Below are 288,358 nucleotides of genomic sequence, written 5' to 3'. Positions count from 1 at the left end.
ATGTTTCAGAAGCAGCAGCACAAGCACCCAAACCTTGGCCTTATCCTGGTGATGAGCATGATGGTGAGAAACCTGCCTGTGAGGCCTGATGAGGTCACTAATCACAAAGACCTTCCCTGCACCACCCCCTCACCCTTGCCCCTACTCCAGGTCCAGCCCCTTACCTTCCAGCACTGGTGTTTGGCGTAATAGTCTCCTTGAGCAATCCACTCCTCAGGCGTTGAAGTCTTAACAAACATGCTGTCATCAAAGTCTAAAATGAGAAAAGAGAAGTGGGTTTGTTTCTCTGGCATTCGTTCTCTTAAACTTGTCATTATGTGCTGAAGTTGGCCCCCTTCCCATACCCCAAAATTGCATAAGTTGAAACCCTAAACCTCAGTGCCTCAGAATATATATTTGGCTATATTTGGAGGCAGGGCCTTTAAAAGAGGTGATAAAGTTAAAACAAGGCCGTTAGGGTGACTCTAGGTCCTTATAAGAAGAGGAGATTAACACACAGAAAGAGACACCAGGGGCTCACATGGAACCATCTACAAGCCAAGGAGAGAGGTCTCAGAAAAAAACCAAACCTGCTGACACCTTGATCTTGGACTTCTTGCCTCCAGTACCGTAAGATAGTATGGCTTGTGGGGTTTTATTATGGCAGCCCAGGCAAATGAATACACCTGCATTGTCTTTATAGGATTCATTTTAAGATAGATTTTAGCTTAGCAAGCCAGGTTGCTGTGGGTTTTGGAAAAAGGAAGTAGGGGTAAGAAAGGATGTTGCTCAGTTTCTGAACTTCAGTCTACCCACCTCTCCTATGGCTACGGATTAGAAAACAGAAAATTCTAATTCGTCCTTGAAAATCCAAAGCCGTGTAGCTCTTAGCAAACTTCCACCCAGGCCTTTAGCAAGGAACGAGGTGACAGAGTTTTACAGTACTTTCAAATGTGCAGAGTTTGCACTCAGGGTAAGCAACGTGACATATCCTCATGGGTGGGCATAGACCATCATAACCACCTGCCGTCAGGCCCTTCTGTTGTCACACTCGCCTGCTGGTGACTAGATTAGCCACCCCTCCTGCAGCCCCCCGAACATCACCGGCAGTGGACAACCCTCTCTGCAGGTTCTGAGCCACAGCTGCAAGGAGCACATGAAAGACTGAACACCAGCACAGGGCTGAGAGCCAAACCTGGGCCGAACGGGTCCAGGATACCCGGGCCAAGGGATATGCATGGGGGGCAGCAAGGCGGACCTGCCAGCTTCATTTAGAAGGTCCAAAATCCTTCTTGCCAGCCCTCTACCATGCCCTGCAGCACTGCTTTGCAGCATCTTGTCCTGACTCCATGTGCTATCAGTGCTCTGGTGACACTTCACCCTTGTAGCAGAGCCCCCTGGTATCTCTGCACAGGGCCGGCACGATGATAAAAACACCCCAGTTACACGTCACCACGCTCCTCACAAGCTCCCCTGAACGGTGGGAACAGATGTTCTCCCAGACTTTACCATGTGCAACTTACAACACACTTAAGACTGTCCTTTTTCTTGTACTCTTAATGCTACCAAGACAGAAAATAGTGATCTCGTTTCATTCTGAATTTTTAAGTGAAAGAAAATTGACTGTCTTGATGACCTCTTGCAACAGGCACCAGAATCTCTTTTGAGAATAAAGAATACAGGCTGCAGAAAGATTAAGAACGACTCCGGCAGGCCAGCCCCTTGCTCCGTTTTCGTTGAAGAAATGAAGGCCCAGGATGAGAAAGTGAGCCTGGACAAAGTCACATGGCTACACAGGTAGAAAGCTCTAATGTTCTCATGAGAAGCTAGGTTTTTGTTTGTTTGTTTTTTAACTCCAAGACTTCAACTTTCCCCCATTACATGTAACAGCCCAGGAACAGAACAGCTAACCCTGGTCCCCAAATGGGCCACTGGCTGCAACCAGAAATAGCCCCCATAAAACTGGCCAGAAAATGCTCAGGAAATCAGCAGACCTCTGCACAGTGGCCAAGCCCTGCACTTTCCCCCTTCCTTAGAGAAATTAACTGTGGCCTGGAGAGACCAACTCAACAGCTAGCTAACCCACAAGAAAGACAACAATTTTCTCCTTTATGAAGGGCTGATTACTTCTCTGCTAGTTATCCTATCAGGAGATCTTCACTCCTTTTTTTAATTAGCTAGTCTCTGCAAGGGATCCAAACAACACACAATATTGGTTTGGCTCAGTCCTAGGATGAGAGCAGCCTCTATGAACAGTTTCTCACTGGCAGACACTTAGGTCATCTTAGTTTCTTATAATTATAAACAGGACTGTGAGGAACACTTTTGTGCATGTATCTTTGAGATTTTATACAAGAATATCTCTAGGATAGGTTCCTGGAACAGGAATTGTTGGGTCACTTTTAAACCAGTACATTCTTTATTTTGATAGATATTGCCAGTCAGTTGTCCAAAGACCATAGCAATTGGTGTTCCCCCAACAAAGCCTATTTCCTCTCACCCTTGCCCATGACCCTCACTTTTTTTTTAAGCAGGCTCCATGCACAACATGGGGCTTGAACTCATGACCCTGAGATCAAGAGTCAAATGCACTACTCACTGAGTCAGCCAGGCACCTGCCATAATCCTCACTTTTAAAGATCTTCCCTGAAGGAGTTAACCTCCTCCCACCGCATTACAACCACACACACCCCGCACACCTTAGCAGTAAATACAAACTCTCATTTCTCAGAAGAATGTGGAAAGAAAGCATTTTCAAAAACCTATATCCTTTGGGGTACCGGGGTGGCTCAGTGATTGAGCATCTGCCTTTGGCTCAGGGCATGATCCTGAGGTCCTGGGATCAAGTCCCACATCGGGATCCCCGGGAGCCTGCTTCTCCCTCTGCCTGTGTCTCTGCCTCTCTCTGTGTGTCTCTCATGAATAAAAGAATAAAATCTTAAAAAAAAAAACCTATATATCCTTTATAGCTGATCATAAGAAGAAGTTAGAGTAACACCTTTTGTATCTGACATCCAGAATATTTTAATGAGACCTTACCTTTATTTTCATCTGTCTTCACAACTTGGACAAAATCTCTTCTCATGAAATATTTGAAAGCAGGAGCCCGCTTCTCTGGGTTTTCATCAAAGATCCAGAGGTTAACCCGGGCCCGTGTGATGGCAGTGTATAGCTGCTTCAGCTCTCCATTGAGGAGCTAAATTGAGAACAAAGGTGGAGAGTTGCTTGTCTATAGCTTCAATGTGATACACTTCATGGGCTTACTCATTTTGGTAAAATACAAAAAGCAAATTTAAGTACAGCACAAGCGTGAGCAGGACAGGAGGGGCTCACGGTGGCCACAGCACAGATAAGTGAAGCTCTAGTAAGGAAGCACAGCATTAGCATAGGACTGCCCGATCTACTGTAATTTTATATTTTGAAATAATTATAGGTTCATAGGAAGTTATAAAGATAGCATAAAGAGGTCCCATGTACCTTTCACTCAATCTATCCCAGTGGTTACATCTTAGACAATTACTGTAACTTATTTTTAAAAATTAAGCCAGTCATACACTTCTAAGACCATTATCATTACTACAAAATTATTCATGACCTATGCCATGATTGAGGACTGCAGATATAAGCAGGTTATGACTTGAACATGGGGAGGGCCAACTTGATTAAATAATGCACATTTCAAAACAACAGTGGATTCATGGCTACCTAGAGGTTTGCACAGTTTGGCAGTGATTGAACTTTTATTTCTGCAGAGCCTTCTAGGCATTTACAAAAATAACCTGATAATTGCTATTCTGTTTGTTTTGCACTTTGTAGGAGACATTAAACTAGGGCGGTAGTTTCTCCCTCAAGTTTTTAGTTTTACTGATTCAATTTTCTGGGATGTTGCCCTCACTCTCGAGACCCCCATCAACCTCCCTCAGTCAAGAAGTCTGCAGCACTGCTCAGCTTTGGCCTCCTCCTCAGTGAGGTAGCTGCAGGTTGGCTCCCTTAACAGTATAGGGGAGCAAAATTTGCCACCCCCAAATGTGGAGAGTTGGCATGTGGATTATTTTAGGCAAATTATTTTTTTTTAAGATTTTATTCATTCATAGAGACACAGCTAGAGAGAGAGGCAGAGGGAGAAGCAGGCACCATGCAGGGAGCCCAACACGGGACTCAATCCTGGGTCTCCAGGATCACGCCCTGGACTGTAGGCAGCGCCAAACCGCTGCACCACTGGGGCTGCCCTAGGCAAATTATTTTTAAGAAACAAAAGGTTTGGGAAGAAACTTTGGCTTTCACCCAGACTGCCTAAAAGAATTTAGACAACCTGTTCCAGGAACAGAACAACCACTATAGATAACTATAGTATTATATGAACTATGGGTGGCAAACAGGGAGCATTATAGCAAAGTCTGCTTATGTGAACTCCTTTCTATGTCTCATTGTTTCTAGATGGCCCAGCAAACATTTTCTGACCAAACATGCATCTTTTTCGTCTTCTTGTGAATCACTTTCTTTCCCTTTGAAGTCCTAGAGACCTACCCCCTTTTTCCTGATTCAGGATGACATATACATTTCGTTTTGCCTGTTTTTGGAATCTCATGTTTATTTCGATTCCCTGTACATACATTATTAAAGTGTTTTTTTTTCTGTTAATTCATCTCATGTCAATTTAATGTTTAGACTGGCTAGATGAATCTTAAATGGTAGAGAAAAATTTTTTTAGCCCCAACAACAGTTAAGGCTGGTTTAAAAGTCTCCATTAACTATTGTCCTAGACTTCACATCTGAGTTCTCTGTCAGCAACTTCAAAATTTCTGAACACACTGAGTCCCAGAGGTGATTAGAAGGTATAGGCCCCTTTCACTTTCAGACAGCGCCCCAACCATCAAGCCTCACTCTTTGCTGAGAAAAGAGAGTTTGCAAACTGATTAAACTGAACAGCAAAGACACAAACAATCCAATCATGAAATGGGCAAAAGACATGAACAGGAATTTCACAGAGGAAGACATAGACATGGCCAACATGCACATGAGAAAATGCTCCGCATCACTGGCCATCAGGGATACCACACAATGAGATACCACCTCACACCAGTGAGAATGGGGAAAATTAATAAGACAGGAAACAACAAATGTTGGAGAGGATATGGAGAAAGGGGAACCGTCTTGCACTATTGGTGGGAATGTGAACTGATGCAGCCACTCTGGAAAACTGTGTGGAGGTTCCTCAAAGAGTTAAAAATAGATCTGCCCTATGACCCAGTAATTGCACTGTTGGGGATTTACCTCAAAGATACAGATGCAGTGAAACGCTGGGACACCTGCACCCCGATGTTTCTAACAGCAATGTCCACAGTAGCCAAACTGTGGAAGGAGCCTCGGTGTCCATCGAAAGATGAATGGATAAAGAAGCTGTGGTCTATGTATACAATGGAATATTACTCAGCCATTAGAAACAACAAATACCCACCATTTGCTTCAACGTGGATGGAACTGGAGGGTATTATGCTGAGTGAAACAAATCAATCAGAGAAGGACAAACATTATATGGTCTCATTCATTTGGGGAATATAAAAATTAGTGAAAGGGAATAAAGGGAAGGGAGAGAAAATGAGTGAAAATATCAGTGAGGGTGACAAAACATGAGAGACACCCAATTCTGGAAAACGAACAAGGGGTAGTGGAAAGGGAGGTGGGCAGGGGATTGGGGTGACTGGGTGACAGGCACTGAGGGGGGCACTTGGCGGGATGAACACTGGGTGCTATGCTATATGTTGGCAAATTGAACTCCAACAACAACAAAAAAAATTTTAAAAAGAGAGTTTGCCAACACTGAGATCCCTGACATGCCCACTCCCATCCTCCACTCCTCAGTGCTGATGTGCAAGAAAACCAATCAAGTACTGGGCTCTATTTTTAACCTCATCCTGTCACCCAAACTTTGTTTACTGGCTCCCTGTCAAAGCAGCATATAGACAAATGGCAGAAAATCACCTTATACATTTCTGGATTCATCATGAGAGACCGACCCTGGGAGGAGCTAGATTTCTCCAGGGGCACTTCAATCAGTGGCCAGTTTTCCTTTCTGGAGTCAGATGATGAAGGCGTAAATGAAGAAATGATCTTCCATTCCTTGTAAGCCTGAACGACAATGACAAATTAAAGACCAATAGAATATGCTCTTGAACCATACACACAGCCTAAAGGTGAATTAAGATCCCTTTTCTGGGCATGGGGCCCTCAGCCCCAGCTATAAGGAGGAGGACGTCCTATGGCTTCAGTTGGGGGAACCTCAGGTTGCACAGGCAGGGAAAGGGGAAGCTACCATGAAAACTCCTCCAGACACTTGGCCAAGACGGCTGAGAAGCCAAGCACACATACCCACTTCCGGAGGAAGGCTAAGCACTCAGGAAGTTTCTTGTTTAAAGAATTTCAGCAAGCAGTATGGAGGCAGGAGCCCAGTGTCCTTCACCCCACTCATAATGTGTGAGAGACTCCACTTAGTGTCAGCTGTTAAAATACATATGACAAAATTTTCTAACTAAATTATTCGACCAAGGATGGAACCAATTCAGGAGCTATGGAGTATATTGTGCACAGGAGACTGAGCTTAGACAGAATACATTTATATCTCAGTTCTTTCACTGACTAGCTACGTGACCTCAGACAAATTGTTTCCTCCACATCTTTTCCTGCTCTATAAAATGGGACTACTAGAACTACCCAAGTTTACTGGGAAATAAAAGGCAATAATCAATGTCAAGTGTCTAATACAATGCTTGACAACTAGTTGATATTTTAGCCACTTGTCCCTTTATCCAAACTGAAGCCACAAAACCATAGTGACTATGTAGACGTTGGTAAATTTTTTCTTTAAAGGGTCAGATGATAAATATTTTAGGTTTTGTGGGCCAAGTGGTCTCTCACTACTACTCAACTCTGTTATGATGCAAAAGCAGCCATTGTCATTTATACAGATGAAGGAGTATGTATGTCCCAATAAAATGATATTTTTCAACACTAAAATTGAACTTAATATAATTTTTATGTGTCACGTAACATTATATTCCTTTGATTTTTTTTAACCATTTAAAAATGTAAAAATCACTGTTACCCCACAGGCCATACACAAGTAGGATGGATGCGGCCCTTGGAACCATGGTTAGGAGACTCTGGTAAAGCTAAAGTACCCAGAATACATACAATATTTAAAGGGAAGAATTCCTATGAAATTTCAGATTTCATACTTCACTGTATCTTGTGAGAGTAAGTAGCTAGTTAACTCCCCTCAGCCTTTACTTTTCCATGTATAAAATGGTGCTACTTGTCACCTATGTATCTTCTCAAGAGTAATGAAAACATGGAGTACATACAGCTCATGATCTCCTTTAGGTCACCCCATAACTTAAACTATATAAGTATCAAGTTAAATGTTTTAAACACTGTTTAATTTACTTAATATTAATGAAATTATTATTGCATTAAAATCATTTCGATATTAAAAAAATTAACACTGTCTATCAAATAAGAGTGGTTATGCTCCTAACCACTCTTTATGTGGTTAGGAATTATGGAATTAATCACCGTATTCTGAAAAAGAGATGTGAATCATGTAATCATTTATGTAGTTGGGAGTTTAAAAAAAAAAAAAGCCTTCAGGACATATTTATGACTATCCTCTTTACAGAGGCATTCACACCACTGAATCATTGGCCAAGGAAGGCAGGCAAAAGACACAAGCATTTTGACATTTGCAAGGCTCTACTGGGGGCCAGCATGAGGCGCAGATCAGCTGACCTTGGAAGGGCTAGTGAAGCCCAATGTATTCTACAACTGCTGAATGAGTAGCAAAAGCCACTCGTATGGCACAGGACTATCCTGTTTCCAGGAATAAAACACACTTTACTTTCAAGACAGAGCCTTTGAGGAGTGAGTCCGTGTATCTGTGGCAAGAATACAGGCCTACAGCACCTCTGACAATAAAAGAAGTAGCATTTAAGTCTTCCAGCTGCTTCCATGGGGACTGATCATTGTGAAGATCACCTTGATGGGGCCTGTTCTGTGATTAACCCATAAAAGCTGTGGTTTTCAAAGTCCCTCCTGTCCCATTCACACATTAAAAAGAAGGAAAGGACTGCCCACTGTGGCCGAGTGTAAATGGCAAGCCCTCAAGTCCCCATAGGAGGAGAGTTTGGGGGTGACTAGGAGAATGACTGCTGCTCCCCCAAATGAAGCCAAATCCTAGAAAATAAGGACTTGGTGTAACCATTCCTTGGTCCCTTCCCCATCTCAGATGATGGACCTGGCAACTATGCAGTGGTTGACAGAGAAAAAATTGCTCTAAAGAGAAGAATCACATGCCAGGGCAACAAGAACTGCCCCTACATGCATGCACAGAGAGAAAGTCTGCCAGAAACATAAGCCAGGGGTGGAAGAAGAGGCCAGGGATGGAGAGAGGAGCTCTCCACTATCCCCTGTGTCAAATACAATTACTATGCAGCAGCCTACAGCCAGTCACCCCAAAGGAGACCCCACATGGGGCGCCAGACTACAGGTGACTGAAGACTTATGTGATCCTTGTCTTTCCTCTGCTTTGATTAAAGTATTTCCTCTCATTTAGAAATGAGATGTTTTTTGGTCTTGAGTTTGGCAATGATACACAGAGGGGGTTCTTTGTGCCAGGCAATGCATAATGACATTCCTAAGAAACTGAGAAACACAGCATCAGGAGTCTTTTTAGAAATCTTATGGTGCACATGGTATGAAGTGGATGTTACCAAAAGATTCAATTTGTGATTATTTTAACTTCATGTAACAAACTGAGCCATTGGTTGGGAGCACAGGATCAAGATATCTGAGCCTTCGCCATTTCCGGGATCGAGGTGAGGCAGAAAAACTGGATTTTTTTCTTTCACAAACAGAATCAACCACAAGTTACAGATCCATGAGTCCAGAGCTCCTTGGGCTTCTTACTAGCACAAGCATACAAGTGGCAGTTAATAAAGGACAGGAACAACAAAGTCTTACCCCTTCCTCTTTCAGCACAGCCTCGGTCCAACCATAACCAATGGATGTATTATGAGAAAAAAGAGTTAGTTCTCAGAGATTAAAAATGGTTTCAGGGTTAATGAGAGTGCATCTGATTTAATTAGCAAAAGTCAATAGAAAAGGAATGTACTTAAGATACGGCAATGATATATTCATCGAAGAAGGTTCTGGAAGCCAATTTGCATGCAGGGCTTTAAACGGAAAGGAGTATAGAAGAAAGATCACGAAACAGAGAACTCAAAGCATCTGAGTTGGTCTCCAGGCTCTGGCACCTACATCATGACTATGGGCAATTTACTTAATTTCCACAACCCTCAGCTTTGTCTGTAGTATGAGGGTAATGAAAATACATTCAACCTCAGTGGGTTACTGGAGGATGATGAAAGGCAACAAAGCATTCAAAAAGTACTTTATAAATCATGAAGTACCCATAGCAATAGTAGTCGTAGGTATCATCAAGGCAATACCACATTTTTTTAAAGACCAGGAAAAAAAATAAGGACTCTATTTAAAGTCAGTTTGGGGACAGATTTTAAGGTGTCAAAGCTAACAGTGCTCCTAACCTAAATGTAAAAAACAGCCCCTTCATGCATCCACCATGTGCAGTCAGAAGTCTGTAACAGGGACCAGGACACAGCCAGCTAAGTGCCCAGAGGAGACCCCACAGCACAGTCAGCAGCCAGCCCGAGCCCCCACCACACCACAGTGGTGGAGAGAAACCAGTGGCTCGAGTTGGAGACTCTACCCATAATGTACTAAGCCAGGGAAGAAAGACCATCCAAGGACTCAGGAGCCAAGTCAAAGCGGTGGGCTGGCACGGAGGTCACTGGGGGGTCCGTCTAGGGACTCTTTCATTGCCATTGTCTGCATGGGCTGCAAGCAGTGGTGAAGCCATGCCAGAAGAGAGCTCCCAGGCAGGGCAGATGTCCTCATCCCCCACATTACCTGATCCAGGGGCCAGAAACCAAGCCTCATTTGTCTTCCTGGAGTTTCTCTTTCTATGAACTGAACTTGCCCAGCTCTGTCCTCATAGGGTGGACACTGCTAACCTTGCCTCCATTTGTAAGGCTCTCCTTAGAGGTCACTCCAACTGGAGCATCCTTGGGAGTCAAGGATAACAGAGCTAGTGAAAACTGGAAGCTGGCACTCAGGTACCAAGCGTTCAGAAGGAGCTGAACACAAGAGAGCAGGGCAGGGCATGGGAGAATCAGTCCATGACACACTGTGAAACCACCCACAGCCGTTGGCAGAACCCACATCCAAGCACACGAAGCTCCCACCAAATGGATGGTGCTCCAGAATGGAAACAGGTACCTGTGACAAACTCACTTCTACTCAGCTCCACGTTCTCTTGCCCAGAGTGGAAGTGTAGCTCATATATATGCGTGCACAGCATGAAAAGAATTCAGCGTAACATACCTCAGAATCCGTAAAAAAGTTGTAGAGGAGGACATCGTCAAATTCTAAGCCTTTTGCTTCATAAACGGTCAGCACAAGTGCCAACCCCAGCTCTTCTGGAATTTTCTCCTTTGCCATTTCATTAGCTACAAGGATTACCTGGGGGGGGGGGGAGGGGGAGAAGGAGGAGGAGGTAGGGAAGAGAAAACATCAAATTTTACAAAGATAAATCTGGTAAAGCTCAGTCAATTTCTGTGGGAGGCAGGAATCATCTTTAAAACAAAGCGGCTAGGGATCCCTGGGTGGCGCAGCGGTTTGGCGCCTGCCTTTGGCCCAGGGCGCGATCCTGGAGACCCGGGATCGGATCCCACGTCGGGCTCCCGGTGCATGGAGCCTGCTTCTCCCTCTGCCTGTGTCTCTGCCTCTCTCTCTCTGTGACTATCATAAATAAATAAAAATTTAAAAAAAAAATAAATAAAACAAAGCGGCTGGCCTGGGCTTGGTCAACCACTTAAGGTGAAATATTAACAACTCTTCATTCACCCAGATCTGAAATTTACCCACTATGGCAGAGGGGCTATTGAACTCTATCCAGTGGAATAATTCAGCCCGCTAAACTTTTTTTCAACTGCAAACTGCCTTTTATTTCACAACATGCAATCCCAAGAAGCTCACCTGGTGGGCTCCAAATTCAATAGGCTGAGTTTTCCTTTTGTTCCCTCGGAGCAAAATTGCCAAGTCGCTCACGCTACAAGACTCCAGGACAGTTGGTTTGGGACCATCGAAGAGGCCAGAATCCCTGGGAAGGCGATCAAAAGATTCCGGGAAATAGAACTGAAGTAAGTCCACTACCCCAGATGCCAGATTGAGGATTCCTGAGATAAAACAGAAAGCACATGTCAGATGCTGAGTAACACAACAACATGTCTGGGGTTTTTTTTGTGTGTGTATGTGCTTTTGTGCTTTGTTTGTTTGGCTTTGGTTTTATTTCCCTGAGAAGAGGTATGGGCCCTGACAGTATGGATAATTGCAAGCCAATTTCCAGCTCCCATTAGATTATCACTTTGGCCCTGCAAGGTATTACTCTGGGTACAGAGGATCAAGGCAGAGATGTGTTGTTAAGAATGACAAACATTATATGGTCTCATTCATTTGGGGAATATAAAAAATAGTGAAAGGGAATAAAGGGGAAAGGAGAGAAAATGAGTGGGAAATATCAGTGAGGGTCACAGAACATGAGAAATACCTAACTATGGGAAACGAACAAGGGGTGGTAGAAAGGGAGGTGGGCGGGGGGTTGGGGTGACTGGGTGATGGGCACTGAGGGGGGCACTTGATAGGATAAGCACTGGGTGTTATGCTATATGTTGGCAAATCAAACTCCAATAAAAAAATAAAAATAAAATAAAAAGAAGGTTTTGCAGGATCTCGTTCCTGATCTGCACTCATTATCAGAGAAAATTACCTCATAAAGAAAATTCAAGGCAGAAATATAATTTATCCAATTAAAACTGTTAGAATGCTAATATAAGGGGCTACTATAGATGGCAAGGAAACAAAAATTATTCAGACCCTCTCATTGGAGTCTGGAGCCCTAGAGACGTTGTCATGGTAACAGCCCTGTCGGCTGTTAGCTGGAGGCCAAAGCCTCCAACACCTTCCCACCAAGTTTATGCCCAACCAAGAGAGGACTATAACTAAGAAAAATCGTAGAGCTGGAGAGAGGGTTTTGTAAAGAGCTTTCTCCCTGGGTCCCATTTCTTATCTAAGCTCTGAGGAACATTGCCAGTCACCCCAACTGAACACTACCAGATGACAGTCACCTTCATAAAATTATCCCATTTAATCCTCAGGACTTTCTAGTGAGGTAGACCAGACAATCCCCGCCTTTGCAAGCATAGACTCCAAGGTCCAAGAAGTTAGTATACACTTCCAAGTGACAGGATTTGAAGCTGAGTTGACACAGATCATCCAGGGTCTCTCCATGGCTCACAGGGGCCATGTGCCCTTTACCTGACACCAGATAGAATACTATGTTCTTGGTAGAACACCATGAAATGGGCATACAGGTCCCCATTGCTACTCCCAAATAATGAAAAATATTACTACCCAGTAGTAATATTATTAGATGGATACAATTGGGAGCAAGAGTGGAAACTGCTAAATCAGAGCAAATCAGTTGATACTGGAGCTCCCTCCTCCTAAAGAGCTAGCAAAGACCAGAGATCTACATTAATGGGAGAATCAGAAAAGGGTACAGAAGTGTTCATTGCAGTGATAAACAGGAATCTGTTGAAATGCCCTTCTAGGGAAACTAGATAAATAATTTTTTAAATAAGCCTACCCAAAGAATAAAAGATGGCTCCACCATAAAAAGGAATGAAACTCTGACACATCCTACAACATGGAGGAACTTTGAAAACACTATGCTAATCACTTAGCCAGACACAAAAGACCACATACTGTATGATTCCTATTATAGGAAATGTCCACAATAGGCAAATCCAGAGACAGAAAGTAGATCAGTGGTTCCCAGCAGGGCAGTGTGAGGGGGGCGGGAGGAGAGGGTGAGATGAAGAGCAACTGCTAATGCTATGGGGTTTCTTTTTGGGATGATGAAAATATTCTGGAATTAGAGAGTGGTAATGGTTACACAACCTTGTGAATATATTAAAACCACTGAACTGCAGATTTTAAACGGGTGAATGTTATGCTTTGTGAATCTCAATTTTAAAAAGAACAAAACACAAGGTAAAATGTTCACTAAACATAGCGTATATTCACTACATAATAAATAAATGCAGTGATAAATGCATTTAATGTATATAAAGAAAAAAGATAAGGGTGCCTGGGTGACTCAGGTGGTTAAGTGTCTGGCTTCAGCTCAGGTCATGATCTCGGGGTACTGGGATGGAGCCCCACATCAGGCTCCCTTCTTAGTGGGGAGCCTGCTTCTCCCTCTCCCTCTGCCTCTGCAGCTCCCTCTGCTGTTCCCCCTGCTTGTGAGTGCTCTGTCAAATAAATAAATAAAATCTTTTTTAAAAAGAAAGAAAAAAAAGATCAAAAGGAAATAAAACAAAATGTTAGCAGTGAGTGGCTTAGTTTGTAGGGTTTTTTTTAACATTTAGGTGTTTTATAAAGTTTCTAAAATCTAGTACATATTATTTGGATTTTTTTCTGATTCTATACACAGAACATACAGTCTTCCCTCCATCCCAAGAAAGGAGGCAGGAGAGGGGTTGATGTAATCATTGTCCCAATGGGTTTCTTAGCAAAAATATCAAAACTGTTCCCAGGAACACTTCCCTCTGCCATGCTTCAGCCTGCAAGGTATTCAGGGGGTCAATCAGAATGAGGGGCTCATTCAACTATCATGCCAGATCCTTCTACTGGACCCAACAACAGAAAAAGGAGTGCCATGGGAACCATTCCCTGAGGACAAAAACAATGAATTATGTGCCTCAGTCACCCAGCCCTCACACAATGCCAAGCAGGGTAGGAGCTCAATAAACTTTCCTGAACAGATAAAAGAGGGCCAGGACTCTATTTCTTATTAAAAGAATAAATTGCTTTCCCAGACAAACAAGCACTAAAGGAGTTCATGACCACTAAATCAGATCTTAAGTTTTATTGTCAAATGGTGTTCTTGTGAGATGTCTTTTTCCATTCTGTTCTTTTTTGGATGGTAATTATTACATACAATGCCATCCTTTTTGTTTTATATTTAATAAATTAAATATATATTTATTTTTCTGTTACCTAATACAATTTTTTCACTCTATACATAAAAAAGAGAGAATAAATTATTTTGTGCTAGCTTTTCCTACATAATCCACATCCCAGGAATGACTATGATAGATCAAGAAGCTGAACTGCTCAGACCCAGCCAGATCCTGTGATTTTTTTCAAATGCAGTATCAGTGATGACTTCCAGAGCCCAAAAGAGCTGGGCTGAGTTGTGTGGTGCACGCTATACTCTGGGAGGTCACCTGCCTTCTACTCATTATCTGATTCCTTGGCTAAACAAATCAGAATTTTAATCTAATTTTATAATGTGTGTGTGTGGGGGGGGGTATTTTCTCTGTCCAACAAACCATAGCTTACCTGAGCTGCATTTAGAAAAAGAGCATCTATCAAAAACCTATAATAAACATAAGGCTTAAATGGCAAAATATTAAAAATATTTCCATTAACTTCAGAAATAACACACAGATGCCTGTTAAAGCTTATGCTTAAGATCCTACCCAATGAAATATAACAGGAAAAAACAAATGATAAATATAGAAAAAAGATAAGGACTGCCATTATCTGCAGAAAAAAAAATGCCAAAATCTAAAAGTTAGAATGTTCAGCATGATTGTTAGATTGACCAGATCAACACATAAAACCAATAGCATCCTTCTATACCAATAATAACTGATAAACGTGGAAAAAGCAAAAAAGGGGCAGCAAAAAATGATAATTATAAAAAGTGTAAGATCCCTAGGACAAATCCAACAGCTATATGAAATGTCTGAGGAAAATTTTTAAAATATTATTGAAGGCACTAAAAGAAGACCTGAATAGAGAAATACACCAAGGTTCAGAAATCCCTGTGATGTAAAGATGTGAATTCTTCCCAAAGAGCAATAAATTCAGTGAAATTCTAATCCAACTTATAGAGTCAGAGAATCTGATAACTATGGTAAATGTGCTATCATGCTAACAGTACAAGAATAGACAAATGAGACAAATCAAAGAAAACAGTGGAGCCCAGAACAAAGTCACAGACATATAAGAAAAGCAGCCTTACAAATCAGAGGCAAAGATATGCCAAGAAGTGAATGGCGTCAGCACGCCAATTCTCCATATGGAAAATAAAATTAGATCAGAGAAGGGTTAGTTCAATAAAGACAATGTCACACCACACATACATTTTATATAGATTAAATTTAGTTACCCAATTTAGAAATAAAAGGCAAAATTTAAAACCATTAGGAAATCATATAGGAGACTATCTTAATAACTCCAGATCAGAGGAATTTCTTAAGCTACAAAAAGGCAACTTGTAAAAGAAAACATTCATAAGTTAAAATTTAAGGTATCTTCCTACTAAAGAACACCATTACTTATATGCCGTTTTACCGTACAAACTTAAAAAGACAAGCCCTGCAATATATATAATCAACAAAGGATGCAAAGGCAAAAAATCATAGAAAATTCTTAAATTAGTGAGCAAAACAACTCATGAAAGAGGTAGGCAAAGGAGAATAGGAAATTCACAGAATACAGAATTACGGATAACCACATGAAAAGATGCCACGTCTCAAGAAAATGGAAATTCAAACCATACTAGATGTCATTTCACACCCAACCCCAAAAGCAAAGCAGGAGGATATAACACAGATCCAGAGAGATTTGCTCAGGCAGATTAACTCCAGGACTTTATGCCACAGTAAAAAACTGCCAGGAGCCTAATGTCCATTATTGGAAAATGAGTAACAAACTGTGGTACAGCCATAAAATGGAATGCTAACATAGGTTAGTTAGAAATGCGGAGACTGGAACTCCACATTATCAATATGCAGAAACCCCACAATGTAACATGAAGCAAAAATACAAAGTGGCAGAAAGATGTCTGGCACGATCCCATTAAATAAATTTCTAAGCATGTAAAATAATACTCCACACTGTTCACAGGACATATGCAGGGCACAGGAGGTGAATGTGGGAGCAGTTTATAAACCACAAAGGAAGGATTCTGGCTGGCATGGACGTTGTGTTATTCAAACTCTCCATACCTCGGTGTCCTCCGTGAAATGGAAAAGCTGCTCACCTGGCAGGGTCGTTGTGAGGATGAAGTACAAGTAGTCCACATCGGCTGCCTGGCATCACACCAGGCCCAGAGAAGGGGCACGACTGCGGTTCAAGTTAAAAGCACCTAAGTATGTGCTATCTTCCTACCACCTCCAAGCCCTCTTTTTTGGCTTCTCCTTGGGAGAAAAGCCCATTTGGGAATTAATGATTTGTAACTAGCATATCGCTTTATGTGGCACAAGTAGGTGCTTCCAAAGTGCTTTAACAAAAGTTCACAAGCAGTTCGTGTGCTCCCCTGTAATGTTTTCATGTCTTGGCAAACTCCCAAAGATGTAATTTCCACTGAACCACAGCTTGAGTTATCAATCTAAGTGAGGAGCGGCAGAAACCATAAGATCTCTTGTTCGTGGGGGTGTTTCTTTTTTTTTTTTTTTTTTTTAGAGATTTTATTTATTTATTCACGAGAATACACAGAGGAGAGAGAGGGAGGGGCAGAGACACAGGCAGAGGGAGAAGCAGGCTCCATGCGGGCAGCCTGACGTGGGACTCGATCCCGGGTCTCCAGGATCACGCCCCGGGCTGTAGGGCCACTGAGCCACCAGGGCTGCCCCATGGGGGTGTTTCTAACAAACTCCAAGATCATTTCCTTCCTACATGTCCCAGAACCTCCCCTGCAGGCAAGCACAGAGCCTGGGCATACCTGAATGGGACCTGTAGTTCTGGTACAGCTGGTGGATCTTCTTGGGCTTCCGGACGGCACACTGCTTGTCCACGGGGCTTCTGCTGGCGTAGTGGAACAGGGAGCGCAGGTCGCTGAAGCGGAAGGCCACACCCTTCATGATGCTCTGGGCTGTGTCCCCCGTGAGAAACATGGCATTGGGGTCATTGATGCATTTCATCAGCAGCGCCAGCTCGGCCTGAGTGAAGTCCTGAATCTCATCGCCATAGAGTTCGTGGATGGACCAGGGGAGCACCTTGAGCCTTGACAGTCTCCGGGACAGGTTATACAGGACATCTTCTTCATCGAAATAACCTTTCTGAGACCTGATCTGCTGGTACAGGCAGAAAAGACTGTAGATCTCACTCCGGTCTTCCTTGAAATTGGGGGACCGCTTCCTCCCTAATTTCTTATATGCTTCTTCTGTGAGCCTCCCCTGGGGGCAGCTGAGAGCCTCAAAAGACCCCTTCAGAAAAGATTTGATTTCTTTCCAAATCAGTGCAGGGTTGTAAGATGTTTTCCCTTTGATCATTTTGGGCCATATCTCATTGGTGAACACCTCAAACGTCACATACACCCGGGGGTCAGTGTCACATGTACGTGTTTCTGCAGCTTTATCCTCCTCACCATTGTCCCCGTCCACCTCAGCCTCCTCCTCATCCTCTTGCCAATTGGGGATGGTCAACTCTTCCTGTGTGGACCATCCCACGATGGTTCTTTTCAAGCTGCCATCTTCGTTTCTCAGAAAAAACGGTTTGGGCAGAGAAGCATCAAGCAGGAGGAGCAGCTGCTTGGAAGTGACAAACAGAGGAAAGTTCTCATCCCTCAGGTCCTGAAGTTTGTGGACATTGGGTTCCAATGGTTTGTAGTGACTGGTGGCCTTGGTGGACTTGGAAAGCTCGATGAAATTCCTCTGCACCTCCTGGCACAGGACATGGTTCTTGGTCACAAAGATCTGATGTAAATGCTCCAGCTGGTGGGGATGCTCTGAGGTGCACACCTCTGTTGCCTGGCCGGGCCCCCCGGGCACCTCACTGGATCCCCCTGTGCAGGTTTCGCTATCCTGCTCCTCATCTACGCTGTCCACTGTTTCCACTTCCACGGAACCTTCCTCTTCTTCCTCCACCTCTTCCACTTCCTCGTCCCCTTCCTCCATACCTAGACCGTCTTTGCTGGGTTCCACTTCCAACCTTCTCTTCAGCCACATCTGCTTGGCCAGCAGCGGGCTTCCTGCCTGCTCAGCCTTTTCCCAGTAGATGTGGAATTTTTTCCACAGCCTGTACAAGCAGCACGTTGTCTTCCCAGTGCCACTCCGCCCAATGAGGATGATGGGCTCCAGTGGCCTGGGGTTGAGGTCGATCACGGCATACTCCAGCTCGCCCACCCGGAACGGGTACTCCACCGTCGCCGTGGTGTCACTGAGGATGTTGAAGGCCATGCTGGTGCTGAAGCTGTGGAACTTCATGATGTTATACTCTGTCTCCACTGCGCTGGCCGGTGGGAAGTACTCGGGGTTCATGTGCTCCCGGCTCTTCTCCGCTTCCGTGTCCTCCACATAGCAGCGGGGGATGCGTTTCTGGACCTTCATGTTGGCTGACACCTGGCCTTGGTGGATGCCCTTGAGCTTCTTCCGCAGGACACAGGACAGGCCCCGGTTGTAGGCACTACAGATGGCCTTGATGGAGTCCGACAGCTTGCAGTGGTCCAAGACGATGTCCCAGATCCGAATGATCTCTGTGTAGACCCGACCTGACTTCTCTGGGCAGTGTGGGTGCCGCTCCATGGCGATGATCTTCTCTGGGTTCTCACTGCATCGAGGGGAGAAGTCAATGGCCAGCTCCCATAGCATCCGGGCTCCCTTGTCCAGCTTGGCCTCGAAGAGCTGGATGCTTCCCTTCAGATGCTTCAGCCGCTTCTGGAGGCCCTGAGTCCACTCACCATTCCCCAGCTGCTGGATAGCAAAGATGATTTTCTTCTTCATGACCTTGGTCATGACCTTACTGGACAGCTTTTTCAGCATTTCTGAAGTGCATTCGATCTCCCACGTCATGTTCTCAAAGTCCTGGAGGCAGGACTCAATCTCCTGTGTGCTCCAGCTATCTGGATCATCGCTGCCCTCTCTCCCTCTGTGGCCAGCAGGAACGAGCTGTGAGGCCCCGAGGCCTGCCTGAGCATGTCCACCCCCTGGCTCAAGGACGCTGTGTTTGTTCCCACTAGAGTCAGAGTTTCGTGCCCCCAGGGCCCGCTGGAGCTCGTCCTTCTTGACTTCCATTTCAACTCCTGTCTCCAGAGGTTCAGAGTCCTGAGCACAGTCCTCCAGGATGGATGTATCCAATTCCACCTGCTGAATTAAACCCATAATGTCCTGCACCAGGCAGTCTCTCATAGAGCAGGGCCTGAGAGCTCCAGACTCCTGCCTCATCGCCTGGGCATCTGGGAGAGCCTCCCAGCTGTCAGGGACCATGGCTCCTTTGGACAGGGTCCTGGCAGTGACATTGCAAGGCAGTGACTTTGATGAACCCTGGGACTTGAGCTGAGATGTGTGACCAGGGGCAGTGGGCCTTGGGAGCTTGCCAGGGTGGGTGGCAGAGTCCTGCCGGTTCCTCCGCCTATTCTCCATCACAGCTTTGTTCCAGGCCAAGAGCAGAGGATCGTTCTTCTTAATCCGGTGCCTTGCGTCTTTGCCTTCTTTGTTCTTCAAGTTGAAGTTGATGTCAAACTTCACTAGCAGGTCTATCAGCTTCTTCATCCGCTTCAGCATGCCCTTCTGGAAGAGGATGTGCATCAGCGTGTTCCCATTGCTGTCCTGGATGTTGGGGTTGAGGTAGCAAAATTCAGTGGGGTTGGACCAGAAGAGATCCAACAGGTGGCTGAGGAAGTTAAAACCAATGTCAGCTGAAAGACACAAACAAAACCCTTATAAGTGCTGAGCCACTCCTGCCAGGGAACAGAAACTCCTGGATTTGGAGAGATGCCACCACGGGCATCTCAGAACACTGCACTCCCCCTTCTCAAGTGCTTGATAACCCAGTGGTTCAAAACCAGGGCCTATTTGCTCCCAAGGAAAACCTGGCCATGTCTGGAGATAAGATATCCCAATGGTTATCACTATTTGGGAGGTGCCACTGGCATCTAATGGGGAGAGGCCTGGGAGGCTGCTAAACATCCTACAATGTGCAAAACAGCCCCAAAGCAAAGAATTATCTAGTCCAAATGTCAATAGTGTCAAGGTTGAGAAATCATAAAATAAGTTCATAATGTGCCAGTAAGACCCTTTATGTCCAGGCCCTTGAAAATGGTGTAAGTAACTGGAAAGTATTTGTCAGCCCAAGACAACCAATTTTGAAACTTAAGAATCCTCCCCAGCAACCCACCCTGACCATTCACCATGACGGTTGCTCCTTCTTATCCAGCCATGGGTATGGGGCCAGGAGATATGGGTGGGCCTGACCAAGAAACTGGCCTATTCTGGATAGTTGGTTTTCCCAGGAGGAAAGACAAAAAAGCATAGCATCATTTCTAATACCCAGCTTCCTCTTCAAGGACAAGACTGCTTAAAAAAATCAAGGCCTACCTTTGATATCTAAAAAGATGTGGAGTGCCGCATGCAAAGGAGTATCACCTTCTGTGAGGGAGATACCTCGGGGGTCTGCACCCTTGGTCAAGAGAAGAAAAGCCATCTCGAAGTCTTCATGCTTCAGGCACATGACAAGCGGTGTCTCCTCGCTGTCCTGGAGACCTTCGGGCAAGGCTGAGGAGGCAGAGGAGATGGACACATCCCCGTGAGGGATGTACCCTGTGACGAGTGACTGCCTGGCTCACCTGAGGAGGAGGGGACCACTCTGCCATGTACTCCAAGGGAAGAGCTGATGCTGACTGGACTTCCAAGGCAAAGGCTTCTGAGAGCCCTGAATGAAAGCCCAACTCCCTCAGGTGTCCTGTTCATGGGCCGTGCCTCTCCTGGCTCTCCTGCTCCCCTTCATGTCTCCAGACCCCCGTCTTCAGTACTGCCCAGAAGTGGGGACAGGGTCCATGAACAATGGGAAACCCTGGTGCCTGCCTGACACCCTACCTGACACATAATCAGTGATCAGGACATGAGCATGGCTCCCTATGCCCTTGGCTTCTATGAAGCTTCTTCCTGAGGATGCCCATCTACCATCAAATGGCATCTTCCCTGACACTCTCCACCCCCAACATCAGCTTCCTTTTAGCTCGGTCCATGCTTCCCCTCTGCACTGCAGGCTCCCTGACCTGCACCCCTGTGATCTGCACACTCCCATGCCCCACAGCAGCTACGCATTCACGCTGTTCTTGGTCCCTAGCACCTAATTCCAGGGAGGCACTTCATAAGTGCTTGCTGATTCAGGAATAAAACCAGAATTCCATGACAGCCACAGTTTCCAGGCAAAGGTAGGAACGTTCCAGTTGAGAAATGGTTTTGAAGAAATAAGCTATAGAAGACATTCTGTCTACCTCTTAGAACCTGTGGGTACAGTCAATGCCCAAAGAGTTTGTACTTTGGCATTTTGAGAGCTAAGGACCAATAAAGGGCATTCCTTCTTAAACAGCCAAGCAAGCAGCAAACCACTCGGACACAGTGCTCTTCCAAGAACCTGCAAGCGTGAGCTCATTTAATATTCAAAACAGCCCTGAGAAAAAGGGAAAGTTATCATTCTCATTTTATAAACAAGGAGATGGAGGCAGAAATAGCATGCCCAAGGCCACATAACTAGTACTGGCATTAGTAGAGGGGCAGGAAATGGGGGCAGGAGGAGGTTGGTGTTTCCAAATGAGTTTTAAAATAAAACCTAATCCAGAGCGCCTGCATGGCTCAGTTGGTTAAGCATCTGCCTTCCACTCAGGTCATGATCTCACGATCTTCTTCTGTCCTTCCCTCCACTTGTGCGCGTGCTCTCTCTCTCTCTCTCTCTTTCTCTCTCTCTCTCTCTCAAATAAGTAAATAAAATCTTTACAGTATAAAAAAATAAAATAAAACCCAATCCAGCAAGACCCTGGCACTCTCCAGACATACATCCAGCCAAGTGTGATTGTGCTGATTATAATGGTAGATGCTTCCACCCACCAATTATTTGGCTGTTTCTTTAAAAATAAGCACCTCAAATCCTAATCTGCTGATTAGAAAAGAATGGAGAGTTGACAGGGATGCACACAGCATACTGAGTGCAGGGAAAAATCCAGCCGGCAGTCAGAAGGAAAGGACCCTGTGGGCCACATCTGGGACCAAGGGGCCCCTCCATGCACCTGCAATTTCTCACACAAGGCAGAAGGAAAGACAACGGAGCAGACTGGAGTTCACAAAGACACAGAGCTCCTAGAGGCCCGCACCCACTGACAGGGCATTAATCTGGTCACTGTTGCAAATGAGAAGCTATGGAGGAAGAGAATGGGGCAAAATTTAAAGGCATCTCCAAAATCATGTGAAAGACCCAGGACCAGAGGTGGCCTGGCATCCCAAGGGACAAGTCTCCAGTGCTCATAACAGGCATTCTCACCTCCACTGTCGATAAGGCAGCCCAGGAGCTGCATCCTCCGAGGATCCCAGGCGCTGAGACGAGGGATGACAGCGCAGAGGTCAAGGTCTGAGAAGTTGCAGCCCTTGATGAGACAGTCTCCCAACGGTGGCTCCCCACTTACTTTGCGGGTCAGCAGCAGAAGCACTTCCGGCCATTTCTGTTTCTCCAGTAAAAACTTGATGAAGGTGTTGGCGCAGTCACGGTTAATGTCACAGACCAGGTCAGGAGGAATTTCTTTCAAAAATAAGAATATGCCACACTCCAAAAAAAGGTTCATATGCTTCCTGTCCCCAAATACCACCCAACATATCTAGGAGTAATTAACATGAATTATCGGTCAGTATTTTTAACCTCCAAGGAAAATATAAACAAGTAATTACTTTGGGCAGCTACTCAACCACTCGTAAGCGTTGGTATAAGCACCAGCCATGTGATCTTCTTGGAAAGGTTAGAAATACTCTAAAGAGAGTCTGGCCCAGGAGGAGAGGAGAATGTGACTGTGTCTTGGGAGAAAATGTGAGTCAGGACATTCTACTGCGATCAGAAGAGCCTAGCTTAAATTTTGCATAATATTAAAAGTGTGTTCTGCTTAAGGAGCACTGACATACAGGGAGACACCACAGAATAACTGAAAAGTTAAGAGTCATCAGGTAGCGGTGAGAGGATGGTTTCATCCTCAATTCTTAATTTCATATCATGATACGCTAAGTATTTCCATTTGATCTCTGAGGTATGGAGACAGAATAATGGTTATCCCAGTCCATGATGCTGGTATATCCTCTGGATGGAAAACTTCTAAAAGAGGTCTTCAGTAAGTAAATTGTCAGATTTAGCAAATAAAATTGTAGGATGCCAGTTAAACTTGGATTTGACATAAACAACAAATAAAATTTTAGTATAGTTCATGCAATATCTTGGACGTACTTCAACTATATTCACTGTTTATTCAAAATTATAATTCAACCAGCATTCTATAATTTGTCTGGCAAGACTACCAGGAAGAAAGCTGGGAGGACATGAAGGGAAGAGATCAAGAGTTAATCTACGTAAGAGCAAATTAATTTGCATTTGCTAGTTTTTACTTCCTAAGATTAAGATTTCTAACATGAATATTCATTTTAATATTTAATATTTAATTTGAAAACAAGAAAACCAATTCAGTGTGCAGGACCCTGGACTAAGTGCTACACATCCATCATCTCAGGAGATTAGTACCCTAGCTAATGCAAAAGTGAAGGAACTGAAGCTTAAGTTAAATAATTGGGGGACACCTGGGTGGCTCAGGGGGGATCGCTTGGTGGCTCAGCGGTTTGGTGTCTGCGTTCAGCCCAGGGCGTGATCCTGGAGTCCCCGGATTGAGTCCCACATCAGGCTCCCCGCATGGAGCCTGCTTCTTCCTCTGCCTGTGTCTCTGCCTCTCTCTCTCTGTGCTCTCATGAATAAATAAATAAAATCTTAAAAAAAAAAAGAAAATGTAAAACCCCAAGCCTTAAAACATTAAGATCTGCTGTATACCCTGAAGAGCATTTGTGTTCTGCTGGCCACTGCTTTCCACATTCTCTGGAAAATTAAGAAATCTCAGAACCTCTGAATGATCCAAGTGAATGCGTTACAGCCCATACCAACTACCAATTTAAAAAATACTCAATTTCACCTACTTAGGGTTTCTATAATCTTCCCTAATTATTATCTAAAATGTGTCATCTGAAGTTCTTTTGTAGAACTTTCCTGATTTCCCCACGGTGAAAAAATTAATATTCAATTCTATAATAACTTTATATACCAACATTAGCCAATATCTAGAGAAGAGAGAAATAGCCATGGTATTTAAAAAGAGATCGTATCTGCAGAAGCAATTCTAGGATACCTGAAAAACCAGAAACAGAGACTGACACTCAGGGTGGATGATCTAGATCTCCCACTGAATAATGTTCTGTGCTATTTGGATATTTTACCCATAGCTTATTAGAGTTATTTTTTTAATTAATTCCTTTAAAGATATTAGAAAAGATTTCTAATGAGTGTATGTCATCTTTGGCACAAACGAGCCTATGTCATAAGGAAAGTTACCTTGCAGAGAAGAAAGGAGGCGCAAGAACCTCTGAACTACTTCCTGCTTCAGAAAGTTCTTCTGCAGTAGCTGGTTTCCTGAGTTCATGTACTTCACCAGCTGCTCAGAGGCCTTCCGGAAAATGTCAGCCTCACTTACAGGTCCATCACCATTGTTCAGTCCTGCGAAACAAGGAGGTGACGCTTCCAAATCCAGAGATCACTGGTGTGGGAGATGGCAAAAATTACCTCCACCCCTCCACCCCTCTGCGTACGCACTTGCTTTGCCCAGTGATTCTGTGTCTCCTTCCATTGAGAGGTGGAGCCTAGTCTCCTCCCTACCCTGGATTCTGGGCTGGCTTCTGGACTTCCTATGACCAAGACAAGGCAGTGGGTGTGATTTTTGTGCTGGTTCTAAGAAGGTGGGGCCCCCAAAAGCCTGCCTTAGTTCTAGTCACTCTCTTGAGACCCTGACCTCTGCCACGTGAACAGGTCCAGTCTCAACTTTGGCAGAACAAGAGACAGCCTAGATCAAAGAGGAATCAGTCCAGTTTTCCAAACTGAGGGTCCATGGATGTGAAAGAGCCTGGCCAAGATCGGCAAGACCACAGCTGCTTAGAGGAATTCAGGTAAAACTATGAGAACAGCCCAGCCTAAACTGGGGTGAACTGCAGGATCAGGAGCAAAATAAACACTTGTTGGTTAAAGTGACTAAATTTTGGGAGCGGTTTGTTACACAGCTTTAGATAGCTGATGACAGTTGATGGACTTAACAGCAAGAGGAGGCCAGCCACCCATGCATCTTAATGGCCAGCAGAAAAATCCAAGAGGAAGGAGCCACCTCTTGGCCAAAGAAGGGAAGACAATAGCCCTTTGGTTCAATTTATTTGAGAAAGCAGCCATGATTTGAAAAACCCCATTGACAGAATATTGAAAAGGACACAAGCTTTATTTGGTATTGGTGATATACTCAAAAAGCACCCTTGCTTAAAAGAGAATCTTACTCGGGACGCCTGGGTAGCTCAGTGGTTGAATGTCTGCCTTCAGCTCAGGGTGTTCTGGGATCGAGTCCCACATTGGGTTCCCTGCAGGGAAACTGCTTCTCCCTCTGCCTGTGTGTCTCTGCCTCTCTCTGTGTCTCTCATGAATAAATAAATAAAATCTTTTCAAAAAATAGAATCTTACTGAGGGACACCTGGGTGGCTCAGTGGTTGAGCATCTGCCTTCGGCTCAGGTTGTGATCCCAGGGCCCACGTCAGGCCCCCCACAGGAAGACTGCTTCTCCCTCTATGTCTCTGCCTCTGTGTGTGTGTGTCCCTCATGAATAAATACATAAATCTTTAAAAAAAATCATAGTACAGAGAATTAGGACTCTCAGAAAAGGAGCAACTTCCTTCACTATCATATGTTACTTGTCCCCCTGGCCTGATGTCATTAAAATCCGTTCTAGAACATCATTCTCCCACTAGGAAAACTGGCCTAAAAGTCATTTGACACTTAAGAGAAATAGACTAAGCTGGACAATACAGACAATTAGATGCAGTTGTATAATAATATATGCATAGTTGTCTGGTTCAGGATAGTTACGCAATGGATCAGAGAAAGTTCCACATGTCAGGAAAGAAATGAGAGAATGATATCAACAATGTAAAGATGCATGAAAGGAAAGGCGCTGGTGATGGTACCTCTGGATAGACGTGGGGGACTTGCTTATTACTCTGAATTTGTCTGGGTTTTTTTGTTTTCTAAATATTCCACAAGCTTAGTAAGAGACAGAAGAAACATCAGAAGATAAAGTTGCTGGGGAGCCTGGGTGGCTTAGTCAGTTAAGCATCTGCCTGGGATTGAGCCCTGTGTTGGGTGCTCCCTGCTCAATGGGGAGACTGCTGCTCCTTCTCCCTCTGTCCCCCACCTCCCTTGGGCTCTCACTCTCATGCTCTCTCTCTAATAAATAAAATCTTTAAAATGCATATATATATACACACATATATATATGAAGTTGCTCATACATTATAATCACAGATTGTTTTTTAAAAGATCACTAATAAGTGCTGAACACCATCAACAAAAAGACTGAATAAAATATGCCAAAGTATAATTACAATACATTTTTGTTTTTACATAAAACTATGTTTTTACAAATTTTCTACAATGATATTTAGTAGAGATATAGAAGCAGATTCAAAACTGAAAATTAAAACAGGGACACCTGGCTGGCTCAGTGGTTGAGCATCTGCCTTCGGGTCAGGACATGATCCTGGGGTCCTGGGATCGAGTCCCACATCAGACTCCCCACAGGAAGCCTGCTTCTCTCCCCATGGGAAGCCTGCTTTTCCCTCTGCCTGTGTCTCTGCCTGTATGTCTCTCATGAATAAATAAATAAAATCTTTTTTAAAAATTAAAACAAAAAGAGATATCCAAAGTTTCAGTAGTGCTCAGAAGTGTTAGAAAATAGGGATAAATCATTTCAAAAGGAGATTTTGCTTTTACCTGACATTTTCCTTTCAAGCTAAGAATGGCAAAACTGGTTAAGTTTTAGTACACATTTTATCAATTTAAATTTATGTACCCATTTCATTTTTATAAAAGTGTATAATTTAAAAAGCATGGAATAAAAAAAATTAAAAAAAATTTAAAGCATGGAATAAGACTAAATGACCGAATCTACATATATAAATAAATATATTTATATTTATTTGTGGGGACAGGTGAGTTTATGGAGAATTAATATTTTCTTGTTTTTTCTTTCCTACATTTTGTAAATTTTTAAAAAATAAAACATTGCTTTTATAATCAGGAAAAAGTATCGTGAGCATCCTGTAGGTTGATTCCAGACACTTGCATTTACTGAAAACAGGGCACGTCTTGGTGCTGAGAGATGGGAAGATGACAGAGGCGTTAGGGCCTCTGAGTCCCAGGCTGGGACTATGGGGAAAACCCACACAAAGAGAAGGTTCCAGTGTCCTCTGAGGGCTGTGCATGAGGTGCCTGCATGAGCACAGAAAGCAGCTGGTTACCACTGGAGCAGCAGAGGGAAGGCCTCAGAGGCCTGGAATGGTTCTCACTGAGTGAATCAGAGATTAGGAACCAGGAGGAGAACAAAAGCTCGCTAGAATCTTGGTCCTGAGAGGAGCAACAACGGCCAGAGAGGGGGACATGCTGCCACCTGGTGGTAGCCGTGAGAGGCTGGTAAAGAGAGGTAAGTTTCACTTTCCAGGGTTCCAGGTGAACCGCGGTCAGCAGTCCAGAACCAGATGATCCTCCTATGACAAATCGTCAGGATGTCAGCACTAGGGGCAACTGCGTGGCTCAATTGGTTAAGCATCTGAGTCTTGGTTTCGGCTCAGGACATGATCTCAGGGTCGTAGGATCGAGCCCTGCACCAGGCTCCACGCTCAGCAGAGTCAGGGTGAGATTCTCTCTCTACGCCTCCCTCTGCCCCCTCCCACACACTCTTTCTCTAAAATAATAAATAAATAAATCTCAAAAAAAAAAAGTCAGTAGTAGCCTACTGCTCTGTCATAGTAACTATGTCATTCTTTTTCACCTCATCAGGTAGGCATTTTATCATCCATATCATCACAAGAAGGGTGACTGCAGTATAATCAGGTGTTTTGAGAGAGAGAGACCTCATTCATGTAACTTTTATAACTGTTCTATTTTATTATGAATTATTGCTGTTACTCTCCCACTTGGCATAATTTATAAATTAAACCTATGAGACGTACGTATAGGAAAAAACATAGTACATACAGGGTTCAGTACTATCCACAGTTTCAGGCATCCACTAGGAAGCTTGGATTGTTTCCCCTGCAAATAAGGAGGGTACTGCTGTATATAGTCCTGACTGCTGAGGAGTAAAGACTTACTCCTCCAAGTGGGCTCTGGCTCCCCCTGGTACTGTGCAAGAACTGCAGGATTTCAAGTCCTGTCCTGAACTGCTAAATCAAAATCTGCATTTTAACAGGGTCTCAAATGGTTCCTGTTAATATCAGGATGCTCGGGTTTAGAAAACAGCAGAAATCTTCATTCAGCAAGACACTTTATTTCTCACCTTGATGCAAAAGCCACCCTCTCCAAAGTCATCATCACCATAATCACCAAAATGCTGCACAGCAATGCTCAGGATGAACAAAGGGTGAGAGCATTTTTTATCCTAGTCTATAAATTAGAACATTGTTCATCTGGGTACAAAAAGCTAGCATCCTGATGTTTCTTTACTTGGGACTACAGATGTAAAAAACCGAAATTATTAAGTCCGTGGGCTCAGGTCAGGACAAGGGTATCAAACTCCCCAGCAGTAGGGGATGCCTGGGTGGCTCAGTGGTTGAGCGTCTGCCTTCAAATCAGGGCATGATCCTGGAGTTCCAGGATCAAGTCCTACATCAGGCTTCCTGCGTGGAGCCTGCTTCTCCCTCTGCCTATGTCTCTGCCTTTCTCTCTCTCTCTCTCTCTCTCTGTGTGTGTGTCTCATTAATAAATAAATAAAATCTTTTTAAAAAAAGACTCCCCAGCAGTAGCTCTTCCCAAAGATAGTATGCTTCCATCAAGCCCATTAATGTGTGAGGATAGGGAGGGATTAAAGTCCATAAAATCTTCATTCTTATGACTGGAGATCTACCTTTATGCCCATGGCCACAGGCCCTCGCTTTGCCTGTCTCCTCAATCACTACCCTGGTTAAAAAGACCATGCTGGAGCTAAAGTCTAAAACTACACTATCCATTACAGTGGCCATAGCTTAATTATGTAAAATTAAAATGAATTAAATAAAATTAGAATCTCAATTCTTCTGTTGGGTGAGTCACACCCATTTCAAGTGCTCAAAAGTCATACGTGACCACAGGCTATCATAGGAGACAGAGCAGATACAGAACATTTACATCAGTACAGAAAATTATATTGTATGGTCCTCATCTACAAAGATTCCCCAGGCCCCCACCTCAGGCTTTAAAGTTTGTGTGCCACTGGCAAAATCTTAGGAACAAAATGTATGCATACAGATCTATACAGCCATGTGGATGCACAAAGTAACCATGATATTCAGTACATACGTCACATTCCAATACTGACTTCTACAATGGTTTTGTTGCTAGGAGTCTTTGGGAAGTGCGTGACCAGAAGACTCCAACTCATTAGCCTTGACAACTGTCATTCTCCACTTGTCCGATTTTTATCGGTTTCTTTTCTATTTTTTTTTTTTTTTTACACGCAGCGTTTCCCTAAGTCTTTCAATATTCTTCTAGCACGGCAAGGAAAAATTCACGGTCGATGGTCTGAAAAACTTTAAAGTACTAACATCCAATAAGCTTACCAGTGAGTATTGGGGTCCGTGGGCTTCACTGCATTCATGATCATCACAAACTACCCAGTGAGCCAAAAGGCAGGCTTGGAACGAAGCACATTGCTCTTGAATGTGCCTTTCTTCCCAAGCGAGCATAACTGAATTCTAATAAGTAAAAAGGGAACCAACTGCTATTCTATGGAGGTTCTTCTCCTGGTTCCAAACCTGAGCCACAAATTTAGTTGGTGAAGGGGGGAGAGGGAAGGAGAGTGAGACTCTGTCTCAGAAACTAAGCAGTTTTTAGGATTAGCAGATTTCAAAGGTTCTATTATATTTTTTTAAAAACTGAAAAAATAAAAACTTTAAAAACTAAACAAAAATTCATGACTTATGCATTTAAAGTCTGTAACACCATATATAGCATACACATACACATGTGCAGTATTCTAAGAATTAAGGTTAGAATTAATTGCAAAAAAAAATAAATTTAAGTGAAAAATCTGTAAATAAATCAGGCATTTTCTACCATTAACTGGTGGCCCGTTTTTGTTGTTACTTTAAAACATGGAAATTCACTGGCAAAGAAATCTGGTTAGTTTCAATTTCTCAAACAGTAGAAACCATCCTGAGGCTGAGATTTCAGCCATAAACTCTCACAAAGCATTTCACAGTGATTTATTAATCATACTTCCTCACAGAAGAAACTGCAAGTCCTTACACAGGGGTCTTTTAAGACTAAACATGATATATCACAGCTTTTTAAAAAATCCATGAAAAACAAAGAACTCTACAAACACACTTCTTTCCCCTCATTCCAGTGATCTCACAAAAATAGAAGATATTTTAAATAAGTAAATGAAAATGAAAACATAGATAGGGCAATGACGGGGCCAATGAAAAGCAGCTTCTTCCCCATGTGAAACATTCCTGACCCTGGCAATCCCAATGATCCCTGCCTGTCCAACTGCCTCCCACGCCAACACATACACTCAGTGTGCTGACTTCAATTTGCCACCTACTTACCCACTCCAGTGGGGAGAGTGTTTCTGGGGAAATGCATCCAAGTAACTCCAGTAAACACACTAACCATCTATTAAGTATTAATCAGTTAGTCCCTCATTCATGCACACAAACCATCCAAAGATTAGAAGATAATTAAAGAAAAGCAACAGCACAAAAGGGAAACAAGAAAATTAATCTACCAACCCCAAAAGAAACAAACAATTCAGAGAAAAGAGGAAGATAATTCTTTTAGAAAAAAAAAAAAAAAACTCAATATTCTTTCCTACCTTTCAGGAAGAGGTGGCAAATGTAAAACAAGCAAAAGCTGCCATAAATGAGAAAAAAATCAGAGAACAAGCATTCTTGAAAATTAAACTTGAGTTTCCAGGGATGCCTGGGTGGCTCAGTGGTTGAACATCTGCCTTTGGCTTACGTTGTGATCCTGGGGTCGTGGGATCGAAACCTGCGTTGGGCTCCCTGTGAGGAGCCTGCTTCTCCCTCCACCTGTATCTCTGCTTCTCTCTGTGTGTCTCCCATGAATAAATAATTAAGATCTTTTAAAAAAAACTGAGTTTCCAAATTAAAAAATACAATGGGCAAGGTGAGTTATAAAAGGAAAAGCTATAGACCAAGTTAAAGGTCTGGGGAGAAAATGTATCTAGAAAACAGTAGGGAAAGTGGAAAGACATGTTATAAATTCAGGAAACTCAGCCATTTAACAATTGCAGCAAAGAGACATCAGAAGGAAACAAAATGACAGAAGATAAATTTCCCTGAGCTTATTAAAAAGTTAGATTGAAAGGGGCCAGCAAGAGCCAAGTAAGAAGAATATATAAGGAAACCTAGAAACTTAGCAGAGACGTTTCAAACCTCAAAGGACAAAGAAAATCCTAGAAGGAAAAATAAATGAGACTGACATCATACTTCTAATCAGTAGCAAATACAATTAGGTTAGAATACAATGACATGATTTCCTCAAAGTTGTGAGGAACAAGGTTTTACAGTATATTTCATAAACTTAAGATCTTATGAATTGTTGGATACACCAGAAACAGCTGACATAAAACTGACCTGTCACCAATGGTTGAAACATATTCCAATTCTAAAGATGTTAAAATGTGGGGAGGAAACTGCGATTTAAAATCGATGAGATACAATGCCTATATTCAAAAATACAATGCCTATATTCAATCAATATAAGGACAACATAAAGACATTCTCAAAAACTCTGTAAATCTACCATCTATGCTCTTCCAGGAAAAACTTGCTTGAGTAGGTAGTCTAGCAGATCAAAAGAGACATCTAAACAGACAACATGAACCATAAAGTCATATATGAGTGCAAGAACTAAAGGAAGCATAATACACACACACACACACACGCACACACACACACGCTAGGGCTGAAATCTAAATTGAAAGTCTAAATTAAAAAAAAATTAAAAAAAAAGAAAAGAAAAAAAAGGGGGCTCCCTGGGTGGCGCAGTGGTTTAGCGCCTACCTTTGGCCCAGGGCGCGATCCTGGAGACCCGGGATCGAATCCCACATCGGGCTCCCGGTGCATGGAGCCTGCTTCTCCCTCTCCCTGTGTCTCTGCCTCTCTCTCTCTCTCTCTCTCTGTGACTATCATAAATAAATAAAAAAAAAGAAAATAAATTAAAAAAAAGGGAAAGTCTAAATAAGGTCCAAGCTATATATACGTATACATACATATATATATGTACACACAATGACGTGTGTGTGTATAGCTTATTAACCAGGATGCTTAAATGGTATCACATTTAAAGAGCAAAGTTTTCAGAACATTTGGTGATTCTTTTCTATGGGTTCTGCTATGCTCTCAGTTGTAGAACACAATTTACATAATCATTTACATAATCATAGTACCACCATGTAAATGCCATTTACTGGTTTTTCATTTCTACAGTTCATCTATGGATGAGGCACAGGACACTTAGAGCCAAGGAACAGAATGTAAATGACACAAATGACATTACTGGGCAAAATTCAACAGTTGGCACTAACTTGTTGCATTTCATCCTATATAGCAGTTAGTCAATAGATGCTGCCCCAAACTGATAAACCATATCTATTTCAGAGTTATGAACGTATTTTAAATTGTTGGTTGTAGTTGCTTCTGAGGAGTAGGCTTGATTTTTTGTTAGCCTCTGTCCTATATGACCTTTTTTCCTTTTTTTCACCATGTGCATGCAGGAAAAAAAAAATCACCCAAACTCCCCAAAAGAGACCTGGCAACGTTATTGGGATATCATAGACACCCTCTAAATAAGAGTTATCTCTATCTTTCAAAAAAAAAAAAACAAGTTTTCCAAAGACTGGGGTGGGGGGTCTCACTTCCATCTTCGTATACTAAGAAAGTGTACACTGATTTGTATCTAAGGTCACAGTACCACCACCCTCCAAAAAAGTTACTTCACTAGAAGCTGTACCTGATAGGTCCTTAGAACAGATGGCCAGCTTTTCCAAGTGACTGTTGATTTTCTCAATAGCTTTGAAGTTCTTATTCCTCTTCAGGACATCCATGGCAGACCGGGACTGTCGATCCAGCAGGGTAGGGTCTGCCCCAAAGCGCAAGAGCATCTGCACATCCTCTGTCTGTCCTAGAGCAGGCCAAAAGGAGAAAGGGGGACTGTCATGGTTCCTTCCATAAGGAGAAGTCCCCATGAGTGCTCTTCCTCCCAGTTCCCTGCCCAAGCAGCCCGGGCAAGGGGACCAATGTCCCTCTGCTTATAGAATCTAAACTGCTGGCCTTGGGCAATCCGCCCAACTCCTTGAAGCAAGGAGTCCTATGTGGAGTGAGTAGGACAATAGCTTTTAAGAGGTTCAGAAGTGCGCTCCTCTCTACCTTTCTCCCCTCTCCCTGGCAACCAGCAAGGAGAGGGGGAATCTGGTAACTAGGCAACAGTTACAGCTGTAAGGATAACAGCAAGCTGTGACTTCAGATTTCTTTATTCCCTAGAGAGAAAACAGAATATTATTCCAGAAAAAAAAAAAAAAAAAGTCTGGGGATAGAAGAAAGTGGCGATTGCTTTCAAATCAGGGTCTTTTTGTCATTACTGTTTCAACCCTCCCAGCCCTGACCTTCTGGCTGCCAGCTCCATTTGCTGCTTTGACGTATCTATTAGCCAAGCATCAAGGTATCTCCACGATCACAGATGCAAAAATTTTCCAAATGGAACAGGTGTATCCCTGGGGGTGCGAAGACTTACGTGGGCACAGGGTTAAGCAAATCAATGCCTGATCTCCAACTTCCATACCCAGGCTTTCCTAAAATCCACTGCCTTAACACGGCACCTGTACCCTAAATATCATCCTGTCCGTGGCACTCCCTTTCATCTCCCCAGTCACAATGGCCGTTCTCCCATTTACAAAAATGAGACAAAATTTAAAGTCAAACTTTTATCCATGGAATATCTCACTGAGGCAGACAGAATTATAAGACAGGCCCCCAGATTCCAAACCCCTGCCTGGTGCACACACACCTTCTCCCCCAGGTACTCAATCAAACATGAAATCTAAATGTGATGAGATGCTGCAAATGCAACCAAGGTCCCAAAGCAGTTGACCTTAAGATAGGGAGATTACCGTGACCTAATCACATGAACCAGGAAGGTCAAAGGTCTAGAGGTCAGGAAAAGGGTAAAGATTTAAAATACGAGACAGAATGCACAGAAAATTCTCCCCTGCTGGTTTCGAAGAGAGAGGGGGCCACATGACAAGGAATGTGTGTGGCCTGTAGAAGCTGACAGCAGCCTCCGGCTGAGAGCCGGCAAGGAAATGGGGACCTCATTCCTATAACCAGGGGGAAATGGGTTCTGCCACAACCATGTGAGCCTGAAAAAAGGCCCACAACTCGAGATGAGAAAACAGCCTCCCTCAGAACCTTGATTTTGGCCTCGGGAGACAGCAAGCTGAAAACTCAGTCCCATCATATCACACCACTACTGACCTATAGAACCCTGAGCTGGTCAACGGGTGTGGCTTTTGAGCCACTACATTTATGGTGATTTGTTACAGAGCACAGAGAACTAATTGTTAATTAATGCACTGCCCCAGAGGAGGTGAAAATTCCTGACCTCCAGAGTACCAACTGAAGGGAAAATTAGGTGCCTATAAGCCCCTTTTAAAAGGAACTACAGGGGCGCCTGGGTCAATCAGTGGAGCATCTGACTCTTGATTTCAGCTCAGGGTCCTGGGATGGAGCCCCCAATGGACTCCATGCTCAGCGGGGGGTCATCTTGAAGATTCTCCCTCTCCCTCTGCCCCCTCCCCCACCGCATGCTCTCCCTCTCTCTCCCGCTTTCTCAAATACATAAAGCTTTAAAAAATAAATAAATAAAATAAATAAATAAATAAAAGGCACTACAATCTACCCTCCTCTTCCTGCCCTCCAAAACTATTATTTTCATCTTTAATCATTAGTTACAGAAGATTTTAATATATTTCTGTTGTTTTGATGATATCTGTAGTAATAATCTTGTCATAATTAAATCTAGAAAAAAGTTAACCCCTTGAGTCTTAAATCACAGACTTTTTTTTTCTTTTTTTTAATTTAAAGCTATACAAGAACTTTTGTTCCAGAAGATCACTGGATGATTAATTAGACTTTCAAGCATAAACTATATTAGGGTAAACTTCTTTTTGAAAAGTAAACTAGAAATATGATCCTCCCCAAAAAAGGGAATGTACAATTTGATATTTTTTTACTATTAAAGAGCTGGTCCATAATTTTTTAAAATAGATGTGAGAAGCTATCAAGTTGCAGTATATCCAAATAAAGGAGTGAGGTAATAGTTTTATTTTAAAATATCTGTGTCCACAATTCCGAAAATTACTTTTTCTTATATATTTTTGACTCATAGATTAAAAATTCTACGTATCAAGGTAAAAACATGTAAAGAGGTACATAGGTTTTCAAAATTCTTTAAGATAAAGAAGCACAATTTGAAGGCATACTAGATCTTTTTTTTTACTTGATTACCACCCATTACCCCTCTTCCTGAGAACATGTCAGTTCTCCTTTGAGAAAGCGGCTTCACCCCTACCCAGCCTACCTGATCTGATGGGACCTCACACATTCAGTCACCACGACATCCTCCACCACTGCCCCAGCCCCAGCTCCGCGGGTAAACATCGGACCCGGGCCTGAGCGACAAGATCATTCCATCCCCTCGCTCTGCCCCAGCCCCTGCCCCTGCCCCTGCCCCTGCCCCTGCCCCAGCCCCTGCCCCAGCCCCAGCCCCAGCCCAGTGGTGAACACCTGACCGGTATCCGCCCAATCACATCATTCCATCCCCTGGCTCTGCCCCAGCCCCTGCCCCAGCCCCTGCCCCAGCCCCTGCCCAAGCCCCTGCCCCAGCCCCAGCCCAGGAGTGAACACCTGACCGGCATCCGCCCAATCACATCATCCCATCCCCTGGCTCTGCCCCAGCCCCTGCCCCTGCCCCAGCCCCTGCCCCAGCCCCAGCCCAGGGGTGAACACCTGACCAGCATCCTCCCAATCACATCATTCTATCCTTTTGGCTCTACTGATTGGCTCGTGGAGGGCATGTGACCAAAGTCAAGTCACCGAGACTCTGCCCTAGGACTTGAGCTGAAACGCAGAGCGGAGAAATTCCTCTTTGGCTGAGATGGGCAAATGGGCACACTATAAACCTAATATGAGGTGGCTTCCACTGAAACAGAGCTGGCCTAAGAATGAGCCTAACACCGAAGAGAGCAGAGCTGGGACATGGGGCAGATGCTTGAAGACACCTCTGGAGCACCTGGAGCAAACTCTGAACTCCCGAGTCACATGAGCCAATAAATTCCCTTTTTTGCCTAAACCAGTTTGAGTGTCTGTAGCTTATAAGCCAGAACTGATGGTTTCAGAGGCTCTATGATGCTGCAATTATTTCACATGATTAATTTGGAATTCAGGCCACATTGAAGTATCTGGACAGTTCCTGACTCTCCGTGTATCAAACAAGTCCTCAAGACGGAGATAATCTCATACACTGTTGGAGCAACCTTTCTGGGGTTCACATGAACAATAGCTTTCAAAAGCCAAATATATCCCAATATGCTAACATCCTAAAACTGAACATATGTTTTTATTTATGCATTCATAGAATATTTGGGGGGGGAAATAAGATATGGGTAACATCACTTTCTGAGCTTAAAGGGACAGAGACTCTCTATGTATACTTTTTGTATCTTTTTTGATTGGTGAATGTGACCTATTTAAAATTTCAATAAAATGAGTTTATCCAAATAAATAATATGTACAGTAATTCTTTGAACAAGCAGTCTCTTAACTAGGAAGTAATCCTACAGAAACATTCCCACCGGTTCACAAAGAGATATATATAGGAAAATATTCTCTGAGCGTTGTTTGTGGTAGCAAAAACCATTTATTCATCCGTCAATGGGGTATAGTCATGTCACAGAATACGGTGAGCTGTTAAAAAAAAAAAAGAAAATATCTATGCAAGTACTATTAAGGAAAGATAGCCAAGATAATTGTTTAGGGGAAAAGTCAAGTTGCTGAATAGAATGTAGAGTATGCACACATTTATATTTAAGAGAGGAAAAGAAAAATTGGTAAAACTCACAAAAAAATACTTGATAGTTGGCTTTGAGAAAGAGAACTTACTTTTTATCACATATCTTTTTAAAGTGTTAATTCTTTTTTTTTCTTACCAAGAGGTTGCCTTTCACTTTCTTTTCTTTTTCTTTTTTCTTTTCACTTTTGCCTTTAAAATTCTTTGATTGAACATACCATTTAGTGGGTTTCAGTATATTTATGAAGTTGTATAATCATCACAAATATCCAATTCCTGGACATTTCATCATCCCAAAAACAAACCTTATATGCATTAGCAGTCACTCCACATTTCCCCCTGCCCTACCCCCAAAGCAACTAGTCAACTGGTTCTGTCTGTAGGGATTTCCTTATTCTGGATATTTCATACAAATGGGATCGTGTAACATGTGACCTTTTGTGTCTGGTTTCTGTCACTCAGCATAATGTTTCAAGGTGCATTCATGTTGTAGCATGTGTCAGTATTTTGCTCTTTTTTTATGGCTGAATAATATTGCATTGTATGGATGTGCTGCATTTTGTTTGTCCATTTAGTTGTTGTTAGAGATTTGAGTTGCCTGCATTATTTTAGCTGTTATGAGTAATGCTTCTATGAGCATTCATGTACAAGTTTTTGTTTGGATATTCTTTCATTTCTGTGAGGTATATACCTAAGAGTAACATTGCTGAGTCATATGGTAGGTATCTGAGTAACTTCCAGACTTTTTTCCAAAGCAGATGCACTATTGTTCATTCTCACCAACAATGGGTCCCAATTTTTCTACATCCCTGTCAATACTTGTTACTGTCCATCTTTTTTTATTTCAGCATCTTGGTATGAAGTGTACTTTCAATTTTTAAACTAGTTCTTGGAAGATGACTTGAAGAAGCCTGTATGAATGATGAAACCAGTAGAATAGAACAGAAAGTCCAGAATTAGTGACATCTCAAATCCCTGAGGTCTTGATAACACTTTAAACAAATGATGCTGAGATAAATAGGTAGCCATCTGGAAAATGGTAAAACTAGATCCTTACATTAAACTCCACTGGATCAGGGATCTAATGTTAAAAAGGAAAACATACAGGCCCCAGAAAAAAATTGTAACTCTTCAACTTTGATGTAGGGAAAGATTTTTTTAACTCTGACTCCAAATACAAGAGCAAAAAATCAATAGATTGATAAATTTGACTACATAAAAAGAAAATATTTGTGTGACAAAAAAACCCAAAGTCAGAATACAAGTGACAAACTTGGAGGGGGCGGGGAATTCATAACTTATACCACAGACAAAGAGCTAATGAACAAAGAATTCTTAAAAATTTAGGACAAAGCACCAAAACTCTATAGAAAAATGAGAAATAGACATGAACATATAACTCGGCAAAAAAGACATAAAAATGGTCCTCAAATATATTTTTAAGGTCCAAACTCATGCATAAATAATTAGAGAAATGCAAATTAAAACAACCTCCAGATACCAATTCGCACCTCTCAGACCAGAATAAACTTAGATATACTGAGACTATAGAAAAAGAGGCACTCATATATTGCAGGTGGTTGCGCAAATTGGTACATCCTTCCAGATGGAGATTTGACAATATCTAACAGAACTATGTATGCATTTATGCATATGAACTAATATGAAATTATTTCCAAGATATACTAATGAAATAAAGCCAGGTGCCAAGCAGTATCTATACAATGAGACCCTCCACGTAAAAAAAAAAAAAGAGAGAGAGAGAGATGTAAGAAAACACACATGTATCTGCTCATTACTGTAAAAGGAATCCAGGAAGAATAAGGAAAAAAGAAAAGAAAGAAAAGAAAAGAAAAGAGAAAGAGAGAGAGAGAGAAAGAAAGAAAGAAAGGAAAGAAAGAAAGAAAGAAAGAAAGAAAGAAAGAAAGAAAGAAAGAAAGAAAGAAAGAAAGAAACTGGTCACCTGGGGGGGGGATTTGAAAGGGGAAGAAAAAGGGGGTAAGTGGGAACTCAAGGGTGTCAAGAGACAAGGAAGAAGTGACACTTCTCTGAGTAAATCCTTTTGTAAAGTTCAGACTTCTAGTACCATACTATTGTCCCTTCCACATACCAAAATATAAACAAAACCAATCAAGATGTGAGGAAAACCCTAAAATGCAACGTAAACACTGAAAAACTATACCTACAAATGAGCAAAACAACCATAGTAGATGGAGTGGGGAGGAAAAGAACTAGATGCTCTAGAACTGAAGACAAAAAGAACTGAACACAAACAAACATAAAATAAACGTAAATCTAGTTAGTAGATGTGTTTCTCAAAGGGACATGGATTATCTAGTCTGAAACTCATACAACTGAACAAGTAAGTAAATATAGATGAGAGATGTTACACATTTTAAAAGGCTAAATGACCATGGTGTTAGACCTGAATCAGAGGCATCAGCATAAACTCACGGTTTTTGATACAGATGCATGCAGATATACACAGTAGTACGATGTCTCTATGGGTTAGTACACGAACATATATTTCCTACCTCTGTCTGCTGAGAAGGCTTAGAAATAATGACACTCCAGTAACAACGATCACACCAAGTACCAGACCCTGTTTTCTACGCCATTCTTTAACAAAAAGAACTGGGGATCCCTGGAGAAGCGGTTGATTCAAGCGGGACCCAGAAAATTCATGCAACTTGTAGTGTCTGAAAGTAAGGAAGTACTCAAAAAAGAATGGGGCTTGTCAAAGGAACACAGGAGCCAATCTGAAAAAAAGGAGTGCCTAATGGCCAAAGCTGAAATGATTTGAGCAACTATAGATTTTATCCCATAGAATAAATATCCATTAGTCCATACATATGGAGAAGGAACAACTCTTCATTGTAATAGAATTCCAAGTAATAAATGTAGAAGGAAAGAAGAAAATAAAAAATCAACATTAATCAAAGATTACCATAACAGCTAATGTGGAAAGATCCACCAATGAATATAAAAATTAGTGTGTAAAAATTTGAAAAGAAGCAGGGTATTTGCATAACCTTAAAGTATCTCCTCCAAGATATTTAACAACTACAAAGAGAAAGATGGTATTATAATGGAGAAATCCCACAGATCACACCTTAACCAACTAATCAAAGTTAACATCAGAAGACATTTTGAAATTGTGAAGTCCTTGGTATGATGTCAAGAAGTACATGAAATCATTTCTATAGTATTCTTACCAAAAATCTATATCTTTATTCCAATCATGAGAAAAACATCAAGCAAACTCAAATTGATAGACCTTGTATGAAACAACTGACCAATAATCTTCAAAAGGAAAAACTGAGGAACTGTCAAGACTAGAGGAGACTAAGGAGCCCTAATAAGTAAATGCAGTGTGGGTCTCTGAACAAAGGACATTAGTGAAAACAATGGTGAAATTTGTATGAGTTCTGTGTATTAGTTAATAGCATTCCATCAATGTTAACTTGATTTTGATAATTAAACTCTGACATATAACATGGTAATAAGATTAAGAGAAGCTGGGTGAAGATATACAGGAACTCTTTGAACAATTTTTGCATCTTTTCTGTATGTCTAAAATTAGTTCAAATTGAAGATTAAAAAAAAAAAAAAATGTTGGGATCCCTGGGTGGCGCAGTGGTTTGGCGCCTGCCTTTGGCCCAGGGCGCGATCCTGGAGACCCGGGATCGAATCCCACGTCGGGCCCCCGGTGTATGGAGCCTGCTTCTCCCTCTGCCTGTGTCTCTGCCTCTCTCTCTCTCTGTGTGTGTGACTATCATAAATAAATAAAAATTAAAAAAAAAAAAATGTTGAGCTTCCCTGGTGAAAAAGATGAAGATGCGGGTAGTGAGAGAGAGGTGGAATTAAAAGGAAGAGAAACAGCCTGTAAGAGTCGTGAAGCCTCGTTTGGCAGTAGTCAGGGGGCAGCCCATGTTTACACCTGCATGAAGAAAGGTCCCTCTCTTGCCTTCACATGCTTATTCTCCCGTGTTTCAGAGATTCCAAATGATCTTAAAAAAAAGTTAAGAAAACAATCTCATTTATAATAGAATTAAAAGGGATGCTTGGGTGGCTCAGTGGTTGAGAGTCTGCCTTCAGCTCAGGTTGTGATCCTCGGGTGCTGGGAACAAGTCCCCCCCATCAGGATCCCCACAGGGAGCCTGCCTCTCCCTCTGCATATGTCTCTGTGTCTCTCATGAATAAATAAGTAAAATCTTAAAATATATATATATATATATAATAGCATTAAAGAGAATAAAGTACCTAGTGGTGCCTGGGTGGTTGTCAGTTAACTGGTGTCCAATTCTTGGTTTTGGCTCAGGTCATGATCTCAGAGTCGTGAGACTGAGCCCACATTAGGCTCTGTGCTCAACACAGAGTCTTCCTGAGATTCTTTCCCCGCCTTCTCCCTCCACTGCTTCTCCCCCTGCTCATGCTTTCTGTCAAATAAATGAATAAATATTTTTTAAAAGAATAAGATACCTAAGGATAATGTTAACCAAGGTGGTAAAGGTCTTGCACACAGAAAACTACAAAACATTACTGAAAGAAATCAAAGAAGACATAAATAAATGGAAAGACATCCTGTGTTAATAGGTTGAAAGATTTCATATCCTTAAAATGTCCATACTACCTAAAGTGATCTACAGCTTGAATGTAATCTCTATCAAAATCCCAATTACATTTTTTCCAAAAGAAAAATATCCTAAAATTCATAAGGAAGTACAAGGGACCCTGAATAGCCAAAACACTTCTGTGAAAGAAGAACAAAGCTGAAAGTATCACACGACCTTATTTCAAAAGGTATTACAAAGCTACAGTAATCAAAACAGTATGGTACCAGCAAAAGGCAAACATAGAGACCAATAAAACACTATAAAGAGCCTAGAAATGTCCTCAGGAAGGTTTCAGCATTTGTAAGAAATAGTATTAAGTTGTGCTTTCCAATATGGCAGCCACTAGGCACCGATGTGTCTACTGAGTGCTTGAGATGTGGCTGGCCCACACCAAGATATGCTAGCAGAGTAAAACATGTGCTGGATTTCAGAGACTTAGGACAAAACCAAAGCACAGAATGTAAAATATCTCTGTAATTTTTATATTGATTATACAGGGAAATGGTAGTATTTTAGATAGATGGCTTAAATAAAATATATTACTAAAATTAATTTCATCTATTTTGCTTTTCTGATAGTCATACGACTATCAGAAAATTTTAAATTTTGTATGTGGTTCTCATTAGGCTTGTACTGGAAAGCACTCGTTTTAAGTCCCAGGAATTGGAATGCTTGCCAAGTTATCGATGCAAACAGTTGGAATTCAAGACTCTGCATGCATATAAAATACCCAAAAACTGGTCAAATTTCCTGGATTCCAGGACACTTGGAGTTGTTTCTTTGCAAACCAAAGAGTTGTGTCTGGAAATACTTTTTCTTGGGCATTTTCAGGCTGGGGATGAGTAAGGCAAGAACAATGGTTGAAGGCATAGACTTTAACCATAAATTACCAGGTTAATAATAGCTTTAGTACAGCTCACACCAGTCCACAAGACCCAGTGATTGAATGTCCAGAAATGCTACAAGATGGTTGATAAACACAGCCATTATTAACAACTAATTCATTTAAACTTAAAATAAATAAATCACATTAAAAACAAAACTCATCACTTCCTAATTATGTTACTACACTTTGCTATTGTCTATGATGAGGTTCCTTTACATCTATCTTAACATGGATCTGTCTGGTAAAAATGCAATAAAATAGTATGCTACTGCACATTTCCCAGCCCCATGTTCAATGACATCATGTTAATAGCTTGAAATCATCCATGGTGGGAGTATTTACACCAAGGAAATTGGCGAACACCACAGGTCAGGGCTCTTCTCTTTGAAGACCCAGTTGTCAAACCTTTGCCAGGATACCACTGTCTCTAAGAGGATACTAAAATACACTGGACACCAAAAAGATAGTAACAAGTATTGGCAAGGACTTAGAAAAATCAGAACCTTTGTGCATTGCTGGTGGGAGTATGAAATAGTGCAGCCACTTTGGAAAACAGTCTGGTAGTTCCTCAAGAGCTTACCATGTGATCTGCCAATACCACTCTCTATCTACCTGAGAAAAATGAAAATACATTCCAAAACAAAGACATATATGCAAAAGTTCACAGCAGCATTATTCATAGTAGCTGAACAAATGTCCTTCCACTGATGAATGGATAAATAAGATGTGGTTTATCTATAAAATCAGATATTACTTGGTAATAATAAGGAATAAAGTACTGACACATGCTGTGACAAGGATGAACCTTGAAATGCTCAGTGGGCACTTGGGTGGCTCAGTGGTTGAGCATCTGCCTTTGGCTCAGGTCGTGATCCTGGTATCCTGGGATTGAGTCCCACATTGGTCTCCCCATAGGGAGCCTGCTTGTCCTTCTGCCTGCGTTTCTGCCTCTCCCTGTGCCTCTCATGACTAAAGAAATAAAAATCTTAAAAAAAAAAAAGGGAAAGAAAGAAAGCATGCTCAGTGAAGGAAGCCAGTCACAAAAATTATGTGATTCTATTTGTATGAAATGTCCAGAATAGGTAAGTACATGGACACAGAAAGTATATTAGTGGTTTCTTAGGGCTGGAGAAGTGGGGGGAAATAGGGGAGTGACTGCTAATTGATAAGAGGTTTCTTCTGAAGATGGTGAAAATGTTTTTGTTTTTTTTTAAATTTATGATAGTCACAGAGAGAGAGAGAGAGAGAGGCAGAGACACAGGCAGAGGGAGAAGCAGGCTCCATGCACCGGGAGCCCGACGTGGGATTCGATCCCGGGTCTCCAGGATCGCGCCCTGGGCCAAAGGCAGGCGCCAAACCGCTGCATCACCCAGGGATCCCGAAAATGTTTTAAAATTGATTGTGGTTAGCCAAACTGTGGAAGGAGCCTCGGTGTCCATCGAAAGATGAATGGATAAAGAAGATGTGGTCTATGTATACAATGGAATATTACTCAGCCATTAGAAATGACGAATACCCACCATTTGCTTTGACATGGTTGGAACTGGAGGGTATTATGCTGAGTGAAGTAAGTCAATTGGAGAAGACAAACATATGGTTTCATTCATTCGGGGAATATAAAAAATAGTGAAAGGGATTAAAGGGGAAAGGAGAGAAAATGAGTGGGAAATATCAGTGAGGGTGACAGAACATGAGAGACTCCTAACTCTGGGAAACAACAAGGGGTAGTGGAAGGGAGGTGGGCCGGGGTTTGGGGTGATTGGGTGACAGGCACTGAGGGGGGCACTTGACAGGATGGGCACTGAGTGCTATACTATATGTTGGCAAATCAAACCCCAATAAAAAAAATATTTAAAAAATTTAAACTCTATAAAACTTTGAAAAAAATAAAAATAAAATAAAATTGATTGTGGTAATGGTTACATAACTCTATGAATGTACTAAAAACATGGAATTGGACACTTTAAACAGGTGAATTATATGGTATATGAATTATAATTCAAAAAGCTCAAAACAATAGTTGTAGCACACCCTTCCTCATTTGCCCAGATGTGGGTTCCTGGGACCCAGTCCAGTGGGGAATAACATCAGAGAAATACACCTCACTGGGCTCCTCCAGTACATGCTGAGGAGAAAAACTATAAGTTCCCAAGAGGACCCAAGAGGCCAGGGTTCCCCAACAGGATGCCTCCAGGCTATGTCTAGATCACAGGTGTGTTTAATTTTGAGCAGACATTTAATAGTCATGAGTTGTCATGTTTTTTAAAAAATCTACCTTTCCAATGTCTCCTGCCATCAGAAGATGGCAGAAAGAAAAATAAATAAATAAATAAGATGGCAGCAAGGCCTGGTTCCCATGATTGGCAGCAAGCCAAACTCCCCACCTCCCCCTGTCACTTCCCTTCCTCTGGGGCTGGGAGTCCATTACCATTCATTATCACAGCTACCCTAACGTTTTATAGAAGAAAAAAGGTGCTGTCTCCAGGAATTTCCAGAAAAGCAAGAGGCATCAGAAAGCCTGGTGTGTGGGAGCGCACACAGCCTTCCTGTTTCACAGGCTAACAAGGTATGTCTGTGTCAAAAGAACCAGCTTGTCCTTGCATGCACAGCCTCACTCTTCCTCGAGGCCTGTCTGTCCCTGGCGAGTATGGAGAAGGAAATCCCTGTGTTAGATTCTGAAGCAGCCAAGAAGCAGGACCGCGTCTGTGGTCTGGTTCACAGTGTGAACTAGCACAGATCTGGCATAAAATAAAGCACTTAATAACCAACCGTGTGAGGAGGAAGGGAAAAAGTGCAGCCAGAAGTCCCTGTCCTTGAGACATTCAATCCCACAGAAGTCACTGAAGCTGAAAGGACATGAGGGACCCAGCCATCCTTCCTTCTCTCACCTCCGTCCTTCCTGCATATGGCCTTCCCTCTGTGTCATGCTTCATTTGAGGTGAGGTTTAGCCCTATGCTGTCAAAGGACGGATGGGTAATACATGTGGTTGGTTGTGTAGGTTCTCTAATGCCCAAGGTCATCCAGCCCACAATGCACCCTCCAGCCTGGAGCTGCTACTTACGCTTAATGAGGTATCCTGGGTAGGGGGCCACGGCGGCAACAACATGGAGGACAGTGCAGCCATCCTCGTCCTTCTGGTTGATTCGGCCTTTCCACTCAGGCTTGTGGTCCATTAACCACCTGAAAAGATGGTTTTCCTCTGAAAGGAATTAAAATGAGTGATGTTTCTTTCTACACACAGAAAATCAAAAAGGCACATCAATGTGTACCACCCTGAGGGAACCAAATGGGGAACCCAACACACTTTTGCCACTCACCACAAATACATCCAGGAGACACAGAGTTGGTAAATTAAAAGGGTGACTTAGAGAAAGCTACTCATAATAAACCTCAGTCAGGTTTCCTAGAGGCAGAGTCTGAGACAAGAATTCTTGTACATGCAAATTGTTGACAGGGAGCTCAGGAGAAAGAGAATGAGGGAAGTGGGACAGAGTAGGGGAATGAGGCAAGCAGAGATGTGGTCTAAGCCAAGTCTACCTCAGTCTGATCCCACAGGGAGCTCTGGAGCATGACCAGAGCTGTCACAGTGCATGGAGCATGTCACAGTGCTGACCCACCATGAGGCAGGGGCTAACCTTTTGCACCACGTGCTAGTCAGTCAAGAGCTACAAAACACGTCTAGGGAGGGGGTGAGATTGACGGACAACCTCTGTAGGAAGTGGTGCTTATTGGCCAAAAGCAGCTCTCTGGTAAAGGAGGTAGCTGTGGAACAGCAGGTGAGGATGGGCGGATGTGGACACCGGTGGTAAAGAGGCTCCAAGCAGGGCACCGAGAATGCAATTGCAGGAATCAGGTCAGTATCTGAAAGGATGACCCTACTCCTTACTATCAATAGGTCATATATTTAAAAATTATTTTCCCAGGCTCCTTCCTTGTAGCTCCTGGGATCAAGGAGAGCCACGTGCTTCTGCCAACTCTGAGAGCACCACTTGTCAGCATGTCAGAGTTTTCACCTGAGAAACAAATCAGGGATAAAGTAAAATACTTGGTCCTACTGATACCTGCCTGTACCCACAGGAGCTAATGTGAAGAGCAGCTGCAGTGGGGAACCATGACTTTCACAACCAGAGGAACATATCTCTGGGTTCCAGAGTCCTGCTTTAAAACTGAGAGGACTGGATCAGATTGCTTTAATCAGACTTTACTTTTACATCCTGGATCCACCAATCTCTGTGTGAGAATAAAGCATCTTATGGACTCTGCAGTACATGAAATGGATAGAACAAGGTAAATCTAGCTAGAGCAAAGTGGTGACCCAGCTCTTGAAGCCCCTGGCCACCCTTCTCATTCCCTCATTCTTGGGAAGCAAGAAGAGGAAGCCTAGAAGAGGAAGACTAGAACAGCCTAGAAGAGGAAGACTTTCTAGAAAATTCTCTTGACCCCCTCTGGCTCTAAAACAGTATGAGTAAATCTCCAACACTGATGCTATACATGCTTGGAAAAGAAAAACAAGCCTTTATCTAACGTGTGTCTGTGTGTGTATGTGTATGTGTGTGTGGTATGTGTTAATGATAAAATTTAAATATTTTCAAATTTTAATCCCATAGCCAGGTGGTAAAAACTTAAAAAAAAAAATTATGAAAATCAGAGTGCTTTAGAAGAACCACAAGAACTCTGTGTCAGCAAGAACCAGCGTTTCCCTTGGTATTGGCCCCCAGCACCACCGTCACGGCAGTCAGCCCTCTAGCTAGAGAGAAAATGAGCCTGAACACAGGGGGAAAGACCATATGTGCCTTTGCCAGTGGGAAGAAACTCCATGGCCTCAGAAACTCCAGCAAAGACTGTCTGTCCCAAGTCCCCTCCTTGGGTCTCAGGGCTCATCTGCTGCTAAGATCCATCTAGGAACACAGAATCCTTTCAGCTTGGGACCCCCAAGCCAGGAGGTCCCAGGCAAAATAAACGCAATGCTGTTCCCTGTTGCCTTCATTCATTTGAATAATCAAAGTACTTGCATGTTCAAATCATCCGAATATTCTACCTTCAGGGGCTAAATTCTGGTCTCCTTGAGCTCAGCAGAGTGCCAGAGCTCAGAGCTGGGAGGGCAGCTTGGACAGTGTGTAACTGGAAGAACACTCACTTGCTTGGATACAGAGTCGCATGAGGGCATGAAGAGGGTAAGGTCCTATACTCTCAATACTTGCACCGATGCAGATGAGCCACTGCACTAAGCTGGGTACCTGTTCCATCTTCTCATAAAGTCCAATGAAGACATATTTCTGGGGAAAAAAACAGAGGAAGAATCATGGAAGCCACTCCAACCACATGAAACTTCAAACTCCTTCACTCATTAAGTTTGTGATCAATAAAACCTGGATAGCTGTGGCCCAAGCCTGACATGGTTATAAATCATAAATTAGCAGTGAGGGAGCTGAAGTCCCCTTATATTCGCTGAGGTCCCAAATACAAGCCTGAAGTGGCCTGACTTGACACCATAGGTTTTAAGAAGCCACCTTACCTCAAAGAGACTCTTCAGTGATAACTCTGGGACATGGATATTTCTTGGTAGTCGGTCTTTTCTCGCTGACAAAAGTAGGAATGACTGATGAGAAGGGAGAAAAAGAAAAAGCTGAAATAATAATGTTCTCCACATAGGTTTTTTTTTTTTTTAAGATTTTATTTATTTGAGAGAAAAAGAACACAAGCAGGGGAAGGGGCAGAGGGAGAAGGAGAAGCAGATTCCCCGTTGAGCAGGGAGTCCACCTCGGGGCTCGATCTCAGGACTCTGAGATCATGACCTGAGCCAAAGGCAGACGCTTAATTGACTGAGCCACCCAGGTGCCCCTCCACATAGGTTATTAGAGCAAAACTTATCCTCAAGGTTAAAACAAACGAGCAAACAAAACAAAACAAAACAAAATACTCTCCAGCCCCATCTCTCTTTTTAAGCTAGGCTTTACGGCCTGAGCTGTAATTGAAGGCCCCCTGTCCAGCCAACGTCCTGTTCCTGCTGAGAGCTAAGTTCTCTCCATATTTCCTCAAAGCCTGCTAAGGACAGGAGCAGCTGACATCAAGCAGGATTGCTGAGAGTACAGTGGGTAAAAAAAGGGATTCCCTCTAAAAAGCTTACTCAGCAAGCAGAAGAATCCAATCACTTACGAGTATCTCATTCCAATTAATCTTTAGCACTTTAGTGTTTCATAAACCCCAAGTGTTTGACCCTGGCAAGCAGCTTGTGGAGTGGCTCCTATCAGCTAGTGAGAGTGACTGCAATTCAGAATTCAATCCCCAATTCCATGTCCTGTAGCCCTATTAGTAGCTTCAAATAGGCCATGGTGAGAGTATTGATACTACAGAAATTGACAGACACTATACATAAGGACTTTTTTTTTTCTCAAAGAGTCAGTTATTAAACCACTGGCCCTATCTCAAGTCACAGAAGAAACTGAATCCCAGAATGGTTAAGCAATTTTTCCTTCTCAGGACAGAGAGCATGTCCTAAGAGGTCCCTATTGAGATCATCCACAAGTGCCAACAGTTCTGAGGGCTCCAGGCTCTGGTATGGCCATGACTGGAGACCCAGGCTCAGCATCAACCTCTGCCATGTATGCTCTTGCTAGTGGATGTGGGACCATGGGAACTGAGCCGATGGCCACATCTTGCTTCCAGGTTTTCAGCCTGATACCCACTCTTTACTGCTCACCCTGAACAGACTCCAATCTCAGGTGATGTCCTCAGTGTTCTGGCAGCCCTGATTGCTGACCTGGCTTTTTCTTTTTGTACAAGATGTCTCTATTTGCAATATGTGAAAATGACTGGGGCCCCACAACTGGAATATTGGAACAAGTGGATCTGCCACTTAGGCAGCATTCTTGACTTTCCCTTGCTGGCCTGCTTTCTCAAGACCTTTTAATATGGGGGTGAGCTTCAGGGAACTTGTTGCCTGGACTTTAGGAGATTTCTGATGAATCACCTGAAACTATGCCCATAACTGTGTGTATATGCAAAGAAAATCCCATCAATTTCATTAGATTCTGATGGAATCCATGAGCTTTTTAAAAATTGAAACATTCTGTATTCTAAAATCAGTCACCCTGCCTGGCTCTAGAGTCCTTATGGGTTACCCTCACTTTGGGTGACTTTTCTGGACTGCCCAGCTTCAGAAAGCCCAGCATGCCCTTTCTGACCTAATTTCCCCTGCACACTGGGAGCCCACCATCAGCGACAACTACTATTCACTGGGCACTTAGCACATGCCAGCTATCGTAAAGCTCCATTAGCTCAGTGCCTGGCACATTGTAAGCCCTTGATAAACATTAGCTAATATTACTATTAGGTGTTCTTGGTCCATCATTTCTCATCCTCACCAAATCCCTGAGGGAGCAAGTTTATATTCTGAAACTTACAAATGAGGAAATGAGGCTCAGGGGGGAAGTAATTAGCCCAAAACAGAAAGTAGAAGATTATGATTTGAGGAGGGATCTGTGTGACACTGAAGCTCAGGCTCCCAGCCTACTCTGCTCCTCCATTCTCTGGATTCCTGACCCTGGGTTTGGCACCTACAGACTCACTGTTACCTGTGGGCAACAGACCCTTAAAGCTACACAGAAGCAGGGTGCCTAGATGGCTCAATTGGTTAAGCATCTACCTTGGGCTCAGGTCATGATCTCAGAGAACTGGGATCAAGCCCCACGTTCAGCCTCAAGTCAAACTCCGGCTCAGCAGGGAGTCTGCTTCTCCCTCTACCCTCCCCCAGCCCCCCACCTCACCCAGCTTGTGCTCTCTCTCAAATAAATAAGTAAAATCTTTTTAAATTTTTTTAACTGAAAAAAAAAGCTACATAGAAGTGCTCAGAGCAAAAAAGGTAGGTCTTCTGACTCCATACTAGCAAATGCAGTATAAAAAAGATGATGAAGATGAACATGTAATTGTTCATTTTCCTTATTCCACATTACCATTAGGGCTTAAACTTGACACTTCTGTGATGACAATGAATACAGAGATCAAGGAGTGAGGGCGATAAACATTAGCTAATATTATTATTATTAGGTGTTCTGAATATGTTTCCTATCTTTAAAAAAACAGAAACTGGCTAATTAATATCTCTCAGTAACTTTCCATCTTTAATGACGGTGCAGTTAAAAAGTTATTTTGGTATCAAAATAAACAAATAATAAATAACAATCCCCTCCCCAATGCAGGCAGAAAGAATCCATTTCATCAAAAATACACTTTCCCCACATCCTCTTTTACTTACATGCCATAATCCTTTCTTTGCCAACTTTTCTATTACAGACTGCCACACTTCTGTTGAGAATCCAGTAGTAAAAATATGATCAAAACAGGGCAAGAAACTTTGCAAAACAATGGGATCACCTGAAAAAGAGTTCCATTGTTTAGAAATTTTAACCTGAGCAAAGTCCAGAACATTTAGGAAAAGATCCTCCAGTTAAGACCACAGAGAGACACACACAGAAAAATAAAGATATCAGAAAAAGAGGTATTTTCAAAGTAAAAGTCCTACATAGTTGACTGAAGTGGCAATCATTTTAAGTTCACCTATAAATTCACTGCCCCAAGAGTTAGGCAGTATGATGTGAGCTAATAATCAATTAGCTCTTCTATATGCCAAACCCAGCAATAGGTACTAATATTTAATCCCTCAAACAGACCAACAAGGCACTGGCCTATTATCTCTGCTTACAGAGGAGGAAATAGAATCTCAAAAGAAGTTTAAAAAAAAAAACCCAAGTCCTTTAAGAAAAATGTGACAAATATTATTTTCACCCAACCAATGAGAAATGATGACAAATGAAGTCAGGCTTCATGGCGTATCATGCAGCTAGTTAATCACAAAAACAAAGACAGGAACCCAGATCTGCCAACTCTCTTAGTCAATACACATTCTTCTAACCTAGTGGTCCATTGCATCTCATGATCCACCAAACCACATTTCTCAAACTCATGGATGAGATCACCCAAGGAACAAGGGCAGTGCCAGAATAACACGGTACCTCCTCCAGGATTATCAATCTCCAAAAAAAAAAAAAAAATAAGTAAATATCTAAATAAATAGATGTTGCACAAAAGGATACAAAATTTCCATAAATATATTTTTCAAGTTTTAGAAATTGGGCCATGGGCATACATACATTCTCCCTCTAAAGAGGACTACTTTGGGATAAAAGTATGGGATGTATTGCCCTAAGTCCTATGAAGAACGCCCTCTCAGGATGGCAGCAGAATGGAAACCATCCAGGTTTCTTTGGAGAGCAGTCACCCAGAAATAAACACTGACTTTACAAAGATGCAGAGAAGACATGAGGGATCGTAGGGAACAGGCCAAGCCATCAGACTCAGAGAAAAGGGAAGCAAGCTCAGTCACTGCCAGCAAAAGGCTGCCTGGAAAGCTGTGACCCATCAGCATTTATCTGGGGATCTTCTATTTCTCTGTCCAAGCGACTCGGCTGTGCCCACCTCCAACCCCTTCCCACTGCCTGCCTGATATGGCTCTCACCCCTCTGTCTGCCAGATTTGCCCAAATTCGTAGGATGCCAGCCACAGACCACAACAACTGCTTTCCCACAATCGCAGTGGGAACAGTTGGATCTGTAACAGCCAAATCTATTTCCCCACCTCTGAAAGCCAAAGAGCATTTTTCACAATTCTTACACGTGCCTTTTTTCACATTCCAACACCTCTGGAATCGAGACGTGTGTGACAATTGATTTGGTCTCTCAGTGGCAAAACATATCTCAATGAGGCATCTTAAATCAGTACAATCTTAAATGTTATCAAACACAATATTTGAAAACTATGGCAGAACTTTAAGATGGTGCCAGGATAAGCACAGAAAGAACTCCTTTGTTACCAGCAAGGAGTATATTATATTGTGTTTTATGGTTTTCTGTTTTTATCTAATCCAGGCCACTGACAAAGCCAGCTTACGGGCCAGGTCATTAGAGTAATAACTCAAGGCAGTGATGCCAAAGGCCGCCAGTGTGTCATTCCTCTGCTGTAGTGAGCACAGCAGCCCAGACCCTAAGCATTACCTCCACAGGTCCCTCTGTTAGAAGTTAGACAACTAGGAAGTTAGGGCCAGGGTCTCCAACTAGAAAATATGAAGTCAGAACAGCTAAAATAAAACAGCACTAACATCCTGTTTACAGCTTAGATAGGAGCACACACATTCTACTTTGCAGCCTTTGTAGAAAGACTTCTCAAAACGTCCTAAAATAAGGCAATTAACCACAAAGCATTTGTCATATCACAGGCAAGGGGCAGTTAAGACCTACGCCTCCAGATGTCAGCAAAAAAGACCATCAGCACGTTGACATTAACCTAATAGGTAGACAGATATGTGACCAAAGCCCTGATTGGCATGACTCAGCACACCCTGATTACTTAAGATGGGATGAACACTGGGTATTATACTATATGTTGGCAAATTGAACTTCAATAAAAGAAAAAAAAAAAAAAAAAAAAAGATAGTTCTGCAAAGTAGCTCATAAAACCCCCTAAACTTAGAAACTCTAGGAGCAACCTTCTCAGATCCCTTCCCTCTCCAGGAGCTTTATTTATACTGTTGCTCAGTAAACTTTGCTTTGCTGCCCACCTCTTTGTCTGGCCTACCTCTTCATCCTTTGAAGCCATGTGACCAAGAAACACGGAGCACTAAGGCAGGGAATTCCTATAACTAACCTCCATCAGCCCTTCCAGGGTGTTTTTACAGCAAACAGGAATATTTCTTGGCATACATATGAACATGCAAAAAGCAAAGGAAAGAGCACAAATCACATAAAATCAGTAGCATAAAGACGGAAAGATCTATAAGTATAGCAACACAGAAAACTGAGGTCTGAAACAGGATTGGCATAGCTTTAAGTGGTTTCTGCTAAAGAAGTTCTTTGTGTTTACGATGAGCCACCAAGGCTTCCAAAATGCTTTCTGAAGTGAAAATCATTTTCATTCAAACTAGAGAAATCAGTCACAAAGAAACACTCTGGAATTATCTCCCCAGCAGCCATTCAGATAAAATAACAAGGAAAGGAAGGAAGGAAGGAAGGAAGGAAGGAAGGAAGGAAGGAAGGAAGGAAGGAAGGAAGGAAGGAAGGAAGGAAGGAAGGAAGCTCTCCCTAGTTCCAACTTACTGCCCATAGTGGTGAAGACTCCAACCAGGAAATCAGCAACCTGGATCTGGTCTGGATTGCCCTGCAGAAGTCGCAGACCTTCAAAAAACATGCGAGCGGCTTCATAAGGTTGAAGCAACCGCAGCAAGGAATAACCGGCTCTGTAGTATCCCTGGGAGAGAAGAAAAGCAGAACCGTAACTCGCCCATCTCTTCTAACCAGCTGCCAAAAGGAAAGGCAAGATTGATGGCCTGGAGAAATGGACTGTAGAGGTTTTGCTTCTACATAAACACAGATTTCTAACAAGCACTGGATACAGGATTCCCACGTTAGGTTCTGTGCCACATTTTTCCTGTTGTTTTCTAACTGCCAATAAAATAATCGCTTTCAAATCTGTGACTTATACAGCCTCTAACATATGACATGGGGCGAAGGAAGCAGGCCTGGTTCCAATTACACGTGTGGCTTATTTATTCATGCCTCAAATCACAGCCCAGGCAAGAAGAGAATGAAAAAAATCCTATGATGACAGAGTTCTAGAAAAGAATGAGATTGTCATGTAAACACAGAAATGGTTCCCTGCTCCTTTCAATCAAAGTAAACACAATTTCCTCCAGGTAGGTAGCCTGGGGGCAGGGGGGCTAGTAATGACAAGTATTGAAAAGTATCAAGCTCCACACTGGAGGCAACATACACCAGAGGCAAAATTTTTTTCTTTCTGTAGAGAAGGAAATTATAGTGAGTAACAAAGGCAAATGGTTTAGTTTTGCCTACATACAAACTGCGAACCTTGAGTAGGAACAAAATGATACTGCCTTTCCCCCTCTTTGATTCTCTAAAGGAGGCCGCACCAGGCCTATCAAGACAACATTCTAAGACAATGGAAGGTGTTCACCAATCGGGTTCATAAAAAAAGCAAGCACTTAAGAATTCCACTTGACATCAAATCCCTGATTATTTATCTATGTGTTTTCACCTTCATTTGAAAAGTCTAGAACCTTAGAAAACAACCAGAAAAAAGGGTGGAACAATGTGATTTTTCTTCCCCTCCCCCGGCTGGGTAAGCTAGTTACAGAATTCCCCACTTCCTTGCTCTCCTCAGATTTAAGGTTCTTTCATCATTTATTTTGGCGGGGCAGGGGGGGATGAAGATGGATCACCATATGCCACCCCAAAATATGACACTTTGGCCAAAGGGTCATCTTGAGCTGAAGGCATTTGAGATTCAACAGATGTAGAAAGATGCCTTCCTGGAGTTTCCCTTACCTGACTAAAAGCGGAATGTCTAAGAAAGGAGGACTGCCATAAATCTTCTCTGCCAGGGAGTTTTTATGGCCATGAAAAAGACAGAAATTGGCGCTGAGCCGGACCAGCACTGCTAAGTGCTACTAAGATCGGGGCAGCCTGGGTGGCTCAGCGGTTTAGTGCTGCCTTCAGCTCAGGTCGTGATCCTGGGGTCCTGGGATTGGGTCCCGCATCGGGCTCCCTGCATGGAGCCTGCTTCTCCCTCTGCCTCTCTTTCTTTGTCTCTCATGAATAAATAAATAAAATCATAAAAAAAAAAAAAGATCGCCCTGGTCTCCCTCGTGTTAGTGTCCCCCATGAATGTGTGTTTCCACCATCCCAGCTCCAGAAATCCAAATCCCTTTCCTCAGTCTGTCATGTCTCTGCGGTTTACGCTCTTCGTTTAAAATGTCTATGAGCTCCTTTCCCCTATAATCTCTTTCACTATTTTTTATATTCCCCAAATGAATGAGACCATATAATGTTTGTCCTTCTCCGATTGACTTATTTCACTCAGCATAATACCCTCCAGGTCCATCCACATTGAAGCAAATGGTGGGTATTTGTCGTTTCTAATGGCTGAGGAATATTCCATTGTATTCATAGACCACATCTTCTTTATCCATTCACCGTTCGATGGACACCGAGGCTCCTTCCACAGTTTGGCTACTGTGGACATTGCTGCTATAAACATTGAGGTGCAGGTGTCTCAGTCTTTCAATGAGTGGGAAATATCAGAGAGAGTCACAGAACATGAGAGACTCCCAACTCTGGGAAACAAACAAGGGGTAGTGGAAGGGAAAGTGGGTGAGGGGATGGAGTAACTGGGTGACAGGCACTGAAGGGGGCACTTGATGGGATGAGCACTGGGTGTTATAGTACATGTTGGCAAATCGAACTCCAATAAAAAAATTACAAAAAATGTCTATGAGCTCTCAGACCTACCTGCTTCTCTTGGGGTCTTTCCTTAGGAAGGCCCTTGTGTCGTGTAAAAATAAAATGTGTATGTTTTTCTCTCGTGAAATTGTCTCCTGTCAGTGGAATTTGTAGGGCCCCGGCCACTGAACCAAAACAAAGTAGACATAAAGCATTCTTCCTCCCCTACAGAGGACATTTGCAGGAGGACGGTCAGCGGGGTCAAATGGGGAAAGAGAGAGGCACCCGTGAGTAAGAACAGTAAGAACTGGGGTGGATTCCAGTCCCTGGCTACAGGTCTGGTCCCCTCCTCAAGGAAGGTGGCCCGCAGCCTGAGGGATGTGCACACACCCCAACTCTTCCTCCCCTTCCCAGTTGGAGGATGGGGAAAATCCCAAAATGCCTCTGGGAGATTTCCTCAGGAATGCTTTCCCATTTTTAAAACTACTCAATAGGGACACCTGGGTGGCCCAATGGTTGAACGTCTGCCATTGGCTCAGGTCTGCCATTGGCTCAGGTCATGATCCAGGAGTCCTGGGATGGAGTCTCACATCAGGCTCCTGCAGGGAAGTGCTTCTCCCTCTGCCTCTCTCTCTGCCTCTCTCTCTGTGTCTCTCATGAATAAATAAATTTCTAAAAAATCGTAAAAAAAACTATTCAATAATTCCCAAAGTATCCATCCCCCAATAGAAGAGGTTTAAGTTAAAATAGACAAATCCCTCCCTCGAGGATGTAGAATCTGTGGGTGAATGCTCCTCATCACTTCCCACTGTTCAACTTCTAGCAGTCGTACACAAAATGCAGACCTCTGAGGAAACAATGCAAGCTCCTATTTACCGAATGCCAACAACTTGAACCAAGGTCTCTTAATTCTTGAAGCCACTCTAGGACCTGGGTAGTATCTCCCTTTACAATCAGAGAAAAGGAAGGCTTCAGGAGAGAAAAGGAGCTCCTCCCAACTGCTGAAACCAGTCCATAGCAGAGAGCACAAGGAGATGGGAAGAAAGGGTTGTGCTTCCCCCACCTCAGAGCCTCACTATAAATGGTCTATATCACTAACAGGATCTAGGCTATATGTGCCTCAAGTGGCTCCTGAGCGGCAACTCCTTTCTGATCTCTGATTCTGCTTTTTATTCTCTCCCCAACTTAATAGTGGAATACTCAAGAGCTGGAGTGGTGTCTTCCTGTCCTTTGGTTTGCCTCAAGGCACAATGAACAGGAAGATGCCTTGCAGAGGGGGCACTGACAGCATGTTAGCTGGGTAAAACAATCACATAGTTATTTATTGACCTTTGCAACACCTTAGAGGGGCTGACTGGCCTCTAGAACCTCCCTGATCCCAACGGAGCTGATTTCCATATAAGAAGTGCTTTCTGCAGAACTCTTGTCATGTGTCCACCCAGCTGCCAAGTAAAACAAAACTCTGTTAAAATGAAATTTGCAAACATCAAAGAACACTTGAGATTCCAAGTTCATGGTGTAACTATATCAGAACACAAGGATCTACCCCTCCAAGGGCATTTCCACACCTGGCCACCATCATTGTTAGTCTTCTCCAGGTAGGCTCGCGCATGCCCTGTGGGAACCTGTCTGAAGTGCAAAGAGTTGAACAAAGCTCCCCTCACTTTTCCATTTTAAAAAGAAGGGAGGGAAGGAGGCAGGTAAGACAAAGATCAGCAGGGCCCCCAGCTATCACCATACCTTCACATAGGTTGGATCCCACTGGAGACATTCCTTGGCTGCCACAAATGCCTCATTCCATTTCCCGAGGCTGTAAAATGCATTGGATTTGTTGCACTGCAGCACAGCCAGCTCTCTGGGAGGAATCCTGTTGAAAAGAACAGACTGGTAGTCAGTAGAGCTATCTTTCTGCAAATACAGAAAACCACCCTTGAAGGCCCAATTCTGGGGCTGGCTGCCACCATTTCCAGTTAATGTTCCAATTACACCAATCATATCTGGCCCTCCAGCCCCCCAGCCTGGGGCATTTGCAAAGTACAAGCCTGTCCCTCCTCACTCCCAAATAGTCTGCTCCTTTTTGTGACAAATGTTTTCAATACCTTGGTTTGACCTCTTACTGATCTCCACAGATCTTTTCATGTTTAGAGACCATATTGGCAAAGATGCTGTGAAAATGGTGACTAGTCCTAAGGATGGAGAGGATGGGAGATCCCACTGAGCCTCAGCAGAGTCTAGACACTGCCTGGTGCAGTGTGGGGTGAGTCCTTCCACATGCCTGTCCATGCTAAATGGATGCAGAGCTTATCACAGGAAGGGCCCTTCAGAATATGTGACCACACCATGCCCACGGACCTACAGCAAGAGGTGCAGGATGAGCACTGTTCTAGTATAGAGGCAGGACCCCAGACCAGAATGCAAATGGAGCCCACATACCATGGGGTTAATCAGCACTGTCCAATATGGTAGCCACTGGCCATGTGTAGCTATTCGTATTTAATTTAATTTAAATAAAATTTAAAATTCAGTTCTTCTGCTGTACTAGCCACATTTCAAGTATTCAATAGCAAAAGTCTATATTATAGAATATCTTCATCATCATAGAAAGTCCTTTGGACAGAACTAGCCTAAGTATTGGAAGTTCATAAATCAAGTTTGCAAAGTGTTCAATAAAATACATTCTATCTTCCCACCTTATAATAACCGGTTCAAATTCAGAACTACAGGACTATACCCCTGCCCACTCCCTCTACCGCAGCCTTCATCTAGCACTGCAGGAGGCATGATTCCAAGTGCTATCCACACCCTGCCCTTGGTCAGACCTCAGAAGAACAGGCTGCAGGTAGGAGGTCTGTGAAGGCCCTAGGAGCAGAGTCCATGGGCAGGAATCCCAGGGTCCTGGTACTCAGATGAATAAGGGACAGGTGAGGCTAGGTAGGGAGATATAGATAGGAAGCTATGGGATCAGGCTCACAGAAATCCCCAAAATTCTGAGGTGTAAGGAAACCAGAGATAACGGAACAAACCAGACCACTCTGCCTTATGTGTCTTTTTTATGACAGTCATATGTGACCAACAAAGCATAACCAGACCCCCCAAAAAGAAGGCATTAAAGATGTTATCACCAGTCCTTACTCAAACCAAGACATCACAAAAATGATAAGGTCAAAAGCTGCCTGGTCAGTTCTAAATAAAAGACTGTCAGTGGAGGCCCACGTTGGCAACCCTGTCAGGTACCCCCTGAGAGATTTTTCTGTATTCTTGCTTAATAAACTTCTGTTGCTTTACCCATTCTCCTTCGTTGAAGAAATTCATTCTTCAACTCTGTGAGCCAAGAACCTAGCTCTCCTGTTTCAATAGTGTGGACCAAAGGGGAGGAAAAACTCTGGGTGGGTAAAGTCTTTGGCCCCACAGATTCCTGTGGGGTGGGCACAGCTAGAGGGAAGCCACAGAAGGGCCCTCTAAAGCATATCAAGGCAAGTCCCTCTTGTCTGGGTCTAGGGATAATACTACAAAGTTGGTGCCAAAACCACATCAAAATTTGAAGATAAATGCAAAGTGTACCACAATATGTCAAAGCCCAGGTGCCACTGAATTCAAGACACATGAGCAAAAAAAAAAAAAAAAAAAACGCAAGGCTAATACTTCTTTTTATTGAATATTTTCATTGCAAAAGTACTACAAATCACTATAGAAAAGTTAGGCAATGCAAATAAGTGTAAATAAAAAGCAAAGTAAAAATCACCTCTACAACTGCCCATACTCAATGCTTTATGTCTCCAGCTTCTGTCACTGCCCATCGTTCCCTCTAGTGAAGGGATGAGGCCCCCCAGGCACAGAAGAGGTAGTACGGCAGTCAGTGGGGGGTAATGGCCAAGGAAGTTATGACTGCAGGTGCCCAGCCCAGACACCCTAGCCAGTGCAGCCCTCCCCAGCTGCAGTGAGCACTGGCTGTCACTAGGGGCTCCCAGTGCCCTGTTCTCAAGATTTGCCCTCAGCCAGACGGGAGCTGACTTCTCCCCAGGAAGTTAGGCCCCTGCAGCAGACTAAATTGTGCCCCTCCATCCATACGTTGAAGCCCTACCCACCAGTGTGATGGTATTTGGAGAGGGGACCTTTGGGGAGGTAATTAGGTTTGGCTGAGGTGGGGCCCTCATGATCAGATGAAGAGGCACCAGAGAGCTTCCTCTCTGTCGCTATCTCCCCACCATGTGAGGTCACAGTGAGAAGGCAGCCATCTGCAAGCCAAGAAGAGAGCTTTCACCAGAAACTGAATTGGCTGGCACTTTGATCTCAGACTCACCAGCCTCTAGAAGTGTGAGAAATAAGTTCCTGTTGTTTACTCTGCCCAGTTGGTGGTAATTTTGTTATGGCAGCCCAAACTGACTAATACAGTCCCCCTGCTTAGGACAACTTTCAGGCGCCAGGCAGCCTACAGTCAATGGCTGGCTGACATGGAAATCAAAAGGTCATCTCCCTTGCCCCAAAGTGGTACCAGCTTTGCAGTACAGCTACTGTTCCAGAGCTCCCCAGGCAATCAGGCTGAAGCCACCTCCAGTTGACACACCCACCATCCCTGCTTGGAGCCTTCCCCTGCCCCATCCTGCTTCCCTCCATCCCCTTCTACTGGGAGCACTTGCTCAGTAAATCACATACACCTAAAATAAATCCCTTTGTCAGTTGGCAGTGACAGGAAGGTAGGCAGCAGGTAGACAGGCAAGGGGAGCAGTGTCAGGAAGGTCATGAAAGAACATGTGAGTCAAAGTCCCATTAGGGACCCCACAGTGTGGGGTCAGTCTACAGCCATAACCACTACACAACATCTCCTCTTTAAGAAAGTCAGATTCTTCGTGCTCTTGACCCAGCTCTGACACAGCTATGATCTGAGCCAGGAGGGGCAGACTTACAGGCCCAAATCAATGACACTCAACTCACATCCAGCTAGAGGGTAAGCACCAAGGTGAAGGAAGGTAGGAAGGGGGAGCTATGATTCAGGAATGTCACCCAGTGGCATTTCCCAGTACAAGTGTAGGCTGCATACACCCCACAAATGCCTCCTCTAACTGGAGCTGTTCCCAAAGTATGGTGTGGGAACCTCGAGGGGCCCTAGGACCATTTCAGGCAGCCCACAAGGTCAAGTATTTTCACAACAGTAGCAGGCTGAATAGTGGTCCCTAAAGAATATTACCTTTTCTTGGCAAAAGGAACTTTGCAGATGTGATTAATTTCTAAATCTTCAGGGGTGATTATCCCAGGGTAGGATTCAATCACAAGGATCCTTATGAGAGGCAGACAGGGAGAAGATAAGGCTACAGAACAGGAGACAGATACAATGCAACAGCACACTGGAAGGATGCACTTTTACGATGAAGTAAGGGGCCACAGGCCAAGGTGTGCAGACAGCCACCCAAAGCTGAACAAGGCAAGGAAATAGATTTTCCTCTGCAAAAGCCCAGCTCTGCTATGCCTCAGTTTTGGCTTCATGAGACTCATTTAGGACTTCCACCTCTAGAACTGTAAGGTAATAGATATGTATTGTTTTAAGCCACTAAATTGTGGTAATGAGCTACAGTGGTAAAGAGGAAATAAGACATTATGTGCCTTTTTCACACATTCTCTCATACGTGTTCAGGGAATCTTCCGGAGGCTACACAATGTATAATATCGTACTGGATCGCATGCAGAAGCAAATATGAGAAGTCAGATGTCTTCTATTGAGACAGATGTTAGAGAGCTCTGCAAAAATGAAAAATGTGCCACTCTCACAAAATTTTTGGGTTTGGAAAATACGCTTATCTTCCACATTATCACACATCTATCATACTACGCTTATATTTCACACTTATCTTAACACATTAAAATGTGTTACCCAGGTTAACACAGAATGAGCTCATTATTGGCATTTTAAGTAGGTGGATGAATACATATTTTAAATTTATCTCAGTTCTAAGTTCAAATCCAGGCTACATTGATGGCTACAACTTACATAAACAAAAGCTTTCAGGGGTCCTCTGTAGTCGTGAAGTGTGTTATGGTCCTAAAATGTTTGGGCACAGGTTGACTTGAAGCTGAAGGGGCGGGGGAGAGGTGAGCCTGAGCCCCCCTGGGGTACACACCACCATAGCCAGGGGACAGGTGGCACAGATAATCAGGAAAATGAAACAAATGACAGCTGAGAGCTCGGGGACTTGGATCCTCCCAGGAACTTTGATACCCACCACCAGACAAAGGGGAAGTTCTCCAGCATTTACCAACAGTCTCCCTGTGTTTCACTTTCTGTTTCTCTATGATTTAGTCTTCTCTGTGCCATTTCTGAGCTCATGCATAGGAAGTGGGAAGAAAGAAAACAGAAACTAGGCGGTGTGATACGAAATGAGAAGAAAACAGAAGTGACAGGGTGAGTTTCCATTTACTTAAAAAAACAAAAACAAACACCGAAGGTGGGGAGTAAATCCCAGCACTTACCCCCAGTGGTATAACTGCAGAAGAATCTGGATGGCTTCATCATACTTTCTGATGGCCAGAGAGAAGTTCCCATTCTTTAGAACCTGGTTGCCAGATTCTTTGAGCAGCTCAGCGTAAGCTGTGGGATCCATCCTGTGGGGAGGCGGAGGACGGAGTTAAGGCTCTCTGCCAAGCCCTGTGTGGGGCCCCGGCTCTAGCCCTTCACGTCTGCATCACTGGGAGTCAGAGAGGCAGTTTGTTCACTCTGGCCCCACCCACCTGCGGAGAGCACATCCTGACAACGCCCCTTGCCACCAGGGGACCAGGACAGGGCATCTGATGAGACCATTTCTCCCCCAGTTCTTTTCTGACCTAGGTGGCAGCGACCAGAGGAATGCCATTTCTTCAGGCACGAGGGAGCAGGCTGCTGCCACCCACGAGGCAGCTTACACCCCTCGGGTAGCGTCCACCCCCAGAAGGGGCAGCTATTCTCCAAACTGGCACTGTTGTTCCTTTCTTATTTACCCCCTGTTATGGCCCAGAAGGAGGCACTGTCCTCACTGTTCAGATGAGGAAATGGGCTCACTGAGGTTCAAATCACTTTGCCCAAGGAGCTGCTAATGGCATTCCCCGGTTCTGACCTCACGTCTGTTTCTGCTCTTGACCCCTGCGTTAGATCGCCTTTTGGTACAAGAAAAACTCAGTGGACAGTCCTTGCATTCTCTTGGGAGGGGGAAAAGCAGTGCTGAAGGCCTCCGTGTACAAGGGCCTAGGACACCGAGCCACAACCACTGCCTCTCTTGCCCTCCTCCCTTCCTTAAACACTATGAAATAAGCCTCAGAGTATTTGTCACTCAGATTACTTCTTTCAGGTCATAACTTCTGTCTTATTCATTTTTGTAGCCCTACAGACTAGCATATGGTGGGCACTTAAATATTTGTGGTGTAACCGATTGGAAGGCCAGCTCCAGAAGGTTGCCTGTTACGGATTCTCTGTGGTGTGGCCTGAGGAGTCAGAGACAGGTGCCCAGAGACCCATCTGCCTACGGAGTCCAGGAGTGTTTGCTGAGCAAAGGTAGTGGAAAGGAGAGGTCTTGGGAAACCTCGAGAAGGAGCCACCAAGGAGGCAGAGAAAAGGTGGGACTCAGAAGAGATGCCCCTTCACATCTCCTCCTCCCAGGAAAGGCAAGGTGGGAAGGGGAGTCTGGATTATGAACAAGGACAATTCCCGTGTTTGCATATGCCACACAGCTGGGAGTTGGGGGGGGGGTCACATAATCCATTGGAGGGGTCTAACATTATTGATCTTAGATAATGATTATTATTATTATTATCGTTTCAAATCTTGGTGTGGGGTTCTGGAACAGGGCGAGCAGCAAATCTAAACAGATACAAGTGATGGCCTATTTTAAACCCATATGAGCTTACGAGGATAGGGTTTTGGAATGGCACTGCGTTCCACAGCCAGAGCTGTGAATCTGAATTGAGGCTCACGGTTTTTAAACAGGTCAGAGTACAAAATTTCACCCATACTTTCCATTAAATAATCTCTCAATTCCATGGCTCAAATTTATATAGAGATGATGGAGTTGAACATGAAGAAATGTTCAAGAATTGATTGACTACAGATGCAAACATGTTTCTCTTCCAAGTATTGTCAGCTATCTATCCAGTTTTTTAAAATGGCCATGATTAGACAACTAGGAAAAAGAAGTCACCATTAACCACCGACAGATTAATATGCCTCTTTTAATTTTTTTATTAAGTAATCTGTATGCCCAACATAGAGCTCAAACTCATGACTCTATGATCAAGAGTTGCATACTCTACCAACTGAGCCAGCTTAGCACCCCCATGTCTCTTTTAGAAATACCTTTCCAGTGCAAGAAAAGGCCAAGAATTTGTCCAGAATGTGTAAGGCCCTAAACACACAATTCACATAGGAATACAAATAATTTCTAAATATATGGAAAATGAATAAACAGGATCCCACTCACTGATGACCAAAGAAATGAAGAATTACAGCAAGGTGTCACTGGAAAATACTTTTAAAAATGACCTCAGATGTTGGGGGCTGTCATATGCTGTTTACAGGGGAAATATACTACATCATGGATAGATTTAGTCTCATAGATATTTACCACAGTGAAAAAGTGGAAATAACCCTAAATGTCCTATAACCCATAATGGATTTGAATCAGTTACAGAATATCCATATGCCACAAGACCACACAGTTAATTCAAAAATCAAGTTGTAAAAGAATACGTAATGATTGGCTAAGTTAGTAAATGAAAAATGCAGCCTACACAAATAGGTGTATAATTCCAAACTGAATTTTTTTTTAGATTTTATTTATTTACTTGAGAGAGTGAGACAGAGAAAGAGCCAGCACAAGCAGAAGAGGAGGGAGGGCAGAGGGAGAGGGAGAAGCAGACTACCTGAGGAGAAAGCCCGATGGGGGCTCGATCCCAGGACCCCAGGATCATGATCTGAGCAGAAGGCTGACGCTTAAGCAACTGAACCACCCAGGCACCCCCTAAATTGAATTTTAAACACACACGACATATTAAAAATATGCCAAAATGTTAACTAACAGCCACACCATTGGGATTAGGCAGGGTTTTAATTTTCCTTCTAGTGTTTTTCTGAATTTTCAACTGTTCTACAATGTACACCATTAATAATCAGGACATAAATGTTATTAAAATGAGACTCTTTAAGGGCTTACTGAAGAATTCAAACACAAAACATTTCTACTGTATTTATACATACAATAAAACTATTCATGTCAGAATTTGGGGTATTTTTTATACTCCTCTAGACACAAAGAATGAGCTCTTAATGTTAGGTAAGCAAACATCAGAGGTATTCCTTTGCTTGTTTCTGCTTTTTCTTGGTAAAAATCACATCACAGGAAATAGGGGGATTGCCAACCACACAGAAGGCTTTTTGCTTCTTAATAGGATTTATTGGCAATCACATTCTCATTACAGGGAGGAATGTTTTACATCTCTTCCTTAGAACACAGAGGGCTCAGCTGTTGGATCTTTTTTCTTTTTTAACAACTAGGCAGTCTGTTTATAGGATGAAATTGTTGAATACAAGTAGTAATGACAATGCTCGATATGTTCTGAGCAGCTCCTATGTGCTCTCCATCAATCATGCCATTTCATTCTTACAAGAAAGCTCATGAAGCAGTCATGATTGTCCCCATGTGACAGGGAAACTGGGGCTATTTGTCACAATTACATGGAAGGTGGCACTGGAATCCAAACCCAAGTGGTATGACTTTATACTCTGAAAAACCAAGACAGAGGGTCAAAGGTCAGCACCCAGTCAATCCCCAAGACATGTGATGATTTGGCTGGCACCCAGCGCTCACTTCCAGTTTCAGTGGCGGTATGAAAGCTAAGAGTAGACATAGCTTCATTGCCGTGGTGCGGCTTTCATTCACTTTCACTGTATCCTTATCAGAATTCAAGGTCCAGTTGTGGGGAGGTGTCGTGGGCTGCTCAGTTACACCCAAGGAAGTTAGAAACAAGAAAAATACAAATGCACTCAGTAGATTGTCAAACAGGCAAATCTGAAGCAAAGCAGATCCAGGTTGCTGTGGCTTTTATTACCTGCTGCATATTACACAGGAAATTCTATAACTGAATTATAGGAGCAGAGCAAAAACTGCAAACAGAGGTGGGCTTGGGGCCACTAATATGGGCAGAAGGAGGCTTCATCTTCATACACTATTTGAGTGCCACCCAAAATCTTGATAGAAAATTCATTTTTCTTGTTTTTTGTGGGGGTATTTTTCCCTTACTTATTAAAATCGTTTCAAAAGACCCCAAAAGCAGTAAATGATCTAAGATGAACTCTGAAATGCTGGGGATAGAGACAACTCCAAACGAGGCCAGGGAGAACAGTTCTTAAAACTGACTCCTTCCTACTCTCCATAGGAGAAAAGGCAGCCACAGACAGTCTGGGATAAAAATCCAAAGTCAAGAGGCACTTGGGTGGCTCAGTCAGTTAAGTATCTGACTCTTGGTTTCAGCTCAGGTCTTAATCTCAGGGTTGTGAGTTCAAGACCCATGTTGGGTTCCATGCTGGGCATGGAGCCTACATAAAATAAAATAAAATAAAATAAAATAAAATAAAATAAAATAAAATAAAATAAATCCAAAGTCAGAACTCATTCTGGGGAGCCCAATTTGTTTTCTTTGTCTTTCTTTCTTTTTTCCTGGGTGCAGAGACATAAATGCAGAAGCAAAGTAGAGATTTTCTTAAGAAACTCACTCACATTTTTATAAAAGGCCTGTGGAAAAGTATGAATTACTGGATCCAAGCCCCTACCTGGGTATTTAAACAGAACAAGAAAGAGCAGACCATTGTGTTGGCCCCTCTCAGCTGTCTCACCAGCCTGCCCCAACCCATCAAAGCCCAGCTCAGTGACCTGCCATAAACCCAGGGTTGTCCCAATCCAGCCAATCCCCGTTATCAATCAATTTTAAATTATTCCACCTCAATTTATAGCCTCATTTATCCCCAACTACATGTACACCAAAGTCAAGATGGTGATTTGAAAAGCAGCTGATTTGTCCAGCTCCAAACTGCCCCTGTGAAATTTTATCCTAAAAGCCATCCATACTCCTAGCAAAAAAGTAAACACCACAAATATCTACCTCCCTGATATGCAGAGTCTCTTGATTGTTTTTAAATCTATGCCTCTTTTTGGCATATAACATTAGAGAATATAACATTAGAATATGGAGGGCGAGGCAGATCTCTCTTGAAAGTGATATTTAAAGCCAAGATCCAAAAAATGAATAGTTGGGGTATTGAAGGGTAGCGCAAGGAGAATGGTATATGCAAAGGCTCTGAACTTCACAGTTCAAGAACTGCCAGGGGTAGGGGACAGAAGTAAGGCTGGGAAGAGGTAATGGCCACCAAGAGAATGACCTGCAATCATGAAGGCCACCTGAGGGTCCTAGAACTCATCTTAAATGCAATTGGAAAAGCAGCACTGTCCATTACAACTTTCGATGATGCTGGGAATGTTCTGTTCTGTACCATCCAATACACTAACCACTAGCTATTACACACTGGAAATATGGCTGCTACAACTGAAGAAATGAAAATTGTATTTTATTAAATTTTCACTAACTTTAATGTATATATCTAATGTGACCAGTGACTGCTACCCTGGACAGAGCTAGAGGGTTTTGAGCTGGGGATAAATTAAAAACTAACTGCATTGTGCTAGTCCCAGGCAAGATGGGGAGAAATGGGCCAATGGAAGATAGATTTAGGCAGCAGATGGACTTCAGGGGAGGAAAGGGCAGGAAAAGTCGACTCCAAAGCTTTAAGTCAAATTTTACCATGCATTACAGAAATAGAAGCTCCAGTTTCAAACATAAATACGTATAATGTTGAATTCTCCTCTACCCATACACAGCCTGGTCCCTGAAGATAGCACTTCTGATGACCCTGAACCAAATGGGGCAAAGTATGTGCTCTCTGAAGTACACAATGTTGGAAACACACCAAAGACTGAGAGTGGATCACCTGTGACTATCAGGGATGTAGCAAATAGAAATCTATTCTACAGAGGAAAAAACAGAAGTATTGAGAGAAAATCTTCTCTACCATTTTTAAATGATTTTATGAAACTTATCTAATTTTTAAAGGATGATACTAATGTGAGAGTAGGCAGACCAGTGGAACAAAACAATATACAGAAACAAATATAGACTATGAAAAAACTTCACGTGGGATAAGGATGGCTTTTTAAGGGGCAACTGGGTAGCTCAGTTAGTTAAGCATCTGCCTTCCGCTCAGGTCAGGATCCTGGGATCAAGCCCAAGGTCAGGCTCTGCTCAGCAGTGAGTCTGCTCTCCCTCTGCTGCTCCATCTGCTTGTGCTCACTTGCTCGCTCGCTCTCGCTCTCTCTTGCTCTCTCTCTAATAAATAAATAAAATCTTCAAAAAATAAAAATTTTAAGAAAAGATCATTTTTTAATAGATGGTAAAAGAATGAATCACTTTGGTATAACTGGCTGGATATCTGGAAAAGAAATTAAATTTCTAACTTGTACCATGTGGTAGGCTGAACAGTAGACACACACGCCCCTACCAAAGATGCCCACACCCCAAAGCCTAGAACTTGTGACTCTGTAGATGTAATTTAAGATTATACACCTTTAGACAAGGATATCATCCTGGATTACCTGGGTGAGCCCAGTCTAATCATATGAACACCCAAAGCATGAAACTTTCTCTGACCAGAGTCAAGAAGATGCTAGAAGAAGACAGGAGAGATGCAACAAGATGTGGAACTAGAGAAAACCCAGACGCATCACAGACTTCCTTGATGATGGAGAGGAGGCAACATCAAGAAGAAGGTAGGTGTCCCTGGAACCTGAGAGAGACCTCTGGGTGATAGTCAGTAAGGGCACAGGACCTCCAATGCTACAGCTGCAAGGAACTGGATCCTACCAGCAATATGAATAAGCCTAGAAGGTGCTTCTTTGCAGACCCTCCCAGTAAAAGCCCAGTTAGCCAATACCTTGACTTCAGTCTTATGGAACCTGCCAAGTTAACCCAGACTTCTGAACTACTGACAGTGACACAATTCATTTATGTGGCCACCAAGTCTGTGATTGTTATGAGAGAAATAGAAAACCAATACAAATTGTGTAATAAAATGCACAGCAACATAAAGAACCTCAACAATACCATGATGAACAAAAGAAGCCAGACTCAAAAGAATGTATATTGTGTGATTTCACTTCAGTGACGTTCTAGACCTGGCAAATCTAAGAAATGAGAACAGTGGTTGCCTAAGGAGGGAGGGCTATTGATGGGAAAGGGGAATGGTTGCACTTTTGCAGGGAATGGAAATGCTCTATAGTAAAGCTCATTGAACAGTACACTTAAAATCTGTGCCTTTTATTACATGCAAGTATCTCGTTTTAAAAAAATGATTGAAAAAAAGAAATCATAAAAGCAGTAAGAGAAAATATACATACAAATTTTAGATCATCTGCAACTGCTCCAGGAGGAAATTTGGGAATACTGAGCCAAGTGACACATACATATAGCCTTTGACCTGGCAATTCCATTTCTGGAAACCAATCGTACAGACTGCACACACCGGAAATGGAAAATGTACAAGATTATTCACTCATCAAATTGTAGTTATAAAAGCCTCGGATCAGTCCATTAACAGGAGGCTGGTTTAAGAAATTACAGTGTAGCCCCCCCCACAAAAAAAAAAAGTCTTACAGAAGTGTTTAAAAAGGAAAGAAAAATAAACAATGAAGATGCTTTCTATGTACTGATCTGGGATAATCTCCAAAATACTTTGAAAAAAGCAAATGCAGAATAGTGTATATATCACATTACCTTTCCTACAAGTTAAAAAAAAACAAAAAACGAGGGAAGAGCTGAATAGAATTGATATTCGCATTTGCCTACATGTGCATAAAGAAGTTCTGGAAGGATCCACCAGAAATAAAAGTATTCACCTTTTTGGGGGGATGGGGTTGTGGGCAGAGGAGAGAGACTTACTCTCTCCTTTCCATGGTAACTTTTTTGTATTTTTTTGATTCTTGAATTAGATCTGTTCAAAAAAATTTTAATGCCATGAAAAATATGGAATGTAACCTTCACATTCAAGAAGGAAGGCCACCCTAATGATAGCAAAAGCAGAAACCATAGACATACATTCATAAAAAACTTAAAACTTCTGTACATCAAAAAGTCCCCAAAATACCCTGCGTCAGCAAGATGATAGGGTGGAGAGTCACTCACAAACAGCTGATGTCTGGGTAAAGTGGTGGGGCATCTGTCTATGGAAATAAATGCACATACTTCCCCACATCTAGTTAGCTAATTCGGAATGTACTCTACAAACATATTTCTTTCAAGTACATGAGGATATTAACTGCCTTGTCCTTTATGAAAGCGAAAGCATGATACAAATCCAAAAATCCAGTAAGTGGAGACCTTTATACAAAGAAAGGTGCAGCAGCTGAGTGCAGAACTCAAAACAGTTGTTAAAACCATGAAGCTGATCTAAATAAGAGGAAGCCATGTCAAGATGTGCAATGAAGGTGAATAAAGCAAGCTAGCGAACAATTTGTAGAGCTCTTGGAGAGCTTAAGGATATATCTGTGTGTATATGTGTACACCTGACCCACTGGAAGAATTTCTGGAAGGCCTTAAGAAGCAAACAAGAGTGGTGATCTTTGGGGAGTAGATCTGGGAATGGGGAGAACATTCCCAAACTATGATAGAATGAGCTTCCATTGATGAAGTCACCCAGTTTGTGATAACTTGTTATTGCAGCCCTAGGAAAAGATTATGACACCTTTCTGAACACACTCAAAGAGTCATGTGCATAGAAAGGACTTAAAGTGAGACGGTTGGACTAAAATTTCTGGAGTAAGGAAGCCAAGGCTCAAAGATTTGGGAGCCTGACCACAATCATACTATACTGATCACCAGAGCTGAAACCCAGGCTTACCTCCCAGCCTCCACCCAGTGCCCTGGCCCACACCACTGTGGATGGGCAGGAGAGCCAGGAGGAGAACCCAGGTCTTGCCCCTGGTCTGCGAAGGTTCAGGTTAATGGTACCGGCAGTGATGACCTCTGTGAGTTATTTGAGTGTAATCGCTGCAACATTTACAGAACCTTTGCTTTGTTTACCCAGCAAAAAGAAAATATTTAGTAAAAAACACAGCCCTAGTATTTGCCTGTTTCCACAGGGGTTCCCTGAAATTACCAGTCAGTTAAGCAACTACAGCTGAGAAAATCTGAGCTTCAAGGCCTGCCTTGGATGAAGGAATGGGGCGGGGGGGGGGGGGGGGGAGGTCAGCACTGCAACATCTGAAAATGCCCCAAACTTTCTCTACTGTGATTGCTCCTTTGAAAAGGAGGGCCCATGTCCTGCTTACAAGACCTAATAAACCAAAAAAAAAAAAAAAAAAGACCTAATAAACCCTTGTAGCAGGACAGTCACCAGGGTGCACACACTCTGGGATGGCTGCTCGGCTCACCACAGAGGCCTTCTGAGCGGACGTCTGAGGCACACACAAGCAGGCCCCAGGGCCTCCCATATGTTCTCTGTGCCAGACCTGCAGGCCAGAGTTCCCCAACAGAACCCTTCCCTTGGAACCCTTGAATCAGAACTTTGGGAAGAGCTCCTCCAGTAGTGGCAGCTGGGGTAGGAAGCTCCAGAGGGATATAGCCTTAGCCCTCCACCCTGAGAAGAAGCCACTCTGGACTGAGAAAATATAATACTTATACCCAGAGAGAGCAGAAAGAGGGGCTCCCTCCACATTCCCCTGCCTCTAAGCCCAGCTGCTTCTCTACTCCTTCCCTAGTTACTAAAAACATCGGCAGTCTTCTAGAATATTCCTCCTTTTTACCTAAGCAAGTTAAGTTGCTCTTATTTTCATTCACTAAAGAGGGAGGACATGAGAGAGGCTTGCCCATTACATCTCTCTTTATAGCTTCACATTAGACAAGGATCTGTATCGGGGGTCCTGTCCTCACCCAACCCCAGACATCTGCAGTCACATTCCTTCCTACAGGGCCTCAGAAAGCCTCAGAATACTTCCCCCAACATTCATTCTAAGTGGTATTCCCAAAGGAATCCTTTGTGCCATTCCCAGATGCACACCAGAGATTCGAGCCAAAACTCAATGTGTGCATCCAGACACGAACACCCAGAGTGCCATACCAGGGAACAACAGGCTGAAGATAAGCCCACTGTTTCTTACCTCTCCCTCAGCTTCATCATCCCTAAGAGGCACATAGGTCCCAGAACAGCTAAGTCTGGTTTGCACACATCCCGTAGAGACATCTACCCCATCAGCCGGGGTTACTGCAGTTTCCGCCTCATGGTCCTCCCTTTGCCCCCAGCCTCACCCACCAGTAGCTCAGCCTCCTCACTGCCATTGGTAAGACTGTCCCCAATCCATCAGATTACATGCCAAGGGGGGTTTAAAATCTCCAGGATCACCCATCCCACCTCCTCTCAGGCATCATTTTCATGAAAGTTCCCAAAGGTTTCAGGCCCTGTATGCAGCTTCTATATAGTTTAACATCCTGAGTTACAATCCACTCATTCTCTTGGCATGTATCCCCCCCACACACACATAGCCTTTATGCTTCACGCCCCGTGCTAGATTTTTCTGTTCTTCCCAGTAGACTAAACTCTTAAGGCAGAAACTAAGTCCTACTGAGTCTTATTACGTCTGCACCAGGAGCTCAGCATTGTTAAATGAATAAATGACTTTTTGGTTATTTCTTTACTTATCAGAGACAGGTGAGTAAATTGGAGTTATAGGAAAGGAAGAAATGTTCTAGAGTTTAATTCGAAATAGACAATTTCACTCATGGTTTTAGATTTATGACCATTTCCTGAAAATCCAAGAATGTCAACTGTTCCCTTAAAGAAGGACACAAATTTAATAAAAACCAACCACATTAAAAAAAAAAAAAGCCAACCATAAAAAGGACAAACCAGAAACAACCAGATAAGTCTAACCAAAATAAAACTGCCAAAGCTCTTAGCTACTTGGGGTAAACAAATTTATAAGCACCAGTTGAAAATTCAACAGACAGCATACAAGGCCATATATTCCATGTGAAATTCTATTCCTGGAGATTCAGAAATGCTAAACGCAAAGAATAACCCTGTAGATCAGTGGTTCCTAGACTTTTGGAACTAACAGAAACATTTACACACAGAGAAAAGAAACTGAAGAGAACTTGGGGGCCTGGGTGGCTCAGTTGGTTAAGCCACCGACTCTTGATTTCGACTCAGGTCAGATCTCAGGGTCATGAGATAGAGCCCTTGCCAAGCTGTGTGCTCAGCACAGACTCTGCTTTAATTTTTTTTTTTTAATTTTTTTTTTATTTATTTATGATAGTCACAGAGAGAGAAAGAGAGAGAGGCAGAGACATAGGCAGAGGGAGAAGCAGGCTCCATGCACCGGGAGCCTGATGTGGGATTCGATCCCGGGTCTCCAGGATCGCGCCCTGGGCCAAAGGCAGGCGCCAAACCACTGCGCCACCCAGGGATCCCCCAGACTCTGCTTTAAATTGTCTCTCCCTTCACCTCTGCCTCTCCCTCCTTCACTCAAAAGAACATGCTTTCTCTCTAAAAAAATAGAAAGAAAGAAAGAAAGAAAGAAAGAAAGAAAGAAAGAAAGAAAGAAAGAAAGGAAGGAAGGAAGGAAGGAAGGAAGGAAGGAAGGAAGGAAGGAAGGAATTGAAGGGAATCTAAATAGAGTTGCCAACTCTCTATTTTGCCAAATAAGGACATTTTTCCAAAAGCAAACCATCAGGGGGCACCTGGTTGGCTCAGTCAGTGTAGCATGTGACTCTTTATCTCAGAGTCGTGATTTCAAACCCCATGTTGGGCACAGAGTTTACTTTAAAATTTTTTGAAAAAAAAAACATGTTTTAAAGTATACCATCTACTGCCTCCATAATTTCACTCCAAAGGAATATTTGGAGGAATATTTTAACTCCAAAAAAAAAAAAAAAAGCCAAAAAAAAGAAAGAATGTAAACTCAGACCAAAGACTGCCATTCTTGAAAAAAGATGAGCCAGGAGCCTTACGGTACATTGCAGGCTTGGATGGTGCACACATAGTGTGAGCTTTGAGAGTAGACATTCCAAATTTGTAAAACCACACCAGGTCACTAGAAGGTATTCAGGAAATACCGCTAAAAGGCAAAGACGGATCAATTATAACTCCTAGTTCTGAAGTGGAGTCCCGATCACTTGACTTCCCTCCCAGCTGGGAGCTGGTGATAGGCCTGATTTCTCCTCACTGCATGCACAGAGTGGCATCCTTCCATTTTGTGATTTGAATGAGAATAGTCCAAGGCAGATGTGTAATAACAGTTGAAATTTACTGAGCACTTACTGTGTGCTGAGCCCTGTGCTAAGCCCTTCTCGGGCATTTTCTTATGGAACATCCCAAACAATGCTAGTGAGGGAGGTACAATTATTACCCCTAATAGTATAGGTCAGGAAACAAGTTTCATCAATGTGAGGAGAATTCTCCGAGCAAGGTACAAACCGAAGTCTGATACCAAAATCTGCATTCACAACTCTTCAGAGAAGATGAATATAGAAAGGGTGAGGGTGATTGGGGGCCTTCAAAATTAAAACCAAATCCAGGGACACCTGGCTGGCTCAGTTGGTAGAGCAGGTGACTCTTGATCTCGGGGTTGTAAGATCAAGCCCCATGTTGGGTGTAGAGATTACTTTAAAAAAAGTTAGGTCTCTGCAAAAGCAAACCTGAAGGAAACTGAAAAGTGAGCATTCCATACTCTGCCCCAAGACAGATGAGGAAGGTAAGCATCAGCCAGCACAGGTTGCTTACAAATCCTGACTCAGTGTCTGCTAAATCCAGACTGCCCAACAACTACCATATTCCCCTCAGTTAGCTTTCCCATTCTCCCTTGGAGCACCTGGGAGTTATAAATGGTTGTGAAGTCAGGGCAGCCCCCAAGGAGGACACAAGGCCTTTCTCTGACAGCTCTTGAAAAAAGGTGCTTTCTCATTCAAAGGAGAACTTCCAGTTTGGTTATAGCAACCCTGTCATCTCCTCCTCCAGATCACCCCCAAGGCTCTCTGTAATCATTTAAATGCTGATTAACGGCCTCTATTCCACCTCCCATCTTCAAAACACAGCAGTCTTCTTCCCCTCTCATCTGGAAGGCAAGACAAACCCAGCAGAGGGCTAAAACACCATCCACTGCAGCATGGGGAGGGTCTGGAGGCACCCAGGAGCACCCCATAAAACAAAACAGTCTCCTCCAGACAAGGACGGCTGAAAGACACACCCCGCGAAGGGAGGGTCCTTAGCAGTGCTGGGAGGATCCAAGTTCTAGCCTCAGCTCAAACACCAGCTGACAGATTCCTGAAACACAGGGAACTTGAAGTTGGCCTTGAAAAAAGTATGAATTTTAGCCAGTCTGAACAATGTATTCATCCACAGTCTCAGCCTTCCAGATAAAACACAGAGTTACACACACACTTTCCATGGCTCCTAACCCCATTTAGAATAAAGTGTAAATAGCTCAGATTCTCATTCTAAGTCCTACACACACACACACACACACACACACACACACACACACACCCTTTAACTTAGCTTTCCAATATTCTCCAACACTATCTGCCTGCCATGTTGTAGCCACATGACCCTAAATTCTTCTGGCTCCTTCCCTCTCACGCGCCTCTGCAGTGCTGGAGCTAGTTCCCGAAGGAGAATATAAGGATACAAGTATCCTCCTCATATGAGAAAGGCCAAAAAATATGGAATCAAGTCACACTTTACCTCTTCTGGGCCTGGTACCATGTTAGCCTAGGCCTCAGTTCCCCTCCTGAAAAACAGAGACAGCATCGCCTAGATAACTGGACTCCCTATTTCCTCAGTCAGTCAACACGCATTCATTAAATGACTATTATGCACCAGGCAACTCGAATGGATGCCTGGGATATATGGATAAGCACAACCCACCAAAACACGGCTGCCCAGAAACTTACATTCTGGTGCAGGGACATCTGTAAAATGGGGATTGCTCATACTACTTCTGTGAGAATTACGTAAGAGAATATCTGAAACACACCCAACATAGAGCCCCGTTCAAAGTCAACTGTTATTATTATTACTATTATTATATTTAGATTAATAGTCTAAGCCCATTTGCTCACTATTATTCTTAATAAGAAGCTGCTTCTTTTATCTGGACTGTCCCTCCTTCCCTCCCGTATCCCTCAATCCGCCTGCTGGTAGTTCTCTTCATCTCCCTAAGCAGGGTTCACAATAACCTCTCCTTCTTCCTCCTGGAGAGGATTCAGGAGTTGCCAACCATGTTGGTCTATGTCTCCACTGCTGCCTTCTCACAGATCTGCCTGGTATTAATTCTGCTCTACTGCCACGAGAAGCACCTACAGCTCATATGTTTACATCCTCCATAGGTCAATGCAGGGCCTTCAGTATATGAAGAGAATTCACTTGGAAAATGAAGAGCAGATAGCAAAGAGAAGAGCAAGATGGAGGGGAGAAGGATGGGCCTATCAGAGGGAAAGTCTGAGGGCCAGACTCTAAGGACCCTTAGTACCCAGCCAATAAGTTTAGACTCGAGTGAGCCCTCAAAGTTGCCAATTTTTGAGCCTACAGGAAGAGTGGACCTCAACGGGCAGAGGACGAGCTGGTCCAGAGGTGACCAGAGGAGAGAGTCCCTGGAGGCCACAGCTGGATGTGAAAAGCTCATTCCAGTTCAAGGCTGTGAGCCAAGTATTCTTGTCACTGGGAATCAAATCACCCAGGGTACTGGGCACTGTAATTCTCTATATTTTCTGTGTTGTGTAGTCCTGGCCTGGCTTTCCCCAAAAATATCATCAGCATTTTCCAGGCTTAGCAGTCTCATTCCCTTTCCAAATGCTACCCCACTGATAGAAGGACCCAGTGCTTAAAAATAAAAACATGTCAATCTAAGTGTTGTTGGATCTTCAAACTCAGAGAGAGCCAAACTCAGACCCATCCTGGCTCTGACAGACAGAGAGTTCCATCAGCTTACCAGGCTCATGAAAGCTCGGGTAAATGTATCATGATGAGTGCAGCAGGTGGGCACTGATACTGACCAGGCAAAAAATAGAGTCAGTTCAGGTAAACTGAGTCCAGGGTAGCACAGGTAAGGTTCACCTTTCCAGATATCCAACAGAAACAAGGAAGCAAGGCAATGCTTACTTATGAATGTTAAGACCAAGAAAAATGTCTGGTTAGGAAGAATGGACAACCACACCAATCAAAGGAGAACACTGCTCTTGGTTTGGGCATGGTGACATTGTAAGGTTCCAAGATGTTTGTTTACCTGGTTCAATACTTTTTAAGTTTAAACCCGAATGCTCTCCGCATCACTGCCACTGTCCCCACCATCGATCTCTGCTGTAACTTCAAGTGTCATCTTTGCTAAAGAAAGTGTCTATTTCCCCAAATTCCTCTTTCTCGTAAAGATTTCCCATAACAACGAATTGATGGCCTTAAGAACTTTAGGCTGCACTCCGAGGAAGCTTGTCACCAAAGTCATGAGCCCAGAGCCAGCCGTGAGATCAAGTGGAAAACCAGAGGCAAGCCAGTGACGGCTCCACTTCCCCAACTAGAAAGGCAAAGGAGAGCTTATTTCTTAATGTCAAATGAAACAACACCACGCTCTCCGCTCTCCACAATGGCCCGAGGCCCACACCCCAACCTCCATTTCAGTTCTTAACATCCACAGGACCAATTTACCTTCCTCAAACATGGGACTTACAGGCTCCACTCTGGCTACTAAAAAGATCTGCAGTACTGTATGATCTCTTTTCTGTATGGAATCTTAAAAAAAAAAAAAAAAAAAAAACTCATAGATACAGAGAACAGATGGCTGATTGCCAGAGATGAGGAAGGAAGATGGGAGAAATGAGTGAAGGCATTATATATTTATGAAACAGAAAATTTTAAAAATATATATATAACTGATCTGACTTTGTAGACCTCACTTTGGAGAAAAGATTTTCATTTATTTTTGTTTTCCACCATTCAATTAACTCTTAACACTAATATGTACAAAATGCTGTTACCCGTTCTATAAATAGAAAAGGATTCACAGAGAGGAACCTGGGTGGCTCAGTGGTTGAGTGTCTGCCTTTGGCTCAGGGCGTGATCCCGGGGTCCTGGAATGGAGTCCTGCATCAGACTCCCAGCAGGCAGCCTGCTTCTCCCTCTGCCTATGTCTCTGTGTTTCTCATGAATAAATAAATAAAATCTTTTTTAAAAAATAGAAAGGATTCAAACATATCTAAGACATGGCCTCTACCTTCAACACAATTTCAAATCTTAATTGACAATTAATGAAGCTGTATGGTTGGCATATGATAAATCCCAAAATATAACCCTTAAAATAGTGACTAGGATATTGTAGATGTTCACCAGATGTTTTGAGGAAATTGTATATGCATAAAATGATTTTTACTATCTTTGGTATCTAGAGAAGATAAAAGGAAGGTGGTACTTTTTGTGCCATTTACCCAGTGACAGCTAAGGCTTTAAGATGAAAGATGGGGCCACACCTTAAGTGAATCTAAAGTAAGAAAAAAAAAAAAAAGTCAGCAGTTATAGACCCAAAAAGGGGAGGGGAGGAGCAGTGATCCTGAGAGATAGGAAACAAATGAGAGGGAACCTTGGGACACCTGGTTGGCTCAGTTAGTTAAGGTCGGGCTCTTGATTTTGGCTCAGGTCCTGATCTCAGAGTTGTGAGTTGAGCCCTGTGACAGGCTTACACTAGGCAGGGAGTCAGCTTGAGATTCTCTCTCCCTCTGCTCCTCCCCCCATTCTCTCTCTCTCTCTCTCTCAAATAAATAAATAAATAAATAAATAAATAAATAAATACACTTGGGCAGCTCAGTGGTTGAGCATCTGCCTTTGGTGATCCTGGGGTCCTGGGATTGAGTCCCACATCGGGCTCCCTACAGGGAGCTTCTCCCTCTGCCTTTGTCTCTGCCTCTCTCTCTGTGTGTCTAGCATGAATAAATAAATAAAATCTTTTTTAAAAATAAAATCGTTTAAAAATAAGTAAAACTTAAATGAGGGGGAACCTTGTAATTGTCACAATTTGCTGCCAGAAATCATTTTCTGAGCCTAGCACAGGCAGGGGAAACCCAAGGAAAAAAGAAGGCTGGAAAAAAAGAATCATTATCTCAAGAAGCAAAAATAAAATGATAAGACGGTATATGCCATAGAAATGGGTCTTTGGAAGCAACGGAGGAAAAGAGAACTAATCAGCAAAGAGACATCTGAGAACCATAAGAGCAAAGTCTCTATTTGGTCCCTCAGAGTCAGAGGCTGGAACATCAAGACAGTGGGTGTCCAGTCCCAGAGCAACCCTTAATTAAAAAGACTAATGGGCAATGGGACTCGGTTTCTCCCTCTAGAAATGTTCCCAGCCTTGCTCCTAATGCTGCAGCTGTGGAATTCTGAGCAGAGACTTTAAGAATCGACTTTCAAACTCATGAATCCAGAGTCTGTGGTAGCTCTGCAGCACCCTCCTTCCTTCTTCCTCCACCACCCCAATAAAGGCCTAATGCCAAGGAGCCATTATGTCCCTATCTCTCCACAAGGTCTACAGGACCCCACTGGCCTTCATGGCAGGCGGCCAGCTCAGTGTGGACAGACAGATGGACCTAGATTAACTAGAAGCGTCCCTTGTCTGCCTCTGTAGATGCTACTGGTGGGAACCACACAGCTATGTCCTATGGCACTCTCACTATCCAAGCATGAACTTCCTTACTCTGGTTCCAATTTCAGCCAACTTCATCCCTCCTACACCAAATCCCTCCTTCCAAAGTTGATTCCTCAGTGAAATTCTCATGTTCTCCTCCGTCTCTCCTGATATGTCCCAAAGAGAGCTTGCAGATGCAACCTACAACTGATTAGTCAATCACAAAATCAAGTCATGGGTTATGACTAGCTTTTTTAAGCAACAGAAAACAGAACAGAATAGAAAATACCATTGTGCTCCCTCCTGTAGAGAGACTAAATGTACTGTACAGCCTTTGTTGCAATTTTATACTTATGTATGTGGGTAGGTGTAGGTATCTATTGTGGGTCTGGGGAGGAGAAGGAGAAGAAAAGAAGGAGGAGGAGGAGGAGAAGAAGAGGAAGAGGAGGAGGAGGAGGAAACCCACATCCTGAGGCAGCGGGATCCTACCCTGGGGGTGAATGCCACACACACCTATTCCACCTCCAGCCTTTGTGGAGGGTGCAAAAACAGCCAAGGTTCCTTAGAATTCAAACACCCATCCTGCAATTCTACAAAACAGACCAGACTCTGCCAACCAGTCAAAACAAACTTCTGACTCTCTTAAAAGGTTGTGCTTTCATTAAGGCATAAAACAAGATGCTCAACAAAAGCCCCAGCCATCCGGGTAAACGCTTTGCCTCGAAAAGATACCTGGCACCGGGGAGGCTCAACACCCACTGGCAACGGGGAGGGGCAGGGGGACCCTGTCAGTGGGCATGCAAGGCCCTTCGCCCCCAGCTCTTTCTCCCGCCTCAGGATTGATTGGGCCAGCAGCACCTGGGCTGCGGATCAGAGACCTCAGGATCCATCACCCTACTCTCCCCCTTTGCAAAAATTTTCTCTTTATTTTTCATATTGCACGTGTCCCCAGAAATTGTCCCTGGGAAGCAGAAAGCTCACAGGCTCCCGGAAACGCCAGGAGCCGAGCCGGGAGCAAAGCTGGCCCGCGCTGCGCCCCAAGGAGAGGCGCTGTTGCAGCGGGGCTGCGGGACCCCCAGGGCGCGGAGAGCCGAGCGCAGAGCGCCGCACGGCGCGCCCGCCCCAGCCCACCCCTGCGAACGCTCGCAGCCGGACCCCTGCACTTCTCGCCGCGGGGCCTCGCTGCCACCCTCCCCTACACTCGTCAAGCGGACGATCGGGGACTGGACAGCCCCTTTCGGGCCAGCCCGGCTCACGACCGCGCGCGCTGGGGACCAGGCCCGCGCGGGGCTGGGACCGCGACCCTCCTGCCGCCCGGCGGCGGCCAGCGCTGTCCAAGTTCCCGCGGATCCCGCCCCGCGCCCGGACCTGCCCGCCCGACTGCGTGCCCCGGGGGCGCGTCCGCCCGGCCGCCCGGTGCCACCTGCCAGCGGCCCCGGGGTCCCCCGCGGGAGGTGCGGGGTGGGCCCCGGAACCGCAGCTCCGGCGCCGCGGGGGTGCGGACCGGGCAGGCCGCGCGCCGCCGCAGTCCTGTCGCAGCGCTCGCCCTCGTCCCCGGTCCGGGCAGGCCGGAGCCGCCCCCGCGCGCCCCCGCGCGCCCCCGCGCCACAGGCCCGGGTGGGCCCCGGGTGGGCCCCGGGGGACCGCGGGGCTCGCGGGGGGAGGGGCGGGGATGCTCGCGCGCCAGCCGCCTCGGGGGTCGCCCACCCCGCGCGGGCCCGGCAGGCCGGAGGCGCCCCCCGCGTCTCGCGCGCCGCTACGCACCTAGCTGCCCGCGGGTCCCACATGGCCGGGGCCGCCGCCGCCGCCGCCGCCTCGGGGGCCGCTTCCCGGGCGCAGGGCGCGGCGAGAGGCGCGGGAGGAGGCGCGGGAGGAGGCGCGGGAGCGGCGGGGCCCCTGCCGGCGGTGGCGCGGCTCCCGGGCCGGCCGAGGGGGCGGGGGCGGGGGCGGGGGGGCGGGGGACCCTGGCGCCCCAGCTGTGTGCAGCGCAGACCTATTCCAAGTTTCCACGTAGTTGCAAGAGCTCGAAGACTGTCACGTGCACGTCGCCGCCGGTGGGAGGGCGTGTTTGTCACCGTGCTCCGAAGAGGCGTCTCGGTGTCTCCCATCACGCGTGCGAGCGCTCCATGGGGCTGGCTCCGGCCGCCTTCGGGAACCCAGTGCTTCGAGTCGGCGGCCACGACGGGTCCTGCCACACGCTTGGTCTTGGGCGACTTCTGCTTTCGTAGGCTGGACCCGGCGCCACGGTGGGGAAACAGCACAGGGTCGGCTGACGGCTCCCCCTCTTCCCTCCTGTTCGCTCCAGCAGAGAAACCAAAGACACCAGCCGCTGCCCAGCAATACCGTGCCCGCTCCGCCGGCGCCTCGGACGGTGACCCGCGGGCTAGCTGGCCCTCGCTGTGCTCGGCCTCCGTCCTGGGGACACGGGCCCTGGGTGGGCAGGGGCCAGCGAGGCCCCGGGCGTCGTGACGCTCACGGCCGCGTTCGAGATGCTTGCGAGGACTGAACCTCTCCCCGCAGGCGGAATGGCAGGGAAGCCCCTGGAAGGGCAGAGAGGACGGAAAGAGCTGGAGACGGTTAGGACGGACTCAGGCTGCCATTCCTCCTTTGGTTGTCGGCACAACAGCCCGCACAGCCTTTCCTCCGCTGCTCGGGCTCGGCCCAGAGCCTGTCTGGTATGGGGACCACTTCCCCACACGCCACGGGTTTGGCCCAACCGGAGAGCGAAGCCCAAGGTCCCTTCGGATCAAGGACTCGGCCTACACTGCCTCCTGGCAATTCTCTCACCCATCAGGGGCCACAGCACGGGGCAGCCCCAGGGCGGGGAGGGGGGACCACAGAGCATTGGAACAATGAGGCAGGAAGGATTTGGAGACACGTGGACACATCGTAAAGCACACAAGCACACAACCGTGTCCTTCTCTGCACTGCTCACTCTGAGTCAAAAACCAGCCTGTCTAGCTAGCCATCCCTTTGCTCCTAGAGTCTCAGTTCCTCTGATTTCTCCTGTGCATTAATCTTCCCCAAATGTCACATTGCATCACTTCCAGTTCCATGACTTCCAGCAGAACCCCTGTTGCCTACTACAGATCAGATTAGGTAGCTAGGCATTTGAGACTCTTCACAATTTTACTCTGTCCTTCCAGTCTTAGCTCCCTCACACACAGACTACCCCAGTGGGTCCCAAACGTAGCTGCACATAGGAATTACCTGAGGGCCTTTTAAAAGTCCTGATGTCTGACTCCTATCCCCACATATTCTGATATAATTGCTATGGGGTATGACCTGGGCATCAAGATTTTTTTAAAGCTCCTCAGGTGATGATAACATGAAGCAAAGTTTGGGAAACACTTCTAGTCTCCAAATACTTGGAGCCACTTCCTACTTCCCAGACATCATTGGTCCTTTCACTTTCAGGAAACTTGACATATCCTTTCTCTGATTTTTTTTTTTTTCAGTGTCTCCCAGTTCTATATGTAGGAAAGGTCCATAGCACCTCTTCTAGCATGGCTCTTCTTTTTAGCCAACTTCAAGGAGTCTCTGTTTCCAAAAGACTTTCAGGTTCTTGCATGAAGGAGAGCAAGTCAAGAAGTTGGTGAGGGTGCAGTAGGTTAAGAAGGTGCCTCTAAACTCTCACCACACTTTGACCAGTTTTCATAAGCACCTTAGAATCTTTTTGTCTTATTTCTTCCTCTGTATCTTTCATCATGGTTCTCAAAACAATCATATCAGCTCAAAACAGTCCTCAAAATAGTCACCTTTCTTTTAAAAATTGTCTCTTCTTTTTCTTATCTTTTAATATTTGTATCAAAATTAGAGATTCTCACAATTAAAAGAGCAGTCCCCCCCCCACCTGACTTATTCTCCAGAGGCAACCAATTTTACCCTTGCTAGCTAATCATTCATTTTTCCAGTTCCCGCCTCTAAATAACACTGCTACTTCTTGTGGGTGGTTTTCCCCCCAGTTTACACATTATCAGATACTTCTTTTTTAGATTGTACTTGTCTGAAAAAAAATTCACCCTTGATGTCATTTGGCTGGGTATAAAATTCTAGGTTGGAGTGATTTTCCTTCAGGATTGTGAAGCTATTACTCCAGTGACTGCTAGCTTCCAGTACCACTGTTGGAAATCTGAACACATTCAATTATCCATCTTATATGATCTCTTTTAAATTTCTTGCAACCTGAAAATTTCTCTTTTTCTCCCCAGCGTTTTGAAATTACACAATGATATACTTTGATGTGGGCCCATTCATTTGTTCTACTGTGTACGGGTGGGTTCTTTCATTCTCAAGCTATTTAGTTGAGAATGAAACGCAAAGCTCAAGCTATTTAGTTCCAAGAAATGATCTTGAATAATTTTGTTGATTGTTTCTTCTCCTCTATTTTCCCTTCTCTCTCTCTCTCTCTCTCTTGAAATCCTGCTATTCAAAAATTGAACTTCTAGGATTGGTCCCTATGATACGTTTCCCTGATGTTCAATTTTTTTTTCTTTTTTTACCTTTTTGGCTGGAAGATTTCCTCAGCTTTATCTTCTGATTTTTCTTAATGAGTTTTTTTTTTTTCTGATAGCATACTTTGATTATTCCAAGAGCTCTTTCTTATTCTGTGATTTGTTGGAATACCCCATTCTCTTTTTCATGGTTACATGACTTTTCTCATCTCCCTGCAGATTTAATAGTGATTTTGTTTTCTCTACATAGGCTCCATTCTCTGGGTTTCTTTTCCTGTTAATGTTTCTTATCTTATTCTCCTTATTATGAATTTTCCTCAAATGGTTATGTGCACAGGACTTAGATTAAGGAAATAGGATGTCCATCACTGGAGAACTAATTGAATAAACCATGGTATCCCCACACCATAGAGAACCATGCAACTGTATTAAGGACTATAGGGAATTGCTATATAACATGATGGGCTAAGGCCAGGAAATACTGTCAAGTGAAAAGAGCTAGATGAGGTCAGTGTTGATAGTGTGTAAGAAGGAAAGGTCAATATTTTCATGCATTTGCTTATATTTTCTGAAAGAAATAATGGAAGGAAAACCAACAACTAAGACAAATTATTACTTATAAGGAAGAACAGAGCAAGGGGGAAAGTTAGAGAAGATAAGGTTCTTTATACCTAGTCTTAAGACTCTGAATTATAGAGAACAATCCAATGGTTACCAGAGCATGGGTTAAATAGGTGATGCGGATTCAGGTGTGCACTTGTAATGAGCACAGGGTGATTGATGTATAGAGGTGCTGAATCTCTATATCGTACACCTGAAACTAACACTGTATGTTAACTAATTGGAATTAAAATAAAAATTTTAAATATAGGTGTAAATGTATATATTTATTTATATATATAAATATATACATATATAAGTGTGTATGTGTGTGTGTGTGTATATATATATATATACACACATATATATATGCCTTTGTTTATAGTTTTGACATTGGAACCATTTGTGTATTTAACACAATTGAAAACTTAAATCTGGGACGCCTGAGTGGCTCCGTGGTTGAGTGCCTGCCTTTGGCTCAGGGCATGATCCTGGATTCCCTGGTTTGAGTCCCACATTGGGCTCCTTGCATGGAGCCTGCCTCTCCCTCTGCCTGTGTCTCTGCCTCTCTTTCTGTGTCTCTCACGAATAATAAATAAAATATTTAAAAAATAAAATAAAATACTCAAGTAAAACAATAAAAAATGGAGGTATCTATGAAACAAGATTAGCAAAATATTGGTAATAACTGAAGCCAGGTAATGGGTTTTACCATATTATTCATTCTACTATTGTGAAGTTGGAAGTTTTTCCATACATAAGAATTTAAAAAGAGAGCAAGATGCATTAAAAGCTAATTGGAAATTCAGAGCATGTGAGTGTGCTTATTAGCTTGCAAGCAGTCAGTGAGCCTCTGAAATAAAGAATCACTGACATCAGGGTCTTTGGGTTTTCTGTCTGGGCCTGGTCAGATTAAGCAATCTCCTTTCCAGAAGGTAAAGGTCTGGCTGGCTGTTTTATGGGTACCTAAGGGATGAAAGTGAATTAGGGGCCTCAATATTCAATATACACATGTTGACTGCTTGCAATGTGGTACCTTTATCTTCAACTTTTCCTGATGTCCCCCAGTCCTGAGACCTGCCTCTCTACCTCCTCAGGGAATAAAACCCCTGTGGCCAGGTGAAGAAGGGGCAATGGGCAGCTATGTTGAGTTGGGGTGGGATCTAGGGATCCTACACATCTTAAATAGACATTCAACCAAACTTCCTTAGCCCTTTCATTGGCCCTACTTCCAAAAGTATCTGCTGCTGCTGTTTCTGAGACTTTTGGTGATTCTGCTGTGTAAAATGAGCTGGCCCTTGCCTTCCCTCTCTGCCAGCTCACCATTGTTTCTCTTGTGTCTGCTAAGCCATTTCCCATTCTTCTAGTAGCTTTCCAGCACCAAGCTTTTATTGCTATTGTATCCTCTCCTCTTCTCCCTCTCTATACGCCTTTTAAAAATATCTTTGCTATAGTTTTAGTAGGGTTTCAGGAGGCAATAAAACCATATACTTGTGCTCTGCCCACTATTGTCCTCTAATATTCTTTTTAAATGGTTGAAAGTTCTGCCTTTTGAAGAATGTGCTGAATAGCACTGCTTCTCCAATCCACACCTCTACTCTTAAGCATGCTGTGCTTTCACTCTGTGACACTGCATATCCCTTCTGTATGGCCTTAGATTGAGGAGCCAGATTAAGGGGTGATTATTTTAAAGATTTTTTTAAAAGATTTTATCTATTCATTTATGAGAGATGAGAGAGAGAGAGAGGCAGAGACACAGGCAGAGGGAGAAGCAGGCCCCATGCAGGGAGCCTGATGTGGGACTCGATCCCGGGACTCCAAGATCACGCCCCGGGCCAAAGGCAGGCACTAAACCGCTGAGCCACCCAGGAATCCTAAGGGGTGATTTATCTGTACTACTGCCTGTGTTACCTCTAAGGAGCCCCAAAACATTGGAGCCCAAAGATGGAAAAGATTTTATCTACCCAAACTCCAGGAAAAGTTTTATATGGAATTTTAATGAATATTTGGAAACACCATTTGATTTGGGGTTTGGGGACAGGAAGGGTGGAAACCCACCCCTCCCCCCCACAAGGACAAGTTCACTAGCAATACATGGTGACTGAACTGTTTTCCAGAGAGGGTGGATCCTGGTAATTGTAGGACTCAGCTGGTACTGAACCAAAGCATGTGAAGGGTCAAGGGTCAAGAGATAAATTCTCCAGCCCACAGGGGAGAGGGCTGACATTCTAGCAGGGTCTTCCTCCTCTGCCTTTGTCCTTGCATTCTCCAGTCTGCCCTCTGTGGACAGGTTGAACATGGATTCAAGCTTCATGAACTCAGATGTTCAAAGATCTCCCTAGGTTTGGGAAGTTCTCATCCCCAAACAGATTCAGCCCAAAGAGATCTTCTCCAAGACACATTACAATGAAACTGTCTAAAGTCAAAGAGATAATTTTTAAAGAAGCAGAGGAAAAAAAATCCTCACACACAAGAGAACCCCCTATAATGTTATCAGTGAAAGATTTCTGAGCAGACCAGGAGAGAGTGGGAAGATATACTGAAAGTGCTGAAAGAAAAAACTGCCAACCAATAATATTTTAACCGGTAAAACTGTTCTTAGCAACAAAGGAGGGATAAAGACTTTCCCAGACAAGCAAAAACTGAATGGGTTCCCCACCACTAGACCTGCCTTCTAACAAAGGCTGATAGGAGCTTTTCAAGCTGAAATGAAAGAATGCTAAATAGTAATATGAAAACATAAAAATATAAAATAAAAGTAAGTATGCAATCAAATTCAGAATAATAATGTATGTTGGTGTGTTGATCATTTAATTCTAGTATAAAGATGAAAGAACAAAGGTATTTAAAACAAATACAGCTACAACAATTTGTTAATGGATACATGTTGTAAAAAGATGTAAATTGTGACACCAAAAACATAAAATGAGATGGGGGAGTAAAAGAATTTTGTTTTTGTATTCAATCCAAGTTAAGTTGTTATCAGCGTAGACTGTTCTGTGTAAGACTCATGGTAACCACAAAGCAAAAACCTACAGCACATACACAAAAGATAAGGAGAAGGGAATCACAACATGTCACTATGAAAAATAATGAATTTTCAAAGAAAGATAGTAAGAGGGATGCCTGGGTCGCTCCGCAGTTGGGCGGCTGCCTTTGGCTCAGGTCCTGATCCCAGCATCCAAGATCAGGTTCTGCATCGAGCTTCTACAAAGAGCTTGCTTCTCCCTCTGCCTATGTCTCTACCTTTCTCTCTCTCTCTCTCTCTTTCTCTCTCTCTCGAATAAAGAAATCCAAAAAAAGAAAAAAAGAAAGGGAGAAAGTAAAAAGAAACTATACTGCTAGAAAACATTTAATAAGATGGCAAGTTCTTATCTATCAATAATTATTTTAAATGTGAATCGGTTAAATTCTCCAATCAAAATACATAGGATGGCTGAATGCATTAAAAAAACAAGACCCTGGCTGTAAGACAATGCCTGCGAGAGACTCACTTCAGCTTTAAAGACATGCATAGCCTCAAAATGAAGAGATGGAAAAAGATATTCCCTACAAATGAAAACTAAAAGAGAGCAAAGGTAGCTATACTTATCTTGGACAAAATAGACTTTAAGCAACTAAATAAAAATAATAATAATAATAATAATCTGATTTTTAAAATGGGCAAAGAAGCTGAATAGACATTTTTCCAAAGAAGACATACAAATGGTCAATAGGTACACGAAGAGGTACCACTAATCACCAGAGAAATGCAAATCAAAACCATAGTAAGATATCACCTCACACCTGTTAGAATTACTATCATCTAAAAGACAAGAGATAACAAGTATTGGCAAGGATGTGGAGAAAAGGGAACCCCTATTCAGTGTTGGTGGGGATGAAACTGGTGCAGCCACAATGGAAAACAATATGGAAGTCCCTCAAAAACTTAAAAATAAAAATATCATATGATCAAATAACGCTCAACTGCTAAGCTACCCAGGATATCAACTTGAAAGAGTGGGAAGATGACCTGGCAAGAGTGTCCATGTGTCTCTTTCCTCTGAGTCAATGGCTTGTCCCTTACTATAATGCTTTGAAAGCCAGAGTCTTGCCCCACATACCTTTCTGTTTCTCACATGCGGCTGTTTGTTGAAAGAATGGCAAGCTCTTCCCCCTTGAAAGTATCTAAGAACCTATTTTAATGACCCTGAATAACAGAAAATTGACAACCTGGGAACTTGGGCAGGCCAGAATCATCCATGTCAAAAACATCAATGTAAACAAAGGACCAATGAGTCTTTAGTGGCCACAATGGCCATTGTATCAAAGGAAGGTATGGACCCAACCCCATATCCCCAGATAGTTAACCAAGTAAGAAAGACAAATATTTAGATAAATTATGAGGAATATAGAGTACATAAATAAATATCAGTTGTTTTTTAAGGGAAAGTGCACCTAATGCTAAATAAAGGAGGAAGTACAATTAATTTTCATTCACCATTTATGTAATACTATTTTTTAAGGTATGATAATGTAAGTTGTTCTCAGGAGAGTCCTCTAAGAGGAGTGTTGATTATCTTCAATTTACAGAAAGTAAAACTAAAGAAAAGAAAGGCCAGGCAGTTTGATGTATAGCTAGTTGGTCAAGGGCTAAGACTTGAAAACACAATTGAGCTGGGAGTGGGCTTGGCTGTGCTTCTTGGACACTGAGCTTGGTCATCCCTGGATTCTGGTGCTGAAGCAAGATGTCATTGAGACCACTGGAGGCATCACCCATACACTGCATATTGTATATGCCTAGAGGCAGATAGGTCTACACAAGAAAAACCACTCTGAAGTAAATTCTGTTTCTCATTTCAATGTCAGTAGAGCTGATTCTCACCCTGAGTATTTGTATTCATTCTGAAAATACCAATTAAGTGTGTCATATGTGACACTAATCTATCTGGATAACATAGGAGGGCAATGTGGACTATGTAGTGCCCAACCCCAAGACATATAGGTATATACACCATCACTCAGATACCTACACCCACACAGAGAATTGTACATTCTAAGAAATGTACACACAAGGAGTGAACCAGTAAACATGCTCATTCAAACCACACACACATATGATACTCTGTATTGGTTTCCCCACGTTTTTTAAGAGAGGGAAAGAAAAAGCAAAGAAGGAGCGACAGAGAGAGAAGAGAGAGAATCTTAAACCCCTAACACAGGGTTTGATCTCACACACCTGAAATCATGACCTGAGCAGAAATCAAGAGTCTGGGACAAGCCTGGGTGGCTCAGTCGGTTAAGTGTCTACCTTTGGCTCAGGTCATGATTTCAGGGTCCTGAGATCAAGCCCCACATTGGGCTCCCTGCTCAGCGGGGAATCTGCTTCTCCCTCTCCCTCTGCCCCTCCCCACTCCCATTCATGCTTTCTCTCTCAAATAAATAAGTTCTTTGAAAAAAAAAAAAAAAGGAAAAGAAAGAAATCAAGAGTGGGACACTTAATCGACTGAGCCATGCAAGTGCCTTGGTTTCCTTACCTTGATTGAGCACAGCTATTCACATCTGAACCCATCAATGCTCCATCCAAACACCTGTTCACAGCAGGAGCTGGCCCTCTTAGCCTCTAAGCCAGCCCTGACAAAGGCAGATATATTGATTATATATCCGTATCTTTCATTCTCACATTGCTGACTACTGACTATACTGGCCTGGATGGGCTAATCCTAGAGCCTCCCATTCCTTTAAAACTGTGGTTCTCAACCAGGAATGATTTTCCTCTCAAGAGATATTTGGCAATGTCTGGAGACATTTCTGATTATTCTAACTTAGTGGAAGTGGGGAAAGGAGGCTGCTGGCACCAACCAGGTAGAGGATAGAAATGCTGCTAAACATCCTACAATGAACAGGTCAGTCCCCCACAGCTAAGAATTACCCAGCCCAAAATGTCAATAGTGAAAATATTGGCCAAATATGCCTTTGAGGATGCAGTGAACAATTGTCCTGACCTTAACAATTTGCCAATAAATCACCTTAGGCTGTTTTCTCCATGGTAAACAGCCATGGTTTATATCATAAGACCCAACCCTGGCCACAGCTACTTGGACCAGGATAGGCAGGCATCTACCGAAGGACAGACAGTGCAGGCTGGCCAGTTCTCACTGAGGCAAACTGATGAGAAAGCTGTTCTAAAAAGGACTACTGTGATTTTCTGAACCAGAATTTTCCAGACTCAGCAACTTAAACTGGAGATTAGAGTCAGGACAACTGGTAGCAGAAGATAAAAATGAAAAATATTGAGAGAGAAGAGCGATATGGATCATAAAATCCAGAGTTGACCGAAGGCATCAGGAGAAAAAGAGATGTGCAAAGAGAAAGCCATTGGTTGGCAATGCAGCAGGAGTACTGGAAGCAGATGCACAACTTCCACAAACCTGTGTCTTCCCTCCCTTGTCATTTGCCTGTGACCCAATGATCAATCCTGTTGTGGGTTGAATTGTAACACTGCCTCCCCCAACAAATGTTCAAGTGTTCACTCCCAGAAGCTCAGGATGTGACCTTAGCTGGAAACAGGGTGGTTGCAGATGCAATCGGTTAAGCAGAGGCCACATGGGAGTCAGGTGGTCCCTAACCCAATAGGACCAGTGTCCTTATGAGAAGACAGCCATATGAAAACAGATGGGGAGAATGCCATGTGAAGGTGAAGGCAAAGATAAGCATGATGAGGGTCAAGCCAACGATTGTCAGTTGTCAGCAGAAGCTAGAGAGAAGCATGGGACAGATTTTCCCTCAGAGCCCTCAGAAGGAAGCAACTGACTGTGTTGAGGCCAGCCACCTAATTTGTGGCACTTTGTTACAGCAGACGCAGCACATGAATATAGTCTTTGTTACCTAAGGTACCCCAAGTTCATCTCTGGCCTTAACACTTCACGCTGGCCGAGGGCTTTAGGACACTCCAGGATTCAGGCTCTCCTCTGACCATGCCCCTCCCTAGGGTCCTCAGAGGAGTCCACTGGCCCAGAGCGATGTGCCCTTCCCGGGGCCCACAACTTCCTTCTAGATGGTGATCTGGGCCATAATTCCTGGCCCAAATGGCTCCAAGCCTGCTTGCAGGGACTACCCAGGCCTGGCTCTTGAGTCTATCCTTCTGAGAGTGCACCAAGCTTCCAGTGGCCACCCAAAGGGTGGCCAAGGAATGGCTGTTTGCCAGGAGCACAGAGAGCAGCCACAGAACTTAGCTTGTGGGATGGGATGTCCACACACTTGTGCACTTCATCCTGTGCGGCAGAGATGAAAATAGGAGGAGGAAGAGAGCAGGCTCTGGGCTATGGATCTCCATTTGTACCATTGCCCTGCCCCCCACAATAGTTGGGGTGGACCCATGGCTGTCACAACCTCAGGCCAGGCATAACGCCCAAAGAATGGGCACGTTTCTTCATCATTGTCTGTGTTTCTTACATCAGTCCTGGCCACAGGATTGGACCGCCACCTTATTCTTCCTTCTTTGCTCTGACTCACCCCTCTGCAGAGGGTGTGACCTCTGGGTGAGATCCTCTATATAAGTAATCTCAGTGGCTGAGTCATCTCCTGCTCCTCTCCCTCCCTCCTTTTCCTCACCACCCTGAGGAAGGGGATCTGCACCAGGCGTTTTAAGAACCTTGGCCCACACCTGTAGCCAGACAGGAGGTCAAAGCAGAGGTCCTAACTCTGGCTGCCTATAGGGACCGGGCAAGTATCACAAGTGAGGGTGTGTGGCCAGGTGTAAGTACCAAGGGGAGGTAAGGTTTGCAACAAACCAGGACAGCCAGGCTCCTTCTAAAGTGGCTTCAGCTGGTTATTGCCATAGAGAAGGTGGGCTTGATGTGAAAAATCTTTTGATCTTGGGGGGAAACCAGGAATAATGATTTTATTACTTGAAGGAGTTCCCACTAAAGAAAAAACTCAACCACAGATAAGCCAGATTGGACAACCAAGCCTATTGCCACTAATAAAATAATTGTTACTAGTACACCAATACCAGATCCAGTTGTCAGATGGAGGCTAGCTGGGAGTTACATCACTTGTGGTTTGCCCTGACCTCACTGAACTCTGGATGGTCTGAGGAACTAATGATGTTTTCACGTGTTGTTTTTTTGGCAGCCCGATCCAGCCTTTGCATCTACCCTCTTCCATCTGGTAAGCCCCCAAATTTCCTATATGACTCATCTTTGTCATCACCTCCCATGTAAATGTCTGGACTGACCCATCCACCCAGCTGGGCCTCTCCATTTTCAGCACTTCCTACTTCCTGCTCCTTACTCATGTCTCAGTTTCAGCCCATACCACATTGCTCTGTAACTGTTGACTCGTCATCTACCACTAGACCGTAAGCACCTCTACATCTACGGTTTTATCTTGCTTATTCTGTGTTCCCGGTGCCCTGGCACTCAGCTGTCAATGCTTGAAGAGTGAGTGAATAAACAATACATATCAGTAATGAGAGCAATGTCATGAAGCCGCTGGGTATATGGTCACCCTTGAACAACACCATTTGAACTATGTAGGTCCATGTTTATGCAGATTATTATAAATAAAGTACAATGCTATAAATATATTTTCTCTTATGATTTTCTTTTTTAAAGATTTTATTTATTTATTCATGAGAGACACAGAGGGAGAGAGGCAGAGTCATAGGCAGACAGAGAAGCAGGCTCCCTGCCGGGAGCCCTTTGGGGAACTGGATCCCAGGACCCTGGGATCATGACCTGAGCCAAGGGCAGATGCTCAACCACTGAGCCACTCAGGCGTCCCTCTTTATGATTTTCTTAGCAGTATTTTCTTTCCTCTAGCTTACTTTGCTGCAGGAACAAAGTGCAACGAACAAACATATCTGTGGATTTGATGTTATCAGGAAGGCTTCTGGTCCGTAGTAAGCTATCAATAGTTTAAGTTTGTGGGAGTCAAAAGTTATAGGTTGATGTTTAACTGGGTAAAGTGACTTCCCCTAACCCCTGCATTGTTCAAGGGCCGACAGCAGTTCCAAACTGGTATTTGTGACAATGGGCTCATCACCGTCATCAGAGCTTAGGAGTGGGCAAAATAATGTTCAGCAGAATGACGGAGGACTGGGAAACTGATTTTCTTTGAATAGGAAGAGGAGGGGCAGCAATCAAAAAAAGAACAATTCTGGAATCAAACTAAAGATTCAAAGGGCAGAAAAGTCTAGTGGACTCATGGTGAGGATGTAGGAACAGAGTAAGGCAAGGAGCCAAGTGAAGCAGTTGTCATGTCATGGTGGGGTCTGAAAAGGGAAATGTAGGGCGCAGGGGCAAATGAGGGGATGGGGGGTAAGACGGAGAAAGTGCTTCCAGCACCCTTCCGACAGCCCTTGAGCGGTGGCACCCTTCCCAAGGGATTGGTTCCCTCTGGGGACAGGCTCCTAGCTGATCCTTTGCCGCAGCTTCCTTCCTGGGGCTCCTTTCATTCCTGTGTGCCGCCCCCGTGCGGCAGGAGCGTGCAGCTACACCACCAGGCGGCGGGCTGCGGCGGCGCCTCCAGCCGGTGGAACCTGACTCCTCCAGCCCCGCACGTTTATAGATCCAATAATTTCAATGACATTTAAATATCATACAGATTTCTCTTTACCTCCGTCGAGGGCAAGTAAAAGGAAGGCCGCACATACTCATTTCACAATCAATCATGCCCCTTTCTGATGCTTATTCCTTGTCTTGAGTTTGCCTCCCAACCAGTCAGTCCCAAAGGCTTATTCATCTTTGCCTCCCCACAGAGCCTTACACATTGCAGTGTTAAAAAAAAAAAAAAAAAAAAAATTTTAAGGATGCCTGGGTGACTCGGTGGTTGAGCGTCTGCCTTCCGCTCAGGGCGTGATCCCTGGGTCCTGGGATCGAGTCCTGCATCAGGCTCCCCACAGGGAGCCTGCTCTTCCCTCTGCCTATGTCTCTGCCTCTGTGACTCGCATGAATGAATAAATAAAAAATCATTTAAAAACTTAAAATTAAAAAAAGTTAAAAAAATCTCTGCTTAGTGAATTTATATGTAGATGATATCTGTAGTTGATGTAACATGTTTGTTTGAAGCTCCAAAAACAAGTGAACTAAGCAAGACACCAAAGGACAAATATTGTATGATTCAACTTATGGAGACACCTAGAAGACTCAAATTCATCAGGACAGAACGTACAATACTGACTAAAAGGGGCTGGGGGGGAGAGGGAGGGGTAGTTGTTCTTTAATAGGTCTAGAATTTCTGTTTGAAATGATGAAAAAGTTCTGGGATAAGATAGTGGTAATTGTGAATGTACTTTATGCCACTGAATTGTACATTTAAAAATGGCTAAAATGGAAAATGCTGTATATGCGTAATTTACCACAATAAAGAAATAAAATAAAGCTCATCCAGTTCTATTAATTCAAGCAAAACAGAGTTCAGATCAAAAAAGCATTAGAGAGGGCCACTTCATTTTGACAAAAGAATCAAGTCATTGGGACAAATTAACAATATCAAATGTGTATGTACCAAATAACAGCCTTCATATGTGTAAAATGAGAGCTCTCAGAACCACAAAGAGAAATCCATAGTGCCAGAGGGAGATTTTAACCATGCTACATCACTAGCTGGTTGATGTAGTCAAAAACAAGCAGTCAAAAATTCTCCTACATGTAAGCTCCAAAAGACATATATATAGGAATGTTTATAGCAGCATTATTCACAAAAGTCACAAACTAGAAACAACCTAACTATCCATTATTAGTAGAATTGTGTTGAATTCATCCAATGGAATACTACACAGCAACATAAATGAATGAACTATCACTACATGCAACAACCTGGATGAATTTAAAAATATATGTTCAGTATATGAGGTCAGATATAAAATAATACATACTGTAGTATTCTGTTTAGGTAAAGCTCAAAAATAAGCAAAACTAGACTATGTGTTTAAGGATGTATACCTATGTAATAACATTATTTTTTAAAAGCAAGTGTTCCATAAAAGTCAGAATTGTGGGTATCTCTAAGAGGAAAGGGCAGCACTGTAATTGAAGAAGGGCATAGGAGTTGAGGGTGGAGGTGTTGGTGTAGACCTTTAGAGTTTTGACAAATGACAATTTGTCATTTGTGGCCTGGATGGTGATTTATGAGTATTTACTTTATAATAATTCATTAAGATATATATTCGTGTCTATGCACCTTTCTGTATATGGGTTCTATTTCAAAAATTTTAAAGGTTTTAGTGAGTTAGTGAAACACACCTTCAAAGTACTATGGAAAAATGATTTTGTACCTAGAAATCTGTATCTAGCCACATTAACTATCAAGATTGAGAACTCGAGCCATCTAGGTGGCTTAGTCGATTGAGCATCTGACTCTAGGTTTCAGGTCAGGTCATGATCTCAGGGTCATGAGATTGAACCCACAGCAGATTTCATGCTCAGTGGGGAGTCGGCTTGAGATTCTGTCCCTCTCCTTCTGCCCCCCCACCCCACTCGCTCATGCACGTGCTCTCTCTCTCTCAAATAAATAAATAAATCTTCTAAAAATGATTGAGAACTGAAGCCATTTTTATAACTCTAAAGATTCCGAGAGAAAATATTTTGTCACTATTTAGCCTTCGTGAAGGAGATAACTGGCCAAGAAAAGGTTGGCCAAGAAATCAAGTGTAAGTTGTATGTAGAAAACAAGAAACAATAAAACTAACCTTGCTAATCTAATGAAAAGAAATCCCAGGATGATACCTTGCAGCAAGTTTTGAAACAAATCTGTCCAAATTAAAACAGGAGGTCAATCATCTCCAAAGAGATGTCCTTAAGAAGAATTCTAGAATAGCCTTGCACTATTTAGAATGAAAAAAAAAAAAACAAAAAACTATCAGTGCTATGATGAAAAACTTTCTTTACCTCTCCCAGAGAGGGAGAGGGGCAACAGAAAAGTCCAAGAAGACAGGAAAGTTATGATCCATATTCTAAGAAAATTAAAATGTGATATGAGTTTGAGTAACCATAGCAATTTAAGAAAAGAGAATCCTGGGCAGCCCCGGTGGCTTAGCGGTTTAGTGCCGCCTTCAGCCTAGGGCATGATCCTGGAGGCCCCGGAATGGAGTCCCAAGTCAGGCTCCCTGCATGGAGCCTGTGTCTCTGCCTCTCTCTCTCTCTCTCTCTGTCTCTAATAAATAAATAAAATCTTTAAAAAAAAAAAAAAAGAAAAGAGAATCTTTTGATGATTTGCTAGGAGCATTGTCCTTTGAGGGGCCCAGAGCTGTGACATTATAAGTATAGGAGAAAATGTAACTAATCATATGTCATAGCAATTGATTATTTACTAATTTAAAGCTTGTATCATCACCTAGGGACCAGGCGTGGGAAATAGTTCTGATTTCTAAACAGAATGTAAAACGTTTCAACCTTGACCATGTAAATACAAAAGTGGGGTCACCTAATTGTAACCCAGGTTGGGTGACCAGAAGCACTAGGAGGTAGAGGTAGGAGGAGGGATGGAGGCTCAGATGGGGCAGAGCCAAGAGAAGCTGGTGAAAATTGACAGAGGAAAAACAAATAGTTTTTTTTTTGGGGGGGGGGTTTTTTTTTTTTAGTTTTTTTAATTAAATTAGCCAACATATAGTACACACTTAGTTTCACATGTAGTGTTCAATAATTTATCAGTTGTGTATAAAACCCAGTGCTCATCACATCACATGCCCTCCTTAATGCCCATCACCAAATTACCCCATCCCCTCACCTACCTCCCCTCTAGCACCCCTCAGTTTGTTTCCTATAGTTAAGAGTCTCTCATGGTTTTTTCTCCCTCTCTGTTGACTTCCCATTCAGTTTTCCCTCCCTTTACCCTATGATCCTCTGCACTGCTTCTTATATTCCACATATAAGTGAAACTGTATGATAATTGTCTTTCTCTGATTGATTTATTTCGCTCAGCCTAATACCCTCCAGTTCCATCTATGTTGATGTAAATGATAAGTATTCATCCTTTCTGATGGCTGAGTAATATTCCTATATAAGTATATATATCCCACATCTTATTTATCCATTCATCTGTTGATGGACATAGCTATTTCCACAGTTTGTCTATTGTGGACATTGCTGCTAACTTGGGAGCAGCCAATTATATAAATCAATTAATAACCAAATTAAAGAAATACATTGATAATAATACAATAGTAGTAGAGGACTTTAATACCCCACTCACAGCAATGGACAGATCATCTAAGAAGAAGATCAACAAGGAAACAAGAGCTTTGAATGACACACTGAACCAGATGAACTTCACAGATCTATCAGAGCTTTCCATCCTAAAGGAGCAGAATACATGTTCTTCTCGAATGCACATGGAACATTCTCCAGAATAGAGCACATACTGAGTCACAAATCATGTCTCAACTGGTATCAAAAGACTGGGATTATTCCCTAGGTATTTTCAGACCACAATGCTTTGAAACTTGAACTCAGTCCTAAGAAAAAGTTGGAAGGATCACAACATTTGGAGGTTAAAGAGCATCGTGTTAAAGCATGAATGAGTCAACCAGGAAATTAAAGAAGAATTTTAAAAATTCATGGAAATTAATGAAAATGAGAACACAACTGTTCAAAACTTTTGGGATATGGTCCCAAGAGGTGATCCTAAGAGGGAAGTACATTGCAACACGAGCAAAAAATTAGAAAAAATCTCAAATATACAAGCTAACCTCCTTTAAGGAGCTGGAGAAAAAAACAGCAAATAAAGCCTAAACCTAGCAGGAGAAGAGAAATAATAAAGATAAGAGTAGAAATCAATGAAATAGAAAGCAGAAGAATAGTAGAACAGATCAATGAAACTAGAAGTTGGTTCATCAAAAGAATTAATAAGATCAATAAACCCCTAGGCAGACTTATCAAAAAGAAAAGAGAAAGAACACAAATTAATAAAATCATGAATGAAAGAGGAGAGATTGTATCAACCAATTGATACAACCAATATCAATTGGTTTTACAATTGGAAATACAATTTTAAGAACATATTATAAGCAACTACAGGCCAACAAATTAGGCAATATGGAAAAAATGGATATACTCCTGGATACTTATAAACTACCAAAACTGAAACAGGAAGAAATAGAAAATCTGAACAGGCCAATAACCAGCAAGGAAATTGAAACAGTCATCAAAAACCTCCCAACAAACAGGAGCTCAGGGCCAGATGGCTTCCCAGAGGAATTCTACCAAACATTGAAAGAAGAAATAATACCTATTCTTCTGAAGCTGTTTAAAAAAATAGAAATGGAAGGAAAACTTCCAAACTTGTTCTATGAGGCCACATTACCTTGATCCCAACACAGACAAAGACTCCACCAAAAAGGAGAATTACAGACCAATATCCCTAATGAACATGGATGCCAAAATTCTCACCAAGATACTAGCCAATGGGATCTAACAGTACATTAAGAGGATTACTCACCACAACCAAGTAGGATTTATTCCTGGGTTGCAAGTGTAGATCAACATCCACAAATCAATCAATGTGATACATCACAATAATAAAAGAAAGGACAAGAAACATATGATCCTCTCAATAAATGCAGAAAAAGCATTTGACAAAGTATGGCATCCTTTCTTGATAAAAACTCTCCCTAGTGTAGGGATAGAGGGAATATACCTCAAAAGCCGTCTATGAAAAGCCCACAGCGAATATCATCCTCAGTGGGGAAAAACTCAGTTTCTCCCCTAAGGTCAAGACCATGACAGGGATGCCAACTCTCACCACTGCTATTCAACATAGTACTAGAAGTCCTAGCTTCAGCAATCAGACAACAAAAATAATAAAAGGCATTCGAATTGGCAAAGAAGAAGTCATACTCTCACCCTTCACAGATGACATGATATTTTATGTGGAAAACCCAAAAAGAAAACAAATAGTTTTAGAATAGTATCTGAATTTGCAAGAGTAACCACTGGAAGAAAAACCAATGATACAAGGGAAAATGTGACAGAAGAGGAAAGAAAGAAGAAATGGGATGGTATGGATTCTCTAAGTCCTTATTTATTGTAATAGGCAATAAAAAGACCATTTCAACAGTGGATCAGTTGTGTTCATGATATATAGAGATTCATATGAAATCAAACCACCTGGGCACCTGGGTGTGGCTCAGTGGTTGAGCATCTCCTTTGGCTCAGGTCATGATCCCTGAGTCCTGGAATCAAGCACCAAGTTGGGCTCCCTACAAGGAGCCTACTTCTCCCTCTGCCTATGCCTCTGCCTCTCTCTGTGTGTCTCTCATGAATAAATACATAAAATCTTTAAAAAAATACAAGAGAAAGCTATAACTGGTTATTACTAGAGCGTAGCAGTGAAGAGGGAAGATAAGTGGGTGGGGGCACCAAAGCTTTTTATCATGCTTTTTGACATTTTCTGATTTGTTCTTAATCATCACTAGAGCTGAGTATGCAGAGTAAAAGTGAATATTTGGTGAGGAGGCGTTCTCTCTCGTTGTATGCTTGCTACAGAGGTGTTCATGCCTGCTGCCCAGCACCACTCATTAGGTAGGCCCCTGTTGCCAGGGAAACCAGCTTTTCTCTGATACCAAAGATAATGCTGAAGCCTGCTATTCATCAAGCAATCTTCCTCTTGAGCCATGCCACCATCCTGGACTATCCCTTGCCCCAATGTGATGCTGTCCAGCTTTAGGAAGCTCACACCTGCTCTCTCTCACTTCCTTCTTTGTGGCCTTCAACCCTGACTCCCCCAGTTGGCATGCCCTACTGCCTTTATTTTGTTAGCTAATTTGCTCATTGGAAATGAGTAGAGATTGTTTTTTAAATGATATACATCAAATCACAGAGAATGGTGTAAAAGCCACATTATTTTTTTTCAGCCTTGCTTCACTGACCCTAAGGGCAGTGGGGGAGAGCAGAGGGAGGACATTTTTCTAACACTAATTATGTCGAGGCATAAATAACATATAGTAACACACAGATCTTAAGTATATAGTTTTATTAGTTTGATAAATACATACAGTTGTAAAACCACGACCCCAGGGCAGCTGGCGTGGCTCAGCGGTTTAGCGCCGCCTTGGGCCCAAGGCCTGATCCTGGAGACCCGGGATGGAGTCCCATGTCAGCCTCCCTGCGTGGAGCCTGCTTCTCCCTCTGCCTGTGTCTCTGTCTCTGTCTCTCTTTCTCTCTCTCTCTCTCTCTCTGTCTCTCATTAATAAATAAATAAAATCTTTAAAAAACAATAAAAATAAATAAATACATACATACATACCACCCCAGTCAAGACGTAGGATACCTCCATCAGCCCAGTAAATTCCTTCTTGATCTTTTTAGTCAGTAACACACACACACACACACACACACCCCTTACTTCCACCTCCTACCCTCTCTGTATCCCATCCCCCTACCAATGCTATGATTTCTGTCACCATAGTATCACCATCATTTGGATTCTTCTGTTCTTAAGCTTCATATAAACAGTTATGTTTCCAGGTGCCTGGGTGGCTCATTTGGTTAAGCATCTGTCTTCAGGTCAGGTCATGATCCCAGGGTCCTGGGATTGAGCCCTGCATTGGGCTCCCTGCTCAGCGGGGTCCCTGCATCTCCCTCTGCCCCTCCTCCTGCTTGTATTGGCTTTCTCTCAAATAAATCAATAAAATCTTTTTTAAAAAATGCTTCCCTTGGCATCTGGTTTCTTTTGCTCAGAATATTGTTTTAGACATTCATCCATGTTGTTATGTGTATGGATATTTGTTCAAGATTAGTATTTCATTGTATGAGTAGAAGACATTTTGTTTGTCCATTTCCTATTAATGAACATTTGGCTTATTGCCAAATTTTGGTTACTGTGACTCAAACTACAATGAATATTCCTTACAATGAACATCTTTGTCACATATGCTTTCATATCTCTCGAGTAAATACCTAGGAGTAAAATTGCTGAGTCATGGGATAAGTTTATGTTTAATTTTATAGAGTACTTAAACTGGATTCTTTTTTTAAATTGTGGTAAAATTTTAAAATAACACAAAAATTATCATCTTAACCATTTTTAAGGATGCAGTTCAGTGATATTAAGCATATTCACATTGTTGTTCAACCATCACCACTGTCCATCTCCAGAACTCCTTTCATGTTGCAAAACTGAAACTCGTACCCATTAAATATCCTCCCAGCCTCTGGCAACCATTTTTCTACTTCCTATCTCTATGAAATTTGACACTCTAGTGGAATCGAATTTGTTCTTTCCAATTGTATTCGTTCTTTCACGATTCACTTATTTCACTTACATAATGTCCTTAAGGTTCATTCATGTTAAAGTGTATGCCAGAATTTTCTTCCTTTTTAAAACTGAATAGTGGGATGCCTGGGTGGCTCAGTGGTTGTGCGGCTGCCCTAGGTTCAGGCTGTGATCCCAGAAGGTGGGATCGAGTCCCACATTGGGCTCCTGCGAAGAGCCTGCTTCTCCCTCTGCCTATGTCTCTGCCTCTCTCTCTCTCTGTGACCCTCATGAATAAATAAATAAAAATCTTTAAAAAAAAAAAAAGAGTAACATTCCACTGTATGTATGTGCCACATTTTGCTCATGAATTCATCTGTGGGCTGTTGTGAATAATGCTGTTATGAACTTGAGCACACATCTATCTCAAGTCCCAGTTTTTGCTTCTTTGGAGCATATACTCAGAAGTGGAATTGCTGGATCATATAATATTTCTATTTTTAATTTTCTGAAGGACTGCCATACTGTTTTTTATAGTGACCCCATCATTTTACATTCTCACCAAAACTGTACAAGAGTTCAAATTTCTCCACATCTTTGCCAACACTTATTTTCTGCTTCTTTTTATTAGCCATCCCAATGGCTAATAAATTTTTAAAAGATTAAAAATATTTTTATTATGGAATTTTCAAACACACACAAAAGATGAGAGATCTCCAGGTGCCCACCCACAAGCTTTAACAAGTATTGATATTTGCTAACAGGCACAGGAGAACATACATTCTCTAAAACAGCTATGAGAGCAGAGGCAAACAAAATCTATTTGGAACCGCTAACTAAGGACAGTGTTTTGCAGGCTGCCTGACTAATAAAGATAGGATAGCTAGTGTCTCATCTCTCTGCCTGTGCTCAAGAGATGGGGTAACAGTAAAGCATACTTGGTAAAGGAAGAAAAGAGAACGGTTATGGTCAAGGGGCCATAAAGAAGCCCTCACCATCATTCTTCAATTCCAACTAATGAATGATTTCCCTTTTATAGGAGGAGACCCAGGCTCTGATTTGTCTTGGTGACCATGTCATCCACCAGGGGAGACTAAACCAGATGCTGTAGATATCTGGTAATCTGACAGCCATTTGTGGGCTGATGGGCTTGCCTAGAAACTTGAGGAATCCAAGCCAAGCACAAAAGCCAGAACTGAATTCTCCATCAAGCCACTGGTTTGCCCTTGATTGACACATTCATGCTGAAGAAAGAGCCAGTATACTTTTGAATAGGAAACTCCTGAAATGAGTCCCTTGAATATCTGCAAGAATAAGTCAGTATCCCCGAGCTGGGATTTGCCTTTTTCCTGCCAGAAAATTATGGGATCAGGAATGGCAGTTACTATCATATTAACTGTATTTTTTCATTTTCTGTTTTCCTGATGTCCTGGCATCTAGGTCCTTCTTGACTCAGGAGAGTGCCCCTCCCAGGGCTAGCTAATTTCCAGACATAGCAAACTACTTCCCTTTGAGCATGTCTGTCGTGTGTAAATCAACTAATCCAGAGCCTATACTCTGGGCCACCATCTTGTGCTTACACTTCAAGAGGCAATATTTTTCTGTCCTAATCATCCCATAGTCAGGTACTGGACAACTAGAGAAAGCCCCTATGTCCCATAACCAGCTGAAATTACTCAAACTAGCCAATCCTAAGCATGCTTACCCTGCCTTGCTTTATCTTTCCCATGGAAACCATGGAAGTGTCCCCTCTTCTTGGGAACTCTGAGTAATATTTCAGTGGCAGTCATCTCCTGATCTGTTGGTCTCATCATGTCTGAATAATAGCAAAACTTCCATTTTAAAATATCCCTTCTTCACTCCTAACTTCCCACCCAAAAGGCCAATGAACTGGACAAATAGTTCATTGCAATTTAACTCCTCCATAGGAAAAAAAAAAAGTCTGTGAAAAGACCCATACCTAAATAAGTCATAAAACATGTTGTGAAGTATAGATTTTGAAATGTAGAGTTAAAAAAACTATACTTTTAGAAAAAGTCACTTGAGGATTTAGCCCAAATGAGAGAAAAACAAATGGAAGATTTTCCATTTTTAATATTTCAACAATAATTTATAGCTTCCAAAACGTAAATTTTGTACTACTTTTGCTATATTTATCCCTAAATATTTTGCTCTTTTTAATGCTATTATAAGAGGAATTGTTTTCTTAATTTCACTTTTGGTTTTCTCTATGTTACTATATAGAAATAAAATTAATTTCTATATAGTGATCTTGTATCCTGAAACAATTCTGCATTTGTCTATTAGTTGGAATTATATTTAGTGGATTTCTTAGGATTTTCTATATATGAAATTATATTATCTTAGAATTACAAATAATTTTATTTCTTCCTTTTTGACATCACTTGTATTTCTTTTTCTTGCCCAATTGCTCTGGATAGAACCACCAGTATATTTAATAGAAGTGATGAGAGTGAACAACCTTACCTAGCTCCTGATGTTAGGGGGAAAGCATCCAATAAGTTTCACCACTAAGTATGATGCTAGTTGTGGGTTCTTTCATAGATGCCCTTTATTATGCTGACAAAGTTTGCTGAATCTTTTTGTTATGAAAGGGTGTTGGATTTTGTCAAATGCTTTTTCTGCATTTTCTGCATGTGGTCTTTGTTTTTTACCTTATTAACATGGTATGTTAATTGGTTTTTAAATGGTAAACCAACCTTGCATTCCTGAGACAAACCTCATTTGTTCATAGTGGAAAATTTTTTCCATGTGTTGCTGGATTCAGTTTGATAGTATTTAGTTGAGGATTTTTATATCTATATTCATAAGAAATATTTGTCTATGATTTTTTTTGTGATGTCTCTGATTTTGGCATCAGGGTAATATTGACCTCACAAAATGACTTGGGAAGTATTTCCTTTTCTTCTACTTTCTGGAAGAGTTTCTGAAAAATTGGTATTAATTCTTCTTTAAATGCTTGGTAAAATTCAGTAGCGAAGCCATCTGGGCCTGAGCTTTTCTTTGAGGGTAATGTTTTGGTTATAATTTCAATCTCTTTGTTATTGGTCTAGTCAGATTGTCTATTTATTCTGAAGTCAACTTTGGTACTTTGTGTCTTTCTAGAAGTCTATCTATTTCATCTAAGTTATTTAGTTCATTGGCATACAGTTGTTATTGTGTTTCTTTACAATGCTTTTTATTTCTGTGAGTGATGTCCCCTTCTTTCATTCCTGATTTTAGTAACTTCAGTCTTCTCTTGTTTCATTAGTCAATCTAGTTAGAGGTTATAAAAAAAAAAAAAAATCAACTTTCCCATAAGAAAAAAACATGTGATCAGGAAAAAAATTATATACTGGGCAAATATCTGTAACTTATATCACAAAGGGCTAATATCCCTAATATATAAGTATCTCCTAAAATTTGTAAATGGCCCAATGGAAAAACAGGCAAAAGGGATGCCTATGTGGCTCAGCGGTTAAGCATCTGCCTTTGGCTCAGGTCATGATCCTGGGGTCCAGCGATCGGGCCCCACATCGGGCTCCCTGAGAGAAGCCTGTTCCTCACTAAGTCTGTGTCTCTGCCTCTCTCTCTGCATCTCTCATGAATAAATAAATACAATCTTAAAAAAAAAAAAAAAGGAAGGAAGGAAGGAAGGAAGGAAGGAAGGAAGGAAGGAAGGAAGGAAGGAAAAGGAAAACAGACAAAAGATTTGAACAGATGGTTTACACAAAAAAAATACAAATAATCTTTAAATATATTTTTTAAAATTGCATTCATTCATAAGAGAAACATAAAGTAAAGCTACAATGAAATACCATTTCTTAACCAACAGATTGGAAAATATCTAAAAGTTTCACAACTTTTGTTTTTGGTAAGACTGTGAGGAAACAGATACACATACATTGCTGGTGAAGATGCAAAATGAAGCAACCACAAAGGAGGAAAATATGGTAGCATCTAGGAAAATAATGAATGCATTTATACTTTAACTTCAAAATTCTAGTTCTGGAAATTTATCCCAAAGATTCACTGACAAAACTATGAAACGGCCTTTGCATAAAGTTAAGTCAGGAGCACATTATTTGTAAAAATGGAAGACTGGAAACGATCCATAGGAGTAGTTGAATAAACCAGGTACATTCATACAAAGGAATACTATGTAGCATTAAAAAGAATGAGGAAGATCTCTTTGTATCAATTTAAAGTAATCTCCAAGGTAATGTTGTTTGCATTGTTCATTTTAAAAGCTCCAAATAGGGACACCTGGATGGCTCAGTGGTTTAGCATCTGCCTTTGGCTCAGGTCGTGATCCTGGGGTCCTGGAATCAAGTCCCATATCAGGTTCCCCACAGAGAGCCTGCTTCTCTCTCTGCCTATGTCTCTGCCTCTCTCTGTGTCTCTCATGAGTAAATAAATAATATATATATATTTTAAAAAGTGCCAAAGAAAGTTTATATAACGCAAGAAAGTTTATGTCTGGTCCCTTTGGGGTTGCCATATTTTGTACAAGGAGTTAAGATGAAGTCTATGCCTTCACAGAGCATAGGTAAGTAATTGGCTTATCAGGGGAAAACTCACAAGACCAGAGTCAGCAAAATATATACAATCACCCAGTTCTCCATAATCCCAAGGGCAGACAGGTCTACCATGGCCAGGGCATCTGCTGGACACAGTGTGTGTTCAATTCCATCAAAGGAACTCCTCCCTACTGTGAGAGAAATGGTAAAGTGATCTTATCAGTGGGAGAGTAATCAGGCTGTTTTTTATGCCAGGCAATCTGGGACTGGAGGTGCCAGTTATTCACAGGGGTCATCAGGGAAAGTCACTTATCCTGTACCTAGGATAGACCTTGAAGCCTGTGGGATTTTACAAATCCTTTATGCAGGAGGGAAGCTACTGATACCACGAGAAGCTGAACTTAGGTGTGATGCAGTACTGTGTTAATTATATCTTAACTTAAAATTCTTTTACCTTACCCAAAAGGAGATCTAGTCTTTGCCCTTGGCCTCCGGGAAGTGATCTGTAAACACTTGGAATACTATGCCTAAGAGAAGTGTCTTTGTTTAGCTGCGGGCCTTTGGTCATCCCCAGTAGTCCAACAACGTGATTTAGGTCATGGGCTTTGAATCACACCCAGAGTGACTGGACACTGGAGTGAGATCAGCCACATGGACGGTCAGTCATGCATATGTAATGAAGCCCAGTAAAAACCCTGGACATTGAGGCTCAGGTGAGCTTCCTGGGCGACCATACTCTATGCCTTTAGTCACACATCAACACCAGGAAAGTAATGCATCCTGACTCATGGGATGAGGACAAAGGAAGCTCTATGTCTGATAGTTTGCTGGATTCTGCCCCATACGCTTCTTCCTTTGGCTGATTTGTATATGTATCCTCTCCCCATAATAAACTATAATTACGAGTACAACAGTTTCCAGTGAGTTCTGAGTCCTTCTAGTGTGCTATTATTGAACCCAAGAGCGAGTTTTGGAAGCTCCTCTGAACTTGCTTTTGTCTCAGAAGTAACAGCAGTCTTGTTTGGACGGTATCCCTCTAATTCTGTAGTTAGCCCTGACTCTTCACAGATAGTATCATCCCATCACAGAAAAGGATGAGAACCTAGCTAGTTCATTTTCTAGACAATCCATGGTGAGAACACAGGGCTAATTTCAAGCAGCCTTACCCCCTGTGTAACAAGGAAAAGGGTGGAAATGAGACATCATACAGTTTTAACCTCAGAAGCAATATTCCTTTTATATATAAAACATAAAACTAAATAAAAAATTAAAATTAACCTGAAACTTGTCCCAAACTGAAACAAATAAACTTGAATGAATATCAACTTGATGACATAACCATATACACGAAAAATAATGACTTAAATTAACTTTACAGCACAGTCTTTTGACTGTACATTCTTAATGGAATATATTTTAAAGACAAATGTAAAGACAACTAGAACTGTACAGAAATATCTACTTCATTTGGTAATCTTATTATTATTAATATTACTAAATTATTTAAAATGTCACTTTGAAAGTAATTTCTTATGTGTATGTAAGTAAAGCAAATAAGTTACCATGCCAATGTTTTAGAAACAAATATTTTCAGCATAAAAGAAATATTAGGACAAAATCAAAAAAGTTAGATAAAAACTCTGCAATGTTAAGTTTAAATTGGAAATACTAATATGGCCATAAACTATGTATTTCTTAGCTCTGTGCACTGGAAAGTCCTAGTAGCAATGACAGCTAATGAATGAGCAACATCAACACCCTAAAGCGTCCTCTACTTTGTGGAACTGGGGCTCCCACCCAACTATGGATAGGAATATAGAGAATAGCCTGGAACATCTGATGCAGAAAAGCATGGAAGCTACCAAAGACTAATGGGATTGTGGCAAAGGATATGCAAGCCAACTCAAGAAGCTGCCAGTGGTCAAAGATGAGGCAACAAGAGCATGAAAGAACAATAGTGACTGAAAACTGATAGAAACAGTTAAAAAATAAAAGTTTCACATTTATAAATCAAAGTTTTTATTGAAATGTAGAGAGTCCATAAGAAAAAAAAACAAACACGGAGACACCAACTCTTAACTCTGAAAATTAGTAATTAAGGGGGAATAATTGCACATTGATTTTCCCTTCAACAATGGTGTAGTGGAGGCCTACTAGTGCCAGGCACTGGCCACGGGGTACTGAAGATTCCTCAGCAAAGCAAAATAAATATCTACCCTCGTGGATCTCCTCTGTGACACCTTAGCACATACCTATATTTCAAGGTAACTAAATAGTTCTCGTTATTAAGGGAAAGTTCTACTTTACAGAAGAATTCAGCTCACAAGTGTAGAAGAATTGATAGAGTTAGAAAGACAACTGTATTGTAAATCCTAATGAAAGAATGGATCCAGGAGACAGTGACCAGTGGATCAAAGCCATCAGCTAAGAGACTGAGAGGGAAGCTAACGAGGCAGGATGGGACTGCAACCCCCAACCCCTGATCAATCCTAGCATTACTAGAAATTAGCAGACCAGAGTCTGTGATCCTGTTGTGAGGCAGCAGAAAACTCACAGTACCATATTTCCAGCATTCTAGCCACAACAGTCCATCCTGAATTAAATCAAGCCTTTTGCATGAACTTCAAGACTAAATAAAATATAGGGGATAGAAGAACAAATTAAATACAACAAGGGAGAAAACAGATCAATCTAGCATGTAAGACAGTCCGAACAACAGCAGACCTGGCTTCTTCAACAAAACATTGGCATGAGGAAATATGGAGCTGGCACAGGCTCCTCTGGATCAAAGGAGATTTAAAAGAAGCAACAACCAAATACAGTGTGGACTTTGCTTGGATCCTGAGTTGAAGAAACTATCTGTAAAAAGTCCATTTTGAGAACAATTGGGGGAAATTGAACGTGGACTAGATGTTAGTTTTTGTTAAAAAGAAGAAAATTCACTACAATGATAGCATCATAATTATATATGAAAATGTTCTTGGTTTTTAAGATTTTATTTATTTAGGGATGCCTGGGTGGCTCAGTGGTTTAGTGCCTGCCTTCAGCCCAGGGCATGATCCTGGTGTCCCGGGATTGAGTCCCACATCCGGCTCCCTGCATGGAGCCTGCTTCTCCCTCTGTGTCTCTGCCTCTCTCTGTGTTTCTCATGAATAAATAATTAAATATTTAACAAAAAAAGATGTTATTTATGTATTTATTTGAGAAAGAGAGCACGAGCATGAGCTGGGGGAATAGCAGAGGGAGAAGGAGACTCCCTGCTGAGCAGGGAGCCAGATGCGGGGCTGATCCCAGAGTCCTGGGGTCATGACCTGAGCTGAAGGCAGATGCTTAACCAACTGAACCACCTAGGTGCCCCATGTTGTTGGTTTTTAGAGATGAAATAAGAACCTCAGTGCTAACTGAGGCTATTTCAGTGGCATGGTACATCATCCACATCAGTCAAATAAGAATTTGAGTCAATAAAAGGCATAATAGAGGTCTTAAAATTTTATTTTGTATTGGTAATAGGTTTGATGTACAATTGGTAATAGGTTAGCTATTAAAGTGTGAAATATTCAACTCAAGGATATGGAAAAAATAATTGAAGGGGAAAAGAGTAAGAAAATAGGAAGAATGGATTAAAGAAAATAAAAGCAGAAATCAATGAATTAGAAAATAGAATTATTTTATAGAATACTTAATAGAATAGCACTCATATAACACAAGGGCAAATTCATTGAAAAGGACAAGAAAATAAAAATCTGTAATGAGGCTAATTAAGAAAAGGAGAAAGCCCAAATATTAGGAATGAGACAAGAAATATAGCCAGAAGTATAGAGGAGATAAAATCAAAATATTATGAACAACACAATAGATTTAAAACTCTTGTTAGTGAAAAAATTCCCAAGAAAATCCCCCCAAAAAGAAATTAATTCAATATGCAAGAGATGTAAGAAATAGAAAAATTATCAAAAAAAAATCTACCTAAATGGCTATTTACGCAAAGGATACGAACATAATGATTCAAAGGGGTACCTGCACCCCAATGTTTATAGCAGCAATGTCCACATTAGTCAAACTATGGAAAGAGCCCAGAAGTCCACTGATAGATGAATGGATGAATGGATAAAGAAGGTGATTATATATATATATATATATATATAAAATATCATATCATATCACAGAATATTACTCAGCCATCAAAAAGTATGAAATCTTGCCATTTGCAACGACGCGGATTGAACTAGAGGGTATTAGGCTAAGCAAAATAAGTCAATAAGAGACAAATACCATTTGATTTCACGGATACAAGGAACTTAAGAAACAAAACAGATAAACATAGGTGAAGGGGAGGAAAAATAAAATGAAAATAGAGAGGAAGGCAAACCATAAGAGATACTGAACTCTAGGAAACAAACTGAGGGTTGCTGGAGGGGAGGTAGGTGGAGGGTTGGAGTTAACTGGGTGATGGGCACTAAGAAGGGCACTTGACGTAATGATCACTGGGTGTTATATGCAACTGATGAATCACTAAATTCTACCCCTGAAATTTGAATTCAAATAAAGATTAGAAAAAAAAAAAAAAAAACAAAACTACCTAACTGGCACCAGTCTCATTCTTTTCAGATTTTTTCAAAACCTCTAGAAACAGGTATATGCACGCTACATAAACCGTTTGAGAATACACATCAAGGTATGAAAATGTTATTAATTTTATATTGTATAGTTAATGTAATCTCAAAGAATTATAGATTCTCAGAGGATTTCTGTGTAAGCACTAAGATGATACTCTGACTGTCTCAGCCATTGCTAGCCAATGCCAAAAAGCAAGACTGTGAGGACTCTGGGGTTCTCCACTTGGCAAACAGGTAATTCCTTGAAAGGAATGGAGGCAAGGAACCAATCTGGCAATGATAGAATGGCAGAGTGGGAAAAGCACTGAAACAGGAAATAGGTTTCACCTGCAGGACTCAGAATAACCTTAGCCACCTCTCTGGGACTCATTTTCTCCACCTGTAGAGGAGTTGGAATAAATGATCTTCCTATGGACTCTTAAGTATTCAGTTCTATAAATTCTCATTCAGAAGGGTCAATGAGAACGCTGGTAACAGGAGGCAATAAACTCATTGGAATGACTTTAAATATCAGTGGTTCCTAACCACTGAGAGATGTGATGGGCAACTTTTGGTGCCTGCCCAGCCTAAATCCTCCTAGAGGCTCCCTCTTCCATCTACCTCAACGACAGGACTGGTCCAATTGCTGCATGTTATAGATCCCTTTAGAGAAAAACATCCCTCCAATCACAACAACCATATTCCATTAAAAAGATTTATACACACACACACATACATGTACATGCAGTGGAAGTAGATGTGCGAGGAGGGCACAGACAAGACCCATGAAGGTAGGAAATTTATTTGGCTTAGGAGTCTTGAGTCTCTTGTGCCCAGACCAGTGCCTGGCTTTCACTAAGTGATTGTCCAATGACCCTTGAATTCCCTGCTTGGTTTCCATGGAATACTCATGTATTTCTCTAATCGTTCTTGTTTCCCATTAAGCTAGTACAAGTTGGTTTCTTACAACCAGAAAACCCCACCAAATATATTAGGGGCCCTTCCCTTCGTAGTCATTACTCACTTCACTTCAGGTATACACAAACATCTGGCCTCAGGAACACATCACCAGACTGCATTGTCACAAGTCCTGCCCAAGAATGTGGAATTGGTGTATTAGGAGGCTGGGTCAATGGTCAGTGGCGCTGGAGCGTGGTGGTGAGAGGCAGGGAGATGCACAAAGACTGGCTGGCAAAATTGATTAAAAAGTTCAGAGAAGGAAATCGACAATAGTGGCTTTGTGAGAACTTGATATTCTTTCAATAAAGTCCTTTTTCCCCACCTCCACTTAAATTGTAGTATATTTCCCTTCCCATTAGTCAAAACCAAACGGCAAACTTTGTGAGATGATGAAACATTCATTATTTTGATTGTGGTTTCATGCATATGTCTAAATCACGTTTTATACTTTGAACTGTGCAGCTTATTGTACTTCAATTATGTATCAATAAAGTAAAAAATGTGGAAAGAGCTTATGTCTAAATCTTTGTTATTTTACAATACTCAACAACGTGTCAATAATGGTACAATGTTTAAGGAGGCCCTTTGTCATGAGGTGCTATTTTGGAACACGCTTAATATTAGCACTTCTTTATTTATTCCAATGCTTCTCACCCCTACCCCCAGCCCCCTCCTATCCCTCAAGGAAGTCAACATGTAATAAGAAATAGTAAGTTGTGAGAGTAGTCAAGTTGGTGAACTCTAATTCACGATCAGCAGAACTAAAATGCAAGACCTTACACATTTTTTTAATTTATCAGGGAGATCTTACATTTTAATCTTATTCTCTAAACCCCTCCCAGGGATTGCAATTTACTTTACACTTTTATAATTGTAAATTATTTTACCCTAATTAATCATAGGGCAAATTTGGCTTATTCCTTACAGAAGTAGTAACTGATTTAACACAAACCAGCGTCATGGCTTGTTAAAATTATCTATGTACATAACAAACACTTTAGGGACAGGGTCAATAATTTATCTTGATTTTCCAAATCACAGTGTCCAGTAAGAGTGACTAAGGATAGGGAAAGGGACTGAAGGCTACAACGGAAGACAGAGGAGAAAGAAAAAAGGGTTACTTTGGGGTGCAGATCATTCAGGATTTTGTAGACCACAATAAAGACATTGGATTTTATTCTAATTATAATACTAAGCCATTGGAAGATTTTGAGCAGAGGATTGGCGTGGTCTGATTTATATTTTACAACAGGGATCACTCTGGTTGCTGTATGAATAATTACAGGATAGTGTGGGAGTTGGGTATATACCAGAGTATAACAAGAGAAGTGTGTGCACATATTCACTGAAAGACAGATACGAAAATGTTTATAGCAACTTTATTCATAATAATCACAAACTGGAAACAATCAAAATTTTCATCAACAGTAGAATGGATTTATAAATTGCAGTACAGTCCTACAATGGAATACTGCACAGAAGTAAAAAATGCTGCTGCTACATGCAACATGGATGAGTCACATAGTATTGAACAAAAGACACAAGAGCACATATAATTATTACATTTACATGAAGCTTTGAAAAGACAAAAGCAAACTATGGTGATAAAGGTCAGAATAGAGTTTCTGTGCGCAAGAGGGACATGAGGGCATCTGCTGGGGTGCTAGAAATGTTTGGTGTCTTGATCTGGGTGATGGGTTCAAGGGTGTATATAAAAATCCACTGAAGCATACATTTAATATTTACACTTTAGTGAATATACCTCAATAAAAAAATATTTTTAAAGAAATTATATAAATGGAGAGATATAACCATGTGTTAATCTAGTGCTGTCTTCCAAATATTTCTGGTTTTCTTCTGAGGCACATGGAAGGATTACACTCTTCCTTGAACTTTGGTGTGACCATGGGATTTGTTTTGGTCAGTGAAAGTGCTTTAAGAGCCTATAAGGGATTTGCTGTATTGTTTTCATTTCCCAAAATGAGCAGCCACATCCTACATGCTATCTGCTTGGTTAACCTGAGTCCCAGAATGAGGACAACTTAGAGCAGGGATCGGTGAGCATTTTCTGTGGGGTCACATAGTAAATATTTTAGACTCTGTGAGGCATGCATTCTTTGTCACAGCTATTTCAATTCTGCCATCATAGAACAAAAGCAGCCATAGCCATAAATAAGTGGGAAAGGCTGTCTTCCAATAAAACTTTATTTACAGACACAGGCAACAGGATGGAAATTGTCTGTGGACTGCAGTTTGGTGACCCTTGACCTCGAGCAAAGTCCCTAGCCAAGTTGTAAGAGAAAAGTTATGGAGATTTTGTGGTTGTTATTCTACAACAACTTTGTCCATCTTGATACAGAAATTGGCACCATTTAAATAAAAAACTTAAACATACCACACATTGGCTTAGTTGGTAGGCATTCAGGAAACTGTTACCAGAGGATGGAAGAAATAACTTATGGGGCAAATCATGTTATGGAGTGTGAAACTGTCTCCTGGGAAAGCCTGGAAGGCACAGAATCTATCCTTTACTAACGGGGCGGGAAGGAAAACAAAATGTTTTATGGTTGCTATTGGCTGCATTTGACAAAATGTATAGAAAAGAGATGACCTCAGAATTCATCAATTTGCAAGCAGAAATGAAAGGGGGCAGAGTTCACAAATTTGAGTACTTACTAGATAGGATGAGGCCACTTCTCAATTATGAAAAGATTAAAGAGAAATTCTTTAATTCAAAGAATTAAAGAAACCCACTGAAATTCAGTTTTGCAGCAAAGATCACTGGATGACTATCACACCTACTGTTAAGATTTCTGGATGAGCTAATGTGCCTCAGACTCAAAGTCCAACTAAGTGTAACACTGGTTAATCCCTTAAATTGGACAAAATGGCTCAAGGAGAAAAAAGACTATGGGTATAGTTCTTCCACAACACCCCAAAAGCCCCAGTTACCCAGATATTAAGTTCAGAGGCACGTGAACAAGAAAGCAAAGAAATACAGCAAATCTAAGACATACACTTTGACTACATGTTACTTTTGGGTCATCATCCTTGGAGAATTGATGAGGACATTCTATAGGCAAGAAAGCAAGAGAACTGGGTATCTAGGGACACCAGGAAGACAGAGTCATTCCTCTAATACTTTATCAAATTTACTTACTTTTAAATCCCAGAAGAGCCAGAAATCATCTGTAAAGGAAAGTAGCAAGTAAATAGTATGCCATTTTCTTCTAGGATTGATACTTTACAAAAGGAAAATGAATATTTTAAACAGCATTATCTTTTTCTAATGCTGAGTGTAACTTTTTAATTACTGAAGTATTTATTGTTTTAGTTCACTAAATAGCTGTCCAACCTTTTTCATCTACATTCCTTTGGAACTCTACCTTTGAAAATTAGAGAAAAAGAAAAAGAAACGAAACTAAGACTTCTTAACATTCCATAGAGTTATGTAAGTATACCTGCGTTTGAATCCTGGCTTTACTACTTACATTTACTAGGGCAAATTGCAATCTAAGATTGTTTCCTCAACAACACTCACATAATAAATAATTGAGCCACATGCCAAGCACTGAGCTAAATTCTGGGAATACAATTCTCTAGTCACAAAGAACTTAGTTTCATTTCCTAATTCGTAATATGTGAATAATAATGACCCAACAAACAAAGGCAGGAAGACCTCAGTGAAGGTCAAATGAGACTGTGAAAGGGCTTCAAAGATCAGAAAACACTACACGCATATTTATTCATCCAAGCATTTATTGGAATGCCAGACATTGTGCTAAGCACTACAGACAGAACAGCTAGCAAGGCACGGTCCCTGCCCTCGGAAAGCTTACAGTCTAACAGTGATCAATAAAGACGTAGCAACAAAATGTGCCAAGTGTGAGGCTGGGAAAAGAAAAGGGTATTTAGAGAGAGTGCGCAGTGGGAGCACCTGGTCTAGAGGGCATCAGTGAAGACTTCCTAGAGGAGGTGGTATTTAAACTGAGACCTCAAAGATGAACAGAAATTGTATCTTACCCTATGCAGTGGTGAAAGCAGTGGAGAGATATGACCAGGTATGTCTTTTGGAACAATCTGGCTACAGCGTTAAAAAGGATCAAAACCAGAGAAAAAGAGACTAACAATGGATGCTGTTGCTATAATTTAGGTAGCCTGATAGCCTGAATTGGCATGGTAGCACTGGAGAAGTGAGAAAAACCTTAGACAGTAGACTTAACACAAAGGTTTTTGTGAGCAGATGTGATGAAGAGTCATGGATAGATCAGTTTTTGGCTTGGGCTAGGGCAACTGGTAGCAGTAGTGCCATCCACTGAAAGAGGGAACAGAAGAGGAGCAGGTTGGGGGCAAGATCAATGGCATGCTGTGGTGTCCATGAGACAGCAGAGTGATTTGAGTTAGCAATTAGATAGATATGTGAATTAGGAAAGGCCTAGAAAGCAGATATGAATTTGGGGGTCATTTGCATATAGATGGTAACTGACCACGGACAGAGATGAGAGCAGCTAAGATGATGTAGAAAGTAGCTCTGAAGCAAAATTTTAAAATCACAAGAACACAAACATGTAAGGGAAAGAAGTGCTTACGAAGCTGACTGAGAAAGCATACCTGCAGATAGTAGCTACCCCTGAAGCCAACATATACAAGTACTTCAAGGAAAAGTAGTCAGTGGTGTCAAAGAGGGTAAGAACGCTGACAAGGATCTAGCTGGGTAGAGTAGTTTGAGCGGCACTGACAGACTGGGAATACAGACAAAGCTTTTCAGAAAACTAGTAGGAGTGGGAGATATAGGGACAAAAGTTTTTTTTTTTTTTTTAAATAATACTTATTTTAACTATATTCACTGATACAACAGGACCAGTAACAACTATTTTGTAAAAACAAAACAAAATTTAAAAGACTGCCATGCAGTTACAGAATTACTTAATACAGAAAACAGTAATATACACACATTTTTTTTTTTTTTTTTTTTTACAAACAAGACTAGTTTATAGCAAATTCTCTATTATTTAGGGTCAATTTTAAATCCTTAGTTTGTATCTCCACCCCAACTCAGTGACTACATGATGCAAACTAGTTTTATTACCTTAAGCAAAATATATAGTGGAACTTCACAAAATGTACAAGACTTCAATATTTTAGGAACTAGAGTAGGAAAGCAGAAGCAGGTCCTCCAAACACTTTCAGTAAAGCAAATGCCATTAAAGAGAATGCTCCAAACTACTGGCAAATTACCGGTAGATTGGGGTGTGGGTGGGGGTGTGGGTAGAGGGGGTTGGTTGGTTTTTCACTGTTTTCCCAGATATTTAAGCTTACTGCCTGTTAACCAAAAATATCAGCTTGACCATTCTCGATTACTAGCTTGTTAAATAATTGCTTTTCTGCTCTAATTACGTTTAACAGAATAGAGCGCTTTAGTCTGATTCAATACAAAACTGACTTATAAATGCTACTCTGAGCTACCAGAATCTATCACAGCCTTTACCTCACCTTATCAGCCAAACCTGGAATGCTGGAATTAGTTTCCCCTACAAGTAGTGTCAGCTTGCCTGACCTGCCTTTCTCATCCTGCTTCTACTGGTAATTTGCCCTGTCCCTCAAATTAAAATAATCTACAACGGGGAATCTACTGGCACTTTGGGAAGCAGAATTCTCCATTGTGCCTGGCTGTCCTATGTACTGCAGGGGCGCTGGGTGGGGTAGGGTGGGGGGTCCTTCATGCTTAAATGCCAGCAAAATCCCCCCAGATCAGTCTGACAACAACAACAAAAAAAAAACCCTCCATTTTCCAACAACCTCCGGAAACAGGACTTACTGCTTCTGGTTGAGAACCACTGACACAATCTTGGTTCCTGAGCTCTATGACATCTATTTTGATTACTCAGGCAATTCCTTCTAAATTGTTGGTTGCATCCTGGTTCCATGAATTTGCTGGATCAGTGACCACAGAATAGCGTGTTACAATAGTGAAGACAGGACTTCAGCACAAGTTTGCAAATTGTACTTGAAAGGACCTCTAAGTTGGGTCCTGCTTTTAACTCATTTTACATATTTAGCTTACCGTAAGATTTCCTTTTTATGGTTAACAGAAGTTTGAAAATTACTGTTTTAGCATAAAGCAGATGTCTCACTAGAAATATGGATTTGCTACAACCTGTTAATAAAACTGCTTGAGAGTCAAATATTTCTACCTGTGCACTACCTTAAATACAAAATGTGTGGGGCAGTTTTAAGTTCTATAATAAATCCACTTCCAGCAGCTAACACAATCTGACGTCATATCACTTTAAAATAAAGAGTTTCCTTTAAACAGGATTTCTTTATAAAGCAGTAACACCCATGCATAAAGCTAAAATATCTCACACCTCCTGATCCTGGAGAGCAATAATCTTAATAATCTTATTGTCATCCTTTTTTGATAGGGCCAAACTTGTCTGGAGTAGAATAAAGAATTACTACTAATGGGCAACCATTAAGATTCTATACTTACCGTAGTCCTTTAATAGGCAAGCTGATAAAACAGCACCCAAGTGTGAAAAATTCAGGGGAGACCCCCAATAACTGGATAGTCTGATTTCCAAAATGCAGGAAGCCTCCTAAACCAGCAATTTAAAAATAATTCTTACTCCTCTAACTAAAATTTTGTATGATTATTTTCTTCTACTGGTAATATTATCGATAGGGCAGGAGGGGGCGGGGGTGAGAGGAATCTGTATTTACTTCAGACTCAGAAAAATGTTTAAAAAAAATAGTCTCAAACATTTTGATAATTAGACAAAATACCTCCACTGTATGTACGTTCTTCCTTTTCAGAAACTTCTGAACTTGCTATGTGAGTTTCTGCAAACTGGCTCAAACATACATTTAAGGAGTTGATTACTTCAGACCATATGCATCAGAATTTTAACACTTTGTTAAAATAAGAGCTAAAATTTCTTCAAAACATACTTCTAATTCAACTCACATGAATAATGAACTTCTTTAAAAACAATTATATCACAAAAGCAAAAGACAATGACTTTGTCATTAAATTAAATTTTTAAAAAAGGTGTTTGCATGTCTCAGTCCCATGCTGCCTCTTGAGATGAAAAAAAAAAAAAAAAAAACATGTCAGAAGAATCTGAATCGTGATCAAGTTGGATGAATAAACTTGGTGCCTTGCCACAATCCAAATTAGTTAACTCGAATAATCAGACAAATGTTTGCTCTTAGAATAAGAATCTCTTTGAGTGTCTCAGTGCTGTACTACCAAGGCTTATGGATTGGATTCATTTCTTCCTCTCACAAGGTCATCCCAATGCGGCTCTATTTCAGTTGTGGCAATCCTAAACAGGGCGTGGAGATGCTCGTCTGTCAATGGCTGGCTCAAAGTGTGTTGGTTTCGAGTCAAATACGAAAAAGCCTTTTCGCAGATTTCATTACTATCAAACAAGGATGCCACCTTACAGGCAACCCCTTTGATAATAGGGTAAGATTCAGCAGACAATCCAGCATAGAACTGCCCCAAGTCTTTGACTCTGTATTCATTCCAAAGGTTAGTATTCGCCTGAAGTTTTGTTAGCTCCACCCTTACCGAAATAGGTGCATATTCAGGTTTAAAGTTAAAAGGATTTGCAAACAGTTCTAAGTCCTTTTTAATGAATCTGAGGTCCTTGAAATGTCTCTCAAATTCTTTCTGTAGACGACAGATCACCACTTGATACCTATCAGGATCAAATATTTTTTGATCTTCTTTAAGATGCTGTTTAAGCTCATCAACAACTTCTCTGAAGGCTGCAAAGTGTGTTAGATTTTTTTCCTCAATATGTCTCTGCAGTAAATTCAGCTTCACTTCAAAGGTACAGATATGGTCAAAGGCAGCAGCAGCAAAGACCTTACTGACTCTCAGTAGCTCACTGAGCTCTCGAAGGTGGTCCATAATATCCACCAAGAAGCCGAAGTCACAAAGCCACTGCTTGTCTGTGAAATGGACTGTCGTTGCCCCTATTGACACCAAGAATGCTTCTATCTCTTTCCGCAGGGAAAATATTAGTTTTAGAGTTTTCCCCCTTCTAAGCCAATTGTTCAGGCATCGTCCATTAACCCTTTCGCCATGCTCCGATTCAGATTCAGTCAGTAAAGCCTGAAATTCGGGGCGCCTAACACCTCTGGTCTTAATCAAAACTATCCATTCTGAGATAGTATTTATGATCTGATTTACGTCTACATCGTAGGAGCTCAGCAGTTCCAAGTGCAGGAATCCTGAATAATGGATAACATTCCAACAGTTGGGGCTTACAGCCTTCTCCCTCATGTACGACACCAGTCCCGAGTTCTCACCGATCATCCTCAGAGTGTGGGTCGTGGTCAGTCCAACCATTCGCTGCAAGCTAAGCCCTGCGGTCTGCAGGGCCTCAAGGATGGCCGCCATGAGGGCACCAACGCTGAAGTGGCGAGTCAGGTTGATGATGGTCAGAAGCTCCTCTTGCACCTCCAAGTCCTGGCCCACGCCGCGGACAAAGACCAGCAGGTAGTTCTCGTAGGCCACAAAGGCCTGGTCGTCCAAGGCAAGGGAATAGGCCTTGAAGTCCTTGGCTCTGTCGAAGAGCTGGCTGCGTAGGTTCTTGTTAATGTTCAGGACCCTCTGCCGCGTGACCTCCGGAGATAAGTCCACACCATCCAGGACGCCTACGTGATCGGGCAGGACATCCCTCAGCATCACTTCCATGCACTGGTACACGAAGTCCCCTTCGCCCCAGCCGCGACCCTTCAAGGCCAGGAGGCGGGCGAGCCCGAGGCCTGCGCGGGCAGCCCTCTCCTCGGGGGTGAGCGGGGCGACCACCGGCAAGTCGCCCTGCCGCAGACGCTCCACCAGCGCCGCGCGCTCGCCCTCCGCCACATACCGCTCGTAGTAGTCGTGCTCGGCCTCGTAGTGGCGCCGGACGTCGCGCTCGCGGGTGGCCACGACCAGGCGGCGGCAGACCAGGCACAGGGCCCCCTCCCCCTCCGGGGGCTCCACCACCAAGTAGCGCTGGGTCCACTCGGCTCGGAAAACGCGAGATTCGTCGACTTCCATCTTGCTCCTCTTGGGCGTCATCCACATTTTACTGCAGGCCACGAGAATAGGGCCGACCTCCGAGAGGCCGCAAGGAGAGGGGAGGAGCGGGCGCGGGCGCGGGAGCGGGCGCGGGAGCAGGCGCCTCCTCCGCTCTGCGCCAAATCACCCCAGCAGGGGGACACCAACCTCCGTCTGCGGCCCCCGCCTTCCTATTGGCTGCAGATTTCGTCTGCCTTAGCCCAGGAGCGAGCCAATGGGGAGAGCGGACAGAGCGCAGGCGCACACGCTTGTAGCCGGCGGCCCGAAGCCGTGCGCTAGGACTGGACACTTGACTGGCAGGCGGCTGCCCAATCAAGAGCTCCCGTGCTCCGCAGCGACTGCCGAGGGGAGGTGGGACAAGACCGCGTAAACAAAGTTGGTGGAAAGACGTGAGCACGAAACCCTGAGGTGATTGGTTGAAGTCACTTCCGGTGAGCGTCTCGACGGGACTTGGGCTCCTCTGGCGCCAAAATGTCGCTCGTAGCGGGGGTTATTCGGCGGTTGGACGAGACAGTGGTGAACCGCATCGCGGCAGGGGAAGTTATCCAGCGGCCGGCTAATGCCATCAAGGAGATGATTGAGAACTGGTACGGAGGGAGTGGAGCCGGGCTTCCTGGTCAGCTACGACTTAACAGGCCCCTCTTCAGGATGGAGTGCGGACACGCCTCCCTGCCCCGGGCGGAGGCGCCTACGGGCATGCGCACGGCGCCAGTTGCCGCGGGATCCTGCCTCCTGGCTTCCCGCGTAACGCGAGTTCCTGGGCGCTCTCGCGAGAGGGCTGTGGGCCCCGCCGGTGGGGGCTACCTAGTACTGTTGTAATGGCGCTGTCAGTTACCGGAGCTGCCTTTAAACTTGTATGTGCGGAAGGGGCGAAATTTTAAATGCATACACATTTTCGTTGGGGGGGGGGGGGGTCTCTTCATGCTTCGGAGGGTACCGTGTTATGCATATTAACGTTCCTTGTTTATTCCAAAAATAATCCGTTCAATTCATTTTCTTTTTATTCCAAGTAAATTGTCGAGGATTTAGGACAGGCCAACGGACTAAGGGTTTAATTTGTGATTTTCCCTATTGCCAAATTAGTGACCCAACTTAGTGTTTTCCTCCCTTTCCTTTCTTAGTGTTTTTTGGGGGTTGGGGGGGCACATCGAAGATTCCTGATTTTAGGGAGTTTCCCGTGGATTCTTAAGTTTAGCCGTGTCACTGGAAGGAAGAGGTTAAGAACCTGGAGAGAAAGGCGGGTGTCAACCATAAACTTCAAAAAAGACGTGCTCATGATGTACCTAAGCGTCACCTTCGTGCTGAAATCAATTGATGCTAATAAAATAAATAACGGTGAAAGAACAAAATGGCCCACGAAGACTGGTGGGTGCGTGGGGAGGTCTGTTGTGAAAACATAAACCAGCGCTCGGGGAACGGGACTGAAGGGACGGGGCAGCAAGGGCCTCTGAGGGAAGGGAAGGGGCGGGAGCGGCCGGCGCCTGTCCCTTCATCTCCGGTAGAGGCAGCGGGTTCCACCCACGCCGGGGCTCCCCGACGCGGCGATTCGCTGCCGCTCCACGCACAGCCAGACCAGCATAACAGCTGAGGGGCCTGTCACTGGTTCCGTGTGGAGTCCAGTTATGCTCTTTTTAATATGCAAATCAAGAGTTCAATTCATGGGCTTCTGAGGAAGGTCTTTAACATTTAAGTAACTTATTATCTTTTTTTTTTTTTTAAAGATTTTGTGTATTTATGAGAGACAGAAGCGGAAGGAATAGCAGGCTCCCTGCGGGGAGCCCAATGGGGACTAGATCTCGGGCTCCCCGGGCCCCTCCCCCAGACCTGAGCCTAAGGCAGATGCTCAACCACTGAGCCACCCAGCTGCCCCTTACTGCCTTATTTTAGAAGAAAGACTTTTCTGCTTGAGGAGGAGATTACTTTTCTTTCTCTTGCAGCCACAGACTGAATTTGTTTTCCGTAGTCTGTGCTCTCTGTGATTGTTGGCTACTCTTTGAAAGTACAAAAGATTTATTGGCTTCTCAACTCTCTGCATTGCCATTTTTCTCTCTGTCCCCCACAAAATGAATTTTCTTAAAAGGGAATAAATAGAAAAATACAAATGGTTTTTTGAAATGGCATCTTATTAGGGTCACTTGGGAACCTGAGGCTGAATAAAATTGAAGTAATAAATGACAAAATTAATTGAGAAGAAGGTAAGAAGTAGGCACATGGTAAAATGATCCTACTTTTAACTTCACTTACTTTCCCAGAGGAACAGAAATGATGTTGAATGTCTTATTGGAAATGCCTCCTCATGCCTCTCTCTTCCCCCTCTCTCACACAGCATGTAAACTCATTACAGTGTAGTCACAGAGTCTGTGAAAAATGGAGGAAAAACACATTAATCAGTCTTCTATTTATTGGGAATTTGTTCTTACAGTTTGGCTCATATTAAGATACGTACGTTAGAATAGTTGGAGAATAATACTTTTTTTTCTCTGTTTGATTTGCCAGTTTAGATGCAAAATCCACCAGTATCCAAGTGGTTGTTAAAGAGGGAGGCCTCAAGTTGATTCAGATCCAAGACAATGGCACTGGGATTAGGGTAAGTAGAACCTCAGAGGAGCAGGCTGTTTGTGTGCTCTGTGGGATACATCTACAGGAAGTGACTGAGAGCCCTTCTCTGTTCTGTTTCTCTGTTCTGTTTCTGGGAAACTGGGCTTTTGTGGATGGGATTTTTTTTAAACTGAAATATTCAATACTAGTGATAAATATATATTGAGTACCAAGTCAAAGCTGGACACTTACTCAGGAAAGTAAGGCCAAGGATAGAGTCATGAGGCTGCTTAAAGGATGAATGTTCTGGGCAGAGAGAACATGCAAAGACCATGAAATGGAAGTACACTTGACTTGTTTAAGGACCAGCAAGGAGGCCAGAGTGAGGCTTCTAACAGGGTGAAGAAATGGAGAAATAGTAGGAGATGAGTAAGCTGGTCATAATGGACCCCATGGGCCCTTGTAAAATCTTTAACTTTTAGTCTAAATAAGGTGGGATACTGTGAGGGTTTTGAGCAAAGAGGTGACATGGCTTGGTGAGTTTTATAAGAACCCTTTGTTTAGAACGTAGAAGATAGTCTATAGCAGGCCAGGACAAAGGCAGTGAGAAAAGGACTCTTGGAGGATCCAAGAGAGGGGTGACTGTGCCTTGGACCAATTTGGTTGCAGTAGAGAGGCAAGAAGCATTGAGATCCTGCAATGATTATGAAGACAAAGCTCTCAGAATATGCTGATGCATGGTGTAGGAGAAAGAGGAGTCGAGAATGATTTCAAGGTTTTGGCCTGTGCAAATGGAAAAAAAGAGTTGCCATTTACTGATGAGAAAGCCTATGGAAGAAACACATTTGAGGCAGATCAGAAATTCATTTGGGTGCATGTTAAACTTGAGATGGCTCTTAGTTGAGTAACTGTGTGAATCTGGAGGGCAGAGTAGAGGTTTGGACTGTAGATAAAAATTTAGTGTGTTGCATTTTAATGGCATTAAAAACCATGAGACTCCAGTGGAAAGGTGCTGAACGTTACAAGTCGTTAGGGAAATACGAGTAAAAGTAGCTATGACATACTATTTGACACCTGTTAGCATGGCAATTATAAAAACAATATAATAACAAGTATTTTAAAGGATATAGAGAAATTAGAACTTTTGTGCATTTGTTAGTGGGAATGTAAAATAGTGTAGCCACTATGGAAAATAGCCTGCTGATCCCTGAAAAAAATTAAGAAAGATTTACCATGTGATTCAGTAGATCTGGTAAGTATATAGTCCAAAGAATTAAAAGCAAGGTCTTGAAGAGGTTTGTACACCCCACCCAGTTCATAGCAGCATATTCACAATAGCCGAAAGCTGGAAGCAACCCAGGTTTACATAGATGAGGGGATTTAAAAATGTGATATATATATATTGAAATATTATTCAGCCTTATAGAGAATTCAAACTCAGACACATGCTGCAACACGCATGAACCCTGAAGATATTATGTGAAGTGAAATAAGCCAGTCACGAAAGGACAAATACTATATGATTTGTCTTCTAGGAGGTTCCTAGAGTAGTCCCATTCATAGAAGGTAGAATGGTGGTTGCAAGGGGGCTTGGCAAGGGGAAGATGGAGAGTTATCGTTTAACAGGGACAGAGTTTCAGTTTGGGAGGATGAAAGGGTTCTGGAGGTGGATGATGGTGATGATTGGACTATAGTGCAAATACACTTAAGGCCACAGAACTGTACACTTAAAAGTGGTTAGGGCAGCCCGGGTGGCTCAGCGGTTTAGTGCCGCCTTCAGCCCAGGGCCTGATCCTGGAGACTTGGGATCAAGTCCCACGTCCAGCCTGCTTCTCCCTCTGCCTGTGTCTCTGTGTCTCTCATGAATAAATAAATAAAATCTTAAAAAATGGTTACAATGGTGAAGTTTTTTAATGTATATTTTACTGTAATTAAATGCCTTTGTAGATTTTTAATAAAAAGGTTTTCTAATAATAATGATTTCTATAAAATCCATGTGGCTGGGAAAACTCATCAAGAGAGTGAGTGTAGGGGATCCCTGGGTGGCGCAGCGGTTTGGCGCCTGCCTTTGGCCCAGGGTGTGATCCTGGAGTCCCAGGATCGAGTCCCACGTCAGGCTCCCTGCGTGGGGCCTGCTTCTCCCTCTACCTGTGTCTCTGCCTCTCTCTCTCTCTGTGTCTTTCATGAATAAATAAATAAAATATTTAAAAAAAAAGAGAGTGAGTGTAGACAGCAAAGAGGTCCAAGGCTGGAGTCCTGGGTTACTCCAAAGTCGAAGATGAGATGGAACCAGCAAATGCAAATGAGAGATGTGACTAGTGAGAGAGAAGGGACATCGGGACAGTGTGTGGCATTCTGGATGCCAAGTGAGGAAGTTACAGCTGATAACTCTTTTTTTAAGAGGGATTTCTTCTTGGATTCAGTCAAGAAAAGGGGAATTCAAGATTTGGAAAAATGAATACCATAATTATTTACTTGTTTTTTGGTATCTTCTAGAAAGAAGATCTGGATATTGTGTGTGAGAGATTCACTACAAGTAAACTGCAGTCCTTTGAGGATTTAGCTAGTATTTCTACCTATGGCTTTCGAGGTGAGGTAAGCTGAAGATTAAAGAAATGTGTAGAATATCCTCCTGTGATGACATTTCTGCCATTGGTCAACATATGTTTCTCAACAGAGGTAAATAAGATATGATGCTTTTTACATGTTAAATATATGCAAATTGAACAAACTTAATTACATTTTATTTCCCAAAACCAAGGATTGTTCATAAGTACTTTAACACCCTGAAAACTATCTTATCTACAGATACAGCTCCCCCTTCCCTCCTTCCAAGATGTTAGGTGTATTTTAATAGAGAATGCAGCACCATCTACAAAGGTTTTTTGTTTGTTTGTTTGTTTGTTTGTTTGTTTTTTGTCAAATTATCAAATGTGAATCTGATTAGTACTTCCTGAATGCCAGTACAGGGAAAATATAGGAAGCAAGGGAGCATGGTAAATGATACAGAAGTTAGGAAACTACATGATAAAAGTCTTGTTTGTTTCCTTCAACAAATAAACTACAATGAAGAAAAGCGGAGGAGCAAGCAAAAACCTGTAGATTAAAAGAGGCTTGGAGCACCTGAGTGGCTCAGTTGGTTAAGCCTCAGACTCTTGATTTCAGCTCAGGTTATGATCTCAGGTTCATGAGGTCGAGCCTTACCTTGGGCTGTACACTGGGTGTAGAGTCTGCATTCGAGTCCCTCTCTTCTCCCTCTGCCCCATCCCACCCCTGTCTTGAGCCCTTTTGCTTACTCTGTAAAGGAAAAAAAAAAAAGAGGCTTAAGAAGCATATGAACCAGCTCCAATGCATACATCTTACTTGGATCCTGATTTGAGCAAACTGTAAAAAGAAAAATTTTGAGACAGATATTTGAACATATTTGTTATTTGACAGTTTTAGGAAGAAGTTGTTGGGGCACCTGGGTGGCTCAGTAGGTTAAGTGGCTATCTTCAGCTCAGGTCATGATCTAGAGCCCCAAGTTGGGCTCTCTGCTCTTTGGGTGTCCTCCTCCCTCTCTACTGCTTGTGCTCTCTCATGCTCATGCTCTCTCTCTCTCAAATAAATAAATAGAATCTTTTTAAAAAAAAAAAAAGAGGAAGAAATTGTTGATTTTCTTAGAATAGAAAAATGATATTTTTTGGAGGAATTCTTATAAGATATATATGGGAATATTTGTGAATAAAATTATGTGATGCATCAGGAATATACAATATAAAGAGTAGATAAAAACATTTTAAGACTAAAATAGGATCTTATAATTTTATGACATACTCTTGGTATTTTTTCATTCAGCATATAGTTCTATGTAATTTTTAATAGTTATGTTTTAACCTATTTTATTATTGTACTATGGTTTATTTAAATTATTTCCTGTTGGGAACCCTGGGTGGCGCAGCGGTTTGGCGCCTGCCTTTGGCCCAGGGCGCGATCCTGGAGACCGGGGATCGAGTCCCACGTCCGGCTCCTGGTGCATGGAGCCTGCTTCTCCCTCTGCCTGTGTCTCTGTCTCTCTCTCTCTCTGTGTGACTATCATAAATAAATAAAAATTTAAAAAAAAATTATTTCCTGTTGAACATTTATGTTTTTGCCATTTTCTTGGTGAATTTTCATATATTCATATACAATGTTTTGTTCAATTACTAATTGGGGTAAATTTATAGAAATAACATCTGTAGGGCACTGGGTGGCTCAGCCTATTAAGCATCTGACTTGGTTAAACATGATCTCAGGGTTCTGGGATGGAGTATGTACTGTATATATTTATTTTATTTTATTATTTATTTTTTGTTTTTTTTTATATACTGTATATATTTAATGTCCTTCTCACCCAGGTCTCAAAATCATTTACATTTTTAATGATGAAAATTAGCTCAGTCACATTAACTAGGGAAATCCAGCTAGGACCTGGTACTCTCTGAGCCTAAGCCATGCTCCTTATTAATGAACTGAATCTGCCACAGGCTGTGTTCACTGTCTTTTGAGTTGCTGTCACACATACCCCATCACAGTGCCTGGTTGCATTTTTATATTCTGTAATGTCCTTCTTGTGAAAGGAGGAACAGATTCCAGTGGGCTAGGAAACCAGTCTTGGTTACACGGGGGGGAAATGGTCATTTTTAAAAATTTGTTTTGTCTTAATTAGATAATTTTAAATTGGGGATCCCTGGGTGGCTCAGCGGTTTAGCGCCTGCCTACGGCCCAGGGCGTGATCCTGGAGTCCCAGGATCAAGTCCCGCGTTCGGCTCCCTGCATGGAGCCTGCTTCTCCCTCTGCCTGTGTCTCTGCCTCTCTCTCTCTGTCTCTTATGAATGAATGAATAAAATCTTTAGAAAATAAAAAAAAAAAATTTACATTTACATTTCTAAACCTCTAAGTGCTTGCAGAAAACCGTTTTGTGTAATAGTGTGCAACATTATGTATTTGGAGTGCCCCCATTTCTGAAGGCAAGTTTCCAAACTCTTGGAAGGCAAATCATTCAAAATAATATTAAGCATGCCTATAATTCTGCTGCTTGAACACACTTGACGCTAACACATTTATAGTCTGGTGCATTTCTTTGCAATGACACGGATAGAGCTAGAGTGTATTATGCTAAGTGAAATAAGTCAAAGAAAGACACATACTATATGATTTCACTCATATGTGGAATTTAAGAGATAAACCAACAGCTGACTCTTAACCATAGAAAACAAACTGATAGTTACCAGAGGGGAGGGGTGGGGGTGATGGTGAAATAGGTGAGGAGGCTTAAGAGTACACTTCTTGTGATGAGCACTGAGTAACTTACAGAATTGAATCACTGAATTACACATCTGAAATTAATGTAATAGTGTATGTTAACTATACTGGATTTATTTTTTTTTCTTTTTTTAAGATTTATTTATTCATTTATTTTTGAGAGATAGAGCATGTGTACGCATGCACATGGGAACAGAGGGAGAAGGAGAGGGAAAGAATCCTTAAGCAGACTCTGCACAGAGCCCAATGTGGGGCTCGATCTCACAAGGTCAAGATCACGAGACCATGACCAGAACCAATATCAAGAGTTGGATACTTAACCAACTGAGCCACCCAGAAACCCCAATTATACTGGATTTAAAATAAATTTTTAAAATGCGCTGGTGTTTCTTTTTACACTTTTTCTAATATGTATTTTCCCCTTGTTCTGGTAATATGCTACAAATTCAATTTGATATCCTTTTTTTTTTTTTTAAATATCATGAAAGTAAGTGAGCAAAATACCCATTATTGCCATTTGTTAATACAAAATGGAAGGGGTAATTTAGATCACCCTTCTCTTTAATGAGGTGACAGTGGGTGACCCAGCAGTGAGTTTTTCTTTAATTCCAATTTTCTTTTCCTCCTAGGCTTTGGCTAGCATCAGCCATGTGGCGCATGTTACTATTACAACCAAAACAGCTGAGGCAAAATGTGCATACAGGTATGGTGCAGTCTGCTTTCATTCATGTATTCATCCTGAAACATGCTTTATGCCTAAATTTCAAAACCTTTCTAACCTTTTCTAAACACCAGTGTCATCTGTTTTGACCAAGATCTTGGATAAGTTTTCTTTCTCTATGGACCAGTTGATAATGCACAGGGGTGATTATTAGATAATAATCTTACTCATGGATTCTTAACAGATAAGATGTGACATATAAGTGTTTATAAGCTCTATTACCCAGATGTATTCTAAGTAGGTGGTAAATGCGGATGTGATTCTGCCCTTGTGTGCTGTAATAGTGTATCACTTTGTCTGATTACAGGATTGTTGCTGGGGTGATAGAGGCTCATGGTACCTTAGCTAGCCTGTGAGCCCCTGGCTCCCTGCCACACGTGTGTGCCTGTGCTGGCTTCCCCTCCCATGGGTGGCCACTGGCACAGCTTTCAAAGGCTGACAGCCTTGGAACAGAACAAAAACAGAATTTGAGGAATCATAGTTACACCTTGGTTTTTATAAGCACTGGCCATTTACTAGTGGAGGACAGGTAGGAGTACCTAATTTAGGAGTACCTTAAAATAATTTTTTAATCATACAGATTGTTCATAAATTAATATAGAAAATAGCTCCAAATACCTAATGGAAAAGGGAGCATTCTAGAGTATACAGCACTGTTGCTGGAGGAGTTTGACTCTATGAATTATACTTGCCCTAGGATCTGGATGTGCTGATATGATCAGAATTCCTTTTCACAAAACAGGGAGATACTTGAGGATTAATGTCTTCCTAAATAGCCTGGGACACAAATTCTGTTTCTTTACTACTGGGATTATATGATGCTCCTGCTTGGGAGCTCCAGGGGCTTCCCTTCCATGGTGATATGAAATCCAGAGTCAACCCTAAATAGCACACTCCCACTGTGCTCTGTCCACCTTTCTAGCCTCTGCTCTCCACAAATTCCCAGCTGCCAGGTGTTCCAAAGCTTCTGTGCTTCTATGTTTTCTTTTCCTAGATGGTCTCTGAAACTCTTCCTCCCTAAAGCCCAGATGAATTGTCATCTGTTCTGTGATGCTTTCACCCCTTTCACCGCCCCCAGGCTGAATAGTTGCTTCTCTAGATCACTTAGCACAGTGTTTTGCACTTTAGGGAAAAGTGATTAAGATTAAGAGTTCTCTAAGGCCTTTGTTTATTACCAGGGCCTCTGCCGGCCTGTCAAGTGGTAGCCCCACCAGAGGGTTACAGAATTATTGAAAAAATTTTACCATCACCTTAGGCAGTGTCAAAACTATTTCTTTGTAGCTCAAAACTCAGGAACTAAAAAAACAACATCTACTAGAAGTATAGGGTTTTTTTGTTTTGTTTTTTTTTGTTTTTTGTTTTTGGTATCCAATTGGAATGATAATGGAAATAATAGAAAAAGAAGAAAACGGCAATTAAGACAGTAGATAGCATGGCTATACTTTAATCTATTGTTGTTATAATTCACTTTTGACTCTTTGGATAGATATTCCACTTCTATTGGATGCTAATAATCTCTTATATTTTCTGTTAAGAGCAACTTATTCGGATGGAAAGCTGAAAGCTCCTCCTAAACCGTGTGCAGGCAATCAGGGGACCCAGATCACGGTAAGAATGGTACAGGGGAGTATAAGTTTTTGGAAAGAGCTTTGTGTGAATATTGAAATGAAGAATAAAATTGTCTCTGAGTTTTCAAAGTAATAATAAAATGAATTTTTGTTAGTTAATAGAAACAGCAAGATACTGCTCTCCAAACAGGAGGACTGATAATTGGCTTTTGTGACATGGTAGCCTGTGTGCTCCCTCCATCTGTTTTGACAGACTGGGAGATTATTTTATTGGAATGGCAGAAATCAGTGGCAAAGTAGTTGGCATTGAAGGAACCTTAAACTTGGCTCCAGAAGACATGAGTTAGAGTCTCAGCCTTGCCACTCAGTGGTTGTGTGTCCAGAGGCAAGTTGTTTACTGGCCCTTAACCTCACTTTTCCCATCTCTCAAGTAGAATAAAGAATATTCGCCTCTCTGAGGGTGTTTGAGTAATATGATTGTATCATTAATCAGAGAGAGTCTAGTGTGGTGCCACATTCCGTCTTTTCTTGTTGTGTAATCCCCTAAAGTACCCCACTATCATCTTTTGTGCCCCACCACTCCACCTCCAACCCTAGCTCACAGACATTTCCCTGAAGGCTCTAAGCCCTAACCTTGGTAAGTAAGGCAGGCAGGAGGCAGAAATGAAAGTATGCTTCTAAATGCATGTTAAGACAGATCATGTATATAGGGTGACCACAGTGTGATTTCCAAAAAGCCCAAATGAGCTCAAATTTTCTAATTATTCTTAGTTTGAAAAATATGTTTAAGGGCATCTGGGTGGCTTTGTAGGTTAAGCATCTGCCTTCAACTTAGGGCATGATCCCAGGTCTTGGGATCGAGCTCCACGTCAGACTCCCTGCTTAGCTGGGAGCCTGCTTCTCTCTCCTCCTGCCTCCCACCTCCCCACTACTGCTGGTGCTCCTTTGGGCATGTGTGCTCTCTCTTTCTCATGCTCATTCTCTCAAATAAAATCTTTTAAAAAGTATGTTTGGATGCCATGTGATAGTGTAATTATTTGAAAATTTGCGTTTGCCCCATTGAATCATTCACTATCCTGGGTAAGGCTGTGCTTTATTTGTCTTTGTATTCTCAGCACAAAGAGCCTGACCCAGAGATAGCCCCCAGTACCTATTTGAGGAATCAATGAATGAATATGGAAGCAGAAAAAATATACTTTATTTCCTTTGTTTGTTAAAGCTGACTTATCTCTTGCCCCTTCCCCTAATCAGTGCTTAGAACTATACCATTGGTAAGTATAGTTTGATTCTCTGCTAGCCAGCTTTAGGTAGACAGCTTGAGTCTTTATTTCCATGCATTTCTGTGAATTTACAAGAAAAAAATCTATATTTTCAGGTGGAGGACCTTTTTTACAACATATCCACGAGGAGGAAAGCTTTAAAAAATCCAAGTGAAGAGTATGGGAAAATTTTGGAAGTTGTTGGCAGGTACAGTCCAAAATCTGGGAGTCATTTTTTGAGATCTCTCACTGAAGGAACGTGTGCCGGTGCTTATAAATTGAGAACAGTTGGGCAACCCAGGTGGCTTAGTGGTTTAGTGCTGCCTTCAGCCCAGGGCTTGATCCTGGAAACCTGGGATCGAGTCCCAAGTAGGGCTCCCTGCATGGAGCCTGCTTCTCCCTCTGCCTGTGTCTCTGCCTCTCTTTCTCTCTCTCTCTCTCTCTCTCTGTGTGTGTGTGTGTCTCTAATGAATGAATAAATAAAATCTTAAAAAAAAAATTGAGAACAGTTGGTGAGCTAGGTGGAAAATAGTACATTGTGTTCTAGCCTACAGATGGTTTCTGGTCAAGATTTAGTCACTGGTTCTGGGCTTTGATCTCTCCAGGAAGGAACATGGTCTCTTCATTGAGGGTTCTTTGGTAGAAAGCAAAACAGATGGACTCTAGCCAACTTGAGTCCAAAAGAAATTTATTGGAAGGCTAAGAGTGACTCACCAAGTGGCAAGAAGTGTTAGTAGCTGGTTTCTGGGGAGGATGAAAACCAGGCTGGCTTCGGGGATTTGATAGTGGCCCTGGTACAGTTGTTTTCATTCTTTTCTGACTACTCAAGGGTCTGTTTCCTGGGAGAGTACATCAGATTGGCATGGCTTGGGTCCCCTCGTCAAGTGCCCCGTCTATGGGGAGATTCCTTGGTTGGCAGTCTAAGAGTACATCAGGTGGAATGGGGATGAGGTCGTTTCCCAAAGAAAGACTGGGGGCTGTTAAAAGAAGAAGGAGAAAGGGTTCAGGGCAGGTGAAAATAATGTCTACCGTAGACTGACTTCACCTGCTGGTGTTGGTGGATCTGACATGGGTTCTCTAAGCCTGCACATCCTTGAATTGTAGCAGAAATCTGTTAACCTTTTTTCGGTATTTCTGATAACTCCAAAATGAGTACAACATTTGCTCCTAATAAAATGGAACAGACTTATACATCAAATTTCTTTGCTTTTCCCTGGAGTTGTATAAATCAGCATCAATGTTAATTATCTCCTGTAAATAAAGGAGTTCTAGTTGACTGTTTTGGATCTAGGTGTGGTCAAGTGAATTCTTTATTGTCAGCTGCATGAATGCATTTTGCAAGACACAGTCCTTCAGTTCATGGGGCTTATGGAGGGAGGAGTAATCAATAAATAATAGGCAACAGAAAAGACTGGAAGATGCTGGAACAGCCTGGGACTGAGGAAGAAGCGGGTGAGGGGAGGGGTTATCTTGAGGGGCTCTGGGAGAGAAGGAAAGAGTTCAGGAGTTGTAAAGGCAAGGTTCTCAAGATGCAACGTGGACCTGATGGGTTTGTGAAAGTAAAACTGTGGGCAAGGAGGAGATTATATTGAAATATCCTTGAGTGTAGTCAGAACCCTATTAAAGGAAAAAAAAACTGTTTTTTGTTTGATTCTGCCACATTTAGCATTGTTATCTCCATGAAGTCTGTGGGTAAAATATATATGGAGATATTCTTGAGTGTATGTATCTCCATTTAAATCACTTAACCCTACGGATTTATTTAACCTGTAGGGAAATCTGTCTTATATTGTGCATTTGGCCACTCTGCTGACTATTTTCTTGTCTTTTCTTTGCCAGGTATTCAATACACAATTCAGGCATTAGTTTCTCAGTTAAAAAAGTAAGTGGTTGGTTTATAAGGGATGGTTATATATTAGAAAAAGGGATTTTTTTTTAATACTTCACCTGAAGAACTAAGTTGAGGATGTTTCCTTCACAACTGAGACAGTAAGTTGTATTTTCTGCTCTGTTCATCAGCAAGGCGAGACCGTAGCCGATGTTAGGACACTGCCCAATGCCACAACGGTGGACAATATTCGCTCCATCTTTGGAAATGCTGTCAGCCGGTATGTTGATAATTGATATTTTGAAAAATCTGCATTCCATGTCTTGGTTTATCATTTATCACATTATTTTGGAATCTGCCAAGGTAGCACCTGCCTTAAGAGTTTGCTTTAGTGAGATATACGGGCTTATTTCTGTGCTTCGGATTTGTTCATGGAGTCCTGTTTTCAGGGAACCCACACTTCCTGGATGCATGTTATCTCCCAAATGCTCTGGCTGTAAAACAGTGTGTTCTCTCTAGTCTCTGATTCAAAATATTGACAGTGTAGTAGGATTCTTTCATCTTCCAGTGCTTCCTCTTTTCCTGATATTTCCCTTATCAGCACATTGGGATTTCACTTGTTATTGTTTGGCATTTATTCACTGCCTCCCATACCTGGCTTTGTGCCAGAAGTTAAGGATGCAAAGACAAATAAACTATTCCTGCCCTTAAGGACTTCCCATCTGGTGGCAAGTTGTTACCAAATCTTCATCATCAAGGAAAACATTGGGGAACTTGCAGTATAGACTCCTGACAGCACTCCTCATGCAAGCAAAAGCCACAATTTCTACCTTCTACCACCGAACACTGGCTCAATCTCAGGACTCCGCAGAGCCCAAAGTGCCCTTGTCATAATCTGAAGGGGAAAATACTAAGGGCTCTCCGTGTGCCAGGCATGGCATGATGGTGTGGATGTAGGGTACATGCAGATGGAGAAGGCAGCCCCTGGCTTCACTTTTCCCAAAAATCTTAGAAGCAGCAGTAGTCCTAGAGCCCAGTTTTGTACTTCAGAGGGTAGTTTACTCATTTCTTTGAGCAGAACCAAATTCCTGACTAGGGAACAGTCTGTTTGCTTTTAGTTACCCTTTTCTTTATTAATTGTTAATGAAGTTTTTCAAACTGTGTTCCCAGAGCAGGGAGAGCACACTATTGTACAAGGAAAACTGTACGAGCTTTCGTTATTCTTTAAAGACTCAGAACTAGTCGTTATGAAATTCCTAGGGACAATAAGAGATTAGAAATTGCCCAGAGCAGCAGTTCCCAAAGGATATTTCCAGAACACCAGCCTCTTGAGACAGTTTTGGGAAGAAAGGCTTTGCTGGTGTATTGTGTGTGAGAAACACCACAAGCTGTATTTTCTTCTCAGAGACTCAGAGTACACATTACTTGACAGCTTTTACTGTACATTCAGCAAATGCTTCATGAATGACTACTGTTTATTAGGTGCTGTGCTGAGAAATATAGTAGGGCATAAAGCAGAAATGCTTCTTGCCCTCAGAGGACTCATATCCAGTTGGAAAGACACATGAAGTAATTATTATGCCATTCATTAGTGATTGTGCTAGGTGTCTCAAAGGAAAAATATAAGGCACAACGGGAGAATCTCTCAGGGTCAGGGAGAAGGGATAGTCAGAGAAAGTTCTTTGAAGGAGTAAACCCAGACATAGGAGGGATAAGGAGGAATTAACTAGCTATCAGTAGGAGCTTTCCAGGCAGAGGGACAGCACTTGTGAAGATCCTCAGGCAGAGGTGAGTGTGGCTTATATGAGGACTACCTTTCATCCATTAACCTCACCTCCCCATAAGCACAGCCCTGAGGACACCACACTAGAGCCCCAGTGTGGTGCTGTTCATATAGTAAGGGATTCAGTAGAAATGAGCCCTTCTGGAATTTCATCTTTGGGGTTTACTAAGATCCCTAAAGGTCTCAGCAAAATAAGGTCTCAGAGCTTGGACTTGTCATTATGTCCCAGTAGTCAGAGCAGTGCTTGGCACAGAACGGAAGTACTTGAGAACAGTGATGAGGTGAGTAGGTGGGTAGATGGAGGGACAGACAGATGGATGGATGGATAGGTGGGTGGGCCCAGAGGACTCAACAAAGCCAGTCTCGGGAGTCCTTATTTGGCACTATTAGTTTATGAAGGAACCCTGATTTTTCCAACTTTCATTCTTTATGCTGTTTGAATTTTCCATTATTTTCAAGACCTTCAAAATTTTTCTTTTTCAACCAGAGAACTGATAGAAGTTGGGTGTGAGGATAAAACCCTAGCCTTCAAAATGAATGGCTACATATCCAATGCAAATTACTCAGTGAAGAAGTGCATCTTCTTACTCTTCATCAATCGTAAGTGAAAAATAACCATATGTGGAAGTCTGTCCACAGGGAATTTTATGGGCCTGTGGAAAAATTCCGAATCCATAGGTTTGATTACATGCAGGAAACCCTCATGCTGAAGTGTAGCTTGGTTAGGAAGCATTTATAATTTCTAGCCTAAATCTACTCAGCCCTCTGATTTGTGCTCATTGCTGGCTGACTATTGCAGTGTGTGGTTGTTGCCTCTGGAAGAGAGCATCTCTGAGCCTGACCAGCTTCCTCCCCTGCTGGCATCAGAGCCTTACAGCAGGCCAGGCTTTGAACTGCACAGCAGGACACAGGGAGGGGGTACCTTGGGTTTAGGCACTGTCATCAGTAAAGAAACGGAATGTTAACCCCTTGGGAATTTTTCTTTTTAAAAAATGGGTTATTTATGGTATAATGAGTGGTACTGGAAATCAGGGAGGAAATTAACTAAATGGATTTGAATTTTTGTCAGATTCCTCTCCAGTCTTTATCTCTCTGTGGGCATATTGTTTACATGATTGCTACTTGTTGAGTAAATACTATTTTGCATTCTGTTTCTTTTTACTTAATTGCATATTATATGGTTTTGAGAGACTGTGACGGGGAGCCACAAATGGATCTGATTCAGTTTTTAATTTCCCAGCCAGAAATGCATCCTGTATCTTACCGTTTGTTCAGTGCTTACATTTTTATCATATATATCCTTTACCTTTATTGTTCAAAACAACTCATTGTATAGTTTTGTTTGCTTACTGTTGAAAATGGTGTATTCCCCTGTTCCATTTATAATAATAACCATCTAGAAGTGTCCCAGATTATACATGTTTTACAGCAGTTTTCAAAGCCATATAGAAACAGGGAAGAGGGAGTCAATACAGACACATTCTGTTAAACTGGTCTATATTAGTATGGTTTTTTCCTACTTCATTAAGAAAGACTTTAGCCTAATCTACAATAAAGCTTGCTTTAATCAAGGCTTAGAAATGTTTTTCATTTGTTTTTCTAACCATGAAGAACACTGCTTTGTGACACATCTGTTGGCTACAGAATAGACAAGCAGAAATCAGTGTAAGTGCCATGTGGGGGGCCCATGTCCATGCTGCTGGTGAGTCCTGCATCAGCGTTAGCTAGTCTGGTCACCATACGAAGTTCCCTATAGCAGAGAGGTCAGACTCTTAGAGCACATGCCATGTGCTCTCACTCAGGCAGTGGAAAAAGGAACATTGTTTCGGCGTGTCTCCAGTCCAGAAATCACAGCAGAAGGGCTCTGGCCATCCCTTTGTCAGGTGCCCACATCTGCTCAAGGCCTGTGTGCTCAGGGCATGTGTTACCACATATAGCAACTTTGTTGAGGGGCTGTGGAGTCGGTGAGGACTCAGAAAATAATGGTCTCCTCATTGATAAGATCACAGCCTCTCTTCCTATTGGAAATAAAACCATGGGACATATCCTTGGCTACACCATCCCAGGAGAATAGATCACCAGCAGGTCATCTGTCTGGGGAGAAAGGAGGACTATGTTTTCAGAAAATACATTTTCCTCTGATTTTTGTCTTACCTTTCCCAGCTTTTAGTGTTTTCCATCCCCTTCAACTCTGTGTCATTTCCTAAATCACCTTAAACATACATTCAGATATTTGTACTGCCTGAAATGCCTAGAAAACTGTTTCTTACATCATAACTCAGTTGGGATACCCCACTGTTGGACCCCACCCCACCTGCCCTGGGCAGAGTTGGTTGCCTCATCCCCCCATTACTTAGCACACATCTCTCGTGTGGTTTACCACTTGGAACTGGAGTTCATGTAGTCACCAATGTATTGTCTCCCAGCCCGTGGCATATGTGCTAGGCAGCCAGTACATATGTGCAGCAGGAAAAGTTTGAGAGCTGATGGATGCTGCCTGCTGTGCCCAACAAGGGCAAAGGTAGTCCTCCCAGGCAGATTGAGGGAAGGGCAGCCGGGAGGTAGAACTTAACTGTCTTCCCTTGTTTCTGTGACTTGACTGAGAGGAGACAGCTCGAAGACCGGGGTGAGATGCTGATGAGTAGCAACACATGGAAGGCCTCTCTTCCCTGGGGTCTGCTGCAGATGTCACTCTAGAAGTGTTTTTCCTGAGTGATTTCATGGCATGGTATGAATGTGTACCTCGTACCTCTCCTGTCAGGGCAGTTTTGAGCTGGTTACTCACCTTTTATTTTCTAGATCGTCTGGTAGAGTCAACTTCCTTAAGAAAAGCCATTGAAACAGTATATGCAGCATATTTGCCCAAGAACACACACCCTTTCCTGTACCTCAGGTAATGCAGCGCCCGGCTCCTCACCCGAGACTCACAAGGAGTAAATTCTGTCCAGCTGCCCTCTTTGAAAGAGATGGGCTTGCTAATAGCTCCATCAGAGTGAATCCCATCCACCATTGGCAAAAGGATGTTCTGTCCTTTCTCACAGGTGAAGGGAACAGTTTTCCTTCATTTACTGATGCAGGAGAGTCTGACTGAAGGCCTCCCATGTGCCAGCCACCGTGTTAGTGAAGCAAAGGTGAATAATGGATCTTGTCCCTGAACCAACCAGAGACTTTACCCTACCTGGCAGAGAAACTCCTTCCTCCTCCACAGGCCCTCTAGTGCCTTGTACTGACAGGGATTCACATTGTGGGCACAGAGCAAGCAATGAAAGATGGATATGGAGCTGAGGCAATAAGGTGATAGCTGGCACGGCCTCTAAACTGACTTTTTTTTATTACATTTTGATGATAGAGCATTCTCTCACATGCATTCTTGCTTTGATCCTCAATACTGACAAGTAAGTAAGGGACAAGTTCATGGTTACAGATGAGAAAACCCATCCAGAGGTGTTAAGTGACTTGCCCCAGGTCACATAGTAAGAAATACCATGAGTTCTGGAATGATGGTAACAACTGATGTACAATGTACCAAGTATCTGCAGAGTGCTCTGTGTGAATTTCAGCCCCACCATTTGTTATGTCCCCTTTATAGACAAGGAGACTGGGGCAAAAAGGGGTGCTGTCACTGCCTCAAGGCTGCACAGCTTCAGAATCCAGGTCGCTCAGACTTGACCCTGAGGTTCGACCACTGTGTTGTCTCGCTTTCCAAGGCTGCTGGTCACCGTGTATATCGTATGAGAGTTGTCTTCCCCATTCCCCACCACCGGATGTAAGACGTAATTGCTTACTTTTATCCCTGCCAGTTTAGAGATCAGCCCCCAGAACGTGGACGTCAATGTACATCCCACGAAGCACGAAGTTCACTTCCTGCACGAGGACAGCATCCTGGAGCGGGTGCAGCAGCACATCGAGAGCAAGCTCTTGGGCTCCAACTCCTCCAGGATGTACTTCACCCAGGTGAGGGCGCTCTTTGTCCAGCTCTTGTTCTGGTGCTTTCACCCACTGCCTGAAAATGAGGCCCATCTGACATGAGAGCCCAGATTTTGGCTTGTTGCTTTAGGACTGTCTTTCCAAGGATTACCAGGATAGTTTTTCTTTAGTAACATTTCCTTTTTTGAACCTGACTGTGAAAGTATTATGTTATCCCTGGGCCTGGTCATGATTCAGTCTCTGTCTAGAACCTTAGGCTGACTTCTCAGAAAAGCAAGCTGTCTGAAACAGCATAGGGCACCTCTCCCATGTACTCTTTTTCCCTGAGAGTATTCAGGAGGAGGCTGATCCCACACTTACAGGGCAGAGTGGAGGGGGCCAGGTCCATGAGAGGTAGGGGGACAGTGGGAGGAGCAGGACCTTTAGTTTCAGACAGGCCTGGGTTAGTGCCATGTGACTATTAACCTTCCCTGGTCTCCCTCAGTGAGGACCAAACTGGTCACCCTCACATCTGAATGTGGTTATAAGCAGTAGGTGAAGTGTCTAATGCAGGGCCTGGCACCATTTACCTTATTAGAATTCCCCAGGTTCTAAGTGCTTATGATTCTGAGCTACTACTCCCAGCTCTCTGGGGCCTCAGTTTTCCCATCTATAAAATAGATGTGTGGATAATACGATCTCCAGTGTCCCATCCCAGTTCTGACATGATGGGATTCTAGGCCGCACAGGGTGAGGGTGTGTTCAGAAGCACCACAAACCCCAGAACTACAGAAACGGAAACATTCCCACCTGCCCCCCTCCCAAAAAGAGGGAGAAGTAATACGCCTGAGTGGCTTGGTCAGTTAAGCATCTGACTGGATTTCAGCTAAGGTCATGATCTCAGGGTTGTGGGATTGAGCCCCATGTCAGGCTCTACACTGGGTGGGGAGCCTGTTGAAGATTCTGTCTCTCTCTCTCTCTCTCTGTGCCCCTCCCCGCCTTTCTCTTCTACTCTAAAAAAAAAGAAAAACAGAAACATTTCCCCATTAGTTGCACCAGGTCCTGCAAGCAGAGAGAATGGGCTTCTGTGAGCCTGCTTTGATTTACCAAGCCAGTGAATGCTTCCCTTAGGAAACTTCACAGAACACACCTACCTGGGAGGTGGCATGGGCAGTAAGCAGTGAGAGTAAATGCAGTTAGAGCAGCTCCACCACTGCTGGAGCCCAAGCAGAGGATTGGGCAATGAGTACACTCACGCTGCTACTGATGCCATCTGAAGGGCATATGTGGCAGGTGGGCAGAAGGAAGTTCTCCCTGGGCACAGGGTGGTGGGCCCCTGATGCCACATGAGCCCTATGTCTTGTATAGGTAATAGGTATGCGCATCCTTTAGTGCTGTTGTTGAAATGAGGACACATGCGCTGTAGGGGAGCTGGACCTGACACGGTGGGTACAGCTCTCAGCAATGTGTGATACATAGAGAGTGCTCAGTCACTGGTAGTTGGTTTATACTTGTTGCTGCATCTCATCTTCTGTCTCCCTTGTAAACATGCACTGAGAGTCCTGTGTGGGCAAGCGGCTCTTGACTGCCTGGGAACCCACCACTGCTGGTTCCTGCCTTCATGGAGGCCCTCCTGGTCTCCTGGAGAATATATCCCATGAGAGAGAGGAAAAGAGGGACTCTGGGGACTCCTGGGTGGCTCAGTTGGTTGAGCATCTGCCTTTGGCTCAGTTCATGATCCCAGGGTCCTGGCATGGAGCCCCGCATCGGACTCCTCCACTCAGTGGGGAAACTGCTTCTCTCCCCTCCTTCTGCCTGCCACTCCCCCTGCATGTGCTCTTGCTTACTACCAAATAGATAAATAAAATCTTAAAAAGAAAAAGAAAAAGAAAAAGAAAAGAGGGACTTGGGAGGGTGTAAGAGTAATCAGGGAAGGGAGGGAAGGGACGCAGAGGCTGGGACCCCAGGGCTGGGTAGAAATGAGATGGACAAAGGGGACGAGGCATGGAAACAGGATTTGTGGCTGAGGTATTGGTGAGGAAAATGCCTGAGGGGTTGGGGGAGGTCAGAGGACGTGTGCATGAGGGTCTGAAAGTTCCACGTGGTGGATCCAATATCACCCTGGCTGCCATCAGAATTCCCTGGGAAATAGCACTCTTGCCTGGGCCTTCTCCAGACCAAGAAGTCAGTCTCAGGTGGGGCATAAGAGGGAGTACCAGTAGTTTTACAATTTTCCCAGGTGTTGTCATGTGCAGCCAGGGGGAGATCTGAGTGTGGGCCTGCTGGGGAGCTGGCCCTGGAGAGAGGAGGCTGTAGAGGTCCCTGGTGGTAGACGTTTTGGTCAGTATGTTAAAGAGTTTCTGCTTTGGCTCAATGGGAATTGACGAGATCCAGTGTGCATTTTCTGAAAAATCCTGTGGTTGCAAAGGGAGAGGATTGCAGAGGGGCACAGTGGAGGCCTGCAGTTATTTGGGAGAAGCAATGAGGGGCCTGGGCAGAGGAAGTAGCTCCGCTCACAGACGGTGGAAGATCTGGAATTGCCAGGACCTGGAAAGGGTTTGGCTGGCAGGGAGCAGGAAGACAGGCTCAAAGAATGAGATGAAAATGAAGAGCGTGTTGTCTGGGCCCGAGTGGTTGTCCCTTGCTCTGTCCTAGCTGAGGTCAAAAGAAAGACATTTGCCAGAGGTCCTGGCTACACTGGGGAAAGAACATCTTGTCTTCCTCCTTGTCTTATTTTGCATGAGTCAGATTCATTTAGTTAGCTTGAATAAATAGTAGTCTTTTCCTATAGAATTCTGCATATTACTGACCAGTGTGTCTTCAGAAGGAAAGTGGATTTCTGGATCTGACAGCCTGCCTGTGTTGGTGAAGCAGCAAAAACCTTGGCACATTGTTGTGGGTAGTGGGGTCCACATTCCTCTGGGGGCATCAGAATACCTTCTCTCCCACTCTCCAGCTACACCTTGCACAGCATTGCCCAGGGTGTACAGCATAGCCCTGGTTTGTAGTGAAACTATTTGGTATGGAAATTAGGAAGCCTGGGAGCTCTTGGGTTTTGTTGCATCTCCATCATATTGGACAAAATGTTTCACTTTTTGCACTTTAAAATTACTGCAAGTAGTTATGTTAATTTCTGCTGGTTTGGCCATTGCATAGCCAAATGAAACAAAACAGTTGACTCTTTAACAGCATGGGGGTTGGAGCTCTGACCCCTGGGCAGTCAAAAATCTGACTCTTCAAAAAGTTTAATTCCTGTTAACCCACTGTTGACCAGAAGCTTTTTTGACAACATAAACAGTCGATTAATGCATATTTTGCATGTGTTATATAAAGTATTTTTACAATAAGTAAGGTAGAAAAATGTTATTAAGAAAATCATAAGGAAAAAAAAAAAAGAAAATCATAAGGAAAAGAAAATACATTTACAGTCCTGTACTATAAAAAAATCAGCATGTAGGTGGACCCACAGTGTTCAGATCTGCTTTGTTCTAAGGTCAACTATATTCACTTCATTTGCCTATGTATGCTACAAGGGTGTTTATGTTGTCTATGAAGGAAGGTTTTTCCTTTTTGAGCAGAGTTGCTACCTTATTTAACTTGTTATTACTTAGCTCATTATTGAATATTCCTAAGTACACATAAGAGTAGATATTACACAAATAATCCATGTACCTGTCACTCAGCTTCAACAACCATCCTCGTTTTGCCATATTTGTTTTCTCTTTCCCTTTCTCATTTGGTGGTGGGGGAAAGAGTATTTTTTTAAAATATTTATTTATTTTAGAGAGAGTGAGAGAGCACACACAGAAGAAGCAGGGAGAGGGAGAGAGTCTTTAAGTGGACTCTGCACTGAGCATGGAACCTGATGTGGGGCTCAATCTCACAACCCTGAGATCATGACCTGAGCTGAAACCAAGAGTCAGATGCTTAACCAATTGTGCCACCCAGGTGCCCCAAGGGAAAAGAATATTTTAAAGCACATTTCAGGGATTTACTCTTTTCCCTAGTATTTTATTATGTGTTTTTAAATATTGTTTCCTGGGGCACCTGGGTGGCTCAGTGGTAGAGCATCTGCCTTTGGCTCAGGTCATGATCCTGGGGTCCTGGGATCAAGTCCCACATCGGACTCCCTGCAGGGAGCCTGCTTCTCCCTCTGCCTGGTCTGTCTCTCTCTCTCTCTGTATCTCTCACGAATAAGTACATAAGACTTTTTTAAAAATAAATCATTAAAATATTTTCCCTTATATAATCACAATGTCCTTTTTTATACATAATAAAACTCATAGTAATATTTAATTTCTAGTCCATATTCAAATGTCCCCATTGTCCAAAAATGATCCTTTTATAAAGTAATTTTATTCAAATCCATATCCAGTTAAGTTCCACTCTTATAATTTATTGTTGTCTTTTAAATCTCTCTTAAGTCTCTTTGAAACCAGAGAAGTCCCTGTACATTTTTGTTGTTGTTCCTATTGGCTGATTCTGAAGGCTTTCTGTAGAATAATGCACATCTCTGTTTGATTACTTATCATTAGTGTCATTGAACTTGTTCTAATCCTCCACATTTCCTGTAAACTAGGAATTCCTATAAACCGGCATGATTACATTCAGATTTAAAAAATAATTTCTGTATGAGAATTCTTGATAGATGATGTCTTGTATTTTCTGCCACACCCCAGCAGGAGGCGCATCCTGACTTGTTATGTCATTTTGGTGATAAGACTCCTCAGTGGGTTCAACTGGTGACCGCCTGTTTCTTCTTCCTCAAGTTCCCCAGGAATATTTAGTTTAATGATTTCACCATTCATTGATGACCATTACCTGAATCACTTATTTCATGAGGATTTCAAGATTATGATTTTCTGATTTTATTTTCTGTGTTTTAACTAACTGTAATTCTTCTGTATACAATAACTTTCCCTCATTTGTTAGAGCTTTTTAGTTATCCTGAAACACAGTTCATAGTAGAAAGTAAGAGTAAATGCTGACTTCTGCCCCTTTAATTATCAGTTTGCAAAGGAATGAATTCATGTCCTGATGATCTCCAGTGATTTTTTTTTGAAGATTTTATTTATTTATTTATTTATTTATTTATTTATTTATTTATTTATTTATTCATTCATTCATTCATTCATTCATTCATTCATTCATTCATGAGAGACACAGAGAAAGAGGCGGAGGCATAGGCAGAGGGAGAAGCAGTCTCCCTGTGGGGAGCCCAATGTGGGACTCAGTCCCAGGACCCCAGGATCACAACCTGAGCCCAAGGCAGACGCTCAACCACTGAGCCACCCAGGTGCCCCTCCAATGATGTTTAATGACTTTGTCCTCTTTCTTTCTCTTTGCCTCTCCCTATTTTTTTCTTTTCCCTTGATATTTTAACATAGCTGTTAACAAAGCAATATCGTTTAATTTTATAGTCATTTTTCTTTTGGATCCTCAAATCACCCCATCTCAGACCAACAAAATCCCCTTCAAACTGGTGCTCTTGTCCTTTTGACCCAATTCTATTAGTCTTTGATGGTTTCTTTATTTCTGACAAGAAAAGATATTGTATGCTCACTCTGTACTTTCCCATTCCCAAGTCCTGGAATTGGCCATTTCTCCAAGGAACTCTGGTTTGTTTTAGTGGGGATGATGTTTAGAGACTATAGTTATGGATCAGAGGGTCCTTATTGCTGCTGGATGGTCATTGGCTTTCGGCCTTTCCAGTGGACAGAGCTAGGAAATATGTATCTTTAAAAAGAGACAAAAGAGTAGCTGCCAGGAGCTGGTAGGGAGGGAGAATGGTGAGTTACTGTTTCATGGGTACAAAGTTTCAGGCTGTGAGGGTGAAAACTAGAGTTAGATGGTGGTGATGGTCACACAATGATGTAATGTACTTAATGCCACAGAGTTGTACACTTAAAAATGGTTAAATAATAAATTGAATGTATTATTTTACTATAATAAAAAAACGAAAATCTCTCCAGACAAAAATATGAGAACTTCACATTAATATTCCCTATTTCAAATGAATTTTAAAAATTATGAGCATTTTGCTGAATTTTTATATTTTTACTGGTGTGTCTTTTAAAACTTCAAGTTTTGGTCTGAATTGCTTCTATAATAATATTTCTATAATGATTATACCTGCTTCTAGCTCTCTAGTTCTGCTTCACTTTGGGACCTGGACGTCTTTCTTCTCTCTCTTTTTTTTTTTTTTTTTAAATTTTATTTTTTTTAACCCAACTCTACACGCAACTTGGGGCTCGAACTTAAAACCCCAGATCAAGAGTTGCATGCTCTACTGACTGAGCCAGCCAGGTAACCCTGGAACCTAGACATATTTACTTCATATTCTGAATCATGCCACTGTCTCCTTTTTTGTGTGTGTGGGTGTTTTGTTTTGTTTTGTTTTGTTTTTTTCAGATTGACTCTACTTCATTGAAATGTATAGGACAGAATGTAGAAAGGGTTCAATATCAAACATAAATGAGTCATATGTTACATAAATGCCATTGAGCTTGAAAAATCACAGCGGCTAGAAAACATTTACTTAAAAAAGTTTTTTAACCTACTACCTTCTTTTTTGACACAGACTTTACTACCAGGTCTTGCTGGCCCCTCTGGAGAGGTGGTTAAATCCACAACGGGTGCGACCCCCTCATCTACTGGAAGTGGCGACAAGGTCTATGCCCACCAGATGGTCCGCACAGATTCACGAGAACAGAAGCTCGATGCCTTTCTGCAGCCCATGAGCAAGGCTCTGTCCAGTCAGCTGCAGGCTGTTGTCCCAGAAGACAGGACCGATGTTTCCAGTGGCAGGACTGGGCAGCAAGATGAGGAAATGTTTGAACTCCCAGAGCCTGATCAAGTGGCTGCCACAAATCAGGGCATGGAGGAGGAGACAACAGAGGGGACTTCGGAAACATCAGAGAAGAAAGGGCCCCCTTCCAGCCCAGGCAACCCCAGGTATGGACTTCGGGAGGAGTGCAGCTTGTCTCTGCTATTTCTTCCTGAAACCACCTTCTGGCTTGACTGGGCATGAACCACCTGCAGCTTCTCTCTGCCTGACCCACTCTCTGCCTCCAATGAGATATTCTTTGCCTTTGATCATGGCTTGAGCAGCCCCCACTCAGTGGCTTTTGAGATATCTTAAATGTCCATGGCTCCAAGCATGAATTAAACACACACCAGAAAAAAGAATAAGATTTATCCTTTATTTTTAGTTCCTGGATTTTGATAAAGTCTCAATAGCAAAGGTGGCTAGAAAGAACCCTAAAATATCCAGAAGATTCTCCCTTATTCCACTCAAAACTGCCTCAACTCCTCTCAGGAAAAATGCATTTTCTCAGTTCAAATTATGAAGACCCCGAAGCCCATGGGCTGGTGGTAAGAGTGGGAAAAGGGCGGATGGCAATAGTGGCTGTCCTTCCCCTGTGCTCCCAGGACGTGCTTCACATGCTCCTCAGACTCCTTGGGCACATTGCCGAGCCCAGGCCCCAGGCAGACGCTCCATCCCCAGCAGGCTCAGGATGAAGACGCCTGCTGTAGGCGAGCATCTGTGTAGCGGCCTGCCACTGAAACCCTGGTGCTGAGTGGCTGCTGGAATTCGGAGGAGTGGGACGAGTTACTTGACTCCAGTTTCCTCGTTGCCAAGCCAGTCTAGCAAGACGACTTGTTGGGATGTTTCCAGGGAGTAAGAAAGGGTGCTGCCACTTGTGGGTAACCCACGACGTGCTGGATACTTTACATACATTATCCCATTTCATGCTCTTAGCCACTCTGCAGGGCAGGGTTATGTGTCTCTCTGTCACCAGGGGAAGTAACACCACCAGCTCTTTACCACACAGCAGTCAAAAGAAATCTCTGCAACCAGAAATGAGAATGTATCACTCCTTAGCTGAAAACCAATGCTTCCCCTTGCGTTTATTAGGGTGCACCCACCCTTCCTCCCATTTGGTTCCTCTCCCGAGGCCCACTCTGGCCACACTGTTTTGTGGCTGACGCCAACTGCCTGAGCTTCCCTCCTTTGCTGTCCCTGTGCTCTGGGTCTAGGAAGACTCTGCCTTCTTGTTGCTCAGGCCTCCACTCAGTGTCGCCTCTTACCAGAGGCCCTCTCACTGCCCCGTCATCCTGTTACTTTGTTTACTTTTCTTCTTAGCTTTTTCTTCCACTTCAAATGATCTTTTTCTGTGGCTGTCTGACTCCCCAGCTAGAAAGTGAGCATGGTGAGGACCATCACCTTGTCTGTCTGGTGCATGGCTGCCTGGAGCTGGTGCTGTCACAGTCTGAGGGGGGTACTGAACGGGTGAGACTCAGCAAGGTAGGCACATATGCCCAAGGCCCTGCAGCTCCACAGGCGAGTGACTCTGGTGTCCTGCTGTGCACAGTGGCTGGCTGCAGCCGGGGGGACTCAGGATCCTCTGCTATGCAGTGTGCCAGAGAACAGATTGATCTTGCTAGTCTGCTGCCTGCACAAGGACCCCCGCCCCAAACGTGCAGAGTCAGCATGAGAAGCTCTTCCCTGTTCAAAATGCAACACACAAAATTTGGATGACTTAAAAAAAAAAACAATTTTAAAGGGTAGTCATGATCTGTGGGCTCCTTATCTTCATTGCAGAAAGAGGCCTCGGGAAAGCTCTGATGTAGAAATGGTGGAAGATGATTCCCGAAAGGACATGACAGCAGCATGTACCCCTCGACGGAGGATCATCAACCTCACCAGTGTTCTGAGCCTCCAGGAAGAAATTAACGAGCGGGGACATGAGAGTATGTAAATGATGTGGTCTGTCAGGGCCCCAGAGGGCTGGACTGCTAATATGGAGTTTTAGGATAATGCAGGAAATGTAGATGGTAGGGTGGCCACTGCAGCGTGCTGAGCACACCTCCCTCTTCTCACCTACAGCAGCAGCAACAGCAACCAAAAGGCGGTTTTCAACTAGGAAGGGAAAAAGTAGTCTCTGGTTTTAATTATAATTAATCAGTATTCTCACTAAATCCTAGTTAGCTGGAGTAAAGCATTCATTTAAATAATCTTCAGTTTGTTTTTTATCTTAAAGCAGTGTGATGTCCCACAAGATTCTGATTTGTGGCCTGAGTGGGGTGTGCTCTTTCGAGAGCACACAGGCTTTGGAGGGCCTCGAGTGGATTATCCTGGCACTACCATTTCCGCTGTGCGACCTTAAACTTGTAACAACATTGCTGTGCCTCGGTTTTTCCTCATCTGTAAAATGGGATTAGTTTTACCCTTGAAGATGATTATGCTGGTTAGAGGTAAAATATAAGTGAAACAGCTATTACAGCATAAGAAGTCAGTAGATATTTTTATATCCCAAAGTCAAAGTCATAAATCAGGATCACCTTCCTCAGAAATAGCTTTTCAGAATACTGAAGTAGAGCTGCGTTTTGGTCCCTGTTACTTCAAAACTCGCTAAGAACGTGGTTTTAGGAATTAAATGGGGCCAGTCATGTCCCAGGCACAAACTGAGCAGGGATTGAGGAGTAGAACAGCAACTTGGCCCAAGAACCATCTGCCCCAAGTGAGTCCAGGAGTCATGCTCCAGGTGTAGACGGCACTACTCCAGGCTCCAGATAGCCGCTCTGCGTGTGTCTACACAGCTTAGTCATGGCCTTGCTGTGTTTCACCTGTAACACATTTCCTTAGTAAAATAGTTGTGTTTTAATGCTGTGTCTTAAAATATGACGATCTGGATTAGCTTATAAAGTCTTGAGTGGCCAGGAGCAGGGTAGCACTTTTCACACTAATCCTCCACCCTCTGAAGCACTGCCGTGGCTCAGTGGCACCTTACATTTTTCTCTGTACCATCTCCCCTTGTTTGGATGAGTTCATTCAGCAAGGCCTCAGTTTGCCTTTCCTTGTTTGTTTTCTCTTCTCTCAGCACTCCGGACCTTTCTTTGTCTGCATGTGGGCAGAGCTGTAGGTGTCTGCATGTGGGCAGAATAAAAGCTTCCTGTGACCAGGGTCTTGCCAGTTGTTGAAGGAGCTGCCTCTGATTTTTGTTTCCATGAAGATTTGCTCCGGTTGCTCTTCTGTTTATTGGCTTTCAAGCTGGGAGCTTTTAAAACCATTTTATTTTATTTTATTTTTTTTTTTTTTTTAAACCATTTTAAATAATGCAAGAGAAGTGGGCTGGCTGTTCCTTGATTTATTTAGCAGGCTCACTCACAGTAGATTCAATTGATAGCTTCCCTCAGCTTTGGCATTTACTGAGTCCTCCTTAAGGGTTTGTATCCCTTATGTAAAGCAGGCTATTTAAAGTTAGCATTTTGAAAAACTTCTGACTAGTTGCACAGTTTTCAGTGCAGTGTAAAGCTAATCTGTGTCAAGTTTGATAAGGTTTGGAGCCCATTGATGAGGCTCAGATAATCTAAATGTTCCCAAATTGTGTATTTGTACACATTGTCTCATGTAATTCTAGAATCATCTTGTGAGAGAGGCAGAGCAGCTGCTGTTACCTGTTTTGAAGGTGAGGACATGGAATGGAAAATGGAGAGGACAAAAGAGGACAGATGAGTTGGAATATCCAAACAATCAGAAACTGACCTGGGGACACACCTCATTGAGGGCGGGTGGTAACTGGCAAGGCCTGCACACGAGGTGGCAGGCCCAGGATTCAGATACTAAGCAAACCAGCTGCCTGTGTGGGCGGGTGCACCTTGCGATTTGATCATGCCAACTGAAGCCAGTGTTTCAGATGTGCCAGTGTAGGGTCTCACAGAAGGAGCACTGTCTGTCACATGCAAATGGAGTGAGCTGGAAGGGCTCTGTGGGAGCTCCTGCCAGCTGCACCATTCCCTAGCCTGTCGGAAATTCATTCACCTTTTTGGGGCATTATTTTCCTGCCCTCCCACATGACAGCACTGCTATAGCCTCTACTGGGCCCTTGTGATAAGCACCTGAATTACCATGTGTGTGCTTCATAAGGTCAGGCCTCCGTCCCAGGTGGGGGGACCTCTACCTTGGGTCCTGCCCGCTGGTGTGTGATTTACACCCAGGGCCCCTGGTCCTCGAGGGGAATGCAGTATAGGGATTTCCCTGGAGCTCAGATATGGTGAAGTAGGCCACTTGCCTTAACAGACCAACGATGCAGCTGCTCCCCCACAGGAGGTCAGGGACGCTCTCCTTGTGCCAGAATTCTTGGTTGTGCTTCTTTGTGTGATGATTTGATCATGTATTGTCTGTGCGGGGATCGTGTCTGTCACGCCCACCATTTCACCCCTGGCATCCACAGAGGGCCCGGCAGGTGCACGCAGAACGTATGTCCTGAGGCAGTGTGTAAATGGTTGAGAGGAGGAGCATGGGAGGTGAATCTTTGTTCTGAAGGATGTCAGAGTTGAACACTAAGACAGTCTCTGGAGTCTGCTGGATCTCCCCATCCCCAGTGGTCACTTTCAGTCAACCAGTGAGGTTAATTTTTGCCCAGTACCCCAGTTGTTCATGGAATTAGGCTCATCTCAAATTAGTAATGACTGAATCTACTTGCTAGTTCCATAGTTTTGATCTATTAATTAATGAGGACAAGGACTGTTGTAATGTGTTTTTGCTGTCATTTGAATGTGAATGTGTTTAATATTTCACCCAACAATTCTATTTCCTTGGTCTTTGGAGAACAGTCCTGGGTCTCAGTGTTCATACTTTTGTATGAACTTGTATGTTGTATGAACTTGTATGGCTTGTCCCCAGATGATCATTTCTTTTGGCACGTGAAATCAGCTTGGCAAACATTTGTCAAGTATGTTCTCTGAACAAAAGGCACGGTGCAAGCCCTGAGGCAGAAAGTGAGGTGAATGAGCCTTGACCCCTGCCGTATCGGATAGCACAGTGTTGTGGGGAGTGTTTAGTAAGTAACTGGCTGCCCACATAAGGTAAAATGAAAGATATTCTGTAACAGAGGTGGAAGGCCGCTTCAGCAGAGCCCAGGGTGAGACATGCCTGGGAGGGCTTCTGGATCCTGTGAGACAACAGCCAGAGGCTATGCACATGGGACTTCTGTAAGGCGGTCCACCAGGGTGCTGAGCTTCTGCTCTGCACATGGTATTAAGAACTCAGGGACTGGTTGTGCTTCCTTCGGGTTTGGCTTTACTTGCCAGTTCTTAGAAAAACAGGCTGAGACCCAGGGCCTCCACTGAGAACTCAAGATGTGTGGTTTGGCTTTCAAGCATGGAAGGATCTTGTTCCATTTTGCTGCTGGCACAATGGCAGGGAAATGCCCACAGACTTCTAATGCTGTGAAGATATTTAGAGGAGGAATGAAATAGAGGTCCTTGAGGTCCTGATAAGAGATCGTGAAGAGGCCCAAGTAGCCTCATGAAGCCGAGGGAAGAAAAGTCCTGCCTGAATGAAAGAGCAACTCTGGAAGCCTTACGCAGGGCCAGCAGATGCCTCATTCCTTCCCTGCCCAGGCTGGCAAAGCTGCACCTTGGTAGCTAGGATGCGTCAGAGGGTTCCATGAAAAATCTGTATGGAAAACTCTCTGACCCTTTTTTTAGTGGATTACACTGCTTTCTCTTTTCTCCAGTGCCTCATTATTCAAGATTATTTGATGTTCTCCAGCTTTTAAAATAATCATTTTCCGCCTACACAGTACATCCTGTAGAGACATTGAGTTTCCAGTGGGAACAGAGGGGAACACTTCATTCTAAAAATGAAGAAAATAAGCCTCTTTTTATTGGGGGTTGGGGGGACAGAGTGTTAGAGAACTAATGTAACAATATAAGAATTCATTTGTTGTGGCCAAGCTAAAAAAAGGTATAGTGAAAATGTGGTGCATACTACATTGCTTATGCTTATTGCTGTCCCCAGACTCTTCCCTGTGGTCTCCAAACCCTCTTCCCCTACCCCTCTTTATGGTGGTGGTATTTTTAATTACATACATATGTACACACAATGTATTGGTAAATAAAAAATCAAATTTATAGAATATATACATAGGATCCACATGAGAAAAAACATAAACACTTGTTTAAGAGATAGAGCATTGTAGGTTTCATCACCTTTGAAGCTCTTGGGTACTCTTCCCTAACCTGTACCCTTCCTTCTCCCTTAGAGGTAACCACTATCTTAAATTTGTCATTATTATTTCTTTTCTTTTTAATACATTTTAGCACCCATATTGTAGCCCTAGAAAATGTGTTTAGTTTGCAAGTTTTAAATTTTACATAAAGGAATCATACTGTATGGGCTTTTTTTGATATTATAGATATATATAGATATATAGATAAATAGATATCACACACATTATTATGTTCCTAGGATCCATCCATCTTATTGTATACAGCTCTGGTTTGCTTTTTCTGTGTAATCAATTCCGTTTGGTGACAGTGACTGCATGTTTGTTCATTCTGCTGTTGAAGGATGTTTGGGCTCATGCTGCCTCATCCCCACCCCCTCATGCCCTGGCCTGCTCCTGGCCCTGAGGGAGTGAGAGTCTGGTGTATATTGGGAAGCTTGGCTGTAGGCATATACTCCGGAGAGCTGCTACTGGGTTGGTCATACAATGATAAACTGGTTTTCAAAGGGGTCAGATAAATGTACACACATTGTTGGTCCCACCAACAGGATACAGAAGTTGCATTTGTTCTCCCTCTCTAGGGTTTGATCTTGACAGATTCTTTTTTACCAGTTTAATGTTTGTGACATGGTAACTGATGGTGGTTTTATTTGCTTCTCCCTGGTTACTATAAATTTAAGGATATTTCTCCTTCTGTTAAGTGTCTCTTCTAGTTTTTTGCCCATTTTTCTGTTGGGTTTTTGGTCTTTTCAAACTGATTTGAGGAGTTCTTCATATATTCCAGATATGTTCCATATTAGTTACATGAAAACATCTTCCCCCAGTTTAGGACTTACCCATTTTCTTCTTTTTTTAAACAAATACTCATTTCATGAACAGAAATTCTTAGATTTAACATAGGCAGATTTTATGAATTGTTCTTTACAGATTGGCTTTTTAAATCTTATTTACGAGATGCTTTCTAATTCTGGGATAATTAAAGGCACATTCTTATATTGTCTCCTAAAATGCTTATATGTAAATCCCTAGTCTTCTTGGAATTCATCTTTGGTGTAGGGTGTTAGATTCATGTAATTTTCATGTGGGTATCAAATAGTTCCATAAAACATTGTTACTTTCAGTTTGTTTGGACGTAGCAAATATTATTAGCTCGTAATTCTTTCCTTTAGATCTTTCATGGTCTGCCTGAAGCACATCCTGTAGTGGGGCCTTGGGTGGCCAACTGACTTGTTTTGTCTAATTCATCTTCATTTTGAAAAGTGTTTTTTTGCTGGGTTTAAAATTCCAGATTGACAGTCACTTTTTCTTAACACATCGAAGTTGGTGTTCTATCATTTTTCGCTTCCACTGTTGCTGCTGAAAATCCAGCTGTCAGCTTTATATTTTATTCTTTGTGGGGAATCCCTCTTTTGTCTCAGAGTGCTTTTAAGATCTTTTTAGTGTCATGCAGTATTTCTGTGTGCCAGGTGTGGGTTTTGTTGGGCTTCCTGGAACTGAGGCTTGGTGTCTTTCATCACTTCTCAGATACTATCAGATATTTTTGTCTTCAACATCTCCCCCTGCCCTTTTTCTGTTCTGGAACTTGATTTATATATTTATTATCCTCCACATTGCATAAGCTGTTTCTATAGTTTTCCTGTTTCTCTGTCCTGATTTCCTCTCTTTATCTTTTTTTTTTTTTTAAGATTTTATTTATTCATTCATGAGAGAAACAGAGAGAGGCAGAGACACAGGCAGAGGGAGAAGCAGGCTCCAGGCAGGGATCCTGATGTGGGACTCAATCCCAGGACTCCAGGACCATGCCCTGGGCCAAAGGCAGACACTAAACCGCTGAGCTATCCAGGGATCCGATCCCTCTTTATCTAGATTTTTAATTTCAACTGTTATATTTTTAATTTTTAGAAATTCAGCTTCTTTTGGAGATCTTCATCATTTGTTAGTCTTCTGCTACTTATTCATTGCTTAATCCCTCTTAAGCATACTAAACATGCTTATTTTTCTCTTCCTTGCTGGTATTTCCAGTCTCTGAACCTTTGCAGAGGTTGTGTGGTTTCTTCTGGATTCTAATTCTTCATGCATTCTTTGTGTGTTTTGTAATTTTTTTACTGCTAGCTCCTGGTATTTTATCTGTGGGGGATAATTTGAAGCCTGGATTGACACTGAATTTCTCCACAGAGAATTTGCATTTCATTCTGTTACGGACCTGGAGGAACAGTCAGTCCTGAATCACATTAAACTAAAATCTCCCCACGAGGTTTTAGGCAACACACTTAGCGTGAATCCTGGCTGTGAGGCCTAGCTCATGGTTACAGATTCTCAGGGCTGTGATGTTTTTTATGCTTTACTCCCAGGATCCAGGCTTGAGGTGGGTGGGCAGTTTGGCTCACTGCCCTGGGGCCTGGGACATAGCAGTAGTTCTTCTTTTTTGCCTGAGGGTAACAGCCGCTGGCATTTCAGCTTCCTGTGCTGGGGAAATGGTCTCCTGTTAGACTTCTCATTTCAAACCATTTTTGTTTTTCTTTCTCCACACCTCAGAGCCTACAAAAAGTAGTGTTCATGATTCCTGAGGTCCCTCTGGTACCTTTGAGTAAAGCTGGCTGCGGAGCTTGCAGCACTTTTCTGGCTTCCTGCTTTGCCCTAGGTGGTGATCTTTAAGTAGTCCTTTATCTTTGGGCAGTTTTTTGTGGTATTTTGAAAGATCTGTTATAATTTATTCCTCATTTGTATTTGTTTTCAGCAAGAGGTACATTTCAGGCATGCACATTGTGGCCTGTTTGTTGTCTTGAGCTCTGGGGCTTGGTGTTTTGGGCTGCAGAGAGGTGTTGGTGGGATGCCATGACTTACCTGCTTTTCATTTTCCAGCACTCCGAGAGATGCTGCATAACCACTCCTTTGTGGGCTGCGTGAATCCTCAGTGGGCCCTGGCTCAGCATCAGACCAAGTTATACCTTCTCAACACCACCAAATTGAGGTAAATGAGTGAGTCATGACAGAAGCAGGCCTGCTAGAAGAATGGTTCTCAAAGCACAGGTACCAAAAGCTAGGAACAGCGTTATGAGGTGTTTGGAAAGGTCCCAGACTTGGGGGACAGAGGGTTTCAAATCCAGGCTCAGGCATTTACCATTTATGTCATTATGGACAATGTACTTTCTTGAACTATGTCTCAGGTTTCCCATCTACAAGATTTAGAAATTACTACTTAGCTTGCAGGGTTTTGTGAGGGTAGAAAATGACAGGGAAGCCTAATGTTTGGTAGGTTCTTGGTCCTTACTAAACATTGACCACTGTGGTTGAACCAGGTGTTGACGGGCTTAGTGCCAGTAGAGAATTCTAGCATCTGCTATGTGCAGCACGGTACTGTGGGATGCAAGAGAAAGAGGACCTAAGGCCCCCTTTCTTCCTTAGGGAATGTAGCCAAGGCTTACTCTCACCTTGAGTAAGGCGAGAGTTACCACATGAGCCAGAAGGGCTGACAACCATGGGAGGGGTGATCTCAGTGGTGCTATTTGCCCAGCCCATAGCCAGCAACCTTTCTATTGATTGTTTCCAGAGACCTTGGTGGATGAGCTCCTAGTGAGTCTAGAACCTGTATTAAATATGTTCTCAGGGATACCTGGGTGACTCAGTGGTTGAGCATCTGCCTTTGGCTCTCAGGTCATGATCCCAGAGTCCTGGGATCAAGTCCCACATCAGGATCCCTGCATGGAGCCTACTTGTCTGCCTATGTCTCTGCCTCTCTCTGTCTCTCATGAATAAATAAATAAAATCATAAATAAATAAATAAATAAATAAATAAATAAATAAATAAATAAATAAATAAATAAAATCTTTAAAAAAAATGTTCTCAAATAGGTGGCACAGATGGGACATGTATTAGACATCACCTGTCCTCTGTGGGACCCTTTCCCATCAGCCCTGTTGTTGCCTCAGTGCTTTCTTGAGCCAGTGAGCAAGGGAGCTGCCTTATGTTGCTTGGGGGTGGCACACAAGATAAAAACCAATTTGATGTCCCTCACCTAGAAACTGCCCTGGTCCAGAGCTGACTGTTGGCACACATGCATCTTTGCATCCCAGGACTCACCCTTTTTAGCCCTTTGGTGCAGCTCTGTTCAAGGTCTATCATCTTTGAGAATCCTTTGGCTTATGCACTGGGCTCTCTTATTAATATGTTGGCAATTCAGCTATCTTTGTTCTTTCTTTTCCAGCATATAAGTACATTTCTAGACTACAAATCCCATTGTGTTCAGATTATTTCATTTTACAAACAATGCCAGGCCAGTCCCAGAATTTCAGTTTTTAATAAATGTGAGTGATTTCCCAGTGAGAAAGTAAAAGAAACAGATGGAGAACCAAGATCAGAGTGCAGTACCTGGATTCAGCTCTTCCCTTTTCAACCTTATTAACTCTGACCTGGGACAAGTCAGGTACTCACTGGGTACCTCAGTTTCCCCACTATAGTGCCAGTGTAGCAGATGCCTTGTCTACTTTGATTGATAATGAGAACAAGTTTTTAAATAGACCACTGTGGTCCGTATTGCCTAAAAACTAGAAAGTACCATTTATTTCAGCACTATGTTGTATAAGGAGGTCAGTGTGTTGCATACTTCACAGCTGCTTCTGGAATGTTGCCAGCTAGTGCTTCATCATACACTGTACACCGGGGTGGTCTAATTCTGCCTTGGGTGTCCTGGTGATTATTTAGTAAGTCTCCTGCCTTCCCTATACACACCGTACCATTTTTAATGGTAATTGTAAAGAAAAAGAAAAAAAGGTGATTTATAGGATTCTTTGTAAGTGGGGGGAAAAGATAAGCAAACAAAACTCTTAAATTTCACCTACGGGGCGCGTTCAACAGCTTTTAACCGCCAGTGGGTGGGACAGAGCATGGGTGACTTAGAGACTTAGATCTAGTGCTCTGAGCCCTGGCTGGAGGCCGCCAGCTGAAGCCCTGGCTGGAGCTTGCTGTGGGGCCCAGTTCCTGAGAGCCTACAGCCTGTCAGGAAGCCTCCACAGTAGGCAGAACCGTCCCTTTCTCCCATTCATGTTTCAGGGGTTATTTCTCCTATTTGCAATGACTGCTTGGATCTCAGGCATGGATTGAGCATTTCCTTAAAGTCACTTCATTTTTATTTTTCAGTGAAGAACTGTTCTATCAGATACTCATTTATGATTTTGCCAATTTTGGTGTTCTGAGGCTCTCGGTAAGTGTATTTCCCGCTTCTCACTGCTGAAACTTCCAACGCCTGGTCATTTCTGAAAATAATCGCTCTATCCTAATATCTGATTTGTAGTATATTAGATTTTCTTAAATATGTTTAGGATAGTTTCTGTATTGCATGATTTGCATTTGGAAGTATCTTTAGTTGTAACACAGGTTTATACAAAGCAGAATAGTCATTTGGTAGCCAGCTTTTTCTTTTTTTTAAGATTTGTTTATTCATGAGAGAGAGGCAGAGACATAGGCAGAGGGAGAAGCAGGCTCCTTGTGGAGAGCCCAATGCAGGACTCAGTCCCAGGACCCCAGGATCACGCCCTGAGCCAAAGGCAGTTGCTCAACCACTGAACTACCCAAGGGCCCCTGGTAGCCAGCTTAAACAAATGTGTATTATTATGTAGGTTAATATATATCTACTTAAGAAAACTTGTAAAGTGATAAAAGTAGAAATAAACATCCTCTAAACCCTGTAACCCAAAAACAGCCAACCCCAGTTGACAGTATTAGGGCATTTCTTCCAAGACCTTTTCATGTTTAATTTTAATTTAAAATTAAAATCAGACTGCTTATCTATATAGTTTCATACTATCTTTGTACAGCTAACATACTCTACAAAAAAGACTTCTGGGATTTTTATTGGGATTGTCATGAATCTCCAGATCAATTTGGGGAGGAAATCTTTTGTTAGATTTATCCCTTAGTATCTCACTTTTTTTGCTGTTGTTGTTGCTATTATGCATGGCATTATTTATTTATTTATTTATTTATTTAGATTTTATTTATTCACGAGGAACACAGAGAGGCAGACATAGGTAGAGGGAGAAGCAGGGTCCCTGTGGGGAGCCCGATGTGGGACTTGATCCCCAGACCTGGGATCACGCCCTGAGCTGAAGGCAGACACTTATCCACTGAGCCACCCAGGCGTCCCTATACGTGTCATTTTAAAAATTGTCCAGTTGTTTGTTGTTAGTATATAGAAACACAAGTGTTTGTGTATATTAATCTTGTACCTTGCAGCTTTGCCAAACTCACTTAGTAATTCTCATAGCTTTCTTATAGATTCCATCAGTATCTACATAGATGATCATGGTCTCTGTGAATAAAGACAGTTTTATTTTCCCTGTCCAACCTGGATCGCTTTTTTTCTCTCTTGCCTGGTTACACTGGCTAGACCAATGTTGACTAGAAGTGGTAAGGGGGCACCTGGGTGGCTCAGTGGTTGAGCGTCTGCCTTCAGCTCAGGGTGTGATCCCGGAGTCCTGGGATCGAGTGCCACATTGGGCTCCCCACAGGGAGCCTGCTTCTCCCTCTGCTCTCTCTGTGTCTCTCATGAATAAATAAGTAAAATATTTTAAAAAGTGGTAAGGATGGAAATTGTTCTCTTGTTCCTGATCATAGGGGAAAACACATTCAGTCTTTCAAAATTAAGTATGCTTTCCGCCGTAGGTAGAGAGGAGATGGCCTTCATGAAGTTGAGGAAGTTCCCTGTTCCTTGTTTGCTTAGAGTTGTTTTTATTTGGGAATGGATATTGGGTTTTTTCAAATGCTTTTTTTGCATCTCTGTTAAGATAATTGCTTGGTGTTCTTTTTTAATTTGTCAATATATTACATTTTCATGTTAAAAACCAATCTTGCATTCCTGGATGAACCCTGCTTGTATGTGATATATCACCCTTTGTATAAATTATTGAAATTGACTTGCTAGAATTTTGTTTACACTTGCTACATTTATGTTTATGAAGGATACTCCTTTTTTTTCCTTGTAGTCTTTGTCTGGTTTTGGTATTAGCGTAATGCTGGCTTCATAGAATTAGTTGGGAGGTATCCTCTACTCTTCCATCTTCTGAAAGAGTTTGTGTAGAACTAGTGTTTATTTCCTAAATGTCTGGTAGAATTCATCAGTGAATGAAGCCATCGGGGCCTGGAGATTTCCTATGAGAAGGTTTTTAATTACAAATTCAGTTTCTTTCACAAATAACTAATTCAGGTTATCTTTTTCCTCTCGATAGAGCTTTGGTTTGGTTTCTTTCAAGGAATTTGTCCATTAAAGTTTTCACATTTATTGGCATGAAATTGTTCATAATATTTTTCATAATTCTTTTAATGTTTAGATTCTCTCTCATTCCTAATATTGGCAATGTGTATCTTCTCATTTTAACCTAATCAGTCTGGCTAGACGTTTACCAGTTTTATTGATCTCAAAAGAACCGACTTTTGGTTTCATAGATTTCTCTCTATTCTTTTTCTGTTTTTTATCTCATTGATATTTACTCTGATCTTTATTACTTCTTTTCTATTTATTTTGGGTTTAATTTACTCTTTTGTTTCAAATTTCTTAAGGTGGAAGCTGAGATCACCTTTTGACATTTTTCTTCTTTTCTTTTTTTTTTAATAAATTTATTTTTTATTGGTGTTCAATTTGCCAACATACAGAATAACAGCCAGTGCTCATCCTGTCAAGTGCCCACCTCAGTGCCCGCCACCCAGTCACCGCCACCCCCCGCCCTCCTCCCCTTCCACCACCCCTAGTTCATTTCCCAGAGTTAGGAGTCTTCATGTTCTGTCTCCCTTTCTGATATTTCCTACCCATTTCTTCTCCCTTCCCTTCTATTCCCTTTCACCATTATTTATATTCCCCAAATGAATGAGAACATATAATGTTTGTCCTTCTCCAATTGACTTACTTCACTCAGCATAATACCCTCCAGTTCCATCCACGTTGAAGCATATGGTGGGTATTTGTCATTTCTAATGGCTGAGGAATATTCCATTGTATACATAGACCACATCTTTTTTATCCATTCATCTTCCGATGGACACCGTTTGGCTATTGTGGACATTGCTGCTAGAAACATTGGGGTGCAGGTGTCCCGGCATTTCATTGCATCTGTATCTTTGGGGTAAATCCCCAACAGTGCAATTGCTGGGTCGTAGGGCAGGTGTATTTTTAACTCTTTGAGGAACCTCCACACAGTTTTCCAGAGTGGCTGCACCAGTTCACATTCCCACCAACAGTGTAAGAGGGTTCCCTTTTCTCCGCATCCCCTCCAACATTTGTTGTTTCCTGCCTTGTTAATTTGCCCCATTCTCACTGGGGTGAGGTGGGATCTCATTGTGGTTTTGATTTGTATTTCCCTGATGGCAAGTGATGCAGAGCATTTTCTCATATGCATGTTGGCCATGTCTATGTCTTCCTCTGTGAGATTTCTGTTCATGTCTTTTGCCCATTTCATGATTGGATTGTTTGTTTCTTTGGTGTTGAGTTTAAGAAGTTCTTTATAGATCTTGGAAACTAGCCCTTTATCTGATACGTCATTTGCAAATAGCTTCTCCCATTCTGTAGGTTGTCTTTTAGTTTTGTTGACTGTATCCTTTGCTGTGCAAAAGCTTCTTATCTTGATGAAGTCGCAATAGTTCAGTTTTGCTTTTGTTTCTTTTGCCTTCGTGGATGTATCTTGCAAGAAGTTACTGTGGCTGAGTTCAAAAAGGGTGTTGCCTGTGTTCTCCTCTAGGATTTTGATGGAATCTTGTCTCACATTTAGATCTTTCATCCATTTTGAGTTTATCTTTGTGTATGGTGAAAGAGAGTGGTCTAGTTTCATTCTTCTGCACGTGGATGTCCCTTTTCCCAGCACCATTTATTGAAGAGACTGTCTTTCTTCCAGTGGATAGTCTTTCCTCCTTTATCGAATATTAGTTGACCATAAAGTTGAGGGTCCACTTCTGGGTTCTCTATTCTGTTCCATTAATCTATGTGTCTGTTTTTGTGCCAGTACCACACTGTCTTGATGACCACAGCTTTGTAGTACAACCTGAAATCTGGCATTGTGATGCCCCCAGATACGGTTTTTTTTTTTTTTTTTAATTCCCCTGGCTATTCGGGGTCTTTTCTGATTGCACACAAATCTTAAAATAATTTGTTCTAACTCTCTGAAGAAAGTCCATGGTATTTTGATAGGGATTGCATTAAACGTGTAAATTGCCCTGGGTAACATTGACATTTTCCCAATATTAATTCTGCTAATCCATGAGCATGGAATATTTTTCCATCTCTTTGTGTCTTCCTCAATTTCTTTCAGAAGTGTTCTATAGTTTTTAGGGTATAGATCCTTTACCTCTTTGGTTAGGTTTATTCCTAGGTATCTTATGTTTTTGGGTGCAATTGCAAATGGGATTGACTCCTTAATTTTTCTTTCTTCAGTCTCATTGTTAGTGTATAGAAATGCCACTGACATCTGGTCATTGATTTTGTATCCTGCTACACTGCCAAATTACTGTATGAGTTCTAGCAATCTGGGGGTGGAGGCTTTTGGGTTTTCTATGTACAGTATCATGTCATCGGCGAAGAGGGAGAGTTTGACTTCTTCTTTGCCAACTTGAATGCCTTTAATTTCTTTTTGTTGCCTGATTGCTGAGGCTAGGACTTCCAGTACTATGTTGAATAGCAGTGGTGAGAGTGGACATCCCTGTCTTGTTCCTGATCTTAGGGGAAAGGCTCCCAGTGCTTCCCCATTGAGAATGATATTTGCTGTGGGCTTTTCATAGATGGCTTTTAAGATGTCGAGGAATGTTCCCTCTATCCCTACACTCTGAAGAGTTTTGATCAGGAATGGATGCTGTATTTTGTCAAATGCTTTCTCTGCATCCAATGAGAGGATCATATGGTTCTTGGTTTTTCTCTTGCTGATATGATGAATCACATTGATTGTTTTACGAGTGTTGAACCAGCCTTGCACCCCGGGGATAAATCCTACTTGGTCATGGTGAATAATTTTCTTAATGTACTGTTGGATCCTATTGGCTAGTATCTTGTTGAGAATTTTTGCATCCATGTTCATCAGGATATTGGTCTGTAATTCTCCTTTTTGGTGGGGTCTTTGTCTGGTTTTGGAATTAAGGTATGCTGGCCTCATAGAACGAATTTGGAAGTACTCCATCTCTTTCTATCTTTCCAAACAGCTTTAGTAGAATAGGTATGGTTTCTTCTTTAAATGTTTGATAGAATTCCCCAGGGAAGCTATCTGGCCCTGGACTCTTGTGTCTTGGGAGGTTTTTGATGACTGCTTCAATTTCCTCCCTGGTTGTTGGCCTGTTTAGGTTTTTCTATTTATTCCTGTTCCAGTTTTGGTAGTTTGTGGCTTCCCAGGAATGCGTCCATTCCTTCTAGATTGCCTAATTTATTGGCGTATAGCTGTTCATAATATGTTTTAAAATCGTTTGTATTTCCTTGGTGTTGGTAGTGATCTCTCCTTTCTCATTCATGATTTTATTAATTTGAGTCTTCTCTCTCTTCTTTTTAATAAGGCTGGCTAATGGTTTATCTATCTCATTAATTCTTTCAAAGAACCAACTCCTGGTTCTGTTGATCTGTTCCACAGTTCTTCTGGTCTCAATTTCGTTGAGTTCTGCTCGAATCTTTATTAACTCTCTTCTTCTCCTGGGCGTAGGGTCCATCTGCTGTTTTTTCTCTAGCTCCTTTATGTGTAAGGTTAGCTTTTGTATTTGAGTTCTTTCCAGTTTTTGAATGGATGCTTGTATTGCGATGTATACATCGGACTCCGGACTGCTTTTGCTGCATCCCAAAGATTTTGAACGGTTGTATCTTCATTCTCATTAGTTTCCATGAATCCTTTTAATTCTTCCTTAATTTCCTGGTTGACCCTTTCATCTTTTAGCAGGATGGTCCTTAACCTCCACGTGTTTGAGGTCCTTCCAAACTTCTTGTTGTGATTTAGTTATAATTTCAAGGCATTATGGTCTGAGAATATGCAGGGGACCATCCCAATCTTTTGGTATCGGTTAAGACCTGATTTGTGACTCAGTATATGGTCTATTCTGGAGAAAGTTCCATGTGCACTTGAGAAGAATGTGTATTCAGTTGAGTTTGGATGTAAAGTTCTGTAGATATCTGTGAAATCCCATCTGGTCCAGGGTATCATTTAAAGCTCTCATTTCTTTGGAGATGTTGTGCTTAGAAGACCTATCGAGTGTAGAAAGCGCTAGATTGAAGTCACCAAGTATAAGTGTATTATTATTTAAGTATGTCTTAACTTTGGTTATTAATTGATTGATATATTTGGCAGCTCCCACATTCGGGGCATATATATTGAGGATTGTTAAGGCCTCTTGTTGGATAGATCCTTTAAGTATGACATAGTGTCCCTCTTCATCTCTCACTACAGTCTTCGGGGTAAATTTTAGTTTATCTGATATAAGGATGGCTACCCCTGCTTTCTTTTGAGGACCATTTGAATGGTAAATGGTTCTCCAACCTTTTATTTTCAGGCTGTAGGTGTCCTTGTGTCTAAAACGAGTCTCTTGTAGACAGCAAATAGATGGGTCCTGCTTTTTTATCCAGTCTGAAACCCTGTGCCTTTGATGGGGTCATTAAGCCGTTCACATTCAGAGTTACTATTGAAAGGTATGAGTTTAGTGTCATCATGAACTGAAGTTCCTGTTTTTGTGGATTGTTCCACTGAACTTCTTCTTAAAGGGGAATTTTGAGAGTCCCCCTTAAAATTTCTTGCAGAGCTGGTTTGGAGGTCACATATTCTTCCAGTTCCTGCCTGTGTTGGAAGCTCTTTATCTCTCCTTCCATTTTGAATGAGAGCCTTGCTGGATAAAGTATTCTTGGTTGCATGTTCTTCTCATTTAGGACCCTGAATATATCCTGCCAGCCCTTTCTGGCCTGCCAGGTCTCTGTGGAGAGGTCTGCTGTTACCCTAATACTCCTCCCCATAAAAGTCAGGGATTTCTTGTCTCTTGCTGCTTTAAGGATCTTCTCTTTATTTTGGGATTTGCAAGCTTCACTATTAAATGTCGAGGTGTTGAAAGGTTTGTATTGATTTTAGGGGGGGGATCTCTCTATTTCCTGGATCTGAATGCCTGTTTCCCTTCCCAGATTAGGAAAATTTTCAGCTATGATTTGTTCAAATACATATTCTGGCCCTCTGTCCCTTTCGGCGCCCTCGGGAACCCCAATTAAACGTAGGTTTTTCTTCCTCAGGCTGTCATTTATTTCCCTTAATCTATCCTCATGGTCTTTTAATTGTCTCTTTTTTCCTCAGTTTCCCTCTTTGCCATCAACTTGTCTTCTATGTCACTCACTCGTTCTTCCACCTCGTTAACCCTCGTCATTAGGACTTCTAGTTTGGATTGCGTCTCATTCAATTGATTTTTAATTTCTGCCTGATTAGCTCTAAATTCTGCAATCATGAAGTCTCTTGAGTCCTTTATGCTTTTTTCTAGAGCCACCAGTAGCTGTATAATAGTGCTTCTGAATTGGCTTTCTGACATTGAATTGTAATCCAGATTTTGTAACTCTGTGGGAGAGAGGACTGTTTCTGATTCTTTCTTTTGAGGTGAGGTTTTCCTTCTAGTCATTTTGCTCAGTGCAGAGTGGCCAAAAACAAGTTGTATTGGGAAAAGGAGAAAAAGAGAGGAGAGAAAGAAGGAAAGAAAAGAGAAAAAAGGAAGAAAAAAAAAGAGAGAAGAAAAAGAAAGAGAGGGAAAAAAAGGTGGGGGAAGCAAACAGAAATCAAAAAGCAAAAAAAAGAAAAAAAACAGCACGGGGGAGTACCTTCTGATTCTGTATACTTTAAGTCCCTTGGCTTCCCCTGGAACTTGTCCGTCTAGCTGGTCTTCTGGGGGAGGGGCCCGTTGTGCTGATTTTCAGGTGTTAGCAGTTGGGGGAGCTGCTCAGCCCCTACCTGGTGCTCAGTGGGGGTTGTTTACCCCTTGAGGCCCCAGGAGGAACAACCCCAGTGGCTGCCTCAGCTCTGGAAACCTGGATTCAGCCCCTGCAGTAACTCCAGAGCTCTCAGCCTGCAGGGCCTGGAGGCTCCGGGGCGGGCCGCTGATCTGCTCAGCTCGGGGCAGGAGCGTCCTTGCTGTCCTGGGCCCTCCTGGCCTCTGCGTGTCCCAGGGGGAGGCCGGATCCTGGGCTGTGTCCCCGGCGCCCTGTGCTCTGGGGCCTGCGCTCCTGGCCAGGCAGCCCCTTCTCTGCGGAGCTGCCGCCCGAGCCCCTCGGAGCTGCTCCCGGGGGGCCGCGTAGCCCCCTCCGCGTGGAGCCTCTTCCTCTGCTGGAGCTACCTCCGTTCTGCTCCCAGGGCTGCGCAGCCCCCTCTCCGTGGAGCCACCACCCGAGCCTTTCCAAGCTGCTCCCGGGTGGAGTCCTTAGGGAGCTCGGCGCACTCTCCCCAGGGCGCAGGCGTCTGTTAGTGTCCCAGGGAGCCTAAGGGCATCCCCGCCCTCCTGGGTCCTGCTCCAACTCCCTGCGAGCCCCTTTCCGCCCGGGAAGGTCGGTGCAGCTCCTGCTTCTCCGGAACGGGGCTCTCCTGTCCTGGGGTCACTCGCCCCGGCCTTAGCCCTGCTCCTCGCGGGGCCCCTCCCCCTTGGAGGCCTTTTGTTTCTTTATTCCCCTCCCCCGTCTTCCTACCTTGATAGAAGCGTGAACTCTTTTCACTGTAGCGTTTCAGCTGTTCTCTCTTTAAATCTCAGGCCGAATTCGTAGATTTTCAGGATGATCTGAAGGTTGTCTAGGTAATTTGGTTGGGACAGGAGATTTGGGGACCCTACTCTTCCACCATCTTGCCCCTCCCTCCTCTTTCTCCTTTTCTAATACAGGTGCTTAGTGCTAATAAATTTCTGCTGAGTCTTGTCTTAGCAGCTCCCCACAAATTTTGATAAGTTTTCGTTTTCATCCAGTTCAAAATATTTTATATCCTTCTTTATTTCTTCTTTGCTCTACAGGTTATTGAGAGGTATATTGTTTCCAGTTACTTGGGAGATCTTCTGGATATCTGCTATTGATTTCTAATTAAATTCCATTTTGATCAGAGAATATACTTAAATCCTTTAACGTTACTGAGATTGTCTTATGGCCTAGAGCATGGTTTGTGCTGGTAAAGAATCCATGCACACTTGAAATGAATTTGTGTTCTGGTCTGGTTAAGTGGAGTATTCTTTGAGTGGCAAGTACAGTAAGTTAACAGTGATGCTCCGATCTTCTGTATCTTGATTTTCTCCTTGGTCCAGTGTATTTTTTTGAAAGGATGGTATTGAAACCTCGGACTATAATTGTGAATTTGTCTTTTTCTCTTTGCCAGGTCCACTGGTTTGATCCTTCATAGATTTAAAAGCTCTAGTACGGAGTGCACAAACATTTAAATTGTCGGGTCTTTTCATGGACTCCTCTCTTATTATGAAAAAATAGTAACAGTGTTCTGTGTGTTTATAACATGTGTAAAAGTAAACTGTATGACCACAGCAACATCAGAAGGGGAGAAATGGAAGAAAATTTAGGCATCTTATTTTTAACTATATATTTCAGTCTTCTTCCTTATCAGATGGTTTACCTGAAATGACATTTATTCTCCCTTCCCCTTGCTTTAGTTATCAGTGAGGCAGTAGAAATATGAAAGTAAGTGGAGTCCTTAGAGCCGCACAGAGGGGAAATGCCTCCACACAGCCTCGTGCTTCCCACCCATTCAGCAGGCTGTCACATCCTCTCTATTGAAATGGTGACCAATGAGAGGAGGAAAAGGTTTTTTTTGTGGATTTTCAGGGTTTTTCTTTATGGGAGATGGGGATTGAGTGTTAGATTTGGGGTTTCTCACTGTCATGATCATGGTTTTGTGGTTATTCACTTCATTGTACTTCACAGACATCGCATTTTTACAAATTCAAGGTGTGTGGTAACCCTACACCTAGGTAGGGTTGGCACCATTTTCCCAACAGCATTTGTTCAATTCATGTTTCTGTGTCATAATTTTGGTAATTCTGGCAATAGTTCAGTCCTTTTTATTATTGCATTTGTGTATAATACAAACTGTGATCAGTGATTATAATTCACTGGAAGCTCAAATGTTAGCATTTTTTTCACAATATTTTTTTTTTAGTTAAGGTTTTTTTCAGATTTAATGCTATTATACACTAACTAGACTTTAGTATGTATTTGTGTGTAAACCTAACTTTTAAGTGCACTAGGAAACCAAAAAATTCATTTGACTCCCTATATTGTGATGCCCCCTTTACTATGGTCGTCTAGAACCAGACCCACAGTACCTTCGAGGTGTACCTGTGGTGGTTTTATGGGCAGGAATTCAGGCATCACTTGGATGCACTGTTATCACTTCCTGTGTTCTAGGAGCCTGCACCGCTGTTTGAGCTGGCCATGCTCGCCCTGGACAGTCCCGAGAGCGGCTGGACGGAGGAGGATGGTCCCAAAGAAGGACTTGCCGAGTACATTGTTGAGTTTCTGAAGAAGAAGGCTGAGATGCTCGCAGACTATTTCTCTCTGGAAATTGATGAGGTGTGTGACAGCCATTCTTAGGCCTTTGTTTTATTCTTCAGATAGGAGTCAAGTTCTAAGATAATCCAAGATCAGGGCAAGAAGGCTGTTGTTCGCTCCAGTTAGAAGCAGCACGTGACATCCATTCACGTCTTCACTCCCTATTTGCATTTCTCGGTTACACAAATATTTTCATATCCATTCATGCCCATTCCTGTGCCTGGGGTGAAGGACTCGGGAGAGTGGAGTCCATAGTGCCTACAGGCCACAGCAAATGAGATGATGCCAAGCCACTTGATTTCTTTGTTTCTTCCTTTTATCCCTTAATCTTTGGGGCTTTTCATCTCGATGTATTCTTTAGTTGGTGAACATAGCGAAAGAACAAGTTGTTTTGCCTCATGTCAATACAAAAAGCTTTTTTTTTTTTTTTTTTTTATTAAGATTTTATTTGAGAGAGAGAGAACATGAGCAGGGAAGATGGGGAGAAGTAAACTCCCACTGAGCAGGGAGCCCGACATGAGGCTTGATCCCAGGACCCTGGGATCACAACCTGAGCTGACGGCAGGTGTTTAACCAACTGAGCCACCCAAGTGCCCCAAAAAAGCTCTTTAAGTGCCCTGCTCTCCTGCCCCCAGTGCACTGCTCAGGTACCAACTCACCCAGAGTGCCGGTATGAGGACAAGACCTGGAGGAAGCCCTGGGGAAAGGGAACTGGATTCAACTCTAACATTGTATTTCTGATTTCCCTGTCCTGGCCTTTTCTCCACAAACAGGAAGGGAACCTGATTGGATTACCCCTGCTGATTGACAACTATGTGCCCCCTTTAGAGGGTCTGCCTATCTTCATTCTTCGACTAGCCACGGAGGCAAGTGGTCAAGCCATCCCTAAGTGTGTGGGTGCATGTGTGTGGGCTGGAGGGCAAGGGCACAGGGCTGTACCTTCACGTCGAATGAGGAAGATGAAAAGGATGAAAGAGCAGAAGGCCCCACCCCCACCCCCACCCCACCTCTCCCAGCAGTATTCAGCAGTTCCAGGTTACAAATTGAATGCCTAAACAGTTAACATTTAAAAAGTTAACTGAGCTGGCCATGTTGGAATGGCCACTCCACTTGGAATGAAATGTGTTTATTAAAGCAAGTACCTATGTTGAGGTATTAAATTCTCTCCTTGGACCAGGTGAACTGGGATGAAGAGAAGGAATGTTTTGAAAGCCTCAGTAAAGAATGTGCTATGTTTTACTCCATTCGGAAGCAGTATATATCTGAGGAGTCGACCCTCTCGGGCCAGCAGGTACTGCGGTGATGCACATTAACACCCGGAACTGGAATGAACCCTCACACAACCTTTAGGAAGTTAAATTCGCTGTCTCTGAATTCCTATGATTAGCTAGCTGTACACAAAAAGGGCCTGAGTGAATGCACTTCCTACTACTGCCAGTGAACATCATAGTCAGGATCAGACACTGTTAGATCCTGCTACAGTCAACACTTCCTCCCGAATGGAAACCAAGTTTCCACGGGAGAAAGTCAGCCTTCTTTTCCCCTTATCTCCTCTCCCACAGTCAGGCCTGTAGGATCCCTAAGAGGATGTTTCAACCGCAGTAGGTAAAACAACCCATTGTAACCAGCAGGACTTCAGGCCTAGTACACGTCAGTCAGGAAACCATGAACACTGGGGTGTGAGAGGGGTAAACGGGGAGGCTTGTGACATCTCACATGTCTTTTCCAGAGTGAAGTATGCGGCTCCTCTGCAAACCCCTGGAAGTGGACTGTGGAACACATTGTCTATAAAGCCTTCCGCTCACACCTTCTGCCTCCCAAACATTTCACAGAAGATGGAAATATCCTACAGCTTGCTAACCTGCCCGATCTATACAAAGTCTTCGAGAGGTGTTAAACACAGTCACTTGTGGACTCTGGGATATGCAGTTCCTGCACTGTGTCCTGACAAGGGTAGGTCTTACGGTTGAAAACTCCCGTTTGCCTTCTCACTAGAAGCACTCTTTCACAGTTGATGGACTAATCAGAAATAAATTGTCCAAGGTGTCCTGACATGATTCCTTATTTAATTTCATCACACTTGAAAGGTGTTCTAGATCCATTTTCCGCTACAGTATACCTCATTATGGTGAAGAATCCAGTAGTTTGAAAGCCCTTTGGGCATCTGATAAGAATTCTAAAAAGGACTCGAGATTCTATAGATCTTGCTTTGGTTTGATTCTTTGTGTATTCTGGTACATTTCTAATATCAGGTGATACAAATTATGCTGATTCACATGCCTTTGAAAAGAGATCCTGGACATACAAGAGGCTCTGGTGACAAAGAGTATGGAGAAAGCTGAATTGATAATCTGTTACTACCTTAAGTAACCAAAGCTAATTAATTTATTTGTAATGAAAAACTTGGAAGAAGACAAAATCCTATCAAGTCTGTAACTAGTGTGCACTTTAACTCAGCCCCCTTTTTAATGGCTGTGAATACTACCAGCTTAAGATAAAGTTGTAGTTATTCTTGTCTGAAGAATGACCATGACATAAAAACACAAACGTAAGCTGTAGGTGCCATTACAATGAGCTGCCTTAACGCTAGCATGCGTTAACAGAAATGTGCAGTGAGCACAAGGAGGAACGCCTACAGTTACTGAGGTAAAATCCAGATTGTGAAGAAGGTTCCATAGAAAAGAATGGGGAACTCTACCTAATGAACACATGGAGCCATTCTGTTTGGAGACTGGAACAGAAGAGACAAATTTGTTGTACCACAAAAGGGGCAAGTCAGGTTCTAGTCAGGTTCTACCACAGAGAACTTCCAAAAGAACTTCCAAGAGGCTCCGTGAGCCCAGCGGGGCATAGGCTGAGCGGCCGGGCCAGGAGGGGGTCTCCATGGTGTGCTGGCTCACAGGACCACATCCTCAGCCTCTCCCACAGCTCCTGCTTGGCTGACTGCTGCTACGACTAGAGAGAATTTATAGGAAATCTCTTCCATTCAGGACAGTGGTTTTCATATTTTTAAAAAGGCTAAATGTTCTGAAGAAGGGGGTATTTTGTAGAGCTCTTCTTCATATTCAGATTAGCTTTAGCATCTGGTTTCAAGTCTAATGTATCTATCTAAGGAGACATTAATTCACTAGGCTTTCCCCAGCATTTGTTCTGAAGCTACAACCACCATCTCCATAAAACCACCTTGATTCTGAGGGCAAAAGAGAATAACACATCCTGCAAAGTGGCCATGCTGGATGATGAAAGCCTCTTGAATTGGGTGCCTTTAAAGATGAAACCAAAGTTCTTAAAACGCTGTATATTGCAGATCCTTCTCCTTGCAGGGGAGAGAAAATAAGAGGGGTGGGTGTGGCTGCCTTGATTTGTCTTGAAGCCTTCTCTAACAAAAATGAATGTGTCAGTAGCCAGCTGTGGTCAGCAACAGGGTGCGTTTAATAGAGTCTTCAGGCCGACCTCCCCCCACTTCCTGCCCGCCCCCCTCCCCACCGGGCTCGTCTGAGGTTTCATTCCACAGATCAGCAGCAGATGAGATACTTTACATGAGACACAGCACGGCTGATGTTGAAGACGAAGGGGCCCTACTCTTACTTTAAGAGTGTAAGGCTTTGGACTTCCCCGGCCACATGCAATAAAGCAAGTTTTATATACACTCCCCATAAATCTTTTTCTAACATTTTCTTATATAAATTTAAATATTTTACAAAAAAAGGCTTTTCCTCCAAACATAGAAATTTGAGTGAAACATATATTCCCTACCTGTGAACTTGTTTCTTCACTAAAATATAAAGGCTATCTGATATTAAGGGTAAGTGTCTTTTGACTGCTGGAGATGACTGAAGTCTGAATTGCACCGTGGAGAAGGCACTTATGTTTTCCGAGGTCTCCAGTCACGTTATCGCATTGGGCACTCACAGAGTTGCTGTCCTCCAGAACCTGTACCAAGGCCTCCGAGTGCCCAGTCACTGAGGCAGCTGGGGAAAAATGGTGAGTAAACTTGATTCTAAAATTATGGCATAAAAAATAAAAACAGCACGGACCAGTTCTCAGTCTAGAATCAAACTACAAACGAAATCCAGAGTGTTCATTCATGAAGATTCAAACCTGTTTCATTCTCTCATAAATTATAAAATACAAAGGTGGCTATTTTAATGACAAATCTCAAACAGTACTGAAGGGGGTCGGTGTCATTGGACAAAGAGTCAGTCTGTCCGGATGGGACCTGAGGGGCAGCACCCGAGCTGAAGGGCAGCCTCCTACTGCTGTGCCAGAAGTGCCGTCCTGTTGGCCTTCATCTTCTCCAGCCGCTTGGCCAGGTGGCTGTTGGTCATCTCCATCTCCTCAATCTTGTCCAGTGCTGTTCGTAACTGCAGATAGGGAGAGCCTAGTCACCTCACATGGTCACACCCAAAACCCAGTGTCACTTCAGCCGCCCCCACCCCCAAGAAAAGGAAACAGAAGCGCTGGGCCACCCCATGGCCTTGTTTCTCTTCCAGTGAGACTCAACAGGGACACTGAGCAAACACAGGTCAGACTGCAGATGGAAAAACAGACCGGCTCTAAAACACAAGGGAGATTATCCTTTTTCTTAGTCTCATAAAAGTAAATGGCAAGTCATTGCACAGGTGAGAAACTGACACAGAAGAGTAAGAGACTCCACTGCAGCTCCCCTAAGATGGGACCCAAGATTCAATTTCCCAGGCCACAAAGAATCTTTTCTTTCAGGAATGTGAGGCTGCAAAAGCAGGTACCTCCCGCTGGAGCTTCCTCTTTTCAGCCTTCAGTTCGTCCTCCACTTTCTCGGCATTCTCGGCAGCCGTCTTATACCTCAGCACCTGGCCCTCGAGCCGGCTGATCTGTCAACAAGAGAACGTGGGCCTCTGCTAATGGGCACTGGAGCCCCTTTCTCGCAGCCACGATGGAAACACCGCGTCATTACAGATCCCGAGTCATCCCCTCACAGTGAGTCATAGGGCCTCTCAGAACCCGACAGCTATTTATAGATCCAGAAATGTCCCCAGAGAGGATTACAGCTGGAGAGTCATTATGGGGCCAATTTCCCATGTTAAGTTTATGATGAACATATTAAGTGCCAACATAACACTGCAGGATGAGACTAAATGGAAAAGCTTTTAGACCTTCTGAAATGTACAATAAGGAATTTTCAAACTACTGTCTTCCTGAAATCTCTTGAATTATCTGGAAAAAAACAGAATTACAGCCACAGCCTTCTACGTTTTGACAGCCAACAGAAGGCTAAAGTGCCCTGCTAGGTTTTTCCTGCTGCCTTCTCCACTTTAATACAGAGCTTTTCTAGAGACCCCAGCCCCCCCCCCCCCCGCGGAGGCAGCCCAGAGAAACCTAGGTACTCCTGGAGTTAGCCACTCAGATGCAGGAAACAGACATGTTTCAAAGGGGGCATAAATCACTTGGTAGTGCACTGAGAAGTACTTACATTCTGTTCCAATGTGGTTATATCCTGTTCTGCTTTTGAAAGCTTAAATTTGTATTCACTAATTTGTCTATTGGCATCTCCTGGAAGAGAAGAGAACCTGTGTCAGTGCAGGGGTGCCCTAAGGCAGTGACCACCTCTGCTGCCCAGGAGGGGGCTGTGCAGCGGAAGCAGACAAAATCCAAAGGCCTTGGCACTTCCCACAGCGTGGGCCCTACAGCGGCTCTCCTGCAAGAAGCTCTAGTACCCGATATAAGCATCCTTTGGACCAGGGGGTTTGGAAGAAATTTTACTCTCCAGTCCAGCGGCCCCCACCCAGCTCTCGTGCTGCACGCCGCACCCCCCCCCCCCCCCCCCCCCGCGCCTCTGGTTGTCCTCGCCATCCTACTTCCCGGGCTCCCTTCGGCAGCTACACACCAAAGGCCCTACTCTCCCTGCCTCCGTCAGGGCTCTCCTCAGTCTGGTGAACTCCTCCTTCCATGTTGCAGTTTACTTACACTGTCTTTTCTAACACTGATCGTGCTTTCTAAACACTGTACATGTGTGGGGGACGAGCCAGCTCTGCCTTCTTCAGCTACCTTGATCTTGCCAAGGGCTTTTTGCATGTGCTTGATAAACGTTAGCCGAAAGATGCTTTTCAGTAATGTGATTCTGTGATGGGTGGACTTCTAAATCATTAGTTGTACTTCTAACCTAAGAAGTCAGTCATTTAAAATGAGAAGTCGAGGGGTGCCTGGGTGGTTTAGTTGGTTAAGTGTCTGCCTTCGACTCAGGTCATGATCTCAGGGTCCCGGGATCAAGCCCCACATAGGGCTCTCTACTCAGTGGGGAGTCTGCTGCTCCCTCTCCCTCTCCTGTGTGCATTCTCTCTGTCTCTCTCAAAATCTTTAAAAAAAATGAGAAATTTAAAAGTTCCCTCCAGCAAATCATATTTAACAAAAATCACTCTGAAATCATTATAGGGTAGAATCATAAGGCCTATAGGAGATAAACCAAATCTAACCTATCTAACTTAACCTTTCTGCTTTTCCACATCACTGAGATTACAACTACTTATATAATCTTCAGCGAGAGGATCTTCTCAAGAGTAGTTATGGTCACCTGAAAAGTAATGGGGCTATAAAACTCCTGCTCCCAAGGCCTTTCTGGCAGTGATAGATAAGAGTTCCTACTGCTGAGCTCTAAAACAGAAGGTTCAGGATCTGGGTTTTTTTTTTGTTTTGTTTTGTTTTTTAATTCTCCATCCCAACCATTTACCGATTATGACAATGTGCTGCTTCCTTCTCATGGCAAACCATCCTTTCCTTCCTGTTTTCAAGAGTGTAAGTCCTTCATCTCTGCCATTTGGTGCTTGCCATGAAATTCCATTCTACAACACGATGCTTATGTCCCCAGGGTTCATTTGCCAGCCAGGCCCAGTCTACCAGGTCCTGCTGGGCCCACCTCATTCTACAGCTGACTCTGGGTCCTTTCCAGATACCAGCTCTGTAACGCTCACCTGCCATAGGAGCATTCACACAGATGGCATGCCCGACCCCCTCAGTGTGGCTCCTTTTGAATTTGCTGCTTTAAACCAGTCTCTTTCAAATCTACCCCTGCCCTCTCTCTAAGACTGCTCACAGCCACTGTGCTGGTCCAGCTGATCATAGCCTCCCAACTGGTCAGCCTGTCTTCATCACACCCGTCTTCATCTATCCTCCATGCCAAAATATTTCTAAAACAAAATACTCAACAGGAAGTATCATGAGGGTCTCAACTGATACCTAATAAAGGACATGACACTAACCTCAAAAGCCAGTATTAAGAGTATTAATAAGCCTTAAACCAAGAAGCCTTTTCTGTTTAGCCTAATGCAAATTATTTAGATGAAAAGGCCATGGAATAACCAATATTTAAAAATAAGTTATCAGAAAAGCCACAATTTAAATTGAAAAAAAAGTCTCCCCATTCCATGAATGACACATTATCTAATTATATATGAATGGCTGCTGACCTTCCCCTCCCCCCCCCACCATGGAGATTACTGTGAACGCAGCAGGCATTTTAAAACAACATGGGGTCAAAAGAAAGGGAGAAGGACTGTATGAGGTAAACTGAATAGGCTTACTTTGTGGCCTGGTTTTAAATTACATCTATAAAGATTAATGGTTAATAAGAAAAACTTCTGGCAAACTTCTGAAACAATTCAACATTCGTGTGAGTTCCAAACATACCCCTCCACTATCCAAGAGAGTTTTTGCAAGAAAAATGTCACTAGGAAGGGGACCGTATGGGAGCTCAAAGGTGACCCAGCTGTGGAAGAGGACAGTGCCAGGAGGACGCGGATTCCAAAATATCTCTAGAAATCATGGCAAGGAGGGGGAAGAGGACTAATCCAGGTTCTTAATCCAGCCCCTGAAGCACAGAGGCTCCTAGAAGCCTCAGCCTGGCCGCACCACCTATCAGGAATCCATTCTGGGCTGCTGAGGACTAAGCAGTCTTCGTAACTGCTCCCCTCGAGAAACAGGCATCCCGACCCTGGCAACCCCCAAGCCGTTGCGTCCCTGGAACAAAGCCTCCCTCCCGGGCGGCACTGCCCACCGGGCACCTACTCTGCATCTCGATGAACTGCAGGTCCGAGCCGTTGTGCAGCCCCGCCAGGTCCGCAGCTGCGTTCTCGCTCCGGGAGCACTTCTGCCGCTCTTCCTCGAGCTGCAGCTTCAGCCTCCGGATCTGAAACAGACAGAGAGGTCTGTCACGAAATCCACAGGGCTGGTCCTCGGCCACCCAAAACTGGAGCGCCCACCATGGGGCCAAGGCCAGGTGCGCTAGCCACAAACTGAGTGACGTCAGAAGAAGCGAGCTCCAGGACCACGTGTCCCCATCAAAGCCGCCCTGTTTTATGTAGGCTGGTGGAACAGCAGGTCTGTTCAGCGTTTTTCACTGCTCTTATTAAATTCACTTTTTAATAAAATTCCATGTGCAGTTAGATGGTTTTCTCTTAGAATTAGGGTAAATATTCTAGGTTAAATATTTAGGAAATGAATACCAAAACTTGAAGTCAATTAAAATATTAAATGTTAAATTAGTATTAAATATTAACACATATATTAGGTGAAATATTTAGAAAACCCTGTGTATGCAGAAATAATGTATCAAACACAGTTGATCTACCTTACTTTATCCAAAATAAAGGATGTTCATAGTAGCTTATTCATAATAGCTCCAAACTGGAAATAATCCAAATGTCTGTCAACAGGAGCATAAACTGTGGCACATCTGTACAGTAGAATTACTACCCACCAAAAAAGGGAAAAGCATACTACTGATATGTGCAATGATAAGTATGCCACACGGAAGATGCCAAACAAAAGAGGAGGACATACTGTGTAATTCCAATTATTTAAAACTACAAAATACAAACACTAATCCACAGTGACAGAAGAAAGCCAGTCAGCAGCTGCCTGGAGAGGGGGAGAGGAGGCTCAGGAAGGAAGGCTTACTAAGGGACACCAAAACTGGAGAGTTATGAATACTTTCACCATTTTGACTATGGTCATGGTTTCATTAGTATTGTTATGGCTTGAGTTGTATCCTTACGTAATTCATATGTTGAAGTTCTAACTCCCAGTACCTCAGGATGTGAACTTACTTGGAAATAGAGCTACTGAAAATGCATTTAGTTGAGATGGAACAGGATGGGCCCCAATCCAACATGACTGGTGTCCTTATAAAAAGAGCCATATCAAGAGAGACAAACACGTACAGAGGAAAGATGATGTGAAGACATGCAGAATGCTATCTACAGGTCAAGGAATGCCAAAGACTACCAGCAAACCACCAGGAGCAAGAGAAGTATGGAACAGATTTCCCTTCACAAGCCTCAGAATGAACACTGCTGGGCAACCCGGTGGCTCAGGGGTTTAGCGCAGCCTTCAGCCCAGGGTGTGGTCCTGGAGACCCGGGATCGAGTCCCGCATCGGGCTCCTTGCATGGAGCCTGCTTCTCCCTCTGCCTGTGTCTCTGCCTCATTCTCTCTCTCTCTCTCTGTATCTCTCACAAATAAGTAAATTTTAAAAATCTTAAAAAAAAAGAATGAACACTGCTGCCACCTGACTGCAGGCATTTGCTAATCTCCAAAACTGTCCAGACAGAAAATTTCTGTTGCTCTAAGCCACCCAGTTTGTGGCAATTTGCTATGGCAGCCCTCAGACAGTAATACAGTAGGTACATTTGTTTGTACACTTTACGTATGAGTGGCTTATTCTACACCAGTTATACCTTAGTGAAGCTGTGGGGTTTATTTATTTTGCAAACTGAAGAAACTAAAACTGAATCAAATGAAAAGGAACTCTGGGTTGAAAAAAGACAAGGCCCAGTGGACACAAGAGCCCCCCCCACACAGAAAACAAGGAGATTGGTGAACAGACATATACTGCATGCTGAGGCCCCCAGTCTGCTCCCAGCAAGACTGCTCCCTGCACTGAGCACAGGGGGGATGGCTCCGTGCAGACCATCCATCTAGTCTAAAGTAAAGACCAACATTCTCATGTCAAAATTTCCCAACAAAACACCCAGCCGCATCAGCCTTACAAAGATAGGGACATCTGCTCAGAGGTGCCCATCAGCATTTTAATTCTGCCCCCACCCCACAAAACTTAGGGCCAAGTAAATATACATCAGAGAGCATCAGTTAGGAAATAAACTATGCCAATGGAAGGAAACAGCAAAGAACAGTGACAAACTATCAATATCCTCCGAGATAAGCGAAAATATCTGCATCCTGGAAATGACTGCAGAAACACAAGCCCAATGGAAGTATTCAAAGCTAAAGCTGAAACAATCTTTCAAAAGTAAAGCAAAAGAGATAAAGGGATGGACAAATAGAAGAGAAACAAAAAAGTCAAAGCATTGGTCCCAGAGGTCTACTGCCCCCTCCTTCAGAAATCAGAGCTGTGTTTTCCTAAATGCCTACAGGTCTTCCCAGCATAGATTTGGGGAGCACTACAGCTCAGAACTCCAAGGGGGACAGAGCCTCCCCAGGCCTCCTTTGCCTTTCATCATCAAGGGTCATCAAGGGTCAGTGTGATACTCAGGGTTAAAGGGGCTTCCCTAGCTGGGACCCTGTCACCACTGGTCAAGGGGAAGCCTGGACATTAAGACCAAGTGTGCCACACCCCCAGTGGGGGAAAGGGCAAGCCCTGTGCTAGGAGGAAACCCATGCTCCCCAGATACCCCTAGCCTTTCAACATCTGCCCTGCATGAACCAGGACTAGTTTTTCATTAACCCCATCATAATTATGTCCATCTCAAAGCACTCATCCTCCTGCACTCTCCTCGCAGGGCTCTCTCTACACAGCCACCTTCCACCTCTGCATCTCTCCTAACCCTGCCCAATGCCTGAAACTCAGCCTCTGAATGGTCCCCTCACCTAGTGCATTAGCAGAAACCCACTCTCCCCTGAGAAGCCTGTTCCCTCTGCAGCCTGCTGACCTTCTGGCAAGTTCTCCCACAGCCCTCCTACCACTGAGCCTGAGAATGGAACACATGACCTGCTTTCTGTGCTGTTGCCCAACTTATTCTCCCTCGGTACTCCCTAAAATTCCTGCTTCCAGACCTCCTCCCCTCCAATTCCACATACCAACCACCCCTCATCACGGCTATCACCCTACTCCTCTTCACCATTCAGTTCCTGACCCACACTCCCTCTCAAGTAAAGCCTGGGTACTTTCAAGATTCGTCTAGGTAGAGGCTTTCCCTATGACTGATGGCAGTATCTGGAACACGTCCTCTCCAAGGATCTGATCTTGCCATCTATCTCCTTTTGCCCTCACTACTCTCCCCAGGCACACACTAGAGCTCCCACTAGGCAAGTGCAATCCCTGCATGAGTCAGTCCCATTATCCTCTCTCTAACCTTTATATTCCTGGTCTTTCCAGCTCCCCTCAGGACCCCAAATCCCCAAATCCTTCAATCCCACTGATATTTCCCATCTTCTTTCCCCTGGGTCTTGACATCTTCCTGGATTACCCATTTGCCTCCTAACTCACGTAATCTCTGGGGCCATCATTATCAATATTCTTGTGCACACGTCCTCACCTCCTCTGCCCAGTTACACTCCTGGGTGTACACACCTGCACCTATGTCCACTAAATGTGGCTAGAGAAATGCATAGACTAAGTGTGTTCACACAAACCTCTAGCATACCATCTAACTTACATATTCATTACATCTATTGTTTATTGTCTGGTCTCCTCCCACTAAAATGTAAGGTCTATTACTGCAGGGATTATTTAACTGATTTGTTCACAGAAATATGCCAAATGCCTGGAATAGAGCCTGCTAAGTGGTGGAATCTCATTCAACATTCAAACAACTGAAAAGGAGTTTCAAAAAGAGATAACAGAATATGAGAGGAGAAAACCAGTCAAGAAATTTTCCCAGGATTGAAGATAGGAATTCCTAGAATTGACAACTCCAAATCACATCACTGTGAAACTTCCAAACACTAAGGAGAAAGTATGATAATAAGCTGCTACAGAGAGGAAGGAATCACATACAAAAGATGAAAAATCTGAATGCCCTTGAAATCCTCAACATACTGGCTTCCGTGGAAGCCAGAAGACAATGAAGCAATTTCTTTAAAAAAAAAAAAAAGATGAAGGAAAATGATTCCAATGAAGAAAAATTCTATACACAAACTGTTAATCAAGTAATAGGGTAAAATGAAGACATTTTCAGGCCTCCAAAGTTAAGAAAAATGTATAGCCAATGTACCCTTTTCTCAGGAAGTTACTGGGGGATGTATCAAGGAACGAATAAAAAAGGAGGAAGTAATAGGGCATTACAAAAAGGGAATCCAACCTGCACCACAGGCAGAGGAAATCCCAGGTGGCAAGGACAGGCAGGCCATTATGTTCCCACGGGGCCAGGTCTGACGCTCCAAGAATCAGCAAGCGGATCTGAGATAATATTTGGCACATGTGAAAACATTAAGACAAGATTTAACTACTGCTGCAGACATGGCAGCTAAACTGGTAATAAATACACAGGAAACCAAGCAGAGGCAAAAAAAAAAAAAAAAAAAAAAAGCCACAGTATTAACTCTGGGGGAGTTGGAGCTGTAAAGAGAGAAGGTTGCAGGGCTCCATGGCAAGTGGCGCTTACAAGTCCTGATAACATGCACAGACCGGATGCACACTATGCCTTCACTAGGAGGACGGGATGACAGAGGCTAGATGGTCATCTTCCAGAGGGGTGTCAACAGACCGTGCCCCAAAAAGAACCATCAAGAAACAACGTCAACCTATGAGATAGAAATACACCAGAATGGTACACATGGAAATTTGCTAAACCAATAAGAATGGTCGGGGTGAAGGTGAGGAGGCAGGGCACAGAATTCTCCTCTTCACAACAAGCTTCAAAGAACTATTTAACTCCTTAAACTCCAAATACAATCAATTTTTTTAAAAGAACAGGAAACAACAAATATGAGTTATCTTTTTGTCCTTCAAATCTTGAGTACTGATGTTTGAAAGAAGCACATTTCTTTCTTGTGTACATCTTCATTCGCTAACATTTTGCCATTATTTAGTCCGTTAAATCAACAAGACCTTCCAGTGAGAAGAATGCCTTTACCTGTGATAGTAGCTCTTCCTTTTCTCCAGCAAGTTTTCGTAGCCTGACATCTAAAACAAATGGAAAATAAACTAAATTTGTGATGATACAGTGCCGAAACAATTATTCTTGAAATTAAAAAACTGCAAACATTATCTGATAAACAACTTATAGCTCTCAATATCAAGAGAAATGAAGGCTTAAGTTAATGGTGCAAAGGAAATGTAGTTAGTTATTTAGTGGTTGTGTATTTGTACACAACTGTTAGCTATCAAGGCACTAAATACAACATTTGCTCCCAAGGGCAGTGATTTTCCATTTAAGACAAACCAAAGTACAAAGATCACTTCCTTGTTTAAAAAATGTGCAAGCTTTCACCAGCAGACAGACAACTCAAATACCGGGGTGCTCTCACAGGCTTAATTAAGCCTCACAGGAGCAAACAAAATCTGGGAGAAAAGACAGGCAGGGTAAGAAGGGGCCCAGGTGGAGAGGCCGGAAGAGAGAAAATAGGAACACAATGCTGAAGGAGCACAGACCCACACAGGCTAGTGGGGGAAGTGGAGACCAACTGTGAGCCACAGGCAGGCAGTCAGTAGAGGACTGATCTGGGGTGTGGCTGCAGGATTGCTAGGGCTCACTCCCAAGCAGGCCTTAAAACAAGCTCCTTACACTGAGGGGGACCATAGATGAGTAAAAGCAGCAGCTGACACTGAGCCAGCGCCTCCCACAACCAACTAAGGTTACGACCAAACATAAGAGCTGGTTCCCCCAGTACCTTCCAAATAAGCAGAGGAAGCCCTGGACTGCCCCCAGCCACACACTCAGTGCCTTTTCCCCCTGCCTCGCCTGCATCCTCTCCTGTATCAAAGTGTTCCACTATGTGTTTACTAACTCTGAAAAAGTCCCACTCCTCTAGGAAACCCATACGGAATGAAAACAAAAGAAAAAATATCTTTTTTAAATTAAAAAAAAAAAGTGAGCTGGTGGTTGAGTATCCATGCAATTTTCCTTCCTCTAGAGCAGAATTCTTAGTGGAGCCAATGAGTAGGCATCTGTGTGGCTTCCTGGGAGAGGTGTTATTAAAGTCTCAAAAGCTTAAATTTAAGAGGCTTAGATTTTAAGAGGTTCAGAAACTCTGCTCTAGAAACACTCCTCTAAGATCTGACTTCTTGGTCATCTGTTTCTTGCCTTAAGAAGTGCGGTGGCCAAGAGCTACAGAACCCTGGGATAAGTAGCAGAGCATAAAACCAGATTCTCCAGGAAAAAGAAACTTAAAACATACTTGGGAAGTCCCCTACCAGCCTGCTGGTTCCCTGGGACACATGTGCTGGATCATGTCTTCTGGGAAGGTTTGTATCTAAGTACAAAAGCAATGTGTATACACCAACAGTGCTTCTATCCAGGACCCTTACAATGACCCAGATGCTGGTTTCCCAAGATCAAGGATGGCTAAAGACAAGGTGCCCAGATTTCTTCCTGCTAAGAATTTAGATAAACCTCAGATGGCCCTTGTGTTATTTTTGTTATCCAAGATGGGATATGAGTAAGCCAGAAGTCTAATAGGACAGTGAATCCAAGTCAACATAGCAGCAGGCAGCATCTTACCTAGTGGACCTTCTCCTGCGGACTCCAAGACCTGAGCAGCCTCCTGAGACACCACGGTGATGGCTCCGACCACTGGTTCATGATTGACATCACCATTGGGAGTGCCATCAGGGATTATAACTAAGCCATGTTTCTGTGGAGAAGGAAAAAACCCACCGTCACAAAACATGGCCCACGTGGAAGCAGTATGCTCTGTCGGGCAACTCTGTGACCATAGTTTTGCCACAGGTAACATCCGGTTAGAACTAGTGACATAGAATATAGCTCCGTAGAAGAAATGACCGAAACCTACCAAATCTGCATTGAGGAATGAACGCTGGTTTGTCTTCGGGCTGGGAAAGATAACAGGATGAAAGGAAGAAAGAATAAAGCAGTGAGGGATTGAACTCCAGGCTAAAGCTAACATACCTCTCCTGTCTTCACTGTCTCCTTCAGGTCAGCCAGCTCCTCTCTGAGCGTATCTCGCTCATTCCTAAGGCAGGCAATGTATTCTTTCTGTTTCTCTAGGGCCTGGTTTTAGACAGGGTAGCAAAGGAAAGAATGGCACAGAAAAAGAGCAAGTGAAAGAGGTAGCAGAGAGAACCTAATTCAAATAAACAAAGATAAGGGCATAAAAGACAAGGGAGTAATAAAAGCTTAGAAACTGGCAGTTAGATATGGGAGGAAATACAAGGTCATATGGACACACATCTCCACAGGAGACTTTTAACAGAAACTGGTTAATCGTGCATCAATTCGCCAAAACATGCTCATCACATCAGGCAGGAGAACTGATCTTTCTTTTCCAGTTGATGAAAAAAAACAGGAAAAGGAAGATGAAGACAGCAGTAATATTAAAGTTTTCCTTACTATATTTTCATATGGTGACCAAAACAAACAAATACACTTCATGTTTAACTAAAATTGTTCATTCAAGAAGACAGTGAAAATTCTTAATTACAAAATTAATTTTAAAATGTTTTAATTTAAAAAAAAAAAGTTTTAATTTAAAAAAATTTTAATGGCCCTGGAAGAAAAAAATAACCAGTATGCACAAGCTATCTTACTTAAATATTGGCTGTAGTGATTGTTCTTCAAGCAGTATGGCAAAATATTCCTCAAAAACCACTTACTTCAAAATAGCTATCTCCAAAGTGATTCCCAAGGACCTGTTTGTTGCTGTTGTTAATTTAATTAAATACAATTAAAAACCATCTGGTTTCTGGTATACCCTTCTAAATGGGAAAAACAAAATTAAAACACTGACAAAATAAATGCAGCCCACCTATGGAGTGCAGGAGAGTATGGGTTTGGGGATCAGGCTTTTGAGTCCTGGCACGTACTAACTTAACCTATGCCTCAGATTTCTCATCGGAAAAACATAAGGGACAACAGTAGTACTGCCCACGTACATAGTGCGAGCACTGCTGCAGTGGGAGAGTCCCAGGGAAGGCTCAGGGAAAGCCCACCACTTTTTTCTTTCTTTCTTTTTTTTTGGGGGGGGGGGGGAAATATTTATTTTATTTTGTTATTATTTTTTAAATTTTCCATAACTATTATCTTTTTTCTTATAAATTTATTTTTTATTGGTGTTCAATTTGCCAACCTATATAATAACACCCACTGCTCATCCCATCAAGTGCCCCCCTCAGTACCCATCACCCAGTCACCCCCACCCCCCGCCCACCACCCCTAGTTCGTTTCCCAGAGTTAGGAGTCTCTCATGTTCTGTCTCCCTCTCTGACATTTCCTACTCATTTTTTTCTCCTTTCCCCTTTATTCCCTTTCACTATTTTTTATATTCCCCACCACTTTTTTTTTACTTGGATCTCCCTTGCCACTGCCTGAATCACAACTGTCAGAGCTGAGACCAACAGTGCAGAAGTAGGCACATGCTTCAGTCATCACTGAAAAATCAGATCTGTTCTATATAATGAAATAACCCAGAATTCAAAACATACCCCAGGCAAGCAGTCTATGCAGACACCTGACAGCCAGACTATTTTGAAAAAGCCTTTCTCTACACAAGTGTTCATATATTTAATATTTTCTGCCAACAGCCCCGTTAGGCCAAGAAGTTAAACTACAACAGGTAACTTTCCTCTCAGTTTACAGGGTTAGAAACCAAGCCAACTGCTTCATTACTGATTAAATCATTACAGTCTTACTGTGCACCCAAACTGGCAATAAGTAAATAAGGGATGCTAGCAACCACCATCCATGTAGCTCCAACTATATCGTATGCAGTGCTACAAAGACACGTAATTTTGCCCTAATAAATTTTCAATTTCTCCCTTATACATCCTGCACTTGTTTTATCTCCATTTCACAGATCAGAAAACTGAAGCTCAAAGAGGTGTTTATATGAATATAATTTTTCCCTCTCAAAGTTGCAGTAAGTGGCAAAGCCAGAAAGTGAATCCATTTCTTTTTGGTTCCAGTTCAGTTTGGTTCCAAAACCTTTGCATACTTTTCTATGTCACAGTCCCAAGAAGGCCACGATTATGTTTCCTTACTGTCATCCCAGATGTTTCTGGAAAAGTAGTCTGTAAGGGCAAGCCCAACCCATACTCACCCAAACTGCAACACCACTATCTGATTTCCTTTCAGCAATTTACATTCACACCATATGGCATGTCTTGCCTTTATATTAATAATTTGAGTTTCTGGCATCATGAGGCATTTACCCTAACACTGCAAGCTAATATTACCACTCTATTACATTAATAACAAATGTTAATATCAGGACAAAAAAGCACAAAGCAATACTTTCCCATCTGTTGACAGACACTTTAACTTCTGTGGGTTAGATATTTGTGGGTTATTGGTAGCTGCGTGCATAGTTATGCCATGCATCACCACATATAACCGGTCAGTGATCATTGCCACAACATGCTCTACATAAACAACACCACTAAATAAATATACAAGATCTCTTAGGAACAGACCAATTTGAAACTAGAAATTCTAGCAAATGCCAGAACGTGCCATTTGCCCCCCTTCCTACATCTTATAGCAATGGATTTTATCTCTACTTTCGAACTTTTTGATTTCATCTTCCCAGAATTATGGACGGGAAAATAAACTACATCCCATAAGTTCTCCCCTTTCACCACAAAGTTTGGAGGCTACCAAAATATCTTATAATTGGAGCAAATGTATTCACATTGGCTCTGAAGTCCTCTGTAGGACCTGACCATAAAACCACTACCCTGTGCTTGCATTTAATAATAGCTCTTACAGTAGATTCCACCAACACCCCCCCCCACCCCGCTAGGATAAAAACTACATGCTTGTGGGATCTAAGTAATTCTTTACCCTTGACCTAACCTCAAATTCTAGTGTCAAGAAGCCTGAAAGTTATGTATAACAGGCTGAACTTAGGGGGCAACAGGTTATTTTTCCATGTAATTGCACGGGGCCAGAAATATCTTTAGTCAGAATGGGAGTGAGTCTCATACTGGGCTATCCAGTCCTTTCTATGTACTTATTCAACACATCACCACTTGGAACTTGGAACTGCTTTAGGGCTACAAGCATGACTACAAAGATTGATGAAGGAGAACCAAAGAAAACCAAACTCTAACATGAGAATAATGGCCATGTTCCTTTACCAACTTACTAACTTTAAATCTTGAAAATGAAGCTAGAGACAAGTGATATATTAGGTAGTTAAAGTCACTGACTATACTGAAAATGTGTCTTATGTAAGTCATGGGAAGACCACATCAGGATGGCTACCAGAAAAAAACAGAAAACAGAAAAAAAAAAAAATGGAACCCTTATGCAGCGTTGATGAGAATGTAATATGGTATAGTTGTTGTGGAATACAGTCTGACTATTCCTCAAAAAACTTAAACATATCATTGCCATATTATGCAGCAATTCCACTCCGTGTTATGTATAAACCCAAAGAAATGAAAGCAGGGTCACAAAGAGGTATTTGCAAACTCATATTCACAGCAGCATTATCCACAATAGCCATAAGGTGGAAGCAAACCAAGTGTCTGTCCACCAACAGATGAATGGATAAACATGGTACGTACGGACAATGAAATATTATTTGTCCTTAAAAAGGAAAGACATTCTGACACGTGTCCCAAGGCAGATAAACCTTGCGGACATTATGCTAAGTGAAGTAAGCCAGTCACAAAAAGACAAAGACTCTAGGATTCCACTTAAATGAGGTACCTAGAATAGTAAATCCATAGAGACAGAAAGTAGAATGATGGCTGCCAGGGGCTACTGGGAGAAGGAAATGGGGAGCTGTTTAATGGGCACTGTTTTGTTCTGAAAGATGAAAGAGCTCTGGAGGTGGATGGTGGTGATGGTAGCACAAGAGAGTGAATGTACTTAATACCACCAAACTCTACACTGAAAAATGGTTAAAGTGGTAAACTTTACATTATTATTATTATATTATTTATATTTGTATTTTACCACAATTTAGAAAGTTTCCTAAAAAGTCAAAGGAAGAACCAACTATCGATACATGCAACTTGGATAAATCTCAAGGGATTTATGCTGAGTGAAAAACATAACCCCAAAGGGTTAAATACTGTATGATTCTATTTATATAATAGTCTTATAATGGCAAAATTACAGAAATGAGAAAGATTAGTGGTTGCCAGGATTTGGGGAGGAGTAGGGGAGGTAGTAGATAAGGCTATAGAAGGGCAACGGAAGAGATCCTTTGCGGTGAAAATGTTCTGTATTTTGCCTATAGCAAGGTCAATATCCTGGCTGTGATACTGTATTACAGTTTTTTTTTTTTAAGATTTTATTTATTCATGAGAGATACACACACACAGAGAGAGAGAGAGAGACAGCCAGAGACATAGGCAGAGAGAGAAGCAGGTTCCATGCAGGGAGCCCGATGTGGGACTCGATCCCGGGTCTCCAGGATCATGCCCTGGACCGAAGGCAGATGCTTAACCACTGAGCCACCCAGGCATCCCTGTATTACAGTTTTTGCAAACTGTTACATCTCGGGAAAACTGGGTTAAGAGCATACAGGACCTCTCTGTATTACTTCTTACAATTGCATGTGAATCTACAATTACCTCAAAAAAATTTTTTTTAAGTTAAACTTTTAAAAATAGCCAAAGGATCACATTATTATATATCATACAGAAAGAAGATAGCCACTTATTCATTCAATAATGCCATAGATACTTAAAAATCAAATAATTTCTCTTAACTATGAGCACATCTTTTTGGTAGGAAAAAAACATCTTTTTTGTTTTATTTTGAACAGCTATTTTATTAGAATGAGTGTTTTGGGGTTTTCCTATGGCTGATCCAAAATAATCAGTTTAAATACTAAGATAATTATACAAAATAGAAATCATGGACATACAGATCCATGCTAAAGAAAATTATGTTAAGGTCCTAAACGAAAACCATTCTAGATAGTGACCAGACACTAATGAACCCTTACAAATTACCTGCTTTGTGCCATACATTTTTTTCACATCTCACTTTAAATTCCCCAAATAAAAATGTAAATAAAATCAGCAGTTCATAGTCAAAATCTCACAACTCTTAACAGTCATTATTTTTTATTCCAGAAGGCTCTTCTGGCTTTGGGTGGATTTTTAGACACTCTGTATTTAAATAGTGGAAACTCTTAAAAAGTAAAAAACAACAACAATAAAAAACGCTCTTAAGATGTAATTTTGTTTTCCATATACTTATTAATAATAAGAGGATAGGGAGGCACCTGTGTGGTTCAGTTGGTTAAGTGTCTGCCTTGGGTTCAGATCATGATCTTGGGGATCCTGGGATTGATCAACTGATTGGCCCCCTCTGGGAATCCTTGCTCAGCAGGGAATCTGCCTCGCCCTCTCCCTCTGCCCCTCCCCCCTGCTCCTGTGCTCACACTCGGGCTCTCTCAAGTAAGTAAATAAAATCTTTAAAGAATAATAATAGTAAGAAGATAGGTCCTTGGAGATATGAAAAGAACTGGATACAAGAACCCTCCCCACAATGAAGGGTATGACCCAGAGGGCTTCTCATCCAGGCATGTCTATCACAGGTGTTCTGGGGGATCTTTGCCAACTTTTCCCTATGCCACCTAACCTCAAGCAGAACAAATCTTTCTATGTTCTCAGGACAAGGGTTTCCTCTCTCTGCTTCCTCCACCATAGCCCCTCTCTGACAAGGTAAGCCTCTGGCAGCTATGGCTGTGTGGTACCAGTGCAGAACAGAGAGCTTATTAAGCCATGAGATGGGGTACGCGTCAAAGGGTGACACAGGATGAACTGGTGGGAATTTTTCCAGCCTCCTGTGCACTTGGAATCTACCTAAAGTGCTTAGCAAAAGAAGCACTGAAGACTTTCCTTATCTGGGCCCCTGCTCTGGGGAATCATGGGGTTATAATTAGAGATGACGTCATGGTTTGGCAAATCCAACAAATCTTACATTCCTATTCACTTCCGTAACTAAATTGATGTTAATCTCTTCCCATTTTATTCACCAAGGATTTATGGGATGGTAATTACTTGTCCTCCACCCCCCACTCACTGTTCTCTTGCTTCTCATCCAAACTTCTTGCAATGTGAGGATATCAAGTTACCCACAGAGTTTGAATTAAACGCCTGTGGCTGCTTCTGGATAAGAATCCTGGGGAAATAAACTTCCCTAGAAATTTCCTAGTTTGTAGGTTTCACAAACCCAGAGTCCACTAGAAAGAAGAGTTCTTTCCAGGCATAATATTGAGTTTGCCCTGGGAGGTTTTTTTTCTGTCTCCTGCTTATTCACATTTCAGTGTATAAAATGCTCAAAAATAACAGAAAGGACAGATTCTTATGAATCTCTAAGTTAAATTATATTGGTCTATTCCTTATCAATGGGCTTCAGACCAAAGCCCAATTTCATTTCATACCCTAATGTTTTTATCTTTCCAAAGAAGTGTCTCCTGAAGGTCAAACACCTCTTTTGTCATGGTGTCTATTTTCTGCTGCATTCGTTGATTCTCCTGCAGAGGAAAGGGGGAGAGAATAAAAGAGCAGAAAGAAAAAACGGTCGGGGTCCGAGGGAGGAAAACAGTATAAAAAATAAAGCTGATAAAGAAATTTAACAAAGGGAGAAAGTAAGTCTGTGATGAACAAGAGAGGCAAGAGTTGCTCACTAAAGGGAAAGATGACATCCAGTGTCTTGGCCACAGGCCTCCCGCTGGCTTGCCCCAGGGGAAGTGGGAAGAGCTGCTGCAAACACAGCTCTGAGGCAGCAAGCCAGCTAGGGTTTCTGTGTACATGCAGCTCCATGTGTGTACTCTTCCTCTGATTACTGCCTTTTCTCCAAACATGGAACAACTTCTAGAGAAGGAAACTCAGATTTGCTTAGGAACACATGATCCTTATCACAGAGAACAAGCAGTAGTTTTATACTTTTTTTTAAGCAGAACTAAAAATACAAGACATATCTCAGTTTAATCATTTTGAATTTGTTAGCAGAACCTACAACAGCAAGAATATCATGAATTCGAATGAACAGTCATATTTTTAGTTTAGTTTTTTAGAAAAACTAGAATTTAGCATGTAGCAATTCTTAAAATAACAGTTCTCCTTAGGCAACAAGCCTCAATTTATACCCTTTACTGTTTAACAGGTTTTCTTTTAAGAATTATTAGTAAATGATCATCTCCCATTTTCCCTACTTACACATTTCTTATATACTTTAAAATGAAAGACCAAAAGGCATTATTTTGTCATATCCAAGGTTTTCGGTTATACATAGACATAGGTATTAACATCTAAGAAATGTTAATTCTAAACATAAAAACTCCTAAAACTAAGGTCTTTAAAGTTTGTATATCCAGCACCCTTGGCTTTTAAAGAAACCAGTGACAAGTTATGGGAATCAAGCATTATACAATTCCTCTTAAGCATAATCATCAAATTAACTTACCCAATTCTGACTTAAGCTACTGAATTTGAGAAGCAGCTGCCAAAGTAGTTTTATTATTCGTTTGAAATCAAAAGTGGGGGAAAGTATATATCTTAATTAGAAAAAGAAATAATAAGTGGCTGGCATATTGACACACAAAAAAGAACACAAAAAGCCAAAAGAGAGGAATACACATTATTTTTAAATACCAGCAGGATACAAAATTTAAATAATATGCTTCATGCCAAAAATGGAAAAACTAGGAGAACTAACTTCAGATGTAATCTGATTTCAAAGGGTTATGTGTCTGCCTTTAGAATTCACAAACTCTACCTGCTTTCAGCCAGCTACATTCAATCATTCTCAAGAATGAAGAAAAGTAACACAAATCCACATACAGAAAAGTAGTCATTTCTTTTCCTCTATTAAGGTTTTTGCAAGTCATTTACAGGGTGAGAGATTAGTGGGGCAGGTCCATTGAAGGAAGAAAGAAAGAGGGAGCAGAACAATGTGGGGGCAGGGCAAGTCCTGAGCAGCAGGAATATGGATGAGTAGGAGTGTGGTGCAGGAGGCATTTCCCAGGGATCATTAGGAGCTGGCCTTCCTGAAATCACTCTCATGTCATCAACATTAAGTTAACATAAGACACCTTTGATAACCACACCAAGCCAGTGGGCAGGATCCTGTCCCAGCATACTTATAAAACATGAGGAAAAACCACATTTAAAAAAAAAAAAAAAAACAGATGCTCACAAGGTAGCAGGAACAAAAGGATAATAAAGGCTTTTCAAAGATTTCTTGGTGGACCCTACTGGTTTGCATTCCTGGGATGCTGCCAACACCATGGCACTTGGGGTTCCTCCAGCAGCACAACCTGCCAACCTTCACCTTTTTGTATGTAAGGTGTCTATCTTGAGTAGTCCTTTCCTTTAGCCGCCTCAGAAATAGATCTACCTCAGTCAAGATCAAATGTCTCACTCCCCAAGAATCCTGTCCCAGCAGACAGCATTCACTACATTCCAAAGATTAATGGTACTTGTAATTTTGCCTTTTGCCCATTTTCTAAGATAGCTTTAGGAAAGAATATGCTTAGGAATAAAAGATAATTACAAAAGCTTTTGCTATTGCAAGGGGGAATGTTTATAAGGTTGGTAGCATTAATTTTTTAAGCCTGACTCTATGTTTCATGTGTGTGAAAATTTAGGGTACAGCCAAGATGAAGAGACAAGGAAACTGTGGCATTTTAACTCCCTTCCCTCCCAACATACACTCCCTTGTCACATTCAGTGTATTTTGTTCAAAATTAAGTATTTCACAGTTCATGCACATACCTCAATAAGCTCATCTCTCTGTCGAAGGCCTTCTTTAAGTTCATCCATCTTATGCTGCAGCACACTACACATATGTTTCTGCCTTTCTAACTCCTGTTAAGAAACAAATGATACAACTGACACAGATAATGGCACATGACAAACTGGAACATCTACAATATAGTAATACAGAGGTTAAGTATGACCTCCAGAAACACACTTGGACTTCCCATGCCTGATAACTTAGAAAAATTCTGAAAAAAAGAAAAGAAAAGAAAAGAAAAATTCTGTATTCTATGGAAAGATTCAGAAAATTAACATTTTTTCATCTCCTAGGACCATACATCTAGAAAATCCAGACTAATGGGTGGCAAAATTACTAAGAACAATGAGATGACTTAATAAAGTAACAGGTTATAAAATTAATATGTAAAAGTCAATAATCTGGGCACCGGAGTGGCTCAGATGGTTAAGCGTCTGTCTTTGGCTCAGGTCGTGATCTTGGGGTGCTGGGATTGAGCCCCAAGTCAGGCTCCCAGCTCAGTGGGGAGTCTGCTTCTCCTACTCTCTCCCCCCTCTCTCTGCGTCCCTCTGTCTCAAATAATAAATAAAATCTTTAAAAATAAATAAATCAAACTCAATAACCTTTATAAGTATAAAAATCTAGAGAGAAAACATAATAAATGCAATATCAAAGAATAAAATTTTTTAAATGCATGTGTAAACTTATAAGAAATACTCAAAATCAGTATGAGGAAAATCATATAAAATATTCCTGAGGGACAGAGAAGAACCAAACAAATAGAAAAGCACACCATCTTCTTGGATTAAAAAAACCTCAGTATCATAAAAATGCCAGTTCTCCCTCAAATTAATCTACACATTTAATGAAGTCCAAATAAAAATACCATTAGGCTTTTTTTCTCATCAGAGATTGATAAATTGATTATAAAGTTTATTTGGAAGAAAAATATAAGAAAAAACAGCCAGAAAAAAATACTAATAATGAAGAAAGCTAGCCTTACTAGATATAAGGCCTATATAATTAAAACATTGTTTGTAAGGCCTTAAGAATACAGACAAAAGTAGAATAGAAAATCCAGAAATACACCCAGTTACATGTGCAAATATATTAAGCAACAACAAAACAAAATGGGCATCCCAAATCAATAAGAAAAGATAAGAGTTCTATGTTAGTGAGGCTGATATCCAAATGGAAAAAGAAAATTAGAACCACACATTGCACCACAAACCCGGACAAATTTCAAATGGGTTGGAAGTTTATGAAAGGAAGAGACAGAAGGAAAGGATATAGTTACTTGAGAAAAAAAATGAGTGAATTCCTATAACTCTAGTAGAATAATGTCATTAAAAAAGTGACCTAAAAATCCACAAGCAAGAAAGGGAAATGGATAATAAGTTAGACTACATAAAAACTTTTGAATGGCAAAAGAAACTCTAAGCAAAGTAAAAACACAAATGATAAACTATGGAAAAAAATACACCTTATATCAGAAACAAAAGGTACTGTCTCTCTGTAAACCCACTTTGATGACTCCCCAGCCATCCCTGCAAAAATGCAAGATTTATGTAGTACATCATTTTTGCAGGACTAGTTTTAACAGCAAAAGACTGCAAATAACTCAAATGTCCATTAATAGGGAACTGATAGAATAAACTATACTGCAGTGCACACCATGGAATAACTATGTAGTAATACCAAAGAATGAGGAATACCCACAATCATAAGATAATAAAGAGCAAGGTGGGAGTAGTATTTATAGTATGCTACCATTTTTTTAAGAAACGGAGGCTAAAAACATACATATTTGTATATATTTTTTCAAATAGCAAAATATATTTACCCTTTTAAGCTAAAAAATGGAAGGATGAAGCATTTATGATTTTAAAAATCCCCTCAAGAAATAGGGATGAACAGAAATAGACAAGTGGCTTCTTTGAATATATTTTCTTTGCTGATTTGACTTCAGATATAAATATCTTATGTAACTGTAAAACGAAATTAAAGTGAAAGAGCAATTCCTGATGAAAGCCACCCAAGTGTCCACAGACAGATGAATGGATAAACAAAATGTGGTACATACATACAATGGAATATTAGGAAGGAAATTCTGACACATGCCACAACACAACGTGCATAAACCTTGAAGGCATTATATGAAGGATAATAAGGGGGATCCCTGGGTGGCGCAGCGGTTTGGCGCCTGCCTTTGGCCCAGGGCGCGATCCTGGAGACCTGGGATCGAATCCCACATCGGGCTTCCGGTGCATGGAGCCTGCTTCTCCCTCTGCCTATGTCTCTGCCTCTCTCTCTTTCTCTCTCTGTGACTATCATAAATAAATAAAAATTAAAAAAAAAAAAAAAAAAAAAAGAAGGATAATAAGCCAGTCATAAAAAGTCAAATACTGTATGATTTCACTTTTATGAGGTACCTAGAGTAGCTAAACTCAGAGAGAGAGAGAAAGAAGAACAGTGGTTGCCAGGAGCTGATTGGGGGTGGGGAGTGGGGGGGGGGGAGGAGGGTAGATAGTTATTGTTTAATGGATTCTGAGTTTCAGTTCTACAAGATGAAAAAGTTCCCATTGCACCACAATGTGAATATACTTGATATTACTGAACTGTCTGAACTCTAACACTTTAAAAAGGTTAAGATGGTCAATTTGTTATATTTTTTTTACCGCAATTAAAAGCAAAAATAATTTAAAGATAAAAATTTTAAAGCAATTTCTAAGTATAGAAAATAAAATGCAGTGAGCCTAATTATATAACCAGTTAGCAGCATAAGTACAGAGAAAGAAACTATTTCAAGTAACTTTTCAAAACAATGGCTGGACTATAAGTAGTATAGCAGCAAAATAACAACCAACCAAAACAAAACAAAAAAACTTTTAACTATTTTCAGTAATTATGTCATTTGTGGCAACATTGGTATTGCTATTCTGAGCACTGTGGGATAGAGCAAAGAGAAGAGATTATAATGTAATTACTATCACCCTCAGTGACTTTGAGAACTGGCAGTGGGAAAACAGAGATATACATATGTAAAACAGAGGGTAAGGAAAAATGCTGGAATCCTAAACACGAACTAGAACTACCAGCATAAATTTATAATATATTTTGACTTTAAAACAAAAAAGTACCCCACATAAATATTTCCCCGATACAACCACTAAAGAGCCTTTATAAACAGTGATCATCTTAGTGGCAAGAGCTCTCTAGCACCCATACTGCTCCACTAAAGGAACGAAGGCTCCTTGGACAAACAGCTAATTCCAGATCTGGAGCAAGAAGTGTACCAGATGAGCCTGGAACACTTTCTTGTGCTAGATACCAAACAATTTATCAAAAAAAAAAAAAAAAAAAATTAGATTCATGTCGAAATCATTCAGAAATCAACCTGAAAACATTCATATTAAAGTTTGAACAATTTGAAAATCAAGAATAATAAAAGCTACAATGAATTCAAAATCATCAAATACTTGTATTCTTGACTTCATAATGATTTAAAAAAATTTTTTTTTTGTTTAAAGATTTTATTTATTTATGAGAGACACACACAGAGAGAAGCAGAGACACAGGCAGGGGGAAAAGCAGGTTTCATGCAGGGGCCCAATGTGAGACTTGATCCTGGGACTCCAGGGTCACCCCGGGCCAAAGGCAGACGCTCAACCACTGAGCCACCCAAGGCGTTCCCATAATGATATTTTAAAATATTTTTAAGTTGTATCTGATAAGTAACTTTTATCTAGAATATATAAACTCTTTACAACTCAATAATAAAAAGACAATCCAATTTAAAAAGAGGGGCACCTGAGTAGTTAGGTAGGTTAAGTGTCTGCCTTCCACTCAGGTTATGATCTCAGGGTCCTGGGATCCAGCCCCACATCAGGCTCCCTACTCACTCAGTGAGAAATCTGCTTCTCCCTTTCCCTCTGCCCCTCCCTCGCTTGTGCTCTCTCTCTCTCTCTCTCTAATAAATAAATAAAATCTTAAAAAAAAAATAGGCAAAAAAAAAATAGGAAAAAGATCTGAATAGCTATTTCTCCAAGGAATATATGAAGCATATGAAAATCTACTGAAAATCATTAGTCATCAGGAAAATACAAATCAAAACCACAGCTGCTAGGAAGGCTGTAAAAAAAAAAAAAAAGTCAGACAATGACAAGTGTTGGTGAGGCTATGGTGAAATCAGAACTCACATACACTGCTGGTAGGAATGTGAAACGATGTAACCACTGTGGAAGATGGTCTGGCATTCCTCAAATGGTTCAACATAGAGTTGCCATATGACCCAGGAACCCCCTCCCAGGTACACACTTAACAGAAAGGACAACATACACAGACTTGTACACAAATGTTTACAGCAGCAGCATTCATCATAGCATGTGCATCATGTGTATCAACACACAAATGAACAAAATGTGGTATACCCATACAAAGGGATAGTACTAGACCTTAAAAGATAGTGAAGTATCAACCCATACTACAATACGGATGAATGTCAAAAATATTTAAGCTAGGGGTGCCTGGGTGGCTCAGTGGTTGAGCATCTGCATTTGGCTCAGGTCGTGATCTCAGGGTCCTGGGATCAAGTCCCACATCAGGCTCTCCACAGGGAGCCTGCTTCTCTCTCTGCCTACGTTTCTGCCTCAATCTCTCTGTGTCTCTCATGAATAAATAAAATATTAAAAAAAAAACTAAGCTAAAATAAAAGAAGCAGGTCATCATATTGGTCATGATCTTGGGGTCCTGAGATCAATCAAGCCCCGAGTTGGGCTCCACACTCAGCATGGAGTCTGCTTATACCTCCCCCACTCTCTGCCCCTGCTCTTGCTCAGCCTCCTGCACTCCTGCATGTTCTCTCTCTCCCATAAATAAACAAACAAACAAATGAATACATGAATAAATGAAATCTTTAAGAAAAAGAAAAAAGAAGAAGAGCTCAAAGAGAAGGTATACTAGAGAGACACTATTACAAGGTCTTCACCATTACGGTACCTGAAGTAGATTTACAAAGCATTTAAAAAGCTTATGATTCTTTAAGAAAAGCATAATTTTTTTTAAGCATAATTTTTTTACATAAAAATTAAAAACCAGGGGCCCCTGGGTGGCTCAGTTGGTTAAGTTGAACCAGGTTGCGGGCTCAAGCCCTGCATTAGGCTTCCTGCTTAGCAGGGGGTCTTCTTCTTTCTCTTCCTTCCCCCAATCATGCGCGCACGCGCGCTCTCTCTCTCTCTCTCTGCTCTCAAATAAATAAAATCTTTAAAAAAAAAGTAAAAACCATAGCTCTATGTATACTAAAATATCTCTAGATATCAAAAGATGATAGAAGAAAAAATAGTTGCCTAGTAAGTTAATCATAGAGATCTGCTTTTTTTTATTCTAAAAATGCTCAAGGGCATTTGAGAAGATAGAAAGATAACTCATTTTAGTACTGAACATTAAATACTTACCATGAGATTTTCTTCTAATCTACAAGAAACAAAGAGCCAGAAGTAGATATGAAAAATGCATGGAAAGGCAAAAAAGGAGTCCAAGGACTCTACATAAAGTATGACAGTTCAGAACTCAGAAACTGACCCTTGAGAAACAAGAAAAATCAGAGGAAACCACCTATGCCAACAAATCATAGCTTCAATGAGCCCTGTCATACAGTATGAAAATATCCAGAGGTCTCTTTTTCATTTATATAGACACAAGTCTTCTTATCCTAACATTTTTTTTAACAGACTTTATTTTTTAGAGCACTTTTAGGTTCATGCAGTTGAGTGGAAGTACAGAGTTCCTATAGACCCCTGCCCCCACATAGATAGAGCCTCTCCTACCTACTATCAACATCCTGCATCAGAGGGGTACATTTGTTACAAATGCTGAGCCTGCACTGACATATCACAATCACCCAAAGTCAATAGCTTACTTTAGCTTCCCTCTTGGTGTTGTATATTCTATGGGTTTTGACAAATGTATAATGTAACCACCAATATAGTATCATACAGAACAGTATCACTACCCTAAAAATCCTCTATATCTGCCTATCCATCATCCTTCTTTTCCCCCAAACTCATCAAACATTTCCAAGCACTTTTTAAACAAGACCAAAACAGACTGGAATGAGTATTTTCAGTCCTCAAGGGAAAAAAATTCCCATTAAAGTCTATAGTATTAATGCCAGTCCCTTTGAGATGAGATTAACAGCTTCTCTCCCTTCATGTTACTGATGTTTCTAACAACTTACCAATGCACATTTCCTAAGTTATTTTCTGGGCTTTTTACTTTTGCAATGTAGTCACAACTCATTTTTTTGACAGTATCCTTTTGTCCTCTGCTTAGACTGACATCAACACTTTAAAAGTCCAAATCCAATAAGAGAACCCAATTTGTTCTCTGAAGTTGTCAAAGGGCAAATCTGACCTTGGACAGTGGCTTTTATTTTCCATCTGCTCATTTTAACAATATAGCTTACAAACCTCTAAAGAAAACATCTGTTGACGTCTAATGCATGTCTCCATCCTGCTATTTTTAAATAACTGGTTAAAAACTTCTCTTCAATCTTTTAGAAAACAGATTATTTTGAAAAATGATAGAAAAGAAAACAATGAACTGTCTCACTCAAAGTCTTTGGAGCTTTGTAGCATTCCAACCCATTAAAACAGGAAGAAATTAGTAATTCACTATAATTGTTCCAATTAAGAGATAGAAAATAAAGATAAAACTTGAGTTGCATTCTAGCTTCAAAAAATGAAAGAGGTCATAAGATTTTCTTTAGGAAAATTAGATTTTATAAAAATGTAAAGAGGAAAATATTTTAAGACCTGACATCTCATATTGTGTCAACTTCCTTGGACCAGTTTCGACTGAAGCTTCAGTCCCAGGTATGCTGCACTCTTCCATCAAGCCCAGCACTTCTGAAAGATCAGGTTCTAATTTTCTGAACCAGGGAAAGGGATGATACAAGATGCACAATTACCTTTGATTTTTCTTCATTTTCTCTATAAAATTCTGCCATCTGTTCTTCCTGTTCTTCAATAACATCCTTGAGGGTGTCTACCTGGTAGATCAAATTATTCTTCTCATTGTCTAACTGTGCGTTGGAAACCATGGCTTTCTTGTATTTTTCTTCCACTTCGGACAAAGACTCCTAAATGAAAGTCACAGCCATCAGCCTAATATCTAAAATATGTTCACTGCTTATATGCAATATAACAGGAAATGTAGCACTGGCACAAACACATGAAGATGCACTTTTGCAAAATAAAGCAGTTGGGGAAACTCCTTGTTTAGTAACATGCACATGAAACAGAAGGATGGTAATAAGCCAATTATGCCACGATAAGAATTTTATATGCTCTCTGCTATCCAAGAAAACAAAATTAAGCAGCAGTGTAGCCTCTAAAAGATGTGGTGGTATATAGACCACATGTATCTATTAGTCATAAAATGAAGCATCATCAGTGTTTTCAGAAATGTTACTCTTGTTTTCAATAAACTGGTATTCAGAATGAATTGATACAACATAATATAGCCTCTCTTTACATAAGAAAACTCAATATTCATTTGAATTTTGCTACTTTCCAGACATCTGTTTTCAGTATTTTCCTGTTGTGCATAATAATGCTAATGTAAATGCATAAACATTTTTATAACAATTATTCAAATTATGGTCATTCTTAAATACATAAACAATACAAAAATTATTATTAAAAAAAAAGCAAAATACCTAAAATTTTATAGAATTCAAAGTTTTCTGCTTAAAACAGCTTACAAGTCTATTTTTTAATATCAAATTTGGTAGATTATTACTATCTAGTAACAATTTTTAAGGTTAAAAAGAATATTTTACATAGAAAAAGTCATCACTTCTAGAAATAAATTTTAAAAATACTAATGTAAATGTTCAACAAACCAAGATCGAAGACACAAAACTGACAGTCCAGAACCCTTACATTTGTGATTAACTGACTTTTGATAAAGGTACTCTGACAACTCAATGGGAAAAGAATACTTTTTTCAACAAATGGCGCTGGGATAACAGGATATCCACATGCAAAAGAATAAAGTTGAACTCCTACATCACACCATACACGAAAATTAACTCAAAATGAATCAGAGACCTAAGTGTAAGAGCTAAAATTATAAAATTCTTCAAAGAAAACAGCACTAAATCTTCATTACCTTGGAGTAGACAGGAGTAGGTTTCCTAGATACAATACCAAAAGCACTATCAATGAAAGAAAAGACTTCATCAAAATGAAAAACTTCTGTGCTGGGCAGCCCGGGTGGCTCAGCGGTTTAGCGCCATCTTCAGCCCAGGGCGTAATCTGGAGACCAGGGATCCAGTCCCATGTCAGGCTGCATGGAGCCTGCTTCTCCCTCTGCCTTTGTCTCTGCCTCTCTCTCTCTCTCTCTCTCTCTCTTTCTGTGTGTGTATGTCTCATGAATAAATAAATATCTTTAAAAAAAAAAAGACTTCTATGCTACAAACAATACCATCAAGAAAGTACCAAAAAAAGATAGCCCATACAATGGGAGAGAATATTGGTAAATCTTATATCTGATTAGGTACCTGTATCCAAAACATATAAAGAACTCTTATAAGACCATAATAAAAAGACACATAATTCAATTTAAAAATGGGTAAGGATTTGATTAGATATTTCTCCAAATAGGATATGAAAATGGACAAGAAGCACAGGAAAATAGGCTTAACATCACTAGTAATTAGGGAAATGCACATCAAAACCACAATGAGGGGCACATGGGTGGTACAAACTGTTAAACTTCTGCCTTCGGTTCAGGTCCTGGGATCCAGCAAACTCCATGTTGGGCTCCCTGCTCAGCGGGGAGTCTGCTTCTCCCTCTCCCTCCCTCCTTCTCCCTCTCTCCCTGCTTGTGCTCTCTTTCTCAAATAAATAAAATGTTAAAAAACACCACCACAATGAGATACCACTTCAGACCTACTATAATGGCTATAATTTAAAAAAGAAAACCAGAAACCAGATTAACAAGTGTTGGTGAGGATGTGGAAAAACTAGAAGCCTCATACATTGCTGGGGAGAATGTAAAATAATGCATCTGCTTTGGAAAACAGTTTGATAATTCCTCAAAGTGTTTAAACATACTGTTACCATATGACCCAACAATTCTATTCCTTGGGAGCTATCTACGAGAAATAAAAAGGTATGTCCATACAAAAACTTGTACACAAATGTTCAGAGGAGTATTATTCATAACAGCCAAAAACTGGAAACAGTCCAAATGTCCATCAACTGACACATAAACAAAATGTGGGAAATCCATACACTGCAATATCACCAGTCGTGATAGATAGATAGATAGATAGATAGATAGATAGATAGATAGATAGATGATAGTTAAGGATGTTACAATATAGATAAATCTTGAAAACATTATACTAAATGAAAAGTCAATCACAAAAGCCTACATATTATATGATTCCATTTGTATGAAATGTCCAGAAAAGGCAAATCCACAGAGGCAGAGGCAGATTAGTGGTTACACAGGGCTGGGTGTGGAAGAGGAAGAGGAAGGGTGAGGAATGACTGCTAATTAGTACAGGGTTTCTTTCTGGGGTAATGAAAGCATTCTAAAATTGGGTTGTGGTGTTGGTTGTGCAACTCTGTGACTATGCTAAAAACCACTTGAATTGTGTACACTTTAAATGGGTAAATTTTTACAGTATGTGAGGTATACCTCAATAAGGATACATACACCGACACACGATAGCAATGCTTCACAAACGAGGGCTGTATAATATTTATACCAGGTTTGGGAACAAATATAACCCAAATAAAAAATATAAGCAAAATCAATTGTATAATGGTTTAAATATAGTAGGATCCTAATATAATACAGAGTTTAGAATGATTCTTAGAGGCTAATAGCATTAAAAAAAAAGTCTTCCTCACAGCTCAGTCCCACTGAAAATGGGGCATAACTAACTGCATGAACATCAGAATCCAAGATAGTTTAGCAATAGATGCAAAAATTCCATATTTAACAATAAATTTGACATAATAAAAAAAATTGACATAACATTTATGGCATGTACTCTTCCTTTAAACAACAGACCATGGAAGACAGTTTTAAATTTGCGTTAAGGTAGTTTTAATTATTTCAATCTAGCTATTAGGAAATAGTTTTACTTAAATGTGTCTAAGGCAGTGATTTTGCAAGTGTAGATTCTATACTACTAGCAACAGCTTTAGCTGGAAACTGGATAAACATGCAAATTTTCAACCCCATCCCAGACCCACTGAATGAGTAAATCTGGAAGTAGAGTCTAGCAATCTGTAACTTAACAAAACTCAAGTGGTTCTGCATGGAGGCTACAATGAGAAAAAGCACCTCCAAAGGCCAATGTCTCAGTATTCTTTTTGGTTTTTTTTGTTTTTTTTTTTTTAAGATTTTATTTATTTGAGAGAGAGCCACAAGCAAGGGGAGTGGCAGAGGAAGAGGACAAACAGTGTAGAAAGCTCGCCACAGGGCTCCATCTCAGGACCCCAGGATCATGACCTGAGCCAAAGGCAGACATTTAACCAGCTGAGCCACACAGGAGTCCCCTAGTAACCTTTTTTAATAGGATACGGATACATTCACACAACCATGATTGATCACCAGACTATTTTCTTAAATTATTTTTCTCTCACTTAAAAAAGTCACTCCAAGGATATATATAAATATAACTCAATTATATGCTTATATATAAATATAAGCTCAATTATATGCTGACCATGAATTAAGAAAAGAAAGGTGGAGGGATGCCTAGGTGGCTCAGCAGGAAAGCGTCTGCCTTAGTCTGCCTTCGGCTCAGGGCATAATCCAGGTACAGGGATAGAGTCCCGCATCCGGCTCCCTGCAAGGAGCCTGCTTCTCCCTCTGTGTCTCTGCCTCTCTCTCTCTCTCTGTGTCGTTCATGAATAAATAAATAAGAGAGAGAGAGAGAGAGAGAGAAAGGGGAAGGAAGGAAGGAAGGGAGGGAGGGAGGGAGGGAGGGAGGGAGAGAGAGAGAGAGAGAGAGAGAGAGAGAGAAAGAAAGAAAGAAAGAAAGAAAGAAAGAAAGAAAGAAAGAAAGAAAGAAAGAAAGAAAGAAAGAAAGAAAGAAAGAAAAAGAAAGCGAAAAAGAAAAAGAGAAAGAGAAAGAGAAAGGGAAAGGGAAAGGGAAAGGGAAAGGGAAAGGGAAAGGGAAGGAAAAAGGTGTGTAAGGGGTGGGAGAGAAGGATGGATGAAATAGATAAGGAGATCAAGAGTACACATATCATGATGAGCACTGAGTAATGTATAGAATTGTTGTATTATTATGTTGTGCGCCGAAAACTGATAGAGTATTGTATTTATACTTCAATAAAATAAATAAAATAGGTCTCTTCTAAATGAAAAAAATAAACTGGGTACACCACGGTATATCACAAAGTGACTTTTCTATTACTCTGGATATGCTTAAAACTGTTGTACTGAACATGGAGGGGCGCCTGGGTAGCTCAGTCAGTTAAGTGGTTGCTTTGGCTCCAGTTGTGATCTCAGGGTCCTGGGATGGAGCTGGCATGGGGCTCCTCCTCACCAAGGAGCCTGCTTCTCCCTCTGCCTCTGCTTCTCCCCTTGCTCGTGCTCTCTTTCTCTCTCTCAAATTAATAAATAAAATCTTAAAAAAAAAGAAAAAACTGTTGTACTTAACATGGATATATTTAATGTATTTCTTACAGGTTTTCTTAGCATTGGATCATTTATGCAAGGAACATTAAGTTTTGCTTTTTTCTCTTAAAAGGGATCTTGTAGTTGTTCAGTCTCAAATTTAATCTGTTCTCCTACATACTTCAAAGACTATAATAAATGGTAGATCTAAGATGTAAGAAAAAAAATTTTTTTAACATTTTAAATAAAATAAAAGGCAAGGAAGAATGCCTCTGAATCACTTGCTTTCCTGATAGATTATATTATATATGAGACTTCAATGAGTGTATTTATTTAATACATTGGATTTTTTTCCCTTGATCCAAGATATTTCCAAAAGTCTTATCTCTAAAATCTTAAAAGGGAATTAAATCCTGAAGATTAGAGCCATTAAGATTAACTGAGCACATCTGCATACTACCTTTGTAATTCTCCTATTGTTTACTGATAGCCACACACTGTCATCTCAGTGGCCTCACTTTGCAGGACTTCCTACACCCTTTTTGGTCCTGAGTCAGTAAGGGACAATAATCATCCACATGAAGTTTTTGACTGGTAACTGAGCTACCTCACATCACACCAGGGAAGATGATGAAAGCCCTGCCCCATCAGGCCTATGGGCATATCCTGAGTCACTTTTCTGAATGGCTTATGATTTTAGAGGCCTGATGTGTATTTTCTATTTGAAATAGGGACATGTACGTGTTCAGAGAAACTTTAAGTTTCCTCATATTAGATTTGAACTTCATAATAAAACACGGGGAAGAGCAAGCACCAATGACAACCAAAAAGTCTGCCTCACATGGACACTTATATTGAAAACTGGTAGCAATCCTCACTTGGAAAAGATTTAGGCCCATCTAAATTTACCTCCCAAATTCTTTAAAGCACTGAATCTGTGTAATCCTTTTTGAGCTATAGTTTAAAAAAGAAAAGAAGAAGAAACAAAACAAAAACATAGGCGTCCTACCTCAGGGTCCTTCCTCTAAAAGGAATATTTATAATAATGCATTCTTAGGGATCCCTAGGTGGCGCAGCGGTTTGGCGCCTGCCTTCGGCCTAGGGCGCGATCCTGGAGACCTGGGATCGAATCCCACATCGGGCTCCCAGTGCATGGAGCCTGCTTCTCCCTCTGCCTGTGTCTCTGCCTCTCTCTCTCTCTCTCTCTCTCTCTGACTATCATAAATAAACAAAAATTTAAAAAAAAAAAAATAATGCATTCTTAGATATCTTTCTCTTGCCTTTAATATGACTGAATTTGGTAACAGAAATAGGCAATATTCTCTCATTTAGCATGGAAGAATGTTAAGGTCAAATTTTCAATTTAAAAAAATATATATTTATTTGCAGAGTACTTTTTAAGAGTTTGCCCAATTTGATTTTGTATGGCTAAGACACAAGGGACATGCAAGTATTTTACAAAGTTTAAAAACTCTCAGGTGTAATATCTTTTACTGAATATTCCAAAAACTCTACCAAACATTTAGACATAAGCAGATACTGGAAGTTCACCTTTCCTACACATTGCAGGTTAAGCACATGCTTGAAAGACAAACACTGTTAGTAAAGCTATGTGCACTGGGGTTAACAGAACTTGTGAAACCACTGTTACCCAACCCTTCTGCGTACAGACAGCATGCTTGGGCTGCAGAATGGGCCCTGATACCTTTAGTTCTTTAAGCCCTTGCATGTATCTCCCTTCTACATCCTGTATCTGGTCCTTAAGGTCATAGATATCCTGCAGGACATAGGAATGAACCATTGCATAAAACCATGCACAAACATATCTTAAGTCTCAAAGAATTCAGATGAAAATGTGAATTATTTTTGTATATTCCAGACTAAAAGCAGAAAAATCAAAGTACACAGCATAACTGCCACTCTAAACCACAGAACAGGGCAAACAGGTCAGGTGATAGTGGGGCTGGAGAAGGTCTAGAGTAATCAATCTAAAAGTGTTAAATATTTTCTTAGTATTAAGGAGTTTTGAAACAGCATTAGCAAAGGGGGGTGTGGGACTGTATATGGAAAAAACTATATAAATTATAACAGTCTTAACATATAATTTTTAAAATTTTATAAACATTTAAATAATTTTTAACATAATGCTTCACCTAGAACTAGTAAAATATGTAGCAAATTAATTATAAGCAGCATATTATACTGACTCATGCAGTTTTAAAAACTATAATAAATGGATATGAACAAAGTTGTCTTTCAATGACTTGCTTACCAACCACAATTAATTTGGGAGAAAGAAAATACAGGGAAGGAAGTTAAACACCTACATTTTAAACATTATGTCAAATGAGAAAGTCTATGCTGAGGATGCCATTTAAATGATGAGAAAAGAGCATCTGCTCCAAATGTTACCATAATCCTTAAAAGTAAAGCAGGTCAAATTTTAAATGGAAAATACAGTTTCCCTTATACCTGACCCTGTTATATACAATCTGTTCAGAATGCCTGATTTAGGGGGAAATGACTGCCACGGTTATTTTCCCTAAGTACAATTCTGCAATACAGGCAGGATCAATTCTCAAAGGCCAGTCACACACACACTTGCTGTATTATACTTCCCCTGCCCTCTTCATCCCTCCTTAGTAGGTCTGTCTGCTGGTTGATTCATTCAACAGGCACACACTGAAGGGCTACTAGGAGAAGGTGTGGATACAAAACTCTCATTTCCTTCAAGGAAGTCATTCTCTTAAAGAAGCAATACAAGGAAATGGCAAGCACAAGCTAAGTTGTGAGGCTGGAGGGCTTTGTCCTCCTGTGTCCTGTCCCCCTGAAGACGAGTTGATCTCATTCAATGCTGCACCCCCAGCACCTATGCCTGGTACATAGTAAGAGCTTGATAAATACTGATACTCTCAAAGTCATACCATGTCAGCCTGGGTCAGCTCTCCTTCTCGACTGCCACTGTCACTGCTGCAAATCTCTCCGCCCTCTACCCCCCAGCCCACTTATACAGGCTGCCCATTTCTAAGCTAGACTCCTGCACCTACCCACCTACAATCTGACTCAGGACCCCAGTCCCCACCTCCTCCTCACTGTGTCAGCAGCCCAGGACCTCCACATTTGCCCCCCCCTCCAGCCGCACCCTGGCACCCACACAAGGCACCTGCTCCTCAGTCACCCTCTCCTTCCTCTGCCTTCCTGTTCCCTCTCTACTGGTTCAAGTCAAGGAATGAAAATAATAATCAAGCCAGCCTAAGAAAGAAAACAAAAGCCTTCTCTAAACCTCCTATCTCTATTGACCAATCAACTCCAGTATTCTCTTCAGAGCAAGTTTCTTGCATCTTTTTCCATCACAGTTTTGACTTCACACTATTCAACCACAGGGGACTGTTCCTTTCATCTCCAGTGCTTCCTCCAATCTGGAGTCACTCTTTAAGAGCACAAATCAGATACTCTTTTTAATATCCCACAGTTACCAGGAGAAAATAAAATGCCTTCTAGGCTACCATAAATGATGCTTTGTGGTCTGGCCCATGACTACTTCCCAGATCTGCCCCCTCACCTCCCTCTCCTCCTTACTTCTCATCCTACCCTCAGGCAATTGTGCTATACAAACAACCTTCTGGTTCTCTGAAGTTCTGAGAAAGCCTTTGCCTGATTCATTTGTTTTCGTCCTTCATACGTTAGCTCAGAGTACAACTCCTTTGGAAAGCCTTTTGTTACCTCTTCTTCTAGTCCAACACAGCTGACACTTCTCTGAATTCCCTTAATAACCCTGTTCTGGCTACTACATAGTATCACACAATGTGGTTGTACTGGTTTCTATCAGTTTGTCTTCCCTATGAAACAGTGAACTCCTGAAGTTCACGATGTGGTACATTGCCTAAATCTCTGGGGTCAAGGGCTCAATAAATGTTGAATCAATTAATGAATGCAATTTTTATTATTACCCTTCCCCCACTGCTCACAACAGACATTCAAATACATTTTCAAAGTCCTCATCTTTTAATAAAAAGGTTAATAAGAAGAATGAGGACTCAACCCTGGTACTTCTGTTATCCCCGGTATTACTACATCTATAATGAAAAATTGAGAGATAACCATATTCAAGTAGCCAGATAATACCATAATGGCTCAAAAGACTGACAATTCCTAGAGTCTGGTTCCTTGTATATCCACATTTTTTCCATTTAAAATATGGCCAATTATATCTGAATTACTTTTACATACATTAACAAGTTTTTTTTGGCATCTGTAAATTAGCAGAACTCATTCCAATATCATCAAATATTCAGGAAAGAGAACAGAAAAAAAGAATTAACTAATCTCCTTTAAGATGAGTCACATTCCTGAACTGTCTTTAACAATTTTTTTTAAAGAACTCATACTCCTTTTCTTTCTACTAAGTCACATTAAATGTTAATAGTCCCAGTATTCCGTATATAAAGAAGCCAAAAAAAGGTTTTTAAAAAGCAAACCAAAGACTGCGGTTTACCCGCAATTCACTTAATGAGGTGTCTGGATCTACTAAGCTGCTGGTGTCTCCGCTCCCTCGTCTGGATGAATTTCCACTCAGAGGGGTTGTTGCTGAGGCAGAATTCCGAGATGAAGGCTAGAGAAAGAGGAAGAAGACACATCTAAGTCTTGTTTCTTTCCAAATACATTCACTGTGGAAATTAAAACTGGGCTTGGGGTGGGGGTGTGAGGGAGACCTGTGTATGAGAAGGTGTGGACAGAGCAGACTGCTATGGGAAGGGGGGTATGCAGAGAAGGGCCCAGACATACTAAGCATAACTCTCTTTACTCCAATACTTTATTGGAATCTAGAATCCATAATAACAAAGGAAATAGTTTGTGTGCAAGTTGTTTCCTAAGTTTATCTTTGCTGTATCTTAAACAACACTGGGGTGAGCACATCAGATTAATCCAAAACAGTTCAGAACTTATAACTGGTATGCTAATTAGCAGTCCTTCTACTGAGTTCCCGAAGCTGCTTTAGAATCTTTTCTTTTCCTACTACTTTGATAGAGTTGGAAACAAAATCTGCAGCTCAAGCAAATTGTATCACTATGAATTTAGACTGCTATTCCCAGAGTTACTTTAAATGTTAGATTATGCTACTGGATTAACAAATGACACAGATCTATGCTGTTCGATATAGTAGCCATTAGCTACATGGGGCTACTGAGCATTTGACATATGGCTAGTCCAAACTGAGATTTTTTTTTAATTGTAAAATATAAACCAGATTTCAAAGGTTTACTATGGAAAAAAGAATGTAAAATATCTCATTAATAATTTTTCGCATTGATTACATTGAAATACTCTGGATATGAGTTAAATGAAATATATTATTTAAGTAAACTTTACCTGTTTCTTTTTACTGTTTTAATGAGGTTACTAGAAAATTTAAACTTACATATGCGGGGTACATTTGTGGCTTATGCTGTATCTCTACTGGACAGAACTGATATATCTTTTTTGGGTACCTCATGAAATTAATTCTGATAATTTCCCAAAGATGACTTTCTAAAAATATGTATAGAAGTTAGAGACTTTAACACAAAATAACTCCTAGAAAGGAGTTATTTTAAAAAAAAATTTTTTTTTAAGGGGGGAAAAAACCCTCAGAGTTTGTCTCCACCATTCCTAAAGACACTTAATTTTCAGTGTTTAATGGCTTCTTCTCAGGATCAAATTCTAGGGAATGAAAATCAAAAGAGCAGCCAAAAGTTTAAGAAGTGACATTCAAGGAAATAAAAATGCAGTATCTTTTCTCTTCCCAATGCTTCACATGATTCAAGCTCAGAGGAATTTGGGGGGTCAAGAACAGGAAATAGATGAAGAAAGGAAGAGTAGCTCCACCAGTTCAAATGTAGTAAAATAATGAAATAGCAGTAGAAATTCAGTTTAATTGACCTTGAGAAACTAATTCCCTTAGGAATTTATATACTCACCCTTGTGTAATTTTCAGCATACTGTTTGTCAGATTTTTCATCCAACTAGAAAAGAACAGAGATAAAAATCAGGAAAAGATGCTTAGCATGCTGGGGTTTTTTTCAGAGGAAAAAAGAAGTGACCTCATTTTGAGTTCTCCAAGTTCAACCGATGTTTGGAACCTAAAAGTAAACATACTGAAAATGAAATACAAGTTGAGACACATAAGACAAAATGTCAAGAACTTTAATTCTTATCCTAAGGATGACATGCAGTAAGTAAGCTGTCCTTATGCAGAAGTTTAGAACTTAAAGATTTTCTTTTCATGGTATTTGAAACATGTTAAAGAAAATTTTATGTAAACTTGAGTTTTGGCATTGCAAAAGTTAACACACAAAAAAAATTTGTACGCATCAAAAGGAGAAGACTGATAAAACCAAAGGCCAAAACTTTATTATCTAAACATTATTAGGACAGGGACACATAGATAAGACCGGTACACTTAGCCAAAAAACTTCAGATTGGATTAAAGCATGTTAAATATATCATCAAGAAAGATTTCTACCACAGCTCTTAAGGATCCAGTTCTTTGGGTTTTTTGGTTTTTGCTTTTTTAAGCAATACACGCACACATGTCAAAAAGAAAAGAAAAAAAACAAACAGCACAAAAGGGTACAACGAGGTAATAAGCCTCTCTTCCTACTATTTGACAACCAAACCTTCCAATTCTCAATCCAAGGGCAACCAGCCCCCGAGTCTTTAACAAATTCTAAACTAATGTCCCAAATACATTCTATATCCTCTTTTTCTCCTTACCAAGATTCAGGAATTAAAGAAATGACCTCATTTTTCTTCATGGCATTTATGACTCTCTGACTTCATGTTAATTTATTTATTGTCTGATTTCTTTCTCCGTAAGGTAAACTCTAGGTCTATATGTTCATTTCTGTATCCCTAACATCAAAAAGAACACCTGGCATGTAGAAGGACTTGAACTTGGTTGGACAAATGAGTCAATGAGTCATGCTCTACCATTTGTACTTATAAACTTTCTTCATTCACTTTAAGGGTAGCATCATGTCCTGTCATCTGGACACGCCATAACTGAGTTACCCTATCTTCTGCAGATAGGATTAGTGTTCCTTTCATAAAGAGAGGTACCTTATAGGTCTAATCCCAAATTCTGACTTTATGGCTGAGGAAAGAGAAATTCAGAGGTGAAAGATTTTCCTGAAAGTAGAACAACTACTAAATGTCAGGGTTGGGTCCATCATCTCTCAGTTTTGTGAATCTTAAACCCTGTATTCATATAACTTATATACTGTGTTCATATAATGTATATACTGGTCCAGTTACCATTAGAGGAAAAAAGTCACAGAGAGATTTAACTAAAGGAAAATATACCCAGACTCCAACTCCTAGACCAGCCCTCCTAGCCCAATCTAGGGGAAAAAATTTTGAAAACTTTCCTCGGTTAATTATTAAAACACAAAATGCCATTATTTCTGGCTCTATTCAGATCACTTCACTCTAACTTCCTCATATTTGAAAATTTTTCTGTTCTTTCATTGCCCACATTTATCATGTTCATTCTTCCCTCACAGTATTTATCCAATAAACAGTTTACAATTAAAGGTGTTTACTTTATCAGAAGTACTATATCAGTAATATAAATACTATCTTAGACTTTGATCTCTTTTTGCTACCTTTTACTGTAATAGTCATAAAAAGGAATTGATTTTAGTTAACTTCGATTTTTTTAATCACATATAAAATGTGTGAAAACAAACAAGCAATTGCAATAGTTTTTAATATTGGAAATTATTGTCGCAAAAAGGGATAAACTTCCACCACAGTTATACTAGTAAAACACATTGCCTGATATTTAAAGTGTTATTCTTCAGAATCAAAGAAATACCATATCTGAATAAAAATGCTGTATTTTCCCCCAGCTCTCTTTTTATTAGTTAAAGAGAAAAACAAGAAACCTTCAGAAACACTCTTCTAGGTCAATCTGAATATCTGAAATCCTGGCTTATATTCCCCTCTCAAAAAATGATCCCCCCCAAACCCACCCCTTTTTTTTAACAGTCACCTTGGAATGATCTTACATTTCGGAGGCTGCATCACTGAACTAGTCCATCGCAATGTTGATTCTATCTATTGGTTTCACTGTCTTCTGACAGATCCCAACTGTCGCAACCCAAACTGATCAAGTGCCAAACCTCAGGGATTGTTAAGGCAGCAGAAAATGCCAAGAGCAGCCATGCCGCAGTCCAGTCATTTGGGCTGCAGTGACTTGGCCAGAGACTCCAGGTCTGGCTTCTCAGATTGTGCTATATTATGTGCTGTCCTCCATTTAGACAAAAAGCTACTTGAAAACTGGTGTTCTAAAATAAAAGCCCCAATGCTTTCTCTAGCATCCCAGGAGGTCTACTATACAACTGCTCTGTAATGACAAGTTAATGTTCATAATGATGACCCAGAGACTGCTGGATACTAAAAGGCTTTTAAATGGAATAAAATTTAATCATGTTTAATATATTAAGGCACAAAATACAGAAAGATTGGCAAAAAGATGTATGCTTTCAAGTGTAAGATGAATAAAGATGATCTAATGCAAAACATGGTAACCACAGCTAATTAAAAAAACCTGTGTATAAAAAAAAAAAAACCTGTGTATAAAAAACAATGGGAAAAATGAATATGTACTAATATATAAAACATTTATAAGATTAGTGAGTGAGAAATCAGAAAACAAAGGCTGTATAAACTATATTGTAACAATTCTATAAAACATGCAAATTAAACTGACAGAAAAATACCAGAGGTAAATCAAATTATTAAAAAAGAAAGTTGCTAATAAAAAAGTAGATTAAAAAAAAAAACCCAAAACAAAAAAACATTAAGCAAAGCTTTTTTTTCTCCCCCCCCCCAAATATAGTCCTTGGGAGTTGGTCATTAATGTTAACTATAGCCTACTAGTCCCAAAAATTTCAAGTAAATATTATGTCATTGTATCCTTAAATAATTAAACAGGTAATTTTCCAATCAGGAAAAGGGTTTCTTTGATAGGTGGAACTTGGAAGTCAGCTAACAAGCTTGCAATATTTCATATTAGTATTAATGTGAAAAGGAGAGCATGGGCACCTGGGTTAAGCATTAGATTCAGTGGGTTAAGCATTAGATTCTTACTTTTGGCTCAGGTCATGATCTCAGGGTTCTGAGATGGAGCCCCACTTCTGGCTCCCTGGCTCAGTGGGGAGTCTGCTGCAGATTCTCTCTCCCTCTCCCTCTCCCCACCCCACCAACCCCTGCTCAAGCATGCACTCTCTCTCAAATATATAAATCTTAAAAAAAAAAAAAAAAAAAAAGGGAAAAAAGAAAAGCATGGTGGTAGACTTCATATTCCAGTTTGAATGCTTAACAATTCAAAAGTAGCATTTACTTAAAGAATTTCAAATTATCAACCAGTAAACAAAATCTTAAATATAATCTTTCCCACATTTCAGTGATAAATGCCTTTGCCTTATTTATGTCTAGGTCTGAAAATACTTTGCTTTTGACATTAGAGACTATGGATTCTCTTTAAATCTAAACTCCTTGAGTATTTGTTGAAATGAGCACATGTGAGAAATATTTCTTAGAATACATATCTTGTCAAATGCTTTAAGCTCCTTATTTCTTTGTAAAAGAAAGATGTTTATTCTCGGATTAAAAGACCCTTTGAACCTCATTTCAGTATATGGCTACTTAGTTTGACAGATGATTTTACCTTACTAAAATGGTAAAATACAACTGAACCTATTTGAATAGAAATAGAGCACTTTAGTTGTGAATACATTCTGATACTGTCATCTAAAAGTTGTTTAGAGAGGCACCTCTATGGCTCAGTCAGTTAAGCATTTGACTCTTGATTTCGGCTCAGGTCACGATCTCAGAATCATGAGATCAAGCCTCAGGTCAGGCCCTGTGCTAAATGAGAAGTCTGCTTAGAATCCTCTGTCTCGGGATCCCTGGGTGGCGCAGTGGTTTGGCGCCTGCCTTTGGCCCAGGGCACGATCCTGGATATCTGGGATCGAATCCCACGTCGGGCTCCCGGTGCATGGAGCCTGCTTCTCCCTCTGCCTCTCTCTCTCTCTCTCTCTCTCTCTCTCTCTCTCTCTGTGACTATCCTAAATAAATAAAAATTTAAAAAAAATTTAAAAAAAGAATCCTCTCTCTCTCCCTCTATTCCCTCCCCTTGCACATGCATACAAACTCTCTCTCAAAAGAAAAAATAAAGATTTTTTTTTAAAGTTTGTTTAGAAATAAAAACTTGTATCTTGTTCTATTTTTTTTTCTTAAACAATGCAGAAAGGGGCACCTGGGTGGCTTAGTGGTTGAGCATCTGCCTTTGGCTTGGGTCGTGATCCCGGGGTCTGGAATCGAGTCCAGCATCAGGCTCCCCACAGAGCCTGCTTCTCCCTCTGCTTATGTCTCTGCCTCTCTCTGTGTCTCTCATGAATAAATAAATCAAATCTTTTTTAAAAATATAAATAAATTTTAAAAAATTAAAAAACAATGCAGAAAAAAAGACCAGAGGCTAGAGCAATCATAAATAGTATTGCCAAATAAGGGCCTGATACACTTTTTCAGCACTCCTAGCTCAGAAGTTATAAATGGAGCAGACTGTACACATATATTTGATCCACAATGGGGAAGCCTGAAAGTTTCTTTTAAAATTGTGAATTCATTGTCAGCATTTTAAAATCAGGATCTTTCACATAAAAATGCAGATTTCCTAGATTATCATTTCAAAAGGTAGGAGGGATCTTATCAATATCAAGTCTACTTTTCATTGGTCTACAATGAGCTATATAGTTATCCTCTAAAAGAAATAGTATTAGGGATCCCTGAGTGGCTCAGTGGTTTGACGCCCGCCTTTGACCCAGGGCGTGATCCTGGAGTCCCAGGATCGAGTCCCACATCAGGCTCCCTGCATGGAGCCTGCTTCTCCCTCTGCCTGTGTCTCTGCCTCTCTCTCTCTCTCTCCCTCTCATGAATAGATAAATAAAATCTTAAAAATAAAAAAAAAAGAGGTGTCAAAGAGAAAACCAGGGGATTAGATCAGGCAGGGAAGTATCTGCTGGTTAGAGCTCTTTCATTAAGACAAATGCCTCGAGATGTCTCTACTGGACAATATTTCCTAAATTTAGTTCCCAATGATTGTAAAAGCAATGGACAAGCATTTCTTCAAAATAATGCCATAGTCTAAATGTTTAAAATTTATTCAGATTCTTCCCAGTTACCGAAAATCAGTGATACTTTACTAAATAATATCTTTTATTGTTCAACTTTCAAAGTCTGTCCAGGACTTTACAGATCCACCAAAATAAAAAGGAAAGAAAAAATTTAAGACTGATCAGGAATATCTAAATATGAGCTAGGCATCAGATGGTTTTAAGGAATTATTTTTAATTTTATTAGATATGATAATAGTGGGGTGAATATGAAAAAGAAATTCTCAATTAGAGATGCATACTGAACTAGTAGGAAATGACAATTTGATTTAAAATAATTCAGAAGAAAATAAATAAATAAATAAATAATTCAGAAGACTGGGTGACAGGCATTGAAGAGGGCACTTGACTGGATGAGCACTGGGTGTTATGCTATATGTTGGCAAATTGAACTCCAATAAAAAAATATCAAAAAAATAAAAAATAAAATAATTCAGAAAAACAAAAGAGGGAGAGGGGAAGACATAAAGCAAAATTGGCAAAATACTGGCAACTGTTGAAGCTGCTAATGGGTTCTACAGGGGAAAATTTTCACAGAAAAGTTTTTTAAAAATCAGAGCAGATCAATATATACATTCCAAAATAAAACAAGTAACTGTATTTTATGTTACAGCAGTACAAGAAAAATTAAGGCAGTAAATTATGTTCCTACTTTTCAAATAGCTAATGTATTAGCCGTTAGTCACAAGCCTGAGGCACCACAACCACCCCCATGCAATTCACTCACGCTGGTCAAATCGGGGATACTGATGTCATCCACCTCAGAGACTACGCTCCCCCTACGATTGGAGCGACTAAAATAATCGGCGGTAGAAACCTTTCAACCAGAAAAAATGAAATGCTTTAAAGGTTAAGAAAAGACAGATGAAAGGAGTAAGAACATTGGCACATGAGAGAAAAAAAATTTTTTTGGTGCCTGATAAAGTGTCATGCAATGAAGAAACAGCTGCAATTAACCTACTCAAAAAAGTAGAAATGTAAAGGGGTTCCGAAAGGAAATCATAGCTCTGCAAAACAAATTTTTACGCACTTTAACTTGAGTTGTATATCATTTACTGCTGAGGGCCAGCAAAGGGCTCCTGTGTTTAGCACATGTATCATCTTCACTAGGATAGTATTTACCTAAAGCCTCTACCATATTTCAAAAATTTATAGTTCATTATAGTTATCAGCTCTGTTAAGCACATATGTGCTCAATGCATTATTCTTTGCAGGGTTTTTACTACACCTTTTACCCAATTTCTACACTTCCCTCTTTTTCATATTCCTCAAGACCAGGAACTGTGGAACAAAATAAGGGAAGAACTACACTGGCTCCTTTCTGGTTCCCCAAACTCCATCTTTTCCCACCTGAGACTTTGTCACTGGCCAAGAGAGCTCTTCTCTCATTCTTCAGGCAGGTGGCTCCTCCCATTTCAAGTCGCAGCTCAAAAGTCACTTCCATTGGGGAAGCCTTCTCTGACCATCCCATCCAAAGGGATGGATACACACACACATGCATCTCTCAATATTCCTGTCCTATCACTTATTTTTCCCTTCACAAGCCGTGGGGTTACTTTTCGTCCTTTCTTGTTTATTTTCTATTTCTTTCACTAGGATATAAGCTCCATGAAGTCAAATCTGGTCTGTCTAGCTGACCACATTATTCTCAGTACTTAATACACTGCATCCCATATAATAAGTACTCCATAAACTTTTGTTGAATAATAAATGAGTACTTTTTACCTCATTCATCAGCCTTACCTCAGCTCTGATTACCTTGCTTAAGAACTTTTCCCTTAAAAAAAAGAACTCTTCCCTTCCAGGAAGGGAATTTTGAAATCCATCCACAGAGACAAAGAAGGCTTACAAGTGTGAAGTTTTGCTAAGGGCTAATGCAGTGGAGCAACAGTTTTTTTATTCACAGTTATAGTATACAACTTAGATTTACATATACCTAATATTTTACTGGTTCCTACTGTCTCAGAATTTTGGTATTCTCCATATAGTAAGTAATTCATTTAATGCACATATTAAGCAGACCTACAAAGATAGTTATTAACATCCCCATTATAAATAAATTGCCATTAATACAACTAACAGGTTGTAGCTCAAACCCAGGCATTATTACTTTAAAGTTCCTGCCTGCTCCTTCTACTCCATCACGTTCCAAGCCACTTTCAGGGGTCCTGGCTTGTTTTTTGTCCTTCAGCTGTATGAACATTAACTGGCTTGCCAATGGACCACAATTGCCTTAATTAGATCATTGCATTTTTGGCAACAAATCTCACAAATATTCGGTGTTCTCCTTTTCTATGAAAGCTTCAGATTTATAATCTTTCACAAAACATGGCTCTCTTTTCTAGCTCTAAGCTGACATATCACCCTTACCAATGTAATTTTCAAATCAATTCTTAAATATAGCAAAAATGTCATCAGCTCCCTGAAAAACTTCCAGCATCACCAAAAGAATAATCTGAAATCACATAATTTGTATTTTAACCTAGCTATTTGTTGCCTCTATAATTATTATGCTAGTTGAATTTTTAACCGAAAATTTTAAATTTTGCCATCAACGACGCTTAACAAAGTTCACAGGTCTTAAAAGATGTATAAACAAACTATAAACAATACACCTTAAATACACAGCAAAGAAAGCAACTGATGGCAACATGATATGTAATCCATAGTTACAAATTTTACACAAAGCATTGATTTTGCTGGAGAAGCTTTTTTGTTTCTGGTGAATGTTGTGCATAAATGCACATGCATAAAACGAAAAATAAAAAGTAAAAATCAAATACACAAAGACTAGCAACTAAGAGGTGTAAAGAGGCAAATTAATGATGACAGCTTCCACAGCCCACAGAGAATACATATTCACAGGAACACATTTTTAAAGGCAAATTACTCATATAAGCTAAATTTGAGCAAAATGTTCATTTTCATCAAATGCAAATTTCACTTTCCAGTAGATTTCATAGGATCACACATTGGTGCAATTTTAAAATTTATTGTGTTTGCATGCAAGCCACGCTCACCACACTGTCCCTTCGCCCATGACTGGCATGACCAGAAGACGCAATGCTTGCAGTGTCATCATCAGCAAACTACAGGTATTAAAAGCAGATAATGAAAAAGATGTGATTTCACTACAGGTCTTACAGGACTGTAAGCACATTAGGTAAAATTTGGGGAAGCATGCAAATACTCTACATGAGCATATAATTGGCATCATTTATTGTGTACCATCAAACAGAAAAGTGGCTTTAAAGTATAAGAAACAATCACTGAACACTAAAAGATATTCAAAAAAAGCACACAGAATAAAATACTACTCTATCTTTTATTTAAGTTACAGGAAAAAGGACAGGATTGGAGGGCTAGGGCATAAACAGACCAACCAAAACAAGCTAGAGATTTCATGCTTTTTAAACCACTAGGCCTTTTGGGATCCCAACAAGGGGTCAAAAACTATACTTAATGCTTTAGTTTGGGAGAGAAAATATAAGAACATCTTCAAGTGAAATAAGTCAAAGACAGAATTTCCTACCAGCCAGGACACTGAAATGATGATTCTTATTTTCCTTTATTCATTTCTATGCAATGGGTGGGAGATAGTTCTAAATCACCCTACAGTTTTCTTCCTATTTCACGAGCAGTAGAACGTTTATCTTCCATGTGTATAGGTTACCTCCATTCTGACATCACTGAGGAGTCATTCTGGCATCACTAAGATAATAATTCTGAATACAACTTGCAAATGAAATAACATGTAGCCAGCACACAAGGACAAGGTTCTACACTTGACTGAAAATATATTACCACAATTTTGTTTGCAAGGGGTCATCATATTGGTACATTAAAAATGCCACCAGGCCCAAGAATTGCCAAGTGGAATTTTATTATGGAGAAAGGTGAAATGTAAACTTACTACTTGTTTCAAAAAGCCTTTATCTCCTTTTAAGGAGATAAATGTTTACATTCCTGTGTAGATTTTTGTTAGGTATAGGAGTGGAATTCTTGAGAGTTTTAAAACTTCTAATGGCACTGGTTCCAGACTCATTTCAAAAATGATGTGCTAAGTCACAGTCACACGCAAACCACGGATTAGGACAAATTAGTATACCTGAGTTTGTGTACTGAAGAAGAATGATAATCCATGCACAAAGAGTGAAAAACACACATCCTCAATATTCTGGACTGTGAGTACAGATTAAGGAAACAACCCAAAGTATCTAGAAAGCATGCAAAGAGACGAGACGGCTCACCACAGGACTGCTTCGGGCTGAACTTATTCTTGATGAGTAATAACTGTATTCAGACGGCTATAAAGTTTCCAAGAAGAAAGGTTTTACAATACTGGTCAGCTTCTTTCTCTGCTGGGGGCTACATTAATGACCCTAGACCTAAGCGGTCACAGGCTCCCAGGTCTGGATCCTGACCTCCCTCCCAACCTTCCAGACACAGTAGCCCTTAGCTGGAGGGTGAGGAGGGGAAGGGGTGCCCTGAAGAGTACTGCTTCCATCCTCTTCCTCAGAGACTAATAACGAGGAAGAGAGGCTTCTCCACCTATACATCCCCTTCATACTGTAAGCCCAATTTCCAGCAAGCAGTTCCTCACAGCTTGAGGGAGAGTAACAACTGGCTAGCTCATGGGTCACAGCTTAGGGAGCAACTGCAGGTCAGATTAAATGACTTTTTCTTTGTAAGTCAACTGTGCCCACCTCCACAACACCCTCCTCACTGCCTCCCTCCAGCTGACTTACAGTTCGAGACCCATACGGGTTATATAATCCACGGTCACACAATGACACCTAAAGGACAGAGGAAACACCACTCTGTTTATTCAGGTAGCAAAGCTGTTTTTAAAATGTCACAACTTCTTCGCAATACTCAGTTCCAAAAAGTGTTGTAGAAGGGCGTGTCAGGTGAGAACACTCACTGATGTGTAAAGTCCTACATCAGTCCCAAAACTTCAAACTCACACTTCATTTAAAAAGCATCATTACAGTATTTCCTTTCATCATCATGTCATGAAACTAGGAGAAGGAACATTTATGAATTTATTCTCTCAAAGGAGGGAACTAGACAGAAAAGGAAGACAAGGGACGCAAAGCATTTTGCCCACTGGCACAATAAAATGAAACTACAAAGCCTCAAGTTGCCAGTCTACTAGAACAGGCCACAGCACAACAAAGCAACAGCCTGAAAGCAACCAGCTCACAACTTGCACGTTAAACAGAGCTTAGCTTTTGCTTTCTAGTCAGCTTGCTTTATTAGAGCCTAGTATTAACGTGGCCAAGGCCACAGTTATCCCAAAGAAACTGTGTATGGGCAATCATCTCACAAAAATATACAAATTTAGTGGGCCCATGGAAGTTTGTCTTCTCTACAGGAAACCAATTCTAAGCAAGGGCCTACCAATAGCCAGTAATATCTGGAAAATAAGGGCTTTTTTCTTACTACCCTAAAGTTTTGCATTTTAAGCACTGGCAGCACATTCTGCAGTACACATAGCATTAAAGCCATGTGTCCTTGACTATTTTGGAGGAAAGCTGTCAAGCCAGAGTCAGCACCATGAGAGCAGCTTCACCAGGAGTACACACATTGGAAGAGAAAAATACAAACCAGACTGGTACTTTTCAGCAGACAAGAGTTTGCAGTAAAGGAGGCCTATGAAAAAAGTACATGATTTAACCCAAAGAAAAGCAACTGGTAGCTCTGAAGGCAACACACTTCTCAGAAAGTACTAACCCTGGTACTCTTTGATGTCGCCAGAGGGTCACTACACAGGGAAGAAGACTGCTAAGAAACAAAAACAGAACAGAATAAGATAATTAAGCAAAACCAAAGGAGAACTGGTTTCTCCATCATGAGAACAGAAGCTGTGTTTATTCTACACTCCAAAATTCATTAGCAATTCCTGAGTGCTTAAAGTAGTTAGGTAACGCATAAAGTGAGAAAAACTTAGCTTAGAATAGTTTTCTATAAATGTGTGTAAGTCCTATTGGGCTTTCAATAATAATGTTAGAAGGTAGGGTGGTAACCTAAGAAAACACTCAAGAAAAGAAGGCCATGGCACAGGCAGTGTGGAGGACAGTGGCCACACCTAGGTCACCAGCAACTGCTGGGAAATTTTCTGAGATCTCACAGGAGACTCCTGATGGACCTGATTGCTGAGGAACCAGGTAAATGAGCTCTGAGTTATCATTACAACTACTCTCTTCTAAATAGATTAGAAAGCCTGTATTTTCAAAACAAGCCATGGACAAAGTGTCTTAGTTCAGGCACATAAAATGTACTGGTCACAATGAATCCAAGGCACTAACAAGGCAGAGCACATTTAAAAATGAAACTAAACCTGGAGCACCTGGGTGGCTCAGTGGTTGTGTGTCTGCCTTTGGCTCAGGGTGTGATCCCAGGGTCCTGGGATAGAGTGGTGCATCAGGTTCCCCATAGGGAGCCTGCTTCTCCCTCTGCCTATGTCTCTGCCTCTCTCTGTGTCTCTCATGAATAATAAAAACTTTAATAAAAAAAAAAAGGAACTAAGTCTTTCTTTTTCTGATGTCATCTGACAATATAATTTTCAATTCTTTTTGCTAAGCCCATCAAATAGAGCAAATAATATCTAAGTTGTGTGTGCAGCCTATGACAACTGAATTATTTTATATGTACTATGTGCCATATATTTGTGTTTCCAATATACAATGTGCCACATATCTTGAAAAAATAAGGATTCTCACATTAAATAATTATATTCTTCTCATCCCATTTACAGTTTAAATTTTTACATGTAAGCTTTTATTACAAGGCCATCCAATATGATGCATACTGATGCCTACAGCTTATTCTGAACTATAACCCCCCCACAAAAAAAGATGGATCATTGGATTGATAGATGGGCAGACAGACAATAATATGATAAAGGAAATATAGTAAAATATTAATTGTAGAATCTAAGAAGTAGGCATGTGGGTGGTTACTATATAATTCTTTAAACATTTCTGTGTTAAACATTTTTTATTTTAAAAAACTGGAAAAAAGTAGACTCATTTACAGTTATGGTGGTTCAATAGTTCACATGTAAAGATACAGAAATTCTATGAATTCAGTTACCACAAACTAGTGTACATACAGCCACTCACAGATTAGTTCTAACTAGTCAAAATGCAAAACCGGGAGTTAGAAAGTTGTTAAAGTTGGATAAGACACACAAAGCCAAAAAGCTTGAGACAAACCCGACTGTAGTAGGCAGAGGTAGGTTTGCTATGTCTAAGACTGCTATAGTTTCTCTGGTCAAAGTAGAGGCCACTCTGCAAAAAGTAAAATTAAACACATTTTTCTTAGGTTAAACATTGTTGACAACACACAAAGGCAAACTCTGATATTACCAATCCCTTCTCCTCCAAAACAATGACTTTAAAGCACTGAATCGCATTAAATAAAACTCAAAATAATAGTTATCTCAAATCTCAAAAGAAAGACTAATATTAAAGGTTAACTGTTTTCAAACCAAGTTATGACATTTTTTTACTTTAAAAACATGAGCACAAACCCTCAGTCAAAATGGAATGGAAATAATAAGTGATTTATTCTCATGTCATACTTAGTAACATCCTTGAAAAATCCAGGACAACTGAGTAATTACCACTTTTATAATCCATTTGGCAATGCCACAGAAAATCGTAAAGTCTTTTTCTTCAAACTTTTCTTAGTCCCATTATTTGTCAAAATACTCTGATGGATTTAAGTTACCAAAGACATAGTGCAATTGTGTACTAAATAGGTTTGGCCTAAAACATCTATGGAAGTTCATACACAGCACAAAACAAGTGATTATACAGATTGTGGTTACCTGACAAAAAGAAAGTCATGTGTAACATTCCCTTTCTAACTTGTCCAGCCATCTTTTTCCCTCAAAGTTAAGGAAATGTACGTAATCCCTTGACTGCAAGACTCTGTCTGCACTGCTGGCACTGCCAAGTGGGGGCACCCCTACTCCCACTGACCCCCCGCCACTCCTGGCCTTGCCTCCCCACACCACACCCTCAAAAAGGTACCAGGGCTCATCTCGCCCCAGAGCTCACAATGCTTCACCCTCCAGTCTCTCACTAATGTCCTCTCCATTATATTCCCTCTTACTTGCCAACCCCTACCAAGCCTGTCCCACACCCCACCAAAGGTCAGAGCCCTTCCACAGCAACCAGTTAACAGGGAACTCGGGACAGATTCTCCTGCCAGTACTGCGGCAGCCTAATTGGAACAGCTGTTCCTAATGCCCCAAATGGGCATTCTAGATACATTTTCCCCCCGACAGAAATGTTTAGCAAGGTGGCTGGAGTGGAGCACTATTAGTTCTGCAGTCTAATGGCATTCTAGGTTAAAGAGTTTTCTGCAAGACAACATGGGAACTCTGCTAAAACATACCTCATTGTTACTACCAGAAAATTCATTCCACATTCCCAAAATTTAACCTATGAACTCTCAGAATGAAACCTATTTGTGAGTTTGGTACTGCCTATAATATCATAATTAAATCAACTCAAATTTCTAAAATAAGGATAAAAAAATCTCACTAAAACTATTCTTGAAGTATATTTCAGAGGACAGTTCATAAATGAAAATAGACAATTAAGAATTCCTTGTATTAACTTGATATTAAATCCTGTAAGTGAAAACAAAATTACTTTTAATTAACATTCTGATAAATCATGTTTTAGCATGTTATCAAATTTCAATAATGCCTAAGGCATACACCAAAGCAGTCATAATTCTTAAGTTCCCTAAAAGTAATTAGTGAATTTTACAGCAGCATAAGACAGTGGGACATGAGACAGAACACAACTAACCAGTGGGTCTTTATGAGAACCAGAAGATCTCTTCTTCATTCCATAAGAGTGACTATAAGAATGATCCTGGAAGTAAACATTTGAAGTTAACCTTCATGATCACATAGTGAAGTTTAAAAATTAACTTAATAAAATGTCTTAAAATTATACACAGAAAGATGTATATGTGATACAGAGTAGTCTCCATTAAATCTATTTCTCTGTTGTCAGTGAAAGATATATGGCACTTAACTGACTAGCTAAGGTATATAGCACCTTAACACATCTGCATTCCCCCTCATTTTCTCCTGTGACATCCATCTCCATGTAGAGCCAGCTAAAAAGACGTAATTAGGACACAGAGCCAGGCAGGGCATTTGTGAGTTTACCCCTCACTTTGAGTCCTTCTATCTTCTTTATAAAGGTGTGAGTGACAAGAGGGTCCACCTCCTTCTAGGTCTTCCTTAGCTAAAGGCCAAAAAGCAATCCTTTGGGATCAACAAAAACAAAATGGAGAGAGAAACAACATGACATTGCTTTGTCCAAGAAAATACTCTGGACCCAAGTTAGTGGTCCCCCAGCACATGCTGCTCAGGAAGAAAACAGCCAAGATGGTATGGATTGCCCCTTGTAGCAACAGCATTATCAGACAATGACTTTACACGAAGATCCTCTGAAGACAGCACTGTCTCAATACGTTAACTTCTCCCAGGAGCACCAAGCTAAGTGTATATGAGGGAATAAAGGACAGAAATACTACTATGCAGGTCATTAAGTAGACAAGAAACCCAATCTAGGTATGTACTGCTCACCTAAAATGAGGAAGTGCAGGTAGAAGTGTCTTACCTATCAATAGTCTGCTCTAGGCAAATTATCTGACATAGGCACAGCTAGATGCAGAATTCATCCTCTCATTTTTCTTTTTTGAATATATGTATCATATGACCATATAGCCTAGAAACTCAGGCAATCTGACATAGTATTAACCCAACGAATACATGCTATAACTAAACTTCTGTGGCTAAACTGACATACATAAAAAAAAAAAAAAAAACAAATCAAGCAAAAATCAGCAGACATAACTGATGTTTCAAGTATGACCTGTCACTGCTGGCTACTTCCTGTTTAGCAGCTTCACACCTGCTGGCTTGTGATACATAACAAGAAACACAGCAGGGTCTGTAGGTCAGTGGATATCAAACACTGGCAAAGACGTCTTCAGGCAATGCATATGTCAGCTGGGTAGCTCATCACTAGAAAAGATATTTCTATACCAATTTTAGTCCTGAATAAGGAAGTAAATCATTTTTTTTTTTGGAAGTAAATCATTTTTATCTGATCCTGAAATTCTAAAAGAAAAAATTATTTAAATGTTCAATTATACCACAATTGCAGAACAATGATTTTTGCATTGGTGGCCACATGCTTTCCCCAAAACAAAATAACAAACCTGTGAAAGTTAGTCATAATCTCATAATGATTAGCATGATCAGGCACTTATAAAGTAAAACTACATTAAACACAAGTCATGCACTACATACTAATGATGAAAGTCTTGACGATCGATCCTTGAGAGGGTCATACTGGATTTCAGAAAAAGTTGAAAGTTGGTTGTATTTCCAAAATCAGAAATATAAAGAGGAAAAAAAGCATTTGCAAAGTTATTAAAAATCCAAACTAACTGGAATTTAAGTTAAAAATTTTTAATCCAGCACTACTTTAAAAGTGCAAAATTAATATTCTTACCCACACCCACACTTTCCTAGAATAAATTACTGCACATAAATAATATAATCGGGCTTACAAAAAAAGCGATTGCAGCATCAAAATCTGGAAGTTCCCTTGGATCTGCCTGTGGATACAGAGCTGAAAAACTTCCTTTCTCAAGAACTTTCCCTATTCAAAACACTGTACAAGGGGGCACCTGGATGGCTCAGCAGTTGAGTGACTACCTTTGGCTCAGGTTGTGATCCTGGGGCCCTGGGATCCAGTCCCACATCAGACTCCTCGTGGGGAGTCTGCTTCTCCCTCCACCTATGTCTCTGCCCCTCTCTCTGCGTCTCTCATGAATAAATAAATAAAATCTTTAAAAAAAAAAGTACAACACTGGAAACAGTCCACGCAAAGTATGGAATATGCAGAGTATACATACAAGCGTGACATTAAGTATCAGTCAAAGAAAAATACATAAAATTTATGGTAAGACCAGAAAAAAAATTTCAGGTAGTGTCCTTAAGGACATAATAGGCATAACACCACATTTCAGAGCCAAGAAATTGAATTAAATAGTAACAACTTAGATTTATGATTTCCTAATTTTGTTCTTTAAGCATTCTAGCTTATACATTTTAAGCAATCTTATCCAGAAATGGCAAGCAATAAAAAGTGTTATTACATGTGTAAATAAATCTTGTTTATCTAAAATTTTCTAAAATGCCTAAAGGCGTGCATTTGGTAAATTATGTGCAAAGGTAAAATGTCATTTATGGTGAGTGACATTTCCCTGAAAGGAAAGTTCCTTCTTTATAAAAATTTCACTTAGGCCTTTTCTCCATTAACAAAATATCTTTTTTGTTAGGGGATCCCTGGGTGGCGCAGCAGTTTGGCGCCTGCCTTTGGCCCAGGGCGCGATCCTGGAGACCCGGGATCGAATCCCACATCGGGCTCCTGGTGCATGGAGCCTGCTTCTCCCTCTGCCTATGTCTCTGCCAATCTCTCTCTCTCTCTCTCTGTGACTATCATAAATAAATAAAAATTAAAAATATATATATATACATCTTCTTTGTTAAAAAAAAAATCACTAAAACATGTATTACTCAAGCCACACATTCTTGCATATAAACTATTCCACCCTCCCAACCAGATAAGTTCACCGAAGAAAACAGTCATGTCTTATGTTCTCTGATCCTCTTTGTAGCACCAATGGCATTTTACAAAGGCACAGAATTTAACAAGTGAATTGAAATTGCCCTATTTCAATTTTCCCTTTCTAAAATATAATGCAAAGTTCAGCTGATTTTTTAAAAATTGCTGAATCTACCTGGTAAGAAATCCATACCTTGGACACTCCAACTGCTACTAGAACAACTGGGTAAATGAAAAGAATCCCCCTAATACATGACAACTGGAATTTATGCTACTTAAAAACAAATAGTTCATCAAAGGAAATAGAGCAAACAAGTTGTGGAAACTACGTTCAGCAAATGTCTATTACCATTAGAATATATCTATTACTCAAGCCCGCAGAACTCTGAGAACAACAGTGAATGCATTATTAACACTGAACATTTTTTTAAACTACACACCATGATGTCTTTCCTTTTAGGTGTACTGGCTCTGCTCCAGTGTGTCCCAATTATGTCCTTCGATGGGTTCTTCCATGGAATTAAACAGTGTAGTAGTAAATGGCAAAACAAAAATTGTAAGCATATTAAAATTAAATTCATTAAAATTTAATTTAAGGATGTTGATAATTAAAGAGGGACTAATACATACAAGAGTAAAAATCTGTACCAATAAGAAACTGCAATGTATCCCAATCACTCTGGTTCAAGATCATCTCAATTTTCTAACTTTGGATCTCTACCTTACAGTCTTCTTGTATTTCAATATAAAAAGCAATGACCAAGCATTTGTAAGATGCTTTTTAAAGGCAGATTGTTTTTTAAATAACCAAACTGCTTAAATTCTAAGTTCAGGGCTTTGATTTCATCCTCTTTTCCCCAAACCTACCATTCACAGTTCTAAACTATCTTTGCTCTTTTTATTTTTTTACAGAATGTCTATAGCATGGACACCATTTTCAACCCAACTACCATCTGGCAAGAAAGTATTAACTGAAATTAAGTGGACAAAATGAAAGATCAAAGTCCTAAGAACATGGCAGAAAACCTTAACTACATCTGCCTCACATCCAGGTACTGCTAGTGTTCAGATGTCAAACTGTCAGACCTTCTTAGTATACAGCTCGTGAGTTCTAAAGAAATATCCAAACTCCTAATTTATATATCAAATCCCAATAAAGTTTAGGTCAGTGTTTTAGGCCATCACATTTGTTTTTAGAAGAGAACAAAAGCTGTCTACATATTCAGCTTAATGTATGTGGTAAAGTTATATTTTAAAACACTAAATAATCTGGGGGCACCTAACTGGCTCAGTCAGTAGAGCATGCAACTCTTGTGAGCTGAAGCCCCACACTGGGTATAGAGATTATTTAAAAATAAAATCTTGGGATCCCTGGGTGGCGCAGCGGTTTGGCGCCTGCCTTTGGCCCAGGGCGCGATCCTGGAGACCCGGGATCGAATCCCACATCGGGCTCCCAGTGCATGGAGCCTGCTTCTCCCTCTGCCTGTGTCTCTGCGCCTCTCTCTCTCTCTCTGTGACTATCATAAATAAATAAAAATTAAAAAAAAAATTTAAAAAAAATAAAATCTTAAAAAAAATGTAAATAATCTGATGAAAACTTATAACTCCCAATATTACCTCATTAAAAGAAAAAAAATTATCTCAATTGTATTTCTTTTAAGCAATGTTATTAGTGAGCTTTCAGACTTATCTTCAGGAAATTTAACTATTTAAAATGTGTTACATACACAATAACATACTACAATCCCCCTAGGGTATAAAAATTTTATTAATTTTCATGCTCAGATTTAAAATACTGGGAGCTTTACTCTTTATCATAGTAGAAATTTTCATAGCTACACATAGCTAGGGAAATAAAATACTATGCCAGTTTTAGTTTTATCTTAAATTTATTTAATTATACAATTTCCATAAAAAGAAAATCATCATCATTACTTTACAGACACTCACGGTAACCAATTCATTCATGGTAAACCAAATGCAGGTTTAATTTCTCTTGTGCTTATTTGTAGATTTGTTTTAAAGGTTCCTAAATTAAGTCAAACTTGGATGGTTTTATTGAGCAGTTAAACTAATACAACTAATATATAATCAAGTTTCCCCGAAGCTACTTAGAAATTTATAAATAACCAGTTTGATGATAACTGTGTGAAATTTCACACTATGAACATTTTAATGGAAAGCAAAGGAAAAAAAACCATACATTATATTTTTTAATGGGGAACCCTCAACACTCAACTTTTAAGTTTTTGTTGACTAACTCCCTGTATGAGTGTTCTTAAAGTGTTTAAAGAGGAAAAATAAAAATCTCCAGGGAGAAACAGGATGAATTTATCATCTTAAAAAATGTTTCTCCTATAAAATCATTCTTAAATTGCTGATTAGATTGCTGTGAAGGCTTGCTGATATTCTTATAGATCTAAACTTTTGCAATTAACTAAAATATTTATGATTCAAAACCAAGTATATTCATTTACTGCAAAAAGACAGATTACATTCACCAGTAAGAAATATGACCAGTGTAAAGGACTAAGTTAATAATACAAACACATCAGTAACTAGGTATACCAGAACACAATTGGTTTATCAACAGAGTACTTTTATATTTTACACAAGACAGGAAGAAAACTAGACTCCGGGAAAGTTAATCAATATAGACTTCAACATGAAAGATCATTTTACTGATAAAAAAATATCTAGATATATACATATCAATATTATCAATGCATAAATTAAAAGTGTTACTTTCAAGTTTAAAGCACAATTCTTTACAAAGAGATCAGTGTCTTGGCACAATATACAAGTCTTTAATGGATGAACTCTCATTTACTTTATAGCAATGTATGCTAAAAAGCTAAGGCATACTACAAAATGTTCATCAAAATGTTGAAATATGGTAAGTACTATAAACATGATAGCAGGGAATTTTTCAAATCAGTAGCTTAATTTTTCAATGTAATAAAACCATAGTCAACCAAGCCCCAAAGCTATTACCCATTTAATAGTTATTTTAAAATATGTAAAGTAGGAAAATATGAAAGTTGAACCACAGAGAGGTCATTCTATAAAAATCAATCCTATTATTTTGTGAAAATTTTAGAAAATCAAAGGTCCTTTTATAGAAAAATAGTAAATACATGTTAATAGATTAAAACATCCATGATTTTAGAGTTGATTTATATTAATTATAACAATAATTTAAGAGAAAGATTACTTCCCAATGAAAGGACTTTGCCAATATTTTCTTTTTTACTTTTTTTTTTTTTTAAAGGCAAAAGAATATGAACACTGTCAGATTGTTCAGGCAATAATGCTGCAGAAAGTTCATACATAAAAGCTTTGCTATCATGGTGCAAACAACTTAAAATACCAACCCTGTGACTGCCAAGACTTCGAATGGACAATGCATCCTCAACTCCCTGATAAGAACAAAAACAAACATAGCACAAGTTTGTGGGTGACTGCATTAAGTTAATGAGGGGCAAGTATTAGGGGTAAGTTTATTGGTTATTACAAACCAGATAAGGTCGACGATGACTAGATCGGTGGGAATACCTGGCCCTTTCTGAATCTTCCTGGGAAAGGAGAAAGTACATGGAGAGTTAATCACTAAACAGAGGGTTGTCTATCAGAACTGCTCAAACAACAATCAGTTAGGAGCACAGCAGCATCTTCCTTATAGCAAACAGGTGTGGACAACTCAGCTTCAAAAGCTGGGCTAGGGGAAGCCACATGCTTGAGGTGGAAAGAAAATAGTAATAATAATAATCTTGTGTATGTACGTCTGGCCACTTGTAGAATGTAATCTATATATGACCAACAAAGCTCAAAACACCAAGATAAAAATAAGCAAGTATACTTAACAAAGAGAAATTGAGTCAACATTAAAAGTAGACTATGATCTTTTCATTATGAATGTTCATTTATGCAAGGCAGGAAGAAATGTTTATTACAGAGATAGTTTAAGGGCTTAAAAAAACTGGGGTAATAATTTTGTGCTCACTGCAAAAGAACTTTTTTGTTTTCTTGCACCACTCTACCTGGAAAAGAAAAAATAAAATAGCCCCATGTGTTGTTAATATGAAAAACTACTTATAATTAGAAGAAACTACATAAATATTTTAGAGTTGGTAAAGTTATTTCAAGAGTTATACCTCATAAAGATGGTAAAAAAAAAAAAAACAAACAAACAACATTACCACAACCTAACAGTTGACTAAAATTAAATGCAATTCTAAACTTTTCCATAGTCAGCTATTAGCATTGGAGCATTAAGTCCTGTCTGCGAGATCAAATGACTAGTTCCTAGAGTCTAATCAACTGCAACAGTAAGAAACTTATGGTCTTTCAGAATTTCAAAGTCCAAAGTGGTAAAGTAATTTGCATTGACTAAGAATCTACACACAACTGTCCGGTTGGGTTCATAGCTAATCAATGCTATCTTTTCCAAAATGGATCAATACCTCAAGCAAGATCATTACACGGGTGGAAATAGATGTGGCTATGTCTGATCATTCATTTCAAATATAAAAACATTCATTCAACAGAAACACCACAACTTAATGCCTTATTTTTTTCATAATCTTTCAGTGTCCTTCAAAAAAACTCCTGGTTGTCGTCTGCTGTGCACACTGATGCATGTGACCAAATCCGTTCAGAAGTCTATTTATAAGCGCCAATATGATTCAATGATACAATATCCAACAGAGTGTTAACTTTAGGAGTTCATCATTGATTCACATTTTTGTTATACAATAGACACATGTAATCTGCAAGAAGTCAAGCAAATTTCTTCCTTTTCTGTGACTATCAGGTTATATACCACAAAAGTTTTGGGAGTATGTGTATAAAGCCAGCTGGGTAAGATAGTTTATTAAGTGGTAACCAGTTCTAGGCTAGTTAGCTTAACGAACCTTGCACTATTCAGACAAGTGATTCTTTATGCCCCTTCCCAGTCTTATTTGGGGTACTAGGGCAACATACATAGTTTAATGTTCAATCTTTACCTTTTTTTTTTATTCCACCTACCGCACAAGAGCACTTTTTTAAAACCGACCTCTAAAAACCACAGTCCATTAAAGATGCAGGAGACAGATTAATTCATATTTATTTTCAATTATGCTACTATAAAAATAATTCTTAATAAAAAATACCTTAAATGGTTTTTTTTTAGCCCCATTTGAAAAAAATAGCCAAAAAAGACCTTAGAAGATTACAGAATAAAACGTAAACCCCATACAGCCCAGTTAACGTGAACTGTGAGAATACAGTTCTCAAACCAACACTGTCCACCAGAACCTTCTGTGAAAAAGTGGAAATGTTCTCTTTGTACTAATACGATAGCCACTAGCCACATGTGGCTAGGGACTATCCGAAATGCTAGAAATACAACTGAGGACCTAGATATTTTATTTTAATCTATTTAAATCTAAATATAATTACCCACATATGGCTAGTGGTTACTGTAAAAACAAGTAAGGCAAACTCAAAGCAAATTTTCATTATACCAAAAAAAACACAAAGCACCTATTTCATTAAAAGGCTGCTATGTAGCCCTCTCATATAAAAAGGCAGGCACTGAGGTACTTGTGAGTTACTGCCCCTACCTTGAATGCTTCTGCACAGGACAAATATGAGGGAAAGAGAAGGAAACTCTTATATAAAAGAAAAGCAGGACGCTTGGGTGGCTCAGTGGTTGAGCATCTGCCTTCGGCTCAGGGTGTGATCCGGGAGTTCTGGGATCACACCCCACATCAGGCTCCCTGTGAGGAGCCTGCTTCTCCCTCTGCCTATGTCTCTGCCTTCTCTTTATGTCTCTCATGAATAAATAAAATCTTTTTAAAAATTTTAAATTTAAATTTTAAAAATTAAAAAAAAAGAGAAAAGATCCTAGCACCAACCTAAGAATTTTTTTAAGAGCTAGAAAGATCCTTAGAGATCATACAGTCTGATCCCTTCGTTCTAAGTCAAGAAAACCGCACCACAAAAAGATTAAGTAGGAATCCACAAAGACATAAAGCTGGGACCAGCATTCAAGTCTTTAACTGATGAGACCACCAAACCATAAAGAGAACATCCTATACTGGCTAAATCTACACTGACTACATAACAAGAGCATGAAGAAAATGGCCAGATAGCCTGGGTTTTACTCAAAGATTTCTCCTTCTCTAGCAGAACAACCAACTTCATTTTCCAGGTATTGTAGAATAGTATTTTAAACTGCCAGTTGGCTTTTCCTGAATTAATAGCACCAGGGGCCAAGAGAAAAAATTTCGGCAACTGTGTTGGTAGGTCAACTACAAGGCTGACTATCCTTCTCTTCCACAGTCTAGGAAACAATCTATTTTCATTGTCCTGGAAGTCGATAGTAGTATATAGGATCCAAGGCAGAAAAAAAAATAGGACAATGACTTAAAAAGATGGATGTATATTTGTTTAAGGCTTTCTGGAAAATTGTTTCGATACATTTAAGTTAATGGAAACAAACTGCAGTCTGTTTTTAAACATGAAGTGATTTTATTCAAAGAAAGAGGACCACAGCCCACTGAAGACACCTAGCCCGGTTCTTTGTCAACAAGTAATATTTAAGTCAAGTCTAGAGCCATTCCCTCAGTTTCAAATTAGGAAACCTCAGAAATTGCACATTCTCTTCCAGGTCACTGACATGCTGCTCCTAGAGACACTCAGTTTAAAACAGGAACGCTTGTGGTACTATCTGGAGGCCTACAAAGACTGAGGCCCTTTGACCTTGGTCCTTTCACTTTCCAACCCACTAGCAGGCGTGGTGCCCTCTCCGACCTTTGAATTCTGGCTCTGCCAATGACTGAGCAAGTTGTTGACTTCACCAGTCCTTCATCACCTTATCTGTAAGAGATGGTGGCAACTATTTTATCGTGTAAAAGATACACGATGGATTATCTTTGGAGACACATGTAAAAAAGCACTAGCACAGTGCTGGCATACAGAGCGTGCTCATTGTTAGCTTCATTCCTGAGCCTCATGCCCTGGCTTTTCCTGTTCACATTACAGCAACCCACCCTTACACCCAGAAAGAGTGAAAATTAGGAGAAATTTTTAACACAGGGAGATTTCTCCTTCTAATAACTAACAATCCTATTATTTGTATATCCGTTGTTTCTTTTATTATAAATTTATTATTCTTTATATTTTATTGTGACTATCATATGACAACTTCTACTATGGGCTCATAGACAGAATGCAGCCAGAGAGACAATATGCTGAGAAGTGAAAGGAAAAATTAGTTTGAATAGAATAAAAAGCAAGCTCCAAAGGGGTTAAGTGATAATTATTCCCATTTGAAACTAAACCCAGGACACCTGGGTGGCTCAGCGGTTGAGCTTCTGCCTTTGGCTCAGGGCATGATCCCAGAGTCCCAAGATCGAGATCGAGGCCCACCATCAGGCTCCCAGCATGGAGCCTGCTTCTCCCTCTGCCCTTGTCTCTCCCTCTCTTCTCTGTACCTATCATAAATAAATAAATAAAATCTTAAAAAAATAAAAATAAAAGAAACTAAACCCCATTCATGTTCTCTGTGAGTCCAAGCTATTGCTCAGGACTGCATTCTAAGCCTCTAAACCCAAAATGTTCTCCCTTCCATGAAAATCTAGCACTCTCACTGCCTGAACTGCACACATTTCACAGAGGTAAAAAATATATTTTTCTTCATGGCCTCTGAATACAAGAATCAAATATAAGACTTTTAATACAGGCTTTTCTTCTTATTGAACGTTTTGGTCTGCCTTCAAATAATAAAATCTCAGGCAATTTAATTTTAGAACTACAATACATCATTTTAAAAAATTAAACTAATATTTCCGGGGCACCTGTGTGGCTCAAGGGTTGACCATCTGTCTTCAGCTCAGGTTGTGATCCCAGGGTCCTGGGATCAAGTCCCATATCGGGCTCCCTGCAGGAAGGAAGCCTGCTTCTCCCTCTGCCTATGTCTCTGCCCCTCTCTGTGTGTCTCTCTCATGAATAAACAAACATATCTTTGAAAAACAATAAACTAATAAACTAATAACAATAAACAATAAACTAATATGGAAAATTTGCAAGCAAAAGTGATTTTATTCACACAAAATGTTCTTAATGCATCAACAGTAAGATAACCCAGTTTCATGCAGAAGACACTTTAAATAAAACCAATTAGGATAGCTTTAGTAATAAGAAAGGGCAGATTCTACTCCGAAGTAACAAACACATTAGTGAGGAATCACTTCATTATAAGTAACCAAACATCATCTTTCTCTCCTTTCTAAAATATCACAATGAGAAGTATGATAAAATTTTAAATCTGTAGGTTGAAACAGCCATAAGTAATTTTTTTACAATCATGAATATTTTAATTCTGGTTGTACTTCAAAATGCTGCTACAGAAGGCATTTGCTTATAAAAATTTGTTTAACAGCAATTAGTGGCTTCTAAACCCTTAGGGATCAAAGACTCTCTTAAGAATCTGGTGTTCATAACACCTGTGGGGCCTTTCACTTAAAAATATTCAAAAGTCTGCATGAGATTTTAGGGCTTCCTGCTCCATCTCCCAAGCCTATTCACATGGGTAAAGAACCTCTGCAATAAGAGACAGCTAGGGAAATTACCAACATTGAAAAAAGTTCAAATTTAGGAATGATATACAATAACTAATATTTTACTGGTTCACAATCTGCTCTTGTAGCTAAAAATCTGGGAGTGGTGGTAGAAGACTCAAAAAGGAACTGAGAGAACTGAAAACATAAGAATAATTTTCATAGAAAATTAAAGAATGGCTTGGGTCATCTCTCACTGAGGACACTTCTGTCTAGTATTTTTTAAAAAGAGAGAAAGGAAAAGAGGGAGATGGAAGGACAGAGGAGAGGAGGGAGTGAAGGAGAGAGGGAAAAGAGAGAGGGACAAATATGAAGGAGACAAGAACAAACTCAGAGAAAAAAACATCCATCTACTCAATCTTTCTTGGTCAAAAGTATTCATGACACAAATGTAAAGCTATAGACTACAATAGAAAATAGATGGACTCCAAGTACACATTTAGTCCACTACATGCACAAGAGACACTCTCTGACCTTTAGGTTCAAACATGCCAAACACGCCTACTTGACAAACTATTAGTCAATGTTTTACTTCAAGATTGCATATTTCAGCAATTGATCACAACATGCAGGGCAGGCAATCCTGGCCTACCAGCCACTTATGAATCTGTCCCCATTTCCGATCAAAGGAATAGTGAGAGTGCTACAAATGCAAAAGTTTCATCAACTGAAGTTTCCAACATACTGCACAATCTGAAAAGTCTTAAATTAATCCTATACATTTGCCCTGAAGAGCAGTGATTGTCAGCTTAACGTAAGTTACACATTAAAAATACAGAAAATTACTGTGCTAAATACATTCAATAATGAAGAAATACATGACTCTCTGCAGTATAGAAGAAATGGAACTTATACTTAGTAACAATCTACTTATAATTTACTATAATTTTAGGAGTATAAAAGACAAATGCATTGCAACATTTTCATTTTAAGCCAAGACTTGCATTCAATATTTGAAAATACGTATGAGGCCAAAAAAAGCAACATATGTATCAACTGTTTTTTAGTTTAGATTTGAGCTGTGAATAAAACCTATATACTTCTCTTTCACCCAAAGTACCCACCAACATCAAAATAAAGTGTTTAACACTATCCTGTAGATTTTTTTCCCCTTCACATCAATATGGAATCAGAAATATTTTTATGTGAATTTTCAGAGTCAGATCAATGTCAGAAGGAAGGTATTCATTTCATTTTAAAGCAGCTTAATTTCTATATGCCTATGTTTATTTTTTGCTATTCTTTCTGATGATAAAAGTATATTGAAATTTATGAACTATAGGATAGCATTAAGAAGAAAACAAAACCAGCCAAATACACCACTGACACACTAAAGTATTTATAGTAATGACTTCTAAGTAGTTTTCGACCCTATATATGATAGGTTGATATATATGAGCCAATCCCGTCTTACAATTGGTTTGTGTTTGTTTGTTTTTTTAATTTACTTGCATGAATATTTTCCTCCGTTATTAAATATGCTTAAAAACTGTAAGGTTGAATGACTTCATAGTGTTTTATTATGTAGATATCATAATATAATTAACCTAAATTCTAATAAGACAGGACTATAGTAAATAACTTTGTCATCTCTAAGCTGACTTTAGCTAATAAAAGTACTTATCACACCATAACAACTTGCTACAATGTACATTATAAAGGCTGTATATGTGTTTGCTATTATTATTTAAAGCATATATTGCATTTAATTTGCTGACACAGAATGGCTTGTTAAAATATATACATCAGGTTATACTATTTCCAGTGTTTCAACAGGAATCAGACTTATTTCAGAAGGAAACTAGCCAAGTATTATCTTAATAGAGACTAGCACAAAATTAGGACCATTCCCCTAAATTACCTCTTTTTGTTGTCGCTCCAGTTCTCTCATGCGTATATCTCTTGCTTCCGCCCGGGCAGCCCGTTTTGCTGCCAGCCTTGCCTCTGCCTGAAAAGTAATATAAAGATTCAGCTTTATTTATGAACAACAACAACAACAACAACAACAACAACAACAACCTGACCTGCACACCAGCTGTGAAGATAAGGAGCAGATGGGACATAACTATCCATAGCAGGTGGGCAGACAAGCTGCCCTCTCTCTCAGCTGTGTGTGTGTCTGACTGCCTCAGTCAGCTACCATACACTCATGTCTTTGTTCTAGCCCAGAGTCTCTCCTGAAATCTGGGCCTTTATTTTTAACTGCTTGCCTTGATTCCATGTTCAAAACACTTCACACAATTCATTATATGTCTCTATAAACTTGTCTTTTCCAAAATGTCTTTCCCTGTCAATTCAATCATACACATCAGAAACTTCAGAACCTGCCTCTATTTCATTTTGGACATTGCCAACATCCAGTCTCCAAGTACTGCCAATTCTCTACTGCTGAGTTTCTCTCACCCCCAGTCAGTAGTTATGCTTTTTCTGACTGTTTCGGGAACTCTTCAAATCTTTCTCCTTTTAAACTGGTATGCAATTCACATTAGCACCACATTCACCCCTTACAACTATACAGTTCAGTGGTTTTCAGTACTATAGTCACAAGATTGCACAACTACCACAACCATCTAATTCCAGGATGTGTTCCTCACCCTAAAAAGAAAGCCCATGCCCATTAGTAGGCACCCTTCATTACCCTGCCCCCTAGCTCCTGGAAACCATTAATCCTACCTTCTGTCTGTATAAATTTGCCTATTCTGAAAATTTGATATCAGTGAAATTATACAAGAGGAACTCTTCATCTCTTGCTTGAACACTGCAAATGCAACTGCCTTCAAATCCACCTACCTCCAGAATGTGCCCTATAATTCGCTTCTACAATGTTACAGGATCACCAATCTGCCTTTCAAAACATGTTCTGATCATGTCATTACGCTGTGAAAAACCCTCCACTGGCTCCCCATCACTTATGGTTAAAGCAAAACTTCACAGACTAGCACAAAGACAAGAGAAAAGAAAAGCAGACTTGTTCCACATACACCAGCTACAGGCCACCTACCTCCATCTGGGACTTTACTGTGTTCCATTAAGCCTGTCTTCAGCTCAGGTCATGATCTCAGGGTCGTGAGATCAAGCCCTGCATTAGGCTCCATGCTCTCACAGAGAGAATCTGCTTAAGATTCTCTCTCTCCCTATCCCCCTGGCCCTCCCTGCCCCCACTCACACACATGCACTCTCTCTCTAAAAAAATATTAAGATATACAAAACAAAATTACATGCTTCTGTCACCCCTACAATTTCCATGTCTTGATTGATGTCTGCTAAATAAACAAAAGAATTTCAGGTCATGGACCAAAGCATAGAGGAAGTGAGACAAGGAAACAGCTTGATGTACCACATGAAACTAAAAATCTCCTCAGTGATTTCTGTCTTGCAGTGGTTTCCTCTGTTCTCGGCCACATCCTAACTCTGATTCAGATCACCTTCTGATAACTACAGTAGCTGCTTCTCCTGTGGTGTTACATTTGTGCCCAAGTCTCACATTAAGAGACTCAGCCAATGTTTAAGAGTCTACCGTCCGGAAGCAATTATGTTTGGTATACTGAAAATACAGGGTAAGATGTGACATCTTTGCCCCAAAGAAGTCCTCAACCCAGGTAAAGCACATGGAAACACACCCCTAAGTGAAGAAGCATGCAGGAAAGAGCATTTAGTTTCCCTGGTAAGGTCCGTGTAGGCTTCCAAGAAGAGGAGGCAGCCTAAGAGTTAACACTCAACTACCCCAATTTTGGCACTTTCCCTGTCTGCTTAACTGGCCTTTTAGTAGCAAAAACCCTCAACTGTAATCTGCCAACCTAAAGCTCTAAACAACAATATGACCAGAGCAATTATCTTCTCACATGAGGAGTACCTAGGTGGCTCAGCTGGTTAAGTGTCTGCCTTCCGCTCGGGCCATGATCTCCAGGGTCCTGGGATGGAACCTGGCATTAGGCTCTCAGCCTGCTTCTCCCTTTCCCTCTGCTGTTCCCACTTCTTATATGTTTGTGCACTCTCTCTCTAATAATTAAATAAAATCTTAAAAAACAAAACAAAACAAAAATCTTCTCACAGGAATTTTTCACTGGTCTCTTATTCCTACCTTCTTTACCCCTCTGACTACACGTAGACACCACTTTCTTTCTACAGTTTGTATTTTATAGAAAAATACTTCAAGGCTAAGTTCAGTGATAGCAAATACATTTTTAAATTACAAAGTATCTTTTTTCTGGGAAAAGTTTTCAAACCCTCATTTTGTTTTTGTTATTGTTTTTTTTTTTTTCAATTTCAACAAAGCCATAGCAATGTGTAGGGATTGTCACTTCCATGTTAGTAGCTTTATACTTGTAAGCCTTCTTTAGAAATTTATCGAGAATGCCCATTTCATCTTTCCAAGATCAAGATGGCCAATTCTGTACATTCTATACTAAAATGGTTCACCAGTTTTCTCTCACCAAACCAACTGAAATCTCTCTGATAAGATTTCATTCACAACAAAAGGAAAGGGCACCTGGCGGCTGTGTAACAAAAGGAACCCGGGCTCCAGAGCCACAAAAACACCCTTCCCTTTGTTGCCTAGCTGACTTTTATCCAACTCAGATATGCCTCCCTTGGGGAACTGAGGAAGACCACTAAAAAATAAGCTGAAAAAAGGTAAACAGGATTTAAAAGTATTTATCTCAGTATTTTCCTACACATTACTACCAGATGCCTGAAACAGTACTGATAGTAGGAGCAGCAAGAAAGAAGCAAAAGATGATTCCAATCCAGTAGGTAAAACACGCACTCTATATTCGTATCAATATGTTTTTAAATAGATAAATTACAGGTACACAAAGCATACTTCTAGGTAGTAACACTGGCATTTTCCCCTCAGAATACAACTGCATGATTTGTACACATTCGTTTTAACACATACTCATAGATATAAATAAATGGGATATAAGAATAAAGGATCACAAAAAATTAATTTGTGGCACCTGCGTGGCTCAGTTGGTTGAGTGTCTGCCTTTGGCTGAGGGCATGATCCCAGGGTCCTGGGATTGAATCCCACATCGGGCTCCCTGCAGGGAGCTTGCTTCTCCCTCTGCCTATGTCTCTGCTGTCTCTCATGAATAAATATTTAAAATCTTTACACAAAAATTAAGCTTAAAGTAAGGTTGGTAAGAGAAAAAAAGTTAAACACAGAATCACCATTTGATCTGATAATTCCATTTCTGGGTATATACCTGAAAGAACTGAAAGCAAAGACTCAAAACATATCTATCTGTATGCCAATGTTCAAAGCAGCCTTATCCATAATAGCCAAAAAGTAGAAACAACCCAATGTCCATCAGTGGATGAATAAATAAAATGTGTTATATCCACATAGTGGAATATGATTCCAGGAAGGAAATTCTGGCGCATGCTAAAACACAGATGAATCTTGAAAACATGTTAAGGGAAAAAAGCCAGATGCAAAAGTACAAATATTTTATGATTCTATGTATTTGAGGTACCTAGAATAATCAAATGGCATGGGCACAGAAAGTTGAACAGTGGTTCCAAGGGGCTGGAGGGAAGAGAGAAATGCAAAATTTTTATTTAATGGGTACGCAGTTTCAGTATAGGATAGTGGCAAAGTTCTGAAGATGGATAATAGTGCTGGCTGTGCAACAATATAAATGTACTCAATGCCACTAATTGTATACTTAAAGATGATGAAAATGGTAAATTATGTATTTTACCACACACACAAAAAAAGGTTGCATAAGACATGAAATCAGAATTACTCAGGAGCCTAAATCATGCAAATACTTACAGAGTCGTTAAGTTGATATGACTCAAACTTTTAAAATAAAGTTAACAGAAAAATTTAGGGACTGGAAATTCAGGTTCAGAAGTTACCTGTGAAATCAGATAGGTCAGTGGACTCAATTTCTAAAAATTTTTCTCAACATTATGCTTTCAAATATTAGGCACATCAAGACTGATTAAAGGAAATACACAATCACTTATAGAAACGTATTCATCCTAGAACAGTGAAAATGATAGCACAAAAAGTAAAAATATATTTGAATAGAATTAAATTCATTTCCCACTAAATGCTTGGGATAAATGGAAAAATAAAATGCAAGAATCATGGGACTTGATCAGCCCTGGAACAAACTGCTTTAGTTTGTATCAATTCAGAAACCTTCTAAATTTGTAGGCTATTCACTTTAACACTCAATTAATAATTAGGAATCCTACAATGATCACTAAGAAAGAACTTCAAAGGGCACCTGGGTGGCTCAATCAGTTGGGTGTCAATCTCTTGGTTTCAGCTCAGGTTATGATCTCAGGGTCCTGGGATCAAGCTACCCCGCCCCCCAATCAGGCTCTCCACTCAGAGTGGAGTCTGCTTGAAGAGTCTGTCCCTCTGACCCTTCCTCCAGTTGTGCGCAGGAGTGTGCGCACACACTCACTCTCTTCTTCTCTTTCTCAAATAATCTTTTTTTAAAAAGGGAAGGAAGAAAGAAAGGAAAGGAGGGAGAGAGGAAGGAAGGGAATGAGGGAGGGAAGGGGAAGAAGGAAGGGTGGGAGGGAAGGGAGGGAGGGAGAGAGAGGAGAGAGAGAGAAATGAAAGAACAAACTTCTAAGGGGGGCACCTGGATGGCAGTTGGTTAAGCATCCACTCTTGATTTCAACTAAGATCATGATCTCAGGGTCATGAGACCAAGCACCACAACTAGCTCCACACTGAGCATGGATGGAGCCTATCTTACTCTCCTCCCCTCTCTCTGCCCCTTGAAAGCACAGGCATAAGCTCTCTCTCAAATAAAAAAATAATTTTAAAAATTCTCTAGAAAGAACTTCTTTCTGTAGTTTGAGTACTTCTCCATTAAGGACTTTTCCTTTACCATCAGGATTTTGGATTATGCTCTTCTGGAATTTAAAACAAAGTGGGTTTGCAAACTAAGATAGTAGCATATGGACTCTATGTGACTCTTGCCTCATCCCTAGAACACAACTGGATAACTACCAAATCATTCTGAAACCCATAAAATGAACCTGATGACTGACAGAACTGCATTAACTAGATGGAGAGAAGCTGGAATTTAAATTAAATTTTTTTAAAGATTTTTATTTATTTATTCATGAGACGGGGAGTGGTGGGGGGGGGGGGCGCGGGAACAGAGACCCAGGCAGAGGGAGAAGCAGGCTCCATGCAGGGAGCCCGACATGGGACTCAATTCCGGGTCTCCAGGATCAGGCCCTGGGCCAAAGGCGGCGCTAAACCGCTGCGCCACCCAGGCTGCCCGGGAATGTAAATTAAACATGGGGAAAAAAGGAAAAGAAAGTAGTAAGATGCAATAAAAAAAAAAAAAAAAATATATATATATATATATATATATATCTTCATTTTAAAATAGGAAAAGGATTTGAATAGGTTTTTTTTTTTAAGATTTTTTATTTATTTATTCATGAGAGACACAGAGAGAGAGGTAGAGACACAGGCAGAGGGAGAAGCAGGCTCCATGCAAGGAGCCTAATGTGGGACTCGATCCCGGGACTCCAGGATCACACCCTGGGCCGAAGGCAGGCGCTAAACTGCTGAGCCACCCAGGGATCCCCTGAATAGATATTTCTGTAATGAAGATGTACAAATGGCCAATAAGCACAAAGATACTCAACATCATTAGCCATTAGGGAAAGACAAATCAAAACGATACTGACATACTTCACACCGATTACGATTACAATAGCTCTAATAAAAAAAAAATTTTTTTTACACAGAAAATAACTAGTGTTGACCCTTATACACTATTCCAAACAGATCTGCAGTTCTTTAAAACATCAAACAAAGACCGTAGAGGCCCCATCTTCCAGGGAACAGGCTCTGCTTCCCTATTTTCCAATCTCCAGAAATGGAAACCTTGTCACACTTGCTTGAGACCCAAGGTCTCCGGGCCTTGTACTTCCTAACCAAGTCTTCCTTTACAATATCCCTTGATTCTCTATTTCCAACCACCTTTGATCTCCATTCCAATAGACTCCCCCTCTTAAGCAAGCTCTCACCACTTTCCGCTGCAATACTTCATTTCCTAATTCTAACTTCACTTTCTCCATTCCCACTCTCCTCCTACCCTTGCCATTCCATACTATACACTGTTGAATTACTCTGCCTGAAACACCAAGGAACAAGTGAGATAAAACATCCCAAAATAAATATGATTAGTTATCATGTATTTCGTGGTGTCCAATGCCCAAAAGCATCTTTACACAAATTTGAATTGTTACTCCTTTGGTAAAATAAACACAGAACAGGCTAAAATAAACTCACTGTGGCTCCCACTAGCATTCCAAAGAAGAAACTCAACTGAAACCAATCCTATTATAAATCTTCCATCTGTCGAGTAGGTCTACAAGGAAGGCAGGATCCATACAATCCATTACACAGTGCTCACTGTTTCCTTGGAATATAATTCACAAGTCAAATTTCACTCAGGGGGCAGCCCGGGTGGCTCAGTGGTTTAGCGCTGCCTTCGGCCCAGGGCCTGATCCTGGGGACCCAGGATCAAGTCCCGCATCGGGCTTCCTGCATGGAGCTTGCTTCTCCCTCTGCCTGTGTCTCTGCCTCTCTCTCTCTCTCTCTCTCTCTTTCTGTGTGTCTCTCATGAATAAATTAATAAAATCTTAAAAAAAAAAATTTCACTTAGGACTATTGGTTGAAGGTGGGGGGAAGGTTAGGGGTGCCTGGGTGACTCAGTCAGTTAAGCATCCAAGTCTTGATCTCAATTCAGGTCTTGATCTCAGGGTTGTTGAGTTCAAACCACATGCTGGCTTAAAAAAGAAAAAAAGTTTGAATCCATCATCCTAAGATCCAAAGGCAAGAGGTTAATTATAAGCCACATAACTTAATATAAATATAAAACTATATATGTTTATATATAATATATCCCTCCTGAGACACACATGCACACTCCATACTATGATGTGAAATCTACCTTCCCCAGGGATCTTGTCTCAACTATGTGATCTTTTTTTTTTTTTTAAGATTTTTTTAAATTTATTTATTCATAGAGACACAGCTAGAGAGAGAGAGGCAGAGACACAACACAGGCAAAGGGAGAAGCAGGCTCCATGCAGGGAGCCTGACATGGGTGGGACTGGATCCCGGGTCTCCAAGATCACGCCCCAGGCTGCAGGCGGCACTAAACCGCTGCGCCACCGGGGCTGCCCTCAACTATATGATCTTGATCTCTCTTCTCTATCTTCACTCTCTTCCCTATTGGCTTTTCTTTTTTTTTTTTTTTTTTTTTTTAATTTTTATTTATTTATGATAGTCACAGAGAGAGAGAGAGAGAGAGAGAGAGAGAGAGGCAGAGACACAGGCAGAGGGAGAAGCAGGCTCCATGCACTGGGAGCCCGATGTGGGATTCGATCCCGGGTCTCCAGGATCGCGCCCTAGGCCGAAGGCAGGCGCCAAACCGCTGCGCCACCTAGGGATCCCCCTATTGGCTTTTCTTCTCATTAAATAGGTTCAAACTCCCTCTCATCTTTCAAAAATGAATAAAAACAAACAATCCTATCTTGATTCAATCCTGCCTTGCCTTCTCTTCACAGCCAACTTTCCTCACACCTCCTTCCTTGCTTCCCACTCTCTCCACATGACTGCATTCTGGTTTCTGCCCAAATGATTTTACTGAAATTACTCCTGAAAGTCACTAATGACCTCTAACTACCAAACCCAATAGGATTTTTCTGTTCTTATCTCACTTGTCCTTTCAGGACTTCCAACATCCCTGACCACTCACTTTTCTGCTTAAAATGTTCATCTCTTGGCTTTCTGCAATACTAATCTCCCAGTTTTACCCCTGACTCTGACCTCTCTTCCTCAGAATATATCATGTGCTCATTTTTCTCTGCTAGCCCCTTAAATTTTAAGGAGCTTCCAGGCTTGATCTCTATGCTCCATCCCCACACCCCACCTCCACCATGATACTGATTATCTGCAAATCTTTATGTCCAACTCAGACTTTTCTCCCACAGTCCTGATCCAACTGGCTATTAACCACTGAGGCTGTCCCACTGGAACCTCAGACTCAGTGTATCACAAACTGAATTTATATTCTTTCAACTTCCTCTTCCTCTTTATATTCCTTGGTAGCTGTCCAGTTATCCAAAAACTAAGATGAAGAATCATCATAAGCCTCCTCCTTCTTTTTTACCCTCTTCCACCACCACCTTCAGTCACCAAACCTCAACTACATAGCTCCCAACAACATTCTATATCTCTTTACTATTCCTTCCATCGAACTTTCCTCTCCATTCCCACTATTACTGTCTTAATTCAGGCTCTTGGCATCTCTTGCCAAGATGACTACAGCAGCTTCCCAGCTAGTTTTCTGCCTTATATTAGTCATTCTTCATATGGTGGCTAAAGCAATTATGTTACAAATCAAATCTGAAAAATCTTTTACTCTTCAATGGCTCCTCTACAGCTTCCAAAATCAAATTTAAACTCCTCAGCACACAAATCTCTTCATGATTGGCCCTACTGTCTCTCCAGCATCATCTCCTCCCATTCCCCAACCTCTCTCCAGCTATATGAGCTATTATGCTGGCAGCTTCCCACATGGTTCTACTTGTTTCTCACCCCCATGCCTATTGAGCACTTAGAAGACAATACCCAAAAACCCATAAAACAATACTGTTTATGGAGAAATGTATTTGAACTTTTAGAACTTTCAGGAAGGAAATCTTATGATTTTATTACAGTAGTTCCCTGTTGGGTGAAGTGGGGGTAGGAAGAGAAGCCTAGGAAATGAAACAAATGGCCCTAAACTTCATTTATAAGGTCTTCTTTCTCCCTTCCTTATTTTTTTAATCTGAAGTAATCATCACAAAACAGTGATATCAGTTAATGTTTGGTGGTAGACTCATAGGTATTTATACTATTATCAAAACCTTCCTGCATTTAATATTTTCAAAGAGAAGTACATGAAAACACACACCCAAATGTCTTTAAAATAAAGGAAACCTCTAGCTTTTTTTCAAGGAAGGCAAATAAATATTTCATAATTTGAGGGGTGCCTGGGTGGTTCGTTGCCACTGACTCTTGATTTAGTCTCAGGTCATGATCTCAGGGTCCTGGAATCAAGCCCCACATCAGCTCCTCGCTCAGTGGAGAGTCTACTTGAGGATTTCTCTCCCTCCCCCTCAGTCCCTCCCCCCTCCGCATGCACTCTTCCTCTAGCTAAAATAAATAAATAAATATTAAAAAATATATTTTTAAAAATTTCATTATTTGACAGAAATGCACTTAACCAAGCCAAGTACAGGGCTGCCAGCTTGCATATATACCCATAAGATAAAACCCATGCAACTGGCAAGAGTAAGGAATAAAAAAAATAATCTGTATCTTTACAGACCATGCTTTAATTTCAAGAAACGTGAAGTACAAAATGTTTCAAAAAGTGAAACATTCAAGGAAAATGACTAATTCAGGTAGCTAAGACTCAGAGTTTACTGTGTTTAATTTAGTTTATTTTTCCATGACACTCATGCCAAAAGAACACTGAAAGACAAATTAAGAGACATAATATTTATTGTGTTGCTATGGTTTCCAGACTAACAAATAAAAGTCATTACTCAATTTCTTACCAATCTCCCTTTAGTAGAAAAATCTCAGGTACCATTTTTCTTAACTAGATCTTACAATGTAATCATGGCTAACTACTTTTTTAAAAACTTTGGCTAGTTGAAAACCAACTACATTAAGTTTTTCTGAGTATAAACATCTATATGTATTAGATAAAAACCTAGGGATTTTAAGCCATTTTCTTCTGATGTCACACAACTATATGTTCCTTTTACTCTAAGACCTTTTGATAGCAAAATATTCATTTGGAATGAGAGAGGAAATTTAAGATTATAGACTCTATTACTCAGGTCTAAATACAACCTAATAAATAGACAGCTCAGAAAAATTGAAATTTTGGATTTACAGTGACATATCTAACCAAAGGGGAAAATGTGAGAATCATAGTTCTAGTAGAAATACTTTGAGGGGGAAGAAAAAGGCTGTTGCCAATAATGTCTTCACATTTAGGTTACTGATATTGTGCTCTTTGAAATTTTTTCTCCAAATTCCTCTAAGTCACAGGAATAGTGAAGATTATGACAATGAATGCTATACCAAATATTCTTCAATCACACAGACACAAAACTCAGTCTTGTTAATTCTGGTTAGAGGAACAAATCAAAAGCGAGATTATGCAGAGTGACACTGGCCATCACAGAGCCAGAGCTCTGACTTAGTTCTAGAGGTGAATGGGAAAAAAAAATGGGAGAGATCTGCACTCAGTGGGAATTGGCTGAATTCATGCATTAATGCCACTGGAAGGAATTCTAGATGACTGAAAACAACTTATATTTGCTCTTTCAAAGGATTTGTCTAATAAAGACAGCACAAAGAAGGAGCATTTTTTTTAAACCAGAGAGAAATAAAAAAGTCACTCTTCATAACTCTAAAAGATTAATTCACATTTCATAATCTTATCAAAAATATAAATCTTTGTGTACCACCACTGAGAACACTCAAAAGCATTTTAAATAAGAGTAATTATGCCTCCTGTGGAGTCAGCTTTCCAGACAAATCCGATTTGCACAGAATCTGAACCAAGCACAAAAGGATGATCAAAAAAGTGTCAGAATTAAGAAAGTCTCAAAACTTGATCTTGAAATCCTGGAGTGCTTAGGACTCAGCCTAAGTCTACACTTCTTCCCTGGACAAATTTCATCCATATCACGATTTCAATCACCTACATGCTCACAGGTCTTGACTACAGCCCAGACCTCTCCTTGTAGTTCTAGATCCATTTCCACAAACTGCCCCTTCACAGTCCCCACTTATATACCTCACCGACACTTTAAATACAACATAAGTCCGTAGTCCACCCTCTCCAAGACTCCTCTCCATGTGAATGTTCCCTACCACCACCCAGGGGCACAATCCAAACGTTCCCCTAACAGCCACTCACTACTGAGCATGGACTACTTACTTCTCTGACCTCTGTCCCAACCATCTCTCACCATCCCCACTGTCATCCTCTGAGCCAGGCCCCCATTGCCTCTGCAAGTCTCACAATGCATCTGCCCGCATCCACTAGTGTCCTTTCTGATATAATCTCCAACCTGCACTAATGTCATCCTTTTAAGGCACAGATCCGATTATGTCATATCCTTATACAAAATCCTTCAATGTTTTCCATCGTTCTTAGGACACAGACTCAAATCCTAAATACAGTCTATAAGAACCTGTAATAGGGTTCTCAATGTCCCTATTGACTTTTGGGACAGATAATTCTTTGTTGTAGGTGGCTGTCCTGTGCACTGTAGGATGTGTATGAGCATCCCTGGTCCCTATCCACAAACACCAGTGGTACATCCCTCCTCCAGTTATGACAGACAAAAATATCCACACACTGCCAAATGTCCCTTGAGAGACAAAATCACCCTCGGTTGAGAACCACTGGCTTATATGATCTGGCTCCTGCCTACCTCTCTGGATACTCTCCTCCTTGCTGTGCATATTAGTGTAAACAGTGATCTCATAGGGGATACAACCTTAGGAGCCTAAGTGCAGATTTCAGCCTTACTTTTCTAGCTGTATGACCCTGGGCAAGTTACTTCACTTCTCCAAGCCCTGCATTCATAATCGATAAAATAAAGAACTTGGGACAGTGACTGTACGTAATACAAGCTCAGTAATCAGTACATGTTAGCTGTTATTATTAATCCTTGAATTCTCCATACTCTTAAAGGCTTAAAAGCTTGTCACAGGGATCCCTGGGTGGCGCAGCGGTTTAGCGCCTGCCTTTGGCCCAGGGCGCGATCCTGGAGACCCGGGATCGAATCCCACGTCAGGCTCCCAGTGCATGGAGCCTGCTTCTCCCTCTGCCTGTGTCTCTGCCTCTCTCTCTCTCACTGTGTGCCTATCATGAATAAATAAAAATTAAAAAAAAAAAAAATCATTTAAAAGCTTGTCACACATTCTTTGCTTTGACTGGAAAGCTCTTTCCCACATATGACAACTCTTTTTCCCCTCAATAATTCCACACATCCTTCAAAACTCAGTTGAAAGGGCACTTCCTCAGGAAAGCCTTCCCAAAGTCCCCAAACATGTCAAGTTCCTCATCACACAATTTTTAATAAAACCATTGACTGTCCACTCAAAGCACTTAACACAGCTGTAAATAAATAGATTACTGTATTTCCTCAATTCTAAGAATGCCACTGTGACATACACTGACAATCATGGCTTTCAAGATAGAAATTACCATGTTAAATGTAGACATTTCGAAGAAAAAAGGAAACTGAAAATTGAACTAGTCCATCCCGCAATTCTTTGTTTAATGTCTGTTTTCCCCCATAGAATCTAAGCTCCCTGAGGGCAATGACTATGTTAGACCTGTCCACTCCATAACCCTCATACATGACACAGCACCAGCAGAGAACAGATGCTCAAAAACCATTTACTCAATGAATTACATTCAAAATGTGTGCAGTTTTATGGGATGCCTGGGTGGCTCAGCAGTTGAGCGTCTACTTTTGACTTAGGGCGTGATCCTGGAGTGGAGTCCCAGGATCGAGTTCTGCATCAGGCTCCCCCTGCATGGAACCTGCTTCTCCCTCTGCCTGTGTCTCTGCCCCTGTCTCTGTCTCTCATGAATAAATAAATTAATTAAATTTGTGCAGTTTTTGAAAACTCTCTTCTTTTTCTTTCTTTTTTTTTTTGTGGGGGATGGGGGGGGGCGGGGCTCCATCATGATCCTGAGATCAAGACCTGAGCTGAGATCACCAGTTGAATGCTAAACCAACTGAGCAACCCAGGTGCCTCTTTAAACTCTACTCTTAAATGAAAGATGGTATTAACACCCATAAATAATGTGATTATGGTAATTCTTTGCATTTTCAAAAGCTGCTATCCTTGGCAAGTTTTTAATCCTTAATTGCCATGCCCTAAAAATAAATAAATTACTCAAGTAAAATAGTGAGAAACTATGAGATCATTAGTTCTACCAAGCAATCATGGTTATCATTCCATAAAACAATAACCCTGGGCAGTATCTTAAGCACAATTCTTGTCTTTGTATCCTTCTGTTCAGGCCGCTAATATATAAACAAAACCTGCAGATTTCTGGTTCTCACTACTAGATGCCTGAGATGCCTGTGACTTCCATAGCCAGCAAAATGAAATTCAACCAAGCATCCATCAATAGATAAATGGATAGACAAAATGTATTATATAAATATAGTGGAAAATTACTCAGCCTTAAAAAAGGAATGGAAGTTATTTGAAGGTGGGGAGAGGGAAGGAATGAAGTTCTTATTCATGCTACAACATGGATGAATCTTGAAGTCATTACAATAAGAGAAAAAAGCGAGATACAAAAGGAAAAAAACTGTAAATTCCACTTAATGAAATATTCAGAATTAGATAAATTAATACAGACATAAAGTAGATTAAAGGTTACCAGGTTCCAGAGGAGGGGGAAATGGGGAGGTATTACTTAATGGTTACAGACTTTCTGTCTGGGATGATGAAAAGGTTTTAGAAAGGGAGAGTGGTGATGGTTTATACAACACTGTAAATGCAATGAATGCCACTGAATTATAGTCTGAAAATAGTTAAAATGGAAAATTTTATTATGCACATTATAATCACAACTTCTAAAAAATTAATATGGTAAAATACCAAAAACCACTGAATTGTACATTTCAAATAGATGAATTATATCTCAATAAAACTATTTTGAAAAATGAAATCTGGAAGCACCTGGGTGGTTCAGTTAAGTGTACAACTCTTGATTTTGGCTCAGGTCATGGTATCAGGCTCCATGATATCCACCTGCTTGAGGATTCTCTCACTCTCCCTCTCCTCTGCCCCTCCCCCTGCTCATGTGCTCACTCTCTCAATAAACTTTTTTTTTTAATCTTTTTTCTAAAAAATGAAATCTAAAAGCCCTAGCAGCCACAAATGTCAAAAAGTCAGAAAAGTTTCCCTTCTTCCTTATTATAAGTAGGTGTATGCACCCAATATGTCTACATGTACATTCTGCTCAACAACAAAAGTCTCTGAAAACTCCATTTGCTAAATTCCCCAACTCCTTTAAAATTTCTATGTTTGTCATTGATCTTTTAGATTTAAGAGAACTATACATTATGAGCATGAATCTCTGTGGGTTCTGGATCTCAAGAGAACTCACAGAATTTTAGAGCTAGAGGGACTCTCAGATCATAAAGTCCAAAAATAAGCAACATTCTGATTAACTTTCATTTGGAGAAATATGCATAGAACATGTTTTCTTCATATCTGCAGCTCTAAAACGAGGAGCTCAGTAATATTCTAGGCTTCTGTGATGCCTTAAAAAGACTGTTTGCTATCCCTTCAAAAGGCTTAATTTCTTTTCCTGGGAACACTCACCGTAACATTTGCCAAACTAACCACAGTAAGGCAGCATACATGGCTTCCATGCTACCCTCATTCTCCTTTGGAGAGTGAGCTGTCCAAGGGTTCCCAATTTGATACACTCTGTGCTTTCAGGTAATTTTCACTTAAAGTCAACCCTCCAGATGCATTTCCCCCAAACCTGTGGAACAATCAAAGCCAAGCGAGCAAGAAAAAAAGTATGCGGACTGGCCCTCTGACACCATAGAGAACTTGCTGGTGACCCCTTCTGACACTGCTCTCCTGAGCTCTTCCAAAGCTGTGGCAGCCCATGTTTCCCTCACAGAACAGCAACATACCTTCTACAGACAGGATGGGACTTCTAAATCCATCCACATTCCTGACTTCACAGAGCAGTCTTCAAACATCTAAACATCTTTTTACAGTGTACACAGGTCTTACATTTTGATTACAAATCAAAATGAAGATTTCTCTAGATGGGTGGATAATGGTTCCACAACAATGTAAATGTACGTAAGGCCACAAAACCCTACACTTTAAAAATGGCTAATATGGTAAGTTTTATGTTATGTGTGTTTTACCACAATGTACTCAGTTCCATATTTTAACATGCAAATTATCCAGTTTACAGAATATTTATGCCTTTTGTTTCTTGTTTTTAAAGATTTTTTTTTTTTTTTTTTTTTTTTAGATTTTATTTATTTATTCATGAGAGATACAGAGAGAGGCAGAGACGTAGGCAGAGGGAGAAGCAGGCTCCATGCAGGGAGCCTCATATGGGACTCGATCTGGGGACTCCAGGATCATGCCCTGGGCCTAAGGTAGATGCTAAACCACTGAGCCACCCAGGCATCCCTGCCTTCTGTTTCTTTTCCTCCTCATTTCCTCTAGTTCCCTGACTTGGGGCCAACTGAGGAGCAAAAAAACCTGAGCAAATAGTAAGCAGGAGGACAAAGAGGTTATTTTTCTTTATTTACGGCATCCCTAATCTACCTCAAAAAACAATTTGAAGTGAGAAAACACAAATTAACAAATTGAGATTTAACAATTTAAAGGAGGATTAAGCTATTTGTCCTTTTTAATCATTATGGGAGTTCTGTTCATTATTGCTGTTTGTTCCTAACTTCAGGCATGAGTTTTTTTTGTTTTTATTTTTGTTTTTTGGCTTTATGAAAGGGATGATCATATGGGAGAAAATAAGGATTAGGGATCAGCTGCAAAAGTCAACCACGTAATATATGAATGCACAATTAAGAACTGGCTATGAAAACTTTAAAGGAAAGAAAAAGAATTACAAGAAATGTATGAAGGAATTATTAAAACTGCTAAATCTATTTCTTCTTAGCTTTTCGAACTACTACATCACATACTAGGCACTCATGCAAATAAAAATCTTGAAACTTAATAAAAACTGGCCTTTTCATATGGACGGTTAAGCTGAGCCTTTTGACCAGGTTAGTAAGAACTGGCATACTCATATTCAGAATGCTGAAAATAGAATAGAAAATATTCTATTAGAAATTAGAAAATAGAAAAACTAAAAATACTGGCCTTCTAAATCCTTTTAGAATAATGTTTATTATTATACTATAACTTGTAATTTAATAACTGGATTAAGCTAAATTATGTATAGCAAAATAATAATGTACAGGGAGGAAAACCACTTGCAGGTATAAAAAACTGACTATCCAGGATAGGATCTTCTGTATATTTTAGTTTATGGTTCCCAAATCCGACTGGCCAGCAAGATCCCAGGAACAGGGGATCCCTGGGTGGCTCAGCAGTTTAGCACCTGCCTTTGGTCTGGAGTGTGATCCTGGAGTCTCAGGATCAAGTCCCATGTCAGGCTTCCTGCATGGAGCCTGCTTCTCCCTCTGCCTGTGTCTCTGCCTCTCTTTATCTCTGTGTCTCTGCCTCTATCTCTGTGTCTCTCATGAATAAATAAATAAAATCTTAAAAAAAAAAAAAAAGATCCCAGGAACAAAAGTGTGTATGTGTCTGTACCTGTGTGTGCATGCATGCATGCATACACACACACACTTAAATACAGGTTTCTGAGCTCAACCCCCACAGATTCAGATTTAGCAAGTACAAGTAAGGCCCGGGGCTCTGTCCATTGAAACAGTTCCCTCGGGGATGCCTGGGTGGCTCAGAGGTTGAGCATCTGCCTTCAGCTCGGGGTGTGATCCAGGAGTCCTTGAATCGAGTCCCACAAGGGGCTTCCTACATGGAGCCTGCTTCTCTCTCTGCCTGTGTCTCTGCCTCTGTGTGTGTGTGTGTCTCTCATAAATAAATAAATAAAATCTTAAGAAAAAAAAAGAAAAGAAAAAGAAACAGTTCCCTGAGAGTGTCTGGTGATCAACCATGTTTTAGAACCCCTATCTTAATGAATTTATTTTTCAAAAAAGACCATTTTACCTCTAGTATCACTTTCAATTCTGACTTACTAAATAGCAACAAAATAGTCCACTGCAAGCCTAACAGTATGCTAAAGGTTTACATGCTTTATTTCCTTTAATCATCACAACAGCCCTGTAATACAAGACAATATTATTCCCATTTTACAGATGAGGAAACTGAAGTCTTACTATAGTAGTTACTTAACAAAATTACTCAACAAGCAACTAGTAGAGCCAGGATTCAGGGCCACACTTAGAACTCTCCAAAGCCTTCCTCTCTGGAAGCAGTGTGGTATAGTAGAATAAACAATGGCTTTAAGTAGCTGAATTTGAGCCCCAGCACTGAAACCTTTTAGACATTTATCTCTCAGCTTTGTCTGTTTCCTTATCTATGAATAAGGCTAATAATAACCCCTATCCTTCCTAACTCATAAGCTTATTGTGAGAATCAAGATGTGTAAGTACTTTCAAAATCAGGGAAAGTTAGCAAAACACAAACTATTAATGGGAGAGTTGGAGAATATTCAGAAACAGTATAGCACAAAGAGTAGTTAAATGCTCAGACTTTGGAGCCAGACTTCATGTGTTTGAACCCAAGCCCTGCCATTTTCTGGCTGTGTGACCTTAGAAAAGATACTTAACATTTCTGTGCAATGGCTTCTTTAGAAAAGATACTTAACATTTCTGTGCAATGGTTTCTTTGTTAAAATGGAGATAATAATAAAACTAATCTCAGAATTCTGTGAAGATTAAAATAATGCAGTTTAAATGCTTAGAAATGTTTGTAACATAGAAAACACTCAAGTGTTAAATGTTTAGAATGCACCCACTTTTGCAAACAAAGCATCATAGATTCAAAAAAAAGAGCTCAAATATTTAGTGACAGTAGAAAAAAGCCTAGAAGGTGCCAACATTTTTCTCTCCTTATAGAAATCTGGGTAAATCCCTCTAATTTGGGAAATAAACATTTTGAGTAGTTTCAGTTTTCAAATAAAACTATGTGGCTCCCAAAATGCTTCATCTGTGCAAATACTTAAGATCCTTGTATCTCATTTTCACTTCATTTTAAAGTATCTTTTATCGTTTTATCCAAAAATATCTCACTTGATTTTTTTTAAGTAATTTTGTTAAAGTAATATCACAATTTTGTCAACAGTTTTCAGGCAACTTTTCTTTGCTTCAAATATCCCTCTACACAATCTGACATCCAAGTCAAAAGCTAACTAAGTAGCTTACCAAGGAAAAATGTAACAATGAGCTGGATCAAAAAGAGACTGCATAATATGTCAAAGGAAATAGCAACAGTCCTAAATGAGCTATTTACCAAGAATAACAAAGAGGAAGTGGTGAAGGACTAATCCTCACAAAAAGAATATAATTTAATAATGTTCTAACCAATTCCTGCACCAGATTAATTTATGGTCAGGTCTGCAGCTGCAGATAGAGTCAGTGTCTGAAACAAAGTTGGCACCTCACTAAGAAATCACAGCTGGGAGTTATCTTAAATTTCCAATATGCAACAGGAAATGTTGCCAGTGATTCAATAGGTGACAACCCTTTCCATTTTTTTCTTTCTTCTGAGTTGTCAACAAACCGAAACAAAAATGCTCCAGAAGCTCTGGTACTAGCTGAAAGTTAAACATAAAAATTCCACTGCAGTATTTCAAAAAACAGCTAAAACAACTGAATCTGGGCAGACACCAAATAAGGACTGTTTCTGTCAACATTTATACAGTGCCTCCTGAAATATGTTAACTGTATAGACCACGAGCATTTCTATAATATAGTTACCATATTTTCCACAATTTAATGACCTTAAGTTTCAATAGTGAAGAATAATTATAAATTTCAAAACATTATAGATACCTCAAAGTAATCCACAAAAAATAAAATGAAAAATTAATTTTGGATTAAAAACAGATATTCAAATAAAAAGATGGTAACTGTAACTATATTTTATTCTAATATACTATTTAGAGGCCAGATATAACATCTTCTTTACAGTCAGCATTCTGAAACTAGCTCAGTAAATGAAAGTCTATATATATATCCTGCTGCCACCCCCACCCCCAACCCGGCATTTTTACAACATTCTCAACTAGGCAACTCAATGTTGAGAGGGGGTTTTCCAGACACACCTCTCTGGCAATGTTACTCAAAGCTTCATCTTCTGCAGAAAATCGGTCTTTTACAGGTGTCCTTTTCCTTCCAGAACCAGGAGTCCCCATATTGTCTTCTTAAGTTTTTTTTAACTGTGAAATGTGATCTCACTGTTTTCAACCCTGAAATAAAAAGAAACAGAATTAACTTAGGATGTTACTCTTTGTACCATTTTAAAGCTTCTTCATACATTCACTTTTAGAAAAGAGAACTTATATTTATGTATTTACATATAAATTAGTCACCAAATACTTTTTCCTCACTATCAAATTATTCCAACAAATTTTAGAATACTTAAATTTATACTAATTATTAAATCTCCCAATTCTTTTTACCATGCTACCCATAGACAGCAACCTATAAAAATGTGTTATAGGGGCGCCTGGGTGCTCAGTCAGTTGAGTAGCCAAATCTTGATTTTGGCTCAGGTCAAGATCTCAGGGTTGTGAGATTAATCCCCACCTAAGGCTTGGTGAGGAGTCTGCTGGAGATTCCTTCCCACTGCTCACACCCCTCCACCTCCCCACACACGCACGCACTCTTTCTCTCAAGTAAATAAATAAATCTAAAAAAAAGAACACTTTGAAACATTAGCCTCAGAAAACTGCAGTCAGCAGTAATTCTTCTTTAAAATTACTACAGCTGTTTCTAAAACTTATTTCTATCCCAAAGCAAAAAACATTTCAGAAGGTCATTCATTCTAAAGCTTTGAAAGAACATATTCAAGAAATTTTAAGATAGAACCTTAAACTTACAAAAGTAAGCTGGCTTTTTTTTTTTTTTTAAACATTTTATTTATTTATTCATGGGAGACACAGAGAGAGAGAGAGACAGAGGCAGAGACACAGGCAGAGGGAGAAGCAGGCTCCATGTGGGACTCGATCCCAGGTCTCCAGGATCAGGCCCTGGGCTGAATGAAGGCAGCGCTAAACCGCTGAGCCACCCGGGCTGCCCCGGTAAGCTGGCTTTTTAGTGTATTTAAGAAACAATTCCAATTAAACAATTACCACATAAAAGAACAAATGAAGATTTATTATTCTGCAATTAACAATAACCAACACTGTCCAAGCAATATCTGAGTGCTTGTAACTGCCAGATACTGTGGAAAGTGCCAAAGATACAGTGACAAACAAAACTGACATAGGCCAACGATTAAGAATATATCTATGGATCTAATATTGTTGCTGTTATCATGAAATAGACCCATTTTTACAAAGAGAGAAGAAAAACTCATCTACCAGGATTAAATAATAAGGATAATAAAGATCATCTGACCTTTGAAACACATGGCATTTGAAATTAAAGAGTCCCATAAGAAAATGCATCCCAATTTGCATGACTTCCTTCTTTCCTATACATATTCCTAAGAAGTATAGCTCATTTAGCAAAATACCCATTTACTTAATTTTTTCCCCTAGCTTTAACAAAATAAGCTGGTGAAATTTCATTACACTGTGAGTCACAAAGGAATTCTCAAGTAAGTCTGTCCCAGTAGAATAAACTATATTAAAACTCCAAATGACTTTCATGTGTTGGAATTCATTTGGTTCAGGCAAAATAAAACAGAACCACTTCATCAATTCAGTGTTTATTAAAAAAAAAAAGTTCTCTCTAATGAAAATTCAGGGCATTCCCCTCTTATCTGACACCATTTCTTATTCCCACATAGCTAACATGCTATGTTTGTCAATCAGAATGAAGACTGATGATAGTTCATTACTCTGCCATAGAAAATTTATCTGGATATGATAAGAAAGGACTCCTTCAAATGGAAATGAAGAGAAGGAATGTGTGTCTGAAAGCAGCAGCTGAGAAGTCCCAGCCACAAATGTGGAAAATTTCTGAAAAGCTCAGTGTTGTTGTTTTTTTCAGAAGTCTCCCATCACCCTTACCTTCAGCATCATTTTAAAGATCAGACACTTAATAGTAATGATGTACAAGTACTAGTCACCTACTGAGAAAAAAAGCAGGATGTAGTACTTTTCAAAGACTGGCACAACAATTTAACTGATACCACCGTGATATCACCCAATATATTCGTCCTTCAGCCGGCCTTCCGAGGACACATTCAAAGACATTCCAAAAAAACAGGAAACAAAAAGAGGCATTTTCTAATTCCAGGAACAAAAAAATAATTACAGAATAAGAAATGAAGATTTTATCAAGAGTTTAACAGTGGTTTCATTAGGAGGAAAGAATTATGGCTGCACTTTTTTTTTTCTTCTTCTTGATTCTCTAGCATTTCAATAACACTGGGGAAAGAGAGATGCACTTAAAAATAAATAAACAACTAGATAGATAAATCCAGATTCAAGGCTCAAAGAATAAAGCGGCCCCAAAGTGGATCACACCCAAATTAGATACCATATAGTATACAGCTGAGACACACTATCTGATGAAGACACTGCTGGTGGCACTCTTTTGAATGGATATTTGCCTCCTTTCTTTTCCATAATCCATTTCCTTCTTTCTCTAACAAACATTGCCTTAAACCTCAGACCTGCCAGGATACTTCTAGCACACAGATTTACATAAAAGATTATCTCTTCCTAAAAATTATCTTTTCCTCAAAACAAAACTGTTTCAACAGGCTCTAAGCTAGCCAGCCCTGAGAGAAAGATGACAAGAGACAAAGGCATAGGATAAGCAGCAAATGGGAACAATGTTCTGTTTTCTCATCCTTCTGGTCCTATCTACAGAGTATCTAGGTATTTACCTGATTCATTGGCCAGGTCCTGTCACCTTTTTCAGGTGCACAGGAGGTAGATCAACGATTAACTATGTCAAAAACAATCTAATATTTTTTAAAGAATTACATGATTTGTACTCTCTAGGCAGACATCCTTACTAATATTAGAAAAAGGTTTTCAGGTCCTATGCAATCTATCTTCAAAATGACAAAAACAGGGGATCACTGGGTGGCGCAGCGGTTTAGCGCCTGCCTTTGGCCCAGGGCGCAATCCTGGAGACCCGGGATCGAATCCCACGTCGGGCTCCCTGCATGGAGCCTGCTTCTCCCTCTGCCTGTGTCTCTGCCTCTCTCTCTCTCTATGTCTATCATAAATAAATAAATCTTAAAAAAAAAAAATGACAAAAATAAGGATATAGACTCAAAAGGTGATCTCAAACAGATTATTTCCAGTTGCTGATCCTAAAGGACTTTCATTAAGTTGCTATCGCAAGGTTTCCTCAAGAATACTTTTCTTCAGGAGCCATATTAATCTCTTCTAGCTTTTCCTTGATGGTATTAACCAAATGAAGATTTAAACCTTTACATCCACTGACAAAAACAAAACTGCCCACATTTTTGTCAGGTCCATTACCCAGACAATGTCAACCTGATTTTCTCCAGATGGTTTTGTCATTAAGGATCTATGGGAAAGAAGGGGAAGTCCTTCAAGGATGTTGTGAAATAGAAAACTTCCAAGATAGATATATCAATAAAACTTTCTTTTCTCCAATGAGCTTCTCACATAATACATTTCTGAAATAGGCATTTTGCCACATTAAGTGGCATCTCAATCATGATATTGTTCACTCTTGTGAAAACAAAATAGGTATGTGATATCAGTATGTCACATTCTAAATATAACACACTTAGAGTTCCATTTGGATCCCAATAGTTGCAGCTTCCTTATATCTGAGTATTTCATTATGGGGAACTCAAAATATTGGCATAAGCCTTTGCATCAAAGTCGTCACTACAGTTAACACTAGTCTATGCAATAAAACATTCGGTCTCTATTCATCAGCAAATCCAATATCTGGAATGGCACTGGAACTAAAGACTGAGTGGAACTTCAGCTGTTGCCACTAGACGAAATATAAAGTGAGAGGATCTGCATTTAACTGCTGCAATGCCCTTTCCCCTACCTGAGGCTTGGTTTCTTCACTTACAGAGCAGATACAACTGTCCACCTATCCAACATGATTAATGTGAGCTCAAGTGAATTCAGGTACATAGAAGCACATAATAAACCTATAAAGCACTCCATAAATGTTTCAAATGTTTCAAGTGTCTTGAATTAACTACCTCTTTTACATACTTAGCTTATGAAGTATACAAAAGAACAATCCTTGCCTTTCTTTATATTCTTATACTTTTAAGTAAACAAAAACATCCTCAAGTTATTTCCTCCAGAGTGTATTATATAAAATCATGGCAATGCTAAGAATATTTGCTGAAGCATGGAACAATCTAGAAAAAATAAAAATACCTTTAATTATAATTATTATATTTATTATTATTTACATAAAAAATTAAAAAGAAGAAATGTTTAAGGTACTTTGTGACATTCAAAGTCTATTTTTGAAAATCCAAATGAATACACAAGTTTCTAAAGCATGGCCTTATAATGGAAGTTGTCTTATGAGAACACAAATGACTTAGAAGACAGAGGTCATTAAATGATACACTTAAGATCCATGCAAATCTTTCGATGTAAATTCTAACTCAAAAAAAAAAAAATTCCTCTAAACACTTTCCTCTAGTTAACCTAATATTAGACATATTTTACACATGGAAAAATATTTAGGGTTGAAGCACACCTGGGTGGCTCAGTTGCTGAGCATCTGCCTTCGGCTCAGGTCATGATCCCAGGGTCCTGGGATTGAGTCCCACTTTGGGCTCCCTGCATGGAGCCTGCTTCTCCCTCTGCCTATGTCTCTGCGTCTCTGTGTGTGTCTCTCATGAATAAATAAATTTAAATAAATAATAATTTAAAAAAATATTTAGGATTGACGTTTACTGATATCGGCTGCTTATTTTGAAATGTACCACCAAGAAAACAAAAACAAACAAAAAAGATATAATAATAATGAACAGAGGAATGGACAAAGGGATAGTGGATAATAAAGTACAGTAAAATATTAACAATGGAATCCAAGTAGTAAGTACATGAGTGTTAATAGTAGAACCCTTTTCAACTATTGTTAGTTTCAAAATGTGTATAATAAAGTGTTGTAAAAAAATAACTGGTTGAGAAAGGCAGATGACTTAAGTGAACAAAAGGCATGGGAAATGGTCATTTTAATTAAAAAAAAAATCTTGATTTGAAACCCAAAAGGAAAGCAGAGGTAGTCACAGTATGGAAGAATACCAATAGTAATAGTATACATTTGGAAGATTATAGGCAAAGGAGGGAATGCCTCCATTACTGGCTAGAAGAGAAAAAAACGAAGCAGGAAGGGCAGGGGCAGGAGCAAAGTGGGAGGGGGGCAGACAGGAGAAAAGAATTAACTCTTAAAAGACATCAATCCTACAAATATCTAGATGAGGACATTACACAAAATGGATAAATCATTAACAGAACCTACAGAAAGGATAAAAGGTACATCTAGAAATTGAGGCAAAGTACAAAATGAAAATATGTATATGTGAGGCAACACTGGAAGACCTGGCGGGCTATGAAAGATAGATGCTAAACACAAACTAAATCTCAAACTAAATCTCATCTCTAAAAATGTTCCTTAAAATCTATTTTGTTTTTGTTTTTGTTTTTTTTAATCTATTTTGAATACGTAATATTCTCCTACATCCAAAACAATTGATCATCTTTCCATTTCCTCCTTTCATAAGATGACATGCCAATGGTTGTACTTCCTTCCCTGTTAACCATTTTTAAATAAATGAACTCTCACGAGCTGTATGTTCGACATGATTTACAATACTATTTTCATCAACTGTGCAGAAACCAAATTATGAAGGTGTACTTTTAACCAACAACTGCGTTCTTATTATGCCTGAGAAGGCATTTTTTAAACATTTTTTTTAATTTTTATTTATTTATGATAGTCACACAGAGAGAGGCAGAGACATAGGCAGAAGGAGAAGCAGGCTCCATGCACCGGGAGCCCGATGTGGGATTCGATCCCGGGTGTCCAGGATTGCGCCCTGGGCCAAAGGCAGGCGCTAAACCACTGCGCCACCCAGGGATCCCAAAGTAAGGCATTTTTTATTTTAATTTTAATCCCCTTCCCTATGCCTTTTAAAAAGTATCTCGGTGTCAACTATACTCAAAAAAATAAAAAAATAAAAAAAATAAAAGTACCTCAGAAATGTGTGTATGAACATACATTCAGAGGATAAAAGGGAGGGAGATAGAAAATTACATATTGCTGAGGACAGGTCAGACTTAAAAGTGTGCAATAAAGTAGAAAACAGGGGATCCCTGGGCGGCGCAGCGGTTTGGCGCCTGCCTTTGGCCCAGGGCGTGATCCTGGAGACCCGGGATCAAATCCCACGTCGGGCTCCCTGCATGGAGCCTGCTTCTCCCTCTGCCTGTGTCTCTGCCTCTCTCTCTCTTTGTGTGACTATCATGAATAAATAAATAAAATCTTTAAAAAAATAAAAAATAAAAAAAAATAAAGTAGAAAACAGGAAAAGAACAGAAGTACTAGGGAGAACAACAAAAGCTTAGGCAGCAAAGAACAAAGATAAAACCAAAGACAAGAGAGAAATAGGAAAACATGCAATAAAGATGTAATTTTTTTAAATTTTAGGTTCTAAAATTAGAAAATTGCTATAAAATAAAATATATGGGGCGCATGAGTGGTTCAGTCTGTTAAGAAACATTTTTGCTACTCCTAGGACTACCAAATGTGGAAGTGGAAGATGGGATTATGCAGGTTCTCACTGACCCTTTGTAGGCATTATGTTTTGTAAAATATGAGTTTAACCGTTATAGGTTCTAATACTTTCTTGAGATTTAGTGTTTAGCATCTATCTATCTTTCATAGCCCGCCAGGTCTTCCAGTGTTGCCTCACATATACATATTTTCATTTTGTACTTTGCCTCAATTTCTAGATGTACCTTTTATCCTTTCTGTAGGTTCTGTTAATGATTTATCCATTTTGTGTAATGTCCTCATCTAGATATTTGTAGGATTGATGTCTTTTAAGAGTTAATTCTTTTCTCCTGTCTGCCCCCCTCCCACTTTGCTCCTGCCCCTGCCCTTCCTGCTTCGTTTTTTTCTCTTCTAGCCAGTAATGGAGGCATTCCCTCCTTTGCCTATAATCTTCCAAATGTATACTATTACTATTGGTATTCTTCCATACTGTGACTACCTCTGCTTTCCTTTTGGGTTTCAAATCAAGATTTTTTTTTAATTAAAATGACCATTTCCCATGCCTTTTGTTCACTTAAGTCATCTGCCTTTCTCAGTTATTCTTTTTTACATTTTTTTTAAGATTTATTTATTTATTTATTCATTCAGAGAGAGCGAGAGAGAGGCAGAGACACAGGCAGAGGGAGAAGCAGGCTCCATGCAGGGAGCCCGATGTAGGACTCGATCCCAGGTCTCCAGGATCGCGCCCTGGGCTGCAGGCGGCGCTAAACCGCTGCGCCACCAGGGCTGCCCCTACAACACTTTTTTTTTTTTAATTTTTATTTATTTATGATAGTCACAGAGAGAGAGAGAAAGAGGCAGAGACACAGGCAGAGGGAGAAGCAGGCTCCGTGCACCGGGAGCCCAACGTGGGACTCGATCCTGGGTCTCCAGGATCGCGCCCTGGGCCAAAGGCAGGCGCCAAACCGCTGCGCCACCCAGGGATCCCCTACAACATTTATTATACACATTTTGAAACTAACAGAATAGTTGAAAAGGGTTCTACTATTAACACTCATATACTTACTACTTGGATTCCGCTGTTAATATGTTACTGTACTTTATCACCCACTATCCCTTTGTCCATTCCTCTATTATTTTTCTTTAAGATTTTATTTACTCACGAGAGACACAGAGAGAGAGGGAGAGACACAGGCAGAGGGAGAAGCAGGCTCCATGCAGAGAGCCCGATGTGGGACTCCATCCCGGAACTCCAGGATCACGCCCTACGCCAAAGGCAGACGCTCAACTGCTGAGCCACCCAGGCATCCCTCTTCTATTCATTATTATATCTTTTTTGTTTGTTTTTGTTTTCTTGGGGATGCATTCCAAAATGAGCCCCGTGTCAGGCTCCCTGCTCAACAAGGAGTCTGCTTCTCTCTCTCCCTTCTCCCTTTGCCCCTCCGCCTGATCATGCTCACTCTCTCAAATAAAATCTTAAAATAAAATACAGGGGATCCCTGGGTGGCTCAGCGGTTTAGCGCCTGCCTTTGGCCCAGGGCGCGGTCCTGGGGTCCCGGGATCGAGTCCCGCGTTGGGCTCCTGGCATGGCGCCTGCTTCTCCCTCCTCCTGTGTCTCTGCCTCTCTCTCTCTATCATAAATAAATAAATAAATAAATAAATAAATAAATAAATAAATAAATAAATAAATAAATAAATAAATTTTTTTAAAATAAATCTTTAAAAAAAATACATACCCTTTTCTCTTCCCAACAAATATGTACTGCAAATATGCAAAGCACTATGTAGATAATAATTACTGTCTTACAAGTGGATAAAGAAGTAAGTGGGAAAATTAAAATGGCAAAGAAAAAGTCAGAGAAAAAGTACTTCTACTATTTCTGCATACCATTTTTAAATGGTATTCTCTGAAGCACAAAAACTTTTGAGGAAGTCGATTTACCTATTTTTTTCTTTTGTTGTTTAATTTGATGTCATTTCTTCTTTTTTTTTTTTTAAGATTTATTTTTTAGAGAAAGAGAGAGAGAAGCAGGAGTGGCACAGGGAGAGGGAGAGAGAAACCCAAGCAGATTCCACGCTAAGCACAGAGCCCAGCAGAAGGCTCAATCCCATAACCCTGAGATCAGGCCTGAGCAGAAACCAAGAGTCCGATGCTCAACTGACTGTACTACCCAGGCACTCCTATTTGATGTCATTTCTAGGAAAGCACTGCTTATCCCCAAATCTCAATGATTTATTCCTATGTTTTCTTCTTAGAGTTTTACAACTTTAGCTCTTACTTTTAAACCCATGGTCCGTTTTGAGCTAATTTTTATATATGGTGCTGAGGCAGGGTACCAATATTATTCTATTGCCTATGGATATCCATTTGTTTCAGGATCATTTGTTGCAAAGACTATTCTTTCCACAACTAAATGACCTTGGCAGCCTTGTCAAAAACCAATCAACCAAAAAGGAAGGGTTTATGCGTGGACCCTCAAAGCTATTCCAATGATCTATCTATATAAATCTATATACATAGATAGATATATCCTTCTGTCTGTATCACATTGCCTTGATTACTGTAGATTTGCAGAAGTTTTAAAATTGAGAAGAGTGCATCTTTCAACTTTGTTCTTCTTAAGATTTTACTGGCTATTCTAAGTCCCTTATATTTCCATGTAAATTTTAGGATCGGCATGTCAATTTTTTTTTTAAAAGGCAGCTGAGATTTTGATAAAGATTACATAGAATCTATAGACCAATCTGGGAAATATTGCCGTCTTCAAATTATTAAGATTCCAATCCATTAACATGGGATGTCTTTCCATTTAGTCAGGTCTTTAATTTCATTCCACTATGCTTTGTGGCTTCCAATGAATTCCTGTACTTCTTTTATTAAATTTATTCCTAGGTCAAATGGATATAAAAGTTTCTATAAAATGTAAAATGCTATGGAAATATATCACCAACACCAAAAAACAAAACATCTAAAATCACAATAAGCAAAAGAGAAGGTAGTGAAGTAAAATTCAGAAATAAATCCTAAGGCTAAGGTTAATTTTAGTTGAGCCATGGGTGGGCGGAGGAATTACATATTTTCAAACACAAATATAACCTAACATTACACCTATATACTTAGTGGGAAGGCAGTTTTCACTATTTCCAATTTACTAGATATGCAAAAACAATAAAAAGAACTGGAAGTTCTTTTACTGAATTGTACAAGTGTGCATTTCTTTATGGAGTATATAAAATTATTACTGAAATACTTCTTCAATCAAAAAAATGAAAATCAAAACTAACATGATAGAAGTAACTAACCTCTGTTACTAATAATAAAATAGAAGGAACCAGAAGTCCCAAAGGAAAGAACTTAAATTAGCCTTAGACCTTAGGCTCTCCTTCTGATTAAGATGACCTCTATTGGGCAGGCTGGGTGGCTCAGCGGTTTAGCACCACCGTCAGCCCAGGGTGTGATCCTGGAGACCCAGGATCGAGTCCCACGTCAGGCTCCCTGCATGGAGCCTGCTTCTCCCTCTACCGCTCACGCTCGCTCTCTTTCTGTGTCTCTCATAAATTAATTAATTAATTAATTAATTAATAATAAATACATACATTTTAATTTTGTGTTAGTCTTTAGTAAAACCAAAGATAAAACTGAAAATGACCCAAGCTGACAACAACAGCTTTAAGTCAAGGCCAGTCATCATGATGTAATAAATTATGGCAGGAGAAAACTCATAGGAAGGAAGCAAAGACAAGGACACATTTGATATTATGCCTATCAGGTGCAAAAAGATAACAAAATGCCATGTAAAGTATGACTGCAAATATGTAAAACTTCATACACAGGAACAATGAACAATAAAGGCAATGTGTAAAAAAAGAATTATCCTTTTGTCCTAAGTTTTATATACTATTGATAATCACTTTAGTAAAAAAATGATTTAAGCTGAAAGCCACAATTATGGGCCACCTCACAGTATGATAATACAAGCCTATAACATCAACCAACTTTAAAACAATATTAATGAACTGATAAAGGGGAAAGATTCATTAAGTGTGTCAGAACAGGAGCACCTTCAGCCCAGGGCATGATCCTGGAGTCCTGGGATCGAGTCCCACGTCAGGCTCCCTGCAGGGAGCCTGCTTCTACCCCTGCCTATGTCTCTGCCTCTCTCTGTGTGTCTCATGAATAAATAAATAAAATCTTAAAAAAAAAAAAGTCAGAACAATTGCAAAACAGAACTATAAAAATTTATGTTGGTCATCTCTGGTACAACTGTAATCTCCTAATAGATATTACAGTGACCATCACTTCTTTAGGCATAATGACATTTTAAGTAAGTGAAAAACACATTGCTAATTTTAAATAAAATGAGCACCACTGGATTAACCTTTAAAATTAAAAATCTAACTTGGATCAAAAGGTCAAAATTAGAACAAAGAAGCAAGCATTAATGTCCTCTGAAGTCCTGGGAAAAAAACAATTTTTAATTCCGTAACTTTTTATTATCAAAGCAAAATCCTCTCAAATTATCAGCTTTCCTTGAGGATCTCTACCCACATAGCTCACTGACTGGAAAAGAAAATAGTAGTGCTATGAGATACTTTTATTGCTTAAAGGGAGAGGCCAACATTTCCCCTCTCTGGAACCATGTTGGTCAGGTTTGTGTAGCTTAAACCTGTCTTAGAAAGGGCAAAGTAATACTTTGAAATGGTAGGCAAGACACCAATCAAGCCCATAAAAGGAAGTCAACAAGATATAATGCAATATAAGTACAATGTTCACAAGGGAAGAATTAGAGAAGAGATCCAAGCTGACGGCACAGCTACAAGAATAGCTAATCCAAATGCCATGCAATCTAAAGCCACATGCAATGAGCTTCCACTTTAGATACATGACTTCTGCTCATAAAAGACCTAACATCAACACTTGGGTGGCTCCTTTTTATACAAATAAGGACAAACTGACCCACCCTCCTCCCATACCTGCCCATCCACCGCAGCCTACCACATACACATACGGAAAAATAGATTAAGATATCATTAATAATTTCCCAGATGTTAAGGACATAAGTTTCCAGGTTCAAAGGGCCCATAAAATGCTCAACACAAGTCCTGAGTCCATACCAAAGTATTTCATAGTAAATTACCACAGTGAATTTCAAACACTGAAGACAATTTTACAAGCTTCTATGGGTAAGAAAATCAGGTTACATAGAAAGAATAAACAATTAGGATGGCTTTAAACTTTTGAAAGTAATTCTGGAAATGAGGAACCTGGGTGGCTCAGTCAACTGAGTGACCAACTCTTGATTTCAGCTCAAGGTCATGATCTCAAGGTAGTGTAGTGGGATCAAGTCCCACACAGGGTTCCTTGCTCAGTACAGAGTCTGCTTGAGATGCTCTCTCTCCCTCCCCCTGTGCCCCTCCTCCTGCTCATGTTCCCTCCCTCTCAGATAGATAGATAGATAAAAACCTTTCTTAAAAAGTAATTCTGGGGATGTCTGGGTGGCTCAGTGGTTGAGCATCTGCCTTTGGCCCAGGGTGTGATCCTGGAATTCCAGGATCGAGTCCCGCATCGGGCTCCCTGCATGGAGCCTACTTCTCTCTCTACCTTTCTCTGCCTCTCTCTCTCTCTCTCTCTCTCTCTCTCTCTCTGTCTCTCATTAATTAATATATAAAATCTTTAAAAAAAAAAAAGTAATTCTGGAAAGAGGACAATAGAGTGATTAATTCAAACTTCTGAAAGAAATCTACAGACAACATATAAGCAGTCTATTGCTCAGTCAAACCATTCCCCTTCTCATACTTGATGATTAAAGACATTTTTAGACATGCAAGGTCTCAAAATTTCCCCTCTTGTATGCCCTGTCAATAAGCTACTAGAGGATATACTTCATCAAATAAAAGAGAAAATCAAAAGAGTAATTCGTTCCAAAGAGGCATCCAGGGACTCAGGCTCCTTTCATGTGGTGACTACTCCTCTACCATTGCTTCCCAACTCACAACCAACAGAGATGTGAGTGAGACATATACTTGAATCGTGTTAAACCACTAAAACCTGGGGGTTGTTAAAGTAGGTTAGTCTATCCTGACTAACAGACACAAAAAAAGTGGTTGAGCTATTCCACTTTTCAAAAAATTGGACCACATATTAAGTAGAAATACATGTATGGAGGGAGGGTGAGATGGAACTGCAGAGTTGGGAAGGAAATGGTGCTCAGAGAGTGACTGACATGTAAAATGGTATTGTGATTGCGTGGAGAGGAAGAGGTACATTAGAGAATATGTATAAGAACTTCTAGGATAACTGTAATGTTCATTTCTTGACCTAGGTAGTGAGACACAGATGCTCATTTTATTGTTTTCTTCAAACCGTATTTTGTTTTATACTTCTCCATATTTCACAAATAAACTAATTATTTTATTCAAAATAAATTAGATGGCTGGATGTGATGAGGCACTTGAAAAAACTGTTGGAGCATCTGGGAAAAATAAGGTGAACAGAAAACTAAGCAAAGAAAGGAAACTCCCCAGAAGCCTCCCTGGAAAAACTGAAAGTTAAACAAGAAAAAAAAAACATGGTACAATATTTGGCTGAGCAGTAAATAATATTTATTTAGTTATAATGAAAACACCAACTATTGATTTAAATTGCAAAACTGGAATGCTGCACAGAGGAGAGGGAGAAATAATGAAGAAATACAAAATAACAATAAAAACCATGAGTAATATTTCTTTAACTGCACATACATGTTTTTCAAACAAAAGTAGGTTTATAAAGTGTGTACTGTTTTCTAAGATACTTCTTTTAACTGCACATATATGCTTTTAAACAAAAATGGGTTTATAAAGTAGATGCTATTTTATAATCAGCTATGCCAGATGGACTCTAAGGTGACTCTCCACCATTATCCCCCCTTCTTCTGTTCCTACCTTAGTGTAAACACCTCCCAAAGAATGTAGCCAGGACTTGTGACTTGCTTCTAATCAACAGAATATGACAAAGGTTATGTATGAGATGTCATTCCCATGATTATGTTACATTATATAATATTAGTCAGTTAGCAGACTTGCTCTAGACTCTCCTTGATGATCTGACCAAGTGGTCATATCAGGAAATACCACAGGGCCAAGAAATTCAAGTTGCTTCTAAGAGCTGAGAGCAGCCTTTAGGAGCTTAAAGACAGCTTCTACATAATCTTTAGTTATTCTAAAGCAACCTTTAGTGAGCAAGAAGCTTCAGTCCTAAAAATCACAAATTCTGCCAAAAACCTCAGTAAGCTTGGAGATGAATTTTTATCTTGTAAGTCCCCAGGAGAGAATTCCGCCCAGCCACACACAACACCTTGATTACAGTCTCATGAGACCCTATGCAGAGGAGCCAGCTCACCCATGCTAACTCCTGCCCCCACAGAAACTATAGGATAACAAATGTGTGTTGTTTTAAGCTCTAAATTTGTTTTTTGGTCTTTTTTTAAAAAGATTTTATTTATTTATTCATGAGAGACACACAAAGAGAGAGGCAGAGACATAGGCATAGAGAGAATCAGGCTCCATGCAGAAAGCCCGACGTGGGACTCGATCCCGAGACTCTAAGATCACACCCAGAGCTGAAGGCAGAGACGCTTAACCGCTAGGCGTCCCTTAAGCTCTAAGTTTGTGTAACTTGTTACACAACACAGAAAACAAATGCACAGCTTTTAAAACTTAGGGTGAGGGCAGCCTCGGTGGCGTTGCGGTTTAGCGCCACCTTCAGCCCAGGATGTGATCCTGGAGACCGGGGATCGAGTCCCAGGTCCGGCTCCTTGCATGGAGCCCGCTTCTCCCTCTGCCTGTGTGTGTGTGTGTCTCTCTCTCTCTCTCTCTCTCTCTGTGTGTGTGTGTCTCTCGTGAATAAATGAAATAAAATCTTTTATAAATAAATAAATAAATAAATAAATAAATAAATAAATAAATAAATAAATAAATCTATCTATCTTAGGGTGAAAAGAAAAAACCTCTGGATGAGTGAATTCAGCAAAGTACAGAGATTAAAAAAATCAACACACACACACACGCACACACAATCAACACACACACACACGCATACCCCAGCTGCATTTCTATACACTAGCTATGAACAATCCAAAAAGGAAATTAAGAAAACCATTCCATGTACAAAGCATCAAAAAGAATAAAATACTTAGGAAAAAACTTAACCAAGGAGGCCTGTACACTGAAAACTACCAAACAGTGCTGAAAGAAATAAAAAGACACATGAATAAATGGAGAGCTTCCCTGTGTTCGATTGAAGACTTAAATTGTTAAAATGTCAATACTACTCAAAGCCATCTACAGATTCAATGCACTATCAAATCTCAATGATTTTTTGTAGAAATAGAAAAACCCATCCTTAAATTAAAATTCATATGAAATCTTAAGGGACCCTGAATAGCCAAAACAATCTTGAAAAAGAACAAGTTGGAGTTATCATACTTCCTGATTTCAAAACTTAACTAGAAAGCTACAGTAACCAAAACAGTGTGTTACTGGCATATAACACAAACAAAAATACCTCATAGTAGATCGAAGAATTAAGTGCAAGCTAAAACTACAAAACTTTTAGAAGAAAACATACACAAAAACTTCATGACGTTGCATTTGGTGATGATTTCTTGGATATAACGCCAAAAGCCCAGGCAACAAAAAAAGGAGATAAATTGACCTTCATCAAAATAAAAACTTTGTGCATCAAAGGACATTAACAACAACAACAAAAAAAGTGACCCACAGGATGGGAGAAAATATCTGCAAATTGTACATCTAACAAGGGATTAATATATCCAGAATAAATAGATAACTCCCAAAATTCAACAACAACAATAATGAACAGCCCAATTCAAATATAGAGAAAGGAAAAAAAAACAAACAAACAAATATAGAGAAAGGACTTGAATAGATATTTCTCCAAAGATAGATAAATGGGGGGATCCCTGGGTGGCTCAGCGGTTTAGCACCTGCCTTCGGCCCAGGGTATGATCCTGGAGTCCTGGGATGGAGTCCCACATCGAGCTCCCTGCAGGGAGCCTGCTTCTCCCTCCGCCTGTGTCTCTGCCTCTCTCTTTTTCTGTGTCTCTCATAAATAGGTAAATAAAAGCTTAAAAAGAAAAAAAAAGAATAAGGGATCCCTGGGTGGCGCAGCGGTTTAGCACCTGCCTTTGGCCCAGGGCGCGATCCTGGAGACCTGGGATCGAATCCCATGTCAGGCTCCCGGTGCATGTAGCCTGCTTTTCCCTCTGCCTATGTCTCTGCCTCTCTCTCTCTCTCTCTGACTATCATAAATAAATAAATAAATTTTAAAAAAGAAAAAAAAAAGAAGAAGATAGATAAATGGCCAACAAGCACATGAAAAGATGCTCCACATCACTAATTATTAGGGAAATACACATCAAAACCAAAATGAGACACCACCTCACCCATTAGAATGGCTATTATTAAAAAAATAAAAATAAAAACAAGTGTGTCAAAGATGCAGAGAAACTGGAACCCCTGTACACTGTGGGTAGGACTGTAAAATGATCAGCCACTATGGAAAATGGGTATGGCAATTCCTCAAAAAATTAAACACCCAGTTATTACATGATCCAACAACTGTACTTATGGGTATAAACTCAAAAGAAATGAAAGCAGAGACTCAAATAGGTATTTACACACTCGTATTCATAGATAGCAGCATTATTCGCAACAGCATTATTCACAATGTGGTAAAAGCTAATCAAGTGTACATCTACGGACAAAGGGATAAACAGAATGTGGTATATACATACAATGGAATGTTATTCAGTCTTAAAAAGGAGCTAAAATCTCATGCATGCTATAACTTGGATGAACCTTGACGATACTGTGCTAAGTGAAACAAGCCAGTCACAGAACAGAAATACATGATTCTACTTACATCAAGTGCTTAAAGTAATCAAATTAATAGAAAGAATAGGGGTTGTCAGGTGCTGTGGGGAACAAGGAGTTATTTTTTAACGGGAGCTGAGTTTCAGTTTGGGATAAGAAAGTTCTGGAGACGGGTGGTGATGAAGGCTGTGCAACAGTGTGAATGTATTTAACACCACTGAATTGTATACTTAAAGATGATTAAAACTGTAAATTTTATATTATGCATATTTTAACATAGTTTTTTTAAAAACCCATTTGGATGGATAATAAACCATGCATTGGGGTAAGACAGACAGACAATGACTGTCTCATTTCTTTGACTATCCACTTAGATATGGCAATATCCATGACAAGGAAAAAGACATCTAATCTAAAACTGATTTTTTTTTTCTATCTTTAATCCGAAAATCCTTGGGTCAATTTACTGAAATCCTTCTTTTTTCTCCTTTTTTAAATAGCAACAACATGTATGCTTACTAATTGTACTTTTTTATTGTCATAAATTACTTAAACCATTTAACAGGGAAATAAATATTTTAACATCCTAATCGTCTGCATATAGTATATTCTATCTTACTTGGAAAACAGAGCCAAAAGAGTGCTCCTGGTTGTTAAAATGTTTCAACTTAGGAAAGTGGGGGATACAGAAAGAATAACAAAGTGATCAGAAAAAGTAACTCTAAAATTAGTTTCCTAAAACAGTAAAGCTATGTTATATCAAAACTAGTTAAGATTTCGGTGTTTGTAATGAAAAAAACAACTAGGATATACAAGGTTCAAAGTGAAAACAATGAAAAAGTTGAACTATGATTTTTTTTTTTTTTAAGAAGAGTTTTAGGGGATCCCTGAGTGGCTCAGTTGTTTGGCGCCTGCCTTCGACCTGGGGCATGAGCCTGAAGTCCAGGGATCGAGTCCCACATCGGGCTCCCTGCATGGAGCCTGCCTCTCTCTCTTTCTCTGTGTCTCTCATGACTAAATAAATAAAATCTTAAAAAAAAAAAAGAAAAAAAGAGTTTTAATATTTCACTTCTGAGGACACACTTGTACTCCAAAGCTTTTCCCAACCTCTTTTCCACTTTCTGTTCTGCACGATCCTCTTTTTTGTTTTGTTTTGTTTTTTCAGTAGGGGAAGGCTGAGACCTGAGACAGGGAAGGGATAATAGGAATAAATCAGATAACAGGAACAGAAAAAAAGAAAAAAAAGGAAAAATTCTCAAGTTTACTTTTTCTCCTTACAACGAATACATTATTAAATACATTGTCATTACCAAATGCAAATAATCCAAATTTCTGAGGGCAAGGAAAAACCAAATTTCTTGGAGTTACAACCTAATCTAAAGCAAAAGAAAGGAAAGCATCTCCAGGCTTTGAGTCTGTAAATTAAGTTTGCACTGCATGCAGAATTCTTCAAATAACCTTGACTGTAATACAAGGCTGCAGTTTAATATGCTGACAGAAACCTTGAATAAATGGGTAGAGCACTAAGCCCTTTAAACAGCTTTCTAGCCTAAGAAGTAAAATCAGTTAAAGAACTTTAAACTCAAGTGCCTCACTCACTAAGTATAGAAAATACCAAGGTCTTCATGAGAAAGCACATGATACACAGAGGCAGCTGTGCTGGGAGATAGAATCTGGTAACAGCCTCGAGTTATTTTTAAAGAGATAACTTCATGATAATGTACATGAGACTGTAGCAGTTCTATGGGAAGAAGAGAATATGAACCCAAAATAATCCTGTAAAATAGTCTTTTGTTCCTGGTGTCCTTTTGATCCAAAGATATATATATGTGTAAGTCTCTGAACTAAACTAGTTCAACTAGGGCTATGGCCTCCCTATGCCAGTATCAGTAATGGTTTGCCTGTTGTAAAACATTTGACTGATCACCCTTAACCCAAAACATATCAATACTGGTACAATACTGTGCTCCTCTTTCTGCACATTCTTCTAAAATACCTTCCTCATTAGTTTTCCTTAATCATGCTTAAAGATCATTCTTTAAAAAGGAAGACAAAAAGGGGGGAAAAATGATCCTGGAATATGCACACTAAGCAGATTTTCACCCCAAAACTTAGCCTTAATCGTCTGAAGGCAAATGTCCTCTATAAGCTCACTCTTCTGTGGTTGCCACTTTTCCTAAACCGCAGGCCTTCCTGACTTGCAGCAGGGCCAGGACAGATTACAGTTATGTGGTAGGTTCTGTCAGACAAGCTTTGACAAGGCCTCAAAATAGACCCTGGGCATCAGCCAGAGAAACTGCCACTCATAAGTTCCAACTTCATCATCAGACATTAGCCCCTCAGTATTTTTTTTTTCTCTAGCCTCTCTGATTTTAAAAGGGCAAAAGTTCCTGAAGCCCCCTCCTCCTGGTCATGAGTGAGCTGTATAATACAGAAATTGAACTTTTAAATGCTTAATTTGCTCACATACAATTTACAGAATAAAAACTGAATCTGTACCTATCCCCTGCCTTGGGAAATTAATCCATCAGTAACACTCTGGTTTGCAAAAGGATTTTTGAATCTCAAACTCTACAGAGGTTTATTTTATTATGAATAGACTAAGGATGTGAAAGGTAAAGGAAGACAGAAGGTGGACTGATTTCTTTGCATAATAATATAGTAGCAGATTTCAGCAGGGCAAGAAGTTAAACCATATACAATATTTTTAATTGATATGGTCATAAAATCCCAAAACAACCAACTGACTACAAAATGTATTCATTTAACTATTACCAAATATAAATGGTTTGCCTATAACACCAGTCTTCAAGCTACAGTATTTTTTACCTTTACCAGTACAAACAAAATTAACCACCTGTCACTCTGAAATGTTTAAGACTGCTTTATAAAATACAAGTTACTATTTTTTAAAATGGAGAGGATAAAGAGCTCCTTTCTCCACAAGGTTGAGAAAGAAGATAACTTCTATTATAAAGTCCAATATAAGATTGAAACAAATTTATGAATCTCCTCAACTTAAGCCCCAACTTTGCAATCACTCTTTCAGAAGTATATTCCATATACATACTTGCGGACTAGTGCAAAGACATATACTAGTTGTTCACTATAGCAACATTTGTAGAAAGCTAGAAACAACCTAAATGTCTGCTAATACGGAATGGTATAATAAATCATGGACAATAAATAAATTATGGTTTGTCTACACTATGCAGGACATCCGGTCTTTTTTAAAACCCACAGGGACACATGTGCTAATACAAAAAAATCCCTAAGATGTGTCAAAGGTAAGAATGAAAGAAGAAAGTTCTCCTAAAGATAGGTGATTACATATGTAATAGAAAATTTGGATTAGAACATAGAGGAAACCATTCACAGTGGTTGCTTGGATTGGAGGACACAGGAATGAGAAAAGGCTAGAAGTTTGTTTTGTAAAGGAGGCTTCCTTTGCACCATATAACATTCTCTTTATAAATGTTTTATCTATTTTTAAAAGTCCCACAAATCAGGGACACCTGGGTGGCTCAGCGGTTGGGCGCCTGCCTTAGGTTCAGGTCTGATCCTAGGATATGGGATCGAGTCCCACATCGGGCTCCCTGCGAGGAGCCTGCTTCTCCCTCTGCCTGTGTCTCTGCCTCTCTCTCAGTCTGTCTCTCTCATGAATAAATAAATAAACCTTTAAAAAAAAAAAAAAAGTTCCACAAATCTACTGTACCCATGAAGTGGACATTCTCTTCCTATGTATGCATGCCATGTTTTCCCTTTCCTCAATCATTTTTACTCTTATCTACTGTTCTCCCTACTATTAGACCAAAACAAAAGCATACATATTTAGCAAATCTCAGACTTCCCCCAAGAAACAGAATAAAGAAATAATAAAAAAATAAAACTTATAGTAAACCCAGTTTTTAGTCCATTGTTTGATTCCTTTTAAGTGTGGCCTAATTTCTTGTAGGGCAAAAAGTTTTAAAAGTGCAACGTGCAACACAAAAAAAAAAAAAAAAAAAAAAAAATCAGTCCAAAGGTGTCTATGTAGGATCTTAAAAGGAAAAATGAAGGAAAAAGTGAGTTATTTTACTCACAGGGCAAATTCTGCTCAATCCCTGCCTTCTGATTTTAAAAGTAGAGTTTTGAATAATGGTTATAAAGTCTATTGTTTGCAAATCGGATAAGGCAGTACATTTTCCTGGTTAAAGGTCCATCTCTCCATTTAGAGTCAGTCTCCAGAAAGGAAGTAACTACCTAAAAGGAAAAGGCTATGAAATGGCCTCTGTTTTGTAGGTGCAATGGATAGTGTCCCAATGGTAAAGACAGAGGAATTGTATTTCCTCTTAAATCATCCTCATCAACATTCCTAGCACACTGCTGGGAGAATTTTTTTTTCCTACACATCATCGATTCTGTTCCTCTTTACACCAAGAGCAGAGTGAAACAATTCACAAAGAGCTTAGCAAGACACAACTCTCATTTCTAGTAAAAATATGTTTTTGGTTTTGTTTTGAGAGAAAAAGAATCTACTTGCCAAATATACCCTCCTATCACTTTGTTCCTTCATTATGGAGATGCTTAAATCATGACGTAAGAAGGCTTCTTTTGCATGTCTACCTATCAAAACTGTTAGTTATGGTGGTTTCCACAAGGGATTTTCCAAAAGGGAATCTCGGTTTACTGGGAACTGACTTAATTAAGTCACTGTTAGCTGGACAAAAATCAAAAGCAACATTAGGGAACGCTGTATATAAGAATGGATATCCAAGAAAATAAGATGCCAAAATTCAGTCAAGTAATTAAAGGAATCTGGTAAGTAAGACCAACTTACCATTACTTTATAGCCGATAACTAAAGTTTCCTACAAATGAAAATCAAGGTAATATAAGCTGAATTTCCAAAAGAAGAAAAAGAAAGCTAAAAATATCAAGTGCTCTGTGATTCAAGGTTATTTTGCTTAACAACATTTTTAAAGCCAAAAATTATCAAATTACATTTCAGCAATAAAAAGTTCATTCCAATAATAAATCACAGCTTCAATACACTTTCTTCTATAACAGAAGTTACATAAGAACTCAGGTAGTCTCATTCCACATTTTTAAGGATTCACAAAATAGGTGAATCAAAAGACTCAAAAGATTATTTTACATGCTGTAGATTATTTCAGTAAACTTTTTTTTTTTGATTAGTAAACTTTTTTAATATCTTTTCACTGACATTTATTTTGTTTCTAGATCCCTTCATTTATCTTCCCTCATCCGGCAAAAAAATGTGGGGGGCGGGGCAGGGGATATAATTACAACAATCTACTTAGCAACTATTCTAAAGCCAAATATTCTTCAAAAGTTCGATTTTTATTTCCTTACCATACTTCATGACAATAAATATCCCAGGAATAAACTTAACAAGGAAAACACACTTCATGAAATGACTGAAGGGATCTAGTTAAACAGGCAGGAACAAACTTCTAGCTTTCCTCTATTCCAATTTTAAGATCCGTATCAATGAGTCACAGAGTGAGTGACCTAACTTTCTAAATGAATCACACTTTCTGAAATTCTTACTCTAATATAATACTAAGTCACCATCTCTATATTTGTTAAACAGAGCATGATGTTGGTTAAACAGGGTTAATTCTGCACGACTTCCAAACCACAGCGAACCTCAAGTGTCTGCCAACCATCTCTTATCTGCAACACTGCATTCTCCTACAATTGCTCCTTCATATATAAATTCATCCCCAAATGTTATCTCGGGGAAAATGTTATTTTCAATATGAAGTCGCCCACCTGTACCTGCTCACCATCCCTCTGATTCCATTTACTGCATCCACGTTCTCTTCCCATTGCAATAACATAAAAAATTAATGGCTACTCAAGGCATTCTTACCTGTTACCTTTTAGTCAATTAACCTACTCTGCAGATGTTCTGATTTCTGCAGAAATGCTGAGTCATTAAATGGAAACTCAGAGAAAATGCGCTGCCAACAGTTAAAATTTCGGAGGCAGCGTTTCCTTAGCTGTGTCTCAGCAGCCCGGTATCTGCATCTCGCACGGTCGCAAAGTAGAGCAAACACTTGAACTTTTTTCCCTCTAAGGAAAAGAGGTGCGTCGCGTTAGGTCCGCCTGCTTCCTGCTGTGTGTCCGCAGGCAGGAGAAGCAGGCCCGACTGGAGCGTGGAAGTTAACAATCTGGGTGTGAATAACGCCCCGCGTTAGTCAAGCATTAACCCCAACGCCCGCTCCGACCCAGCGCCGGTTGCGCCCGCGCCTTGGTTCGGGTCGAGGAGGAAGGGAAGAAATCCCATAAAAATATCCCGCCCTCCACCGGCCTGGCTCCGTGGGCCGGGGAGGCGCCGGGCGAGCGCCGAGCACCCGAGGCACGGGGACAGCGGCCGATGCAACCTCCCACAAAGGGAGCAGCCCCTTCCCCTCGCCCAGACCGCGGGCGCGTCAGGAACTAGGCGTGCGGCCGGCGAACGCCCCGGAGCCCGTGGGGAAGCCCGGCCCCCAACCGGGTCAGCGGCGCGCGGCTCGCACGGCGGCGGAGGCCCGGCCGGGGGTCTCGGCGGCGGGGCGGCGGGGCGGCGGGGGCGGCGGCCCTTACCTGCCCCTGGGCGCGGGCTGCGGCTGCCGCTGCCGCTGCCGCTGCGGCGCCGCCCGGGAAGGGGCCGGGCGCGGGGCGGCCGCCGGGAGCCGGCGGGGCGGAGAGCGACGGGCGGACGGCGGACTGGGTCCCAGGCTCCCGGGCTGGACGCGGCGGCTCCCGGCGCCCGCGTCCGGTCGGTCGGTCACGCCGGCGGCCCCGCGGCGCGGCGGCTGAGACGGAGACAGCGGGAACCTGCCCCCGGGAGGAGCCGCAGCCGGAGCGGCCGGCGGAGGAGGGGCGGGGCCACAGGGTCGGTGACCCGCTCACCCGGAAGCAGTTGGCGGCCGCGGCGGCGCGCGCTGCGGGGCCGGCCGGGCCCGGGCCTGGCTCGGGACTCCCGGCTCCCCGGCTCCCCGGCTCCCCGGCTCCCCGGCTACGCGCCGCCCCGGGAGCCGCCACCGCCGGAGGGAGGGCCGAGGCCCGAGCAGCCTCGAGGTGGCTCCCCGGAGCCCGCGGAGGACCGCGAGCCGGGAAGGTGAATTGAGGCGGGCGCCGGCTCGAGGCTGCACCTGCCCGGGTCTCCCCTACACTGTCCGGCCCAGAAGGCCTGGGTGAGCGGGCCGGGCGGCGGTTCCGACTGCGCGGAACGGGTGAGCGGGAGCGAGGGGGGTCGCGGCAACGCTAGAAGCCTTATCTCCAGAATGAAAACGCCTGATTTCGAAATGGTTTCCGGAAAGGACTGCGGCGGGGCGAGGGGCTGGGGGAGGGAGAAGAATGGCGGGACGTAGAGGCCGTTAAACAGCTGCGAGACACGCACGATCCCGAAGTGCCCCTCGAGACGCAGGTTCCAGGCGCTGGGGAAAGGCCAGGGCCCACCCGGCTCCTGGGGACGCTTACCTTCTAGGAGGGTGGAGGGGTTTACGCAGACGGACAAGGTAAGGACAGACTGGTGAGGCTGTGCAGGAAATACAGAAGAAGGATGAGGGTGGTGTGGGCGAGACCCCTTTTTCTGGATAGGACGGCTGGAGGACCAACCTCTAGAGGGAAGTGATCGCCGAGCAGCTTCCTGGGGAAAAGGCACCAAATGCATTTAGACACAGCCTTACAGACAGGGACTGTAGGTTCCAGAACCTGCTGAATAACCCGCCTCTACAGCCTTCCCAGGGCTCTCTGTGCCGTCCCCTCTTACACTTTCCAAGGCTTGCTCACCTCTTGGAGTTGGTGGGGCCTGGGAATATGGCACTCTTCGGGAAGGTTCCAGGCCTGAGTTAGGGAACGTTGGTCTCCAGACAGACATAAACAGGTGCTTCATCACAGGGAGAATTACACCATCAGCCTTGAAAGACAAATTCTTTAACTTTTTACCATTTCTTTTTTCCGTCACTTTTTCTCAGACTCATGAGTAAACATTAAAACTATGATTTTTTTTTTTTTTTTTAAACCTGGGATCAAGAAAAGTATGGAGCGCCTGGGTGGTGCAGAAGGTTAAGCATCTGCCTCTGTTCAAGTCATGGTCCCCCGGGATCCAGCCTGGCTTCAGACTCCCTGCTCAGCGGGAGTCTCCACCCGACTTGTGCTGTCTCTAGCACACTCTCTCTCTCAAATAAATAGATAAAATCTTAAAGAAAAAAAAAAGGAGGAGCTTAATCTTTCCAAAAGATTGTACTGTTATGATCTGAATAAAAGAATTAGTGGCCTATTTTGCTAAATCAGTTAAAGTCAAAATAAAAAGCCGACTTGCAAAAGAGAGGACATATTCAGGTATTAATGCATTATCTGAATAATACTAATAAATCCAATAATGTTTATTAAATATTAGTTTATATAACTGCATAATTATTTTATTTAACAATAGAACAATTGTTTGGATAATAGTAGGATTAGATTCTCTTGCCCTTTTTATTTAACCCTTAGCCATTTGTTTTGACACATAGCAAACTATTAGAGAAAGAAACATTTTGTTGTGTCTTCTGGGAAAGCTGGGAAGGAACTCACCTTTATTGCTACCTACTCTTTGCACAGCATTGTGCTAGGCACCTAAATAATTATCCCTTTCAGTACTAAGACCAACCTTGAGATTTGTGGATTATTATTTTTTTAAGATTTTATTTATTTGAGAGAGAGAGGAGCACGAGATGGGGGAAGGGTCAGACAGAGAAGCAGACTCCCCACTGAGTAGGGAACCAGAAGCAGGCTCAATCCCAGCCCTCCCAGATCATGACCTGAGCTGAAGGCAGACACTTAATCGCCTAAGCTACTCAGGTGCCCAGAGATATGGGGATCATTATACCCATTTTAGTAACAAAGACCTTGAGATTAGGAGATTATGACTAGCCTACGATAAAACTAGTAGCTGGAAGAGTTAGAATTTGAACTCAGGTCTTTCTAGCCCTAATTCCCTTTTTACTTTGCACCATATTGCTAAAACTCTAATTTTTTTAAAAAGATTTATTTATTAGAGTCACAGAGAGAGAGAGAGAGAGAGAGGCAGAGACACAGGCAGAGGGAGAAGCAGGCTCCATGCAGGGAGCCTGATGTGGGAGTCGATCCTGGGTCTCCAGGATCAAGCCCTGGGCGGAAGGCAGCTCTAAACCACCAAGGCACCGGGGCTGCCCGCTAAACTCTAATTTAAGAAGGAAATATAAGTGAAGTGTCCAGTGTCTATGTTGCTTTAATAAGCTTTAAGGTATAATGATATGAGACAGTTTTGGAGCTTCTCTGTTTTTGCTTCTCCCTCTATAGGATATTTGCCATCTATTTGGCACCAAAAAAAACTGCTCCACTTGTTTTAAGAGTTGATAATACCTTTTGTCTTTTGAATGCTCCCAAGAATATGATAAAATCGTGACACTAACAGTTTGTCATGGCAAAGGGGTCCTGCCTTAATGTGTCACTCTGAATTATTTCACAAGCAGTCTTTCTTTGCACATTGATATGTGTTCCCAGATTTTTATGGAATATTGTGACATGTGAATGCCCCCAGGACTGTGTAGGCTGGCTACTCTAGGGACATGTAATAGATGAAGGAAAATCTTGCAAATGTTTATACAGTTTTGAGGAATGAGGTGATAGGATTTGTACATTTTCGTTCCTTTCATATCAGATCTTTCACATTTTTCTTTGATGATGTCAAGAGAAAAGTTTTCCTTTCTCAAGAGCAAACACTCATTTTTGTGGGTTTTCACAAAATTAAGTTTTTTTTGCAAACACTACTATTTTTCACTCTATACATCTCTAGAAAATACCATTAGTTCAAACATTAAAAATAGGTTAACACTTTTCAGAGTCTAATATTTTTATTAGTGAACTATGTGTCTGTCTGTCTTGGAAGCATTTTTAAAATTTTGGTTAACTCCTCACAACCCTATGGAAATCTGGCAAAGGAAAAAAAAAAAAGAAATCTGGCAAAGAAAGTCTTCAACTATGTATAATTAAATTCTCTTTCTAAAAATTCCTTCTTGGGATCCCTGGGTGGCACAGCGGTTTGGCACCTGCCTTTGGCCCAGGGCGCGATCCTGGAGATCCGGGATCGAGTCCCGCATCGGGCTCCCGGTGCATGGAGCCTGCTTCTCCCTCTGCCTGTGTCTCTGCCCCTCTCTCTCTCTCTCTGTGACTATCATAAATAAATAAAAATTTTTTTAAAAAATTCCTTCTTCATTTACTATCTTTCCTGTTGTCCTTATTTTTTAAATTTATTTATTTCTTATTTGGAAATAATTACACAAGAAGTTGCAAAAAAAAATAATAGATTCTTGTACCTTTCACCCAGGTTCTCCCACTGGTAACAGCTTGCATACCCATAATACATTATTAAAACTAGAAAATTAGGGATCCCTGGGTGGCGCAGCGGTTTAGCGCCTGCCTTTGGCCCAGGGCACGATCCTGGAGAGCCGGGATCGAATCCCACGTCGGGCTCCCGGTGCATGGAGCCTGCCTGCTTCTCCCTCTGCCTGTGTCTCTGCCTCTCTGTCTCACTCTGTGTGACTATCATAAATAAAAAAAAAAAAAAAAAAAAAAAAACTAGAAAATTAACATCCTGCTATCTTCTTTAGGTTTTTAGTTTCTTTTTATGTTTCATTATATCCAAAAATTACCGTTTTCTAACAATTCATTTTTAATTGTGCTTGATTTGGCTCTTCTCCCTTTCCTAAATTAATGACAAAATCAATAAGCTTGCCACAGTGCCAATCTGGAATTAAAAGTTTACTAAAAACTTATATGTTTCAGCATATTAAAAAGGAAGTCATTTGTAACATTTTTGGTTTTTTCTGCTTACACTATTCCATGTCATTCAGCCCTAATAAACCTGTAAATGAAAACAACTTATGTATGTGTTTTAATATATCCTCTGACCCCTGAAATATTTTCAAAGAGATTGCTATTAAAATTAAGAGAAAAATAGGGACACCTGGGTGGCTCAGTCAGTTGGGAATCTGACTCTTGATTTCAGGTCTGGTTATGATTACAGGGTGATGGCATAGAGCCTCACATCAGGCTCAGCACAGAGTCTGCTTGGAGGTCTAAATAAATAAATAAAATATTAAAATAAAAACAGAAAGGAAAGAAAAATAGTGCAAAGCTTTTCATTTGGGAAAAAAGTTTCTAAACATCTAACTATTCTAATGAGGATGCCATGATCTATTGGTTCAGAAGCCAAATCTCACTTATGGTTAATTCTGGCTCTACATGGATTTTCCTAGCCAGACAGCTCACCTTTTACACCACTAGAGAGGAAACAAAGGAAAGAAAAGGAGTGAAAGTTACTTTCTTCAGTCTTAATGGTTAGGAAAAGTTGATGAGAGAATTTGGAATTTTGTGTAGATATCAATTTATGTATGAATGCCTTAATCACATCAAATGATGACTCTTCTGCATTTTATATTTATTGTAAATGAGTAAACATCTTTCATACTATGGTTCATTTAGCAAATGTACATCTACCGTGTACCGGGTATCCAGTTAGACGCTAATAACGGGGACACGAGATTTTTTTTTAAAGGAGTATTAAGCTCTTACTACTATGTGCCAGATAGAGATGCTAGGGATCCAATGGGAAGTAAAAAAAAAGCTGTATTTTCTTATGAAACTTACTGTCTGGTAAGAGAGACAAATCATCACACAAAAGTATAATCTGAGTAGGTATTTCTAAGGATAAGGAGGTGGTACATGAGGGCATTGAAATGGAACTCCACCTAATCTGGGATATCGGAAATGGCTTCTAGCAGGAGATGGTTTGAGCCAAGATTTAAAACAGCCTGTGAGGAATCCCTGGGTGGCGCAGCGGTTTGGCGCCTGCCTTTGGCCCAGGGCGCGATCCTGGAGACGCGGGATCGAATCCCACGTCGGGCTCCCTGCCCTCTGCCTGTGTCGCTGCCTCTCTCTCTCTCTCATTATCATGAATAAATAAATAAAATCTTTCAAAAAATGTGAGGGGCAGCCTCAGCAGTTTAGCGCCACCTTCAGTCCAGGGCCTGATCCTGGAGACCCAGGATCGAGTCCCACGGGAGCCTGCCTGTGTCTCTGCCTCCCTCTCTCTCTCTCTCATGAATAAATAAAAATCTTTAAAAAAAAAAAAAAGAAGAAGAAAAAAAACTGCCTCAAGGTGGGGGCACCTGGGTGGCCTGGTTAGTTGAACATCTGACTTGATTTCAACTCCTGTCATGACCTCTGGGTCTTAGGATCAAGCCCAACATCAGGCTCTGTGCTCAGTGTGGAGTCAGCTTGGGATTCTCCCCCACTCACATTGCACTCTCTATCTCTCTAAAATAAATAAGATCTTTAAAAAAGAAAAATTGGCTAAAGTTAATACAGAGGTGAGGGAAGAGCATAAAGACTTCATAATGAAACCAGCAGAGTCCCAGGGCCTGAAAAGAAATAAGGGAGATAATGTGAAATGAGTCTAGAGAATTAAGCAAGGACCCAACATGCGGGGTCTTATAAGTCTAGTAAGAATTCTCATCTTTGTTTTGAAAGTGATACAAACCAATTTAAGCATTTTTGTGGGGAGAAAAAATAGTTTTTGTGGAAGTAACCTCAGATTTGTGTTTCCAAAAGATCACTTTCACTTTAATGTAAAGAATTCATTCTTTAAATTATCTTCTGAGTGCCCACTATAAGCCAAGTTCCATCTGCATACTGAGTACAAGCATTGAACAAACCAGAAAGACCCCCCATCTTTCAGGATCTTCTGGAAAATACACAACAGTACATAAGATGATGAGAAGCTCTATAAAGAATATTGGAACCCGAGAATAAAAGGATAGGGCAGTAATGCTATTTTATTAGCCTAAACCATATGAAATTCCTGATCTTTTCTACATTCCTTTTAAACTCAGAACAATATTAGGTTCATATGGTTCAACATGGTTGGATAACATTAAATTGTTCAACCGAATACTTATTTGGAAGAGTCAGAGAAGACCTCTGAAGTGATCCAAAGAAAGAGGCAAGCCATTCAAATACCTAGAAGAGCTTGCCAAGCAAAGGGACACAGAGTGCAAAGACCATAAAGCAAGAATGTACTAGCCATATGTGAGTAGCAATGAGGAGACCAGTGTGACTGAAGAGAAATAGACGACAGGGAAGAATGGTAACAGGGACCAGATCATACTGAGTCTTGAAGACTATGGTAAGAAATTGCCTTTTCTTTTTTGAATTAGGTAAGCTATCAGTTTTGGACAGAGGAGTTACACAATCTGTCATCTTAAGGAGGACTGTTCTAGGGGCAGTCTGGGTGGCTCAGCGGCTTAAGCACCTGTCTTTGGCCCAGGGCGTGATCCTGGAGACCGAGGATCGAGTCCCACATCAGGCTCCCTGCATGGAGCCTGCTTCTCCCTCTGTCTGTGTCTCTGTCTCTCTCTGTGTGTGTCTATCATGAGTAAATAAATAAAATCTTTTTTAAAAAAAAGGACTGTTCTATTAATAGTAGGATCTATGTAGTGTGTGTACAGATGGAAAAATGTAAAATTTTTTCACCTTTGCTGTATGTTTGAAAATTTACCTAATAAGATTAGACTGTTTAACCTGCTGTATTGTGAATAGACTTTAGAGAGGCAATGATAAGATCAAGAATACTGGTTAGGCTATTGCAATAATTCAGGCAGCAGTGGAGATATTAAGAAGTGGTTAGATTCTAAATACATTTTGAAGATAGGGACAGTAAGATTTGCTGATGGAATAGATTCAAGATGCAAGAAAAAGAGAAAAGTAGGGGGCCTTTGGTAACTCAGTCTATTAAGCATCCAACTTCAGCTCAGGTCATGATCTCAGGGTACTGGGATCAAGCCCCACATTGCCTGGCTCCTTGCTCAGCAAGGAGTCCACTGCTCCTTCTACCTCTGCCCCTCCCCTGGTTCATTATCTCTCTTCTTCTCTCTCTCTCTCAAATAAATTAAAAAAATTTTAATAGAAAAGTAAAAGACAACCCATAAGGTTTTAGACCTGAACAACTGGAAAATGGGGTTGGTATCTACTGAAATTTGGAAAACAGTTTAGGTCAAGCAAGATTGAAGGAAAAAACTATTTTTGAACAAGGTAAGTTTGAGATGCCTATTGGACATCTAAGTAGAGATATCAAATAAGCAATTATTTTTTTAAAGATTTTGCTTATTTATTCATGAGAGACACATGCCTCTCTCTCTCTCTGGGTGTAGAGAGGCAGAGACACAGGAAAAAGGAGAAGCAGGCTCCCCGCAAGGAACCCCATGTGGGACTCGATCCCGGACCCGGGATCCTGTCCTGAGCCAAAGGCAGATGCTCAACCGCTGAGCCACCGAGCCATCCCCAAATAAGCAATTATTTAGAAGAAACATCCAGATAGGAAATACAAATGTATGATTCTACATAAAGATTAGAGATAGGAGAATTAATGCCTTGAGAATTAAATGGAAATATCCAGAGTTTAGCCTAAACTTTTTACCCATCCTTTTGTTGTAGGCTGGTTTTGTTTCTAGATAGTTATCCTAGATAACTAGATTATTCTACTAGTTATTCTAGATAGTTATCCTATCCTATCTATATTGCCATGCAAAATATTGATATGCATACCGTTTGCAATTCATTTGTGTTCTAAAAGGTTTCTTTTTTAATGTTCATGCCTTTCCAAGAAGATTACACATCTCTTGAGAAAATATCTATTTTCCTTTATATACTCCAAAATGCCATATCCCTAGAACATTTTATGATGCTTATATAATAAGCTATTCCAATATAGAGTTTTTCTTGCTTTTGTTGTCATAAAACATCCATTTTTTAAATTAACAATTTAGACACTTCTAACTGTCCTGTGAAAATAAGGGTAGAGTTAGAACTTTCATTCTATTGCCACTCATGCCCATTTCAGATCAGATCAAAGACAGCCTTCTGAAAAACAAAAAGCAACAATAAAAAATCTCAGCTCTCCTCCATATACCTTTATACTCAGGCTTCGTGTGGGAGCAAGACAGCTCCCAATCATTTCAAGTCTTCATCCATCCTGGTCCAAGTCCACCAAGAAAGAGATCCTTTGCAAAAGTCTCTGAATTCACTAATTAAACCACCACAGAGGGGATCCCTGGGTGGCGCAGTGGTTTAGCGCCTACCTTTGGCCCAGGGCGCGATCCTGGAGACCCGGGATCCAATCCCACGTCGGGCTCCCGGTGCATGGAGCCTGCTTCTCCCTCTGCCTGTGTCTCTGCCTCTGTGTGTGTGTGTGTGTGACTATC

At 41.1% G+C, this 288,358-nt stretch overlaps 4 protein-coding genes and 1 long non-coding RNA gene across 41 annotated transcripts in view; 2 read left to right on the top strand and 3 right to left on the bottom strand.

Moving 5' to 3' along the window:
- Positions 1 to 82,118, bottom strand: part of TRANK1 (tetratricopeptide repeat and ankyrin repeat containing 1) — a 99,184-nt gene extending 17,066 nt beyond the window's left edge. The window contains exons 1-18 of the mRNA XM_077865871.1: positions 81,633 to 82,118; positions 62,611 to 62,742; positions 57,889 to 58,015; positions 54,010 to 54,160; positions 51,117 to 51,235; positions 48,378 to 48,461; positions 48,000 to 48,138; positions 45,924 to 46,061; positions 33,247 to 33,417; positions 24,535 to 24,696; positions 22,444 to 22,698; positions 20,502 to 20,678; positions 16,910 to 19,822; positions 11,089 to 11,288; positions 10,435 to 10,572; positions 5,962 to 6,108; positions 3,019 to 3,175; positions 165 to 253 (exon numbers count right to left, since the gene is read on the bottom strand). Of these exons, the coding sequence (XP_077721997.1) occupies positions 165 to 253; positions 3,019 to 3,175; positions 5,962 to 6,108; positions 10,435 to 10,572; positions 11,089 to 11,288; positions 16,910 to 19,822; positions 20,502 to 20,678; positions 22,444 to 22,698; positions 24,535 to 24,696; positions 33,247 to 33,417; positions 45,924 to 46,061; positions 48,000 to 48,138; positions 48,378 to 48,461; positions 51,117 to 51,235; positions 54,010 to 54,160; positions 57,889 to 58,015; positions 62,611 to 62,742; positions 81,633 to 81,976 (5,643 nt within the window). The 5' untranslated portion in view covers positions 81,977 to 82,118. The remainder of the gene's footprint in view (positions 1 to 164; positions 254 to 3,018; positions 3,176 to 5,961; positions 6,109 to 10,434; positions 10,573 to 11,088; positions 11,289 to 16,909; positions 19,823 to 20,501; positions 20,679 to 22,443; positions 22,699 to 24,534; positions 24,697 to 33,246; positions 33,418 to 45,923; positions 46,062 to 47,999; positions 48,139 to 48,377; positions 48,462 to 51,116; positions 51,236 to 54,009; positions 54,161 to 57,888; positions 58,016 to 62,610; positions 62,743 to 81,632) is intronic.
- Positions 62,418 to 69,494, top strand: LOC144294155 (uncharacterized). 2 transcript variants are annotated; one of them, XR_013361543.1, is made up of 3 exons: positions 62,418 to 62,542; positions 63,493 to 63,726; positions 68,866 to 69,494. It is a non-coding gene; the product is annotated as an uncharacterized LOC144294155 (long non-coding RNA). The 2 variants fall into 2 exon arrangements; XR_013361544.1 differs by having other exon boundaries at positions 63,493 to 63,779.
- Positions 82,119 to 113,537: 31,419 nt separating the features above from the next.
- Positions 113,538 to 121,929, bottom strand: EPM2AIP1 (EPM2A interacting protein 1). The gene is made up of 2 exons (XM_077865870.1): positions 118,666 to 121,929; positions 113,538 to 115,361 (listed from the first exon to the last, which is right to left on the bottom strand). The coding sequence occupies exon 1, from the start codon at positions 121,255 to 121,257 to the stop codon at positions 119,431 to 119,433; it is 1,827 nt and encodes a 608-aa protein (XP_077721996.1). The 5' UTR covers positions 121,258 to 121,929; the 3' UTR covers positions 113,538 to 115,361; positions 118,666 to 119,430.
- MLH1 (mutL homolog 1) lies at positions 121,669 to 170,711 on the top strand. 5 transcript variants are annotated; one of them, XM_077865832.1, is made up of 19 exons: positions 121,669 to 121,838; positions 123,748 to 123,838; positions 126,286 to 126,384; positions 129,702 to 129,775; positions 131,329 to 131,401; positions 132,737 to 132,828; positions 134,460 to 134,502; positions 134,640 to 134,728; positions 136,719 to 136,831; positions 139,031 to 139,124; positions 140,032 to 140,185; positions 146,718 to 147,091; positions 148,743 to 148,891; positions 156,016 to 156,124; positions 158,291 to 158,354; positions 168,516 to 168,680; positions 169,433 to 169,525; positions 169,837 to 169,950; positions 170,389 to 170,711. In XM_077865832.1, the coding sequence occupies exons 1-19, from the start codon at positions 121,723 to 121,725 to the stop codon at positions 170,554 to 170,556; spliced, it is 2,274 nt and encodes a 757-aa protein (XP_077721958.1). In that variant the 5' UTR covers positions 121,669 to 121,722; the 3' UTR covers positions 170,557 to 170,711. The 5 variants fall into 5 exon arrangements, with proteins under 5 accessions (XP_077721958.1, XP_077721960.1, XP_077721959.1 ...); XM_077865834.1 differs by having other exon boundaries at positions 121,692 to 121,838; positions 123,753 to 123,838; positions 126,286 to 126,468; XM_077865833.1 differs by lacking the exon at positions 121,669 to 121,838 and adding an exon at positions 121,953 to 122,105 and having other exon boundaries at positions 126,286 to 126,468.
- A 2,028-nt stretch (positions 170,712 to 172,739) lies between these two features.
- LRRFIP2 (LRR binding FLII interacting protein 2) lies at positions 172,740 to 280,715 on the bottom strand. Of its 32 annotated transcripts, none has more exons than XM_077865838.1 (29): positions 280,554 to 280,715; positions 256,617 to 256,760; positions 237,524 to 237,610; positions 236,255 to 236,305; positions 230,575 to 230,631; positions 230,431 to 230,475; positions 227,497 to 227,565; positions 225,733 to 225,774; positions 224,213 to 224,278; positions 222,602 to 222,676; positions 221,118 to 221,168; positions 220,992 to 221,036; positions 220,130 to 220,177; positions 219,632 to 219,688; positions 218,402 to 218,470; positions 216,109 to 216,198; positions 210,120 to 210,164; positions 208,658 to 208,774; positions 205,868 to 205,939; positions 199,481 to 199,651; positions 192,513 to 192,605; positions 190,178 to 190,270; positions 183,721 to 183,822; positions 183,313 to 183,445; positions 181,726 to 181,775; positions 176,700 to 176,820; positions 174,112 to 174,191; positions 173,408 to 173,512; positions 172,740 to 173,023 (listed from the first exon to the last, which is right to left on the bottom strand). In XM_077865838.1, exons 2-29 carry the CDS (start codon positions 256,704 to 256,706, stop codon positions 172,913 to 172,915), a joined length of 2,235 nt encoding a protein of 744 aa, XP_077721964.1. In that variant the 5' UTR covers positions 256,707 to 256,760; positions 280,554 to 280,715; the 3' UTR covers positions 172,740 to 172,912. The 32 variants fall into 32 exon arrangements, with proteins under 32 accessions (XP_077721964.1, XP_077721963.1, XP_077721966.1 ...); XM_077865837.1 differs by lacking the exon at positions 280,554 to 280,715 and adding an exon at positions 279,675 to 279,926; XM_077865840.1 differs by lacking the exon at positions 280,554 to 280,715 and adding an exon at positions 279,675 to 279,925 and having other exon boundaries at positions 221,118 to 221,165.
- Positions 280,716 to 288,358: the final 7,643 nt, after the last annotated feature.

This window comes from Canis aureus, chromosome 22, assembly GCF_053574225.1.
Source record: "Canis aureus isolate CA01 chromosome 22, VMU_Caureus_v.1.0, whole genome shotgun sequence".
Lineage (NCBI taxonomy): Eukaryota > Metazoa > Chordata > Mammalia > Carnivora > Canidae > Canis > Canis aureus.
Note: the sequence above shows the minus strand (reverse complement) of the source record. Positions and strands in the feature narration are given on the sequence as shown.

Bases quoted from the DNA above. Each gene is read 5' to 3' on its own strand.
- LRRFIP2 (XM_077865838.1), bottom strand. From the start codon at position 256,706: ATGGGGACTCCTGGTTCTGGAAGGAAAAGGACACCTGTAAAAGACCGA. The intron at 224,279-225,732 runs GTATGTAGTGCA...GTTTACTTCCAG, and splicing joins CGTCAAGACTTTCATCATTA to GATCATTCTTATAGTCACTC. The intron at 221,169-222,601 runs GTTTGTCTCAAG...TTTGTTTCTTAG, and splicing joins CCTCTGCCTACTACAGTCGG to CAGTCTTCTTCCCTGTGTAG.
- MLH1 (XM_077865832.1), top strand. From the start codon at position 121,723: ATGTCGCTCGTAGCGGGGGTTATTCGGCGGTTGGACGAGACAGTGGTG. The intron at 148,892-156,015 runs GTATGTAAATGA...TTCATTTTCCAG, and splicing joins TAACGAGCGGGGACATGAGA to CACTCCGAGAGATGCTGCAT. The intron at 168,681-169,432 runs GTGTGTGACAGC...CTCCACAAACAG, and splicing joins TCTCTCTGGAAATTGATGAG to GAAGGGAACCTGATTGGATT.
- EPM2AIP1 (XM_077865870.1), bottom strand. From the start codon at position 121,257: ATGTGGATGACGCCCAAGAGGAGCAAGATGGAAGTCGACGAATCTCGC.